Here is a 281756-nt window from a genome sequence, read left to right on the forward strand (position 1 = left end):
GATTTGATAGGCTCCATGTGACTTCATGTGACTATGTCAGCTCCAGGCCCTGGAGAACAAGAATGAAGGCTCAGAGATGGGTTTGTGGCATAGGGATGGGCTGGAGGAGGAGCTTTTCTCAGGGAAGGTTTGGGAGTTTCTGTCCTCAATCCCCAAGACTCGTCTCTTCTAGAGTAGACACCAGGTGGCGCTCCCACCACAACCCAGTGTCATCTAAGGATGCTGAGCTGCTGTCTTACCCAGTTATACTTGAGGTGAGCTGACTTAAGGGAAGGTGAAAGAGACTAACTCTTCTCTGCCAGTTCCCTGTCCTCACTAAATATTCCTCCGTGGGTTTTTACATAATAATCTCATTTAACGTGGCTAGCCAGACTTGGGTAAATTTAACCATTTAGGGTCAAGTAAAATGTGCCTAGGGTGACATTGGGCAGTGCAGACCAGAGGGGCTAAGTAGTGCTCGGTGATTTTGAAGTCTTTCATTCACAGCTGGCAGTGGTAGGCTCCAGTCTGGCTTAGGTAGAGGAAGCAGGAGCTTGAGAACAACCCGGTGGGGGGTTGGGGTAGAGGAAGTGAGATGCGGCCCTGGAATCTGTAGAGCATAAAGAGGGATTCTCTGCACCTCTTTTCAGGCACACCTAGGCTCTCAGTCTCCTAGGCAGTGGACAATGATAATCAAAGCTATTGTGCCATGCTTGTGAGACAGACAGACATGGTGTGCTGGAGGTCAGATGTGGCCTAAACCTGTTTTTTTTTTCCTTCAAACTTTACATTTCATTTATTTATTTATTTATTTATTTATTTATTTATTTATTTATTTATTTATTATTCTGCATCTATGGATGGTTTGCCTGTTTACATGTCTGTTCAGCACATGTATGCAGTGCCGTCAGATCCCCGGGAACTGGAGTTACACCCAGTTGTGGATACCGAGAATACCATGTGGGTCCTTTGGAAGAGCAGCCAGTGCTCTTAACCGTTGAGCCATCTCTTTCACTCCTAAAACCTGTTTTTATTTGGCCTTATGCATCCTTTATGTTAACTTTTTTGAATTATTAGGTGGTACTTTGATTTGATGATACCTTTAAACCAGAGAGTTTGAGCAAAGGCTTCAGTTTCATCTCCACATGAAAAACCAGCCCACCGCCTATGTGCTGACTTTTCTGTGGCCCCATGGTTTGCAGCTGAGTAGTAGCGGCCCTGTAAACATCACTCCACAGGCCCAGCCCACTTAGTTCATGAATGACTTGCCTGGTCTATTTGCCTCTGACAATAAGGGGACATGAAGCTGAGTAAATAGTTCCTGTGTTAATAACAGGCTTGGGTGGATTCCTAATAGCAGGGATGGGTTCCTGTATGAGGAGGCTACACAGAAGACTGGAGTTCCTAATACTCTCAAGAATGTAGATTCTTAGATTATTGTATCCATGAAAACGAGCAGTTGATGATGGTCAATGTGTGTGCCTGTCATAGCTCCTCACCGAACCCTTACACTTCCCATAGGCCTCTTGCTGGGGTTGGTCATTCCTGCAAGGCTGTGTCTAGCTGTGGGATCGGGGTTGATGAAAGCCTGGGAATACAGAAGCAGACTGAGTTTGGCCCTGAAAGGTGAGAGTCTCTGTTGGAATATTACAATCTCCCAGGATCTCTGCTGTTTCTGGGTCCCTAAGTTCCAGTCTGCATGTGTCCTGATCCTTTAATTCCCCGAGGACCCTTCTTGGATTTCCTGTACCTCCTCTGCCCACAGGGTGCAGCCCTGTATCATCTCTTCTATCAGCCTTGTCTCCCACTCCTCCAATTCTGGAGTCAGGGAAGGGGAAGCACAGGGATGTCACCCCTTCAGACTTGTCATTTTCCATCACTGGTCATGAGTAGGGTTATGCCTTGGTCCAGGCGCAGGGGTCAGCGCTGGACTCTGACCAGGCAGGCAGGCCCATCACTATATCACTACTCTACTGTTCTGATTTCATTTCCCACTGCTGCTTGACTCAGGAACCCCGAAACTGTTGCTGGTACCTGTTCTCTCCAGTTGCTTTTCCCTCCCTAAAACTTCTTTCTGATTACGGCCCCACAAGTGGGCTGGCCACCTGGCATGGCCCTTTGTCCCCAGGGCCTGTCTTGGAGAGGTGGTCTTTAGTACCGCTACGTCTCACTACAGCATGCAGCCTGGAAAAAAAATTCTTTGGCTTTTACCCCTGCTTTCCATCTGTTGCCTATTGCTCAGGAGTCTGAGTCTGGCCCCTTTCCTGCCCTTCTGCACAGCATGTGGTAACCTAGCCTTGTCTGCATCCTTCTGAGGTTGTTTGGACCCAGACAGCAGCCATGTACCACAGGTAGGTGTGCAAGAGCACCTGAGTTAAAGTCACAGCTCTGTCTGTATCCACTGAGAAAGCTTAGGTAAGCTGCATCTCCTTTCTATGCCTTAATTTTCTTCCTTAGAGAGAGAGAGAGAGAGAGAGAGAGAGAGAGAGAGAGAGAGGACTAATAGTGCCTAGCGCCTGGGATCATGAAGACTGAGTTTGAACGAGACAGTGAAGTGTGCATAGCATGTAATAGTAACCACACTATCAGCAATTGTTACTAGAGTCAGAAAACTTGACTTCCTGTCTCCACTCACTCATTCCCAGTTGACCTCAGACAGATCCCTGCTGTCCTGTATGCCTCGGTTTCCTCCCTAAAATGGAGTTATGCTTTCTTACTCAGAGGGAGAAAAATGTAGGTCTGACAGGAATGATCTAGGTGGAAGCGGTGGGTTTTTTTTTTTTTTTTTTTTTTGCATTTTATGAGTTACTGTGCACATGAGTACTGTTTTCATTTCAGATGTGCTCGAGTTCTTGGTTCTTAAAGGCAGGGATAGGTGATTTCTTAACTTACCTCAATCGTTTACAGAAACGACACTGGAGGCCATACTTGTCCAGCAAGTGAGTACTTGGGCTAGAAAGCAAGCGTCATTCTTAGAAGCTGCCTCAGGCTGGTCAGGTTCAGTTAGGTTCCCAGCTTTAGGACCACAAGATTCAGTGCAGGCCTGGGAAGGAGTTCATGGATTGTCTACATCTGTCTTCGGTCTGGATGTACGATCCTGGGTATCATGGAGCTAGTGGCTCCAGGTATAGTGTAAGGAACTTACACTTAACCTTCAGTGTCTCTAGACCGCTCCATACACACCAATGCTGGAGATCACCTTATTGGCTCGGGTACTTTGGGACTTTTAGGAACGGAGAGAACGGCTAGAAGCAGACTGTGCAGCTGGCAGGGCTAAGATTCATGTTATCAAAACTTTCCTGGCTGACTCTGAGGTCAGGGTATCCTGCCCAGTGTCTTTGCCTGTGTCTGCAGCTTGCTCAGTATGTCTAGGTCTGCGGGTTCTGAAGGTCAAGCCTTTGTTTACTTCTGTTCCCTCTCCCTCACTCTGTCCACCTTAGACAGTAAGCACTAGGTAAGAACCCGCTGGGCTGCATGGATTTCACTCATGGCTCCCTGGGGTACAAGCAGAGGTGAGCCATCTCTGGCCCAAGGCAAACAGCAGACCCTTTTACAAAAGGCAAATGGTTCCAAGTCCATAAGCTAGCGACAGAGTTCCCTGGGCTGTTCAAGTGACTGCAGAGGGACTGTGGCCTGGACCCTCTGAGGGAGCACCACCACCGAGTCATCAGGTTGCCCTTGGCAGGTAGCTGAGCCTTAGGCAGAGAAAGCGATGTCTTCAAATGGTCTGACCTTGCCTTCCTGACTGTGAGTCTTGGGCAGGCAGGATGTGCCCCTTGCGCTCTTCTTGGGGAAGGGGCCTTCCTAATTATATCCCCCTCAGCTCACATGGAAATGAGTTTGGATTTTCTGAGCATACACCAGCTGGCTGGGGGGAGGCAGCCCAGAAGGCTGCTGGCTGGGGAAGGGAGGAGAAAGGAGAGGGAGAGGAGGGAGCCAGGCCAAGATGAAAAATTCCCAGTGTTCTTTCAGGCAGAGCAATAGTGGGGCGTTGTGGGCACCCCACACATCATCCACCTCCTCTGTCTCCTCCACAGAGGAAAACCTCTTTCTCCGGGCTGACAGGATCTGCAGAGAGCTGGGTCCCACTCCAGCAAGCCCATTCTCTGAGAATTGCTTTCTGACTACAGACCAGTTAGCTGGCTGCAGTCGGGGTGTCCGGTGTTAGACTCATCCATGCGCTGAGAGGTCCTTATAGATTTCCAAGGCCTCTCCTTCCACTGGGGCGAGGGAAGTGGAACTGAAGCCCAGAGGAGGGATGGGGCCTACTCCTCATGACAGATCACAAGTCTGTCTTCTTCGCAGCTGGGTTCTCCCAGTGGAGTTGCCTGAGAGCGGGTGGCGAAGAGAAGATTCTCCTATAGCAGCGAGCACCGCACAAGCTAGGGGCCACCGGCAAAGCTAGAAAAGGCTGCGAGGGGCGGGGGGGAGGGGTGGGGTGGGGTCAGGCGCTTGACTCCGCCTCCTGGCGCTAGGTTCTGCCTGCGGCCGGGCGCTGGCTCAGTCTCGGCTGCTTGCCGCTGTCGCTCCGGGGCTGCGGGATGACGCCTCCTCCTCCCGGACGTGCCGCCCCCAGCGCACCGCGCGCCCGCGTCCTCAGCCCGCCGACTCGGTTCGGGCTCCCGCTGCGGCAGCGACTGCTGCTGCTGTTCTGGGTGGCCGCCGCCTCCGCCCAAGGCCACTCGAGGAGCGGACCCCGCATCTCCGCCGTCTGGAAAGGTAGGCGGCGCCGCGCGGCCGGCGGGCGCGGGATCGGACGCTGTGCAGGGAGGGTGCGGAGTGTGCGGCACCCAGAGAGAGTGCGTGTGCGCAGCTCTGCAGGTCTTGGGCTGGCCCCGGAGGGAGCGTGTGTGTCCGGGTGAGTGTATGTGAGTGTGCGTCCTGTCACGCCGGAGCGGGCTGGAGCGCTGCAGCGTGCGGGCGAGCGTCTGGGGCCCGGGCCCGGCTAAGTGGCGCTCCAAGTCCAACGGCAGCTCCGAGCCGCAGCGCCTGAGCGCAGGGGGAAGGTTGCGGGCCCCTGCCTCGCCAAGGTTCGCTTTGGCCCTCCGCCGTGGGGTCCACTATGCAGGACCCTTCCTTCCCCGGGCCACCTTCCTCACCCCAACCCCCTCCTTGCGAGCTGCGGGCTCTGCTGGCACGCGGGGCTCAGGCTGGGCTGGTGAAGGGGGCGCGGACCCATTGCCGCCGCTGCTGCGCTCGGGCTGCGGGAACAAAGACCCCGCCGCCTGCCCCCGCCCCCGCCCCGGCCCGGAGCGCGGGCCAGGCAAGGGGGTGGGCACCCTGCGGCTATCCGGGACAAGGTGCAGTGCTGGGGCTCGGGGCACCTGGGCGCTGTCTCCCTAATGCTGGGACCAGCCTCTCCCCCCTTGCCCGCACGTGGCAGTTGTCACCAGAAATTGGCACTAGCACGAGGAGGGGGATAGTGCCCATTGGGTGGGGCAAGGCCATTGGGACCCCCAAGCGGCACATATAGGGAGGGGGGTGTGCAGCCTTAGGACTGTGGTGAATTTGAGAACCTGACAGACTGGAGTCTTCCCCTGGGGCATCTCAGTTCAGACCTCAGTACAGTGGGACAGAAAGCTGGCTAGGTTGGGTTTGGAGGTTTTCTGCCGCTAGGGACGGAGCTCCCCTCCCCTGCATTGCACACAAACGCCTCCCCGCCCCCAGGCAAACTCAGCTCTGTACCCAAATTTGGCGTCTCTGCAGCCCCTCCCCTAGTGGTGAAGGGAGACTCACATGGGGACTTGGGGGGGGGGGGAGTGTACTAGTCCTGTCTGTCCCTACTGGGAACCCTTTGATGCCTTGGCAGTTTTCAGGGATTGCGGAAGTCTGAACATTATCTGGGGCAGGTATTCTTAGCAGGGTATGGGGGGAACCCACATAAAATGAGTGACCCGAACTGCCGCAGCAGCTGAGAGAGTGTGACTTGCCCAAGGTCACTGGGCAGTGTGGGCGCTCATTGTGCAGGTGGGGGCTCTGATCTGACCCTGAACCTGTCCGGGTCCAGACTTAGGGAGAAGAGAAGGATTTAGATGCTTCTCCAACCATAAATGAGGTAGTCTGGTCTCCAACTCGCCATCCAGCCAGAGATGCACTCAGTGTAAGAAGAACAGCTTAGTTGGAGCTCTGGACACCTGCACACCCTGCATTTATATCCACTTAGTCTCTTTTCCTCTGTCCTGCCAGCATTTTACCTTGCTCCTGTCCCCTTGTGTCTCGGACAGCATAGTACACGAGTACTCTGGAGGAGACAAATGGCTGTGTCTGAGTGTTCTGGAATCTCCCTCTATACCAAACTCCTTTTATTTGATTGCTCTTGTCCCCCCAATTCCTTGCTTGACCTCCCCACCGCATACTTAATGCACAGCCACTTGTTATCACTTAATGCATACCTTTCTATCCCTGGCACTTAGTCCTTACTTACCCCGGGGCTATTTAAAGCTGCTTTCAGCCCTCTTACCCGCTTCTGCCAGCCCATCCTATGCCCCGCTTCCCTTGCTTGCTCTTCACGGCTGTGACCACACTGGTAATGCACTATTGACCCCCTCTGGCTGGGATCCACCAGACACTCACCAATCTTGTCCAAGGACAGTCTGCAATCTCCTTCACAAGTGCCAGGTGCCCCACTGACCAGACAGGCCCTGCCATTCACCTGCCCCCCACCCCCTAGGGCCACCAGCTGGTGATAGTGTGCCCGACTGACAGCTGCCTCCTGCCTCCTATGGGGTAACACATGGCAGTCGGATAGTAGGGAGATTGGATAGGGCCAAGCCAGGCGTGGAATGAGAGGGAGACCTTCCCAAGCTCTACAATACGCCTGGGGCTCTGTCTGCCAGTGGACGGGACAGGAATCTTTAGGGATGACTAGACCTAGGGATGGTGATAGCCCTGTAGCCATTCCTCTACAAGACATGTATTTAGATTTCAGGTTTGGGTCAAGACAGAATAGGGACTGGATAAGTATAGAAATGTCTTTATTTTCTTTGCTTGGCCCCCCACCCTCACTCCAAGCCGTAGGGAAAGATTAAAACAGGGGATTCTGAGAGGGTCCCAGACTGCAGTTGTTAAGAGAGCTGCTGCCTTTGCAACCAGATGAACTCCTGGTGCAGAAGAGCGTGGACCCTGGGGAAGGGTGTTCTGTCACAGGCTGCTGGGTTCCTTGGGCTCTGCACCTGTCTTTGACCCCCAGAGGTTGCCGGAGCAGGGAGAGCCCCGAGGATGGTTGTCCCCATAGCGCATCACTAGCACATGAGTTACAGAGTTGGCCATGTAAATGTGTGACTCTGGTCTTCCTTCAGGTGGGGGTGGGAAGTGTAGGGGATGAGTGAGTGGCAGGTGATGGGGGTAGGAGTGGGGGGTAGGGGACTGGGGGGGATATGAGTGAATGGTGGGTGGCAGGAGGCCTGCATTCTCGTGTATGCCATGTACTCTTCCCCTGCTCCACCAATAACTGGAGGAGAAGCCCACGAAGGTCGTGACTCCCCCGTCAGAGCGAGCAAGTGAGCGAGCCTGTCCACAGAAGGCAAACAGTCCAATCTCCAGTCTACCTGCCCAGCTGGTTCTTCCCGCTCTGGCCCAATTAAACAACAGGATGTTATTGTTGACTTGGGAGCTGTTGTGTAGCCATTAAGGGGCGGCTCCCCAGGGTCAGGGGGGTTGTTATCACCTCCTCCAGGGGATGAGGTCACAGCTGGGGCTCCCCAAGCATCAGCATTTCCAGTGGAAATCCCTGTCCTCTTGGGGACTTTGATGAATTCATCACCTTCAAGGTGAACCCCCCTTGCAGAACTGGGGGGGAGGCAATCCCCAAGAGGAGAGGGAGTTTCCTAAGCTGGAGGAGATGCTTGGTGGTGTGTCCCCAGAAGCTCCCTGCTAAGTTTTGTCTTGGGTCTGTGCTGAACACTGAAGATTCTGAGAGCAGGTGTTGGGGGTGGGGCCGCAGATAGATGATGGAACAGGTCCAAGTTGACCCTGGCACCTTAGGTAGAAATGGGTGGAAAGTCAGAAGCCAGGTTCTGGCATAATTGTTCTGGCTTGCCGGGAGGCAGAGACAGGTGGATCTCTGTGAGTTCAAGGCCAGCCTGGTCTACAAGAGCTAGTTCCAGGACAGGCTCCAAGGCCACAGAGAAACCCTGTCTCGAAAAACAAAACAAAAATTGTTCTGGCTTTATTTGCTCTGTGTCTTTGGGGGAGTCCTTGCCTTTTTCTGAACTTCAGTTTCCTCAGATGTCCCAAACAGTCAGGTAATGTCTGTAATGCCTTGTTCACTGCTGGGCCATAATACCTCCAGATTCCTTTTGCTCTGGGACGAGGAGGGCGGAGCAGAGACCAAGGTGGCCCATTCAGATCTTAGTGTTAAGTGACTAAAACTCCAGGTGGATAATCAGGGGAAATCCTAGAGTCTTGCGCGTCCTTCTTCTCTTTGCTCTTGTGGGCCGGAAGTCAAGGGTCAGTTGCAGGGAATGGCCTTTTGGCTTCTGGCCTCAAGGGTGGAAACACATCAACAAACTTTTTCTGAGTCCGGCTTTGTGCTGGGATTGGGCATGAGGGTCCAGCAGAGAAATTCAGTGAGTTGGTGTCCTTGTAGATAGGGAGAGTGGGCGGATAAACCAGTACAGCACTGAAGAGGTGAAGAGGTGGGACAGGACCTAGAGCACAGGGTTGCCATGGGGGCTGAGGAAGTCTGCTAGTCAGCCGGCTTTCTAGATGAAGTACAAAGCTGAGATGGCAGAGACAGGAGTTGGCTGGATGAGGAAGGGCAAAAGAAGTACTTGTTTGACAGTGTTGAGTCAGCTTTGGCCAGGGGGGTCCAGCAAGCGCTTTCTCTCTCTCTCTCTCTCTCTCTCTCTCTCTCTCTCTCTCTCTCTCTCTCTTTCTCTGCAGACTCTCACAATGTAGCCCTGGATGGCGTAGAACTTCCTATGTAGTCCAGGCTGGCTTTAAACTCCCAGAAATCCACCTGTCTTCGCCTCCACTAAAGGCATGTACATCCTATCCTGGCTTCAGCAAGGTTTCTTGAAGGGGATGATATCTGAGCTTGGCCACTTGTCCTGCTTGGGCAGTCTTCTGGAGAAAGACAGTGGCAGGCAAGCTTGTCCCAGGTCCCCGAGGGAAGTCGTGGTGGGGTCCAGGGACAGTAGGACCTTCCCCATCCACTCCTGACTATGAGAAGGGTTCTTCAGGTAGGAGGCCTGCCATGCTCTTTCTCTGCGTGTCCTCTGAGGCAGAAGAAATCCCCTTGTATCCAAGCCCTGTATTGCGAACAGGGCAGACACGGTTCCTCTGACCAGCTTCCCCTTCCAGGGGAAGCCTTTGAGAACAGATAATTTTCTAGGTTGAAAATGAGAAACAGAATAAGCTGCACACTTCTCTTTGAGGCCTGAGAGGCCCATCCTGCAGGGGGCAGTCATGAGAATGGATGACCCCAGAGTTTCCTGCTGGAGTCTCATCTGACATCCTGGCCTACATCGTCATTCTACACCCCCTCATTTAGGGCAGCTGTGTCATAAGAGACTGACCATACTTCCCTTACCTCTTGCTAGTTGCTCCAAAAGGCTTCTGCTTTTCTTGGTTTCCTTTTTTGGTTATCCCAGAAGCCTGTCTACTCTTTGGGGATAGGAGACTTGACTCTTGTCCTGCCCTGGCCTTGCAAGGAGGCCTGGCTGTCAAGTGTATGACCATTTGGCTCTCAGTGAACCAGGAAGATGGGGAGAAAGGAGAAAGTGAAGGGTCACAGTCCTGGCCCCATAGAGATTGGAGACTTCTACCTAACCTAGTCAGCCAAGTTGCTGCCCTCCTATAAGGGAAGGTTCTTCAGGACCTTTCCTTCAGAAGGCCTTGGCCCCACTGTCCCATGTGTAGATTGTACTCTGCCCTCTTCAAGGTCCCTCCGCTTCTCCGTGACATTCTACTGAGCCTGATGGGCACTCTGTGGCCCTTCTCTCCTTTCCTTCCCAGCAGCCACTGCTGCCCCAGAGCTGCTTCTCTGTACCGTGCCTACCCTCCTCCTCAATCCCCCTTCCTCTCCCTGGCAGTTCTTTCTTGGTTTCATTGAGGAACCTTCCGAGTTGTCCTCAGCTTACCCAGCTTGACAACACAGAGCTCAGGGTGTGAGAAAAAAAAAATGTCAGAGAGAAGCGGCTAACCACCTCAGCCCCAGATGGGGAAACTAAGGCCCAGAGATGGAAGAACTTGCTTCGAGGTCACTGGCAAAATAGGGAGAGCTGGAGTTTGGGCTGCGTTTTCTGCTCCGAGCTGACTGGTGGCCCAGCTGTCTGCCCCTTCCCAATGTCCCATCTACACACATGTTTTTCTAGGTGGAGAGCTTCGAAAGCCTATTACCTCCTTGGCCGTTTAACTGAGCCCAGAGACTTTCTGTCCACATCCACCAAGACCACACACTCCTTTTAGACCCTCAGATTTCGACCCAGCTCCGTGTACCTCATGTCTGGCCTTTGCTGAGCAGAGTTTAGGTCTCAGGGGGCGGGTTGCTCTGTGTCATGGTTTAGGCTAATCTGGGTTTAACCACCACAGCAGCCTGGGGATTAGGCTGATCCTGTACCCCTGCTTCTAATCAAGACCCCGGGCTTTGAGCCAGCATCCTGGGGACCCTCACTGTAGAGGGCAGCCAGCCCTTGACCCCTGCCTGCACCTAGATTCAGCTCCTGGGAAATTGAAAGCAAAAGAAACCCTGTACTTGCCCCCAGGGAGCAGTTAGTGACTAAGGGGTAAGGCCTGTGTTGGAAAAGGGGCCCCTGGGAAGTCAGGAGTGCACAGCCAAGACTGCAACTGAAAGCTGGTGTGGGTGATACGATCAAGGAGAGGAAAGGAAAGAGCCAGGCTAGAGCAAGGGGGTGGTGACACAGGGCCTGGTATAGCTGCTGCTCTCCCTCTGGCTCAGCCTGTCAAGTAGGGTCACCATGATAAACACTGCACCCCATAGATGGCCCAGGAACCTCTTCTGAGATGTCTGCTCCTCTGAAGAATAGCAGGAGGCTGCTCCTTCCTACCTCTGAACAATGCTACCTTGTCCAGCCCTGGCAATGGGCAATGGACCCTTCTTCACAGTACCCTGCACCTCGGGCGAAATCCCACCAGACACAGTGTCATCTAAGAGAAGGGCAAATGGTGGCTGGAGCACAGTCAGGGAGTACAGGGCAGTGTAGTGAGGGCTGCATCGGCCTGGAACACTTCCCAGAGCTAGGGCTAGGTGTTCAAGGACAGATGAGATCCATGCACAGCAGAGAAAGGACAAGGGCAGTGAGCGCGGGCTGTGTGGAGATGGGAATCAGCCATTGTAGAGATGCCCGGAGACAGGCGAGCCTTGAAGGCCCTGCTTTGGGGAACTGGGCCCTGCCGGGATGGGCAGTTGGGAGCTGTGGTGAATTCCTGGTTAGAGTCAGGGTGGCAAAGATGAGTGTTTTAGTGAGCGCTGGCTGGCCGGGAACCTGTGTGGGTATGTGGTAGAGAAGGGCTGGTGTGCATACCAGCCCCAAAGTTTCTTATTAGAGACGGAGAACCCGGGAGACGTAACTTTCCAGTTAGTCATACTGGCTAGCATTTAGGGTGAAGGTGACTCGCTGCACCCTATATTCCTGCCCCACCTGCACCTGCATATATTCATGCTCACTCATACACACTCACCAAGCTGTCACAGTAGAGAGGTCAGGCGTCTGATAACAAGTAGCTTTTGCCGGGCTCTAGCCTCCCTCGGTTCCGGTCTCCTTGGCTGTGTAGAAAGGACTGCCTCTGGAAGTCCATCCTTGGAGTGCAGCAGGGTAAGCCCAGGTTCCAGGGTTAGTCTGGAACGAGTGTCAAGTCAACAACCTCTGCTCTACTGCACAGCCTGCTGTGTGACTCTGGATATGTCTCTTAGCTTCTCTGGGCCTCATACCCCTTATCTGTGAAACAGAGATAATGAGAGACTAGGCAGCATATATGACTTGCTGAGTTAATAGGTCTAAAAATCACTTAGGGTAATAGACGGTGTTTCTGAAGCGCTGGGCCTAGGGCTAGCCTCACGCATCATTGCCGCCCTTTTCCCTCTCCTCCTCCTCCTCCTGCAGCATCTCTGGTTTCTCCTGGAATGCATTTCTGGCACCCTAGCCCCTGCCAGTTCTCCTTAACGGGCTGTGCTGGCTGGCTGCCCTCATACTGTGTCCCCTGCTGGTCCAGGCTAAAGCTGAGGCTGGGAACCTTCTGTTTCACCACAGTCTTCCACCTGTCTCTCTCCCTGCTGGCCTGAGGTAGCCATCCTCTGCCCTCCTGCCACCCCAGCCCGGGCTCTGGGCCCAAGAGCAGACTCTCTATTTTTGCCCAGTCTCTGCTTTGAAGTAGCCATTAGCTGACCTTTAGGGCTTTGGGAATCTGCTGGGCCAAAGAATGGATAGGAGTTAGATTCAGTGTGGCATTGGCTCTGGGCTTCCTGCCTTTCCTGGGGTTGAGCTTAGAGCCCCTCTTCACTCTGATTGGGCTCTGCGAATGCCTTCCATCTCCATCTGAACCCTTGACTCCTGCTCAGTCCAGATCCCCTCCCTCACAATGTACTTCTCATTAGAACTTTGTCCCAACTCCTTTGTCCAGCAGCGAAGCCTTCTGATCCTCTGGTCACAATGATGTATACAAGCGATTCCAGCCCTTGGTGGTTTGGGAAGGGCCTTAGTTTTCCTCTCTGTAGAATGGGGATGAAGACCTTTGCCTCGCCTTCTTGGTAGGGTGGTGGGGATTTGTTGGGCTAGCCCAGTGGAAGCCGATGAGGATGCTGTTATTACTGTCCTTCTACTTTCAGAAGGCTGCACCTGACTCCTTCAGCACGCATAGACTCATGTTTTCCCCAAACAACGGGAGCGTTTTGTGTTTGTTCCTGGAATTATGATGGGTCATAAAACCCAGGCCACAACAGACCAGTAACCCCCATACTCACCAGCCGCAGAAGGTGACACTGAGCTCAGGAAGGCCCTGCCCTAGCTCACAACCACAACCAGCTGCCTGGATGCCAAAGACGGTGGGAGGTGTCTTAGAGCCAAGCCCAAATCAACACCTGAGACACCCTCAGACATACTCATGGCTGACCTTGGCAGTGGGTGTAGGCCGTGACTTACAGCTTGCTGATAATAAGGGTGGGTGTCTCATTCCTCTACGAGGGTGACTGCCACCTGTGTTGGCACAGCACTTGTCTGTCAGCTGTCAGAGCCCAGCCCTGCACAGGTGTTGCCAGGAACCTGATAGTAGCCATAATCGGCTCTTAGTACCAGGTCGGTGCCATCTGGAAAAAAATGGCCTTTCTTTCCCGGCCATTATCAGAGGCAGAGCCAATGAAACATTTGTCCCTGGGTTTCTGCCACCAGTGGAAGGGTTTCTCTTCACCGCGCTGCTCAGCACCCACAGTTCCATTCACTAGTCATACCTTTGGGTCACCAAAGCCCGTGGGGAGATCAGGGAGGTGAGTGGATGACTTCCTTCATTCATCAGGTTAGTGACTCTGCATCTGGTGATAGGGGAGGGGGTGGCTAGGAAGAGGGTGATGCAGAGAAGTTTTTCTTTCTCTTCACATTGTTCTCTCAAAGAAGCCCTGAGTGTGGTTCTCGAGAGATGCAGTGGCATGACAGGCACCCAGGTCTGTGAGCCGTCCTTGAGTGTTAGCCCTTGGGCCAGTGGCATAGCCTCCCTGGCCTCTGAGTCTCCCGGCTTGGTGACTGTTTGTGCAGAAGAGTCTGCAGGCTGGCTCCTGAGCACCACACGGCTCTTCGTTCTTTTCTCTGCCCGTGTGTGGTCAGGTGAGGTTGGGAGTGGGCCCATAAATGCAAAACGGGACACAAGTGTAGGAGGAGGTCCCTGCCAGCTATGGCTGGGTCCCCAGTCTGTGGTTGGCCAGGCTCCTGCTCCTTGGCAACTTGACTCAGGCATTCCCTACTGGGATGCCCACATTCTTGCCATTCTCTGCCCACTTTCCAAGGGCTTTTGGAGGTCAGCATTCAAGGCGGATGGGTTCAGTGGGTCAAGGACCAGCCCTTGTTGTTCCTTTTGTGGACGGTACCCCTCACTCCACCCTTCCCACCCTCCCTCCCTCGTTCACAAGCATCCAGGCTATGGGGAATGACAGAACCAGATGGCAACAGCATCCCGAGTGATTGAGAGCAGGCAGATCCTTCATTAGGCAGATATGCTATGAAAAAAACCACCGCTTCCCCAAAGGAAACACCTGTACTTCCTATAGTCCGTCAGCTGTTGGGACAGTGGAGTGGCTCCCAGAAGGAATCAAGCCTGATTCCCACCCCCTCAACAGAATCAAGGCCTCATTGGCACTCTGGCAGGGGTGCTGTGTCTGCATGGGGTCAGTTCCCCTAGTCCATCTTCCCAGCACTTATATTTGGCTAGAACTGGGGCTAGGCTTTGTGAACCCTATACCGTGAGGAGGCAGGGACTTAGGAACCATGGAGTCCAGCTAGGTACGGGACAGCCTAGGGATGTTCTTGTTCTGCTCAGGAGAGCCAGGATTGTCTCTGAGTCACATGGGGTGGAGGTGGCCTTTCTTGTGCCCAGCCTGCCTTGAGGCCATGTCCTCTCTGTGTGTCCCTAGCCCCCTCCCCTGCTGAACCCCTGGTTATTCTGGGAGCTTTTAGCTACCACTTAGTCAGCCACTAATGCGTCAGGCCGGGGAGTGAGGGGGGAGACACGGTGCCAGACGATGCTCCTTTTAGACACACAGGATGGAAAGGAAGCAGGGGGAGCCAGGAGGTGGGAGGTGGGGGACTGTCAGAGGATGGGAGACTTTCCCACTCCTGGCCCTGCTCCTTGGTAGCAAGCAGTAGGGGAGGCTGATGGGCAGTGGGTCAGTATGTCCTTGGGTTAACCTGAACCATTGCCCCACCACTGAGGCCTAACCTTCTGGATTCTTCTTTCATTAGTTCTCTCTCAGGTGTCAGCATGTGGCCTCTGGCCTCTGTTCCTGCCACACAGTCAGCTTCCCCATCTTTGCTCACACTCTTTCCTCTGCCTGCATAGCCCTTCCCCATTCCTGGCCAATCCAGCTTTTATCTGTCTCCCCATATCATCGGATTCACAAGGCAGCCAAAAGAAAGTGTTTAGGGATGGAAACACTGAGCCTGAACCTTTTAAAGGTAGACTCCAGTGTGCTCAGCCCCACCTAGGCAGCGCCTGGCCCAGCTCTCTCTGAGGTGCTCCTTGCCATGAGGCCTTGCTGCTGCCTTCACTTCCAGGCAGCCCTCCTGCCCGGAGCCCCCAGCCCCCGCTCCTGCCGACCTGAACAAAGCTTTCTTTCATGTATTCATGGAACTGCTGCCCTGACACTTCCCGGGCACAATCAGGCCCTTTGAGGGCCTCGGGCAGTGCGGGAGCCTGGGCTGGGGCCGGGGTGGAGAATGGGCCAAGGTCTTGTCCTTGGGCTGAGCTGGTGCCATCCCCTTTCTCCCCTAGTCCGTAACACATCACCAGACACAGATCTGGGAGGGACAGGAACCTGAGAGTCATTGGAGGGCTGATGAGAGTCCTGGGAGAGCGTAGGAGCTGCCGTTTGTTCTGTAAAATGGGGCCAGCAGTCTCTGCCTTCCCCCATGCTGACTTTGCCAGGGTTTGAGTGGACCGCTCACAGATCAATGGAGTGCTGGCCTTACTCAGCTGCTGACACTGTCCCGTCCCCTGACCTTTATAGTCTCTGTGGGTCTTTTGGGGAGCAACCCGAGCTCCCTCCTGGGACTATCTGCTTAGTGAGCCTCATACCTACACGTCTGAGCAAAGCCAAGTATTCCCCTCATACTTTGTCCTTGGTGCCTCTGGCTCTTTCAGGACTGCTTTTCCATAGCCCTGCTACCTCCAAGACAAAGGCTCCCTCCATGGTCCCCGCTGCTACCTTTACCTGCTTATACATTCGCCTTGCCTGGCTCTTCTCTGAGGCCTGGGGGTGTGACCTTGATCCAGGTGCTCAGGAGCTAAGGAGACTGGTGGTCAGCGTGGCCTGCCAGTGTTTCTTTCCCTTGAAGTTGGGGCTGTGGGTCTCAGTAGCCCAGCATCCCCAGGTGCTGATGTGGCTCTTTCCCCCGGCTCCTGGACTGCATGTCCAGGAAATGGAAGGGGATCTGTGCCGCCTGGGACTTGCTGCTCAGGTTGCTGCTTAGGCTGTGGGTGGAAGGAGAGCTGTGAGTCGGAGAGACCGAGCGTCTGCCAGCTGCTGACCCCAGCTTTACGGTTTTATCCCAGCTGGAAGAGAGCGAGAGGACAGTGCCCAGGATCTTCATCATTGAGCACCTCTATGCGGACAGCAGCACAGAGCTGGGCTCTCAGCCCCTGCCCTGTGCATCTGGGGCTAATGAGAGGCAGCTTTGGGGTCCAGGGTATAAGAGGTAGGGTGTCTGACCGCCCCCCGCCATTGCTGGATCAAGCTGTGGGTAACATGGCCCCAGGAGAGTCAGGCCAGTCAGAGGGCAGCGGACTCAGCACTTCACTCGGTAGCCAGCCAGGCTCACATCGCCAGGAATGTTCTTGAGAGCTGATACCGTCTGGGCGAACCAATCTGTCCTGCTTGCTGATGTGACCTTGGCCAGCCAGCCTTGTCCCTCAGGGGGCCTCCTTTTCCTCTCCTCTACATAGTGAGCTAGGCCACAGCAGAGATGCAGAACTTGAATGATTCCTACTGTCTGTCTGGGATCACTTGGCTGTGAAGAAGCGTGTGTTCAGGACAGGGAATGAGGGAACGAGTCGTACACAGTATGTTCTTCCCATTCCTTGCTCCGGATGGATGCAGGATCAGTAGGAATGGCTTAAGCGGCAGCAAGGAGGATGTAGGGCAGACCTTGAGGAACCGGCAGGTTTGTTTCTGCTCGGACTGGGTCATGTCCTGCCTGGGTGTTACTGCCAAGCTGGCTGTCTCGGAGTTTGCGGCAGCTGAAAAAACAGTGGTTAGACAATTCCGGGGTGAGGCCCAGGCTAATCAGAAGTCAGGGGACAGAGGCTATGGTTGAGTGCCCAGGGCATAGCCAGAGGCCATCCCATCCCTGTAATTTAGTCCTGCAACCAGGACAACCTCAACAATGTCCTTAGAGATGAGACAGCTTCTCTCTGGAGGTGGCAGCTGTAGACAGTTTCTTTTTTTGGGCAAAACTGCCCTGGTCAGCCCTCTTCTGAAAGGCATAGGCTGTACTTTTTGAAGGTCCCCTGTCCCAGAGCTGCTGGGAAAGAGAGCCCCAGAAAGAGCTGGCATTTTGGTGGATGAAATCAGGCTAAAGGTTAGCTTAGGAGACAGAAGCAGGAGTGTTGGTTTAGGGGTGCTACCCACCCGCTTTCATGTATTCCTGGACCGTCTGCTCCTTGGTCTGCTTCCCGACTGTATACTACTGTATAATGGGGAGGAATGGATGTTGAGATTTTCTCCAGGGCTGTAATGGTGCCCACTAAGGGCTGGAGGGTAAGCCAGGAGGGGTTAGAGACAACTTCTCAAAGGAAGATTTGGAGTTGTGAATGCAATGGTTGCCTGGGAATTGGGACTCTAAGTGGGGTGCTGTTGGCTTCTGGAAAGGCTGACAGTGAGATGGACCAGCCTGCAGATTCCTTCACAGGACAGAGCTGATGGTCTTCCCGTACCTGCCCAGCCTCTCGGGAATGTGTGTGTTTGGGAAAGGTGTCTGCTCTCCCCGGGGTCCCTAAAATGCCCCCACTCTGAGAAAACACACACTGTGGGGGAAAAGACCACGGCTTTGGGTGTGGATGCATGGTTTCTGGAGCCCGCCGTGACCTTCTTTATGTCAAGCTCACCTCAGAGGCCTTGTCTCTGAGCCTCAGGGCTCTGAGCGTGGAACATCAGTTAACCGGCAGTCTGGTATACCCGTGGAAGCTCAAGGGTTCTCTGGCTCAGGGTGTTTTTTTTTTCTCTCATGCACAGGGCAGGACCATGTGGACTTTGGCCAGCCTGAGCCCCACACCGTGCTTTTCCATGAGCCGGGCAGCTTCTCCGTGTGGGTGGGTGGACGTGGCAAGGTCTACCTCTTCAACTTCCCCGAGGGCAAGAATGCCTCTGTGCGCACGGTGAGCTTGGGTCTCCTCTGCCCTCCCCTTCCCTTTCCTCATCCCAGGCTTCTGGTCCTGGTAAGGGCCCTCAGGGAGTGTGAAGGAGCTGGGACATCTTTCTACCAAGGTCCTTCTATCTCCATAACCTCACACACGGTTCCTGGGGGAAGCTACTGTAGGTAGTCCACATTGGAGTGGAGTCAGGGTATGAGGAGAAAAGCTGGGAGCTAACACATGGCCAGGCAGGTAGTGCTGATGGGGGAAGCCAGGCAGGGAAGCTGGATTCCAGAACCCATAGCCTGCCTTTTGCGATTGCTAGGCTCTGCTCCCTGGTATCACATAAAGAGCTTATGTGACCTTGGGAAATTTGCTTACCCTCGCCAAGTCTCATTACTTTCCTGGAAGATGAAAATAATGGTCTCATCCAGGGCTTGTCCTATGGCTGCGTGGACAGCCTTTCAGGGACAGTCTCATCCCTTGAAGAGGGACTAACGCTTCTCCCCATCCTCCAGGTGAACATCGGCTCTCCAAAGGGGTCCTGCCAGGTCAAGCAGGTGAGCGGGAGGGACAGACCATGGGAATGGCGGGGCCCTGGGAAGAAAGAGAACCTGAGAGTTGGAGGAAGGGAGGGAACATTGCTTGGCCTTGTATTCTCCAGATTTGTAGGGTTGGGGGAGTTTGGTCAAGTCTTAGGGCCCCTAGTCAGAGGGGGAGACATGGGTCCCCAACATTGGCCTTGTTCAGAGTGGGGAGAGAGTCAGCTGGCTTAGGTGGCTGATCAGCCTTTTGGATGTCTTCTTTCCTAAGACTGAGGGTCCTAGTGTCTGCTGGGCCTGCCAGCGACTCCCACCCACCTAACAGTCTCCTAACCCCACACAGGACTGCGAGAACTATATCACTCTCCTAGAGAGGCGGGGAAATGGGCTGCTGGTCTGTGGCACCAATGCCCGGAAGCCCAGCTGCTGGAACTTGGTGAGAACCCTTCCCATGTGCCTGAGCAGCCCCCATTTCCTGGGTTGGTGTCAGCCCCTTATGGCCAGACAGAGATGGGGGAATTCTGAGACCAGCATTACCCTGAGCAGAGTCTCTGGGAAAATAGGGTCCTGGCTGGGAAATTGGGTGCAGTGGCTGGTGGCCACGTGATCATCTGCATCTCTGATCTCCTCCAGATGAATGACAGTGTGGTGGTGCCACTTGGTGAGATGAAAGGCTATGCCCCCTTCAGCCCGGATGAGAACTCCCTGGTTCTGTTTGAAGGTAGAACAGCACTGCCACCGGGGCCCCGGGAGGGGGCTAATGCACCAGGCTTGGAGTAGGAGGGTCAGCCCCTTGTTCAGTGGCCCGAGCCTGGGAGGAGGACTTATAGAAGTTATTGCCCTTACCCACATGTCCTCCTACTATTCCAGGGGATGAAGTGTACTCTACCATCCGGAAGCAGGAATACAATGGGAAGATCCCTCGGTTCCGCCGCATCCGGGGCGAGAGTGAGCTGTATACAAGTGATACAGTCATGCAGAGTGAGTTAGATTGGGTTGAGGGTGGACTAAGGGGTGCGAATGTCCAGGATGGCAGATTCTATCCTGATATATTCCAAGAGGACTCCCTGAAAGGCATAGACCTGGACAGCCAGGACTGAGGAGTTTGAGTTGTCGGGGAGGAGGAATCGTAGAGAAGAGGCTGTGGGGCCAGAGAGGTCTGAATTATTCTGGGAACAAACACAGGGGAAGCTCAGACCTAGCACGAGGCTCAAGAGCCAAAGTTCATCTTTCTCATGAGCCCGTGTTGGGCAGAGGGCCCCATCTTCCTCATTAAGGCTCTGTTGATTAGGCAGAAGTGACATGAGCACCCCAGGGGCTTTCCTGCAGTCCCCAGGCATGAAGTCATTGCTCCTGGGCCCATGACATCTTTGTACAAGAGGACATAACAGGTGTGGGGTATTGCTTTAGAATCGAGGGCCCCATGGGGCCTTAAGTGCTGTTCTCAGTTCATATATATCTGGGAGAGGTGTGCAAGGTTAATGTGTACCCCACACAAGTTTCTGGCCTCATACCCTACCACCCATGTCCTTGGCAGACCCCCAGTTCATCAAGGCCACCATTGTGCACCAAGACCAGGCCTATGATGATAAGATCTACTATTTCTTCCGGGAGGACAATCCTGACAAGAACCCAGAGGCTCCTCTCAATGTGTCCCGAGTGGCCCAATTGTGCAGGGTGAGCCAGATATGTGAGGGGTGGCTGGGTGGATGAGAATGTGTCTGTATATCTACAGTAGGAGTGAGTGTGCATATGTGTGTGTGTTTGCATGCATGACCCTGTGGGAATTTGTGTGCACAGGGTATCATGTGCCTGTGAATGAATGTGGTTTAGCTTCTATGCACATCGGATATACAAATATATGAGTTCATAAGTACCTGTGTGTTTACCTGTGTGTGTGTTTGTGTGGATTTGCTGTATTGTGCTTTTGTACAAGTGTGCATAGATGAAAGTAGCAGATGTGTCTGATCATGTTTGCTATGGGGGCCTGAGAATGTTCGCCCGCAAGACCCCAACGTGGGTCCTGGCACACCTGGCTGGAGCCCACCTGAAAGCTTGCCTAAGTCTCCACAGGTGTCAGCCCCTGGTAACCTGGCTTGCTCCTCAGTAGCCTGGGTGCAGCATGTGTCTTTGGTGTGCCAAGCAGCTCAGGCAAGTACTGAGGAGCATCTTCTGTCTTCTGCCCTTCCAGGGCGACCAGGGTGGTGAGAGTTCTTTGTCGGCCTCCAAGTGGAACACCTTCCTGAAAGCCATGCTGGTGTGCAGTGACCCAGCCACCAACAGGAACTTCAATCGACTGCAGGATGTCTTCTTGCTCCCTGACCCCAGTGGCCAGTGGAGGGACACCAGGGTCTATGGTGTTTTCTCCAACCCCTGGTGAGGAGTAGTTAATGACGTTAGCAGAGACAGCAGGCGTAAGGCTTGAGCTGTTACTAGGTGTGTTTGTCGTAGGCAATGTGATGCGTGCCCTATTGTGTTTTTGCCTTTGTGCACACGGTGTGTGGCCCTGGGCCCTGATTCATTCCTGCCTATGTGTCCTGGCATGTGTGTGCTCAGAGCTGATACTAGGCCTGGAAAAGACTGAGAGCCCTCTCCTGGGGTGCTGGGTGAGATCGCACCTGCTCAAACACTGCCTGATAATTTACACTCTTTAATCAGTTTCATTGATTGAAAACAAAGCAGACAAAGTGTTGGGGATGGAGAAGGACCCTGCTCAGGCTAATGTGTGGATGGAGCCACATACTGGCTAGGACATGGAGGCTTCAGCACCCTGCAGCCTGTGACTGGAGGGCCCAGAGAATGACTTACTTAGTCCATGGTGGGGTTCCTCTTTCTTTAGGTGGACTAGAAAAGGTGACCTTTGAACTCTGCGATGCTGTAACAGAACCCAAGATTGTGGTTTTAGATTGCAGTGGGGAGAACTTAGTTGAACTTGCCTCCCTCCCTCCTTTTGTTCCTCCTGTTTCTACTTTGTGTGATATGCTAGGCACTGGGCTCTGCTTCAGTAACAGTCCTGGCTCATAGAGCTTACAGACTGAGGGCTGTGCTTGTGTTCTGTCTGGCATGGGGCTGACCAGGGTAAGTGGAGGTGGGTGTATCCTGGGCCCCCTACTAAGGTGGCTTGTTTATCCTTGCAGGAACTACTCAGCTGTTTGCGTGTATTCTCTTGGTGACATCGACAAAGTCTTCCGTACCTCTTCACTCAAGGGCTATCACATGGGCCTTCCCAACCCTCGACCTGGCATGGTGAGCTGTTGACCAACCACGGCCCAGACCCCAGCCCTTCCTGGTCTCGCCTCCTAGTCCCCTACTAACCTACTTCTTTTGTCTTTTCCAGTGCCTCCCCAAAAAGCAACCCATACCAACGGAAACTTTCCAGGTTGCTGATAGTCACCCAGAGGTGGCACAGAGGGTGGAGCCCATGGGGCCACTGAAGACACCATTGTTCCACTCTAAGTACCATTACCAGAAGGTGGTCGTCCACCGCATGCAAGCCAGCAATAGAGAGACCTTCCATGTCCTTTATCTAACCACAGGTGATGGGCTGTCCCAGAACTCTCTGATTTACTTTGTAAAAATAGATAGGAACCATTCTTTGTTATGGTACATACCTTTAATCTTACTACTCAAGAGGCAAAAGTAGGTAGAGCTCGGTGAGTTCAAGGCCAGCTTGGTCCACATAGTGAGTTCCAGACCAACCCACACTATGTAGTGAGACCTTGTTTTTTGTTTTGTTTTGTTTTTAAAGAAAAACAAAACAAAAAGAAAAACAAAAGTTATGGACGGTATAAAGAACCCTGTAGGTAACATTTATGTGGGCCTTTAGGTGTGAACAGAGAATTGAGTGGACAGAGCTACCAGGGGTTAGTGTGTTGAGCTGTGGACGCTCAGGCAGAGAGGGAGGGCTTCCTGGAGGGGGTGAGGCAAAGGGGAAGCTTCCTGAGTTGAGAGAAAAGCATGCACTAGAGCTTGAGGCAGAAATGCGGTGATTGAGCAAAGCCAGGTACAGCTCTGGCCCAGATGTCTCTCTCAACGGAGAAGGAACCAGAAGAGACAGGGAAGTAGCTGGGGGGTGAGTAGGGGGAGAGACTTGAGCGCTGGGCCTCCTGGGAGCCTCTGTCCTGCAGAATAAGGAGCATGGGCCTTCCATTAGACTTTGGGGCTATGCAGGCAAGAGGAAGCATTTGAAAAGTTGGTAGGACACAAGAAGTTGCAGAAGGCAAAGCTTCATAGAGGCCTGAGATAGCATCTCCCTTTTCCTTCCTGAAGAGGCCTCCCTGAGGGAGGCTGAGTGAATGCCCTGGAGGTGCTCCTTTGTTCCAGAAAGCCTCTCTACACCCTAAGCTTAGTTTGTTTCTACCTCCTCGTCCCAGGTCTTGGTCAAAACAGGGGTAGTGTCCTGAAAATAGCCTTGGAGACCATTGTAGGCCTGGCCACAGGCCTTCCTGGAGACTAGAAAGGACCCCACACCTTTGGGACCATTCTTCAGGGCCCAGGCCCCGTCCCTCAATTGTTCATACTCTTTGAAGTGGCTTCCTGTTGCTGCTTCACTTTGGGCCTTCCTTGGCCACGTTGGCCTGGTTGGAAACTAAAGTCCTGGGTCATTGTTTGGCTCCTGGAAATCTTAAGGAGAGGAATTTCCCACAGGACATTGGGGACAAGGGAAGGGAGGTCACACAGTGCAGGATGGGGAAGGCTGGACTTGGGCCCAAGGAGCCCTGCTACTCCCTTCCTACGTTCCTGGGCTGCAAGCATACTCAGGGAACGGAGAGGGAATCTCTTATCTTCCTGGTGGCCCATGGGAGAGACCAGTTTAGAGCCTGTAGCGTTTAGAAATATTGGGGCCAGATAAAAATAAAAAATTCTCTAGGTCCTCACCAGAGATTGGAAACTCTTACAATGGGGACTAGCTGTGTGTCTGCTTATCTGTATGTATCTGTGTCTGTGTGTCTGAGGTGAGAGCAGGGGCTGTGTCTGGGGCTTTGTCCGGTCCAACTAGTGTCTAGCCACATCTCAAAGCCTGCCAGTTCAAACACTGAGCCTAGAGGAACTGTCTCAGGTAGGCATCATCTGACTGCTTTTTTGGGGCAGATAATGCCCTGGGAAATGGGATGGTAAGAGAAAAGGAAGTGGCTATTCTAGAAACTGGGACAGCAGTTGAGATGGGATTAGGAGGACCAGGGTCAGAATACCCATTAGTCCCCAACAGGTGACAACAGAGAGAGACAGACAGTCTGGTTATGTGACCTTGGGAGCCCTCATATGGAATTCAAGGTTCTTTTCAGATCTAAGATTTTTACAGAAATTAAAATATCCCTTAAGACTAAGAGCAACGTGGAATCCTGGATTGACTTCGGGAACAAAAGAAGGACATCAGTGGAAAAACCCAAGAATCCCAAATGAAGTCTGTAGTTGAGCGAATAGGAACTCACTGGTGTCAATTGCTTAGTTGTGACAAATTCCCTCCGGTTATGTAAGATCTTCAGCTGGGGAAACTGGGAGAAGGCTAGGCAAGGACTCTGTACTATCACTGCAACTTTTCTGAAAATCTAAAATTACTCCTAAAATAAACAATTAAAGCCAGTGTATCCCCTAAGTACCTCAGAGGCAGGCAAGTTAAAAAGAAAGCCAGAGGTGGGGTTCTGACCCATCTGGGTTCCAATTTGCTCCCCGCTGTTCACCATCTGTGTGACCTTGAGCAAACAGGGCAGTTTTTTCAACTCCTCCCTTCCCTTATCTGCAGAATAAGGGAGATAACGCCCACCTCAAAGGGCAGAGGAGGGAAGGGGTAACCAAGGTAATGTGAGGTACCAATCCCGGCGCGCTTGTTAGTTGTACAGCCTCCAATAAGCCTTTGGCACATTGGGGGCACTCATGGAGGGGACGGCCTTTTGGGATCAGCCTTGGAAACTTCCAGGCTGCCCTTGGCCTCTGTGTTCCTTCTCACTCAGCTGTCCTCACCCCACCCTACCCCAGTCCTGTGACACTCACCTGATCCATGACTCCTAAACCCTCCCCGCCAGTGTCTTTTCCTAGCAGCCCAGCCTTGAAGAAGGCTGTCTGGCTGATGTTGACCCTCTCCTCTGCTCGTTACCCATAGACAGGGGCACTGTTCACAAGGTGGTGGAATCAGGGGACCAGGGACACAGCTTCGTCTTCAACATCATGGAGATCCAGCCCTTCCACCGTGCAGCAGCCATCCAGGCCATATCATTGGATGCTGACCGGGTGAGCTGTCCCACCCTTCCTTGCACCCTTGGGACCACCCAGAGAGCTGTGGGAAGGGGGGGGAGAGGGCTACTCTGTTTGCTGTTTGCATGTCCTTTCAAGGAGCTCCAAGGTGTCAGGACCCCTCGTCAAGGGTCGAGAACCCAGTGGAGGGCTCTGGCCTGACCCAGCCTTGCTCTCTTTGCAGCGGAAGCTATACGTGAGCTCCCAGTGGGAAGTGAGCCAGGTGCCCCTGGACATGTGTGAGGTCTACAGCGGGGGCTGCCATGGCTGCCTCATGTCCCGAGATCCCTACTGCGGCTGGGACCAGGACCGCTGTGTGTCTATCTACAGTTCCCAACGGTACATTGGACAAATCCCTTTGCCCCATGGAAAGGCGGACCTGAGAATGGGGGTCACATGAGGATAAATGGGGTGCTGCGCTGCAGCCTCCCATCTGCTGATATCTGCCCCTCCTCCTTTCTAGGTCAGTGCTGCAGTCTATTAACCCAGCTGAGCCACACAAAGACTGCCCCAACCCCAAACCAGGTATCTCATTTAGTCCTACCCTTGGGCCCCAGCAGAGCTACGCCTCAGTTACCTTGATCCCTTGATCTGCAGAAGGCATGGCCTTGACCTGAGGCCCTGTACCACGTCCTGCTGAGGGAACTCACATGATATAGGGTGCTTATGAGAGGGGTGGGGGTGGAGGAGAATGCAAGAAAAGAAAACCTAAAAGTCAGAATCCACCCCTCTCCACCCTGTTCCTTCAGAAGCCTTGCCCTAGAAGCCTCATCTGCAGAACTCAGAGGCTCCCAAGGTGCTCTTGACCCCTCCTCATGCCTGTTTCCCCTTCTTCTGCAGACGATGCCCCACTGCAGAAAGTTTCCCTGGCCCGAAACTCTCGATACTACCTGACCTGCCCCATGGAGTCCCGCCACGCCACCTACTTATGGCGCCATGAGGAGAATGTGGAACAGAGCTGTGAGCCAGGCCACCAAAGCCCTAGCTGCATCCTTTTCATCGAGAACCTCACGGCCCGTCAGTATGGTCACTACCGCTGTGAGGCCCAAGAGGGTTCCTACCTCCGTGAGGCTCAGCACTGGGAGCTGCTGCCTGAGGACAGAGCCCTTGCCGAACAGCTAATGGGCCATGCTCGGGCCCTGGCCGCCTCCTTCTGGCTGGGAGTCCTGCCCACACTCATACTTGGCCTGCTGGTTCACTAGGGCTTCTAGGAGCGTGGTGCACCCCAGGCTTCTATAGCCCAGGAGTACTAGAAATAAGTCACACTCACAGCCGGCCGGCCCGGGAGCTCGTTGTCCACCGATTCTTCCAGGGGTACTAAATAATCCAGTGGGGGACAAAGGGCCTGGAGATGTCCAGCCGCAGGCGGCTGCTGGGGCCCAGGTGGGGTAGGGACAGTGAGGGACTGCAAAATGAAGGCACCGACTGTGAAGCTGGGCCATCAGTGACCCCAGACTTTATCTTCCCGAGACTATTTTTCAAAATCTCCTCACACTTGACTTCATGCAGCGATGCACTTGGCCTGAGAGCCCAGCAGCCTGGCAGTGGGCTTTGGGAAGGAAGCTGGGACCCTCATCTCTGGACCTTGGGGCCCAGGCCTGGGTCCTTTGGGACCACTGTGCCCAACTGCTTCCTTCCCTGCCCCACTGCTGGGTGGCCAGTGTTCCTGCAGACCCAGGCTGCTCCTCTGCACCTCCCTCACAGCCTGGGTCCCACCGGACAGCGCCTTGCATGTTTATTGAAGGATGTTTGCTTTCCGGACGGAAGGACGGAAAAAGCTCTATTTTTATGTTAGGCTTATTTCATGTATAGCTACTTCTGACTGCATCTGTATGAAATACCAAAACTACATGCTGGGGGGCGGGTAGAGGGAGGGCTTGGGAAGGGAGGGTGGGGGCTCATCCCAGGCTGGGGCTCCCTGGGATGGAATTGGAGTCCAGGGATAGGCATGGGTTTGAAGAGCGTGGCATGAGCTGGCTCTGCCCCGAGAGCCCAGTCTGAGGGCATGAGCCTCCAGTGTGGGGTGGTTATGGGAGGGGTGGGTGAGGGAGACAGGGGAGAGCGAAGAAGAAAACTGAGCCCTAGGTAGATTTGCCGTGGTCATTTTGAAGGAGGAGCCGGGTCCACAGGGGGAGGTTCCAGGACTCTGCCCTTGGCGTTGGGGGTTGGGGGGCAGGGGGAGACTCCTCCCTTCCCTTCAGCCCCCTTCCCCAGGGGCTGTGCTTCCATGCTCCTAGCCTCCCACCTTCAGCTCAGGACATGTCCTAACTTAGGCTAAACTGTGAAAATTCCCGTGGAGATGGCCCAGGCCGAGCTCTCCAAGTGGGCCTCCCTGCCCCCAGTCCATGGATTTCAGCAGAGAGCTGACCCTTCTCCAGCTGTGTCTGGGGTGGGGCCTGGGGCCGGGGGCCTTCCAGCTTCCGTCCCTTATCTCTTCTCAATGCACTTTAATAATGTAACATATTACTAATAAACAAGCTATTTATTTACCTCTGCCTGCTCCCTGTCTTCCATGCCGGTGGCGCTGAGTGGGGTGAGCCTCCTGTTGGTCAGTCGGTGCCTCTTGTCTGCGAGCATCACTGTCTGTTTTCCCAAGTGATTCTACTGGCAGGCAGACTCAGAGGACCTCAGCCAATGAGGGGCAGAAATAGGGGATGTGAACTTGCAGCCACTCAGCAAACCTCAAGCCTGCAGCCCTTTCCTCCCATAGCTTGAACCGCTTAACCTTCCAAGTCCCTGCTTCCCCTGGGAGACCTGGCCAGGATGGCTCTAGAGGCAGCTACCAGGCCTCCCATCTGAGAGGGGAAACTGACCAGTGAGGACCTTTAGGATACGCTAGAAGGCTGTGTGCAAGAGGCTGGTGGGGCCAGGATAGGACCAAAGAATGGTTGTTTGCTCTTGGTCAGGCAGTTTGGAAAAGAGAGGGGGCTGCATGCCGTTCTGCTCTCTCGAGCATCCCCTGTTAGAGAAAGGACCAGAGCAGAGGCAGGTGAGAGGGGAGGGGATGAGGAGGCTGCTCAGTGGATGGAGGTCAGTCAGGACTAAGGACAGTGGCTACGGGATAGATGTGGGGATAATACCTGACAGCCCAGAAAGGAGCCCAGATATTCCCCCTTATGACCTTCCCTATGGTTGGTTTTCTCTACCCCATGAAAAATTTATTATTTTAGCTGGGTGGTGGTGGCACATGCCTTTAATCCTAGCATTGGGGAGGCAGCGGCAGGAGGATCTCTGAGTTCGAGGCCAGACTTGTCTGCAGAGTGAGTTCCAGGACAGGCTCCAAAGCTACACAGAAAAACTCTGTCTCGGGAGAAAAAAAAAAAAAGAAAAACAACAACACCCCCCGCTCCCAAGATTTATGTGTATGGATGCTTTACTGCATGCATGTTTGTGCACCATATGCATGACTGGTGCCTGCAGAGACCAGAAGAGTGTGTTGGATCCCTTGGAAGTGGAGTTACATTGGATAGTGGGTAGTAATACGTCACCATATGAGTGCTGGGAATTGAACCTGGGTCCTTGAAGATCAGTCATTGCTTTTGACCACTAAGCCATCTCTCCAGCCCTCTCTGCCCCATTTTGTTTCATATGGGGCAGGGACCAAGGTCTTTGGAGCATCTTAGGAGCTTTCCTACTGGAGTAGTAACTGCTGGAGAGGGGTGGTTAACCAATCTGGGACAGTTTCTGTGAGTCAACCTAGCTTCTAGAGAGCTATGGAAGAGTGGGATGGCCCTAACCCCCAGCATTTTCTGTCCACTTGGGCCAGCCCAGGGCTGATGATTGTCCCACTTTTTTTTCTCCCCCAACTCTGTCTTCCCAGGGTGGCCAAAGTGGTGCAAGTGGGTGGGACTGCGGGTTTCCAGGTCTTCCAGGATCCAGATCTGTGGCTGGAGCAGAGTCCTCAGCTGCTGGCGCCTGCTGTGGTTTGGGACGGTTTCTGCCCTTCAGAGCCTCCGAGGCTCTAGCCCGAGTCTATTTGTTCTCTGGCTTACGGTAGCAGCTGTTCTCTGGCTTACAGTAGCAGCAGTAGCAGCAGCAGCAGCAGCAGCAGCAGCAGCAGCAGCAGCAGCAGCAGCAGCAGCAGCAGCAGCAGCAGCAGCAGCGACAGCAGCAATAGCACTTTGCAGTCTTTCCTGGAAGATGTCAAATAAGGGAAGGAATGGGCTTCAGCCCCCCAGTGAGCAGAGCAACTAGTGAGGAAGATGGTTTTAATCCTGATGGCTCCTGGGCCATGGCTGACCTCTGGGCGGTCCCTGCCTTCTCTGTACCCCAACAGCCTTCCTCTTCCTTCGTGAATGCTCAGGGTATCCTGGTGTGCCTGTAGAAGGGACCCGAGCGACTGAGCACACTCCCTTTGTCTCTACAAAGGAGAGACTCAGCCAGGCAAGACGCCTTGTGCATCCAGGCGTGAAATGAGCCCATGTAGATCCCATGTAAATGAGCCATCCGGGAGCAGGCAGCTGGGGACAAGGTTCTTGTCTGTTTGCCCTGATGGGTGATCAGCATCCGGGGCTTCAGGCTGGCAGTGGGTAGACAGGGCTGTTTAGCTAGGCTCTGCGGCAAGCAGACCTGCTGTGAGGATGGCCGCAGCATATCCACAGTGTCAGGGTTGGCTGTGGATGAAAATGAGTCTCATCCTTCTGCCTCTGTCTTACGCGTTCTCTCTCGGAAGCAAAGAAAGGGCAAAGTCTGTGAGGGACCAAAGGCTAGCTACTGGGGAGCTCAACTGGAGACTTTCCTGCTCCCTGCGCCCAGCCCGTTTCATATATCTGAAGGGCCACACAGACAGATGTGCCTATACATCCTACCCCTTCCTGGTCTCCTGGCAGGGAATAGAGGCCTGTTTGTCTTCAAAATCCCTTTAACTACTCCATCTCTCTGCAGGCCCATGCACTCTGATCTACCATCATATCTCCGATCCTACCTCTCCATCCTCCATCTATTGTTCCTGGAACTCCCATGCCTTGGCACCTGTGGTCTGTTTCCTTGGGATGCCAGAAGGATGCTTCCAGAAGGTTTCCTGGTGACCTGAGATTCCCCGGAGGGCCCTGGTCTCATCATTCCTCAGCTTGCTTGCCCCCAGAGCAAGCAAAAGGCAAGAAGTATTTGGAAGAACGTACATAGATGCAGACCCCAAGGTATCCCAGGAGAAAAGACCTACCCTGGAGTCCCTCAAAGACTAGTAGGGAAGAGAAACCAGGGGCTAGATGGTAACCGTTGGTGAGATGACCCTAGGTCGGAGGTAGAAGCCTACAAGTCACCCAATCTACCTGGCTTCTCAGAGGAAGTTTGAGAGATGCTTTAGAGGATGTATATCCCCCCCCCCTCCCTCCAGATAGAGTGGCAATGGAAGGAGAATGAGCTGTGTCTGCCAAGGTAGGGGTCAGGGCGTATGGACTTGTTGGCCTGGCTGGAGTACAGTGAACTCTGAAAGGCAGGAAGCCTTCCCAGAGCTGCCTGCAGCAGTAGCCCCAACCCGTGGGCCAGTCAGTGCCTTTCCCGGTAGGTGCTGCATACGCTTTGGTGAATACATAACTGAGATGAAGGGAAGGAATGCTAGGAAGTGAGACTGGATAGCTTCATCATGTGCCAGACCTAGGGAGCTAAACCCCAGATCTTTAACCTACAGGAACTAAGGAGTCACTGAAGGACACTGAGCAGGGGTAGGGGAAGCAGTGACGAGAACAATGCTAAGGATGGGCCAGGTCTGAGGATCTCACACCCGATCCTCACCTGCTTCAACCAAAACACCACACTCCTCCTCTGGAGTTCAGAACTTCCAAAGCCTAATTTTAGTCTGTCATTCTCTAGCTGAAGAAGGATATGGAGCCATCCCAGCTAGGGTGGGTGATCCCAGTGAGGGTGCCAGACAGGAGGTCTGTGGGTGTGGGCTGGTAGAAAGGGATTGACAGCTAAATCAGCCTCAGGAAGCTCTTTCATGTTGGTGTTGGTTAGCTAGGGGAGGAAGAAACTTTGGGGGGAAAAAAACAAGTATATTTTCAGGGTCACCAGTGGCGGCAAGCCAGTCCCACAAAGGGAATGACACAGGACCACATCCTGGAGGCACTCTGAGCCAGAACTGCTGGCCTTGACCGTGACAAGGATTCTGCACTCAGACCGCTGTTGCTCCAGGTTAAGCACAGTGAATGGGCTTAGAGGGTTAGAAGCGAACACACCCTTAAGGTTGGGCCTCCATCACCTCGGACAGACGCAGGCTTGTTACTTGACCGAGCTATTGCTCCAGCAGCTACAGATGTCGCGGATCGAGTGTGGCCTTTCTCTCTCCATATTCAGACGAGTGCTTGTCTCTACACTGGTACCCTTCCAGGAAGATGTCCAGCAAGGATAAAGACACAACAGACTTCAAAAATCTAAATATAGAAAAAACATTTATCTTAAATTGCTACGTGGACAAACTATTGCAATGATAGTCTTTAGGGTTTTTTTTTTGTTTTGTTTTGTTTTGCTGTTGTTGTTGTGGGTTTCTTTTGTTGTTGTTTTGTTTTTGAAGTAGTGCCTCACTATGTAGCCTTGGCCTGGAACTCACTGTATGTACCAGGCTGGCCTCAAACAGAAACTGCCTGAGTCTGTCTCCCAAGTGCTGGGATGAAAAGCATGTGCCCCCATACCTGGCTATCTATTTTTAAAATGTATTTATTACTTTTGTTTACATATAATATACACACCTCTGTGACTTTACATACACATGTGTGTATAGATGTCCCAGAAGCCAGAGGGTACTGGATCCCCAGGAACTGGAGTTACAGCTCGTTGTGAGCTGCCTGCTGTGGGTACTAGGAGAGGACCCAGGTCCTATGAAAGAGCGGTATGTGCTCTTAAAGCTGAGCGACCTCTCCAGCCCCTTCCCATCTATTTATTTTTATTTTTTTGTTTTTTTTTTATTAATTTATGTATTTATTAAAGATGTCTGTCTCTTCCCCGCCACCGCCTCCCATTTCCCTCCCCCTCCACCAATCAAGTCCCCCTCCCTCCTCAGCCCAAAGAGCAATCAGGGTTCCCTGCCCTGTGGGAAGTCCAAGGACCACCCACATCCATCCAAGTCTAGTAAGGTGAGCATCCAAAGGGTTATGCTATGTAACTCTGGTAGGCCTGAAACTCACTGTATAGACGGTGAGCTCACGTGGGATTCTTCTGCTTCTGCCAGATTACAGATGTGCGTCACCACACCCAGATCATTTCACCTACTTTTTACAAAAACTCTTTTACTTGATGTGACTTACTAGAAATCTCATAATGACCTGGGTGCCGCAACATGACATTTCTCCTGGGCAGTGCCAGGCAGTCTCCTGCATCTAGAACAGTGTGGGGCATAATAGTAGGTGTTCACTAAAATATTCACAGATGGAATGAGCGAGCCCACACTCCACAGGGAGAGACCAGTTCACCCACTGGAACGTATCTGCTGCCCTGAGCCTACATGGTACTTCCACCACTGGGTGACCACTCTTATCTGTGCTTTTCGCTGTGCAGGAGGGCAGTTCAAGGGAGACTTGGGTGAGTGGGTGAATTCCCTGCTCCCTTGAGAGCTTTCTAAGAGGGGACTTTCAATTCCTTCTGCTCAGGAAGCAGGGCAGCTTGCAAATAGTATGGAAATCATCTCTCCAGATAGTGTTTGCATATGGGGTTGATGGTGATGCTTCCAGGCCATTTTCTGCCCCCAACTCTGGTCCCTGGGGGCAAAAGAGGAAGCTCTGAAGGGCTTAAGCTGCTGGTGGGGTTATGGTGACCTGTAGGGGCCACTTCAGTCTTTCCCCAGCGAACAACGGCTTGTAGCCTGGAGCATCCTTGTCTTTCAAATTGAACAGGAACCTAAAAATAGTTTGCAGTTCTAGCCTCCCCCACAACCACCCGCGCCAAGCCGGGCCCTGCGCCTGCCGGCTCCTCCACAATCCAGACTGTCTGCACAGTCTGCCCAAGCCACTGGCCAGCTCCTCCATGTCCTGGCCCTGGGGACCCTGAGTCAGCATTCCACTCTCAGGCCCGCTGAGGTCTGCCTCCTGCTCTACCCACCCAAACAAACTGAACCCACTGGTTGCTGGGCTTCCAGAAGGTGGTGACCAAGCCACTTGGTTCTTCAGACCTGGATGCAGGGAGCAGGTCTTGGGCAATGGAACCTGCAGGACAAAGCATGTGAGAGAGCCTGCAGCGTGTGGCAGAGAGTGGGAGCCACTGGGCTTAAGTGGAGATGGTTAAGCAGGATTGGGGGAGGGGTCAGGCCAGCAATGGCTGTGGGCTCCGTCCCATGTACAGATTCCCCTGGGTGGAGTGGCATCTTCGTCCAGCCATTCGTATTTCATACAACACTCAGGAGAAGTTTCTCCCTATTTAGGGGTTTCCACAATTACTATCTGCAAGAAGTCCTATGTCTTTCTGCCTTGAAATTCTGGGCTTCCTACCTTCTGGGTACTGCAGGGAACACGGACACCTGTTCCCACAGGCCCAGTGAGAACAAGTCCTCAAGGCAACTGTTGCCTTTGTGGCAAATGTAGGACCAGACTTGCCACATCCTGGTTCCCAGCCTGGAGCCCTCCGGCTCTGGCATGGATGCTGGGCACTGTGAGGGGGCATTGGGTTGGACATGTGGGGCTCAGAGACTCACTCTGTGGAGAGCTTTCCTGTGGCTGTGATGGGTGCACAGGTGACAAAGCAGTGCGGTGAGTTCTGCTCGGAGCTGGGCAGGGGCCCTGCTGCAGGAAGTGGGCCAGCAGAAGCCACAGTCACTTCCCTCTCCCTGAGATGACTTTAGGGGAAGCCAAAGGGAAGAGACTGGGCGCCTGGCCTGGTTCTTCCCACAGTGGATGCTGGAATTCTATTTACAAAACCCCTCTTGCCATGTCATTTCCCAGTAGTCATCAGAGGCAGAGGGACAGTGTAGATTCTATGGTTCTTTATTAGACAGACGGGGAGGGAGAATCGGCCTCGTGCCCCAAATGACTTGACCATTAGAGCCAGGTTTAGAAACCAGGGCTCCTGACCTCCTGGTCCCACCCACCCACAGCTCTCTCTCCCAGCAGGGGTGGGCAGAATCTAGAGGCGTCTCCTCAAGGTGAAGGTGTGGGGGAGGGTTTCAGACTCTGAGGTTTTCTCGCCTCCACGCCACCTTGGTTTCTCAGCAGACGTGAGACCTCCTCGCTGTATGCACTGGCTGCTCCCAACGGGTCAGACAGTTTTAGGACCTTTGGGTGCTAAAGCGGCTGGGTGCTTTCCTCTCTCAGCTGCTTCGAGAGCCCCGGATCATGCTGCACCATCCCGTGTGTGCACCGTGTGTGCCTGGAGACCTCTATGTTTTAGTTCTTTTTTCTGCTGCTCCGAGGAAATAGTCCTACAAAAGCAAGTCGCGGGAAAGCTTGCTCCAAGTTCAAGAGTGACATCGATTGTGACCAGGAAGTCAGAGGGTTAGCAGGGGCCTGGATCCACTGGTCACACGGGACATGCACTCACAAGGCCGATTGGTGATGGCATACCGTCCCTCAGTTCTCTGTCCTCACTGACCCTCTGGGACCCCCTCCCAGGGAATGGTCTTTCTACAGTAGCTAATCTCATCTCCATCCTCTGAAGGCATCCCTAGAAGGCCATCTCCCCAGGCCATCCTAGACTGCGTCGTGTTGACAATCTACACCAACACTGCTGGAACCCAGACTTCTTTCTCAGCTGGAACAAACAGATGCCCTTGAAGAGTTTGCAGACTGGGCCTGGGAGAGAGGAGGTGTAGGGCCTGTGGGAGTCCTAGCCTCGTGCAGCCAGTCCTGAGCTGTAGCCTGAGCTCCACCTGTTGACTATTCACCTTCTCTGAAGACACCTATCCCCATCACAGGCCTAAGCACAGACAGAGCATGAATAAAATGTCCTGAGAGTCTTTGCTCCAGCAGTCAGCACCAGGGAGGACCCAGACAGGGCTCATTCTCTTCTTCTGTCTTAGTCTCATTCTCCCTGTCTGTCCCTCCCATTCTCTCTTGAGCCTCTCCTCTTGTTCTCATTTACGCGAAGCATACCCACATGGGGCGGGGCATGCATGCGCGTAACTGCACAGGCACACAACATCTGGGCTGCTCACTTGAGTAAACACAGACATCTGTGCACACGTTCGCTCCAGTCCTCCTTCCCAGGGTCCTTGGTGAAAGGGTGTGTGCGCGGCTTTTTTTATGTGTTCACTTCTGGGAACTAGAGGACGCAGCTGAGTATGTCACCAATACCTAGGGCTTTAATGGGAATCACTGGGCCAAGTCAGCCTGCCAGCACAGAGTCAGGGACTTCCTGGAGGCAAGCAGAGAAGTAACGGGCCTTTTTTTTGGAACTTGCTGACTTCCGCTGTAACCCACCTGGGGCTGGGGGGGTGGAATCACTGGACAAATCTGCCTCAGGGTGAGGTGGCTACAGGAAGGAAGCCTAACTATGTGTCCCACCCATGGAAAGTTTGGGACTAGACGTCCCTAGGGTGGATGGTCATGATGACTAGGACTCTCTGCAGGACAATGGACCTGATAAGGCCCGATCAGGTGTTCAGATTTCCTGGGTGGGCTGGGACTTTCCTGGAATACCCAACCTTCTTGACGTCCCAGGATAAAATGTATTCCGTGGGGTGGTATGGGGTGGGGTGGGGGAGGAAGTCCTAGAGACACCAAAGGATACATCCTGTCCTGGTGTCTGGGCTCAGGCACACAGAGCCTGTGTCCTCCATCCCCCTTGGCACACAGCCGTTACCTACCATAGCTTTGCTGGAAGAGGCTCAGGTGGAGCCAAGGCTGACACCCAGGCAAGGGCCACTTCCTGCCGGACAGGAGCTGAAACGCTCTAGGCCTATGCCAAGGGCCAGACTGGCCCAGCAGACCCCAGTGAGCATTTTGAATCTTGTAACCTATCTCTACCTCCTGCCAAAGAGGGACACTAATCAGTCAACCAGTCTGGCTTAAAGTATTCAGATTAACTGCCATTAAATATAACAGTAGTGAACATATGTCAAGTAACACACACCTATCTACCTGCTAGGACTGTCTGAAAACATGAAAAGGATGACTCAGTGGGTAAAGGCGCTTGCTGCCAACCTGCCAGCGTAACCAGTTCGATTCTCTACACCCAACATGATGAATGGAAAGAACTAGATGCTAAGAGTTGTCCTGACCTCCACAGGCATGCTGAGGTAAGCACCCTTTCATGCATATACAATCAACCATTGCATATAAAAATCATTTTAAGAAGAAAATATGGCTAATCTTAGAGATTTTTCATAAACTCTTGGAAACTGGCATTGCCCCTTCACCCCATCTGTGTGTGTGTGTTACTGCACACTGAACCTATGGCTTCACACATGCTATATGCCCCACTACTGAGCTGCATCCTCAACTCTTCCTCCTCTATTCTTTTTAAAATTTGGAGTAAGGTTTTGTTAATATCCTTAGGCTGGTGGTGAGCTGCTCTGCGGCCCAGACTGGCCTGGTGCTTGCGTTCACCTTCTCTCAGCCTCCTGAGGTTACAGGCTGCAACCAGGCCCACTGTGTCCATGTTCAGGTAAAGGAACTCAGGTCCAGGAAGGGTAAGTCGTTCACCAGAGTCTCATGGCTCAGATGTGCTCAGGGGTTTAGCCTTGATCACCCCCACTCATTTGCCGCATAGCTATCCACTGAGCGCCTCTCTTTGCTTAGACTCCTGATTAACACAGGGTGAATAGAGCAGAGCAGGGGAAGGGTGGCTCACTGGCAAGGTCGGGCCTGGGGTGACACCGACTGCAGGGTCAGGGGTTCCCAGGTACAGTCTGTTTGAGGACTTAAGGCTTGGTCATCAGAGGAGAGCAGCAGGGTCATCCATCCCAAGACACAGGGAGCTCAGAAAGGGGAGGTGCTTAGCCATTCTGACCTCTGTGGGACCAGAGATGACTGATTGGGTGGGATCCAGCTTCTCTGCTTAGTTGGAAAGTCTGAAGGGGCAAGGTGAGGATGACAGCTTTGTCATCAGAACCATCTCAGGAAGGGCTGAGGTATAGCTCAGTGGTGAAGTACTTTCCTAGCATGCATGGGGTCGGGGGAGGTTCTCTCACAGAGCAGCTGCTCCAGGGGGCGGAGGGCACCCACATCCTGTCCCAGTACCACTACATAAACATCCACGGTTAGGACCCCTGCCATGGGGGCCTGAGGTTGAATAAGGCTGAGTTAGAACTGACTCAGTGGAAACCTCTGCCCACCGCTTTCTCCGGTGGGATGTTGTGGTCAAACTAAGGAAGAACTTCCCAACTGCTGCTCCGCACATGGCCAGCATGCGTGTCAAAGAGGCACTGTTGAGAGGGAACACTCATCCTGGGGCTCTCTCAGGCCACATCCTGCCCCAGAAAGGCCCTATGAGGTAATGAATGAGGGGAAACTTCAGGTCACAATAGGACCTGGACAGAACTGCTTTCAGAATCCTTTTATTGTGTGACACTTGTTTGAAGCTGTGGACAAAAGGGGAGCACTCCACTGGAGAGCACCAGGCCTCCCTGCGGCTGGCTTCCCCACCTCTTCACGGGGCCATGGGGGAGGTACAGGGGGCTTCTCTGAACAAAGACTAACTTACGTGACAACATCGCAGGCAGATATAAATAGGCAAACCAGCTTGTCAGCCAGGTCTGGCCACTCACACTTGTCCCTGGTGAGCCGGTTGGCCTTCACACATTCTTTGTTGAGAGAAAAATCCACATTCAAAAAGTCACCATTGTCGAGTGATCAGTCGTGTGGTTTTCATACATTCACACGACTGTGTGATCCTTCCATTCATCAATTCCGGAACATTCCCTCACTTCTAAGAAACCCCCTCCCTACTGACAGTCACTTTCCTTTCCCTCCTCCCCTTTACGCTACTTCCTGTCTCTGTGAATTCGTCTGGGTCACACATCAGGCTTTTGTGTCTGCTTTCTTTCACTTAGCTTAATGCTTTCAGCGTCGTCTGTGCTGAAGGACAAGTCTACCCTTCCCATCCGAGCGCGGATGACACCCCATTCACAACTCTGTCGTATTTGGTTTGCCTACTTCCACTTAGGGCTATTAAGGAGTTATTCTGCATGAAGAGCTGGGTAAAGCTTGTGTGTGAGCATGTTTTTAATTTTTTGAGTGTCTAATTGGAGCGGGACTGTGCAATTGTTTGGTAACCCTGCTCGACTTTTGGGGGGCGGAATGCTAAATTGCTTTCCAGGGGTAATACTATTTCACATTCCCACCATCAGTGCAGCTTTCGGTGACAACACAGCCTCACTACCTCGTGTGTGTGTGTGTCACACACGTGTCCCTGTGCACATTTGTGCTAGAGATAGCTATCCCCTGTTGGGAGGGAGCCAAGCTCTGAAAAAACCTTCCCAGGCTCCTGCTTGGTGTGGGAGTGAGGGCTGAGTGACAGAGGCCCCCAGGGTCTGCACAAACTGGTTTCTCTTCTGCCTCTCTCTGTTCCGCCTTTCTTGTTCCCTTGAGACCCCGATTCTAGGGTTTAGATGATGGCAGGGCTGACTCTCAGCCAACCTGTCTTGATTCCCAGGCTGAGGGAGGGCTAGTTTGGAGTGGGAGGTCTAGTTGAGCAGGATCAAGTCTGGCTGGCCCACAAGGTTCACGGTCTGTCTTGCTTTCCAAGCACAGAGCAGCCTGGAAAGGTTTACTCAATGAACTCATATCCTTAGAGAATCAAGTTGCAGCCCAGTGGCTCTTGATTTACATCTGCCTTGACTCACAATGTCCCAGGTGAGTCACTGGTCAGAAATACTATGTTCACATAGACAGGTTTCCTTTCTTTCTTTCTTTCTTTCTTTCTTTCTTTCTTTCTTTCTTTCTTTCTTTCTTTCTTCCTTCCTTCCTTCCTTCCTTCCTTCCTTCCTTCCTTCCTTCCTTCCTTCCTTCCTTCTTTTTTTCTGACATTCTATTCTCCCAGCATGCTCTTGGTCTAGTAAAGGCAAAGGTAGAACTTGGAAGGTATTAAAGGTGGATCCAGCCTGATAGGGGGCTCAAGTCTTGCCTAAGCATAGAGCCTTTTCTTTGCACAATGATCAGTGGGCTCAGAGGCCACACACATCTTTAGCCTCCACTTCAAGGCCTTGGGCAGCTTAAGGCTTGCCAGGGGCCTTGTGGCTCTGTGGGGAGGTGTCCAGACACCATTGTCTTTATGTTTGGCTTGCAAAGGGTAGGGTAATGTGTTGGGAATTCTGGGCTCTGACAGAGGGACAAACCTTTTCTCTCCTGCCCCTGACCCCCACTCAAGACACTCAGGAGTGACTCTGAGTGCTGGGAGGCAGTCCGATGCCTCTTGTTTTTTCAAGATAGGGTTTCTGGGTAGCCCTGGCTGTCCTGGAACTCACTCTGTAGACCAGGCTGGCATTGAACTCAGAGATCTGCCTGCCTCTGCTCCCCAAGTGCTGGGATTAAAGGAGTGCACCACCACCTCTTGACTCACACCTACTCTGGTGTCCACAGCTGGTCTTTTTTTCTGGTCTCAGGATTGATCTGTCCCAAGGCAGAATTCAGAGGTCCACCATGCAGAAACTTAAGTGGTTGGGGAAATTCCAGAAGGTGCTGTCTTTAAAGCACCTCCCAGCCCCAGCCTCAGGAAGGCTCACTTCCCCATCGTGGGCTCCTGTGGGGCTTCAAGGACAGTTTCTGGGTCATTAGAAAGGAGCCTCTGAGGTCTGGCTTTTCCTGGGGCCTGCCCTGGTGCTAAACACCGAGGAATTGGGGTTTTGACACTGCAAGATGCTAGTCATGGCCAAAAACCCCTCAACCCTGGTACTTGAATGGTCTCATGCATAAGCCCCCATGTTGCCCTAGCCAGGCCTTAGTGGCTGGAAGGATTGGCCTCAGGATGACATCAGGATACACCCATGAGGTCTGAGCTCTGTGCCTTTGGGACAAGCTCTCTAGTTAGGGTTGGGGTTCAAAGCTCTGACAGGCAGACTGAAGGTTCAGGTGATTCATTTATGAGGGAAGAGGGGCTCTATTGGTACACAGGTGTTACCAATCTAGTCAAAGTGACTCTTGATTCTTTTAGCTGGGCAAGGAAATGGACAGGGAGAGGAAGGACCTTTGCTCTGAGTGTCTGGCTGCTGCAGAGGTGGGTGCAGCAGGAAGTCAGAGAGCAGTAAGAGCTCCTGAGAGGACCCTAAGGGCTCTGTCAAACATCAGGAACGTTCCTGAAACCAGCAGCTGGGCCCAGGAGAAGCCTCCAAAATTCTTATACATCTGCGCATGGCCCCATCTTGCACAAAACTGGCATGGACCTCTGAGGCATCCAGGACTTCCACAGCCCCCCACCCCTATAGCAGATGGTAGCTGATTCAGCTTTTGCTTCTGTGTGGGTTTCCCATGAGCCTGGGCCAGGGATGCCTCTCAGACTCGTTCAGCGCTTGAGAGTCTCCTACTGGGGTCTGTCTGCCCTATGGCCCGTTTCTGCCGGCATCTGGGGAATTGTACCCCTCTTGCAGTCTCTGAATGAGCTATTGACATGTAACAAGAGGCTGTGGCCAGGAAAGAAGGAAGCCAGGTGAAGAGAACATGAGTTAAAGTCCACACCTTCCCCAGAACCATGGGCAGTCTGTCAGGGTTTGGGAATGGCCTGGGCTCCATTGTCTTTCCTCAGCCAATCTTGAAACTTCCCAGCTGAGCTGCTAACCTTCTCAAACTCAAGTTCAAAGAGGTGGACCTTGGGACTGAGACAGAAAGTGAGCTGGCCCAGGTCCTCCATGGCTTCAATTCCTCTTCTGAAGGAGGCTGGGTAGTACAGAGAGACAACATGAATTCTGAGTCGTTTGGCTCTGCTGGGGAGCAGGCTGAATTGTTAAGATGGTGGAAAGTCACACATTGCAGATTCTTCGTGACTTCTGGGCCAGCGTGTTTGACCCAGAGACCTGCACAAACACAGCATAAATGCCTGGTGATTTCTGCGACAGGAAGAGACTGGAAACACCCTTCACACGCCAGCAGAGAGTGCCGGCAGCAACTGTGACGTGGCCCTGTGCTGGAATACCATGCAACTGTAGAAAGGGAATGCAAACGTTTCCTGTGTATGAATTGCCAAACCACTCTGGGATTTTTGTTAAGTGAAAAAGCAAGTGCAAGTCATTTTAGAACAGAGAGAGTCATAGGTCACTAGGCCAGGGAGCAGATCAGTGTGCCCAGTGTGCCTACAGTCAAGGGAGAAGGGGAGCAGCTTGGGAGATGCTCTGGGTTCAGAGAAGAAACTGAAAATTGCTAGGAACCATGGGAAACTCTTGTGCTCCATACCACTGTCTTAGTCAAGCCTGTCAACTACTTAAACAGCCCCATTTGCAAATGTGGGAATGGAGCCCAGAGAGTGAGGGAACCTGCTCAGAGTCACACAGCAGAAAAAGGGCCAGAGAAAGAACCCACAAAACTGGATACTGAGCTTATGCCAAAATCACGTTAATCTTTTTTTTTTTTTTTTTTTTTTTTTTTTTTTGGTTTTTTGAGACAGGGTTTCTCTGTGGTTTTGGAGCCTGTCCTGGAGCTAGCTCTTGTAGACCAGGCTGGTCTCGAACTCACAGAGATCCGCCTGCCTCTGCCTCCTGAGTGCTGGGATTAAAGGTGTGCGCCACCACCGCCTGGCCACGTTGATCTTTTTTTTCCTTTTCTTTTTCGACAGGCACCCACTATGTAGCTATGAATGACTTGAAACTCACTATGTAGCCCAGGCTGGTCCAGAACTTATTGATAGCCACCAACCTCTGCCTCCTGAGCACTGGGATTAAAGGTCTATGCCACTACTATCCAGCCACTTGGTCTCTTCTATTTTTTCCCTTTAGAGTGGCTGCTGACTGGAATGGGGTGACTGGAGAGGAGAGGGATGGTGGAGGCTGAAATGGAACCCAGGAGGCTTGTAAGATCTGGAGACTTAGATGAGGATAAATGAGGCTTGTGATGTAGTCAGAGGCAGGGTGCTTCTCAAGCATGCACAGGTCTTGATCCTCAACATGGAAAAAAAAGCCCTTGAGGTCTTGAGGAAGACGGTGATATGGGGATTTAGGTGTAGAGTGGAGATATGTTTGGGCTCAAGAGATGAATCAGTTGTTTGCTGCTCTTCCAGAGGACCAGAGTTCAGTTCCCAGTATCCCTGTCAGGCGCTCACAACTGTCTGTAACTCCAGCTCCAGGAGATCCAAAGCCTCAGGTACCAGCATGCACATGCACATAGCCACAGGCAAGCACACATACATGCAGACAACTAAAGATAAGGAAAATAAACCTTTACAAATAGCTAAGAGATTTTAAGACATGGGAACAAGACTTGGTGGTGAGTTGGAGAGGATGTTGTAGAAGAGGGTGGAGCCCAAGGTCCTTGCGTCTGCTCATTAATTTATTCATGTTCCGGAGTATTGATCTGGGCAACAGGTGCTGTTCCCAGAGCTGAATTTGCATTTGTTATCAAATCAGAAGTCGCCCTGTCTTAAGGAGTTTCATCCCAGGTGTTGGAGATAGGCACTAAAGAGTAGGCAGGGGAAGGGGCTGGAGAGATGGCTCAGTGGTTAAGAACACTGTCTGCTCTTTCGGAAGACCTTGGTTCAATTCCCAGCACCTTCTGTAACTCCAATTACACCCCTTTCTGGTCTCCATGGGCACAGTATACACACATACATGCATACACAGGTATATATCCAGGCAAAATACCCATACATATACAATTTCCAAAAAATATGATGAAGAAATACATGAAATACATTCCCTGGGCTCCCTAAAGTTGTCCTCTAACTTCTGCACATACACTGTGGAATGCCCCATCCATGCACACAAAATAAACATGTGAGTAATTTTTTTTTGCAAGAAGAAACATGTTAATGATCGTTAGTTAAAATCGTGGGAAACCAAGACAAGTGAGTATGATGACAGTGACAGTCTCTACCAGGGAGGGGTCTAAAGTGTTAAGTGGGGTTGTCAGGAAACATTTGGAGAGATGTTGGAACAACGATGTGGAGAGGGCAAGGGAGAGAAGAGGTCTGGAGGGGGAGGGGAGCAGGTCTGATGTGTTTCAGAAGCAGAAGTGTGGCAGCTATCATTCCTAGCCAGCAATGTCCATCTTCTTTACTTCTGGGTCTAGAAAGGGCCACACCTCCCTCTGAGGCCCAGGCACAGTGTGCGATCCACTCTAGTGAGAGAGGAGAGATAGGAGAGGAGGAGGCGGGTAACCCTTCCAGGCTGACGCACATTTGAACAGGTGAGTGATTCTGTATTCCTACATCGTCTGATAGCAGTGATGCTCCAGATAACCTGGACTCAGGATGACGTCGACTCTGTGGATATGAGAGCATGCGTAAGAAATATATCTACTGGTCTGGGGCATCCTGAAGCAAAACCACGCCGACACTCATGTGTACAACAGGACAGGTTTTTACAGGTTGTGGGGCAAAAATAAGAGTAAAGGATGTCAACAGGGACATAGCGATAAAACCATTGCCTTCTAACTTGAGAGGAATGGGAAGCCATGGGAAAAGTTTAGGCAGGAGGGAGATGGGACCCCATAGCATCTTACTGGCAGCAAGCCAAGACTGACTGGGGCAGCAGCAGCCAAGGTCGAAGCAAGGATGCTGTCAAGAGCCTCTGAGATGAACCGGACGGGAAAGGACGATGGCATGGTCTAAAGTGGTGGCAGTGGCCAGACGCTGGTGTCCTTGAACACTTATCAGTGGATTAGAGAGGGAGAGGAGACCGGGGTGTTCCCACAGCTTTTGGTCAGGGCAAGAGGAAGGAGAGACTTGGGCTGGTGGGGAAGTAGGGATGAGGGAGAGGCTGGAGCACTGCAGTTGGAGCACTAGAGAGACTCACTTGATGGCCCACAGCCAATGGAAGACAGGTGGTCAGGCGTGAGCTTTGGTAGTACATACATGTTAGAAGATACTGCACGTGCCTCCCGCATCAAGGCCATGATGGGGGCAATACAGGTAGGGCAGAAGGGGCGTATAATAAGAACCTGGAGGTGATACCTAGCATGAACTAGTTTTATTTTGTCTGGAGCTACAGGCCTGAGGCCTCAAGGGTGCAGGAGCAGGAGTAGGCAGGGGAGGGGAAGGTCTGCCCCCACGAGAGGAGAAAACTAGAGAAGAAAGGCCAGGATAAAGTCCTGAGTGGGGCATCTCTGAGGGAAACAATGGAGGAAGGAGAAGCAAGAAGGGCCCGGTAGGTGGAGTGGCCAGGGAGGCAGAGTTCTGACTGGGCCTCTAGGGATCCAGGAGGCTATGTGGGTGAACAATCTGGGAAGAGGAGCCTAGGGGTGGGTATGATGCAGAAGATCTGTGCCCCATGTGGGCTGAACAGTGCCAGGCAAGCAGTGGCATAGAAGCTGTTTGGTCTTGGTGGGGTGCAGAGGGAGGCGGGTGATGGGGCAAGCGGTGATGAGGCTGAAGATAGCGGTAGGAACTAAGGGTTGTTGACAGTGGGCTTCTGCAGGATGGGATATTCAAGTGGGTGGGGGCTGGGACCGAGAGGAAGCAGAAGGAATTGAGGGGTGGTTGAGCGTGTATGGACTCAGGTGGGTTCCCTGGGGGTCACTCTAGGACACATTAAACCCAAGTGACCCCTTCTGTTTCCCTGGGCTTCTGAGAGCTGAGTGGGTTGGAAAGGGGAACAGACACAGAGCTGGGGAGAGGGGTAAAAAAAATGGGGGCTGGGCGGTGGTGGCGCATGCCTTTAATCACATACTCAGGAGGCAGAGGCAGGCAGATCTCTGTGAGTTTGAGACCGGCCTGGTCTACAAGAGCTAGTTCTGGGACAGACTTCAAAGCTACAGAGAAACCCTGTCTCGAAAAATCAAAAAAGGAAAAAAGAAGCTAGGAGCAGCAGGGGGCTTCTGGAGGAGGGAGGCTGGGACCAGCGTGTGGCTGGAGTGTTGGCCACACATTTCCTAGCCAGAGATGCCTACTGCCCTTGAGTTTACCTCCAGGGCTCACAGCCTCCCCTGGGCACACCCAAAGATGGCAGGGGGAATAGATGGTGGGAGGCAAACTTAGGGAGGGACGTGGCTTTAAGAACCTTTCCTATGTAGCCAGGTCTTACCTACTAAATCGTCAGAATAAACATCTGTCTGAGGGGTGGCTCCACGATTTCCTAAGAACCTGTCTACTTCCTCTTTCCTGGAAGCCAGAAGTATTTTCTTCTGTGAAGAAAATAAAATTAAAGCTAGCTATTGTACTGTACACACAGTAGTGGTCACTAGGCACTCGGTGGACCCTCAGATGACCTCCTGGAGAGTGTACCACTGTTCTCCCTTGATGGGAGAAGCTGATCGTAAGAAGACAGCGACCCGCCTTAGGGCGTACTGGGCAGCTAGACTATTGAGGCTGTTGTCATGGCCTGCCATGTGAGACTTGCTGTGAGGTTCTTTTATCTCCGGCACAGGCTGCACACATGCTGGTGTGGTTAGGTAAATCCCTGCTTTGCCTACCTATCTCTAGTGGTTTTCTATCCCTGTTACAAAGGAATGAGAGTTTCCATCTCTGGTCACAATACTTCAAGCAGGGTTCCACACTATAAGCTTGTGCTTCCTCCTTCTGGCTTTGAAGGTCTGGAACTTCTTCCTCTGAGGCACAGAGAAGAGACATGGACTCCACTGTGAGCTGGATTGTAGGTCCTCTGAAGGCAGGGCTAAGCACTGAGCTTTAGGCTCTATCTACTTCTGTGCTGAAGTACTGGCAGTGGTTGTTGTCCCAGGAGGCCATTCGTGAGGGGAAAGGGGGTCTGAAAGAAAAAAAAATGTAGAAATTTCTGCTCTTCTCATCAGTCCTCCAGAGAGGCACCTTGGGGCCTGTGTGAGCTCAAATCCTGGGGTGCCTATGAGGCCCTTTATCACACCCCTTTCTTGTGCAGCAGCTCAGGGGCCCACAGCGGGAGGTAATAGCAAGGTTGGGAAGATTTCCTCAAATTTAGAAGGTACCTAGCCCAGGGACACAGTACTCTCAGTACACAATACCTGCAGGAGCTCCTTCCTCCGTGAGTTGTGTCTGTGCTTGTTCCCTGAAGTCTTCAAGGCCTTCCTCTAATGTCGCCTTTGGGGACACCCTCCGTGACCAGCTTCCTAGCTTCACTTCTGTCCTCCCTTTTCTACTTTGTTTGTGCCTGAGGTTGGGGTCTGTGTGTTCCTCGGGGACTTATATTTGTTGGGGGGGGGGCATAACCCATGCCTGCTGGGTTCTCAGAGTCTCCCCAAACAGCTTGGGAATGTCTGGAGGTAGAAGGCTTTAGTGCCTTGGCTTCCTGGCACGGACTTGACCTGTGTGTGTGCTTTATCTAATCTCCCTAATGCCTTTACAGGGAAATTTTATTATCTTCACTTCATGAACGAAGCTGCTGGGAACACGAGGAGGCTCGCGTGTAGTCACCCAGGGAGTAAATGGTAGCGAAGGATTTGAAACAGAGGCTCTGTGAGAACTGAATCTGAGGTGGGTGTCCTGGCTTCAGTGAATGTGGGATTTGGTGGGGGGTGCATGGAAGAAGGAATTGGGGCTGGGGAGCATGCTGGCAACGGATAGTATCCTCCATGGCGAGGGATGCTGGCAAAGGGGAAGGCACCAGGAAAGGCTGGCCAGTGGAAGAAGCACAAATACGGAACAAAAGGGCCCCAGATGTGCAAGTGGGGAGACCCCGATGAGGGCGCTTATGTCTGCTGTAGCTTCTCTGGGGACTGGCTAACATCAGCACCAGGCTGTGCAAGCCTGCTCCATACATTCAAAGAAAAGCCTCTCCATGGCTTTTCCATATTTAAGAGGAAACCCTAACGAGGTAGCATCTGCTGTCTGGCTTGCCTCTGTTCACCCCATCCTTTTGCATGCAGTCTGCTGGGACCCTGCGCCCACTCCAGCACTTCTGGAGCCCCTAGTTTGTCAGGTCTGCCTAGCTCTGCTTTCAGTGTGCTCTCTCCTGGCCTGAGTCTAAACCTTTCCCTGGGGCAGAGTCCTCGTGGACTCCTATTTCTAACCTTTTCTGGGCCCAGGGCAGGAGCAAAAAATGGAAACCCCATGTGCCATATGTCTAGATACTTAAACGGTGTACATCAAGCCAACACACTGCTAAACAGAGAGCATGCGCTCTCCGCCTACACTGACAAGCACACGGACTAGTACACCCTCACACCACCCTGGGAGGCAGATCTCACTTAGCAGTCGTGGACTCTTGGAGTGCAGTTTTGAAAAGAGGCAGCATCATGGGGGGTGGGTGCCAACTCTTCCCTAGCGCAGTGACACATGTCACTGACCCAAGGTACATACCTTGTCGCCACAGGCCATTCCCATACTTAGCAACCCTGGCTCTTGGCTACCTCTTAGTCCAGGCAAAAGACCCATACAGACTACACAGTGAAGCTTGGGTGTCCTTTAGGCAGGGAATTCTGGGTCCTTCACTGGGGGGAAAGAGAGTGGTCTTGGGGAGGCATGTCCTTGGCCTTGACCTTATGGGACCTTATGACTCTGAAGGAGGCTAGAGTGAGCTTTTCTAGAATGTGGGATCCAGAGCTGGGGCTCTTGCTGCTTAGCTGGGTTCAAGGACTCTGCTACCCTCCAGGCTCTCCCACTCCAGTGTGGGCAGACTTACACTCTGCCTGCACCCCACATTTGAGGCACCCACTAGCCATTGTGTTCACCGTGCCTCACTGAGCCTACAATTGAGGTGTCCATGACCCTCTCCTCTTCACTCATACCAGGGCTTCTCCCCAGCACCAGCCCTCCTTTCCTACCCAGTATGCCTCTCTTCCCTCCAGTGAAAGAGGAGAGGGGGCTATAGACACCTGTCCTCTTCCTGTCTGGGACTCTGGTCTCAGCCAGCCCATGTCCTTGCTTGGCCTCACTTGGCCGTGTATACACCCCAGTCCCAAGTCCCCCTGCTTCACTTGGACCCTGAAGGCAGTGGGCAGCCCTCCCCAGCTTGTGCCCAGAAAGTGGGGCACCAATTCCACTTTAGCCAACGTTTCTCGCTCACTCAGCGGAAAAGCTGCAGCTTCCCCGAGGCTCCCAAGCCTCACCCTGCACTGACAGCTCCCTCCCTGATGCTGTGTGACAGGCTGGTGTCAGGGCTCCCACACCCGCTACCCTGCCACTGCTGCCTCCTGCCATGGGGCACAACATCTGCCACGCGGGCACCAGGCATCTGCAGCCCCTCCGCTCCCCATGCTGCCACCTCTTGGCTCAGTCTTTCAGGACTTCCTTACTACGGCCCCTTCTGCTTGTGTTGGGTGAATGGGAGGAGGGCAGAGTAGGGGGATGCTGAGGACACACCATCTTTCCATCAGCAGAGGAAGGCTCTGGTTCTGGTAAGGTGTCGGGCATTCTAAAGAGCGAAGCAGGTTCTGAGCTATGCCCACATCGGGCTCTGAGCAGCCCTGACTCCAAATATATAATCAGGAACCTGCTGAGCAGAGAACTGGGGCCAGAGAGCTCGCATAGCTGGACGCCGCCTCAGGATCTGACTCCTAAGACACAGACTCTCCCCATCTCTCTCGGCAGGCCGATGGCCTTATTCTTGCAGTGTCAGCATTTCATTGTCCCCGCCCCCTCCCCACAAAGGCTTGGCTGTGGTCCTGTAGCCAACGTGCTCAGCACCAGACAGTTCTTAAGGCAGATGCTGCTGGCTGAGTGGGGACCTGGAAAAGTGGGTACCCACCCAAGTATGCAGGAGAGGTATCTTCCTGGGCACCTGTGGCTTTTCTGGGACAGATTTGCTCTGCCTTATGTGGTCCCTCCCCCTCCTTTCTCTTCTCCTTTCTCCTGGTTAGACCTGTCAGCAGAGGGACTCCTGGAGGAAGGAGTGTGGCTCTGATCCTGTCAAATTCATAATGGACTGTGAATAATGGACCGTGAGCCCAGACCCTTCCAAACCAGCTGATCCTGTGGGTGAGGTGAGACACGGGCTGGATGTACTTGTAAGAGGATTCCATGGGTCCATAGCCCCTCTACCTGCTGTACCTGCTGCCTGTCCCAGGGTCCTTTTCCTTCTTCATTGCACGAGCATTACCCCCTTCGACTAGCTCTCCTGACTACAAAGGGCTCCGTCTGCATCTCAGGGAAGCACTTGCCATAATTGGTCCTTGTTCTGAGTGGAGACCTCTGGGAACTGGGGGGCCTTCTAGATTCTACTTACCCCATGGGGACTCAGCCTGTTCTTGCAGGAGGGGAGGAGTTCATGGTATTCTGGCTTGTGTGTGAGCTTCTTGTCTGAGAAACAGGGGCTCAGCCACATCCCCTGTTAGACACAGTCTGACCCTCCCCACTCCTCTGTTTTCCTGTAGGACCAGCCCAGCTGCATCCGAGTTGGGGGCTCAGGAAGGAACTGAGGATCTGACCTCATGTCTATCTGTCCAGGCCTGTCTGGGGTGGAAAGGAGTCAAGCTGGAGGCGGGGGAGGGGGGGTGCAGGACGAGCAGCTGCATGTGACCCAGCCCCTGGGTAAATGGCGAACTGGGTCCCCCAACTGAGGGACAACCCAGGCTACACAGGAGCTGCCCTTGCCTCCCATTCCAGCCCTTCTCCATCGTGTGAAGAGGGATTGACCCAGGAGTAGCCGAGGTGGACACCAGGCTTCAAGGTACCACAGGTCTAGGAGCCATGAGAAGGCAGTTTGGGGCTAGAGCCAGGCTCTCCGGCAAGTAAAGCAGAAGCCTGGGCTCCCTGTCTGAGGACCAGACACTTCCTCTCTAGGGACTGCACCTTTCTGATGAGATCCCCACCTGCCTGCCTGCCCCGCCCACTCCCTCATCGCAAGAGCAAATGAGGTGATGCAGAGACTCTGAAAAGCATAAAGGTGGCATTATTTTTAGCAGGAGTCATATTTGACTTGCTAATTAGCCTCCTAAAAATAGCCTCATTTATTATAGCACAGGGAGAACCCTGGGTAGGAGTTGGCGCCCTGGATCCTTGGTGTGGCTCTTTGGCAGTTGTGCTGTGTGACCCTGGCTGGGCCTTGACCTCTCTGAGCAGTTAAGCAGTTAGAGTATCCCTGAGGGCTACTGGCCCTGAGTCTGGACTGGCAACCAAATTTGAGACCAAGGAGGAGACTTCCTCCTGTCTGGAGTGAGATCGAGGATTCCTCTGAGTCATGGGGTAGAGCAGTTGGTATCACCGAGGCTATCTGGAACCTGCTGGGGCATTTATACAAGCCTGTTTTGTCTTAATCATGGGCCCTACACTTGTCCTCACCACAGAGCCCAACCATCAGGAAGCAAATGAGAATGGTCAGAGGGAGGCCTGGGGCTGGGCAAGGTAGAGAGGGACGGACGGGTCACCGTGTGACATCCAGCCAACTGGAGAACGCATTCTGTCCATGCTGTTTATTGAGTATGTAGTGTGCACCTGGCACTGTATCCCATGCTGCGAAGATAATGGGACAAACCAGACTGGGTCCTGGTTCTTGTTTTCCTGGTCCTTCAGATCCAGTGGGAGGGAACAGGCAATCACCATGTACACAACGGAAGTCTTGGTCTGACCACAGAGAGGGGTGTCGGGAAGCGTATCATGAGGATGACGTAGAGGGAAGGCCAGGGAAGGCTCCTTCGGGGGTGACACGGTTGAAACATGGATGGATATTAATAACTAGGCAAAGTGGGGTTGTGAGTGGGGACCCTAAGCAGAAGAGGGAGCCAAGTCCGATGGTGAGGGGAGTGGAAGGAGTGGACGAAGTTGGGGTCTTTGCCTCTACCATCAGTGTGGTACCCGGAAAGAAAGGCAATTTTCCATTGGAAGCCCGAGGTTCAAGCCAAGGACCATAGCAATTGAAACTGGGGAAGGGTGGAGGCAGTGGGGAGGGAAAGGTGTGAAACTGAGAGCGCTGGGATGAGGTGGATTCCGTTTCAGAGTCAGCATGAGGTGGTGGGTGAGGTCGCAGTGATGGCTGCTGATTCACAAGCACGGCGGCGGCACCTGCTTCCTTGTCCTGTTTCTATTGCTCCTAAGGAAATGCCCATCAATTGGTCATGCGATTCACGAGTTCCTCCACCTAGTGCCAGTCAAGCGAGTGCTGCCCTGTCCCCAGTGTTTGTCCTGTCTCTATTCCCAGGTCTCTGCTGTCGCTCCTTAATCCTGGCCACTTTGGGCAGTAGAAGACTGCAGGGTGAGGCTGCTGGCTTTGATGGGGACTTCACTAAAATTGTCTAGATATAACAGCAAAGTGTCAGTGAGGGGGGCACTGGTGAAGGGGCCCTCAGAGGACAAACTAAGCCAGCCATAATCCCTCCCATTCACCTCTGGGGCCTCCTCCCATGAAGGGGCCTAACAACTGGCCCTGGGCTGACCGGACAGGGCTCAACAGAACATCTCACACTGGGGCCTCTCTAGGTGGCCAGCTGTGGGAGATGCTGCCCCAGGAGTGGCTGCACCCAGGTCCCAGCTACCTGCCTTTTTCCCAGGACACAGTAAGACTGGGGTTCAAAAGAGGCTCATCAGAAGCTCTCTGGTCCTTCTTGCCAGATGGGGGACTATGGAAACAACCAGGTCGATCAGCATGGCCTGTGGGAGCCTTGTGACCTCTAGTCCCCAGTCCTCTGTCCCTTCTGTCTGCCCTGGGGCCAGGCTCTAAAAGTCTGCTTGTGAAATGAAATCACCAGTAAGGGTTTTAGGACTGATTTTTTTTTTTTGAGTTTTTCTTGCTTGGACAGGCCACACAAGGGTCTCTCCTCAGGGTCCAAGTGTATCATCTCTATTCCTGGAGCCCCCCTGACTGACTCTTTCCTGTCCAAGGCTGAGGCACCCCTGTCTCCCCACAGCAGTTGGACCGTCACTCTCTATCCCAATGTGATTTCATGGGGACACAGCATGGAACCTCTGAGAGCTCCTACTTAGGCCTGGCTTCTTTTTCAAGACACCTTTCTATGCAGCTGTGACCTGGATACATCCTCTTCTCCAGCCTTTCCCCTCTTGAAAGTGGATAGAGTTGGGAACATTTCTAGAATGTTCTTTCTGCTGGTGAACACACAGCACAAGAAGGGAAGGAGGACTTTTTCCTTTTGTGCACAGATGAGAAAGAATGAACCCTTTTTGTACCCCAGCCTTATTGTGTCCTGGGAGCCAAGGTAGGCGGCCGGAACCTGGCTGAGGCCTCTCTGGGGGCAGCATTGCCCCCTACTGGCCACCTAGAGAGGATCCAGTGTGAGATGTTCTGTTGAGGGCTGCCTGGTCAGCCCAGGGCTTGCTCTTAGAACCCTGCATTGGAGGAGGCCATACAGGGGAATGGGAGGGACCATGGCTAGCTTAGCTTGTCCTCCGTAAAATGGGATAGTAATACTCAACACCTAGGCTGGCTTGATGACTACACAGACTAATGGTGTATTTTGAAGAGAGCGCTGCAGACAGCTGAGCCATCTCTCCAGTCCCATGGGATACTTGTTTTTTCCTTTCCTTTCCTTTCCTTTCCTTTCCTTTCCTTTCCTTTCCTTTCCTTTCCTTTCCTTTCCTTTCCTTTCCTTTCCTTTCCTTTCCTTTCCTCTCTCTCTCCCCCTCCTTCTCTGTCTTTCTCTCAGTTTTGAGACAAAGTCTTATTGAGCATTCAGACTGGCTGAAACTGGCTATGCAGATAAAGCTGGCCTCGAACCCACAGAGATCTGTCAGCCTCTGCCTTCTGGACTAAGGGCCTGTGTTAGTACACCCTGTGGGAGGCTTGTTTTGATGAGAGAAACAGCATCCTTCAGAGTCCTGAACAATGAGACTTTCTCTGGAGGGGGCTGATCTCCTGCCCCAGCAGGTGTGAATGGCCCAGCCTCTCTGAAGGGTAGGTGCCCCACGCAGTGGGTGGTAACAACAGACTCAGAACCAGAGGCTACCTTCTAAGCTTTACCCAGTTGCACCCCGGTGGTGACCCCAGCTCTTGGAGAGTCAACTACTGCGTGGGCAGAGGTTTTCCACTTGGCCAGGAGAGTTCTCTTCCTTTCTAGATGCAAGGCCATTGCTGGGGCGTTTCGTCTGGCTCCTTCATCCCATATCCACTCAGGAATGGGTGGGCTGAAGACTTCCTGCCTGGTTGGCACTGAGGGAGTGGCAGAGGGAGGGCTCCTGCGACATCCCAGCTGGCCTTAGGGGCTGCAATCCCAGATTGGCCTCCGGGAGGGGCTCCTGCCATGTTTCTTCAGATGTGTAATTGGAATTGCATGGGCTTGGTAATTAGGGGAGGCAGCAAAGTGTTCTAGAAACGACTGTAATTATAGTTACAAGCCAGCAGCTAAGCCAGGAGTTTCGGTGATCACCTGGGGGGACTGGCTGAAGGGAGAGGGGAGATTTGGCTACTGAGCATCTACTGTGGGCCAGATGCCTATTACGAGTGTCAAGAGCCAGACACCAGGCCCCTCCACAGATCCCCAGGGGCTCTAGACACCCCTACAGGCCTGGAGACCATCTGGCTTCTGGCCCTAGTATGACAGAGGGGAGAAGCCTAGTGGAGAGTGGGGACTTGGCCAAAGTGACAGAGCATCAATAGCAGAACCAGGGTGGAACCCAGATGTCCTCTCAGCCAGAGAGACAGCCTCACAACTTTGGTTTCTGTTCTATGCCAAACTCTCTCTCCTTTCCCGCCATCTCCTCCCACCAAGCTTGGCTTACCCCTTGTCCCCTCTCCGGGGTATGGTGACTCTTCCTCCACCAAGCCCCCCCTCCCCCGCCCCGAGCGCCCTGCCTTGAGTGGGTCTGTCTTCTCCAGTTTCCAGCAGGGGGCTGTGCCAGCTTGTGTGAACCTGAGAACTGGGAATTGTTTTCAGGGATTTTGTGAGCACGTTGTTAAACACAGCTCCTGTTAATAATTAAGTTACGTAAACTTATAATTAAATATATTTATACACACTGGAAACATCGTTTTCTAACTTGCTGCATTTTCCAATTATCTGCGCGCATAGGTTACTTGTATCTGGCAGTGGAGAACCCACTGATGGTGGTGTAAACCCACTTAGGGTCTGGTGGTGTTACACGGGGGCTCCTGGCCTGATGTGGTAGAAATATAGACACTGCAGTCCCCACCCCTACCCTTCCCACCCCTGAGCCCAGAGAGAGAGAAGGTTGTTGAAGTCTCCAGCTTCCATTGGCTCACCTTTGACCTTGTAGTCTCATAGTAGGCCTGACACAGAGCAGGGGCTCAGAGGATTGGAACAAGAGGAGCGAGAGTGTGGGTATTGTCCCTGAATGTGTCATTACCTGTTCGTAACAGCTGCCATCAGGGCCGGCCCCGGGTGAGCACCGTGAGTCCCATGGAGGGGTCTGTGAGTTAGCTGGGAGAGCTGCTAGCCCAGGCAAGGGCTGCAGGGCCCCAGAAAACCAGGTAGGTGTGGGTGGTTTTGGCAGGATTCACAGGCAGCTGGGCCCAGGGAAGGTCCTGCCTCTTCCTGCCCCAAATGGTCCGGGCAAGGTGCCACCTTCCGATACCCCTGTTCACCAGGTCGCAGCAGGAAGATGGGTGGAAAGGCTTTGAAACTGGGCCAGCTGCCAACGGGCATCTCAGGGGTGAAGACTGTCTACCATACACAGGACAGGCTGAGCAGTTCCACAGTGGAAACATAGACTTGGATACCCAGGCATAAAGTTCCCAGGGGCCCTTGAACCCGAGTTGAGCACAGAACTCACTGAAGGTGAAAGGAGCAGGCAGCTTGTTCACAGACAAGCCCCTTTCATAAACTCTGGGACCAGCATAGAGCATGTGCAACAGGAGTGGCTCAGCGAATGGTGGTCAAACCAGGAAAACAAGAACTTAACTCAGAAAAGGATTGGGCCTCAGGCTTGAAACCACAGCCACTTTTGCCTGACTTCATTTGGGGCTTAAATTTTTGTGTGTGTGTTTGTGTTTTGAAACAGGGTCTCACTCTGGCTGTCCTGTAATTCCTCTGTCGACCAGGCTGGCCTTGAACTCATAGAGCTCCAAACACCTCTGTCTCCTGAGTGCTGAGATTAAAGGGGTGTACCCTGTGTTTGGCTTTTCACTCGGGGCTTTTGAGGGAACACAGGTAGGACCTACAGAAGGGGCCTGTGCTGGTAAGCCCTAGGCTGGTGGGGGAGACCTCAACCACCCTTCCCCTCCTCCTCAGACCACAGTCTCTCGGTAGCAGTTAAAGCTGCTGGCTGCCTGAGCCAGGAGAACTGTAGAGAGGATAGGTTAAACCCGGCTTCACACAGTCTAGCCAGAAAGGAACAGTGACAGGTGGCAGGTCTATAAGGGTAGGTACAGTGGCAGAGAAGGGGTGGGTGGGGGTGGGAGGGGTGGCTTTGGCTCCCACAAGGCACATGGGGTTTCTATGTGAGGGAACCCAGATTTCTGATCTTTCCTAGCTGCTCAGCTAGAAGCCTTTACCTCCTTCTGGAACTGGCTTCAAAGAGCCCAACAGAACTACGTCTATGGAGAGCCCCGCTATCTTCTCTGTCTTTCTAGTCTCCCTCTTTGAAGTAAGGAGCATTACTCAGACTGAGGCACGTTGCTTGGCCCTGGAGCTCATGTCCCACATTTCCTCCCTGATCCTGTGTCTGCCTCCCTGTCTACATCTGCAGAACAGATGAAGTGCGATTGCCATCTTTCACATAGGGCTTCTGGGAGAATCGAGCGAGTCAATGCCATATAAATCACTTAGAGAGATGACTGGCCTCAAGTAACCACCTGAAACAGGCGGACTCTATCTGAACTGTTTTTTACCAAGCTTCCCACGTCCCACCTGAGTTGGTGGGAACTTGCCCAGGGCTTTTCCTCTCCCATTTTCTGCTGCCCTCTAGTGGAACTCATCAGTATTGTCCTGGGAACACTGAACTTGTCTGCAGAGACCGTTTCTTTCTTCAGATTTCAATGGAAATTTGTCATTTAAGAAGTGGTTGACTTTTGTATAGACTCAAGAACTCTGTATTCTTCAGCCCAAATAGAACTCATTTGTGAGTTGTCAGTTTGTCTTCTTTTGTAACTGTAGTTAAAATGTAGTCGAAATGCAACAAAGAAATGCCTTTGTACCTTTTCTTTCTTGACATTGACAATTGACCCTTGGTAGGTTTTACCTGAAACCTAACAGAACACACTCCTGCCAGCATCCTGCCGCTTAAGATCCTCCAGACTTGGGGGTAACCGTCAGCCTTTCTCAAGTTCTCTCTCTCCCCCCCTCTCTTTCTTTCTTCCTTCTTTCCTCCCTCCCTTCCTTCCCCTTTCCTTTCCTTTCCTTTCCTTTCCTTTCCTTTCCTTTCCTTTCCTTTCCTTTCCTTTCCTTTCCTTTCCTTTCCTTTCCTTTCCTTTCCTTTCCTTTCCTTTCCTTTCCTTTCCTTTCCTTTCCTTTCCTTTCCTTTCCTTTCCTTTTGAGAAAGGGTTTCTCTGTGTAGCCCTGGCTATCCTGGAACTGCTCTACAGACCAGGATGGTCTCAAACTCAGAGACCATCTGCCTCTGCCTCTTGAGTGCTGGGACTAACAGTGTGCGCCACCATCACCCAGCAAGTTCTTATCCTCTGTCCTACAGCAATAACACTGCGACCTTGTGTGTTTGGCTCCTGGCCTGTCAGTCTGCTTTATGCTGTAAAGCATAGAACAGAGTTCCTTCTTCCAGGTCTGGAGGCTTCGAAGCTCGAGAGTGAGGGCTCCCATCTGCTCAAAGGCTTCTTGCAACACCGTGCCTTGGTGGAAGGTGAAAGGGCAAGCAGGGACATGGAGGAGCGAGAGGAACTAAACTCTGACACAGAAGCATCCTTCTCAAGGGCAGAGCCCTCAACTCCTAACCACTGTTATTATTGTCATTATTTTGAGATAGGGTCTTAGCTCCCTAATTACCTCTTGCAGGCTTCATCTCCCATTACTGTTGCATTAGGGATTAAGTTTCCAATGCAAGAATTATTTTTGAGATGGTTAATCTTTTAAAAAAAATGTTATTAGCATATGTTAATTATACATAATAATGGGCTTCATTGCGACATTTCACATGTGTACACATTTTCATCACAGCCATTCCCATTACACTCTCTATGCCCTTCCCACTCCCACTAATCCCTTTCTCTCCCCAACAGTGTGTGTGTGTGTGTGTGTGTGTGTGTGTGTCCCCGTCCTGGTGAGTTTCATTAGGGCTGTTTACAGCGGCACGGACACCTTACCAGTGACTAGACCACTGAAGGAAATGCTTCTTCCTTTCCCATCGGTTGTTAACCGTGTATACATCCTTGGCGAGGGCTGGGATCCCATAAGCCCTAACCCCATGACAGGGTGTCAGGGGACTCAATCTTGTCCAGCGGATGACATGTGGTGTCAGTTCAAGTGTACAACAGCCATGTCACGCCTGGAAGTCACCATTTCACACTTCTCCCCACCCCCTCCTCTGCTTTCACATCTTATGCCTTGTTTGTCCCTCCCTGGGCAACGTGTGAAGCGGCGGGGCTGGGACGGATGTAGCTGCCCTGTTCATAGCTGGGCATTCAGTATTGACCAGTTATGTGCGTTTCTCTGACCAAAGCTGTTAGCAGCAGCATTCTAGGGGCAGAAACGTTGCTGTTTGGAAGGCTACATTGCAGACACATCATGTTCCCTTAGCCAAACAATAGCTGCAACTTCTTCACTATGCCCTCCCCAGCCACTGACTTCCGATGGGGTTTACAGGACCAGATTGCCCCCCCCCCCATGTAGAGCGCATGGCAGACAAGCTACTCCTGCCCAGCGGACTCAACTGCCTAGTTAGTTGGTACCGTTGCAGGCAGGGTCCACAGCGAGTAAGACTAACAATGACAATTCTCCCTTAGCAGCCTGTGTAGCTCTTTCTGGCCCAACAAAGGCCAGTCAGTACGAAGGAAGCTTCCAGTGCACTTCCAGCTTGATCCAGCTTGATTTCTGTATTCCCTGGGGTCAAGGAGTAAGGCGCTTTAGGGACACACTCATCCACGACACGGCTTTTCTCTCTGGCACCTGGTTCCGAACCTGTCTGTACACGGCAGGGACTCAGTGAGTAACTGTGGGTCCATAATGGACTCTCTACAACCAGGTGAGAAGAGAAAGGACCACCACAAAAGATGGGGGGAGCTTGGTTCTTTCTGAGCAAATCTGGGGCCATGTGCTCGTGTGCCTGAGGACAACATGGTTAATGGCCACTCTAGATGATGCCAACAAAGATTCCGCCGCACCTGCACCAGCTTTCTGCACCTCCGCCCCCGCCCCCCCCCCCCGCAGTCCTTTCAAAACCCACATCTCTCAGTTCATTCAGGTTCTACCCCCTCCTTCTCAGCTACCCCCATCCCCCAACCCGTCAGAACCCCAGCAACCCCTATATCCAATGAGGAAGCCTCTAGGGTCCGAGCTCCGCCCCCTCCACCTGCCTTTGCGGGGGCTTCGCTCAGCAGAGTCTGCTATGCAAAGCCTTAAGCTCCGCTGAGTACCGTCCGGTTCCGCTCCGGGCAGGACTGAAGGCGACGGCCTCCGGAGGGCCTGTGCAAATGTATACTTTGAGGTCTGGCGGGTACCCCAACCTCCGGTTTTAGGATCGCCCTTCCTAAAGGTGACACTTGGCTTCTTGCGTGCTCTCTCCAGCTGCAGGAGCTGGAACTGGGAGCAGCTGCCGCAGGCATCCCTATCCAACTCCTGTTGACCGTCTCTCAGGGCATCAGACTTCTGGTAAGTGGGGGTTTGGGACTGCTAGGGTCAGCTTTGAGTCCACGTAGTTTTTACTGTGGGACTAGACATAGAAGGCTATTTAGGATACACACACACACACACACACACACACACACACACACACACACACAGTTCTCTCTCTCTCTCTCTCTCTCTCTCTCTCTCTCTCTCTCTCTCTCTCTCTCTCTCCTCTCTCTCTAGTGCTCTTTGGGTCGGAGTTTTCTCTCCTATGCCGTTATCTGGTCTTCCGAAAAAACTCTGAAATACTCCACTGTTCCTTAGTACTGTCTCCCGAACTGACCTCTTTCAGATCCCAGCTGTAGAGCATCGCTGCCCAACTCTGTTATTGTGGACATTGGCTCCACCCAGTGGCGAGAAATTGCATTTCAGCAGATCATCGTTAAAGTGGAGGCTTTCGGCCACTGGCTGCCTATGACTCCCTGGATATCGAAGAAGACAGGAGCAAGGTTTTTTTCTCTGCCTCAGTCCTTGCCATAGATATGGCTGAAGGTTGACTCACTCCATCCTTCTATATGGATCTGAAGGGAGGTTGGGTACTGTGCCCTTGTGTCCAGTGTCTGCCTTTCAAAGTCCCCCTTCAGGGCACTGTCCTCGTGCCATGCAGAAGCCTCTCCTGTCAACTCACACCAGTGCCGCCTGCTTGGCAGGTAGACCCTCAGTCACAGAAAAAGCACCCGCAACTTCTCTGTGTCCACTAGGAACCCAGGGCGTGTGGCCTCCCCTTTAGCCTGGGACCCACTCTCCGGGAGGAAAGAAACGGCCATGCTGGTTCTGAGAAGCACTTGTTTGGGGTTCTGTGCCCTTTTCAGCTTTAGCCACTGGTTGCAGTAAAGATGTACTCTGTCAGGGGATGGGGGATGGGTGGCTTATTAGCTAAGAGTGCTCATTGCTCTTCAGAGGACCTGCATTGGTTCCAGCACCCACCTGGGTGGCTCATGATTGTTTGCAATTCCAGCTCAAGGGGTCCAGTGACCTCTCCTGGCCTCCCTAGGCACCCTTACATATGTGGCACATAGAGACATATGTATGCATAGAAAATAAAAATAAGTCTTAAAAAATAGTACTCTTGTCACATGAAGTGACATGATGTTGCTTCTGGGTCCCCGTTTTGACTTCCCAAATCCTTTGCCACCAAGGTACCGCTGAGGCTTAAGTGTGTATGTATGTAAGGGCATGGTGTGTGTATGGTGTGTGTGTGTTTGTGTGTGTGTGCTGTATGTATGTATGTATATATGAGTCAGGTATGTGTGTGTGGTGTGATGGTGTGAGTGTGTGTATGTGGTTTGTGTGTGTGTGTGTGTGTGTGGTGTGGGTAAAGACACAGTGTGTGTGGTGTATGTATATATGTGAGTCTGGTATGTGTGTGGGGCGTGTAAGGGCACAGTGTGTGTATGGTGTATGCGTATGTATATATGTGGTGTGTGTATGTAGTGTGTGTATGTGTGTGCAGTGTGTGTATGTGTATGTGCAGTGTATGTAGTGTGTGTAAGAGTACAGTATGTGTGTGTACATAGGACTCCGGGTCTGCTCACTAAGGAGCTCAGTACTGGGCATCCTCAGAGGCCCACGTGAGCATGATAGTTAGAAAAAATGCTTGGTCCTAAAATAAGAATTCTGCCCAAATGGAAAACCAATAAATTCCTAATGAAATAGCCAACTGTAACATTTTATCAACCTCATTAATTCTTAAATTTAGTATCCATAAAAGTTTCATTACATTTGAAAGAATGTGTGGGCTAGGTTTCTCTTTGTGGAGTCCCAATTACAAAGCAGCTGCTTCTAGCTGAATAGTTTCAGAGAAAAATTGTAACTATCCTTAGAAAAACAACAACTTTAGAGCAAAGTTTAGTATTTTATTTAGCACATGCCTTGATGGGGAGGGAAGTGGTCCAGAGTTCAAAAGCCCAGGCTTACAGGGATGCTGAGCTATCAGTATCTGTGAAGGAGACAGGTGGACCATCAGGGAGTGGGTACAGAGATGGTGTCCTCCTTGCATCCTGGCAGCAGTGTGCTGCTGTGACCGTTCACCTTGTTGGGGAGCAAGGAGGTGCTGAGCAGGGCCGGTGACTGAAGATCAGTGCTTAGGCTGCAGGTCAACCCATGGGAAATTCAGGTGGGTACGTTCTCATAGGCTGCTGCAGTGGGTGGGGCTGGGGCAGGTCCTTAGAAATGTCACTTGCTGGGAATATGCTCTGGGTAAAAATTTCACTGGGTGAAAACTTTGCTGGTACTGGGAGGCAATGGTCACATCTCAGCTATTGCTCTCTGTGTGTGTATGTGTGTGTGTGTGTGTGTGTGTGTGTGTGTGTGTGTGTGTGTGAAGCTGGCCACTCTTTGCCTGCAGGTGTCTTAGGGACACATCAAAGGGTTATTAGTCTTCACTCTGTGGATGTTTTCACCAAGTGCCTATATTCTGTTCTTTATCTTTAGGTTGCCACGTTGTGCCCATAACACTTGTTCTCAACTCCAGCAGAAGTTGCTCCCTCAAAGAGTCTCGCAAGGACTTTGTAAGAAATCGACATCTCCTGCCTTCCCTATCTTCTTTGGATCGGTGATTCAGAAATTTGAGCTCACATTTCCTAAACCGCCATTGCTAAGACTCCAAATAAAGTCCATTGACGTTTTCTGTCTCTGTGTTTGACTCAGTTGATAGTTTCCAGGTCATATCTCCCCCTGCCTTGACCTCCAAGTCCTCACTCATCCCAAAGTTTCTGTCAACTGTATTTTATATCTTCTTTCCTTTTTCTTTTTCTGGACAGAGAAATAGATCAGGATCCATTAAAAAATAGGTCCAAGGGCTGGAGATGCAGCTGAGTGTAGGAAGCTTGCTCAGCCTGGACACGGCCTCAGGTTGGTCCCCACCATAGCAAGGAAGAGAGGCTAAGTCCTATGAGGCATGAGGTACTCATAGGGAGTCTCAGGTGCTTATGGGACTAAGGCAGGAGGATCACGTGAGCTAGGAGTTTAAGACCCCATCTCAGAAGAAAGAGAATAAGCAGAAACAGGCAGGTAAGATGGACAAGGGGAGGAGTCACCAAAGCGGGGCTTCTTTTCTTTCCTTTAAGATGTGAACCGGTCAGTTGTTACAAGCCCCTGCCTGGGCAGGAAGCCCATGCTTCATTCTCTCCTCAGGAAAGCCCCTCTACTCTGCAGGGGCCGCATGACTGTCTGCCCTAGTTTGCGTCATCTTGCTGTGGTGAATACCATGACCGAAAGCAATTTGGGGAAGAAAGGGTCTTTCTATCTTTCTGTTTATTGGATTTTCAAGACAGGGTTTCTCCGTAGCTATGGAGTCAGTTCTGGAACTCACTCTGTAGAGCAGGCTGGCATTGAATTCACAGAGATCCACCTGGCTCTGCCTCTCAAGTGCTGGGATTAAAAGTGTTGTCGTCATCACCTGCCAGGGTTTATTATATTTTACAGGTTAGAGTCCATCTTGAAGGGAAGTCAGGAGCTCAAGGCAGGACCCCGGAAACAGGAATTGAAAAGGCCATGGAGGAATACTGCTATCTGGCTTGCTCCCAATGTTTTCGCCAGCCAGCTTTTCTTTTTAAAACAAACAAACAAAAAAACCAAAAAACTTGGACCAGTTGCCCAGGGGTGGCATTGTCCACAGTTGTCTGGGTCCTCCCATATCAACCACCCATCAAGAAAATGCCCCCATAGACATGTGCACAGGCCAATCTAATTAAGGAAATTTCTTAATTGAGTTTCCCTGTTCTTAGGTGGCTTAGTATGTGTCAAGTTGGCAAAAGCTAACAGGTACACCTTCCCAAGGTGAAGGGAGGAAGGAAAAGGAAGGGAAGGGACTGGAGGAGAAAGACAGAAACCGAAGAAATGGACAGAGAGATTAGATATAGATAAGCAGACAGACAGACAGACAGGGAGGAAAAAGGGACCGAGTGTGATGGGCTGGGGAGATAAGTGGATGAGGTGCTTGCTGTGCAAGCATTAGGGTCTGAGTTCAGATCCCCAGCCCTCACATAAAAAGGAAAAGAGCAGGTGTGATAGCATCTGTAGCCCAAGTGTGGGAGGCGAAGACCCCCAGGGACTTGCTGGCCAGTCTAGCCAAAACTGAATTGCAGGTTCATTGAGAGACCCTGTCTCAAAACAAACAACAAAAACAAAACCTGGAGATGCATTTGAAGAATACATCTGGTTGTCAGTCTCTGGTCTCCATATGTATGTGCCTGAATGGGCAAACACAGCTGCATGCATGTGTACACACAGAGAGCACACACACACACACACACACACACACACGAACTGAGTGGAAATAATAATATAAAGGGTTTAGCAGTCACACACTGTGACTTAGGATTAGTAAAGCCGTGATCTTTTCCAGGGCTTGTTTCTTGTCGTACATCTCTGGGTTCACCGAGTCTTCAATAACTTGTTCCGCTAGGAGCGTTGCCAGGTAGAGTACGTGTGTAGTGGAGCTGATGTGTGACTTAGTGGAACGCCTGGAGCTGGTCCCATGGAAGCAAACGGGGAAAGAGGCACCCTAAGATTTATTTTATCTTTAATTATGATTATGTGTGTGGGTGGGTTATGGGCACATGAATGCGGGTGTCCAAGGAGGCCAGAAGAAGGTGTTGGATCCCCTGGAGCTGGAGTTACAGGCAGTTATCAGTGCTGGGAACAGACTCTGGCTCTCTGTAAAAGCAGGATGTGCTCTAAACCACTGAACCACCTCTCTAGTCCTGAGGTACTTGGCTTTCATTTACAGAGGGTCTAAACATCAAGCCTAGCCACAATGGGTGATCTTTAGATTAGTGAGGTTACATGTGCTATCTTGAGAATGTGTGACCTTTCCAAACACTTCATTGACCCCAGAAATCCTTGCCACAACCTCAACAGACAGGTGTGATTATATCCATTTTGGAGATGAAAACATTAATTCTCACATGGCTGCTGTGGGATAATACTCTTGTACACTGTAAAGATTTCTCACTTGTATTGGTTTAATAAAACACTGATTGACCAGTATCCTGGCAGGAAGTATAGGCAGGGGAACCAGACTAGGAGAATTCTGGGAAGAGAAAAGGCAGGGAGTCAGTCACCAGTCAGAAGCAGAGGAAACAAGATAAGAATGCCTCATTGAGAAAAGGTACCAAGCCATGTGGCTAAACATAGATAAGAATTATGGGTTAATTTAAGTTGTAAGAGCTGGTTAATAATAAGCCTGAGCTAAGAGGCCACACAGTTTATAATTAATATAAGCCTCTGTGTGTTTCTTTGGGACTGAATGGCTGCAGGACCAGGTAGGACAGAAACTTCTGTCTACACATGGCTCAAGTGACTTTCCTGAATCCACACAATTACTCAGTAGTTGAACTAAGATTTGAAACCAAGTCCATCTGGCTCCAAACCCCTTGTTTGTTTCATAAAACAAAATCGTGCGATTATGTCTCCAGTTGGCTCAGCACCTCTATGTGCTGAAGGGATGCTCTCTTCTCTTTTCTTATAGGGCTCTTGAGGCCAAATCAACCCCAAGGTGCTGCCTGGCCTGGGCTTGCAGGCCTTGCCTATTAGGTGCCAGAACCCTGTCCACTGTGTTTGGGCAAGGGCTGTGCATGTGACTCAAACTGGTCAATCAGATTCTCAGTGAGATCATGGGCACTGGAGAGGGTAGTCCTTCTATGTCTTTGTTAGAGGAGTTTCCAGGAACTTGGGGTTGGGGGAGATCCCTGTGTTTCTTTCTGGCTATGTGTGGTTTCCTACAGGAGAAGGCGGGCAACAAGGAAGAAAGAATAGGAGGCAGGAATACAAGCCGAACATTTGAGCCAGCAGTTTCCTTTGGTGTGCTAACATCTGCCCTTGAACTTTTCCAATTTATTTACATGACTCTTTATTTATGTATTCATTTTTGTTTCATCTAGTTTCAGCTGGATTTCTGCCATCAGCTTCACAAAGAATTCCAACATGATTATATAAAGTGTTATAAACATAGGAGCTCGTCCCTGGTGGAAAGGGAAAGATAGCTGGAATCATGAAAGAAACCTAGGTGGAGCTGAGGACACAGACAAGAGATTTATCAGAAAGTCAGGGGTGCACCTGGATCTCTGGAGCCAGGGCACAAGAACAAGGGTCCTGATAGTGACCGGTGGAGCTTTGTCCCCTCTCCGTTCTTCCACCTCTGGCTTCCTTTTCACCATCGACTTCCCTCTTCCCCGCACCCCCACTAAGTAAGAACTTAAGAAATTTCTGGAAGGGGCACGGGGAATAGAACTCAGGAGAGTGCTTGCCTGCCATGCATACAGCCTTGGCTTCCATCCCCAGCACTCAGTAAACCAGTGTGGCTGAATCTTGATTGTTGGGTGGTGAAAACGAGAGGGTCAGAATTTGGAGGTCATCATCTGCTACCCAAGTTCAAGAGTAGCCTTGGGCTCGGGAGCTTGCCTCAAAAAAATCCCAGAAAGTTCTGGAAGGGCCCATGACTGACCCAACCATGCCTATTCACTTGCAATTAGAATTGCTCCCTCCAGGGAGGGAGGTAACTTGGGGCTCACTTTTGTGGTTTTGGAGTCTTTACCATGGAAGTGGTGCTTCACAAGAGAGAATGGTCGGCAGAATGTCACTCTCAGTGACACAGCATAAGCTCAAGCATATATTCTTTGCTTCCATTCTTTCCCAGTGCGGCCTAACTCACCAAGGCCAGGTAGCCCGGCTGGCATATTAGCACCAAAACACCACTCTTGCTAGGCTTGGTGTAGCTGGGTGATGTCACCTGGTTAAATTGTGACCAGTGAGATGGGCAGCCTTGTGTGGAGCTTCAGGGTAGGCTGCTAAAGCGAGCTAGCTGTGTGGGCAGGGTCCCTTTGCCTCCTTTGTCTCCCTTCCTTTCCTGTTCTTCCTCTCTGTCCCCTTTCCTATCCTGTCCTCTCTCTCTTTTCTTCCCTTCTCCCCCACCCGTCTTTCTTTCAACAGGTCTCATTTTGTAGCCCAGGCTGGCTTCTTTACCATTTCCTCTTCCTCTGGTCAACAACGTGGTGAGGGTTCTGGCAGCACTGTGGACTGTGGAATGGCCATGGGGGTGCAGACAAGTGCTCACATGGACAAGTAGGATGATGGAGCCTAGGGTTTGGGGAGGACCCCTCACCAGCTCTAGGTAGTCTATCTTTGGATTTCTTTTAGGTAAGAGACAATATATTCCTATCTTCTTAAAGCCTATGATTTGCATTTTTTAATATACCCAAATCTTGTTCAGCCAATAAAGCTCCTTTCTTAATGATCCTGTTGGTGTGTGTGTGTGTGTGTTAGTTTTTCCATAAATATAAAGAAACATTTGCCCTTTCTTACTGCACACTGGTGCCTCGCTGTCTGAACAGTAGTTAAAAGCCTGCGAGGCGAAAGAGCCATTGAGGCCTGATCTCAGCCTAGACAATGGGTTTCTGAGGGAGAGACTGGCTTTGATGTAGAAAAACCTGGTGTTTGAGTATTCTGTCTGGGAGCATGCTACATATGTCTGTGAGTTTCCTATTAACTGAGTGTCCTCCTCAGGTGTCCTCCTCAAATAAATGAGAGCTCAATGTCTCCTTGTGCCTGCCGAGCTGACTGTAGTGTCCTGGCTGTCCCCTGGGAGGGAAGTGACTCCTGTAAAATTCATGGATGATGGTGTCGCATGAGTTTCAAGACTGCCACCTTCATCCCTACCAGGCTCCGGATGGGATTCAAATATCAGAAATTAGGCAACCTGGACCCCTAAGCAAGATGTCCCATACAGCAGTAAAGTTTCAAAGAAGGCCTGGCCTAGGGCTGGCTTAGTTCACATGGGCATTAAGGCGCTGGTGTCTTTCTTTACATCTTTCTAGAAATTGGTTCTTTGGGGCTGTAGAATGGCTATTAAGGCTCTGGGGCTGGTGCTCAGGTTGCTAGCATCTGTGAAGGGTGACAGGGTGACTTCAAACTCCTTGAGGCTGCTCCTGGGTGCAGGGAACGATAGCAGCAGCAACCTGCTGACTGCAGATCCTGCAGGTCTGGACGAGCAGCCGATGGGAGAGGGGATGCTAATGGTCAGTGCAGTTCGGCCTTGGAAAGAGCCCGGTTTCCAGGCCATGGTGTGGTTTCTGTTGTTCTCACTACTAACTGCGACTGTCTGTGCTCGTAGGTGCTTTCTGTTTTGTTGTACCTTTGTGTCTGGCTGGCGATCTTGTTCCCATCCTGGCACCTAGAATTTTTAGCTCCAGTAAATGGACCACTAAAGGACCACAAAGTTTTCATGACACTTGCATCAATCTTGCAAAAATCAAAGCAGGGCTTTGAGCTGGTGGAAACAGCTCTTTCCGCTGAAGGAAGAAGGACCTGAAATGTACCTGATAATCAAGGCCCTTTCTTTTGTGCAATTGCTTGGGTGGGACAGCAAGTCCACAAGATGATTCTCTTTTACCTGGTGGTAGCTTTTGTGCCAATGCTTTGTGGACTAAACCAATGTAGAATCATTTCAAAGTATATTGGAATGACCAAACTTTAGATAAACATTCCTCTAAAGCAAAAAGCAAAGAGGAATAAATAATGCATCCACTTCCTTCTGTCTGGAGTGCGCATTGGCCCTGGGAACAGTCTGTACTCTGCTAGTTGGACACCAAAACATTGCAGAAATAGTCCTTTGCTCCTCCTCTTTGCTGGTGTTACTGGAGAGTGATACTTGTCAAGTCAGGCTTTGGATGTAGCGTCTTAGTGTCTGTCACGTGTAGGTGGGGGCATGCTCAGCTGTTGCCCTTAAATGAGTCACTCCTTGGTGATTATGAATGGTTTTAATTCCCAGCCACCCAAGGTTGATTGCATTTTTACTTCCTGCAGCTTCCTTTAAAAGGAAAGTTCACACTAAACTGATGAACTTTGCTCTTTTGTACAGTGAACAGTGACTTTGGACAATTGTTGACACTTTGACTAGAATCAATGGTCTGTAGCTACTGGAAGCTGCTTCTTTCTGCTTCCATAGCCTGATTGAAAAACTGGCTTAATGTATACAGAAACCAAGGTTACCACTTTTTAAAAAAAGTTTTAATTTTTATTTTTTTGAGGCAGATCTTACCATGTAGCTCTAGCTGCCACAGAACTCCACTGTGTAGACCAGACTGGCCTCAAACTCAAGAGATCTGAAATACAATTCCTGAATGCAGTCTTCTGGAAGTTTGCTGTTCAAGAGTCTTTAAGGACTTGCTAACTTGAAGAGGTGCAAGGAGAGTTAGAACTTGGTCTAAGTTTGGACAGGTTCTTCCTGAGAGTGAAGTGCCAATGCTTCCCAAAGATTCCTACCTGCTGAGCAAGAAAGGAACCCACATAGAACAGAGCATGGGCTTAACTTCAGCTTACCTGGCAGGCATTCTTCCCCCATCTGCCCATGAGAGCAAGGAATATTTTTTTTTTTTTTTTGCGGTTTTTTTCTTAGTTTTTTTATTTGTTTTTATTGAGCTATACATTTTTCTCTGTTCCCATCCCTTCCTCCTCTCTCCCCTTCTACTTTCTCCCATGACCCCCCATGCTCCTAATTTACTCAGGAGATCTTGCCTTTTTCTACTTCCTATGTAGATCCATGTATGTCTCTCTTATGGTCCCCTTTGTTTCTAGGTTCTCTGGGGTTATGGACTGCAGGCTAGCTTTTCTTTGTTTAAGTCTAAAAATCACTTATGAGTGAGTACATATTATATTTGGCTTTCTGGGTCTGGGTGGCCTCACTCAAGGTGTTTTTCTAGATTCATCCATTTGCCTGCAAATTTTAAGATGTCGTTATTTTTTCTGCTGTGTAGTACTCCATTGTGTAAATGTACCATATTGTCTTTATCCATTCTTCAATTGAGGGGCATCTAGATTGTTTCCAGGTTCTGGCTATGACAAACAATACTGCTATGAACATAGCTGAGAACATGTCCTTGCGGTATGATTGAGCATTCTTTGGCTGTACACCCAAAAGTGGTATGGGTCCTGAGGAAGGTTGTTTCCTAATTTTCTGAGAAATCGCCATACTGATATCCAAAGGGGCTGTACCAGTTTGCATTCCCACCAGCAATGAAGGAGTGTTCCCTTTACCTCACAATCTCTCCAGCATAAGTTGTCATCAGTGTTCTTGATCTTGGCCATTATGACAGGTATAAGATGAAATCTTAGAGTTGTTTTGATTTGCATTTTTCTGATGGCTAAGGATGTTGAACATTTCATTAAGAGTTGTTCAGCCATTTGAGAGTCGTCTGTTGAAAGTTCTCTGTTTAGGTTTGTATCCCATTTTTTATTAGATTATTTGCTTTTTTGATGTCAAGTTTCTTGAGTTCTTTGTATATTTTGGAGACCAGTCCTCTGTCCAACGTGGGGTTGGTGAAAATCTTTTCCCATTCTGTAAGGCTGCTGTTTTGTCTTGTTGACCGAGTCCTTTGATTACAGAAGTGTCTCAGTTTCAGGAGGTCCCATTTATTATTTGTTTCTCTCAGTGTCTGTGCTATTGAGATTATATTTAGGAAGTGGTCTCCTGTGCCAATGCGTTCAAGTATACGTTCCACTTTCTGGGAGAAGGAAATCTTAAGTGGTCTTCTCATCAACCATGGTAAACCTGCCTTGCTGGTGTGGTGGCTTATTGTGAGTTCAAGGCCAGCCTGGGTTATGTAGGAAATTCCAGGCCAGCTAGGGCTACAGTGAGTTCCTGTCTCAAAACAAAACAAAAAGCAATAAAAAAAAGTACCCCAAAACAAAACAAACTAAGACCTAACAGCAACAAAAGTGAACTTGGAGAGTCTCATGGTACCAGCAATAAGGGCAGTAGTTCGGTCGCACAGGTTTCCCCTGGAGACAGTAACTGCACAGTGTCTGTTTCTTCTTGATATTTCTCAGAAAAGGGCGAAAACTGTGGTAGAGAGCCAACTCGGGGTGGGGGTCAGCTTTGGCTAGCATAAATCTTGTAACCCCCCCAGAAGCCTATTCAATCTCTTTCCCTCTCAGTAGCTAGACACTTGAGCAGTCCAGCTCTGTAGGATTTAACCTCTAGGGACCAAAATTGTGACACATCTGGGAACATTTTTTTAAATTTATTTATTTATTAAAGATTTCTGTCTCTTCCCCACCGCCGCCTCCCCTTTCCCTCCCCCTCCCCCAATCAAGTCCCCCACCCTCATCAGCCCAAAGAGCAATCAGGGTTCCCTGCCCTGTGGGAAGTCCAAGGACCACCCACCTCCATCCAGGTCTAGTAAGGTGAGCATCCACGAAACTGCCTAGGCTCCCACGAAACCAATAGGTACAGTAGGATCAAAAACCCATTGCCATTGTTCTTGAGGTCTCAGTAGTCCTCATTGCTGGGAACATTTTTTAACTGTTGCTGTGAACCCCATACCTTGTGTTATGCCTGCCCACCCGTGTCCTCTTCCCTTCAACCCTGCCACAAACAGGGACACCCATTGTCACATATGTTCATTTTTTAAATGTTTCCTATGACGCCTACTTTAATTTGACTTATTTTCTTGTTATAAACACACCTGTCTTCCATATAAATTGTCTGTGCATGTTATGCCAATTAACGCCTCAGTGGTTGTAATCATTTCTTCTATTTTGTTTTTGAAAAAAAAAATGGAAAATTTTTTAAAAGCTAGAATCTTGGAAAGGAAGGGGAAAGTTTCTTGGGGGCTTCAGACTCCATCTGTATGGGTTAAATACATCAGCACTTTCTTTGGCACTTCCTTTCAAAGGTGGATCCCATAACCCTCTGTTTCAGTGCAGACCTGGCTTGTGCACACAACAGAGTAGGAGCGATGGCTTGTTACCTCAGAGCAGCCTTCCGGCGCTCGCTCGCTCTCTCTCTCTCTCTCTCTCTCTCTCTCTCTCTCTCTCTCTCTCTCTCGACTTTTGTCTGGCTGGGAAATGGTTACCATGTTGGGAAGGACACACAGCTGCCCTAGAGGTGAGAATGAGGCTCAAGATCCACAGCTAGGAAAGCCAGTGGCTACTGCCAACAGCCTCTGAGAAGTCCTGAAGAAAGGCTCAAATGCTGGCCCTGAAGCTCCAGCTAAGCCTGGGGTGACAGAGGTGCCATCATGAAGAACTCAGGGTTAGAGGCATACACCCTAGGCTGCTCCTGGTTGGCCACTGATAGAAGACACAGCTGGTAACCAACATTTGTTGTTTTAAAGTCACTAACCTTCTGAATAAGTTGCCACACATCGTGAAGCACCAATCCAGCCTTGTCTGGGAGGAAATGCTGGGTTTCTAGAAGTTCTTCTAGAGATGTGAGGACGCTCGTTCCCAGAGGAAGCCTCCAGAAAACTCCCCCTTCTGTCTCTTCTACCTACACTGAGCCTTAGGCTCACTCTGTGATGCTAACTGTGAGCCTATGCCACTTCAGGAGTGACCTCCACAGCAGAGGAGCTGGCTGGGAGGTCTGAGGCTTGAGTTTAGGCCAAGGCAGCTGCCAAGGACAGGATCTGAACATCTCCAATGCCCTGGCAATCCAGACTCCCTTGCTGGGCAGGAATATGGGGTAGTAGCAAACAAAGGGGATGGTTTTAAAAGCACACTTGGATGGCCTTTCCCTTTGTTCTAGCATGACTGCCTTTCTTTGTGAAGCTCACGCCACAGTAATTCCTGGCTGACGTCATTGCAGGCTCGAGGCCATTAGTGATGCAAAACAGCCCTCCCTAGCCTGGCTTTATCAGCTAGTGTGTGGCTGGTAGGGCAGCGGTTGCTCCCTCAGGGAGTGTGACAGCTCTTCATGATAAATGCTCATTTTTCTGCTTAAAAAAAAAAGGCTGCTTTAAATTTGTTGGAAATGATTCCAATGTTATTGGAATCGTGTGGGTAAGGTAGTTTTGTAAGGACAATTGTCATGGTCACCTGTGACCCATAGCTGATAAACGTTAAGAGAAGGGTAAGGAGGACTCAGGTCTTTGTGTTTGCAAGCTTGGTGACAGCCGTGTAGTGGCAGACTTTACAAATCATCCAATTTACTGTTCGTCTTCTTGCTTTTTGTCATCTTGAGACAGAGTCCATTGTCCAGGATAGCCTATCACTACACAGCCCAGGCCACCCTTGAACTTGTGATTCTCCTACCTTAGCTTCCCTAGTGCTCGGATTACAGAGACACACCTCTGTGCTCAGAACAAGACTCCCTTAAAGTACATAACTGATGGAGAGGGAAATCAGAGAAGCATCACCTTTCATGATAGCCACAAAGAGCATAAAATATCTTGGGGTAACCCTGACCAAGGAAGTGAAAGATCTATTTGACAAGAACTTTAAGACTTTGAAGAAAGAAATAGAAGAGGACACCAGAAAATGGAAGGATCTCCCTTGCTCTTGGATAGGGAGGATCAACATAGTAAAAATGGCAATTCTGCCAAGAGCAATATATAGATTCAATGCAATCCCCATCAAAATGCCATCAAAATTCTTCACAGATCTGGAGAAGACAATAATCAACTTTATATGGAAAAACAAAAAACCCAGGATAGCCAAAACAATCTTATACAATAAAGGAACGTCTGGAGGCATTACCATCCCTGACTTCAAACTCTATTACAGAGCTACAGTAATGAAAACAGCATGGTATTGGCATAAAAACAGAGAAGTCGACCAATGGAACCGTATAGAAGACCCTGACTTTAATCCACAAACCTATGAGCACCTGATTTTCGATAAAGGAGCTAAAAGTATACAGTGGAAAAAAGAGAGCATCTTCAACAAATTGTGCTGGCAAAACTGGACATCAATCTGTAGAAGAATGAAAATAGATCCATGTCTGTCACCATGCACAAAACTCAAGTCCAAGTGGATTAAAGACCTCAATATCAGTCTGAACACAAAGTACATAACTGATGGTTTTCTTCTTGAAAAAACCATTTAGTTATTTTTATTGTGTGTGTGAATATTTTACCTACATGAGTGTATGTGTTCCATGTTTGTGCATGGTGGTCTGAGGCCAGAAGAAGGCACTGGATCCCTCGGGACTGGAGTTACAGATGGCTGTGAGCTGCCAGTGTGCACGCCATCAAATCAGTGTTCTCAACTTCTGAGATGTCTCTCCAGACCCTTTAATGATTTTCTTAAATCCACAGTTTTCCAGCCATCGGGACCATCGACTGGAAACCACTTTCATCTTCACTACCTAAAAAAACCCCAATATTCTTTATGCATCACCCCTAAATTCTTCCAAATCTCCAGCCTTAAGCAGTCAGCAATCTACTCTGTCTTTTTATTTAGTGTGTTTGTGTACATTTCCTTGTTTTCCCCCTCCTTTCTCTCTGTTTCTCTCTCTGTCTCTCTCTCTGTCTCTCTCTCTCTCTCTCTGTCTCTCTCTCTCTGTCTCTCTCTCGCTCTGTGTGTGTGTGTGTGTAGGCCAGACGTCCTCATCAGATGTCTTTCTCAATCACTGTTTACTTTAGCTTTTGAGACAAGGTCACTTACCAAACCTGGAGCTTACCAATTCGGTGCAGCTGGCTGAACATAAGTCCCAGCAATTGTCCTGTTGCCGTTTTCCCAGTGCTAAGATTACAGGTGCCCACAGATGGCCCCCAGCTTTTTTTTTTAATTTATTTTTTTTATAATTTATTTATTTATTAAAGATTTCTTGGGCTGGAGAGATGGCTCAGTGGTTAAGAGCACTGCCTGCTTTTCCAAAGGTCCTGAGTTCAATTCCCAGCAACCACATGGTGGCTCACAACCATCTGTAACGAGGTCTGGTGCCCTCTTCTGGCCTGTAGACAGAATACTGAGAATACTGTATACGTAATAAATAAATAAATCTTAAAAAAAAAAAAAGATTTCTGCCTCCCGTGGTCAGGGCCCCCAGCTTTACAAGGTTGCTGGAGATTGGAACTCGGGTCTCCACGCCTGTGCGGCAAGCACTTTACCGACTGAGTCATCTCCCTGCCCCCGTGTGTGCTTTAATGGATTGTCTTCCAGCAGACAAGAAAGGGAAGTCATGCTCTTCTGTAAGAAACGGGTCTAATGTAGAGGGCTGTCACGGAGCATCGCACATGGAAGGTGTGTTTTCTGATGACTACACTTTTCTCAGGTGGGCTGAGTTCTGTTGATTTAACAACTCTCTTGGTGACTGAGGGGTGCATTCTGGGAATGTGGTGGGTGCGGATGTGTGGAGGGGCTGGGCTGAACTGGGAGGATAGGTATGGTTTTGGTTTGGTGGGTGGAGGGGTTGAAAGCCTAGCATACGGAGGAGGCGCTGACCTGCAGAGCTTGTGAGAGCCAGATCTACCAAGGTCTGGGAGTCAATCTATCATGCCTGACCATTGGACTCAGAATCCTCTGAGTCAGCCATGCTGACCCAGAGGAACTGGATGAGGGATAATGAGGAATCAGGTTTTAAGGTGAAATTCCTGTTGCTTCAAATCTCTCCAAGGCCCGAGGAGGTTAAAACATCCTCCTCCTCCTCCTCCTCCTCCTCCTCCTCCTCCTCCTCCTCCTCCTCCTCCTCCTCCTCCTCCTCCTCCTCCTCCTCCCCCCTCCCCCTCCCCCTCCCCCTCCTCGGCCTTGGCCTCCAAAATCAACTGGAAAGAAACCTCAGCAGAAGGCTGCTATGGTTGGCAGCTGAGCTCAAACAGGACACCAGCCGGGAAGGCCCCTTCCTTGATTGTTCCCTTGTGTTTCTATGGGGACGCAGAGACCTGATCCCTGCTGTACTCTAGTGACCCATGGTAGGCTTGTGCCCCTTCCTAGGCCTCATTTTTCTCACCCGTATAATGGGAGCTGACAGAAATGACCCTGTGATATCAGGCTGCCCAGCCAGTGGTTTCTGGTTTGCCGGGTGAGCCCTCATAATACCAACTACCCTTACTTGTATCCGAGGTCTAGCTCTCAGCAACATGGTGAGGGGAAGCTTGAGGGTCAAGTTCCCGGCTAGGAGCAACTAGAATTTGAATCCCTACTGGGTTTCTAGTTCGCATTGTGACTCTGGGCAAGTGGCCATTTTGGCTGAACCTCAGTTTCCTCCTCTGTAGCTCAGGCAAAGTTTTTGAACCTCCCTGGTAAGGGCGCTGTGAGGATGAAGAAGAACCATGCAAAACACCTTGCACGCAGCAAGCATCCTGTCCTCCTGCCTCCATGGGCCCTGGCTGCTTCTGTCCCCTGCCCCAGCTCCAGCCTGCCTTACCTGCTCCCTCCTACCTCCACCTGGCCTCTCATTTCCCTCTGTTTCCTGCTAGCCTGGACTTTCCTTATTTTTCTCAGAAGAAGGGCAGTGAGTTTCTGAGAAGAGGGATGGGAATTCACACCGAGACAGCCTGGCCCAGAACACTCAGCTGTTTTGATGAAAGACAGGACTGTGTTAATTGGCCCAGTAAGTTGAGAGTCAGGTGGCTGCTAACCTGAATCAGCAGGATGGAACGTGAAGGGCTGTTGTCTTTGCTGGGACCCACTGTAACGAACTTCTGTCCCTTCCCTGCCCTATGCTAACACGGAGCTTTTCAGGGCCATGGGATTCCAGTTACCCTCCCAGTACACATTCACATTCCTCTCTGTCTCCCTTCCTACCCCGAATCTCTCTCATTTTTTGAGATAGACTTTCATCTGGCCTCAAATTCATAGCCACAGCTGACTGTGAGTCTCCCAGGCAAGCATCACTATAGCCGATGTCTCCTGCATTTTCTTAGCAGGCATGCCCTCTGTCCACAGTGGCAAGCCACTCTCCTTCTCACGGTACCTAAGGAGAGCAAAAGCCCCACCAAAACTTAGCTTGGGTTTAACTCAATGAGTTGGGGTTTTCTTTTTAAAGACACCCTGTTTTTCATAAGAAGAATAATCTGTTAGGAAAAAAAACCCACAAATTTTTATTAGCCTTTTCATGGAATAACATTCAGTAAAATTAAAACAACAACAACAACAAACGAACAGACAGTTGAACAAACCAAGAGCTAGGCTTGGTGACCATGCCTTCCGTCTCAGCACTTAGGAGGCAGAGACAGGTAGATCTCTGTCTGTTTGAGGTTAGTCTGATCTACATAGCGAGTTCTAGGCTAGCCAGGGCTACGTGGTGAGACCCTATTTAAATCAATGACAAGAGTGTATGTAGCTCAGTGAGTTTTGACATAGGTAAGCATGAGCTGAAGGAAGAAAATGCCGAGCTGGGTGCTGAGCTGGGTGTGGTAGAGCATACACACCTATAATCCCAGTACTTGGGAGCAAGAGAAAGGTGGGCTGCCTAGGTTAGGTAACATAGTAAGATCCTGTTTCCAAAAGCAAAAGAGGAAAGAGCGTTTCTGGCGCAGTGGTGCATGCAGATAAGCGCAGGACTCAGGACACTGAGGCGGCGGGATCTCAAAAGCAAGATGGAAATAATAAAGCAACACGTGCTAGTCCAGAGAACATGGAATATGTTTTGTTTGACAAGAAGAAAAAGAAAAGTAGAACTTCAAGAATTAGGGAACTATTCAAGATCAGCTAATAATCAATCATTTGTGAGTCCTTGGGCCACAAGAAAGTGGCCTGCTGTCCCACAGCTGGCCATGTGGTCAGTCCCTCCTGACCTATGACCTCAGGCTACTGCTCATCTTCCAGGATGTTCGTCAGCACCAGAACTCTACCTAGCGGCCAGCAGAAGGCCTTTTCCTGTAAAGCCGCGGGCAATGAGAACAAACCCAAGTGCTGAAAAGGACCTGAGGCCCAGAAGGAACTAGCGTCAGTCAGGAGGCTTAAGCCTCCTTTTCTTCCCCTGAAGGTAGAGATAGCAAACTTGCCTTTTAGGGTATCTAGAGGGTAGTGATCTTGGGGGCCCATAGGGTGGATGCTGATGTCAGAGGCCTGGAGTCTTCTGCCTGTGTTTGCTTATCCTGACTACAGATCTATCAGATAGAGCGTTGGAAAGTTCACGCTCTGAGTTTGGGAGGGGCTGTGTGGGCCCAGCCCTCCGGAGGAGGAGGGGGTAGGTCAGCGCTCCCTTGGCTTCTCTCCTGGCCTTGAGCTAGTGGTTATAAGTGTGGAGGTTAGGGGTAGAGACAGGCACACAGCGAGAAGTGGCAGTCGTGCGTACAGTATGCTGGCCAAGGGACTTTCCTTGCGCTCAGTGCTGGTCAAAGGCTGCCAACCTTTCTTGAGCCCTACCTGGCAGGGGCCAGTGCTGGCCATTGGAGGGGAAGCTGGCATCTCTACTAATAGTCCTCGGCCTTTCAGTGAGATCCCTTCTCCCAGTGACAATGGCTGGCTAAACCTGTACCACTTTTGGAAGAAGAATGGCACACACAGAATCCACTATCATCAAATGCAGAGTTTCCAGAAGTATGGCCCCATTTACAGGTAAGCCTGGCAGAGGGCAGAGGCAGGTATATGGGAGACGCAGGGCTCCAGACAGGCTCAAATGTTCTGCTTGGGGGGGGGGGTCTCAGACTTGTGTCTACGTTCTTTCATTTCTTCAAGCCTAGGGATGGTGGTAAGAGAAGCATAGACCCTCCCAATTTACGGCCCCAAGATTTCAGCTTTCTCCTTTCCCAGTTCTTGCAGGAAGGGCTGTGAGCAAACACACCTCCAGTGCCCCCTTCACCTACCGTCCTCCAGACAAAAAGACCAGCTGGCTCTCTCTACCTTCAGGGGAGAGCTAGCTTTAGGTTCCCTGACTACTGGCTAAGCTCCCACCCCGCTTCAGGGCCAACCTCAGCTCCAGGCCCTTTGTGACTCCACACAAGTTGGTTTCCTAAGCATCTTCTAGGAGCAATGACCTTGCGGTCCGTGGCTTCTGAAATCTCAGGGTCTGTGGCCTATTCTCGCTTAACAATACTTGTGGTCAGAAGTCTGTAGGCTACTTGTGGGCTTTTCTTCTTCTTCTTCTTCTTCTTCTTCTTCTTCTTCTTCTTCTTCTTCTTCTTCTTCTTCTTCTTCTTCTTCTTCTTCTTCTTCTTCTTCTTCTTTTTTTCTTTTTGGAGCTACTTCAAGAGATGGGAGGTGCCACAGTCATCAGGGAGCATGGAGGGTGATGCATTTCATCCTAAATGACAAGATCCTTAGCTCTGCTTTCAAGCTGCCCCAGTCAGAGTGCCTTATTCCATCAGCTGCTCTCGCAGTCACTTTCATCTGAGTGTTGTGCTGTGTCCCTTGAAGTTGGCGTTTTCGCTCCCACCGTATCCCCACTTTCTGGAAAGAGAAGGGACTTACCAAGGTCGTAGATCACCAGACTTAAGCGAATACTGGAAATCCAGTTTGTGCATCGCCTTGCTCCACATCAGGGTGATGCCACAGTTTATAGACTGGAAGGTAGCAAGCACTAAAAGGGAGGGACTCAAAGCACCACCCTCATGGTCCCCTCACCCCCATACCATGAAGGCTCCTTGCAGTCTTTGGAGAATGGCTGAGAAAATCAGTGATGCATGAATGAATAATTGAAATCACATCCGTCTTTAACCTATATGGTCCTTTAGTACCACGAAGACTGACTACTGTGTGTGTCATGTGGACTTGCTTCCCCCGTGCATTCAATAGTTTTTCTCGTCCCTCTATTTGGTTTATTTTTTGTTTGTTTGTTTTTCAAGATAGGGTTTCTCTGTGTAGCTTTGGAGCCTGTCCTGGTTGTAGACTAGGTTGGCCTCAAACTCACAGAGATCTGCCTGCCTCTTCCTCCCGAGTGCTGGGACTAAAGGTGTGTGCCACCACTGCCCAGCTCCTTTTGTCTCTTTAAAACGATTTGAAATAGCAGTACAATAGACCATGTGTGTGGACAGCTACGTTTTGAGGACAGACTTTAAGTGAGCGTTGAGCTCACACCCTTAGATACAATGTTCTGATGAGTGTCTGTCTTTCAGGTATTCTGTTGATGTCAGATCGTCACCTTGGGCTCAAGTCTCAGAAGTGAGGCTGATGATCCTGACAGCATTTCAAGGCCTTTTAGGATGTAGCAAATATGGGATTGGATAGTGGAAGCTGGAAAAACGCTGAAGGGGTGTTTTCAGGGGCCATGAACAAGCTGAGGAAGGCCATGGCTTGTGAAGGTGGGCCTGGGCTTAGACTCTGAGACAAAAGCTGTGCATTCCAGGAGGGGGATGAAGGAGAAAGAGGGAGAAATCAGGAGAGAAGGAACACACACACACACACACACACACACACACACACGGGAGGGAGACTTGAAGTAGGGACGGCGCCAGAGATAGGAGAGAGGAACGAGAGATGGAAGGACAGAGATAGAGGGTAAAGGGGGGAGAGGGAGGGGAGAGAGAGAGAGAGGAGAGGAAGGACAGCTAGAAAGAGGGAAGGAGAGAAAAAGAAAGAGGGAGGAAGAATAGAGAGGAATGGAAAAGGAAGGGAAAGGGAAGAAGGGGTGTCAGGAAGGGGGAGAGGAAACACCTAACTTGTGTCTTATGTGTATAGATATTTGTTTTCTTATAAATCAGTGGATTGTTCTTGGGAAAAAGGTAGTGTAAACAAGAGGCAGACTCTCCTGTGGCCTTTTAGTAGTTGCTTGTGTGTGTGTGTGTGTGTGTGTGAGAGAGAGAGAGAGAGGGGGGGGGGGGAATGGGGGGGGAGAGAGACACACACACAAGTGTATTGCCTCAGAGCTCTGGGAGTTAGACCCTGTGTAACATCAAGGTGCATCCGGAAGACTGGCTTCTTCTGGGATTACTCTCCTCAGCCTTCAGACCAGTCTTCTTTTTCACGTCTCTGTTAGAATCTGTTTCTCTTAGAAGGACACCCGGTCATGCGTACAGTTGTGTGTTCCTAGGGACTGACTGTTAGAAGGACATCCGGTCATGTGTACAGTTGTGTGCTCCTGGGCACTGACTGCAAAGCGCTCTGTGGGCCCTGCCACCTGTCAGCTTCATCCATACTTGGGACTTGATTTTTTTCTTCTTCTGCAGTTTCAAACAAACTTTAGAGTCAAACATGACACATATACCTATGACCACTGTAGCTCCTCCTGAGGGACCACTTCATTGACACTATCCTGCCTCACACAGCATAGCCCAGGACCAGCCAAGCCCTGTCCCAAACCTTCCATTTGTAACCATGTCTACAAACTAAATCTTTGTCTTTAAACAAAGCTTTAGCTTAGATATTTAATTAGGCGTAAATGTGTGTAGTGGGGAGATAGGTGCGCATAAGTGCAGTTGCCCTCAGCGGCCAGGAGGGGGTGTTGGGTCCCCTGGAGTTATCCAACATGGGTGCTGGGGTATAGGCTTGGGACTGGAGCAATGGCTCAGAGGTTAAAAGCAGTGGCTGCTCTTCCAGATCTCCTGAGTTCAATTCCCAGCAACCACATGGTGGCTCACAACCATCTATAATGAGATCTGGTGCCCTCTCCTGGCCTGCAGGCAGAACACTGCATATGTAATAAATAAATCTTCTAAAAAAGAGTGGTATAGGCTCCTAGTTACTGAGTCATCGCCTCAGCCCTGAAGTATTACGTGAAGGGCAGTGTCTACACTAAATTACAGTTCTACAGGGGCCCGCTGGCCCGGAACATGGGAGGTGCAGGACATTCACGGCAGGGTAACATGGAAGTGTACTATGGCTCCAAGTCCAGCAGGACAAGAAGACTCAGCATGGGTAGGCATGGTTACAAATGGAAGGTTTGGGATGGGCTAGGCTGTGAGGCAGGATAGTGTTCATGAAGTGGTCCTGTGGGAGGAGTCACAGTGGTCATAGGTTTATGTGTCACGTTTGGCTCCTCAGCAGTTCCATGAGACTGAAGGCACATCTGTCTCCGTTTCATAGAGGAAACCGAGGCTGACCCAGTTCCAACATCAGTCTCTCTCATTTTTTTTTTTTCCAGGGAGAAGCTTGGCAGCGTGGAGTCTGTTTATATTCTGGATCCTGAAGACGCAGAACTGCTGTTTTTACGCGAGGGTCCCTACCCAGAACGATACATTTTGCCCCCCTGGCTTGCCTATCACCAGTATTACCAGAGGCCCCTTGGGATCCTGTTTAAGTGAGTTCTGAGTGAACCCTGTGTGTATGGAGGGTGTTGGAGGGGGAGAGAGTGGGTCTTCTCATCTTCCTGCGCCATGAGGCGAAAGATGGTGATGATGATGGTGATGGTGGTGATGATAGGGAACTGTGCTGCAGACTTACGGGGAGGTGTCAGGCTGAGGTTCTTCATGAGTGGCGAAGGACTTTTCTGAGTTCTCACTAATTGCTTTAAACATGAAGTGCCTCTTTATCAAGCACCTGCTGAGTACCAGGCCTTGTGCCAGGTGTTGGCAGCACAGTGGCAAATAAAGTGGGGTCCTGACCGCCTGCAGGAGCTGTGAGAAGCAGAAAATCCATCAGTGAAATGTAGACACTGTTTTCTACCAATCTGCCTGTTGAAAAATGTATTTATATATTGCTGGGGTTGAGCCTCGGCTCTGGTTCAGGTCCTGAGGCGGGGAAGGGGCGTTGGCACAAGGAAAACTTCTGACCACCAAGTGGGTTGAACTCAAGTGGCTCTGAATAGTTCAAGCCATATTTATTTATACTTAACAGAGTTTTTCTTATCAGGCTTACATGAACAGCTTTATTATTGGCTCCTATTTTTGACTTTTTAAGAAATCCATCATACTTTAAGGACTACATTGTAGTCTTTATGAAAGCCCCCATTGTTCCCCCTTATGCTTCCCCAAATACACTTTCCCACCCCCCTACATAACCATATTCCAGACAGAAAGTTCAGCATTTTTGCAAGCTTAACTAAATATGGAGACAGACACATCCTGCTCTCACAGCGCTTAAGTCAGCTGGCAGCTACTTGTGGTTACCAAGTTAAAAAGTAATAGACACAGGTACAGTGCTTTAAGAACAAGAATATTCAAACCCAAACAATTCTCTCATGTCTGCAAGATATGCTTTGATACAATCCCCCTTTCTACAAGAGGGTCCCATGTCTCAGTCTCTGTAAGAGGCAGACATTGATAAAGCTCCCTTTTCCCATCTCACTATACCATACTTCTTCCACCAATATGAGCTCCTGTGTGTGGTAAAGATGAATCCATCAATTCCAAAGTTTGCATTGTATTTTTTCCTCTTGGAGCATACCAGATCCTACCAATGATTCTATGGTTGGTGTCCAGGAAACTTCCTCTCAACAGTAGGCACTATGTGTATTCCTGAGACTTTTTCCCTATTCTGTGTGTGCATGCCTGACTCTCCTTTCCACAACTGTGAGACATGGTTAATGGCCCAAGTGTTGTTTTCTCATATGTACTCAACTATCTCCATTGGGTCAGAAAAGTTCCTAGGATTAGGAATTTCAGATAAGAGACTTGAGAAATGTTAGCCCCTTGCTGAATCTTAGAGGAAAATATTTGAGAAAGAGTAGAATTTCCAGAGAAAATTACAGTTGTAGCATGAGGCTGACAAAGTAAAACTGAAAAACACCCAAAGAATCAATAATATAATGAGAGAGAAAAGAGTCTGTAAGCTGCATGAAGTTTGCAAATTCGTATGCTGTCCCGTGGACTAGTGAGAGTCAATTTCCATGTGTGCCTTGCCCCGAGGAAACCCACTGGACAGTCATGTGTTGATCTGAGACTAGACTGCATATATCCTAACCATATATATATGTATATATATACACACATATATACACATATATATGTATATATATGCAAACACCATATATGCATATAACACACACACTCACACACACACATTTCCTCTATATAGCCTTGAACTTCCTACAAGTTGCTATGTAGACCAGGTTGGCCTCAACCCACAGACATCAGCCTGTCTCTGCCTCCCTTAAAGATGAAAGACATGTACCACCACACCAATCATCACTGAAAAATTTAAATATGACTTGATCAAGGGCTGGCAAGGCCTTGGAGAAGCTGAGCTCTCTGGAGTAGCTGCTTCTCTCGTCAGCTGTGGAGGGAGCAGAAACCAGGCCTCTGTGTGGACAGTGCTTGGATCTTATTTCCTGAGACTGACTATTCCCAGGGACACGATGACTGTGATCCATGCAGTGTTTCTAACTTTAGGGACATATGCCACAGAGTAGTTCCCCCAGGAGACATGGACTAGAATGCGTCTCCTGTGAGAAAACATTAGAAAACACAGAAAACCCAGGAAGCTTCCTAGCTGGTTGAGAGGATGATGGACAAGAAGGTAGCGTGTACCAGCCACCATGTATGGACCTGGGTCCACAACAGAACTCTTCCGAAACATAAAACTGAGTACAGAAGGCAAGTGCCCCCAAGTCTGACAGGTGTTTTAAAAATCTGGAAATAACTGTACCCTTTTAAAGTATCTTTTAGGAGTATATTTAGATTCAGTAAAACCATACACAAAAAAGGGGGCAGGGACTCAGGCTAGGGAGCTCTCCAAGTGGCGAAGGTGTCCATGGGAGGACAAGGTAGGCTGGGGCCCTGAGTTTACAACATTCTTTGCGCTGAAGTTTTTATTTTTTTAAATCCATGTATGTGTGTGTATGTCTGTGTGAGTGCATGCCATGTCTATACAGGTACCCCTGAAGGCTAGGAGAGGACACTGGGTCCTTTGGAGTTATGGTACATGGTTGTGGGTTGCTCTACAGGAATGCTGGGAACTGAACAAGAGCAAGAGCCATAAGCCATCTTGGCAGCTCACAACAACATTCTTAGACAAGCCAACTCCCAAATTAGGGAATGAGCTTTGCATAGGTTGATTTTTTTATGTGTGTCATGAATTGAATTTTTAAATAAAAATTATATTTATGTGTGTACATACATGTGTATGTGTGTGGACACATGCACACCACTGCACATGTGTGGTAGTCTAAGAATATGTTGTGGGAGTCATGTCTCTCCTTACATCATGTGGGTCCCAGGACTTGAGCTCAGATCTTCAGGCTTAGTGCTAAACACCTTTACCTGCTCAGATCATAATCTCAAGGTTTTCATAAATGATTCTGAGTAGCTGGGGTTCCCAATGTAGTGAATTCTCAGATACTTTGGGGAGAAAAGGTCAGTTGGCTTCACCTGTGTGGGAATGAGAAAGATGAACGAGAAGGGTCTTCAATGGCAAGGCTGTGTAAGGATCAGAAGGCAGAGGAATACATGGAAGATGGGCTTGGGGGGGGGTCAACTCAGAAAACTCAGAGTTACTTCAAAGGAGATAAGCGTTTCGGGGTTCTTAGTGGTGGTGGGTGGCAGCGGCGGCTGTCAGTGTGGAAGACAGTCAGGCTTTTGTTCTCTGTTGCCAGCTCTGGTCCATTCTCCTCTCCTAGGCCAGGGAGGGCGGGGAGGGAGCAAGAGACAACCGTGAGTGTTGGGGAGTCGGGGAGACAGTGATGGTGCAGGCTCTGAAAACTAGAGAGCCCATCCAGTGCCTCTGCCAGGCCTGGACTCTGTGACCATGAGGTGGACGTGTATTTCCCCAGGAAGTCAGAAGCTTGGAAGAAAGATCGAATTGTCCTAAACCAGGAAGTGATGTCCCGCGACGCCATCAACAACTTCATGCCCCTGATTGAAGGTGTAGCTCATGACTTCGTCAAGGTCTTGCACAGGCGCATCAAGGAGCAGAACTCTGGAAAATTTTCAGGGGACATCAGTGGTGACCTGTTCCGCTTTTCCTTTGAGGGTAAGGGTCTTACACTTGGCTGGAGGGAGTCGGGGCCAGGGAGCCAGCTTGCAGTTGTATGGGTTGGCTTCTTGAATATGCTCTACTGTCTGTCACCTGGGAGGTAGCCAGGTTCCTCTCGTCTGACATTCATGTTTTGGGGGTCCCCCAAACATAGATCTTCCATGCCACCATCCTCCAAAGGCCAGAGCTTGGCCTGATCCTTCATGCTGCTAGTCTCCCCCTCCTAGAAACAGACCTCTGAAGTTGAGCAGGACAGAGGAGGCCTTCATGGTTGATCTGAGCTGGGTGTAGACAGACACCTAGAAGTTATTCCGACTGGGTAAGGTAGTCAGGCAGCTTAGACCAGGCAAGAGTGCATGCATGTGGCTTAGTGGAGGTCCTGTGAGGCCTGTAGGAGATTTGGGGTACCCTGGGCATGAACTTGGCATTCAAATTCTTCATGTGATTTGAGAAAGTTGAGAAAATTTGAAGGTGGTTGTGATCTTTTAGCTCTAACAAGATTGAGTCCTGGGTAACTCAGACTGATATCCCAAGTCTCTCAGCTCATGTGTGACATAGTGAATTCAGTCAATTACAAGGGGAAATCCCTTTTGGACAGTTTTGTCCTGATTCAGTTCATCCTGTACATGCTTCCCACAAAAGCATCCTTCCCGGGGCCTCCCAATGAGGGACCTGAGTGCCTTCTTTCATCCTTCGGGGTTCAGGTCTCCGTTTCTTCGTTTCTTTGTTGGAGGAAGCTGAGGATGAGGGAGAACTCCTGTGTGTGGTGGGTGTGGGTGGAGATAATTCTGGGAGCTGAGGTTCTCATATAGCCAGGTTGGAAGGGGGTCTTCAGCCTCAGTCTCCCACTGCAGCCATCACCAATGTCATGTTTGGGGAGCGCCTGGGGATGTTGGAGGAGATCGTGGACCCTGAATCCCAGCGGTTCATCGATGCTGTCTACCAGATGTTCCACACTAGTGCCCCCATGCTCATCCTGCCTCCAGAACTCTTTCGATTCTTCAGAACTAAGATCTGGAAGGACCATGTGGCTGCCTGGGATGTGATTTTTGATAAAGGTGAGGACTCCTCTGGCAATAATCAGGAAATGGGGTCACCAAACAGAGAGTGCATCTAGCTGAATCCCTGGCCTCAGGTTGCCTCTTTGTTTCAAGATTAGTCAATGGATGCTAATTTACCACTGAGGAAACTTCTGGTGAGCAGGGATGAGTGTCAGGGCTGAAGGCTGACTATTGGAGGGTTTGTTTTTTTTTTTTTTTTTTTTTTTTTTTTTTTCTGGAGAAGGGGGAGTAAAGATGTCCATGGTGTTTCTTAACAGGTCTCATGACTAGGGGGTAGAGACATGGCTCAGCAGTTAAGGACACTTGCTGGTCTTAGAGAGCTTGAATTCTAGGACTCATATTAGGAGGTTCACAACTTCCTGTAACTCCAGCTCCAGGGGATTTGATGGGCTTTTCTGTCCTCTACGGGCGCCTACACTCACACACACACACACACACACACACGACAAATACACATGTACACTTCATTAAAAAAAAATAAGCCCTTAAAAAAAACTCTTTTTAAAAAGTTGCTCGTTATCTATAGAGTTGATGGCTTGTGTCTGCGCCATAGTTGTCTGAGTGACAGAAGGCTTAGGGGGAGAGCTAGGGCCTATTGAGAGGGGAAGGTTGATGGATAAAACTGCCTGGGGTGTGGTGACATCAAATGTCACCTTGACCATCAGTCCCTACAGAAGCTTGGGCAATCAACCAACTCTGCCCAGTCAGTAAAGTGCTTGCTTGCAAGTGTGAAGACCTGAGTTCAATTCCCAGGACTCATAGTAATGCTTGCTTGTACTACAGCTCCCAGTGCTGGGAGACTGAGACATGTGGCTTCCTGGGGTTCACTGGCCAGCTACCCTAGACACTAGGTGAGTTCCAGACCAATGAGAGACCCCACCTCAAAGAAACAAGGTCCTTGAGGGTACCTGTACATACATATGTGAACCTGCACACATGGGCTCTCTCTCTTTCTCTCTTCTCTCCTCTCTCTCTCTCTCTCTCTCTCTCTCTCTCTCTCTCACACACACACACACACACACACACACAGTGGGGAAGATCAAGAATTAAATGACAAGGGCTGGAAAACTGGCTTGGTTGTTAAGAGTGCTGGCTGCCCTCCCAGAGGACTCTGGTTCAACTCCTAATCTACATGGTAGCCTGGTGTGTGACTCCAGTCCCAGGGATCCAGCACCTTCTTCTGGCCTTCATGGACATGGCACACACATGGTGCACAGACATCTGTGCAGGCAAAACATTAATACACATGAAGTGAAAAAAATTAAGGGAAAGAATTAAACGACAAAACAAATATGAAGGGGTTAGTACAAAAATGGAGGCTTAGTAAAATGGCTGCCTACTGGTAGGGGTTCCGGACTATCAAGCCCCTGGCACCCTCCCAGCCTCCCACCTACAGGGAGCCTTACTCTGTTCCTCCTCCTGCTCCACAGCTAATGAATACATTCAGAACTTCTACTGGGACTTACGGCACAAGCAAGACTTCAACCAGTACCCTGGTGTCCTCTATAGCCTCCTGAGTGGTAACAAGATGTCCTTCAAGAACATCCAGGCCAACATTACGGAGATGCTGGCAGGAGGAGTGGACACGGTGAGTGCTGTAGGGCCTGGCATGGGCCTCCTGGTGCCCACATGCTCCCTTCCCCACCAGCTGCCTGGTCAGAAGCTGCTGTTAATACGAGGGGCTGGGCACACTTGCATGATATGCTTCTCTCTCTTGGTGCCAGGCCCTAAATGGTAGTCTTTTAGAAGGGTAACATTAAAGTCCTGCCATGAACCTGTTTGGGGAGGCTGCTTGTTTGTTCCCGACTGTCCAGACCTGAAATAATCACTCAGAAACCATATTATTTACAATATTGTTTTGCCAATAGCTTAAGCGTATTTCTGGCTAATTCTTATATCTTAAATTCACCCATCTCCATTAATCTGTGAATCGCCACGTGACTGTGGCTTACTGGGTAAAGTTCTGTCTGGTGTCTGTCTCCGGCAGGGCTACAGGGCTTCTCCCTGACTCTGCCTACTTTCTCCCAGCATTCAGTTTAGTTTTCCCACCTAGCTCTATTCTGTGAAGCCACTGGCCAAAAACAGATTTATTCATTAACCAATAAATCAACATATAGACAGAAGGACCTCCTACACCAGGAACCAAACATCCTTCATAACCCATAGGGCAGGATCTGAGACTGACTCAACCGTGAGAAAGAAGGAATAACAGGTTCAGTTCCTGCATAGAACTTTGGTTGTTTTTGAGATGGGGGTTTCTGTAGCCCAGGGTGGCTTTGAACACACTATGTAGATAAGATTGACTTTGAACTCTTGATCCTTCTGCCCCTACTCCCCGAATCTGGGGATTACAGGACTGCTATTACCATGTTCCATTTGTTAAAAAAATTATTTTTTACATGTATGAGTGTTTTGCCTGCATATATATCTGCACCAAGTGAGTGCCTGGTGCCTGGGGAGGATAGAAGGTGGTGTTGGGTCCCTTGGAACTGGCATTACAGTTATAAGCTACCATAGGGTTGCCAAACATTGAATCCTCTTGTGGAGCCATCTCTCCTGCCCCACGTTTGATTTTATGCAGTGCCGAGACCAAACCCAGGGCTTCTTGCATGGTAGGCAAGCATTCTGCCAGCTGAACTGCATTTCCAGACCCTTTATGGTTTTCGTCGTTGCTGTTTCAGATAAGTTCTGAAGTAGAGTAAGTGGGCCTGGAATTCACTCTATAGGTCAGGCTGTCCCTGAACTCACATCAGTTCTTCTGCTTTGGGCTCCCAAGTGCTGGAATTAGTGTTCTCAGCCCAGAGAACTAAGCTCCCAGGAGACTGTTGTCTTGGGAGCATAAGCCATATTAACAGCACAGTGTAGACGAGTGGCTTTGACAACGGACACATTCTCTCACAGCTTGAAGCTATAAGCCATATCAAGGTGCAAGCAGGACTGGTTCATTCCGAGGCTTGACGGTGGCCATCTCCCTCGTGTCTACATGTGGGCATCCCTCATGACTTCTGTCTTGCCTTCTTCCTCTAATTAGGACATCAGTGCCTGGGCTAGAGCCTACACCACGTCTCCCCTTTACCCCATAGTCTCCTTAGAGGGCATATCCAAATGCAGTCATTTATGAGATATTAATAGTTTAGATGAAGACATGTGTATTTGTGGCTGAAGGAAGGGTGATAACATGACTGTCATATGTCACAGGGCTAGATGGCAGAGGCATGCACAGCTACTGACCACTAGGAGAATCGAAAGGAGAATTGTTTGTGGGGATGGCGTTCAGTGTTGATCATGAGATTCCTCGCAGGGAGGCAGTTTTGATTCCAGCTGTAATTGGAGTGGGGCAGCCCCATCATGACGTGATCTGCTTGCAAGTTCCACTCTTGACATCTCCACACCATCTAAATGATTCTTATTTTGGTGTCTTCAGTCTCAAAGAGAAGCGTTAGCACAGGCCAACAAAGACCAATCGACCTTGTGTACCAGCTTTTACAGATGTTCTTTGAGTGATCAGATGATGTTTTTAGAACAGAGTTGAGCAAGAATCTGACTCAGAGTTGAAGGTTGCAAAAAGACAGTGATGTGGATGGAGACAGTGGGGGCCAAATTCTGGGCAGATCCTCCACCCTGCACCCTTGAAACATACCAACCTTTTAATTTATCCTGTGTCCTGTTGCCCAACAGACACCAAGGCCCTGTGACACTGTGGGGTCTATCACGGTCATCTTTTCTTTATAGGTGAACAGTGGTACAGAGAGGTTAAACAGCTTGGCTGAGGCACACAGTTAGCAGAGTAGAATGAGCTACCTTGTTTGCCTGCTATCCTGGGTATCTACCCTGTAGCTGGCCTTGGAGGCTCTGAGGTCAGTGTTTTCAAGGAGTCTATTTGCTTTCCGGGTAGATAAGGAATTCTAGGAACTGCCTTGGGGAAGACTCCTCAGTGTCTACAGCGTGTCTGTAGCTAGGGCACTGGCCTTGTATTGGAGAGGTCATAGGAGGGATGCTAGGGGGGCAGCAGGCACATGTCCATGGAGCCTCCATACTTCATCTGCAGGCTCTGAGGAGCCAGGGCTTAAAGCCAAGAAGTAACTTGACATTGTTTCCACTTTTGTCTCTGCTGGGAAGATAGAGGTGTGCATATTTAAACCTTTTGGATAGAAATATGATCCTTGACAATGTGTCTACAATCCACGTCCTCTGCCCCAGGAGGGAGTGTGGTCTAGGCTGAGGCCTCTGTCTGCTTAGTCGGCTGACCTGGGTGAGTCTGAGACTGTGGGGCTTGAGCAGGGTCACTGATGCCTCCAGTGGAAGACCAATGGCTGCAGCCACTGCTTCTCGTTGAAGTTACATTGTGAATCCCAGTACGTCTTTTACACCAACTGCAGCAAAGATGGAGAACAGACCTGTGGTCTGGCTTAAGGATGGTTGAGTCTTGTTTTCTGTTATTGGGGTGAATGCTGAGACTCAGTTGTCTCTCAGTGACACCAAAGGAATGACAGTCATTTCAGTGGATAAATTTCTTTTGTTTTGTTTTATTTCATTTTGCTTTTTGAGACAGGGTTTCTCTGTGTAGCCCTGGCTGTCCTGGAACTCACTCTGTATACCAGGTTGACCTTGAACTCAGAGATCTGCCTGCTCTGCCTCTCAAGTGTTGTGATTAAAGGCCTGTGCCACTATGCCTTTGACATGGGTAGACAAATTTTACGGAAGTATAAATGTGGTTTCTGGAAGCCTCTGGAGCCCTCTGGAAGAGGACATTGGCTGTGTAGCTCTGTTGGTTAGGAGATGAAAGAGAGCTGGGTTCACACGGGATGAAGGCAGAGGCAAATCCTGCTCTGAATATCCATCCCTTGGCATTAACTATTTTTGAGCCAGTGTATCAGGTAGCCCAGGTTGACCTTGAACTTGTGTAACTGAGGATGACATCCTGCCTCCCAAATGTACCAACACACCCAGTTTATATGGTGCTGGGGACTGAACTCCAGACCTTGTGCATGTTAGGCAAGCACTCCATCACAAGCTCCTTACCTGGACACCAAGAAAACCTTAAACATTGTCCTTTCAAAGGTTTTGCAACTGGTCTTGGATATGGGGGGTTGAGAGTAGAAGACAGGGAAGTTTTTAAGGTAGGTCATAGACACTGTGTCACCTTGAAGTGACGGGCCTTCCTGGCTTTTGCAATCTTTGTATTTCTACCAGACATCCATGACCCTGGTGTGGAACTTTTACGAGATGGCACACAACTTGAAAATACAGGAGATGCTGCGGGCAGAGATTCTGGCTGCCCGGCGCCAGGCCCAGGGAGATATGGTCAAGATGATGCAGTTGGTCCCACTTCTAAAAGCCAGCATCAAGGAGACCCTGAGGCAAGTCTAGCATACCCATGCCTCCCTATCCCCAAGCCCCTGGGGAAGGGTTCCAGGGATGGGCTAGTGGAGGAGAGTAGAAATAGGAAGGGAGAAGTGTGGAAGGGGTGAATAGGACTGGTGAGTGAGAACTAGAACCAAGTCCTGCCTTAGTTTCTCCCTGTAGTCGGGGGGCGGGGGAGGCTGCAATGCTAGGTTGGTGTGGGAGTCAGGGTAGGGGATACATCCCTGTTCCAGGATCTGAGGCCATCTATCTCTGAGGGTCCTCTTTCTGCAGGCTCCACCCCATCGCTGTGACCTTGCAGAGGTATCTTGCAAATGATGTGGTGCTTCGTAATTACAAGATTCCTGCCAAGGTAGGACTCAGGGGCTCTGCTAGTCACACGGAGGAGAGGAGGGAGCAGGTTTCAATTCTAAGTAGATGGTGGTGATGGGGGCTTCTCTCTGGGCCTTTCTTCCTGATGCTGGGGCATTGGTGGGGCACTCAGATGCGGCGATCTCAGTTTGCGTGAACAGTAGTGACAGTGGGCATGGTGGGTAATGAACTCTGGAGTTCAGGGCTACAAGGCTAACCTGGCTGGTATTTCTGGGTTGAGGTATGGCAAGGGTTGAGAACAGCATAGGAAAACCCCATGGGTTCTTCCTTAGCTTTGTGTCTTCAGCCTTCATCAAGGTTCACAGAGGGGTAGGAGTCCTGTTTGAAGCTACACAGTGGGCAGAAGGCCCTGCTCTGTCCTGTCTTGGTTAGCTGGGAAGCTAGGCTTGGAAGTAGGGTCCCAAGGAAGCTGGGGTTAGGGTTGTACTTGGAATGGTGGGGAGCTGGAACCACTCAGACTTTGTTACCTTGCTCCTAGACATTGGTGCAGGTGGCTACCTATGCCATGGGCCGAGAACCCAGCTACTTCTCCAACCCAGACAAGTTTGACCCAACTCGCTGGCTGGAAAAAAGCAAAAATAGCACCCACTTCCGATACTTGGGCTTTGGCTGGGGTATTAGACAGTGTCTGGGCCGGCGGATTGCGGAGCTGGAGATGACCATCCTCCTCATCAACGTGAGTGGGGCTCTGGGACATGGCAGCACCCTGGGAAGTTATCAACATTCCTCCCCCCATCTCAGAATCCAGGGAGTGCAGCCTCAGGGCTCACTAATCTACCCCAACTCCCAGCTGCCTCCTCATTTGGACTAACCTACTTCTTACTTATCCATTGTCGTCCCTTGAGCATCTATCTATCTGTCCACACTCAAGAGGTGAAGTGGGAGACGTTGCTCAACAGATTAGTTAAGATCAAAGGTAAAGTCATGGAACAGAGCATGCAGGATCCATTTAGACGTGGTGAGAGTGAATAATTTGTGGCATGTTCTTTAGCTCATACTCAACATACAACCCTGTGCATACAGATGTCGAGTGGGTGTGACCTAGGGGAGACAAATCCTCCTTTCCATTCCTCAAGCCTGCCTCCTCTTCTTCAGGTGCTGGAGAACTTCAGAATTGAAGTTCAAAGTCTCTCTGATGTGGGGACCAAGTTCGGTCTCCTCCTGTTGCCTGAGAAGCCCATCCTCTTCAACTTCCAGCCTCTCAAGAAGGACCTGGACACCACCATGATCAGACAGGGTGGCACTGTCTGAACTGCAGACTGGAGTCACACGGGGCGATGGCCCTATGGGGGCCTTTGGGCAGGTGTCTCTGTCTCCAGAAACACCTGCTCCCTTTGGATGGTTCTGAGCTCTCAGGGGCCACCTGCTTAGGTTAGCTGGGTCCTCCTTCTTTATCCACTCTCCTCCTTTACTTACCCAGAAAGTTAATAAACAGATGAACTCTGCAGAGTGTTTTCATTCCTAGAAGATCTCTAAGACATTCATTACCCCCGTGGAGATGAACCCTGATCCTTGGTCGGCAGTGGGATGAGCGGCATTTAGGAAGATGGGAAGCTGTTGTGCAGCCCAACTGTGATCTCCCCCCCCCCCATCAGTTCAGGAGTTAGCAGAATCGACCCTGAGATCGCTAAGGGATCTAAATGAGATCTATCAGGAGAGGCTAGTACCATCAGTCCAGCAGTTATCAACGGACCCAGGGAGCTCTGCTGTGGGGACAGGGTGGCCAGGGAGATGTGAGTAATCCCTGTCCTCCTGCGTGGAACTGCATGTGGTAAAACATCACGCCACTGAGAGGCTGAAGTGAGGTGATAGGGCCCGAAGACAGAAGGCCAAAAGGCTCCACACCCTCTGCTGCCCATCCTGTGGGCACTCCCCGGTCTGTTTCCTTGCTCCAGGGGGATGTATTCTAAGAGCACAGGATGGAGTCTGCTCAGAATTTGGTTTATATGACATCTGCCTCTGTCCAGATCTATCTAGACCCTCTGGTTCTGTATCGTGCCATGAGCAGGTGCCAGATTCTTGCTAGCCCTTGGCTACCAGAATTTAAGTCCTGTAGATAGGTGTGGAGGCCAGGCCAGCTCCAAACAGCAGTCAAGCTGGCTTGGTCCTTTCTAGTAAGGCTGACGGTTCTGGGTCCACTCTTGAGCCCTTTGTTTCTCCCTAGCCTGTGGCCCTCCTCCCATATCTCTCTGTGTTTCATGCTGTCTTTCTCTCCTCTCATCGGTGACTCAGAAATTTCAGTGCTGCAAAGGGCCTCCTTGCCAAGACAGACGCTCTGCATGGGATAGATGAAGAATGTGGAGGTCAGAGAGATTTCCAGTCACTTAGAGTCATCCAGAATGCTCATGGCCAGAACCCAAGCTAGCTGGGACTCCAGCCTTCATGACTTCCTGCCTCTGACTATATTTGTACACCATATCATCAACTCTGCCAGGCATGACGGGATATCCAAGTAGTGTCATAGGAAAGCTTCAGTCTTTCTGTTCCCAGGACACTTGGAAGTCCTAAGCCTGAATGAAAGGGTACCAGAAATGAAAAGGTATTGGGGATTCATGGGAAACATGGCCTCCCGTCTTGCACAGAGCTTGGCTTCAGGCACCTTATTTCTGGTCTCCATGGTCTCCTCAGCACTCTCCACAGATCATAGTAGTGTTGGCTTTCCGGGTCAGACAATAGGTACAAGGCAGCCTCAGCCCAGGACCCAAGCTGGATGTGAAAATAGCCGCTGATCCACTGCCAGCTGCCGCGCTCCAGGAAAGAGACAAACACTTAATTGAGTTCTAGCATTTACTAAAGACATCTTTGGGGTGGGGATGACTCCTCAGCACATGGGGAAGGAGGCCAGCTCCAGGCTCAGGTCTTCTGGGAGTGAAAAGTCTCAATCTTGGAGTTTGAGGGTCTGTTGAACTTCATGTCTGAGTTGGGCAGTGAAGGTTCCAGTTTGGAGGACTGTTGGAGATCCTTGGCCACTCCAGCACTCTGTGACATACAATATAGGGCAGATACGTATATACCCATTCCCAGGGTACACTGTCTTGGGGCATCTTGTGTGGTAAGTCCTGCTTCTGAGGATCCAAACCCAGCAGGCTGTGGCATTTTATCACTGTGGGTGATGCCTAATTCCTCTGGGTCCCTAGGACTACATGAGCTTGTAGAGGTAATGCTATGCTCCCTGCATGGCCTCAGGTTCTGTCTAGGGCCGGTAGAGCCTTGGCTGCAAAGTGCCGATAGATTGAAAGTAGGAGAATCAGGACCTTTTGCTGTAGGGTATGAAGTCTCCAGGGCTGGGCTTGGGGTGGGGGTGGGGACACTGACGTGATTAATCTACTTGTTCCTGGGAAGAAGGGAATGCGAATCTATCCCCAGTATTGATATCTAAGAAGGAAGCTAAACAGAAATCTATTGCACTAGAAATTGTGTAGGAAGAGGTACAAGGTATTCTGCCCATGTGTGATGGCAGAGTAGAGCCAGAATACGCTAGAAATGCCTGTGCAGGCCATGTCTCACCCATAGTTATCTTCTCCTTGAGGTTTAGGACAACTAATGGGGAAGGGGACTTGTTGGCAGGTATCCCTGTCCCTTCAGATGAGTGGGGGAATGGAGGTCACTTGATTATCCAGTTTGTTAATGGTGGGACCTCAGCTCTAGACTTCTGATATCTAGCTTAAGATCTATCCCCCAAGTTTTTCTCGAGGCCTCGTGATTGGGGGTTGGGATGGCTTCTAGCCTATCACCCAGGAACTCTGTGTCAGGGTGACTCACAGACTGGTCTATGATGATGGAGTTTGATGGGTGTCCAAAACCATGTTGTTGCTCCTGAAGCCGTATGGCCAAGTTTTGCTTCTCTCGTGCCCAGTGGCGAGCTGAGTCCTCAAGCTGCAGACGTGGAGAGGGGAATTTGGAAAGACAGCAGTCAGTACAGCTCCTCCCCAAGAGCTAGGACAGGGTCTGGGCTTGTCCTCTGGGAAAAGGAAAAGCCCTGGCTGTAGCAGAGGTGAGGAGTCAAAGAGGCAGCCTAAGACACAGACAGATCTCAGCAGTCCGCATGGAGTCCATACTCTGAGCGGCATCCACACCGGGCTTCACTCTGGTCAGAGACCAAGGTTGACCTGGTTACATAATGGGTCCTAATTATGGAGTTGTACATTGGGTCTTGACCCTACTTGTATACTAGGCATTGCTCCTGGCCAGAGGCTGCACTGTGAGCCTGCTTCAGGCTGATCAACTCCAGCTTCTCACCTACCTGGTTTTCCAGGGACAAGATCCGACTCTGAGCTTGTTCTAGCTTGGCCAGGAGGTTAAATTTGTCTGAAGTACCACCAAGGAGCTCCTGTGGGATCAGACGCTCATGTGAGACCCCATATGGGAGCTGAGGCCATGACTGAGGAAGCCCCAGGTGCTGCAGGAAAACCCAGCCAGGCGTGGGTTTCAAATTCAGTGGCAGACACAGCGCCTCAGTCCTGGGCCAGGGCCTCTGCTTAGCATCTGCATAGTGCTTGGTGTGCATTGTTCCCTATGCTGTTTCCAACTCAGATTAGAGACTCTGACATCACATAGATTCCAGGCTGGCCTTGAACTCACTAATTAGAATAACCTTGACTTCTTGTCCTCCTGCTTCCATCTCCTGAGTGCTGGGATTACAGGCGTGTGTAGGTTTATGCAGTGCTGGGGATTGAACACAGGGCTTCATATATGCTAGACAAATACTCTACTCACTTAGCTACACCCCCAGCTCACACCTAATAACATTACCAGCTGCTCATGTAAAATGCACTAATGAACTGCCTTTAATACCAGGAGGCGGCTGAGCTGAGAGTCTTTTTGTAGATGAAGGTTCAGCAAAACAAAGGCTGCCCATCTTTCATGTTTTACCTGTCTGCCGGTGCGTTGGGACATTCCAAACAGAACTGACTTCCTGGACGAACACAAACACTCACCTGTGCCCTCTTGCCACCATAGCTTCAAATATTGACTCTGGGTTTGTGTACAAAGGGGTACTTGAAGTAGCCCCCGGGGCACCCACCTGTGCTGGCAGGGTCTCTGTGCACGTGGAGTGGCCCAGGCCATTTGTGTCTTGTAGCCTCTCTGCCAAGTCTCCACCTGCTCCCAACTCCCTGGGATCCACCTGGGATGGGGAAAAGGGCTCTCCAAGGCTGCACCAATCCCAGACGGTTCTGAGAGGCCCATGGTGGGAGGAGGGTGTCCAAGTGGGAGCAAGCCAGGTGGTAGGTGGAGTCAGGGTTCAGGGGTCAAGGGTGAGCTAGGGCCTTGCTCTCTCCCAGGGCTCTAAACGAGGGCAAAGCATTCATTTTAGGAACATGAGCGCAAAGAGTGCAAGGCGTGAATATGAGTTTCTGGTGCCACTGGGTGCTGGGAAGCCCAGATTCTGGGCTGGATCTTTAACCTGGCTCATGCTGGGGGTGACTGTGGGGTACATGCTGACCAGTGCCCGCAGCCTCCAGCCAGGTTGTGTTGGCGGCTCTTACCGGCAGGGCCTGCTGCTGCAGGATGATGGGGGCTGACTGCTGACGGTTCTTTTCCAACTCTGCCCGCAGCCTTGTGTTTTCGGCCAGCAGTATGGAGTAAAGATCGACAGCCATGTTCTCTCCCGTGGGGCCCAGGTGAATGCCAGAGGTGGCGAACACGGGGAGAGCTGTGAACATAGTCACTCGTGCTTGTGACATGGGCTTTCTAGCCTCTCTGTTCCCATTTTTCCCAGCATTTTGTTCCATTCTGCCTCCAAGCTAGCAATGGCTCCCTTTTGCCAGTGGAGTCAGATCCACGTCCCTCAGGCTGTTTAGGATCTTAGTCCATTGTTTTCCCTGTTCCTCCCTGCTCATTCGTCCTTGTATTTGTCTCTCTGGTCCTGACCTAGTTGTTGCCCTCCATAGATGCTAGCCCACATTCTAGGTGGCTTAAGGAGCCCTGAGATGTTCATTGTTTTCTAAAGACTTTCAGATCTCAGGTGCCTAGCCATCAGTGAAGACTGAACCCAGAGCCAGGCATACAGAGATACTTTGGGGAGTCTCTCCACGTGGCCAGGGAGATATCTGACCTGATATGGTGTCATTTTATTCTTTCCTGCTTATCAGAGCTATCTTTTATTGACAGTTGTGGATAGCTGTGGTTTTCACCGATGAGGAAAATAAACTGATCCTATCAGAGTGGTTTTGTCTTTTGCTTTGTGGAGGCAGAATAGAAAAGATGCCAAGGGGGCAGGGAGGAAGCGGAGGATGCGGGCACTGTGGCCTAGGAGGCCCTCCATCTGGGGAAGTCCTGTGGTTCATGGGGCCTCAACCCTAGAGGTCTGGTCTCTGTGGTATCCTTGTGTCCTAAGGCAGTTCCTGACAGAAGAAGGGCTCTGATCACCATGGAAGCTCTCTGAACCTGAGAGAGGAGAGGACTAACTATCTCGGGTGTCTCTCTCCTGCTCACAGACACAGAAGAGCACTGCCCCCTCTCTGAAAGTTCTTGTGAAGCTGGAGGGCTCCAGGGTAGGACAACAAGCTGGAAAGTAATTTACTCCGAGATCTACCTTGGGGAGCAGGCTCACCCACGTTGGGCTTTCCCTGCGGCCTGCTCGACAGTGCTGGCTCCTTCCTCTCACGGAGCCTTTCTTCCAGTACCTGCTCCATTTTCTCAATCACCTGGTGACAGAGACCAAGGCTGGGCTGGCCCAAGAGCTCCACAACCTCTAGGCTGCAGCACCTCCTGGGCAGCCCCAGCACCTGCCTTCTCCTGGTGCCGCACGGTGTCCTCCAGGGCCTTCATCTTCTGCAGCTTGTCCTGGTACCGCTTCAGTTGTGCGGCCTGCGGCTGCTGGGCCTGGTACAGAAGCAGCAACTCCTTCTCTCGATCATTCTTCTGCAGGATGGAGGCGAATGGGTGCCTGGGAGTTATCTCAGCCACAAGGGTGCACGTGGCATCCTGCTGCACCCTGCGCAGCCAGGTTCCCTCCCCACCATGTGCTTTCTTTCTGCTCTGGAACATTTCCCAGGACTTTTCTCGGTGGTGGCACTGTTCCCCTGGCCACCAAGCCTTGGCTCACCCGAATCAGCTCATTCTGTAGGTATTGCACCCTGTCTCGCAGCCTCTTTATGTCCAGTTCACTCAGCAGTAGCCTCTGCTTCATGGACACCGCTGGGGTGGAAAGAAGCTGGCTTGAGAACAGATGGAGGCAAGGGTACCCAGCCCTGGGGCTTGACTCAGGATTGTACTTTCTGTCCCCCCCCCCCCAGGATGCTATAGCTGGGCAGATTGTGCAAGTTTGTCTACAGGGAGGAGCGGGAGGGGTAGGGGACTCGTGTGACACACATCTGGAGAAAGCTCCCCATCACCCTGGCAAAGAGCCACGTGAGCCCCAGACTAAGCTCAGCCCAGAGCCTGGGCCCCAGTAGGTATCCAAAGGCTCACCCAGGTTCTCCTCTTCAGCCCTGCTCTGTTCTTCTTCTAAGTTCTGCTGGGTCAGGTGACTCCTCAGCGTGCGGTTCTCCTCCTCCAGGATGTTGGTTTGCTTCCTCAGTGCCAGGATGTCCTCTGCCATCTTCTGCATGGCCCTCCGGTAGTTGTTCATCTCCTACGATCCCAGAATCCTCCGCTGAACCCTTACTCCATGCCCAACCCCCCAGGACTACATCTGCATCCACAGTGAGCCACCCTCAACTCAGCCTTAGCGATTGCCCAGAAGAGGAGTTGGGCATGGTCTCCATCTCCTGGCAGCATTAGGACAGCCACACTAAGGTGCCTCTTTTGGGACCACAATAATTCATATGACACCAGGGGTTGCTAGGGTTCAGGAATCAGGTGAGGAAGCCTGCAGGCAACAACCTCAAAGCACGCAGCCACGTTTCCGTGTTCTGAGTAAATTTACAGCTTCACCTTCTCTTTCCTTCAGCCCCCTCTTCTAACCCAACTCCTTCTTAGATTGCCCACTGAAGCCACTTGGGGGCTGACCTACCATCAGCTTCCCAAACAGCCCAGCATCCAAGAAGAGACACCAAGTAGACCCTAGAGACTCAGGTAAGATCTCAAGGTCAAGGTGTCAGGATCCAGATACAAAATGAGGGAGATGCAGGAGATGGGGGCAGGAGCTGACTCATGTCTGGAAGGGCAATAATCATAGAGTTGGTGTTCACTGGGCTTCCCCCACACCCCAAGCCTCCTGCTAAGGGCTTTAGGTGTTTTTCTGCATTCAACCCCTAGTAAGCCTATGAGATAGGTATTATTGTCACCCCCACTTTACAAAGGAGGAAACTGAAGCCCCAAAGAAGCGAGCAACCTACTCAGTGATGAGAGCAATAGATAGTAAAGTCAGGGCCTGAATCAAGCCTGCTGGGGCTGATGCTTGAGTCTGGTTTTTTATTTTTAGTTTTTACAAAACAAATGTCTGCTCATATATGTACAGGACAACTGAGATGAATTTTCATGCATTATGTGTGCGTGTGTATGCATGCGTACATGTGTTGGTATATGTGTGTGTTCAGTCTTGGGTGTCAACCTCAAGAACGAGATCCACTCCTTGAAACAGAGCAACTTCTCATTGGCCTGGAGCTCACCAGTCAGGCTAGATTGGTTGGTCAGTGAGTCCTAAGGGTCCTCCTGTCTCCACTTCCCTCTTGCTGGGATGATAAACACTCAGTCACCATGCCTGACATTTACATGGGTGCTAGGCATCAAACTCAAGATCCTGCACTTGCAAGGCAAGCACTTTACCCACTGAGCCATATCTCCAACCCTATATTTTGCTTGTCAATCGGATTCTGTACCATTGTTACAAGTCTCAAGTACATAGTATCTTAAGATAAATATTATTTAAAGAGAGGAGAGTGAGAGAATGAGCCAAGACACAGCCAGTAAGGTCCTGGAAGAGTAGATCTCAGAGCAGGACTTAGGGGTAAAGAGGGAGGAGGCAAGTAGGCTATCTGAGTTGTCTGTAGACTTCTAGGCTGTGGGGAGCCTTGCTCCTGTGGGTGGGCCTTACAGACCTAGTCTGACTCCCAGGCCCCACAAAGAACAACTCTACATGCGATCTCCTCTGGTCTCCTGCTGCCTGGTGTGTGTGTGTGTGTGTGTGTGTGTGTGTGTGTGTGTGTGAGATCCAGCTACATTCCCAGTTATACTCCCCCACCTGCTGCCTGGGGTGAGGGGATACAGCTATATCCAAGCTATGGTCTCCCACCTGCTGCATGGTGGGGCACAGCTTCTAGGGGAGGGGTCCCCAGTCAGCAGGATCTCATCAGACACCGCTTGTTGTCTGCCGTTGCTGTCTAGCCGTCTGGCTATAGTCTCTCTGACGGCGCCACTGCTGGCTCTATCTCCTTAGCATCTGTTGTGGCTTCCCCAGATCTGCGCCCATCTGACGTCCTCAGATGCTTACTGGGACCCTGGACCTGGGACCACATGCGCGCGCGCGCGCGCGCACACACACACACACACACACACGCACGCACACTCATGCACATACTTACTTTGGAGTCAGGGACATGTGTGGAGTTTGGGACCTCCTGGCGGCCCAGGAGTTGCTGAGAGCTCAGGATGGGCTTTGCAGGTATGTGTTGGGGGGGGGCACTGTTCTCAGTCTGTCTCCTTTCGGCTTCAATGGCTGTTCCACTCCACAGATCCTTCCCTTTTCCTTCTTCCTACCGTGGGCCTGCTGGTTCCCCTCTGCTGAGTGGTTTATGGCACATCCCAAGACTGACTGGGTCTAGGGCCCAGGGCTTGACTGGAGGAAGTCTCTGATATTTCAAAAGAGGGGATCATCTCCTGTCCTTCCCCAGCTACTTCAACCTCTTCTCACGCTGCTCTGATTACAGCAGCCCCAGTGCGGTTACTGGTTTCTAAGTTATCGCCTCAACACATACACATTCCTAGGTCTATGGTCAAGGATGCTCCGTTCAGCAGTTTGTAGTCTTATACTACGGCTTCTCTCATGTCTGGTTGCATGGAGTGTCCTAGAATTAGTTGTCCTGGTTCAGAGAGAAGACCACACTCTATTGTGAAATGAAGGGATCGCGTGGAGAGTTAACACAAACTTAACTGGGATGAGACGGGAACATGCACACAAAAGGAATTCTGGGAAAAGGTTGCAGCCCCTCGGCCACTCTTACAGGATCTGGGCAGCCCACTTCTCATTCAGGGGATTATGGTTTTTAAGATCTCACTGTTCCCCAACTCTGCAGTTCTGGGATGTGGGGGAAGTAAGTATTGCTCTTTTATTTTTACCCTCCCCCATCGATGAAGGAAACAGAGATCATAGCGACAAAGGAAGGACAGAGGGAGAGGTTGGCTTCTGGTGAGGCGGCCCCCTGCCTCAGCCATCAGGTCCTTCTAGAGGAGGGTCAGTGGGTCCTGGGGGGGACTCCATCCCTTGAAGCCTCATCTTCCTCCCAGACTCTTAGCCTAGCCCTGCCTGGTCCTTGGGAGTAAGGCCTCCATAGGGAGACAGTATGACCTCCTGACTCAGCCTCTCGACTCCAGCCAGGGCTCTGTTTCTGTGGGGATCTCAGCTGCCCCCATTTGCATGGCCGAGTGGCGACCTTGGCAGCACAGCTGGGCTGGCAGACCACAAGGTTCAAGTTAGCAGCCCTGACCTCTGGCCACAGCCTGCAGCCGGGTTATCCTCAGGGCCATGTTCTACATCATGTTCTGGCCTTGAAAACACACAGGACACCCTGTTCCAGATTCTCTTTACAATCTCGCTCTCTAGTTACCTCCTGGGGGAGGGACAGCGTGGTGGTCTCGGGGGCGCTGACTCAAATGCCTGACCCGAGGACCCTTCACACCCTCCTCGCCCACTGACTCCCTCCACCCAACCCTCAGAGCCTGCCAGAGTGAGGAATGTCAGAGTGCCAGGTTTTAGTTTTCCCGCTGCCCAGGAGTATTTTTGGGCTTTACCACATCCATAGCTCCCTGTGGGCTCAGGAAGTGGGGTGCCCGACCTTAGGCTTCAGTGCCCTCATCTGTGGATACGAAATCAGCCCCCACGAACAACTGTGATATGAGAGCTAATAGGAAGGTTAGCTCTGGCCCTGGCACTAGGGTGCCTGGAGACAGTAACTCAAGGGAACCACTTCAAAACACTCCAGAATGGCCCTGGTCACTGGGCCCAGAAATTCTCCTTATATGATGAGACCTAGTTTACTGGACGGAGGTTCATTTCCACCGAGGAGGAGGGTAGGGACTCTCTGAGCCCAAGAGAGATACTTAGACTATGGTCAGAGCTTTCACTAAAGTCTGAAGCACATCACCCAATGGGGACCCAGCACGCATCTGGCTGCCATCAATTGTGTAGTCAGAAGAGACCTTGTATCATCACTATACAGATGGGGGGGGGTACTGAGGCTGGAAGTAGTGTGCTCCAGAGACTGTCACAAAGCCTGCGTCTGAAGCATCACAATAACCCCTTTGGTGGTCAAGGCTTGCTGAGGGCCACTCTGTACAGTTCTGGGTCACATAGACCCTGGAGCAGAGATACGCAAGACTGTCCCTTCCCGCAGTGGTCCATCTCTACACTGAGGGGGTGGCAGATGCTTCCTTGTCTGTGGAAGAAGGGGCCTCCGGAAGGCCTATTCCCAGCTTAGTAAGCCTGGAGGAGAGCTTCCTGGCGGCAGTGACAACCCAAACCTCTCTTAAGACAAGAGTGGTACCTGGAGGAAGGGGCTTCCAAGCCCAGGAGAAGTTGTGGGGAGAGACAGGGGAAGGGGACAGCTGCAGAGCAAGCTGGAGAAATGGATTCTCTTGGCCTCTGCTGCAGAAACTAAAGGGCCCACCATGCAGGGGTGTAATAAGGGCTCGTGGCTGCCAGCTACTACGGACAGATGGGTATAGGGGTCCAGAGTAGTACTAGGTAAGAGGCAGGGGCATGGAACAAAATGAAGGCAGGAAAAAAGCGAAGGGAGGGAGACATGGGAAGGCAGGCCTCTGAGATGTGCACCTCGGAAAGGGAGCCGATGTTCAGAATTGGGGAACGGAGAGAAAGGATACAAAGGAGTTGGTGAGGAACACTCAAGATGAGGGGGGGAAAGGAAGGCGGTGTGTGTGTGGGTAATTGCCAGAAAGGAAGACAAGCGGCAAGACCCGGCGGCCAAGCCAAGACCATAGGACTCCCTGAAGAACGCTTGGGCTGAGCAGGGATCTGGGCTCACCAGGCCTGCTTATGCTCTGGCCCCAACCCCCAGGGCTCTTGCTGGTGGGCTCAAGATGCTGGTGTGTGGTTTGCCTTTGCTGCCACCAGAGGGCAGCCACCTCCTGCCAATGCTCTGCTTTCAGTCTGTCCCAAGAAGAGGGCAAGGCTTCCGAGGAGCCGCAGGGCTTGTGTGCCAGAGTATTAGAGTATTTCACCACCTAGCCCCACCAGCACACATGCCCCTTCTCCAGATGGTCCAGCTGTCCTCCCGAGACATGCCCTGGCTGGGATGGGTGCCCTCTGCTGAGAATCATCCTTGGAAACCAGAGAGGTCAGTGACTTGCCTGAAGTCACACAGCAATTCTTGAACCTCAGCGGGGTCCTTTATTGGCTCTAGGGAAGATTATGGGCCTGAGGCATGAGGTAGGGCTTGGAACAAGACCTATAATGAAGCTAGCTCAACTTCTCCCACAGCTGAAGACACCTGACGCTGACGCTCATGCATCAGTACAGCTGGGAAGGAAGGGGTGTGGGTGAGGAAGCCTTACCCTTCTCCCACACATCAAATCTTTGCAGAGAGAGACAGTTCTTCTACCCAACTAACTATTCCATGAACACTCGACCCAGGTGGAAACCTAGAGGTCCCAGCTGACTTCATGGATGGAAGTTCTCCCCCAACCCTTAACCCTGAACTCAATCTAAGCCTAAACGTAGGGCTTTGGATGGCCAGGTTCTTGCCTAGTTTCCCCTGGTTGTAACCAGTCTGAAGTGGAGTCCATTCCGCTCTCCTTGCTGAGGAAGAAGCTGGCCCAGAAGAGGAAGGCCTGGCTGTCTTTTGATTCATTCCTAAGGGGCACAGGTGCAACTGGACGTTTGTGAAGGGAGTGTTCTGTGGAGCTCAAGGAGCAAGGCCTGGCTGGAGAGGACCTGAGTGCTGTCCTGCCCCAGCTCCTCTCCAGCCAACCGCCAAGGCTCCAGACTCCCTGTCTGTTCTTCACAGCCAGTTCCTCCTCCTCCAGATTCCTCCTCCTCTAGGCTCCTCCTCCTTCAGGCTCCTCCTCCAAGCTCCTTCTCCCCCCAGGCTCCTCCTCCCCCAGGCTCCTCCACCAAGCTCCTTCTCCCCCCAGGCTCCTCCTCCTCCAGACTCCCCCAGACTCCTCCTCCTCCAGACTCCTCCTCCCCCAGGCTGCTCCTCCTCCAAGCCCCTCCTCCTCCAGACTCCTCCCCAGACTCCTCCTCCCCCGAGCCTCCTCCTCCAGGCTCCTCCTCCCTCAGGCTCCTCCTCCCCCAGGCTCCTCCTCCTCCAAGCTCCTCCTCCTCCAGGCTCTTCCCTCCTGCTCTCTGTTCTCTACAGCTGGGTCCTCTCAGCCTTCCTCCCTGGTGGAGCAACAAGACAGCTAACATGCTTTACTCCTCTTCTCTCTCTCCTCCCCTCCTCTTTCAAAGCCCATTGTTTTCCCAGAGAGAAGCCCAGCTAACCAGGGGAAGAAGAAGCCATGATAACAGCCTCTAAGTGATTCTCACTGAGGGCCCATTTGAGGCTTTGCCTGATCTGACCAGCAGCCACCCCTGACCCATAACCATGTGGATAACCAACCAGCATGGATAACCAGCGTGGATAGCCAGTGTGGATAACCAGTGTGGCACGGCTGGCTACCAGGGACCACTCTCCCTACAGCTACCAGAGGCCTGGGAGACTTCCCTGCCTTCCTGCCACTCTCAGGGCACCATTGCTATCACCCCTGTCATTTTTGATGCATAGTGCTCCTGCGGGTCTCTAAGGATACCAGAGACCTTTCTTGCTAACTTTGTATTTTCAGTATTTTAAAAAGGAATGAACCCCAGGGTTTTTTTTTAATAAAATGGCCCCTTCAGCTTGCACAACTGATGCTGGCCTTGCCCATTTCCTGAGAACATGAACTGGGAGTCCACTCCAAGGAACCGATATGGGGATAGACGGCCTGAGATTTACTGAAAGAGGCTAGCGATGTCCCAAGTTCAGTGTGGCTAGGCAGCTCCTGTACCCACAGGAACATCTAATACCACTGGAGTCCTGGTGCCTCTGTCCTTGGTCCATCCAGAAAAACAAACAAAAAACTCCCTTTCTACACACCATGGGCAGGACAATTACCATAGAACCAACAGGCACTGCCTAACCTAACCACCACCAGGGGGCAGACAAGGGACCTTGAACGTCCCATCTCCTGAGTGGGGACCTGAAGCCCAGAGCAATAGGTAGTTGGGGGACTGTAATCCAGGACTCAGAGGACAGAACAGGGGAGGGCTGGAGCCGGGCCGGCTCTGCCGAGGAACTTTGGCTGGAGGTGACAAAAACCTAGTGGAGAAATAGCCTCACCTGGAGAAATAACCTTCCCAAGCCTGACCTCAGCTCTGTAAGGGTGGGGAGGTCCATGTCCTTAGAGGCTGCCAGTAGCAGTGTGGCTTCTTGTTATGCATAGGACACCACTCGGCTCTGAAAGTACAATTAAGCAGCAAGAGGCAAGACAGGTGTCTCTGGCCAGGACCATGAAGGAGCCAGGGCTAGTGTGGGCGTGTGTGTGTGTGTGTGTGTGTGTGTGTGTGTCAGACTTCCTGGAAGTCACATCCAGCCTCCTGTTCTTATCCTTTGCTCTGAGCCCCCACCTTCACCCAGCCTTTAAGGTTCTACTCTGGCCCCCTTCTCCTCCAGGAAGCTCCTGGGCAACAGTGGAGTCAGAGCCTAGCCTCTGTGGCAGAAGTGGGAGTGAGTGGATGATATGGGATTGGGGCTGTGAGACTGACCGAAGGCCAGCACAGCTGCAAGGGCTGTGACATCATGGCACACAGGTGGCTCTGGCTCGAAAGCTGGAGCAGGCCTGGCTTGGCCAGCCCCCTCCACTAGCCAGGGTGGGTTGTGTCCTGGGTAGCAGCCCCAGGGACTCCGCTAAAGCACGGAGAAAAGACGGGAGCCACAGGAGGTTCTAGAATAGAGGAAATCCTTTCTGCTCATCTGAAATCCTGTGCCCCAAATAATTTCCCCTGACTGACAGTCTGACCTCTGCACCAAACAAGCCCATGCAAAGTGCTATTGCAAACAGCTTCCGCTGCTCTGTAAATGTGCCCTCCTGGGTATGGGGACACAGTGGCTTCTTTATTCAATCCAAGGTTACGGCAAAGAAACAAAAGACGCACATCTTCCCTGTCCTATTCTTGTTCTTCCCAAGCAGCAGAGAAAGCTTTTGTGCTTGCCTTCCTGAAGCTCTGAGGGGCTACAGGGCCTTGGCCTGTGTCTGACCCCAGCCCCTGTCTAATTAGCCCCCACAGGAGTCAGGTTCCTAATTGGGTCAGGCCAGGACCATGGGTCTGGGGTTGGAACGGGAACTGAGGTGTGTGGAGCTTTCGGAAATACGCCATCTAACTTCCTGCTCCCTATCCCCTTGTCCCCAGGCCTCCCCAACCTTATCCATCATTCAAGGCTCCACTCTGGGCCCTCCAACTCCAGGAAGCCCCTGGTCACCTGAAAGCCAGCATCAGTGGCTCAGAGTCCTGCCTCTGCTGATAGCAACTTGGATCTGACCTGGCCCTTGTCCCCAGGCCAGGGAAGTCTAGGGCTCAGGGTGCTCTGGAAGCTGCAGATGGGACAGAGCTCTCCCCAGTATGACTCCATGCCACATGAGTCCTTCCTGTTGTCACCTCTTTTTCCTCTGCTTTCAGAGAGACGCTGCCTCTGACTATGTTCACAGGGTGGGGCCAGAATCTGGCTTCCCCACTGCCTTTCCCTGTTGCTGTTCCCCCGACTGCCAGAAGCCCCTGTGCCTCTGTGGTCCTTCATCTGCACACTACAGAGTGCTACCTTCTGGTCTGGAGCTCTGGGGTTTTTATCATACACTTTGGTAGCGGGTTAGAGTGGGAACCGTCACCATCATCAGCCGAACCCTGCCTTCGGCTAGCCAGCATCCTTTTAGATGCCTCTTCTCACGTCTTCACTTTCCCCCCAAAGCCCACACCTGAGTCCGGCAGCACAGACTGAGGTCTGGGGCTAGACCTCCAAGATGCTCTAGCTAGGGTCCAAGCTAACAGGAGACAATGGCCACCTGAAGGGATTTCTCTATCAAAGCCCTGTTTTCCTCCCTCTCTGGGTTCTGAACGTGGGCTCTAGTGGCCTGAGTTGGGACTGGGGTCCCATTCGTAGGTTCCTGAGACTAGGACCATCTAGAAGTGGTGGCCTGGCCCTCCCCCACCTTACCTCCTACTCACACAGGCTCTGGGCATGCCTCTGCTGGTTGCTTGGCAACACACCCCTACGCACCTGCACCCGGACCCATCTCCGTGAACTAGAGGGGAAGGGGCAGACTTACAGAGCGGCTGTCAACTAGGCCCAGGGCAACCTTGGGGGCCGGAGGGGCGGGGTCCCCCGGCTCCCCCATCTGTGTTGATAGCAGTTCTGTTCCCCAGGATAGGTCCTCAGGGACTGTTGCTACAACAAGTGTCTGCTTGGTGACTGGGCCCAGCCCTGAAGCTAGCAGGAGACAAACCGTGGGGCCTCTTTCTTTTGTTCTTGGGTGGGGGACACTTGGATGGGGTGATAGAACCAGGCTAGGCTCACTCCTTGTTCAGGGAATCACAAGGAAATAACAGGCCTGGGGAGAGCCACGGGAGTCCGTGGGGACCTTGGGCTTCTGATGCCGTTACTTAGAGATCTTCCCACACCCTGGCTTCCAGCTTTGTTTTCCAGTCTGACTGTCCCCGGTCTATCTCCACTTTGTCCCTTTCTCATGCCTCACCCTTTGTCTCCCTGAATCTTTCTGTGCCAGCCCCCAGTAGCCTAAGCAGGGCTCACTCCCTCCACACCCCACCCATGGCCCAGCGTCCTCCAGCTCTGCTTTCCCGACGGTCTGCACAAATTCCTTTCCCTTTAGTTCAGCACAGACATGGGTGGATGTTTTTGAAAGGAACTCTCTGGGAAGCAAAGGAAAACAAACCCAAACACCCCAGCCCACCACCTAGAAACGCAGGGTCAGAGAGGCAGGGCTATCCACTGAAGCTGTCTGAGCCTGGTTGCAGATCCTTCCCTGGGGCAAGAGCCTGGCCACACAGCACCTCCCCTCCTAGGACATGGGACAAGGTGGTGGTGGTGGTGGTACTTGCTAGCCTATCTGTCCCAGATGTGTGTGGTTTAAAGCTTTTTATTCTAGGACCCCATCAGGAACCAACAAGATGCCTTGGTAGGAATGGGGACTTTATAAAGATATAGTACTAGTTTAATGAATAGATGACTGTAGGGTTCTCTGGAACCTCAGGGGTGGCACAGAATAGTCTCCAAGACACCTCTATCTCAGTATCTCTATTCTCAGGGGCCTCTGGCCTCTGTCAGTATTGCTGGCATATACTGGGATGGGGAAGACTCACTTCTTCTGGTTTGCTGGCTACTTTTTTCACTTATTTTTCTCAGTGCAATGGGGATAGGCAGGGACGTTGGACAATCCACCCCACTCTGTAGTCAAGCCGGCCTGGTGAGGCGGGAAGACTGTGGGCCCTGCCACTAATTCGCTCAGACAGGTCACTCAACTCCTCTGGGCGATGGAACACGGCATCCCTCAAATGGGGCTGTCAGGGAACTACAAGCAGGTCTGGAGCTCTGGGCATACTCCATGGCACATAGACGTGGCTCTGGAAATAGTGTTTCTTTTCTGTGTTACTCATGGCGACTAGAGGGCCCAATACTTCCCAGCGGGGAAGTGAATATGTGACTTGGTGTGTGGTCACGTGCCTTCCTGACAGTAAGGCACCCAACAGGCAGTAAATACAGGTTCAAAACTACCTCAATCCTCCCCTTGGCTTCTCCCCCTGGCTGCTACTTTCTGCTATGCACCTCTCTCTCCCACAGATCCAGAGCCAAAAGCTCAGGAGGAGGGCGGGCACTGTGCCACTGATGGCTGCCCCCTCTCCAGCCAGCCTTCAGCTGTTGTCCCCAAGGGGCCCTGGACCCCCTTGTCTGCCGCACTGCCAATCGATCGAACGCCCTGCCATCCTCAGGCATGCCATGAATTTTTCATCAAAAGCCTGTAGACTTTGGGAAACACACAATTAGAAGCACCATCAATAATGTACCACGTGGAGGCATCCACAGGGCGCAGCCAGACCCCAGACGTGACTGTCTTCCAGCCTGCTCTAGCAGGAGACAGAGGGGGAGGCCCTGACTGCACCCTCAGGGACCTAACTCTGGATACAGAACAAGTGCAGCTGTTGTGAGAGAGAAGGCAACCACGCCCTTGGCTTGCGTCAGCTCCTTAGGGCCCAGGCCAGCCACAGGAAGACTAGTCTGATTTGGGGTGTTTTGTTAGTTAAATGAACACTGATGAGTGCCCCGAGCTCATTCCTTTCTCCATATAGCACAGCAAAATGCCAGGCGGTTATATGACGTCTCTGGGTGGGTTGCTTTTGTTTTTGTTTTTGTGGACCTAGTGAGTGGCTTTCCAGGATCCCAGGAAGCAGGGCAGGTGCTAGGTAAGGTTGAAGAAGCAAAGGCAGGGAGACTAGAGACGCTGGTGGTGCTTCTCACAGCCAGTCCAGCACTCTAAGAACTCCAAGGTCAGGAGGCTGTGGTGTAGGAAGGACATAGCGATACACACCTATAATCCCAGCATTTGAGGTAGACAAGCAGAGGGAAAGATGGAGGCTATCTGGACTACACAGAGTTCCAGGCCAGCTTGAAATACCAAGTGGGATCCTGTCTTGAAGAAAGAAAAAAAAAAATCCAAGCTGAGGGCAGAAGCACAGTCCACTCAGAAAGAACACTTCAGTGATGCTACCTCGTCTCAGTTCTCTGGGCAACATGCTGGAGTCACCATCTCATAGCCTGTGCTGTCCCATCCACCCAGAGGAGCTGTCCAATTCTAGGCCCCTGGGTGGCCCTTGCTCAACAGAGTTGGATGTGGCTTCTTTGACCCTTCCTAGTCCTGTGACTCAAGTGTCCCTGTTCTCAGAGTACGGACCTGTCAAATCCATACTGGGGGGCGGTGGCGGTGGCGGGCAGAGCAGGAATCAGGCTGGAAATCCTGTCTCTTGGCTCGCGGACATCTGTGCTCTGGGATCACTGGGTGTGAGAAGGGGGCCTTCCTCTGTAGGGCTAGGGTCCAGCCTGCTGCAGTTAGGTGCGGGGAAAGGGTTACAAGGACCTCAGGCGGAGTTTGACTCACCAGGTTGAGAAGCTGGGTGGGGAGGGAGGAAGGGGGGCAGGAAACCATACCTTTGTCTTTGGTGACCCTAGATAAAACCTTCCTTGAGAGTCGTGGTTGCAGGAGGAGGGTTGCTTGTCTCCAGTCTGCAGCCCATCTGAGGGGGAGGCAGGCCTAGCAGCTCTCAATAAGGCCGCATGAAAAGCACAGATGGTGCCAACAAGTGCAAATTAATTGAGCAAAGCCTGTGTACACAGGCGCTGCGAACAGGCGGCTGACAGGAGGGGAGGGACTGCTGGGGGACAGGGCAGGGAGCAGGGAGAAGCCTTAACGAGCACTTATCGATGTCTTGGTGGATCCACAGCCCAGAGCACAGCTATTGACAAAGCCTGTCTATAAATCTCCCAGCCATGTCTCCAGAAGCCTTAATTACGGGGCCTCATTACCCTTCACACCTCTAGGCTCATGGGAGCCAGCGTGGGCAGGGGTGGCTGACAACACACTGGCTGACCCATGACAGCCTTGCGGAGCTTTTCTACGAAAGATGCCTAGCTGGGCTGCCTGGAACAGTGTGGGGCTATGTATTTAGCCGAGCAGGTGGGATTCAGCCTCCCAGGCTAAAGGCAGAGGGTGGAAGGGATTTTGGAGCCAGAGAACTCTAAACTCCTGATCCAGCCTGTCCAGTTACTGTTGACTCCAGTGAGTCTCTCACCTCTCGGTGCCACAGTTTGCTCCTGTACCGAGGAAGAGAGGGTTGTAAGGAGATTAAGGGGCAAGGTCTGTGCGTAGCACACATAATACGAATGTAAGGCTATCTGGCCACAGCAGGCCCCAGGGTTCTTCTGTTGCACACAACATTCCAGTACCATGCCAGGCCGTCCAAATCTGAATAGAGATAAAATACAGACATCGTCCTTCCTGGCTAACACGAGCGACTACTTGCAGCTTCACCGGCAACAGTTTGAGCCTCACTCATTACTCCTGCCTTCTAGGTGTGAATTAGCAAGAGGTTAATTATATTCACGGAACCGTCTGACCCTTCATCAGCATCACCAACTGCAGTTACAGTCCTGATCTTTCCCACCACACTCAGAGAGCCCTGAAGTTGCCCGGGAGCTCCCTACACTAGTCAGCTGACCTGGAGGATGGCAGCTGTGCTCCTGTGAGGAAGGAGAGCCGCCCATTTGCTCCTTCACACTTCTCTTCAGGAGAGCACGCTGCACAGGCTTTAATTGGAGGCTATTTTCTTTTTATCCCCCTACCCATGCTTGAATTGTGTGGTCGTTGTTTCCTATTCATTGCCTCCAGGGAGGCATCTGGCCAGAAGAAAAGCCTGGGTCAGGGGCTGGGAGAGGTCTTGGTATCTGCCTGCTCTCTGCCTGGGGGAAGAAGCCCTTTGAGCCTGGGTGGTATGTGTGTGGGTGTGTGGATTGGTGGGTGAGTTGAGGTGACGGGTTGGGGGTGGGGTCTCAGCTGTCATGGGGACTTGGGAGGGTCCGTTGAAAGGAGGCACCTTCTGCCTGGAAGCCAGGAGGAGTAGACTCAGAACAGACAGGTCTGTCCCTGCGGCTCCAGGACTTATGCTTCCCAGAATAGCCATGCATGTGGCCCAACACCAAATCATAAACTTACTCAAAACATTGTATGTATGTATATAATATATGTATAGAGCATACATATATCACACGTGTGATATGTGTGTATAACCTGATTCTACTTGAGTAGGAATTTTGTAGAGGATGGTATCTGTCACAGTGCTAGAAGGGTTGGATATGCTTGCTCCATGGGGTTTCTCAGAGGGGCGGTCCTTGAGGTACTGCCCAAGATGTTCTGTCTGGGGATGGGACATGTCCCTCACCTCCCAGGCTGTCCCATCCTCTGTCTGGACTGTCTTTTGAGGGCTATGCGTCTACCACCCATTTGTCTTCCTGTAGCTTACCTTTCCTGCCTCCCACCCGGGCCCCAGGTGTCTCAGCCCCGTTCCACTAAAAGCCTCCATTTCGCCAGTACTATCCACAGCCTCACACAGTGTTATAGTTTTTGGTGTCCTCGGCAACGCTTCTAGGAATCTTGTGTCCACCTTGGCTTGTTGAAGTTCCAGCCCAGGACAAGGGTCCTTTGAGCGTTCCCCCTCACCTGGCCTGTCCCCCCCGACTCTTCTGACCACTCCTCCCCGCGTGCCTCCTGCTCCTTGTCCCTGAGAGTCTTCAAGCAGCACCCTTTCCAGCGTTACCCCTGCTAAGGTGTGAAGGTTAATTTGAGTGTCAACTTGACAGGATGTAGTCACCCAGGAGACACAGCTCTGGCATGACTGTGAGGCCATTTCTAGACTGGGTTAACTGAGGAAATCGCCCCGCTGATGTCACCGCCCCGTGAGCTGGGGTCCTGGGTAAGCAAAAAGGATAAGGGGGCTGAGCAACAGCATTCACCTCTCTGCCTCCTCACTCGGGGTGTCATGTGACTCACTGCTTCCGGCTCCTGCTGCCATCAACCGTACCCTCAAACTATGACCCACGTTAAAACCTTCCTTTGTAAAGTTGCTTTTGTTGGGCATTTGACCACAGCAATGAGCAAAGTAACTAAGGCATCAGGTTCTGTCTTCTTTCCAGGCAGTGGAAACCCAGGGCCCTTGTGTATGCAGCTGAAATGACGGGAAGGGCTTACTGGGCGTCTTAGTTAGGTATCCACTGCCATGATAAAGCATCATGACCAAGAGCAACTTGGGGAGAAAAGGGTTTATTTCAGCTTCTGTCATCCAGGGAGAACAGTGCAGGAGCTCAAGGCAGGAGCTCAATGCAGGAACGGAGGCAGTGGCCTTGAAGGAGTGCTGCTTATGGCTTGCTCAACCTTCTTTCTTACACAATTCAGATGGCCTGCCCAGTGGTCACCGCTCTCTGTGCAATGGCTCCTCCCACATCAATCATTAATCAAAGCAATACCCCAGTCTTGCCTACAGCTCAATCTCATGGTGGCAGTTTCTCAATGAAGCGTTGTCTAGATTTGTATCAAATGGACACAAATGGGGTAGCTTGCTTTGCCTAGGCGTGCCCTCCTTGGGGTGTCAGGGAATGGCCCCTGACCATCTCAGATCCAGGTCAGTTTTATCAAGCTTGCTTGGTGTCCTGCCTCTGTGCCACCCTCTTCCTTTCCAGCTGCAGGTTCCCCTAAGTCAGATGATCAAAGAGTGGAGGGTGCAGAGTAGGGATGGATAGATCTCCCAAGGAAGCAGCGACAACTAGGGGTCATGGAGAGCGAGGGACGAAGCCTGCTCTTCCAGATCCCTTCCCCAACTGTCCCCTTCACCCAGTATCAGGGACTTTTCATAGTTCACAAAGCCCTTTCCAGGCACCCAAGGCTCACAGAGTCAACCTGTGGGGTATTCTCTGTATCTAACAGTTAAAAAGACAGAGATTGCTCTGAGACCCGGCTGGAGGCCAAGCAGACAGCAGACACCCTGGGTCAGGAATCTTCTGGCAGGGTATTGTGGGGTGCAGGGAGCTGTTAGATATGAGTAGCATATTCTGGGTTCTAGTGAGGGCTTAGGCCAAGACTTCAGAGCCTTAGGGACTTACACCGGGCAGAGCTGAGGGCAGCGGAGAACTAAGGGAGGTGGCAAGCCGATTAGGACATCTGTGCTTAAGACAGGCTGTGCCTCAAACAGGAGGAGGCCTGATGAGAAGAAGGCTCATCTGGACTCAGTTCTTAGGTTTCCTGAGTGTCCCCCCACCCACAAGAGGAGAGACAAAGGGGACGTTTTCATCTTCGGCCTCACAGCCCACCACCAGCGAAGTAGAGATCAAGAGGGGGTCTCCACCAAGCCTGATGCAGAAGTTGAGATGCCTCTGGTCCCCCTAAAACAACCACTTGAGGTCTCTGAGCTACTATTCAGTGCAGTCCCTGAAGCCCACTATGCTGTAAGAGATTTGCATATCTGAGAGCAAAAATCATTCTGCGGCTGGCTTAGCACCACAAGGCTGGAGCCCCCTTTTGTCTGTTTGAGTAAGAGCTGGCTAAGGGCGGAAGGATAATTAGTCCCCTGTGGGCAGCGCCCCTCCTCCAAGGATGTAAAGATGCAGCCTGTATACCCCATGCTCACACTCCCGCAGCCTGCTGACTACGGGATGTCTGCATCGGAAGGAGCCGATAAATGGGCGTTTTATCTGATTAAACTGGGAGTGAACTGGCTGTTCTCTATTATCTATCTGTAGGCTTGATTGGATATTTAGCACTGTGTGTGTGTGTGTGTGTGTGTGTGTGTGTATGCGTGCGCATGTGCAATTTTCTTGTCTGTATTAAGAGAAAATTGGATTGCACTGAACAGCATTTAATCTGAGCACACAGGAGTATACCCTAATAAAGTAAACAGGGCTGGAAAGAGGGACAGGGGACAGTTGGGTCCTTAGCCCTGGATGGACACCAGGGCTTCTGCACAGGGCCCCCTGTGCTCCAAGGCAGCACTCCTTTTCAGTCCTGATCCGGCCCTCCTCTGACACAGCCCTTGATATCCGGTGAGGGGTTAGCAGGACCACCGGATGTGTCTACCCAGAGCCTATGTCCCTTTAGCCCCGAGAATTCCCTCCTGCCTCTAGTCTGATGCTCCATGAGGTGGCAGTGCATCCTTATGCACACAAAAGAGGTTGTAGGCTGAAACAAAATGGGGTGAGGAGAAGATGGGGGAGGCGAGGGAGACGGGGGCCTGGGGGCTGTGTCCTCCCCACCACCATGCTAGCAGCTAGGGTCTGTGCTGGGGAATCTGTTTTAGGGCTGGATACAGTGTCGCGGTAAAGGCAGGGGATAGAAACTGTTCCACAGCCTTATTCCATTTGCAACTAAACACTGAACACTGAGGTTGTGGGGGCCTCTCTGCCTTCACATGATCCGCCCTGGGAGGTAAGAGGAGCACACAGCTGTCTGTTTTCTAGGAAACTGAGGCAGCTCTCTATCCCAGATGGGCTGGAGGAGGGACGTGTGTGTCAGGATCCAGATTTCTGTGTCTGAGTCACTAGGCCTGGTTGGCTCTGGCTGCTATGGGATCAGGCTCTGAGCGAGAGCCCCAGACCTGAGTTTGTCAAGCCCATTGGTGGGCCTACTAGGTGACAAGATGGGGGTGGGTACCTACTTGCACAACAATGAGTTGAAATAAAAGTGAAATGAGTTATGATTCTGGGGGCTGAAATTCAGTCTGTATTAACACACGTGCTTGGTATCGTACACTTATCATCACAAGTAGGATGAAGGCAGACAGCTTGCAGAAAGGGACGGTCCCAGTGCCCAGGTCAGCAAATCTCTCCGAGCTGTCCCTCGGTCTGGCGCATGTCCCTCTTTAAGAATTGCTGACTCAGCCTTAGGAACTCATGACCTCATCTTCTCTACCTTGTTTACGGCGGACACTGCACCCTTGCATGTCCACCACCAGTGGACAGGATGCACCACAGATTGGAGTTTCAGGCAGTGCTGGCATCTTGCTGAGAGCAAAGCTAGAGTCTGATCTGCTTGTTCCAGCTCCATTAAGCATGATGCTATCAAACCCAGGACCATAGTCATCATAGTCATACATCGGAGCCCAGCCTGCTCCAGAGAGGGGAAGGCCAGCGGGTGACTGCCGGGCACATATCTCCCCATGTCACCCGGAGTTCCCTCTGAGGGTAATCTCTCCTGCCTCTGGGGGCTCTTGCTGTGGGTGGTCTCTCCTCCTCAGCATCTCTCAGACAGATCTTTCAGATACTCGGGCCAGGTTCTGAGCCGGCCAAGGCATACCCCAACAGCCCTTCAGTTCTCTGCCCTAACCTGGAAGACTTCCTCTCTCCTTCCTAGAGAGGTATGTGTTCTCCCCATTTCACGGATAGGTAAACAGAGGTCTAGAAGGGAAGGAATGTGCTTGGAAGGTCCAATGGGGCCTTTTAGTGAGATCTTGGCCAGGCTCAGGAAAGATGAGAATGCAGTGCCTATGTGTACGTACGCAGGTACACACACACACACACACACACACACACACACACACACACACACACAACACACACACACATTTCCGCACAGCAGGGCGGCAGGTTCCTCTCTCAGGAACAAACTAACCATCTCCCTGTCACCACGGAAGCCAGACTGATCACCATTCCCACCTGGCTTCTGCTCTCACTCTCTGTTGTCCCAGTGACATCTGCCCCCACCCTGAGGCAGATGAAGTGATCCCTGCCTGACAAAGCTGATGGGGTTAAGGCCAGATTCAGTCCTGGGGGAAGACTGTGTCCTGGTCCCTGTCATCTCCTCCTCCCATTTCCTGTGTTCACTGCTCACCTGGGGCCTCTGAGCACCGACATCCTAGACTGGTCCCACTTTTATGTGACTGTCACTTGAGGATGGGCTTCAGAGAGTCCTGGTGAGCTGTGCTGTCTCCCTTCCTCCCCTCAGTCTAAAAGATTCCCTGAACATCCGCATCATCATCAAGCCTCCTGAGCAGGGGACAGCTCCTTAGTGTCCCGGCGCCCTGCAGCCCGCTCCCCAGTCCTCTCACAGATCTCAGAAGGTAAGTAGGAATGACATCAGAGAGGTGGAGTGGCGTTTCAAAGTCACACAGCTCTTGACAGCAACCTGCTAGAACTGCCCAAATTGGTGGTGGGTTCCTTGTAGTGAGGTCACAAGACTTGGCACAAAAAAGATGCTAGAAAAGCTGGCTGAATGCACACGCTAGACCTTGGGGAGGTGAGAAGCAGCCGGGGTGCATCAAGGAGAGGTGCTCTTGAGGTTTTCAGTCCCAGGATGCATTAAGCCCCGTCGTGGTCCTTGAGCCCCCCTGCACTGGGCTCAAGCCATCTTTGCCTCTTGGCCCCTGAGGGCCCTCCTTTCTCCCAGCTTTTCCAGGCTGACTCACTTTTCTGGGCCCCTGCAGGCTCTCCCTGATCAGACTGCAGAGATGTCTCCAGGCCACCCCCAGTGTCTTTAGGTTCAAGAGAGGGTACACATGGCAGTTCTGTGTATGTCCTGAACAGCCATCCCTGGGCTTAAGAGTGAACCATGAAGCCATTTGGTATTTGGCCTTCTGGAAGTGTGTGACTTCACCCACTGCTTGATATAGTCACTGTAGGGCAGGGGATTCTGGGCCCTTGGGTATCTTGATGTCAGTTTAGTGGTGCGGGTGTGGCTTTCATCTTAAGTCAAAGTCTCTGTCTCTCTGGTTAGTTGGGTCAAGGCCCTCCAGTGGGCAGTAGCTTTGAAAGCTGGACAGCGCCGGTTTCCACCCAGCTCTAGGAATGGAGGTTGGGAGGGAGTGGGAGCGGGGGAGGGGAGCTGGCCAGCAGGGGGCCTTGCTCAGCCTCCTTGCTCCCAGCGTACACCCACCAAGAGACAATAAATCGACAAACACTTAATCTCTTTGCAAATTGAAACGCAGCCGTAAATATCTGGTGCATCCCAGTAGCTGAGTTATGAGTCTCGTTTATTAATCTCTTTAGTCTCAGGTGATGGATGGAGAATGGGAATGGCCCGCCTGAGATGCAATGGGGGCGGGGGAGATGAGGAACTGTAAGCAGGGGTCTGGGGACAGGCTTTCTGGAGATAGGGTTATAGTGGAAGGCCTGGAGATTCATGTCGGTGCTTCTCATCCTAAATGCTCCTATAGCCTGGACACTGGGGCCGTTTCCGTTGCCCTCCTGTCCACATTCCTGTTAGTCTTCCCCTCAGCCTCAAGAGGGAGCAAGGAGACAATATTCCTTCTCTTTAACAATGAGGAAGCAGGATCAGAGAGGTGGAAGGCTTTCTCTAACCTCACACAGCTCTGGAGGTAGACTTGAGACAACCTGTTAGAGCTGTGGGTGTCAGGCGGAGCTGAGTCTGCAGGAGAGACAACAGACCCTCCTGCAGGATGACAGCTTCGCTCCTCCCTTTCCAGCCTCTCATTCCTCCCTTTCCCTTCTTCGCTGCCTCTCCCACTTCTCCCCCACCTCCTACTCTCTCTGCCTGCCTCTCCCTCCTTCTCTTCCCTCTCTCCTCTCTCTTTCTCTTTTCCCCTCTTTCCCCTCCACCTCTCTGGTGTGTGTGTGTGTGTGTGTGTGTGTGTGTGTGTGTGTGCGTGCGTGCCTGCCTGCCTGCCTGCCTGCCTGCAGTGTGAACTGAGGAGGAAGCAAAGGGAGGCACAGGAAAGAGAAGGAGCTGCTGAGGGCTCAGACAGCTGGGGACTTTTGCATGTTCTCTGCATTTATTTTTAGAACCCCTTCCTCTTGGCGCAGCACACAAGGCTCCCTGGTTAGGAGGAGCAGAAGCACAGGGCCCTGAGACGACCTCCAGCCTGGAGGAGCGGGGCCTGGAGGGGCCTTTGTAAGTGCATGGTGGACACTCACCTAGAGGTCAGGGGCAGAGAGCTGGGTGCTGTATGAGTGAGTAGCAAGGAGCAGAATGGCCAGACAATTAGAGGCAGAGAAATTGGGGACAGCGGAGACTGACGTGTAAGGGGATGGAGCAGCAGCTATGTGGGAGAAGGTGGCTAGTAGCTTGGCCACTGTGATCTGAAGAGAACCCAGTCAGGTGTCTATTCTGATGCTGAGGTTAGCCTGGGTGGCTCATGCTCTTGGTTGCCTGGGTTTCTGTACCTCTCCTCTGTTCTTTATCTCTATGGTTTTATAGGATCTGGGTCCCCAGGCAGGGGTGGTGGTAGTAACAATGGAAGATGTCATCTCAGGGCCTGAGGATGTTTTTCTTGACCTCTGTGATACCTCTGTGGTACCCACCCAGCCCACGGTACCCTGGGTTGAGGCTCTCTCTCACTGGAGGTTTTTCTACTTCTTGTTATCTCTGTGAAGAGTCTAGAACACTGTCTCCCTCTGGTGACAACTACCGTTGGCCACAGAGGTCTCCTGCTTAGGGTGCATCACCTGCCACCAGGTGGTGCTGAAGGAGCCAAAGTCAGCTTTGAGCATCCACTCACCTGGGTGGGGTCTGGGGAAGGATGGAGGCTCCAACTACACTGCGGAGTCTCGAGGAACTAGGGCACATCTTCTCCAATGTCTCCTGCTGACAGAGGCAGGAACTGGGGCCCACAGAGGAGGGTTGAGCTCAAGGTTACTTCAAGGAGCAATGAGAGTAAGTGCAGAGCCCAGCATGGAGCTAGGCCAGGCAACATTGTGCCCTATGGCCATGGGATATTGAAGGAGGCAGAAGATATGAGGAGCTCAGAATGAAGGGAAGTTCCCGTGGCGTGGAGATGGCCAGGCTACATTTGCCCAGACTAAATAGGGAGATTGGTTGCCCTTTGCCCATGCAAAGGAGGAACAAAGGCTGCAGTTCACAGGGAGCTTTGCCACATGACCAAGCTCCCTTCCCTTCTCAAGGCCTTACCCGTCTCCTTTGCCCAAGGAGGCAGCTCTCCCATGTTACAGACAGACAATCAGGACACAGGGACATAAAGTGACAGAACTGGGCAGGCACAGCCGAGACTCCTCCGCACCAGCCTAGGAAGGTAGCCTTGGCCTGGGGAGTCTGACCTCCTGGGCTGAGCTGCATTCAGTCAGCTGTGTGCCTCAGGTGAAGTCCCCAGGCCTCTCTCTCCATATGCACATGGGCCCCTCTCAGGGGGAGTCACCCTGCCACCCCTAAGAGCAGTTTAAACAGGACAAGGACAGCCAGTGACTTAAAGAGACCTCGGGGTCAAGGACGGAGCCTTGTAGGACTCATAGACTCAGGAAAGGAAAAGAAAAGCTTGGGCTGGGGGTGGCGTAGGGACTAGGGGGTGGGAGGAGGGAAGGGAAAGGCTTTCAAAGAGAGGATGAGAGAAATGAGTTATTCCAGCATGGGGAGCTTAGAAAAGTCCACTGAATCTTTTAACAACCCTGTCAATTATTCATTTTCTAGGATGCAGGGCCCCTGGTTGGCCTCAGAGCTGCTGTGAGCAGGGCAGAGGGAGGGAGGGAAGAGGAAAGAAAGAGAGGGGGAGGGAAAGAGAGGGCTGATATCAGAAAGAAATGGCAATATACAAAGACAATGGCATGCGTGTGCATACGGGCATGGATGTGTGTGTATGTGTGTGTGTTTGTGTATGTGTGTGTGTACATGTGGGGGGAGGGGAGAAAGAGAGTGAGTAAATGAACAATGGTGGGGTGGAGGGCAGCAGAACAAACCCTGCTTGAGCCTCTGGGTGGAAAAGACACGGACTACCTTGTCTAAAGCCTAGTCCTCTTCCTTCAGGAAGCCTTCCTAGGTCCTCTCTCCTTCTCCCCCCACCCCGCCTTTAGGAAGGTCCTTTGTCTGGATCATATCTCCCTGCTTGTCCATCCTCACATGTTCATTCTTGTCTTCTCTGTGTGGTTGACAGTCTGTGGCTATTTTTTATCTCAAGGGGATTTCCAGTTCTCAGGCCTCCGTCCCCTCTCTTGCCCCCATGGCCTCACTGGGTATAGGACTGGGCACTCATTAGGTTGGGTCATCCTAGGCTTCTGTTGAGTTGGAGATGTCTCATGGGTCTCTGTGAGTGGAATTGGCAGCTCTGAAGACTCAACAGAACTCCTCAGTTTACCCCCTGTGGTGGTGGCATCAGGAGACACCAGCTAGCTTGAGTGAGGTGGCTCAGATGTCAGGGATAAGGACAAGATGCTGGCAAAGTGGGTCTTTGAAGAACTGTCCCTTTCAAAATGGCTCGGGAGTTGAACATTTCCAAAGAAATGTATGTTCCGGGCTGCTCATAAGGGACGCAATTGCTTCCCTTAGCTCTGCCATGGCTCTTACCCTTGACCTCCGTGGTCCCACCCAGCACTGAGCTTTTTACTGCCCTGAAAAAACATGGTCCCTGGAATGACTGCATTAGAGCTAGGTGTCTGGGGATGGGAAGAAATGGCTGGGCTTGGTAGGAGTCCTGGCTGGGGTCTATGTGCTGTGAGGGGCAAGGGGCATTGCACAAAAGGCCACAGACCAGATCCCTTCTACCTGTTCCTCTGTCCCCAAGGAACCCCTTTCCAGAGAATATTCCATTCTCAGTGCTCACAAGTAGACTCAGGAGGGAGCCAGAGAGAAGATGGATTTGAGGCTCTGGGGACTGCACGGCGACACTAGACAGAGAATGAGGCGCCATGGAAGTCAGGTGATGCAGAGAGGCTCAGCCAAGGCCACAGAAGAGAGCAGAGGGGGCCGCTCATTCATCCTTGGGTCACCTCACAACAACTGCTGTGTCACAAGGCTCCCTGCCTCACCTACGGACTCTGCGGATGACACTGCCTGATATAAGTCCCGAGTCACATACCTCATGACTGTCACTGCTGCTCAGGTTCCTCCGGGCTCCTCAGGTATCTGCTGCTATAGATCTGTGCCTTGAAGCACAGGGGCTGTGCCTGTGCTCTGTCCCACAATCATGCCTCCCTGCCCTACGGTGCTGGATGACATCATCTTACATCAGGGTCTATTGCTATGCAGCAACAGTCCTGGGCCCCATGGCTGTCTTCTGTGGCTTGTCACTCTGCCTCTTGGTTACATGAGTTCATCCATTGCTATGTAATTTTCTTTGGTTGCCATGGAACAGTGACCCATGGCTGCACAGCTGCTTGTGATTGGCATGGAACTGTAGCCCGTTGCTACCCAACCACATTCTGTTACTCACAACTGGGTTCTCTTGGCTGTGGGGAAGGTGTGTGGCTGGGCCCTGCCCTCATCTTTCTGAGCTCTGGCCTGTAGGTTTGTAGGAGAGCAGCTGGGATAACATGATGGCAAGGGGGCTGGGGAGAGAGCAGGGGCCGGGAGAGAGTCCTTGTGCTGTGTTGGAGGGCTAAATCAGGCACAGGAAGACAAAAAATAGGTGCAACGAGCCTCACTTTCCACCTTTTTATGTCTCCCATCACATACAAGGGCACAGCATTAAGTTATGTGTGTTTCCCATTGCGCATGAACCAGGTTCTCAGACTTGCTGTCCGCAGCTCAGGCCTTACCAGAGAGTCCCTGCCATTCCCAGCTGTGGGATGGAGCTTGGCACCACTCACTGCTTGCTCACACTACGTCCCGGATGTTCAGGCAGGGTCTACTCTCAGAGGTAGTGTGACTCAGGGTGAACTCTGCCCTCTGAGTAAGGCTGAGGCTTGGTTGGCTCAAGGCAAGGCAGTGGGGTGAGGGCAGAATCTCACCGAAATTCTCTGGTGGTCACCAGGTAGGACCACCTTCCTTCTCCCTCCTTCCCATCTGCCCTTTCCTGGAGTGGCCCTTTCACTTTTTCTCACTGCCCTGGCTTTTGAAAACCAACCTTCTTCCCTATACCACTTTGGATGAGGTTGTGCAGGTTGACAAGAACTGGCTTACCCGTGCTGTCCCGAATCTCCCAGGCCAAGGCCTGTACCTTCATTTTCAATGCAATGGACTGGACTGGAGAAACTCCTGAGCCCTGCTTCTCCACAGGGCAAAGGTGACATGTGTACTAGAAATGTCTCTGAGAGCTGTTGCTTGGACAGGAAGGCTCCTCTCTTGGGGAGGGTACTCTATGTGGGGACCTCCTCTTGGGTACACTCAGCAGGCAGCTGCCTTTTCTACTGTCTGATGGGACATGTTTCAGAAAGGTGCTAAGTGCCAAGGGTAGATGAAGAGACTGTCAGTAGAGAAGGGCAAGTCCTCAGGAGGAGACCTGAGGATTAGATTGGTGGCTTTGCCTAAGTCCTTTCCTTGGGTACTTTGGGGTAGCATTTGCTCGTAGGATCCACTGTAGAGGGCCATAGAAAGCCACACATGAAATCTCTCATGGCCATTGATGGGGGGTGGTGGTGGTGGTGATATCTCCACTGGGGACTTCAGTGGGATTATCTTTTGAGCTTTTGAGTGTTGTGTTCTCTCTCTTTCTCTCTTAGTTTTCAAGACAAGGTTTCTCTCTAGCTTTAGAACCTGTCCTGGAACTAGCTCTTGTAGAACAGTCTGGCCTCAAACTCACAGAGATTCACCTGCCTCTGCCTCCTGAGTGCTGGGATTAAAGGCGTGCACCATCACCACCCAGCTTGAGTGTGTACTCTTTTGTTATTTGTACAAAGAGGTTGAGACTCAAAAGTGACCCATCATGAGGCCAGGTCCCAAGATCAAGACACAGACCGCACCTGAACATAGTATACTGCCTCCTTTATAAGGTACAGTTAGCCTCTTGGGGGGCTTCCCATGGCCTGAGGGACATACTCTGAGTTGCACTTGACTGAGCAGGCATGATAAGAATTTCTCAGAGCCCACCTAAAAGATAAAGAAACCACAGAAGGGGGTCTCATCTTCCTCCCACTGGCTCGTGTTCGGGGAGGTGTGCAGAAGGGTGGACCACTTGCCGCCTGGGGAGTGATCTCAGGGGTGGCTCTTGACTCTCCTTTCCCATTGCACCATCACGGCACAAGTTCTCCATGTCCTAGGGAGAGGTACTCACCATCTCGTGCAAAGTCTGAGGCTCCTCTCCTTCCTGAGAGGAGTCTGAGGAGCTCTTGGACCAGGACTCATGGATGGCACCCAGATTCTCATCTAGGACCTTCAGGTTCAGGGTGGGCAGACCCTTGCTGTTGGTTAGTGTCAAGAAGTTTTCTGGCCTCTAAAAAAAGATGGAGAGAGACTTTGAGCCGGCCCTTCCATGGTGCCTGCTACACTCCAAGCTGTTCAGACCCTGCACACCCATCCTCTGGATACTCCCCACCACCTGCTCCTTGTTTCCTGGGTCCCAGCTGCAATGTCCTGCAGTTCCTCCACAAGCCAAGCGATTCCCTGCCTCAAGACCTTTGCATCTGATTTTTTTCTCTACCCGGGGATCCTTATACAACTGCCCCCTTACCATCATTTGAGTCCTGCCCTTGTATAATCTTTTTGGAGAAGCGCTGCCCCTTGACACAGAGACCACACCCCAACTCCAAAGTAACCTCATCATCCATAGCATACCATTTCACAGTGTTCACAGTAATTACTCTATGGAAACACCTTTCAAACAGTGGGGTTGTGTATGGACTCTCTCTGCTTTCTCCCAGTATTTACACCAAGACTGCAGTTCATGTAAGCAAGGGCACTCTTCTCCCCAGCGTCTTGTTTACTGCAGGGGCTCCATGAGTACGCCACCGATGGCCTCCGTGCCAATATGGTGATAACTTCTAAAATGCCCCGCTCTTTTCACCCCGTTTCCAGCTCACCTCTCTCATCACTCAGCTCCATCACCCCCTTAGAGAGCCTCTCTGTGCACCTTGGCAAACCCTTCTTCATGGCTGTCTCTCATCTCCCTCCTCCTCCCTAGGGAAAGAAGCCCTCTGTCTCTGTCCTTTCTTGATCAAAGGTTTTCTGAGTTCTTCCAGTCCAGCATTGGCTACCTATACTTCACATGGCTCTGTGGCTCTAGGCTAGTTTGCTATTTTTGTTTCCCTAACAAAACTTTATGTTCCCTAGACTTAGGGGCATGTGTCAGCGGGTCTTTTTGTGGGGGTCATCATTTTAAAACTTGTTTGGGGGCTGGTGAAATGGCTGCACAGGTAAAGGTGCTTGCTGCCAAGCCTGACTATGTGAGTTTGATCCCTGGGGCCCAGGCAGTGGAAGGAGAGAGCCATCTCCTGTGTGTTGTCCCTTGGCCTCCCCGCAGGCACCGTAGTACGTGTTGGCATGTACACGCAGAGACACAAAATAGAATTGAAAACTTATGTGAAATCCACTGTTAGTTCTCGCACCTGCCCTTTTGTTTAAAGCAGCACACGGTCTCAGGGTTTGCAGAGGCCTCAAATGTGATGCAATCTCACCCCGCATTAACTGTTGGAATCCTCACTCTGTTTCAGTGCAGATGTGTTTATTCACTGGGTGGTGTTTTACTAGATGCAAGGGGAGCCCTGGGCACAAACAGGAGGAACATGCATAGGGCGCCGGGTGCCTCAGTGTCTGTCTTTAAACAACCCGAGCGAGGAGGGTGTGGGTGTACCTCACTAAGTGGACATTGCCTGAAAACTGACACACCTGGACTACATAAATTGAGATGAAGATGCTGACACTGAGGTGTTTCCGATGATTTCTTTATGTGCCATACAATTTGGGCTTCAGAAATGCATTATAACACAGGCTTTTACATGCTTATGTCAGCAGGGTTAGGAGTCGCCCACACATACATGGAATCACCTGGGACATTCTATGCTCCAATTTTGAAGGGGTGTAAGGTAGGCATTTCCTAAGAGAAACATCTGTAAATGTTCTTGGCATGGAAGAGGGATGCATTTGATGACCCGAGGCTGACTTCAGCCGGCCATTTATATCTGTGAACACCAGCCCAGCTTCCTGCCTCATCTTCTCCCGTTTGAAGAGGGGCAGGAATCACTTAGTTGTTTCCCAAATGACATGGAGTGGAAGTGCCCAGGGCAGCATCCGACTCACACAGTTTGGGGTTTTCTAAGTGAGACTTTGGATAAGGAAAAGCACCACATCTCTCTCCTATTCAGAAATTTTGAGCACTTGGGGATGGGAAGCACTGCCTGCTCTTTCAGAGGATCTGGGTTCTAGTCCCAGTTCCCAGCACCCATGATCTGTTACCCTCGTCAAGCTTCTGTGGACACGAGGCATGCATGTGGTATACAGGAACATTGCAGGCATAGTACTCAGACACAGAAACATATTTTTAAAATGCTGAACATCAGACTGACTACAGAGGGAGAACTATGTAATGCTTACTGGGTAAAATGATGGGTGGGTGGTAGAAAAATAGGAACAACCAGCCTAGCCAGGGCAAAAACCACCTCCCTAGTGACCAGGTGGGTCCAAGCTCGGGTGAGATGCTGATTCAGGACCTGTAATGACATTTCTCCTCATTTCCAGGCAGAAAGCCAATCTCAATGCCCTGGATTTCATAGACTGCCATCTAATCCAGTTAGAGGAGGAAGTAGGAGTAATGAAATCAAAAGAGGTCTCCAGAGGTGGCCCAGTCATTACAGAAAGCAGGGACAATTGCCGAGGGAGTCCCCTCCCCCACTGCCTGTCTCCCTGCCGTCCATCCTGTATGGGCCCAGGACCAGCTAGGCCAACTCAGTGATGTGGAACTGATGTTTTTGGGTCAGTTACACACGCACTAGATTATTTTTAGGTAGATTCTGATACTATGTATAAATTCCTTTAATTTCATAAATTCCTTTAATTTCATTAGAAAGATAGATTTTAAAAAAAAATGAGACTTTCAGTCCAAAACAGTGAATTCATCCCACCAGTCTCTGCTAGGCAGGGGAGTAACCTGAGGGGGAGGGAGGGAAAGCAGGCCGAGTAGGAGGGGGCAGGAGAGAGCAAAGCCTTGCGGATGAATTGCCTATTCAGGCCTTGCTTAGCTCTGCTAACCCCATTCTCTTCTGTATGCTCACCCCACAAGCTTGTTTATTTGCTTTTCTATTTGGCAGGCCCGCTGGGGCAGCATGGGGCTGACAAGTGGCCCCTCAGTCTGTAGCTCCGTGGTGGTAGCAGATCTTGCTTCATTAGGACTGTAATTGGAGACTGACTTTGAAAGCTCAAAGAGATGCGTGGCCATGCACCAGCTCAGACTCAGCGTCCGGCCCAGCCCCTGTGCTGTACCAGCTGCCGCACACCGTGTGAGAAACGTGGTGGGAGAAGATGTCCAGCAGGCACTCTAAACCAGCAGAGTGGGGTCTGTCGAGACAGCCTGGGCCAATGGCATTCCAAGCTGTCTCCCCGCCCTTCCCTCAATACTTCTGCCGCCCTCCTCCCTGTACTCAGTCCCCTACATCCCTGGTCATGCAAAATGCAACAGCTCCTGCTTGCCCTGGCAATTACAAAGCAACCCGGCTGCAGCTGCTGTCCCCGGTGCTGAAAGTGCCCGCCTTCCGGCCAGCCCGCCTCTCGCCCCGCCTTGAGCTTTCTTGGTGGGGAACACAGGCTCTTAATTCAATTAGCTGGCCCTGAACCCTCCCCAGGGAGCCTGGAGCGGAAACTGACAAATTCTGTTTAACAAAGACATTTGTCCCCCGCCCCGCCAGGCTGAGGGCTCTGCTCTCCTGTATCCCGCTCATTAGGTATCTAACAAAGTGCGTCCCAAGAAATCTGCTTCCAATCGCTAGTAATTCAGGAGGCCTGATACAATTTTCTCCCTGATAAGGGTGGCTCGCCCGCTGGCAAGCACCATAATGAGCCCTGTGCAGTGGCTCCCCGATCAGTCACTGCTTTGTCATTTCCTGTGGGCTGCAGTTGTAGGTTCTTATCTCTCCAGCTGTAGGCGAGGCTCAGACAGCAAGCCCTTCAAGAGGGCTTGCCTCCCGTGCATCTGGCCAGCCTCATTTACGGCATCCTGAGGGCTGGCTGCTGCAGCTGTGACAGGTTTGAGCATCTGGGTTGCTCTCCCAGCCCAAAAGGGTCCACGTGTTAATATTCGATAGACCCATGGTATATCTCTCAGGAAATGGTGTCAACCCCTGCCCCTCCCCAAAGCAGGGGTTAGGATGAGGGGCGGTAAAGATTTTTATTTTTTTAATTCTGTTGGGGTGTTAGGATTAAATACAGCCCCGCCTGTGGCTTAGTGGATGGACTGTGGGTTCATTCACTCTTTATTCATGGAAAAATGAAATCATTTTCCCCTACCTTCATCAGTCCCTGTTCACATCTGAACAGAACCATGTATTACTGCTGCTCAAAGATTTTCTCTAGTTGCCCATCATCTTTTGGCAAAGTCCAAACCTTGTGTCCTGGCACCTACCCAGTCCTTCCACAATCTGGGTCCCACTTACAAGTCCAAGGTCACTGCTTACTACAGCATCCGTATGTCCCACAAGCCTCCTTGTTATTACATATGCTGATCTCTGATACATCACCGCTTTCCCAACTTCCAAGCCACTGTCTGAAGTATAACTCAAGCCATGCCTCTGGGTGACACTTCTCCTGGGCTTATATTCTCAGTGTAGCACCTCACGCTAGATGCACAGGTGGTGATAATCTGTTGGAGTGCTTTCTTGTTGGGTGCAGGTCAGGGCCCAAATAAGCAGGACCCCAGTGAACTTACAGATGCATGATCTTGTCTGGGCCAGGGATCCATCTGGCTTGGCTGGAGGACTAGGCTAGAGTGAGTGGCCTGGTCTTGAGTTGGGGAGAATCCCTAGGCCAGTTCTCACTTCCTTAGAAGTTTTTCTAGAAGCATCTACTCTATTTCTTTCTCTCATGTCTTCGACCAACAAATTATGCATTGAGCTTGTTAAAAAAAAAAAAAAAGCAGCAAGAGGATGTTTTAAACTTCAGCCTGCCCAGCATCCTGACTTGGGACACTATTTCTTGAGAGGCATCTCAGGCTCATGTTCTCAAGGAAGCAATGGTCCACAGGCTTGTGATAAATTTGAGATGAGCCTGAATTACTTGCACCAGAAGCAGCCTGGATCTTGGTCCCAGACCCAGAAGCAGGCCTTTATGTATCTATTCCATATGTATGTATGTATGTATGTATTCCATAGCCCCAGCTCTAGTCAGGGAAATTCTATAAATTTAACTCTGGAGAGAGAGAGATAATCACCTTTTAAAAATTTTTCCTTCTCAGAAAATTTTCTGTGAGAGCTGAGAGATGACTCAGGAGGTAAAGGTCTTTGCCATCAAGTCTGACAACCCGGGCTAGAACTGACTCCTGCAAGTTGTCCTCTGACCTCCATATGTATGCTATGGAGCACAGTTGTGCATGCATGCGCTCACACACACACACACACACACACACACACACACACACACACGGCGGAAATTGCTGTGAAAACAAAGGTGGAGCTGGTGATGTTTATCTTCAGCACTTGACAGGCTTTCTGACGTCTGTATGAGCAGAAAGCTGGTGGGGCAGCTGTCATCAGGGGCAGGTGCTGAGTGATGGATTAGTGGGGTTCTGATATTTCCCTAGCCCAATGCCCTGCCCCCAACTCTGCTCAGTATGCTTGTCAGCAGCTCTGGTACACGGTGCTGAGAGCCCCCTCCTGAAAGCTTGCAGGACCCTGTTCTGGGCCTCAGCATGGGCCCCAGCTCTCTCCTCAGCATCTGTATGTAGAATTACAATTTTCTTTACAGATGAGGAAGCGGAAGCTCCGAGGAGAGCCAGGTCTGAAGATGTGCCCTGTGCGTCACAGGTTGAGCATCTTGACTATAATTATGGGCGACCTGGACCCTGAGGTAGCACACGGAGTGGGGGACTCTTGGTATGTTATAAAATCAGCATCTAGAGTGACCTTAGGCCTAGAGAATGGGCTGAGATGAAGGTGAGATACTATAAGCGTATTGTAGCTTGTCTGACTTTGAAAGAGCGGAAGTACCAGGCGAGGGTGGGCTGTCCTACTCAGGTGCCATAGACTGGACTCCGTACTTCAGTGACCCTGGCTGCCTTGGAAGGATTCAAATGAGCAGACTCTGGCTGCACAAAAGGGGAACATGCATTTAGAAAAGGAGTGATGGTCTTGTGCCACCTAGTCCTGCCTATGGTGTTCCACTGTCTTGGAGGACATTTTAAGAGAAGAATGGTCAAGAGTAGATAAACAGGAGTATGGGAATCAGAAGTGAAATGTGTGACCAGTCCATAAAGAGGGAGGGTTGGCTCAGGCTAGGGAGGTTGTGGTAGAAGCATACTGTAACCCCAGCCCTCAGAAAGCTGAAGCAGTAGGATAAATTTGAGGCCAGCCTGGGATACACACTGAGACAGTTTCAAAAAATAGGAAAGCAACAACCAAATTTGCAGGTGCTGGGAGGCCTGACATGAACATGAGCTCCCTGGAGATGGGCTGGGGAGGGAAAAGACAGGCCAGTGGGAGGGAACACAGGGGAAGGAGGCGGCTTACGAGGAGCTACAGAGGCTAGAGAAGGCTCCTGTCAGGAAGTGGGGGAGCTCCTGTCACGAGAAGGAAGCCAGAAAAGTCTATAGCACCGTGTGTGTGTGTGTGTGTGTGTGTGTGTGTGTGTGTGTGTGTATGTGTTGGAAGAAGTACTAGACTCCCTCCTCTCTGAGGTAAGCTGTATGGGAAGAGACCATATTGTCCTCAGAGCATGCAGCACCCATGAAGGCAATTCAAGAGAGAGGAAAAGGTGAGAAGCTTGGAAGAAGGTGACAATCCCTGCCCCGCACCTTGTACCTTGGCCCCTGGAAAACCAAGACCTTTTTTTTTTAACCACCCACACCTGTCCGTCGTTGTCTCTTCACCTTGGATAGGAAGCCCCTCTGGATTGGACCTGAGCCAGTGAGGGAAGGGTACTGTGAGAGAGAGGGATGGGACAGAGCTTTCTGTATCCTGCCATCTGGCCTGAAGGAGTGAGGACAGAGAGCATAGGGGACCTCAGGGAAGGCAGCCAGGGATATTATGAAATGTTGGAAGGGGAAGTGTCTCTCTTCTGGGCCCATCCTCCTGCTATGATGTTGTTTTCGGAGCTGGACTCTTTGAGGGTGGGAATAGGATCTTCCCAAGGACAGGCTAACAGAGAGAGCATGTCGCTCTGGATATTGGCTGTCCAGGCAAATGAGTTTGTTGGGGGAAATGGAGGCAGGTTTGGGTCAAGATTTCTCTAAGGACCAACTTAAAGCAATCACATGGTGTTTTCGAAGAATTCATCCAAAACCTGTCTGATTGTATTTGTCCTCTACCCTGTCTTTCTAGGCACCTGGCTGACTTTGCCCTTGGCTGGTAGCCAGAGAGGACTTTGTAATGAAGGCTCCAGGGTGGTCCCTTTTCATGGTCTCAAGTGTTGCTCTACCACACTTTCCAGGGAGAGAGAAAGGGAGTGGCGGGTCAAAGGGACTGTGTCTGCCATCTATCTCTAAGAGCAGGGCCTCAAATGCACCTCCTTGTAAGAGATTCCCCGCATCCGAGGGGCTCCAAGTCTTCCCCGTGTCCTTAAATGTTGCAGGCTAAGGAAGGGTGGCCATCCATAAGAAGCCTGATCTCTGTCTGCCTGGTGTCCCTCAACCCTGGTCAGCCACTGAATCTTGAATCCTAACCCTGAGAGAGGGAACTCTCCCTAAGACCAAAGTGCTCATGTGGCCCCTTCCGGTCTCACTTAAAAGGAGGTGCTTTTCCTGGCAGAGGCAAGAATGCGCCCACTCAGCACCTACTGTGTGCACGCCAGGGTCAGGTGAGGGGATCTACTCATCTTGGGCTGCACTTCAAAGAGGCTGCCTGCAAGCTGGAGGGCTCCCAGGATGTGGTGGAATTATTAAAAGAAGGCAGGCTGCCTTGCTTGGAGAAGCAAATCCTCTTGTGGGGGCGAGGAACAACACATCCGCCTCTTCAAAGAGAAAGAGTTGAGATCAAAGCGGGAAAGCAGGAGGCCAAAGGTTGATTCCTGCCTCTCTGTGGAGTGGCCCTGGGCTCATGAATTCTTTGTGCTCACACCCTCCAAAGTCCACTTTACTGACTTCATGGAAGAGAGGATCGGGCGCATGCATTGTACTTCACACACCTGCATGCTTTGTTCAGGCGGTCTCCTACATATGCAACTCCAGCTTCAGACAGATCCCCAGAGGCAGCAAACACCCACAGAGAAGCAATACATCAGGGTAACCACAACCCCACACCCCCGCCACTGACAATCCCCTCTGAAGCATAATATTCCAACCCAGAGCTAATGCTTGCCAATCACTGAGCTGGCAGGCTGTGGTCGCTGATCAATCTGCCAGCATGCCTGCTGACTGATGGTGCCATCCATGCGGAAGGCTTGCTGGGGTGTGCTGCAGCCACGGAGGGCCAAGCTGGGAGCATGGTGCAAGGGGAGGCCCAGGAGAGGCAGGGGCTCTCAGTCTGAGTCTCTCAGTCAGCTGCTGTGTCATGCGGGGCTGTTGCTAAGGGGAGTGAGCTTGCTGTCATGGCAAAGGAAGGGAGAGGACAGGATAACCACCCACAGTGGTGGTTGTGGCTGAAGATGTTCCTGTCCAGATTTGTTAAGAGAGACCTCTGCTGCCTCCTTTTGGCCATCCTACCACACTCATGTCCCTGATCTCTGAGAGTGGCTGGCCCAGAAACCATGGGTATGGCAGACTGAGCTTGGCAAGTGACCAAGGAGCTAGAACAACCTGTGCTGAACCTTCAGCCCTCAGGCTTGGAGCCCTTCCTCTCTACGCCCATCCTGGCCACATGCAAGGAATTACCCAAGGATAGACTTGACAGTTGTGCTGGTCAGGTGTCTCAAGACACCTGCCACCTCGAGCTGCTCTGTGCAGCTGGAATGCACACAGGACTCTGGTACCTTGTCCCTGGTGGTGACTCCTGGAGCTTTTAGGCTGTACTGGGAGGAATTACTGGATGGTCCTTGTTCTGAGTCTGCCATCACTGGCCCATAGACTGCACATGGTGGAGCATAGCATGGACCACAAAGCTCAAGTCTCCTCCAAGGTGGAACATCAAGATGGAAGGATCCTGGTCTCTCACAGTAGCTAAGCTCCGACTTTACTCAGATTGGGATGTCAAACAGCCTTTCCAGGGACTCTGGATTTTATCATCTCAAGGATCATTAGGCTGTATATTGCTAACCAGTATCTACTCATGAACCTATGTATTCATTCTAGTCTCCATCCTTTGATGTCTATAAAGAGAAAGATTTCTTGGCCTTGTTTAATGTGCTCTCTCTTAACCCCAGTACATAAGGGTTGATGCATACTGTTAGCAGGTGTGTGATAACTATGCTTTATCGTGAAGGTGATGGGGATCCAGGGAGAGGACCCCTTTAGATCTCCCTGAAGTACCACCTGACTTGTTCACCAATTCTCAACACTCTTCATTTGACCCTTAGTGGGAAGATGACAAAAGAATTAGTGTCTATACTGGGTGAGGGTTATGTCCAAAACTAGTTGAGAATTAATATACCTTGAGGAACACGGGTTTTATAACCCCAGGACATGCCCCCACTTCAATCCACAAGGTCACGTGGTGCAATTTTTGAGCTGCCCAATGCCTGGCATGTAGGAAATTCTCCTTAGATCTGTATAGCAAGACAGATGTCATATACTCCTTATGTCTGTACAGCACAGAGATGGCTGTCGTTGCAGCAAGGGCCTGATGACGCGTCCACTCACACCAGCACGGCCACAGCCACTCCCCTAACTTGGTCTTCAGCATTGTAGAGTCAAATGAGTCACTTACTGGTTAGCTCTCAGCTGGCATCTCCATGGAACAGCTGAGCTACAGAGAGACTGTGTATGGACACAGGAGTGAAATGTCCGTCATTTTACCTCTGTGTGTACATATGCATTAAATGCAGGCACCATTGAAGAGGCATGTGCACATGCAAATCTGTGCATATGTGACTGTCCCCGTGTGAACACTCATGTGTGGCTGCATGAACATGTAGACATGTGTAGAACTTCTGTGAACAAATTCTTGACTGCTGGGTCTGCATTTCTGCCAGTACTATTTTTTTTCTGGTACACACCTAATCTTAGTCTCTTTTTTTTTTTTTCCTTTCTTCTTAGAAATCCATTACTAAAAGGTTTCTCCCCCACCCCTAGGGGAAGGGGGCTAAGGAAAGGGAAAGCTAAAATCACAAGGCCCAGATCAAAACACTCAGCAGCTAAATGAATTCGGCAGCGTTTTCCCGCATGACTTGGAGGGATAATTTAGTGAGGCCGCCAGCTGGAAGGAAAGGGATTAATTCTGCACTTAGCACAGTTCCAGTGAATAATTCATCACTGGAGACCTTTGTGCCCAGCCTCTGGGCAACAGGGGACAAGTCCTACCCACCTGCCTGTTGCCTGCCTGTCCCCATCATCCTCCCAGCCAGGACTACCTAGCTCTTTTTTCTTCTCTGGCTGCAGAGTGCATGCGTCCTGGGGCAAGACAGGAGGCAGAGGGAGATGGCGAGAGCCTGGCAGTGGCTATTGACAGATCCTAGACCCTGAGAAGGCCTGGGATTCTCTAAGATGTATTTTTCCTTTCCCCGCCTTTCCTTTCTTAGGATTGAAACATTCTTAATTGAAAATTTTAGTTATTATACATCGCACACGTGTTATTATTACTGATTACGCTTGAGCATGAGTGTGTGTGTGTACATACACATAAATGTCAGAGCGCAACTTTGTGTACTCAGCTCTCTCCTTCCGCATTTACATGAGTTCTAGGAATCCAGTTCAAGCTGTCAGACTTGAGCCATCTCAGCAGTCCTGAGTCTTTTGCTTTGGGCGACTTCTCTGTGGGTTTTCTCACTCTTGCCTTTGGTTTAGTGGTGAGTACAGGTGTGGGTGCCATGAGCGGGGATTAGAGGGATCTGGAGAGGATGATGGTGACCTCACTGGGGCTTTTGTGCCATCATCTTCCCAGCCTCCTCATGCCACATAGCATGAAATTCCCACATTCTTCATGGGTAAGGACAGAAGGCTCTGAACTACCCCACAGCTGTCGGATTTTTTTTCTGTCCTGAGACGCTAGCAAGAGTAGATTAGCCCTTAATCAGCTCGTGAACATTTCCTGGGTTCGTGGTCAGGTTGTCCACACCCTAGTACCAGAGGGGAAAATGGAGAGGTTACAGAGGGCGACTTTCACTAGTGGGTACACTAGAGCCATGGCCTGTGTCAGAGCCGGAGTCAGCCACTAAGTGGCTAGAGGAGGCGTGGCCTCCCCCCCAGGCAGGGCTTGCCCTAGTAACCTTCCACGTGGATCAACTCTGCTGTGGCCGGCAGTACCCCAAAATGGATCACCAAGCCCCCACACCTTAATATTGAGATAGCCAAATAGCCATCGCTTTCATGATTCTGTTGGGCTGTCTGACACAGCGGCCCCTAAGACAAGATGATGATCCCATTTTTTCTTTTTAAAAGCACAGAGTCTTCTCTGGCTGCTGACAGAAGAGAAAGTCAGAATTTCAAAGTGTGCTGGGGACTGGCTGTGCCTGCTGGCATCGCAGTACAGGGACCCTGGTAAGATGGCATGTGGGCGGTCTCCGGAAGCTGAGAGCACCCTGGCTAGCAGCCAGCAAGGAATCAGGGCCACCAGTCTTACACTGCAAGGAACTAGATCCTGCCTGCACCCCTAAAAGAACCCCTGTCATCCCCACGGAACTTTGACTCCCAGTTAAGCTGGTGCGGGTTAGGTTAGGTTGGGGCAGAGTGTGCAGCCCTTTGTTCGTGGCTTTTCCTAATTGGTGCACTCTGCCTGGTTTCCTGGGGCCTCAAACCCCCTTAGAACTCCCTAGCTAAACCTAGAGGTTCTTTCTTCTTCCTGACCCCAAGCCCTGAGGGTCAGCCCCTGTGAAGGACAACGTCACTCACGTTATGGTTCTGGGGGCCACGTCTCACCTTTCTCCCTTACCTCAGAGGAAAGAAGCTGGAAGGAGAGATTCACCGTGGGGGCCTCTCCGTTGATGGTTTTCAGGTGGGTGCCCTGGGGAGGAGAAGGGGTAGTGAGTCTACATGGCCAACACAGGCAAGGCCTCTGTCCCACCTCTTGTTCTGGCTTCCCCGGGAAGAGTGTGGGAGGAAGGGATGCCTGAGCTGGCCTTCTGCCTCTGTTCCAGCACCGCCTCCACACGGCCCTTCTCACTCCATTCGACACCTGACTGGCACCTCCACACTCATCTTCTGGCAGAGCAGAAGTTCCTGCTTGCTGTTATGTCAGAAGTATTTAGGGAAATGTATTTAGGCACAGAAATAGACAATGGTGCTGGGTATGGCGGCTCTTGCCTGTAGTCCCAGCACTTGGTGAGTGGAGGCAAGGGGATTAAGAGCTCAAAGTTACCATTGGCTACATAGCAAGGTTTGACCCAGTCTGGGATACCTGAGACCCTGTTTATATATATATACAGTAATGATAAAATTATTTTTTCCAATGGGGATTGAACTTTTCCTCTTGTAAGCTTGCATACTAGGCAAGTGTTTTTTCACTAAAGCTACATTCCAAGCCTTTAAAAAAATTTTTTCACCTTTTATTTTGAGATAAGGTCTCACACTGGTATCAAAATCATTCTGTAGCCCATACAAACCTCAAAGTTTCCATCCTCCTGCCCAGCTTCTGGAGTAGCCAGAATTTATAAGCTCCACCAGGCTAGACACTATCGGAATCTATTCTAAGTGCTTTATGTATTTCCTGGCTAAATCCCATAACAACCCTGTGAGCAAGCGCAGTTCTCTGTGTGTGTGTGTGCATATGCTATGCGTGTGCATATGTGTGTGTGTGCATGAGTGTGTACATGTATGTGTATGTATGTGTGCATGTGTGTGTGTGTATTATAGGCAAGGAAACTGAGGCACAGATAGTATTTTCTTCACAGAAAGGAATACGGTCACCTGTAAAGCTGGCAAGAGGTGAAGCCGGAATCTGAGCTCCATCGGTCTACTCCCCAGAGCCTGAGTGTAGCCCTCTGTGTATTGTGTTGATGTGTGAATAGAGATGAGAAATGAGGCCTAGAGAGGTTGTCATCTGTCCCAGGTCCCACAGGAAGATGGGGTAAGGAAAGTCTTGGGCCCAGCTCTGGGAAAGCCTGAGCTCTTGCTCTTATCCCCTGAGGCCCCAGGTTTGCTTTTTAGGGGCTCATCCTGGTTTGTCTCTCAAGCTCCACAGGTAAGACCAGTCTTCCGTGTTCCTCCCACCTGCAGGTGGGCACTCTGATAAGTGTGAGGCTGTTAAGAAGTCACATTCAACTGGGCGCCTTCAATCCGAGCACTCAGGAGGCAGAGGTGGGCAGATCTGAGTTCGAGGCCAGCCTGGCCTACAGAGCAAATTCCAGGATAGCCAGGGCTACACAGAGAAAGCCTGTCTTGATTCCCTTCCTCTCAAAAGACACCATTATTCCCTTCTGTAGGTGTGGCCATGGAGCTGGAGTGGGTGGTATCATGTGGAGGACCAACCAATGGTAGGGACTTACAGTGATGGGGAGCTGTTCCACACACAGCCCTTTCAAGACTTTTCCTGTCAACATCTTGTGGTACAGACGAGGCTTTAGTGGTAGCACGGAGACACCCAAGGGCTGTTTGAGGGTCCATGGTTCACTGCTTTTCACTGTGGGAGGAAGGACCAACTGAAGCTCCTGTCAACAACTTCCTGTTCCTGCTGCCCAGGTTCCTAGATGGGTTTTTAGACAGGCTCCATCCCTGGCATTGGACATGCAACTCTCTAGGTTCCCACTGCCCCTGGTTCCCTGCCTCCCATTTTCCCTTATACACACACACTTGGCCAGATTCAGAGATTTATCAGTTCAGAGCAACTCTAAGCAGATAGGTATTCTTCTGATTCATCCTGTCTCCATCCTCTAGTGTGTGTGTGTGTTCCTCTGCCATTCTCCAGTACACCCTCTTCTCACTGATGGATGCTACGGTGTCCAGGCAGGGATAGGCCTACAATTCCTGGCCTGTGCTCCATAGCTGCCCTATGGATGTGGATTTAAAGTAGACCTTCTTCTAGTCTTTGCCTGTACTGGGGGTTCCTGGCTCCTGGAGATCCTTAGGCAGTCCTTACAAGAAAGAGGCAGAGGCAGGCTGTCCAAATGTCCCTTAATAAGATTCTCCTGATGAATTCTGCCCTGATGGGACACTGGGCACTTACTTGAAGCAGAAGGGTAATACTCCAGCACCAATGCTGTGTCCTCTGAGAAATTGGTGGCTCCATCTCGGCCTTGGAAGAGGAAGGACTGGTTCCATATGGGCTGCTCTGGGGGTCCCCCGGGCCTGGACAGCTGGAAGAATGAGAGAGAAGCCATGGGGTCATCCTTTCTTCTAGGTTTGGTGCACATGTATCCGTTTGTTCCAGTTATAAAAAGGCAAAAAAAAAAATGGTAAATAAAAGGAAGGGGGAACTCCTATATTCTTACATAAAGACAACCACTCAAACTGGGCAATGGTGGCGCATGTCTTTAATCCCAGCACTTGGGAGGCAGAGGCAGACAGATCTCTTGAGTTCGAGGCCAGCCTGGTCTACAGGGCAACACAGAGAAACCCTGTTATCAGAGAAAAAAGATGGTCACTCAATACCACCGTGTTCCCATTTTGTCTGCGCACATTGTTTTTGTCTGATTACCACTCTGCACTTTTCCGTTCACACTCAAAACAGAAGCACACGCAGAGTCTCCAGAAACTCCCGTTACTCACGACTTTAGTAACTTTAAGATATCCTATGTTTGGTGGCACAGACCTACAATCCCAGCACTTGAGAGGTAGAGGCAGGAGGATTGGGAGTTCAAGGACAACTTGGGCTATATAAAGAGTTGGAGGACACCTTAGCTATCCAGCAAATTTGAGGCCAGCCTGGGTTACATATGACCCTCTTAAAAATCAAAACAGAGCCCATCTTCCCCAGAAGATGCGTTATCATGTCCAATTGCCCTGATTTTTCCTTCTTTTAAAGTTTTTAATGTGTGTGTGCGTGTGTGTGTGCATGTGTGTGTGTGCACCACAACACATATGCAGAGGTCAAAGAACAGCTTGCTTGAACCAACTTTCTTCTTCCACCATGTGGTAGATTTTGGGTAATCAAACTCAAATTTTCAGGAATGGAAGCAAACACCTTAGCACTCTGAGCCATTTCGCTCTCCCATTTTCTGATATGTTTTCCTCCGACGACACTGTGCTCGGTGTTCCTTGCCGCACACCTCTGCACCCCAGACTGTTTTCCCAGTGCAAATACCTAAAGTACTGCTCAGTGAAAACATTTTCAAGCTCTAAAGTGCTTGCTAGATGTGTGTAGTGTTCCCCAGTGCTGTACCAACATCCACAGCCCCTGTCTGTTCCACACAAGTTACCCCAGACCCGCCCAGAAGGCCACACAGGTCCTCAGACTCCGGAATGTGGGGCACACACATGGGCATGGCTTGGAAGAGGAAATGTGGCAGCGCTGACTAATACCCAATGAGGGAGACCCTGGGTGGTCCCCAAACCTCAGAGGAAGCAGGGCCAGAAGAGGCCCTGAAGGGGGATGTGACATGGTGAAAGAAGAGGGGAGGGGCTTCCAGTGGGAGAGTGACACAAGCCACAACGTGTGGAGGAGGCATACAGCTTAGGACACGCAAAGGATCCTGGAAGGGAATGGGGGGACTCATGAAAAATCCAAGAACCCACATAAATGGTGGAAAAATAGCTGCATGATCTCAGCATGGGCTGCCTTGCCACTGCCCTGCCCGGGGCCACCAGCCACGGTGGCAGGGGTCCTATGTTTTGACCTGAAAGCTTTAGAAAAAACCCTGGGGGGATTAGCAATCTCAGGAAAAGGTCAGCACAAACACTCCAGGGGTTACAGACGTTAGACAGAGGAATATCAGTGCAGGCCTACTCCTCCTGACTGGGCGGGGCTCTCACGTCTCTAACACTAGTAGGCTTGCTCTGGTCCTCAGGAGTCTTGCCCAAGGATTGTCTGAATCTTTCCCTGTCCCCAAGGAGAAGGTTTGTGGTCAGCACAGGGACAGATGAGCACTAGGATGGTGGCTGGAGTCACGGACACATCCCTAAGATGTCATGGTGGAAGCTCAGGGAGGGTCAGTAGGCGAGGCCCCAGAAGCCAGACCTGAGTTCTGTGAAGCTTGGTATTGGTCTCTTAGGATTGATCCCCACGCTATGACCCTCCCACATCCTGGGTATCAGAGGGGAGTGTCCATATTGCCTGGGCCAGCTGCCAGGCCCCAAGGCCCTCAGGGAGGAGGAACTGTGACTTGGTTTCTTGCTGCCTCATTTGTTGCCCCTATCCTGGGAAAGGGTTATTTAATGGATGCTAGCTGTCTGCTGTGGGACTTATTAACAGATCTAAATGGAGTCTACATGGCAAGAGGTGGTAAGTGGCTGCTGCCCAATGAGGGACAGCCTTTCCTTGAAAGGGTCCCAGGGTAGGTCCCTAGGAGAAAGCCCTTCATACCTGGAATATCGGAGGGCAGATAATACATATTCTCTCTCTCTCTCTCTCTCTCTCTCTCTCTCTCTCTCTCTCTCTCTCTCTCTCTCTCACACACACACACACACACACACACAAATGAGGGTGTGTAAGACTCACAGTTAAATAAAGCCCCATGAAGAGGCAAGTGCTAGTGGCTGATCTGAATGCTGTGCAGGGGTGAGGGCGTGGGGTGGGGATAGGGTAGACATGGCCTGAAGATGCTAATGGGAAAGGCTATGGCGGGCTTTGGAATTAAGGAATATCATTAACCCTCAGCTGTGATCTTCAGAAAAGCCATTAACCCTCTGCCACTGAGGTAGACCTGCCTTCCCTGGGGACAGAGCCTTCATTCTAGGGGCCCTTGGCCCTTCCTTCTCCTATTTCCCCTGGACTCACCCTGGCTCTCACCCTCATCCACTGCTGTCTGCTCTGCCCAGGAACAGCAGAGGCATGCTGCGGGGAAGAGCTGCTGGCAGCTGGTGCTGCCTGGGACTCCCAGCAAGCTAGGACCCTTGGCTCTGGGCCCACTTTATTTTTTTTTATTTATTTCTTTATTAATTAATTAAAGATTTCTGTCTCTTCCCCACCGCCGCCTCCCCTTTCCCTTCCCCTCCCCCAATCAAGTCCCCCTCCCTCGTCAGCCCAAAGAGCAATCAGGGTTCCCTGCCCTGTGGGAAGTCCAAGGACCACCCACCTCCATCCAGGTCTAGTAAGGTGAGCATCCAAACTGTCTAGGCTCCCACTAAACCAATAGGTGCAGTAGGATCAAAAACCCATTGCCATTGTTCTTGGGGTCTCAGCAGTCCTCATTGTTCTGGGCCCACTTTAAACTTATTGTTTGGCTCCCAGCAGGTCCCTTTCCCTCTCTGGGACTTAGTTGTTTTTTTTTTCTTTTGTTTGTTTGTTTTTGTTTTGGTCAAATAAATGCCTCTTGCTTCACACTTTGAAAGCTGTTTGCAAGGCTGAAGGAGACAATGGATGTTTTTCTAGTAAGCGGAAGTTCAGTTTGACTTAACTTAGCAAATATTGCCTGGGACGCCATGACAGACACTCATAGGGTGTTGCATTGACTGTGGGAAAGCTAGAGGCAGACTCTGCCCCTTCCTAGAGCTTATCTTCCGAGAGTATAGAGTATATCTACGATGTGAATAAATACCCACCCATTCCTGCCACCGTGCAGCGGCCTGATCAAGTTCTTGTGGTAGCAGTTAGGATACGTGAAGAGAAAGCCACACTGCTTAAGAATCTGGGGCAGGGAAGAGCTGAGAGTTGAGGTCAAGGTTGAAGGTGAGAGAGGACTAACACAGAACAGTGGATGAGTCTTCCCCGAGGCTGGGTGAGAATTGGAGTGATGAGCTCCTGTATCTGGACAAACAGTACACAGGTAACTGGGGCTTGGTTCTGTGTGAGAGAGGGCTGAAGGGGCCCAGGGAAGCCTGTGGTTCGGGCAGGGCATCCCTTACCTGCTTCTGGAATGGGAAGGCTGCGACAATGGTCCAGGCAAGAACAGCAGCCAGTACTAGAGCGAACCCAGGGTGATGGGAAAGACTCTAAGAGCTTGGGAAGACTGGGAGACTGGGTCAGGGTGAGATGACGGGCACAGATGGTTCTTCTCCTCCATTTGTTTCACTCTCGGGAGCTCTGCCCCCCATGTTGCAGGTTGTGAGAGCTACAGGAGCAAGCAGATGGGTCCAGCTCACAAGTCTATGTCCAACCAGATATGTCTGATCTATCGCTTGACTCACCAGAGCCCAGGTTTTGCCATCCTCACCAGGCTGGGGAAGGAGCAGAACAGACTGGGGGTGACCTGGTACGTTCTGTGGAACAGACTGGGGGTGACCTGGTACGTTCTGTGGAACAGACTGGGGGTGACCTGGTACATTCTGTGGAACAGACTGGGGGTGACCTGGTACGTTCTGTGGGACAGACTTGGGGTGACTTGGTACGTTCTGTTCTCCTTGCCTCAGTCGGAAGCTAGAGCCCTCTTATTCAAGTGGCTCCTTTCTTCACAGCTGCTGACTTAGGCTATCAGCAAGTCAGAACCACACCCTCCTTAGGAAATGGCACCAGGAAGTGCTTATGATCGGACTCTGGCCAAGGAGACCAGAAGGAAGGTTGGTTGGGAACTTAGTAGGAGGAGTTAGTTAATAGTTTCTCATAAAAACCTAGCTCTTTACTAGCCTTTGATCATGTCTGGGCCAGAAACCTGGGACACTTGCCCAAATGATCATTGCTAGGTGTCAGAGATCATGTCCTTAAGGGCTACCACGGGGTGGCGTCTGATGCCGAGACTGTGATGTACGGGCGGTTAGAGAGGTCCATCTGAGATGGGGTTACTGTGGGGCTCATCACAGGCATCAGGTGCAATGATAAGGCTGGCCTCAGGGGGAGTTCTATCATAAAGACTGTGAAACTCTGAAGGAGACAGAAGGGACTCCTGGCCTGGGTTAGCTCTTTCAGTCTAACTGCCTAGTCAGGTAGGAGTCAACAGGTCTGGAGGAACCATAGGGTTTGTTGAAGGTCACACACTAGCAAGCTACAGAGTTAGACTCCAACCTAGGCCTGCTGGGTCTAGCAACCACTCCCCAGGGGTTGTGGGAAATGCACAGCACTCCAAGATGTCAAAGAAGACCGGACTTGGAAATTACCTGGTTCAGTCCCCACTCCGTCAACTGTAAAGACCATGAAGCTCAGAAGGGACAGGTAGGGGACTCTCTAGGCTCAGAATTCATGACAGGATCCCTCTTACTTCCCAGCCTGTCTCTCTCATTTTCCCTGTTGGCTTCTGGGCCTCTCTGCACAGGCTACATGTAGCTTTAGACTTTATCCAGCGGCCACCATACTGGGTAACCTTAAGCAAGTGTCTTGTTGCTGGGCTCTGGCCTTGAGTCCCACACATGGGAAAAGCACTGGAGAGCTCTGTCGGGAGGAGTGCCTCGCCCTTTTACGTGTAGTAGGCAGTGGAGACAGCCAGTGGTCAGGCCTGGAGAGGCTCACTCATTAAAGCAGGCAGTATCTCCTGTCCCTTGGGACAGCTGCCGGTTGGTTCATAATTTTCTGTGCAAATGCAGGGCCATGTGTGAGGTGACTCTGGGGAAATCAGGCCAAGGATTTTGAAGCTGTCCCCATGATCCCCCCCTTTATTCCACCCTTCCCTGCCTACCATCACTCCTGCCTGTGTCTGAACCTTCTTTAAATGAAAGCTTTTACATGAAAGCTAGGGCTCCAATCGAGTGTCTCGTTCTAATTTTAGTGGACAGATGACAGGAGGGACTTCCAAGAACCCCCTGTCTTCCAAGCTTCCTCCATCACGTACAGCAAGCTCCGAGGGGTGTGCAGTCTACAGGAGGTCAATCTGGCCATTTCCTGGGTCCAGCCATGGCCTGTGTACCCCTTCTCCAACATATTTAAGCAAACATCTTCCTGCCCATTCCCAGCACTCACGACATCTTGGGTTATACTATATACTATACAATATAGGTGTTTTTACTGCCCTGGACCAGCCCTTTCATAACAAAACATCAAGACCAATGGGCTGGTGAAATGACTCAGCACTAAAGAGACTTTCTGTTAAGGCTAGCCACCTGAGTATGATCTCTGGAACCTATATAAAGCCAGTTCCACAAAGCTGTCCTCTGACCTCTATGTGTGTGTTGTGGTATGGTTGCCCCCTCATTATCAATACATTGATAATGAATTGAAAAGGAAAAAAAAGCCTAGAAAGTGATGACTGAGTTGGCGTAGTGACACGTGCCTGTTTTACTAGGGCTGGGAGGGTAAAGCAGGCAGATGGAAAGACCCTGTCTCAAAAACAAGGTGAAGGGTCATGACTTGCCTTCCCTAACCATCCAGACATCAGCATTCCATTTCTCTCCTTAAAAAGATATTATGGAGGCTGAGAAAATGACCAGTTCTCTGAAGACCTTGCTAAAGATCTGAGTTCTGTCCTCAGCACACATATGAAAAAGCTAGGCAAGATGGTGAGCTCCTGGAATCCCAGCACGGAGAGGCAGAGACAGGCGGGTCCCTGGATCTTGCTGGCCAGTCAGTCTAGCTGAGTCAGTGAGCTCCAGATTCACTGAGACAGTCTCAAAAAATAAGGGGAAGAAGGGCTCTTAAGAGAGTTCAGTGGGTAAAGGTGCTGGCTGCCAAGATGGATGACCTGAGTTCGATCCTTGGGACCCATATGGTGGAAGGAGAGAACAGGGTCCTGTGTCACGAGCCATTTCCCCCCTAAAAATCATTACAGGAACCATCACCCTGGGGAGTCTGCAGGGAACCTCACACCCATAATTATGTTCTATTGAGAACCTGCCCCACACCCAATTAACTGCTAATCTGTTAGCAGAACTCGCCTCACATTCCAGCTATCCAGGGAACCAGGTGTGGCAACTCGTGACTTCTTGGCCTACCTGTCCGAACGTAACCTGGCTTACGTGACCTGGAATGCGTGGCAAGAGTCCAGTTTCCCTACCCTTCAGGGGCTATATAAGCAGCAACCATGATCCTAATAAACGGAGGCTTTGACAAATCTGCTTAGCCTCCTTCTTCTGTCCTAGCTCATTCCCTTCCAGGTAGCGCCCCTCCGTGACCCTGGAATAACTGATTGCAGGGTGGGTTACAAACCCCTAGACTGAGTAACCCACCCAACGCAATCGACAGTCCTGCATGTTGAACCCTTGACTTCCATACTTGTTCTGTGTGAACACACAATACACCCCAAATTTAAAAAATATGAAAACAATCAAGTGAAAACACTGCACGTTGACCTCTGTTCTACACACACACACACACACACACACACACACACACTCACACACACACATGAACACACATGCACACACAAACATGCATGTTCACACATCATCCTAAGTGTTTCACACCCACAAACCAGTAGTCCCCTGCTCTCTCATCTCCCCAACCCTTGATAACCCTATTGTGCCTTTTGTCCCTATGACTGTTGATTTGAGGTGCCCCACGACAGGTGGAATCCATACTTTGTTCTTTGTGTCTCCTCTTTTCTGCTTTCCTTAGCTCTGACAGTCCCCGTTGGCTTGTTACTAGATTAGACATGAACTGGGTGGATATTTAGTATCTCCAGGAGTCCCGAGGGCAGGTTCTGTGCAGCACACAGGAGCAGATCCTGTGCAGCAGTGAGATGCAGCGAATACTTCTCAGCATTAGCTGAGCTGCTGCCTGACGTCATGATGAAGGAATGTGTCGGTTACTCGGTTACTCGTGTACTCCAGTGAGAGGCCGTGGCTGGGAAGGAGCCATACCTGAGGATACCCATTCTGGCTGACCCGAGGCACATCAAAGTTCATTGGTGATGAAATAGGGAAGGAGATCTGGGTGAGGGGCAGCCCCACAGAGGCAGGGTCCCGTCTGGTCTGGTTGGCCCTGGAGAGGCAAGGAGACAGGAGTTGGAGACTCTCTGACCTGTGGCCAGCCTGGCAGCTGGGGCTCACACCTGGACTGGGTTAAGGTGAAGGGGTGAGTGCAGTGGCCACCTTCTTTAAGCCTTGTAACAAACAAGCTGGTGATCTCTGGCCCAAGCCTTGGGAAGGCTAATTTTGGTCTGGAGATGACAAGGGTAGCTCTTAGGCTCCCTCAGCAGTGATTTGAGATGACCTTGGCTATATCAGAGACAGTCAGCTTTACCATCTTTAAAGGGGGCCTTACCTTCCCCACCTCATCTTTGAAAGTCTTTATCAGAATTGTTCCTGACTTGTGAGAATCCTGGCTTATGCTTACCGGGTGAAGAGCCTGTGGGGGAACGTGCATGCAGGCCTGCAGTTTGGGTGCAGTGGGATATTATCCCTGCAGCGGGACATTAGTGGTTATTCCTCCAGTAAGAAAGTGGGGCTTTTAGGGTCTAAACACTCAGAGCTGTAGGTAGTCAGGAAGTCAGCTTGGACAGTAGTGACAGGTGAAGGCTGACTTCAGGAGGGGTGCTGGCCCAGAGCACACACGTTGCCTGAAGAACGTTCCCCTCTTTGGGCTTCAGTGATCAAACTATCTGGATCCGTTCCTGAGCTTGTAACTCAAGGAGATCTGGGAACAGTGAAGACCACAGACTCCTTCAGGAGGCAGAGAGAGGACCCTCCCCGCAGGACTAAGGTTCCAAGATGGCCTTATGTCATCCACTGGGGACCACCAGCAGCAGGATCCTGAATGAAGCCTTGAGCCTGATAAGGAAAGGGGACCATGGCGTGGTAAGCCTAGGATGGCAGGCTTGTTTGTTGTGGGGGCAGAGGTGCTCCTGGGCAGGAAAAGGGGCCTCTCTTGGGCTTCTTAATACCAGCTCCTTCCTGTTCTTTAGGCCCTATACGCTCAAAAATCTTAGGAGAGATCCCCACTTTCCCCTTCCAGGGCTCGGGTCTTCTGGAAGAGAAAGGCAAAGTCTGCTATGGGAAGCTCACTAGAGCCTCAAGTCAAGGTGCGTGGGGAGCTTTGAGGGAACTTAGGTGAGGGGAAGTTTTCCCCATCCCAGCCCTCTGCCCTCCCCTCCCTCCTAACCTGTACCCACTTACTTAAACTCAGTATAGCTGGGAACCACCCGAGCAATCACCACCATAGGGCTGGGGTTGTTGACCAGGGGCTCATTGACTCCCTGAACCAAGACCTGTAGAAGAAAGGAGTAAACAGATGAAGGCTTGTGACTTGTGCCCCCCACCACTTCCTTAGAGCCTTTTGGCTCTCAGCTGAGCCTCCCAGTGAGCCTCTGATGTCAGTGCAGAGCCGTCATGCCCTGATGCTCACAAGAACTCTGACAGGTATGTGGGCCAAAGGGGATGGTGTAGGTGTGTCTGGAGGGGATGGACAATTTACACCTGCTGTGTGCTGACTCTGGCCAGGGGTGAATGAGACACTGGTACCCGGACACCTGCTCCTGATCGTCTGGTGAGTAGCTGAAGCAATTTCTTCTCCCACTGTGTCTCCTGGTCTACCATCAGTAACAGATGGGTGTTCCTGTGGCTGTAACTGTGACATATTCGGGAGGAAGGTCTATACTGCAACAGGGGAGTGGGTGGATGGGCTGCTGGGGGCAGGGTAGCTCAGACTCTACTAGACAAGGCAGAGATTAAGGCAGGAGTGGGTCAACTCGACAGTCCTGGAGTTGTGGCCCCTTCCTGGATGAAACTTGGGGACAGCAAAGCCACCTTGACTTTACTTTTCCTTGTTCCATATGCTGGAGTAATTGGCTGTCCTAGAAAGGGGCCAGACAGAAGAAAGGAAAGGGATGCCTGCTGACTCCCAAGGGGTGGCTGTGGGAGAAGCAGAGATGTCGTGTAGGATCTCCGGGCTCTTCTATCAGACTCCTGTGGGTCTCAGTGTCCCCAGATGTGACATGGGACTCGAGATCAGTTATTGCCCTACCAGGCTCATGGCGCTCCATAGCAAGGGGTCAGATCAGATCTGCTGGGGTAGGAGAAGGCTAGTGTCAGAGTCCCGTGGGTCGCACAGAGACATCTGTGGCTTAGGGAGAGGCTCAGGGCCCAGGAGCCTGGGCTGTGCCTGCCTCAAGCATCTGTCATTCCTCCCGAAGCTGTCGCTGGGCTGAACGGTGAGAGATTATGGTGTGGCTCGTGCTCGGTCTGCCCAGTGGCTGTGGGTGACTGACAGTGTATAAACAGCTGTTGGGAGGATGAGTGGGTGAAAGAGGCTGTGCACTCTCAAGCAGTAGACCAGCCGAGTTCAGGAAGGGCCAGGGAGATGACAGGCTTTGTCTGGCAGTTGTAAGCCCTAGGTCATGAGTCCTTACCCCAACAGGAGAGAACAGACCTGAACACAGCCAGGGACTGGACCAGGATATGGAAGATGGGCTTTTCTTTGCTCCTGGGAGTGCAAAATCCAAGGGAGCCTACTGTTGCTCCCTGAAATACACAGGCACATGAGAAACACAGCTGCCACTCGGCCCCTTTTTCCTCCGTCCAAGGGCAGTACAGGAAGGAGAGACCAGGGCACTTTTGTCCCAATCAGGGATCGTCTTCACACATTCTGGCTATTTTGTTGTTTATGTTTTAAATATTTTTTTAAAAAATTATTCTTATTGTGTGTATGGTATGTTTGTCTGTGGGAGGGGTGCTTGTGCATGCTGCATGCATGCGTGTGTGTGTTTGTGTGAGTGTAGGCCACAGGACAACCTTATGGAGTCAGTTCTCTGTGTGTATTTCAGGGACTGAACTTAGGTCATCAGGATTGCACGTGAATACTTTACCCACTGAGCCGTCTCACTGGCTAATTTGGAAAGGTCTCATTGCTTTTGTCTTTGTTGATTTCTTCCCTAGACACCTGTGATCCATACTCTAAAGCCAATTGGAGGCAATCAAGGGCTCTACCTGTCCCCTCAGTCCCCCCAATGCTGGTACCTCCAGAGCGGTATGGTCACAGCCAATGTAGCGGGGTAGCAAGTTGCCCTTCCGAACCACAGTGGCATAGAGGCGGGTCTTGGCAGTGTCTTCATCAGCATTCTCAGACTGCGTGGGGTGAAGACAGGATGGAGACAGAAGAAACATAGGAAGGAGCATGTCTAAGGGGCAGAACCTGGTCATAAATCCAGCCCTGTGCGGACACTTGCTTATCATTGCACCACTGGGACTCCAGCTGTAATTAAAGCTCATGGTCCCTGGGAGCCCTTCCAAGAAGATCGGCCAATAAATCTCCCCTTTTCCGTTTGAATATTTCATTGCCCTCGCAGACGCTACTGCTGCCTGCTCTCTGGGTGAAAATGTGATAAGGAGGCCTGTGATGTAGGTGGACAGAGGGCTGGGGGGGGGGGCTAGGGGTTGGCAGAGACAGATCTAGGGCTACCTCCAGGGTCTCTTGGGGAAGAGGTTTGCTTTCCTGCCTGCCCTGGTTCCCCTTCTGTAGTCCTGGAACCCAGGGAAGATAAAGATCTTTGGCATCATGGTGGAAGAGTTGCTTGGCAGGAAGGTGAGTGCCAAGGCCTGAGGGAAGGAGAAAGGATGGGAACTACCTATGCTGAGTTCTTCCCATGTGCTGGCACTTCACCCATTACCACACCAGAGCCTGTCCAGAGGTGCCATGTGTTGCCTTCGTTATGGAGCAATGGAGGTCTGGGGTAAAGTGGCCTCCTATGGGTATACAGCTAGGAAGTGGCAGACCTGGGAAGGAACCCAGACAATCTTATCTCATATTGTCCTGTCCTTTGAAAGGAAAAGTACTGGAGTGCTTGCTGGAGGAGAGCAAGGTGATGCTTCTACTCCTTTGTGGTCTAGGACCAGGCACTCAGTAGGTGCTTAATAAATGCTTGATCAATGAGAGTGGATCTTCCCCTTCACCAGTCAGCAGTAAGGAGTCTAGTCCAAGGTTGAGAGGCTGGAATTTCTACTCCAGGTTGGTATTCAGTTGTCCCCCTGACAGGGTTCATTCTGGAGAATGTTTTGCCTACCAAATTTATACTCCACATCTCTGGCTTGGGAGGAGCATGGCCTGGGTCCACCCTCCACTCTATTCTCAGAGAACATTTGGGAACACCAAAGCACTTCCCATCAGATCTCCCCTAGCCAGGCAGAGGTTAGGCTGAGCCCGGGGCTTGCTTAGGCTTACCTTCTTAAACTCAAAGTGGTACGGGTGGAAGACACGTAGGTATTTAATGGGGATTGTATAGGACACCAACTCCTCTTTCTTGTTGTTGTCCATCACCTTGAGGATGACATCTGGAGAGAGTGGAGGGTGGGGAAAGAGCTTTCCCAGTGACGGGAGACATCGAGAGGCAAGGGACATTGTGGAGACAGACAGATGTTGGAACGCATGGAGGAATGTAGGCCTTTCCTTGGGTAGCTCTTTTCATAGAAGTAAACACTCCCTTCTGGAGCAGGGAGGGAGGCTCAGAAAACTCAGGAAAACCATGAAATGGAAAGGCTCAGAAAATTTCAAAATTCACAATCCCTCTCCCGATGATAATAGCAGTCAACAATTACTGGTAAAAGGAGATTCTCTGGTGGAGCTGCCTGCAAGCTGTGCCAGAATCTACACCACACACACACACACACACACACACACACACACACACACACACACACATGCTGCTTTTGTGTGTTGCCTCCCCAGCTGAGGGTGAGCTTTCCAGTGATTTTGCTGCCTCCGAGCCCCCATGCTCCTGTGACTGTACTGGCTGGATTTTGTCGAGTAGGCACAAACTAGAGTCATGTGGGAAGAAGGACCACCAAGTGGGGAATTGACTCCATCAGACTGAACTGTAGGCATGTCTTTGGGCCATTTTCTTAATTACTAATTGAAGCAGGGGGCCCAGTCCACTGTGGGCGGTGCCATCCTTAGTCAGACGGGCCCAGTCTGTATAAGAAAAGTAGTGGGCAAGCCAGTAAACAAAATTCTTCTATTAAATTTTGCTCTAAGCTACTATCTTGAGTTCCTGCCTTGGTTTCCCCTGATGGACTATAACCTGTAAGTCAAATAAACCCTTTCTTCCCCAAGTTGTTTTTGGTCAATGTTTTATCACAGTGATGGGGAAGGAGACTAATATAGTAGTAGCTCCTTCCTTGAAGTAACCTAAATAAATTTTCTGGTCCATCAAGCTAGACTTGAGAGGAATCATTAGTTTGTTGTGGTACACCACATGGGATAAACACATTTGTTTTCCTGGGGAAAGTCACATGACACATGTACATGTGGGAAACATACATGTGTATAAAAACCCCCAGGCACTATTTGCATTTCTATCCAGGGCAAGGCTCCATGTCTCGTACTGTGAGAACCTCCAAATGTGAAAAACCTCTGACCCAAGAATGGCCACATAGGACCAAGTTCAGTCCTACAAGGCAATAGACATACGTAAGCATAGTGTTACAGGCCAATAGTAATAGCGCCCCCTGCAGGACTGAGACTTCTTAGTCAGAAACACTCCCACTGGGAAGGAGTGTGTCCTGTATGTTTTAGGTAGGGAAAGAGAGGCTCAGTCAAGAACAACAATCTATTCAAGAAAATGCTCAATATAAGAACCAGGAAAAGTCTACTTCATGGGGCTAGAGAGATGGCTCAGCATCAAGAGTACTGACAGTTCTCCAGACGACCTGGGTTCAATTTCCAGAACCCACAAGGCAACTAACAACACTGGTAACTCCAGGTCCAGATCTCACATCCCCTTCTGGCCTCCATAGGCACTGCATGCGTATGGTGCATAGACATGCAGGAAGACAAACTGCCCACACTCATAAAATAAAAATAAATAATTAAAGAAGCTTACTCCAAGTAAATTCAGTACTTTTGGGAAGTTTAATTTTATTTTCATTTTCTGTGTGTGACTGTTTGCCTACTTGACTGCATGTGCACCATGTGATAGCCTTGTGCCTGCAAAGGCCAGAGAGGGCATCAGATTCCCTGGGACTGGAGTGTGGTGCAGTAGTTTGAACGCAACTGCCCCTATAAGCTCATATGGAGTGGCACTATTAGGAGGTGTGGCTTTGTTGGAATAGGTATGCCTTGTTGGAGGAAGTGTGTTACTGTGAAGGCAGGTTTTAAGGTTTCATTTATGCTTGAACCATGACCAGCGTCTCAGTTTACTTCCTGTTGCCTTTGGAACAAGATATAGAATTCTCAGCTCCTTCTCCAGCACTGTGTCTACCTGCATGCCACCATGTCCCACCATGGTGACAATGGACTAAACCCCTGAACTGTAAGCCACCCCAATTAAATATTTTCCCCTATAAAAGCTGTTGTGGTTATGTTGGCTCTTTACAGCAATAGAAACCCGAACTACGACAGAATACAGGTACTGGGGTATTACTGTGAGAGACCTGACAACGGTTTTATTTGAAAGAATATAGACCTTGTGACTGTGGATTAGAAAAGCAGTTGAATGTTTTAAGTGTTGCTGAATGGGCCATCCTAGTAGGAGCATGGAAGACAGTGGTGCTGAGTGTGATTTGATGAACTAGCTCAAGATGTCTCAGAGGAGAATAATAATAGCAATATGTAGCCTAGAGATTGATCTTATTATATTTTGGTGAAGAATGTGACTGCTTTTCACCCTTGTCCAAAGAGTCTGCCTGAAGCTAAGGTGAAGAGTTTTAGATGAATTCCATTGGCAGAGGAAATCTCAAAACAGCCTAGCATAGTCTCTGTTGTGTGGTTATTAGTGGTAACTCTAATGAAGATTTATAATGAAAAGGAGCAAGTTGGGCAAATGAAAATTCAAAATGAACAGATTGAGAAAAGGGGCACCAGGAAGTAGAGTGGAGCTAAATCCTGTGTTCAAGGAGATAAATCAGATTAAGACATGGAATAAAGGGAGTGGTGACCTCAGGGCAAGATCCCACCCAGTTTAGTTTCCAACTTGTGAAAAGGGATAAAGAAAAGCTTAGAACTGGGTATGGTGGTTCACACCTTTAATCCCAGCACTCAGAAGGCAGAGGCTGGCAGATCTCAGAGTGTGAGGCCAGCCTGGTCTACAGATCCAGTTTCAGGACAACCAAGCCTAGGGAGTAAAGGGAGACAGAAAGCTGGTCAAGATGCAATTGAACAGGGGGGCCATATTCTAGCCCCAGCAAGCATCAGAACTTAGCAGCTTCTGCCCTGTGGTTCTGGCTTTAAGGATAGAAGGAAGAGGTAATAGAATATTTCTCCATTACTCCTCAGCAAGTTAGGAAAGCTGCTGAGGTCAGACATGTGCCAGGGGTGTCCTTGAATGGAGACCTAGAGAGGCCATTGTGTGAAGCTGTAAAGTTGAAGCCTGGATTGCCTTGGAGATCCCAAGATGTTGGAGATGCCAGAGCTGTGGGATACCTGTTGAGGAAAACTGCTAATAGGGAGTGGAACCAGCCAGCCAGAGAGAGAGACAGAGACAGAGAGAGAGACAGGCAGAGACAGACAGAGACAGAGACAGAGACACAGAGAATGGAGTTGAGATCTGAAGAGCGCTTTGACATCAGACATGGAGAAGCAGAGTTTGAAATTTGTCCAGCTGGTTTTTGGTCTTGCTTTGGTCTAGTATTTCCTCACTATGCTCCTTTCCTATGTTTTAGAATGGTAATGTATATCTTGTGCCATTATATGTTGGAAGTTTGTGATCTGTTTTTTTTATTTTGATTTTATAAGTGATTACAGTTAAGAAATTGCATGAATCTCAGAAGAGACTTTGAACTTTGGACATTAAAACATTGTTGAGACTGTGATAGACTATAGGTACTTTTGAAGTTGGACTAAATGCATTTTGCATCATGATATTGTTACAAGCTTATGGGGATCAGTGAGTAGAACTTGGTAGTTTGAATGTAACCATCCCCCCATAAGCTCATAGGGAGTGGCCTACTAGGAGCTGTGGCTTTGTTGGAGTAGATATGGCCTTGGAGGAAGTCTGTCACTGTAGAGGCAGGTTGTGAGGTCTCATATATGTTCAAGCCATGCCCACTGTCTCAGTTCACTTTCTGTTGCCTTTGGATCAAGATGTAGAATTCTTAGCTCCTTCTCCAGCACCATGTCTGCCTGTACGCCACCATCTCCCACCATGATGATAATGGACTAAACTTCTAAAATTGCAGCAAGCCACCCCAATTAAATGTTTTCCTCTTTAAGAGTTTCCATGGTCACAGTGTCTCTTCACAACAATAGAAACTCTAAGTCATGGAGTTACACACAGCTGCCGTGTGCCTTCTGGGAACTGAGTCCAGGTCCTCTGTAATAGCAACAAGTGCTTTTAAACACTAAGCCATTTTTTTCCAGCTCTGCTCCAAAGAAATTAGAATGAAGATCAGCAGACCATTTAGTAAACATTTCCCAGAGACAACATTGTCTCCTAAAATCAGGACAAACTTTAAGGAGAAAGCCAGCATCCTGGAAATGATCACGGTACCCACTCATGAGCACCTGCTGTGTTCCAGGCACAATGCTAAAAATTCCCCAGCTAAAATTCCTATGAATTCTTATAACAAGTACCATCACCTTTCTCTCTAAAATATGAGCAGTGGCATTCAAAGGGGGCATGGAACTGGACCAACATCCCGCAGCTGGGAAATGGTGGCAAGGAGGCTGGATTCAGGGATCTATTCATTTTCCCCATTCTTGGAAATCGGTGAATTTTTTTTAGAAGAGGTGGGGAATGAAGAAAGAGGAGAAGGATAAAGGGATGGGGGAGAGAAGATGGAGCTAGAATAAGAAGAATCTAAAGAGATACAGAGAAAAATGGGCAAGAAAGGACAAAGAGTTTGAGGAGTGCCCTTCCCTAGAGGACATTTAAGCACCATGAACAGCTGCTGCCCCAGGCCTGTGCACCCCTCCCACCTGCAGTGGGGTGACCAGAGGATAGGAAGCTATTCTTTCTCAGTCTTCCTTACAGATACCCTGAACTCACAGAGAGGGGAAGCCACTTGCCAAGAGTGGGCTGCATGGGATCCAAACCCAGAAAGAAAGAAAGAGAGAGAGAGAGAGAGAGAGAGAGAGAGAGAGAGAGAGAGAGAGAGAAAGAGGCCTTGGAAGGCTTGCAATTGACCAGAAGAAAGCGTAGTACCTCCAGGATTGGAAGTCAGCAGGTCTGGGTTCTTTTACTAAGGTGCTAATTTACTTTCTGGCCTCTAGGAAGTCATTTATCCCCTCTGGGCTTCTGTATAACATTAATACTTTATATAACCAAACAGAATAGAAAGAAATCTTATCCAATTCCTAAGATTTCTGAGGAAGAACTTATGAATGAGGACCACCTATCCCTCACCCCGGCTCTCACTAGTTTACCCTTGTTAACCATCTGCAGCTCTCCACACAATCACCCATCCCTGAACAGATCTGAGGAGAATCTGCAGGGGGAGCCCTGCACTCCCAGCCAAGGTCCGACAACACTAGCCAAGGAAGCTGTAAACACACACCCACTCCCCACGGACTCCGAGTCCCCCAAACCAATTGGAATTTATGAGACCCCACATCTCTGCCTGTCTTGAGACACCCTGTTTTTGTAGGAAATTGGGCCTGAGCTGTAACTGGGGGGATGGACAGCCATTCCTTCCATGATCCTGTCTTCTTGTTTCAAACAGGCTTCTCCAGCTTCCTGTTTGGGCACTGAGCCCTTCTGCTTCCCACCACTCCTTTTGTGTGGCCAACAAGCCATTTTGGTTACCCGCCCACTTTGGCCTTGATCCAGGGTCTAAAACCCCCCTTTGCTTTTCATCAACATGTCCTCAAGCCGCCTCCCCCTACCCAATCCTCTTGCCTCTTGGCCTGGCCCCCACTTCCCTACCTCCACTGTAGATATCACCACAGCAACCGGTTCCAACTGGGTTCCAACAAGCGACTTCAGTCTGCAAAGAGGCGCCTGCCAATATTGTCTGATTTGTGTGGCCTCCTCACCCTCCTGCCCCTCCTGTCTTTCCTGCAATTAGTCCTGCTTCTGGCTACACAAAAGCCTCAAGACCACTGACCTTGTCACGTCCTCCCTCATTCTATTCCAGCTGTGCATGGCAGAAGGAGGCAGGGGCCGCCTACCATCCCTACTAGCTTCCTTACACACACGCACACACACACACACAGATAGAAAGAGAGAGAGAGCGCGCTCATGGGGTAGGGAGACTACAGCACAGGCAGCAGTATTATGCAATGGCATTCACAGAAACACACAAGCCAGCACACAGGTCCTCACAAAGTGTGAGTGTACAAGCACACATGTGTATCTGTGAAATCCCAGGGCTGTTTTTGCTTCTGTTCCATACCTTCTCAAACCATCCCCACAGCTCCACTTCCCCCTTTACAGAAAGGAAACTGTTCCCCTGCCTGCCTGCAGCTAGCTTCTCCTGTGGGTGGGAGTCCACTGCATTACCTCTTTCCCTCCCACGGTCTCATGATAGTCAACTCTTGGCTCTGGGAGGTGAACAAGGACAGTAAAGCCTGCTGTCTCTTCTAGAGCCATCTGTAAGAAGTAAGGCTGCTGATCTGACTAGCTGAGTCCAGGGACGTGGCAAGGGACCTCTGCTCTGTGCTGTTAGTGCTCCCAGGCTTCCCAGAGCCAGTGCGCCAAGGCTGCCCAGCACTAGTGCTCCCAGGCTGCCCAGTGCCAGTGCTCCCAGGCTGCCCAGTGCCAGTGCTCCCAGGCTGCCCAGTGCCATTGTGCTCAGGCTGCCCAGTGCTAGTGCTCCCAGGCTGCCCAGCACCAGTGCTCCCAGGCTGCCCAGCACCAGTGCTCCCAGGCTGCCCAGCGCCAGTGCTCCCAGGCCAGTGCCAGTGTTTCCAATCAGTTCTGGCATCAGCAGTCAGTACTTCGATATGTCCAGCCTAACCTCTCACTTGAGGGTAGACATTAGATGGTCTCACAGTGAGAAACAACAGGGCACACTTGTGAGCACTGGTCTAGGACCAAGGGAAGACAAGCTGGGGATAAAGATCCACTCAGGACTTGTGTTATTTAAATTCCCTAAGCCTTAGTGTTCTCTTCTAAGGAGCATAGCTCCTCTTAGGAGGTGGTGACTCTAATGATGGATGTGTGGGGACATGCTACAAGACTATAAAGTGGCGTTTCCATGGGACATGGCAGTAATAACAACCATGAAAATAATAACAACCGCCATAAAAAACGATAAGCTCACATTGTCTGGAAAATTCACTTATGTGGAACAACTCATTTTTCCAGCAGGCTGGGGGTGATGAGGCGTGATGGGATTATGATTGTCTCTTTCAAATGCTTTTATCGGAGCCCAGGGAGGTGCTCAGGTGATCTCCAGCTGTGTTGGGAGGAGCCCGCTTTTGCCTTCCAAGGGGGTAGAGCTATGTTCACTGCCCCTCCCACACGCCAGCCCCCCCAGCCCCCAGCCCCCAGCCCCCAGCCTCACCTTCTTTTCCTGCATCCTCTGCCTGGATCTCCACTTTCACTGTGTCCCCCCAGATGGGTGTTCTGGTGGGTTCTGAGGCCACAGAGGTCACTGCTTTGGGACTGTGAGCGGTGGCTTCCTCTGATGTGGTTTTTCTGCAGAGGAGGGGTGGTTGAGTTAGGAGCCTTCCTGCCTGCTGTGACCCTTTCCTGGGCTCCACTGGGCAGAGGGTAGACAGAAAGTGGGCAGCTCTCCCCATGTAGGCCCACGTGCCATCCTGGGCTCAATGCATGCCAGGCTTCTCCCCTCAGCGGTTCTGTTTGGTGACCACCGCATCTTGCTGACCACTACAGAGGCCTTTACTTAAGGTGCAGGGGCAGGAAGCTCCAAGAGAAAGCAGGGCAGATGCCACGCCTATCCGATTTCCTTCTCCTTGCCAAAGAGGGATCCTGGCAGGTGCATCTATGCCGGGACCCCATCTGGACCCTCTTCTCTGGAGGTCTGTTCCATGGGAGGTTGCTTCTGGATAACAGTTGGCCCTGTGCCACCCCCCTAAGCTGCTTGTGCCTGGCTTTCCTTTCTCTAAGTGTGTGGCCCAGAGTCGTAGGCTGGCCCAGATGCCTCAGCTCTGAGCCCTCTCAGTGTGGTATACTAGTTCCCTTCCCACTGTGTTCAGAACCCTGGGGTGGACACAGGGTGCTGGGCACAGGGCCGAGGAGGAAGCTTCCTGGCCCTTGAGCTCTCAGGCTCTCGGGGCAGGCTTGCCGGTGAGGCAGGAGCCGGGGTTCTCTGCAGCTCCGTGCAGCTGATGGGTGCAGGAGATGGGTAGCCTGAGATGCAGAGCCATTAAACAGCTCACGGAAAGAGTTAACATCCTTGCGTTGTATCAGGCTGTCAATGGTGCTGCGGCACGGATGAGCAGTCCCTGACCCAGCCTGTAGGAGGGGAGCTACACCACACACCCAGCAGAGGAGGTCTGGGGCATCCCCTCTCTGTGGTCCCTTTGCCCTGTCTCTGTGATCATGGCTGACTGAGGGGTGCCACATGAGCTCTTCCTGCCATTCTGCACTTCCGTCCTCTCTCTCGATAGCTGCACCTGCAAAGCCAGAGACCAGAGTGCTCATGGGCTTTGCCATTGCCACCAGCCCGCCACACCGATGTAAAAGCAGAGACACCTCGGCCTCCCGCACTGAGACTCTGTACCCCTGACAGAGGCAGAGGAAGACAGCACAGCGGTCGTGGAGATGTGGGTGTACTGAGGACACGCAGAAAGGCAGGCAGGCCCTCCTACAAGCCACATGTCACACACCTGCTCCCACACTGGTTCATCTCTGGGGGCCTCTTAGGGATTTTCAAGTGACTCCATGTGTAGGAAAATACAAAACCAAGGGCGTGAGAATGGCAGCAACAGGTCTGAGATCGGAACCCGTGACCTGTCCCTTGACAGCCCTCTTCCTCCTCCAGCTCCTGTCCTCTCCTCCATCCAAGCTCAAGGGATTTTGCAGGAACAAGTCAGATGTTAAAAGATGGGGGAAGTTAGACAGAGCTTTCCCTTAGGACCACAAAGAGTTAAGTCTCCTCAGCCTAACTAAGAGGTGGTCAGGGTAGGTGAGTGAGATGAAGGGAAGAGAGGAGGAAGGCCCAGGGGAAAGGGTAGGGGGCGGAGGAGGAAGCTTTTAGCAGGTGGGGGAGTCTGTCAGGGTAATGGCTTTTCCTGGCACAGCTGACTGACTCCTTTGGGCCTTGAGGAGAATCTAGAACTGGAGCTGGGGGTGGGGAGAGTGCTGTGATTCTTTCCAGAATGGACCAGTTGACTCCCGACTCCCAGTACAACCTCAGGCCCCTGAGGCCCTCTTTAAGACCTACATCCCTGTCAGCTATCTACAAGGCTAGGATTTCTCTCTCACTGTCTCCAAAGGCCTGCCCTTGCTAAACAGCCCAGCGGCTGCAGTTGGAGGCTAGATGAACCGGGGCCTCTTTTCTCAGTGCTCAGACCTAGTTCAGTCTCAGCAGGAAGAGACTGGGGTCGGGTGTAGAAGAGGGGTGCACCTTGTGTCCCAAACTCCTCTCCAGGGTACAAGAGGAGCGTGTCTGACAAACTCCAGGCCTGAAGTTGCCAACCCAGCATGGTGTGAGGGGCCAAACTCAAGCACAGCTGTGTGTGGGAGGGAATGAGAAGCGTCTTGCTTTTTGGTTTTTCCTTCAAGGTCATGACTAAGGGAAAATGCAGTGCCTGCTTCCCGCGGGCTACTGCTGGGGGATGGAGATGTGGAAAATCAACAGACGTGGATTGAGGCTGAGGGAGCATGCACACCCACACCTCCATACCCCTAGCCAGAGAGGGAGGGAGAGAGAGGGTAGAGAGCTGTATGTTTGCACACGCACATTGGTTCAGTTTGTGTGCCTCACACATTCTTTCCCCCGCCCCCTGATGTGTGTATGTGCATGCATGTACATGTATGTATGTGTATGCACGCGTATATAAAGGCTAGAAGTTGACTGTAGGTATCTTCCTCTATCTCCATATTTTTTGAGATGGGATGTCTCAGAAAAGATTTGGCTGGACTAGCTGGCCAACAAGGCCCAGGCATCCTCTTGTCTCTGCACCCCAGCACTGCGGTTACAGGTAGCATGGTTTTTGACATGGGTACTGGATGGAGATGGATCTGAACTCAGATCCACAGGCTTGCTCAGCTTGCTGACTGAGCCATCTCTCCGGTGCCCCTTCACCCTCTCCATCCCTGTGCTTACTTTCCTGGCTGTCTGCTACCCTCCAGTTGCCTCTGCTTTCTTCTAGTTCCATCTGAACCTGGTCTCCCCCATTTGCCCCACAGCCGTTTGGGCCTCCTTGTCCTTTTAGAACTTCAAAGCAAACTGCACAGTGGGCCTGTCTTATCCTCAGTGCCAATCCCAGGACAGCCCACCAGGAGAGCAGAGCAAAGGGAAGGACCCAATTCATTCTGTTCTGATTGCTGAAGTCTAGAGAGCTCTTAGTGGGATGAGTAGGGCCAAAGCCATGTGCCCAGAAACACCGGGAAGGAAGCCTTCAAGCAGGCACTGGGGAGGATGAACGAAGGACAAGCTGGCATGGCAGAAAAAAGGTCCTGCTAGCATTCAGAGTGGTCCACTCTGACTCCGTTGATGGCTTTCCTGGAGAACCTAGAGGGAGGTGGTAAGACAGGTTCACACTAGGTGTCCTTGAGGTCAACTGCCAGGTGTGTGGCTGGGTGGGCCTGACTATCTTGAGAAGATCAAGAAACCGCTGCACCCCACCCTGCCACCCACAGCCTCCTTCAAGTCAGGCCCTGAGCCAAGGATACCTGGTTCCTTATCTTCTAGGAGGCAAGTGGCAGCCAGACTCCCAGGCCTCAAGTCTACCTTCCTCCTGGAGGGCACTTGGCAGCCTGAAGCCCTCTCCTGCAGGTCAATCTTCCGCAACAAGAGGTAGGAGCTACTGAGCTAGCCTCTACAGTGTGGGCCAATGATTGCATCCCTGTCTCTGAGGTTATCTACCATGGCTAGCAAGGGAAGGTGTCTGGAGGATGCAGGGATCACAGAGATGTCTCCAGAAAGAGGACTCTTTCCACAGGGAATACTTGCAGACTTGGAGGAGGTTGGGAACTGGCTCACAGCAAGTCACAGGTGGGGCAGGATTGAACAGTCAGGCTTCTGGGCCTCCTGAGTGAGTCCTTTCTCGAGTTTTCTTTATTCCAGGCCCACCTTCAGGGTCCTCTGAGGTCACATAAAGGAAGGGAAAGCTAAGCCACGTGGAACTGCTGGACAAGCAGCTGTGCCCCGGGAGGAGAGGGGCTGACCTGAGGCGGGGAGAATCCCATCCAAAGCCCCTCTCCTCCCCCTCTCATTTCAGACCCAGCCCAACAGTCAAACCTCCATCTCAATAATCCCTCCTCTGGCTCCAGTGCTCTTCAAGTCCTTGGCTCTAGGCTAAGCAGAATCTGTCACGTGGGCCATGGATGGAACTGTTATTGTGTGCAGAGTGAAGGGCTCTCATCCCAATTTCATTGATTAATTACAGACTAATGAGCCATCACTAATTGCTGATGGTATTACAAGGCACCTGGTGGGCCTCATGCTGGCTAGTCTTTGTCAGCTTGACATAAACTTTGACGTACTTGGGAAGAGGGAATCTCACTTGAGGAAGCTCCTGCATCAGACTGCTCTATGGAGCACTTTCTTGATTGCTAACTGATGTAGGAGGGCCCCGCCCATTGTGGGCGGTGTCATCCTCGGGCCGGAGGACCTGGACTACAGCAGAAATGTAGCTGAGCAAGTAAGAGAAGGCAAGCCAGTGAGAAACATTCTTCCATGGGGTTCTGATTCAGCACCCACCCGTCTTGAGTTCCTGCTTTGGCTTCCCTCCTGATGGACTGTAACCTGTAAGCTGAAATAAACCCTTTCTTTCCCAAGCTGCCTTTGCTCACGGTGTTTACGGCAACATGGAAGCAAGCTAGGAGAGCCTTCCTCCCCAGAAGAGCTGACTCTGAAAGCAGGAGGTATAAGCTGACATCAGGGATCCCCTACCAACCAGAAACTAACTCTGCCATCTATAGGAAGGGCCTTAGCTTTGGAAACAGAAAGGAAATCTGGTTAAGCCAAAATTGTTTAAAGTTCAGGCTGGGTGTGCTGGTGCACACCACTTGGAGAGAAGATTACCTTAAGTTTGATACCAGCCTGGTCTACATAGCAAGTTCTAGGCCACCCAGGGCTCTATAGTAAGACTCCCATCTTAAAAAGCCAAAAACCAAAATGAGACTGACTCTCCTCATCCCTGTCCATTCAGCTGTTCTCAGAGGAATCGTTCATGGCGGTGGGGACGCCATCTCTTCTCGGAACTCAAGTCAGCTGGGTGGATCTTCCCATATGGTTCAGGAGGGAACTGTGATCCTCAGAACACAATGACTGGGGTAAACTTAGAGTCAACCTTGTATACTGGGCATTGTCAGACCGTATCCTGGAAAGGGGATTTCCCTGTTTCCCAAAGATGGTCTCCGAGGCTGGGGACAGCACTGGGCCAAAGACAGCATGCTGCCTGCCTCACTTGCAAGCCTCAGGGGCATCTATCCTGAGTCTTTATTGGTGAGGCTCTCAGAAGTCACCTTCTTAGGCTAGGGAGTCACCAAACTCCTGTGGGGGCAAATGACAGTTCCCGTGACAAGCTGCGGGTCCGAGTGAGACAACTTTAGAAGGTCTCATGTCTTGAGAGATTCTCAACACATCAGTCATCGACGATCCTCTCTTCTAGTATCCCCTTGCCTCTGTAAGCAGGGGACCCAGGCCAGACACTGGGGTGAACTTCCCAGCCTCAGAGTTCTTCCTGAATGTTCAGATTTATTATTCCTAGTTCTGAGGTCTGGGCTATCTCCTTGCCCGAATGCTGGGGACTGAGGTCTGGGCTATCTCCTTGCCCGAATGCTGGGGACTGAGGTCTGGGCTATCTCCTTGCCCGAATGCTGGGGACTGAGGTCTGGGCTATCTCCTTGCCCGAATGCTGGGGACTGAGGTCTGGGCTATCTCCTTGCCCGAATGCTGGGGACTGAGGTCTGGGCTATCTCCTTGCCCGAATGCTGGGGACTGAGGTCTGGGCTATCTCCTTGCCAGAATGCTGGGGACTAGAAGACTGTGGACAGAGGACAAAGGAGTGGGGCTGATGTCACCTTCCATCTCCTTCCTCCCATGTACATTACTGACTTCAGGAGTGGGGACTTGACTGGCCATGTCAGGTGTTCATATCTTATGTCCCAGTCTTGGCCAGTGGGTCCCAACTCAGTGTGAATGAGGACAAGGGATGGTGGTGGAAAGGCCCACGGGGGTAGCTCCTTTCCTAAAGCTGTGCTGGGCACCCTTGGCTCAGAGGCTGGAACCCTGCCTGTACTGCATCGGCTCCTAGCTCTGCCCTGGGAGCAGAAGGCAAGCTCAGATTCCAAGGGCTGTCCCAGTGGACTAGCCTTAAAGATGGCAGAAGTAAAGCCTGGCTATAGGATCTCTTCAGGGGTCCAGCCCAGATCCTTGCCTGTTACCACAGGGCCTCATAGCTGGGCCTTGGCTCTATTTTTGCTGGGCACGCAGACCATCCTCCGAGTTCCCAGCCACAGTTCTGAGCTAGTTTTTGGATCAAATTCCTCCAACACCTTCACAGCACCCAGAGGGCTGTCCATGGGGTCTCAAGATGTCTGGGAAGACGGGGTCACATCCGCCTGCCCCCCCTCCTAGTCCCCTTCTTGTGGGAACAGGAGAGGAATTCTACCCTTTATCCTTTCCAGAGATAAACCCCACAGCTTTCTGAGGATGCCACTGGTGCCACTGAAGGCCAGGGAGGTGGACTGGGGTTCCGGTGCAGAGCTCTGCATCTGAGTTCTGGTCCTGGCTCCACTGCCGTGGGTCCAGACTTGTTCCTTAAACACTCCCTCCACTAGCGGTGCCCTGTAGTTAACGGCACCAGATAGGGTGAGGTGGCTCTGTTCATTCCCAGGGCTGAGGAGAGGGCTGGACCCAGGGCTTCTGGGGCTTTCACAGTGCAGTGTGAGGGTGCTCGGTCAGAAGAGGCTCCGAGGAGAGAAGGGGTGCACAGAACAGGCCACAGTGGAGCCTGAAGCAGTATTTGCAGGTGTGGAGACTAGCAATAGCTGAGGCGGGGAAGGGAAACTGGCCATCCTGGAAATGAGAAAAAGGGAGACCTCAAGAAGAGACAATGCCCGCTCCCACAAGGGACAGTGCCAGGGGAAGTCACTCTCCTGGCAGGAGACCACCAGCCCACAAAGCTGGATGTGGCATTAAGTCTGAGATGTGTGCGTGTGGGGGTGGGGGAATGTTGAAATAGGAGAGGCAGGGCTGCGTCCCCGGCACCCGGCCGCCCACATGGCTAGTTTATACCCAGAAATAATTACACGGAAACTGTATTCTTTCAAACACTGCCTGGCCGGCTAGGTCCAGTTTCTTATTGGCTAGCTCTTACATATTGTTCTAACCCATTTCTAATATTCTGTGTAGCCCACGAGCTGGCTTACCAGGGAGGATCTTAACCTGCGTCTGTCTGGAGCGGGAGAACCATGGCGACTCCTCACACAGCTTCTTTTTCCCAGCATTCTCCTCTGTCTACTCCGCCTACCTAATTTTCTATCCAATAAAATGGGCCAAGGCAGTTTCTTTATTAATAAGAAATCACTCCCACATCATTTCCCCTTTTTCTGTTTAAACAAAAAAGAAAGGCTTTAACTTTAACATAGTAAAATTACATATAACAAAACAGTTATCAAGTAAGAATTACAGTTACAATATTTATATCTATTTTATCTCTTATCATAACTAAGGAAAACTATAACTAACCATTCTTCAACTCCATCAAAGACTCCAGAAGGATATAATATTACCTATCAAACAAGAAATAAGAAAACTCTAGAAATGACAGAGACATCTCGCTGCCTGGACAGTCACCCAAAGTTCCTCTGTACCGTTGGGGCATCCATCTTCGGCCTACAGGCCCATAGTATCCAGCAGACATTCTCATCAAGCAAGAAATTCCAAAGACAGTTCAGTCACTTTTTGCTGTGTCCTGCAGAATGTCTCACAGACTCTTTCATGAAGCAGGAACCCCAAAAGGTCATCTCACCTTTAGGCAAGTTCAGCAGTCCTCTCTCTGCGGGTTCTCTGTGTCCAGTTTATGCAACAGTCCAGGCAAGAGCAGTTTCTTGCCCAAATGGCTATCAAACTCCATAAGGATTCTCTTCGATGCCCATCTTCCTCTTGAAATAGATTGGTGCTGCCAGGAGCAAATGTGTCTCATTGTCATGAAAAACCCTAAGTTATTAAAATATCTTAAATGCCATATTCTGCAGCCTTTGAAAGATATGAAGAATGCCTATCTAACTAAAATATCTCTCTATATATCTAGAAAATCTAACTAACATGACTACAAGCTTAAGTATTAGCGATGATTATCCATTAACAACCTATATTTCCTAATTATACATTACATTTTTAAATGAACTACACAATCACAATACCTTAATCAAGATCAAAAATACATATACATATAACAAAATTGACCTTAAAATCCATACCAATGCAAATTATTCATATCTATATCATATCCCCCTTTAAATGTAAAAGAACATTTATAAACAATATTTGGGAACATGGGCGTAGTTTTTTCTCTACAAACTGCTTCCTGCTGAATAGGGGCGTCGTTAATTAGGTTGTTCATGATATAACCTGTGTGCTAGTTTCATCTCAGTTGGCAATTGAGCGAAGCAATTTTTTGAGGGTGTTCACAGCAACCTTTCAGGAGGGCGTGGTCTATCATACCAAATCGGAATAGATGCAATCCACAGGGTCTCATCCTCTGCAAAAACAAAAGAAGACCCTCTCCAAAGCATCATATCCTTAGACCCAAATTTTGAAATCGTAATACCCTTATATCCATTTTGGTTTAGCTTGGCAGCCCATGTAACGAAATGTCTCTCTGTACTTAGCTCCTTCACAGTCAAAAATTTTAAAGAAAACACAATGTACATAATCCAGACTCTCTGTGAATTTTCCATTTTTACGTGGCTTATTTTTCTTTATTTCTTTTAATCTATAACTCTCTGTACTTCTGTACTCTGTCTCTTTAAAGACTTTACCCTTTTTCTTTTTAAGACATTAACTTTATTCTTTATATTCTTTTTCTTCTCTTTCCCAAGCCTACGTACATTTATCCAACAGTGTCTGAATCTGTTTTATTGTGAATCTGTAATTTCTTTACTATACAGGAGCATTTCTTAAAATGTTAAGCATTTCTTAAAAACTTAAGTTGCACCATTTACAGGTAATACGGTACTGCCTGTGTCCTGCCCAGTCTAAACCTTAACTGCACGGTTTTAAGGTAATTACGGTAGTTCCTGCCTGAGATCAGCACAGTTCAGCATGGAGCAGCCGCTCCTGCCTCAGAGTCATTTGGTGCCCCTGAACCATTCACAGTTTCAGGCACACAGCAAGTCCACATTGGAGCCGCACTCAGCAGTTTAACTCTGAGACTGAGTGTGCAGCACAGAAACTCTTTTCATCCAAGTTACAGCCAAATCTGACATGCAGAGCACTGCGCAGTCTGAAAATGCGTCTCTGTATAGCGGCAGGAATCCGCCATGCTCTTCCGCCTGCCTAAGCTTGATTCTGCCTTCTGCCCAGGTGCAGGCGGGGAGCTCTGAGCCATCTGCACGGTCTCAGAGCACTCTCCTCCGATCCCAAGCGGAACACAAACATCCAGTCCCATAAAAGCCTTGAAATGCTTTAAAGCCAGAGTTCATGCTGGCAGCACAGCCCCCAGGAAGCCGCGCTTTAAAATGATGTAGCTTATTTTTCTGCTGTTGTTGCTGAATCAGGAATCTCTCTACAGCACGCCACCAACAAAACAGCAAAAATCTGTGTTAAACTCTCTCTCCCTTATTTTTAAGCCTTCTCAGGTTTTTAAGTGGATTTAGCCCATCACGTCTGGGCGCCATCTGTTGAAATAGGAGCGGCAGGGCTGCGTCCCCGGCACCCGGCCGCCCGCATGGCTAGCTTATACCCAGAAATAATTACACGGAAACTGTATTCTTTCAAACACTGCCTGGCCCGGATAGTTCCAGTTCCTTATGGCTAGCTCTTACATATTGTTCTAACCCATTTCTAATATTCTGTGTAGCCCACGAGCTGGCTTACCAGGGAGGATCTTAACCTGCGTCTGTCTGGAACGGGAGAACCATGGCGACTCCTCACACAGCTTCTTTTTCCCAGCATTCTCCTCTGTCTACTCCGCCTACCTAATTTTCTATCCAATAAAATGGGCCAAGGCAGTTTCTTTATTAATAAGAAATCACTCCCACATCAGGGGAATCTAAAGGGACCGCTGTAGATTCTAGCTGACCAAGTTTGGCCTGCATTGCAAACTCTGGGTTTCACACAGAAATCTAGATTTCAACACAGTGGAGACAAACCCCAGTTTCCCCAAATCAGAAATCAGTAGGCGGTTGTTCCGGTGGGGGTGTGCTCTGAGGGAGCCAGGGCCCTTGGCTTTGCCAGGCTCTGCTACACAATATGACATCACACAGCAATGACCTCAGGATTATGTCACAGGTCTGGCCCTGAAGGGGTGGACTTTGGAATTGTTAGTGAAGCCCCTTCTGAGGGAAGCTGTGTGGCTGGGTGGAGAGTGTCACACACAGGGAAGAGGCAAGGACAGGTGGAGCTCTTAACAAAGTTAAGAGGGAAGCCCAAACTCCCAGCTGTCTACGGTGTCTGGGGAGGGAGTAGCCCGGTAGGCATTCAGCACATGCTCAGTAAGAAGCTGTGGAGCCTAGGCATCCGTGACCCATGGACTCCAGAAAGAGCTCTCCCTGCCCTGCTCCTTGCCCTTTCCTCAAGCATGCTTGCTTCTGTTGGGCAGCATTGCCCTCCAGGCTGATTCTCAGGAGTCTGGTGTCCTGGAGAGAGTCCTACTGTCAGGGGCTGAATGAATGTTCAGTGCAGAAGGAGACCTCAGGGGCCTTGTGCTGGGCCGGTGGGGGAACATCTGGAAAGAATGCTCCTAACTACAGTCTGGCTGGGGTGGGGTGTCCCAGGCCAGCCCTACTTTATCCACTGCTACCAGCTGTGTTTACAGCCCTGGGACATAGGGAGGTTCTTACAGAACAAAAATTTGGAGGCTGTGAGTTTCGGAAGTGAAACCATATGGAGAGCAGGTGTGGGCAGGAAATTAAGTAAGCTACAGGGCTGGGGCCTTGCAGGATGATGGAGTCCCAGGGCCCACCCAGGATCTACTCCCCAGCCTTGTCTCTCTCCCCAGGGCCTCCTTCTGGGAGACAAGGAGCCTTGATCTCTTCTAGAGTCAGAGGTCAGATGGGAATTGGTACCTTTGTCTGCTCCACTCTACAGCCTGATTGTCTCCTCAGCCCAGTCCCTCACTGTTCAGGGCTTCAGCCTTCTTGGCTACTTTGAAGGGACAATGTCACTTCCCCCTCCCCCCCAGGGCCCTGTGGTTAGGAATGTATAGGGAACTGGATCGTTGGTGTGTTTAAAATAGAACAAAGTTACTCATGAGGTCTGCTTTCTTCCTGGGACTCTCCCTCAAGTATGGTCACTATTAGTGTTAGTTTTGCTAAGTTCAACTCTAGAGTAGCCGAGGCAGAGGTCACCTATGAGTCATCCTGGACTTCTAACTTCTCTGCTCAGATTCTTGCCCTCTGTGACTTATTGGCCAATGCAGGGCAGGTAGGTTCAGAGCACAGGCTGGGTCTCCCATCTACTGTGAGACCACAAGGATCCTAGAAACACCCTGAACTGTAAGATGAGGCCTGAAAACTACACACTCTCTGGGTGCATTCATCTTAAACATGCAGTTCTTAACTCTCTGCTTGCTGGGACCTCTACTGTCTACTTCCAATGTCCTTTCCAAGTAGTCACAAGGGTCGGGACCATCTGTGACCAAGATCAGGCTCAGTGTGGACCAGGGTCGGGCCTCACGCCTGCCTATGACTAACTGACTAACCCTGACCTGTTTCTCACCCTCAGCTCAGCTCAGCGAGGCCAGGCCTGGACCTCCCAGGCTGGCTCTGCCCCACTCATTAGCTCAGGGCAGCAGGCAGCCAAGGCAGCAGCTGCCAGCACTGGCAGTCCTTCCCCAGCCCTTGGCCAGGAGTCAGAACTCACAGGCCATCTCCTGGTGCTCCCTGATACGGCCCATTGGGGTACCCCACCTGTCAGGTCCATTGCCTTCCCGGTCCATGCTGGACTGTGACTGACAGGTCTGTCTGTGCCAGGCTGGGAGATAGGTACTGGACAAGTTAGGGGAGACCTGGGGCCTGGCACTGGTCCAGCAGACCTGGGTGTGGAGTCTGCCTTGTGCAATACAGTGAGGGTTCTAAAGAACAGACAGTTTCCCAGGCAAGAGAGAAAGCCAGCCTACTAGGCCTGTACCAACATGGAGGCCAGCATTCATATCCTGGTCCATGGAAAGACCGAGACTTTGAAGACCAAGGACTAAAAGGCAGGGGCAGTGGGCCAGACTCTGGGTCTTTCTGACCCCAGTTTGATTTCTTTCTACTACCCTGAACCTTTTGTATGGTGGGTTTCATGTGCCCAGCGTGAGTGAGCTAGCTGAGGAGTCCTTACCCTGTATTTTGCGCTGGACCTGCCAGCATCGCCCTGGTTCTACCATCCTCAGGACTCTTCAGACACTCCCACATGAGGCATTCGGGCATGAAGATGTGAAGTAACTTTCCCAAAGTCACACAGCAAGTGAGAACAGTGTTACATACAGACACATACATACATACATACATACATATACACATACAGCAATTACTAGCTTCCAGCTTCCTACATCACATGGGTTTTGTAATGGGGAAAGAACAGTGAGCAAAAGAGACCTAATACCCTGGTGGTTGCTCTTAGAATCAGTAAGACCTGATGAACAGAAAGTAACTAATGATACGAAGCCAGAGCTGTATCACCGTGGAAGTTTATAGTACTGCGGAGGTAGGCAATGGGGAAAAGCTGGCCTAGGAGATCAGGGGTCTCATAGGAAGGCAGAGCTGTATCACCGTGGAAGTCTATAGTACTGCGGAGGTAGGCAATGGGGAAAAAGCTGGCCTGGGAGATCAGGGGTCTCTTTTTGGAGGTGAGGTTGGAAGAGGAATACAAAGGCTTGGGGTGTGAGGGAACAGGTAAGGACTGGAGGATGCCTATTATGGCTGGGGCAAAGATAGAAAAGGGGAGTCCTGCTGCTGGGAACCTGAAAGAGCCAACTAGTGAAGACTCAGCCATACTGGGCCTGGAGTTCTCTTCGTCTGGGAACAGTAAGGAGCCATGGGGTCACTTTTGGTAATCTGATGCCACAACAGCAAAGGGAAACCTCCCTTAGAAGGAACTTGGCAAATGAGCAAGATTAGATGTACCTAGAACAGGTGAGAAAGCATAGTGGCCTGTTGGGTGGTGGAGAGACATGACCAAATTCAAGAGATGAGGGGAGGGGGCTTTGGTGCTCTAGGACATAGATAGACTGGATGGGCCAGGATGGGATTCTTGATGTCAGGACGGGCACGAGACGGCATGGAGATTATCAGAAATGTGTAGCCTTGGAGGAAACAAGGTGGGCCAACACTTAATGCTGTGCAGTAGGCAGGTGGAGCAAGGCCACAGAGGAAGTGTGAGTAAGGTATCTAAGAGCCAAGAGAAGAAAGGGCTCGAAGGACAGTGAGTGGTCACCAGGGACTAGTGTGTAGTGGCATTTCATTTGTATTTTAATAAAGTTGGTCTGAAGATCAGAGAGTAAAACAGCCTCATTGGTCAGCCTTGCAGACCAGGCAGTGGTAACACACCTTTAATCCCAGTAGCCACACTAGTTGCCATAGAAACCAGGCGGTACATCCCTTTAATCCCAGGGGTGCACACCTTTAATCCCAGAACTAGAGATGATTATAAAACAGGAGGAGACAGCTCTCAGACATAGTCTCATTCTGAGATTCCTGGAGGCAGGATCTCTATTTCTGACTGAGGTTGAAGTAAGAGTCAGTGGCTGTCTGTTTTGCTTTGTAGATATTCAGGTTGAACCCCAATATTAATCATGTATCACTAGAGTTACTGGGGGACCGTACAGATGAGATGTCCCTTGGATGTAGTTGAGGTACTGTGCCCACAAGGAACTAAAGAGAGAATTGTTGCCATGGGGTGGGATTGGAAGGTGGCTTGAATAGAGACTTGCAGAACCAAAAAATAAGCCACTGAACCTAGTTGGCTAGATAGCTGTGGTAACTGGACTGGCTGGGGCTAATGTCTACAGAGGGGTAAAGTGACCTGAACCCTTGGCAGCTCCCACTACTGAAGCAGATGAGTGAGCAGCTTGAGGTTCGTGTTCTACCCAGTACCTCAACTATAAATCTGCTTACTGGAAGAGCAATAAAGCCAAAGAAGATAGAAGAAATCTCAGATAAGGACCCAGAGTCCCCACCCTGACCTGAGGTGGGCCAACATGGATAGGCAGAACTCAGTAAGCCAAGCTGGATGACTAGACACAGGACATCAGAAAGCAAAGTAAAAATGCTTGTAGTAAGAAGTTATATATGGAGTAAGAAATATATATATATATCCTGACCTAATTGGGGTATCATTGGAAAGTAAAAAGAATATATTTTAGAAATATATAGAAGGATTTGACATACTTACCTACTATGAACGATACCATGCAATCAAGCTAACACACCTACCCCTTCACAGTTATCCTTTTGTGTGTATGTGGTGGGTGTGCCAAAAACTCACCACATTAAAGTCTACAACGCAATATTAACTACAGTTGCCGTACTGTAGAGTAGATCCCCAAATGTATTCACCTTGTAGGTAGATGTTTGGACTCTCTGACATCTCCCTATTTTCCCCCTCCCTAGATCCTGGCACCATCCTTCTACTCTCTGTTTTGCGAATTCAACAAGATTCCACATTAAAAGAAATAATGTGGTATTTCTCTTTATACATCTGGCTTCTTTAACTTAACATTATGCCTTCCGTGTTAGAGGAAGTTACACATGACACGTGTATGTATGTGCATATGTGTGTATGTGTGAATGTGTGTGCATGTAATTTCCCCATTCATTGATGGGCAGATGTTTAAGTTTATTCCATCTCTTCATGTGATGATGCTATAATACAGGGATGCAGACATTGCTTCACGCTACTGACTTCATTTCCTTTGGATATGTATACAGAGGTGGGATTGATCTACACTAATCCTATTTTTAATGTCTGAGGAGCATCCATGGTGTTTTCCACTGTATGAATCTGCATTTCTAGCCATAGTGTAGAGCGATTTCCTTTCTTCCACATTCTCACCAATATTTGCAATTTTATTGCATTTAATTAATTAACCATTAATTTTGTTTATCTGAGTGTTCATGGTGTGGAGTGGCACATGGGCCATGGTGTCTGTATGGTCAGAGAATAACTTGTGGGAATCAGTTCTCTCTTATATGTGGGTTCCAGGGTTGAACTCCAATTGTCACACTTGGTGACAAACACTTTTACCTTCTGAGTCATCCCAAGTGCCCCTGTTTTGGCTACTTCTTGTCTTTCTGATAACAACCCACTTAACGGGTATGGGTGGGATGGCCTTCAGGTCCTGACTTGGACATCTTAGGTGATAAGCAATGCTGGACACCTTTTCCTGTCACCTGTCACCGAGTTATCTGCGCTTATTTAAGAGAGTCTTGTGCAGTGTGGGCTAGTTTTGAGTTCACTGCAGAGCCAAGGATAATAGCCTTGAACTTCTGATCTTCCCCAGTGGCCAAGTGCTGACAAGCTAGGTTTGGCCGGGGATCAAACACAGGGTGTGGTATATGTTAGGCAAGCACTCTATCTTGGAGCTATACTTCTAGGCTCCTCTGCCTCTTATTGCTTTGGTTTTCCTTGTTGTTGTTGTTTTGAGACGGGGCCTCATTTTGTGTCCCTGGCTGCTCTGGAGCTCATTTTATAGACCAGGCTGTCCTGAACTTCCTGAGATCTACTGGCCTCTGCCTCTTTGTATCTGGGATCAAAAGTGTGTGCTGCCTTATCAGGGCCCTTTTTCAAAATCCAGTTGGTTTTTCTGGTACTGGAGGGTGTAGCTCTCCATACGCTCTGGGGGTTGGCTCCTTGTTAGATGTGTGGTGTGCACGTGTTTTAGCCCATTCTGTTTCTTCAAGTCAGTGGAGGTTTTGCTTTGCTGCACGGAGCCTTTAAACTTCTTGTCACCCACTTGTTTATTTTGCTTTCATTGCTTATACTTTTGATGTCAAATTAAAAAAAAATCATTGCCAAGACCAATGTAAGGATCCTAGGGGAAGCTGTTTACTTGTAGATCTTAACAGTTTCAGATTTTACATTCAAATGTTTATAATTAAAAAAACACACACATTGAAATATCCATATGAGAAAAGATTTTAGTGGACTTTCTTATTGCATACTTTGTTGTTCTATATTGTAATCATTTCTGGGAAGACGACAAACTCTTCCTGGGGTCTAGGGCCCAACTCTAGAGACCTGGGAGTTCTTGTTCCTCCCTGTGGGAGTCCTACCTGGGGCTGGGGGTTAGCACTGAAAGCCAGCTCTAGGTCCTGGCAGCTGGGCCTTCATTCCCAGAAGCCCTCCCTTCTTCTTTTCATTTGCATCTCATTAGCACCACTCGGAGCTGCTGGCAGCTCAGCCTGGAGCTCTGGGACCAGGCTGGAGCCTGGCACAGACCCTGCTCCCGTCATGAAAAAGGAAGCAGGGATGCATGCCTCCCACTTTTTACACTGCATGCTGTGCTGGTGGGTCAGAGGAACCAGGATGTTCTCAGCGCTTCACACTCCTATCCAGGCTCATGTCCCCTAGACTCCCCTCCCTTGCATGTTCCTATGGCAACAGGGTGATGGGGCAAGGGTCTTGGAGCAACACAGCCATCCAGCTACCCTCCCCTTCACAGCCCGGCTGGATTGGTGACAAGCAGGGCCTCAATCTCCTGAGATGATCAGTGATAATTGGTTTATGGAAATAGCTGAGAAGCTGAGGGACATTTCTCAATAGAAACCAACCTCCCGCCAAGCAGCTTTCCGCCACCTGTCCCTTCCCTGCTTAAGAAATGGAGTTGGGGGAGGGGAGGGCAAAAAGCTGGGCTGGGGCTAGTGGGGTTTTTCTGGGCCAACCAGGCAAGAGCTTCTTCACCTGTTGTTCTTCAGCACAGCCTCTCGTGGGAGAGGGGGTGGGAGAAGGGCTGCTTGTCATCTTAGTCAAGTTTTGCATCCTAGGTCCATTAGTCTGTGACCATGTTGGGTGCACGGCTGGAGAAATGGAGAATAAGACCTGAGATCTGCAAGAAGCCTCTGTTCTGGGGACAGACTAGAGACACACGTGTGTTGCCGTTGCTAGGGGATCTACCCTGGTAGATCTGACTGCCTGGAGGAGGAGGCAGGAAGAATGCTTTGAAGGTGAAGAATCAGTGTTGTGTGCAGGAGGGCTGGGGCAGGCATTCTCCAAAGGGACTGAGCAGTGGGTGGGAAGTGCCTGGTGCAGGCAGGGGTGCAGGCAGGGGTGCAGGCAGGGACTAAGACAGAGGTGCAGGCAGGGAGGTGTCAGGTAGAACTGTGGGAGATTGCAGAAGCCAGAAAGCCCCCATTCTAGCATAGTAGTAATGCCCCTCCAGAGGGAAAGCTGGCTGGCTATGGTGTTGCCTCATATGCTCTTTGAGGAGAAATGAGGCTCCTGAGGTGGGCAGCAGACATGGCATAGCAGGCCCTGGTCACCAGGCTAAACAACAATGGAGAGAGAGAGAGAGAGATTCATTAAAGAACGAGAAGTCCCATGGCAGAAATGGGCAAGGGCCCACAGAGGTGCCTGCAAGCAGTATAACCTCTTGGGATCCCCAAAAGCCAGGAGAGGCAGACCCCAAGTCTTTCTGTGGCAGGAGAGTAAGGATGGACTTCAGAAAGCTGCATAAAGACTGAAGCCGCCAGAGAGCCCATTGGTAAAGAAACACTGGAAGCCATTCCCTACCCAGGCTTCATGTAACACACAGGACTCCAAAAAAAAAAAAAAAAAAAAAAAAAAAAAAAAAAAAAAAAAAAAAAAAAAAAAAAAAAAAAAAAAGCCTGTTCCATACATGATGGGATGTAAATGACCAGTAGAAGATAACAAGTCCATGCTGAGTTTTTCCATGATTGCCTTTCCAGCTCTCGAACACATTCCCATTCTTAGGAGTGCTGTTTCTATTGTATGTGCCCTTGTTCTTTTTTCTTTTTCCTTAAGACAAACTTCAGATGTCCTAGAACTCAGATCTGTGCTTATAGCGGGTCCCCTGACCATCCACGTCCCACACTGAGCCCAGCATAGGCACCACAGACATGGACCTTGCCCTGGGGAGGTCAGGCCCTGCTCAGTCCTGACAGCAATTACCACACAGCAGGGAACAGGACAGGCTTCTCATTTGTACAGCCTTAGTATGATACCTCTGGGTACCACAGTCCCTTCAGGAGTTCAGCTTCCAGACATTCATCAGCTGGTTTCTGTTTCCAGACCCAACCTCACCTCTAACCCTGCTTCCGTAGCAACTTACACCATCACATAGGGCCTTGGATCAGAGCCGTCCTTGCTGGCAGGAAGGTCAGTAGCTCCATGCAGAGTGACCACAACAGTCTCCTTATTACAGGGAGCCAAGTAGCTGGTGTCAGGATCTAGGTCCGGAGAGGTATCCAGGGGTTCCACTGGTTCTCCAGGAACCTGTAGGGAGAGCCAGGGCTAAGCACACTCATCTGACGGAAAACTCCCTACCATCACCCATAACCTCTACCAAGCATTTGGAAGCTTTTGACATTATAATTTTGGCTAAGGAACCAACCATGCATTTAATTATAAAACAAACAAAACATCAGGAAGAAATTTTATAAAACCTGCCGATGGTGGTACACATGTATATTCCCAGTCCTCAAGAGGTAGAGGCAGGAGGACCAAAAGGATCAAAAGTTCAGGGGCATCTTTAGCTACTTTAGTTTGAGGCTAGCCTGGGTTACATGAGACCTTGTTGCCAAAGAACAAGTGCATCAGTTGGTTCACCCTTTGCTGTGTTAGCCCGATGACCCATGGCGGAGTCCAGAAACCCCTGGGGAAGAGAAAACTGACTCGACAATGGTTTCCTTCTGATCTCCACATGCACCTGCTGTCACACACACACACACACACATACACACACACACACACACGATAAAATACAAATAATAAAATTGAAAAAATACAAGTTTTAGGTTTTAAGTAAGTCTATGCTATGATTTTGTGTTGAGCTGTGTTCACCAAGACTCTTGGCTGCAAGAGGCTGGATATAGGTTGTAGTCTGGAGGCTGGATAGGTATGACTGTCTATTCCTTCTAGTACCTTCTCCCCTCTGTAGCATTACCCTGCTTCCTGAACCACAGAAGAGTAGCCCATGAAGCCATTTTCCTCCCTACCTCTGCCTCATACACTGTCTATCCTTTGGGGTCTCTCTTGCGCTTCTTCCCTAGCCTTTGGTATGCCCCTGTTGCAGGCACAGTCTCCCTTAAGCTTCTGCGGGTACCTCTGTCTGTAACTCCTCAATGCCACCTGCTCCTCAGGTCCTAGCATCTCATGTACATCCTATGGGACAATGAGGGCTGGGGCCCGACAGAAACCTCCTGCCTCCTAGCACGGGAAAAGGAAACAGCATGGTTTAGCCTTGGGAACATTTGTGAAGGCTGCTTAACTCGATTTTCAGGGCCTTGGCACTGCATGGGTGACCCCAACAGGAGCCACAACTCCCTTATTCATCCCCAGTTGACCCCCGCACCGCAGCCTTTGTCCTGGTATTCCCTTTGCCTGGGCGGCTCTTTCCAGAAGACTCCAAGCCCACATCCCCTGCCACGTCCCTCTCTTGCTGCAGGCTGCAGTCCCTGCCTAACAAGTTGTCTCATTAGGAGGTGAGAACAGGGCTTCCCAGCCTTAGACACCCCAGTTCTGCAGACTCCTCCTCTGCCTATGACTGAGGACTGAACTCCCTCCCTCCCCCAACAGGACCCAGCAGGGCCTGTCACCATCTGCAGAGGTGTTGATGAAAGTTACCCATCCCTCTGCATAGTAAGGGAGGGTGGAGGGGAGGTACCCGCCCCCCTCCCGCATGGTAAGGGTAGGTGTAAGGGAGGGGAGCCCGGCTAGGTGGAGCATTCACAGACCAGGGCCTCCCCGAAGTCAGAGGACTTCCTTCTAGCACACTGTTCTCACTGTGTGCCCGGCCACAGTGCGGTCACCCAGCCCATTTGCTTTCCTGTGTTCTGTGCTTCACGTGTGTGCTTCATGTGTGTGCTCCATGTGTGTGCTTGAGGCCAGCTGCTAAGCAGGCACCTCCTGATGAGGCCTGAAGGCATGCAGCCCATGACGATGCTGGGCCTAGGGCCTGGGAGGCTGGGCCCAAGGTATGGCCTGTAGGGGGCAGAGGCGTGATGAGCCTGGACTGCCCCCTTCCCTTTGCCTCTTTCCTACCTTATGGTGTCCTGTCCTTGCATCAGGACCAATGTGATCTGCCTTTCTCTGCCCTGGTTACACTGAAGAATTTGTGGAGGAATATAACTATATATATATTATAACCTAATATAACCATATATACATATATATTATAATCTAATATAGGTCATATATATGGTTATATGGTGAGGAGGAATTGTGGGTTAAGATGCTCACCCTGGGCAGAGAATCTTTCTCCACGAGAGCAGAACTCCATGCTCATCACAGCCTCTCAGGCCCCATTCTCACTCACCCATGCAGCGCTGTTAAGATACAGAAATCGGCAGACTACAGTCTCACAGACCACAGACAATGGGCTGGTGGTAAGCACAAAGCCTGCCAGTTTCCAAGCAGAGTTCCCTTGGCCACCCCTTAGGGCTCGGGCCCTGGGCAGGCTTGCAAGCTGCTAACCCCAACGTCTTGTCCATCCTTGCAAACAAACTTGTCCTCCACAAACCAACAATAGTCAGCAGATGTCCTTGAGAATCCCAGAAGGCTCATTGCTTTGGGACACTATTGGAGGTCTGAGGAAGGAGTGGGGTGTGAGGGGGCGATGGACCCAGCAGCTGACAAGTCAGGCTTCAGGCAGCCCTGCCAGGAAGAGGGAAGAGACAGACTCACTCCAGCCTGTCTGCTCTTCCAGCAACCTGGAGAGACATGGAACGCTAAGAAGCCCATCTCTCTCTCCCAGAAGGGTCCATATCTGAAAGCACCCCAGCTGAAGAAGCTGTCCCTCAAGAGCGACGCTGAACTGAGAGGGTCTTGGGACTCTGATATGCCATTTGGGCAAATTATTAGGCTCTGGTTGATGTTGGGCTTTAAAAAAAATGGTCTCTCAGGCCAGTGAGATGGCTCAGCGGGCAGAAACTCCTGCAGCATAAGCCTGACAATGTGAGTCAGATCCCTGTGACCCACACACAAAGTCAGATGAGGTGTCATGCGTCTGTAATCTTGGCACTGCTAAGACAAGATGGAGACAAGAAAACTGCCCAGAAACCCACAGGTCACTACCCTGGCATGTAGGATGGGCAGAAACGACAAGAGCGCTCTTGCTTTAGAACATGGTAGGAGAACACCAGTTTCTAAAAGTTATCCTCTGAACTCTGCACACACACACACACACACACACACACACACACACACACTCACACATACCACCCAGTCACCACCACCACTGCCAGCAGCAGCAACAGCAGCAGCAACAACACGAAAACCAGAACTTCACAATCCTTCTAGCTTTGATGACCAACCTTGCCCGGGCACTGGGATAGCTGGTAAGGCCCCTTTCTACTAAGGAAAAGGACTCAGGATATGAGACCTCTCCCCTCTTTTCATGCTTCTTCATGCAGGCTCCTTTTCTGGGTTACTATGCCTGCCCCTAGGGCTTGCAGCCCTAGGGATTGACTGGAGACAGGAAGAAGTCGCAGTGTCTGACGCAGAAGCGCCTTTTTCGCACTATGACCCAGGGCGGTGGTGCAGTTTTCACACTCTGACCTAAGGCGGCGGAGCAACTCAGTGGGAGAGCACATACAGAGCATTTCCAAGGCCCCAGGCTGGATCATCAGCACCACAGACACAAAAAAATATGTTAAAAGTCAGAACTCATAAGAAAGATAATTTATAGGTTTGAGTACAGTTTTTAAAAATGCAGGCTGGGGAGAGAGCTTGCAGGTAGAGAGCCTGCCTGGCATGCACCAGGCCCTTGCATTCAATCATGGGGAGGGAGGCCTTACAGTATTGATTATAACCAGGCTTGGTGACTCATGCCTGGGATGCTATTTGTCCCTTAGGAAGCAGAGGAAGGAGAATCACCACAAATCTGAAGGCTTCCCTGGTCTGCATATTGAGTTTGGGGCCAGCTATGACCACATAGTGAGGCCATGTACCAGAAAGCAAAGGAAAAGAAAAAAAAGATGGAGAGAAAGCTGCATAATAAAACAATATTTCTAACAATCAAAGAGCACTGAAATTTAGAAATATTACTCCAGTTTTTAAAAAAGTGATGAGCTGAGCAATGGGAAAAGAAGTAGAATGAGGGAGCTGGCTTGGCATGGCTGGGGGGTGAAGGGTCCGCTAGCACAACCTCATTGAGCACCCACTACATGGCAGGCATTCGTCTGAGCACCAGATACATGGTAATAATCAACAAAACCTGAAAAAAACACGAGGAGCAGAATTCAGATCCCAGCACCCACATAAAAGCTGGGCACGTGGCAGCCTGACTCCATGATCCCAGCACTGATAGGGTTGGGGCTATAGAAAAGCATCCTATTTCTCCGGAGCTCATTGGCCAGCCCGTTTAGCCAATCAGTGAGCTCCAGGTTCAGTGAGAGACCCTGACTCAAAATACAAGGAGCGTTTCAGGGCTCTGGTCCCATCCCCATAGGTTCTTGTTTTCTTCCACAAATCTTCATCGAGCACTTCTCTGTCCTGTGCACTATCCGAGTGCAGGGGATACATCAGTGATCAAAGCAGGCTGCCCCTCCATCCCTTCTTTGCAGAAAGTCCAGATCTGTGTTCAAGATAAAGGCAAGGATGAGGCAAGAGAAGAGAGAGCCATACAACCAAGGATTGTATGGTGGCCAGTGGGCAACATTAGCAGGCTCGCAGGCAAGAGCATGCCGAGGTAGCAACCACCTTTGAGAACACTGCGTTTCATCTCTGAGAGCCTCAGAGAACAGGATATCTAAACCACAGCTCTTTACAGCAGTGACTGAAGCCCAGAGAAGGAGCACCTTTGTCACCATGGGAGAACAAGGACAAGCTCACCCAGCTGTGACAGCTGCTGGTCCAGCCTCACCTTTGTCTTTTGCCGTCCCATCCTCTTGGGGGCAGGAGCGCTCACTTAATGGTCTTGGGAGTTAGCATCAGCACCATGCTTGGCAGCTGACCCAGGTGCCTTGAGTCTCTGTCTGTCAGCGTGGTCCCATGGGTGCCATACACTGACTTTGGGGTCTGGACTGGGTAGGGGAAATATGAGTGGGTGTATGCAATCTGGGTATCTCTCAGAAGTGAGAGATTTTGTGGGTGGAGGTGCTTGGGGGTATTTGGGCCATGGCCAGCTAAGCAGAAAGTTAGGAAATTGATTCCTGGCACCCTCAGGAGGTTGAAGTGGGGTGATCCTTGCTCTGCCCAGTCCTGGGAAAGTACAGAGTTTCCCATTCAGCCTGATCACCTAGGCAACACTGTATGACATCACAGGACAGAATCAGTCACACAGATACACTGCAGCAGGGTGGAGTCAGAAGCCCTCTTGTCCTTCCTCAGAGCTACCTGATGTCCCCGTCCCTGATTTCCTGTTCCTGACGCCTGTAACTGGCCCTCAGTCCCTTGTAGTTCCTCTCACAGCCTAGAGACCCAAACACTGTTCTCAGAGAAGCGTCCATAAAGAGAATAAAAAATAATTCTCTTGAATCAGTAGCCATCTAGCCTCTGGGTAGAGTCTTTCTTCTGTCTGGCAATAAACATAGGGTTGGGGAGATGGCTCAGTTGCTAAAGTGCTTGCCTTGTAAGCAAGAGGGCCTGGGTTCAGATCCCTAGCACCCATGTGACAATCAGGGCATGGCTGTGTGCATCTGGAAACAGCACTGGGAAACAGTGGTGGTAGATCCTGAACTCGCTGGCCATCCCAGCCAGTGAGTGAGGCCCTGATACAATGAAAGAATCCACCTCTGGCCTGAGACTGAGGTGCCTCTCATTTGCACCCCAGATCTTTTCTTCTTTTTCCACTCTGCTCTGTGCCTCAGTAGGTGATCCTCGGCCATGACCACACTGGGCTTCCCTGAGGGGTCTGCAGGGATCTGGGGAACTTCATCCAGGTATCCAAGAGCACCCAGGCTGCTGTTCCGGGAAGCTTGCCCTTTGGGCTGAGTTCATGTTCCTAACTCTTGCCCTTCAACCCTGGGGTCACGAGGTTGCTTGGAATGACACGTCCTTCTCGTCCCTCTTAAACCTGAGGCAGCTGCTACGTGAGCCATTCCTGTAGGCCTGTGCTCGTCCCTGACATCCTGTAATTACCTCGTCATCATCCTCTCCCTGGCACCTTTGTACACCCCAGCATTTAACGAACACACACTGAGTGGGGGCTCTTGCCAGCTTCTTTATGTGACTGCCTCAGTTAAGCCTCACAGTATGATCCTCAGAAACAACCTTTGTCATTCTCTTCATCAAATGAGGAGCAGGTGCTCTGAGGAAACCGACGGGCTGGAATTTGAATCCAGGGCTGCTGGTTGGGAAGTCTGTGAGCATGGTCAGCAAGCCTGGCGGCCTCTCCCTTCCATTTGGGAGAGGGAGTTCGCATTTTCCTTACTTCTCTTTCAGGAGAACATGGACAGGGTTAAGACCAGACACGAATGTTTGTGGGTTGTTTTTGTTGTTATTGTTGTGTGCTGGGGATTGACCCTAGGTTATGGTAGGCAAGCCCTCTGTTATTGACCACCCCTCAATGCCCTCTGAACTTTTGAATGGACAAACAGATGGCTCGGTGACTGTACAGCTACTGGCGTCCCAGAGGAGCAAGCTGGCATGTCTTGGAGGCTCACCTGAATAGTGGCATGGCATCTGAAGGCGGCCACTGCTACCCAACGCTAACAGATATCTTGTCCCTGCCTCCTTCTGGGAGGCTCAGGACATCTGAGCTGTGGCCAGTAGTATTAATGCAGCCCTGTTCCATTTTTGGTCAAGCCCTGTGGATGCAGGTTGTGTGACAAGACCTATTGGCCATGCTGGCCACAGTTAGCAGTGGAGGGTCAAGGAGGCTACTCCTGTCTCCTGTCAGTTCCTCAGTATGCAAAGGAAACCTTAGTAAATGGTAACTGGGCTGAACTGGTGTGTTCATGTCTTGGTCCAGACCATCTCTGTGATAGTTTCTATGATTGTGTCTTTGTGGTCCCTTGTTCTAGTGGCCGCTAGACCCCAGGACAATTAGACCAAACACTAGCAAGTAAGCAGGAGAGATGTTAGCCACAAAATACACGACATCTTGAAATCTGTGGGGCCCACCTTTAGCCCTGGTTTTCTGTAGTCACTTTGAACTTAGCAACCCCAGTGTCCTCATCAGCTAAGTAGCTGTGCTGGCTGACTCCACGCGGAGGAACAGAGAGTGTTAGACAAGACAATGGGGGCCAGGAGGAACTGGGCATCCCAGAGAAGGGTTTCCTCTCATGTCTACCAGTTTGTGTGATGGAGAGCACCCATGGCCCTGCCTTTGTCTCCAGCAAATACAGGGCTGACCTCAAAGAGAGTGGTATTCACGTTGGGGGCTTCCATCTGCTTAGCAGGCACGTTGATTGATTGCCTTATTGGAAGATTCTTCTCAGTGTTGAGTAACCAGAGCGCCCATCTAAGGCAGCTTAGGTCCCACTGCCAACTCATAAATCACTTTGCTAAAGATGCAGCGTGGCTTTTGAACATTTTTCTTCGAAGAGAATCGATAACTCGTTAACAAGCGATTGAATAAAGGGTAAGCGAGGAAGCTACCCTCTATTGCCTTCCATTAGGAAGGGGCAGAGGTGGCAGGTGCCCGGCCAAGGTGGGGGCGTCTGTTCAGCGGAAGGCTGTGGGTCAGCCAGTCTTCAGCATGTTTCTGTGTCTGTTCAGTCTCACCTCTTCCACCAGTCTGGCCTGTATGCCCCGAGAATGTCCTCCTCTCTTCCGTCCAGCCCTATTTCATACCTATCCTCCACCCACCCCTGAGCAGGCAATGGTCTCTTCAGCCTTGGGGACTATATATACAAATATATATGTATGTATATATATACTGCTCCGTCTGTCTGGTAGTCCTTCCCCAGCTGAAGTCACAGACAGTTATCCACCACCAATTCTTCCCTGAAACCTGACCCCACTCCCTTTCCCACATAATTGTATCAGACCCACAACCCATAACCCTGCCCTGCAGAGCTCATGACCCACTATCTACTTCCTTAGGACAGGGTTTGTCTCCCTTGAGGGCAGGGACCATGCCTGGGGAAGCTACATCTCGTGGGACAGCACAGCACACAGTCTGTATCGGGTAGGTGCTTCGTGAGTGAGGAGTGACGTCAGCATTGAAGACTTTTCTCCCCTCTTCTGCGTTAGCCTGGGAGAGTGATGTCTGTTTCTCTAGTGTTGTATCCTTTGGTGCCTCTCTCCCCACAAGAGTCTCAGAAAAATGACTACCGTTTAGTGGATACCTAGAAGGTCACAGAATAGTTCTATGCACTTTGTATAGATTAATCCTCTCTGTAGTTGCTATTGGTTTACTGTTGTTTTGAGACAAGTCTTTGCTATGTAGCCCTGGCTGGCCTAGAACTCCCTATATAGTCCAGGCTGGCCTTGAACATGTGGTATTTCTATTGCCTTTGCTCTCTGAGTGCTGGGATTACAGATGTGTGCTGCCATGCCTGGTTCTGTAGTTCTCATTTTAAAGACAAGGGAATTAGGGCTCGGAATATAGTTCAATTGGTAGAGTGTTCACTTAGCATTTACAATGCTGTCCCCAGCACTGCATAAAACGGCATGGTGGCACATGACTGTAATCCCAGCACGAAGGAGGTAGAGCCAAAAGGGATAAGAAGTTCAAAGTCATCCTTGGCTATACGGCATGCTTAAGCCTAGGTTGAGTTCCATGTTAAGAGGAGGAGGAGGAAAAGGAAGGGGTGGAGGGAAAGGAAAAGGAGGAAGAGGAGGAGGGAGTTGAGAATATTGAAGCCACGCTGAAGAATTTGTGTTCATTCTCCCTTACTGAAGTGCTGAATATAGGTGACCTGGAAATAGTGGAGCGTTAAAGCTCAGAGTACCCACCTCAGGACAATTTTAAGGCTGGCACTGCAGTCAGGATAAAAACAGAAGGTCTGAGGAGCTCCAGTTACAGGGAGCTGCTCAGTCAGGCAGCCTGGGCCTGGACTGGCTCTCTCTTTCGGACCTCCAGCTCAGCACTGGCTACTCCTGCCCATGTTGCCTGCAGCCTCCACTAGAGAGCAGAGCCTTTGGCCCTAATCTCATTTGAAGCCATGAAATCACATTTGCAGTGTGTTAATGCAGCATGGGGCTGGCCCAGCTGTCTTGTCTCCTGGCAGAGAGAGGAGCCTAGAAAGCCATCTCTCTGGGAGGGAAGTCTCTTCAGGAACACCAGGAGACAGAAAGCAATTATGTTCTAAGAGGAAGATTAAAATAATATCCGCGCTCGCCACGCTCATCCGAGAGTCTTAGCACCATTCTGCCTGCAATGACTTGCGGCAGGCTTTCTGAGGGGGGGAGGGGGGATGCCATGACTAGGCTCTCATTGCCCCCAGTTTACCACCTCCCCAGGAGTCTCCAAGTCCCCCAGAGAAACCACTATCTCCCAAGCCCCACATCTTTGCCCTGCTGTCCTCTGCCTAGGCTATAGCCTCCAGCCTTGTCTCAGGATCCTAGCTTCCTGAGCTCTTGCTGTGTGCTTCTGTGTGCTTTACAGCTCGTCTGCACTACTGTCAGGATGTCTTTCCCCAGTCCTTATGGCCCGGGAATGGGGCTGCACAGGTGAAGCCCCACAGCTGAAGGCCGGCAAAACTAGAACTTTCATTACCTCCTTTCCTGCTTTACTGACCTGACTCAGAGCAGTCTGCCTCCACATGTATGAGTTCTATGTGCACTGATTCAATTAACCTTGGATTAAAAATACATTAAATGTATATTATTTAATTAAATATATTTTAAAATATATTCAATACCTTTGGGAAAAAAAGAGTTTCTAGGATTGGTATGCTTGGTATACTTGAGGACCGGTTTTGATCTCTGGCTCCTTGAGAACAATACAAAAAAGTTGCATCTGAACTGGATGTATAGACGTTTTGAGTCTCCAAACAACACAGTACAACTCTCTACATTGTACCTGCATTGTATTAGGTAGTATAGGAAATCTAGAGATGAACTAAAGTGTAGAGGAAAAACCAAGTGCAGCTACATACTCCTGTAACCCAAACAATTAGGAGGTGGAGACAGGAGGATCGCAAGGTTGAGGCCAGTCTGGGATGTCTAGTAAGACCTTATCTCTTAATAATAATAATAATAATAATAATAATAATAATAATAATAATGATGGTGATGGTGATGGTGATGATGATAGAAAGATTGTATAGGTTCTAGGCAAACACCATGCCGTTTTATATAAAGAACTTGGGCATCTACAGATGTGGGCTTTTGAGGGGTCCTTGGAACCAATTCTCAGGACACCAAGGGCAACAGTATCATCTTCTCTTATGTTTCTTTAGCCTTCCCAGAGGGAGCCAGTTTGTGTCCCCTCCTGTACCAGATAGCTTTGTAATCTCACTTTGCTGCTCTTGTCTTCCTGAGAGTTCCTAGAGGCCAGACCTGGCTCAGAATCAGGGATCGGCAAAGCCTTCCTCCTGTAGGTGACAGCCTTCAGGGCTGAATCCAGGGGACCTTCCAAATTGTCTATTTTTTGAGGGGTTTAGGAGCTCCTGTCTCCTCCAAGAAGCCTTCCTGGACTGCAGGGAAGCCAGCATGTCACTTGAATTTTACAACTATCTTGTGAGGGAGTCATTGTGGCCCTTCTACAGATGAGGAAACAGTCAGGAAGTGGCGTGACTCGCTAGGAACAGTAGGGGGCAGTGAATCGGAACTCAAGCCTGACTCTAAAGTCTGGCAGTGGCCCTTTGTTGGTGTAAACACACCAACGTTCTTCAGGCAGCATATCATATCGGAGGGCTTACTCACGTGCTGGGATTTTTTTATGCACGTTTCTACTAAGTCTCATTGAGCCAGTTTTAGTGAGCCCCAAGGTTGGTCCTGAACTCTGCACACTTGACAACTCCAACTTCACTCCAGCCATGTTCTCAGACCACTCAGTGCCCCTCACTGTGGGGGCTAGCTGAACTCTGGGTAACCTGTTTTAGCTGCTTTTGGTATGATATATCGTATAGTATCATATAATATCATATCATATATCATATCATGTCATATGATGCCATCAGGAGCAAACTACTTCCTCATGATCCTGTCCCAGGGGCCAAGAAAGTGAAGCATTAGGGCCCCCTTCTAGAGGACTGAGAAAGAGTTGGCAAACTGTGAGTCTGCCTGGGCAGGGGTGTAGCTGGTCATCCCCTCACCCCTATGCTGGTCCTGACTGCTAGAGCAGAAAGTCTGGAACACGCTGTGGAGAGCTGGATTCCAGCTTGGCCTTTGCTGCTGACTCTGCAGGACCTTGCCTCCTCCAGGGCTTAGCTCCCCTCTACAGAAAGCGAATGCTGTCAAGGCCACTCTGCCCACTTTCTAAGACCAAAGTGATGCGCTAAGGCAAGGGTTCTCAACCTATGGGTCGCAACCCTTTGGATTGAATACTTTGATGGGGGTCGCATACCAGATATCCTGCAGGTCAGATATTCACATTATAATTCATAACAGTAGCAAAATTGTAGTTATGAAGTAGCAACAAAATAATTTTATGGTTGGGGTCACCTACTACATGAAGAACTGTATTAAAAGGTCACAGCATGAGGAAGGTTGAGAACCATTGCTCTAATGGGCTTGGTGGATCCCAGTGAGGTATGAGTTCTGTCTTTGTCAGTTTGTCTCAGAGTAGCCTCCAAGACAGAAATCCCAGAGCCCATGGAGATGCCGCCTCCTCTTCATCCCCTTAACATCCCTGTAGTTCTCTGTTTCCTGATTTCTCCCTATCGGCTAATCCCCTGCCCAGATCCATATCCTGCCTCTTTTTCTGAACTTTCAATTAGAACCCTCTCTCTTCTGCCCCATCTGTCCTTGAGGCAAGGCTCAACCATCTCCCTGAAGTCTGTAAGGAGGGCTTTCCACCGTGCAAGACACACACCTTCCTCATCGACAGGTACCACAGTACCCATTGTTCGGTGAGGATTACGAGGCCCAAGGAGGTCAGTGGTCCTCCTTCCGAGTTATAAGTTAGTCTGCTCCTTGGGAGAAGGAAAGAATGAATGGATGGATGGGTGGATGGATGGATGGATGGATAGATGGATAGATGGATGGGTGAATGAATGAATACCTCTTTATGTCAAATGAGTTTGGATCACAGTAAACCAAGGCAGGCTGTAGAAGCCAAATGGAGGAGGGGCACCCATATGCATGCTCCATTTATTCTGGAAAAGGACTGTTCTCTGCTGGCCTGGGCCTCTACTGACCCTGAGACTTTGCAAACCCCACCCAGGCTGAGGGTGGCAATGCTGACCCCTGCCTGAGAGGCCAACCCTCACTGAGGCCAACCCTCACTGAGTCCAACGCAACCAGGCTATGAGCTTTCCTTGTTGCCTGCCCCCATCTCTGTCAGAGTCGTATTAAATACTAATTTCACATAGCGCTCTAATCTCACCTCATACATCACACATGTCATGCCCCCAAGTCTCTTAGTCACTGGGGAGGGATTGTGCTTGGGGGATTTGTACAGAGATGAGGCTTTCCATGTGTGAGCTTCTTGTAAACTTGTCTCTGTGAGAGATGAGGTGTGTTTTTGCATACATGTAAACACTACGTGCATGTATGTGTGTTCCTGTGAGCCTAAACATCTGTGAAGATGACTGGGGGAGATGAGAGGCGGGCCAACACTTCCCTAGGAGTTCAGAAGCAGGTACCCCCTTCCTCTCACTCTCCCCCAAATCCTCTCTCTCTCTCTCTCTCTCTCTCTCTCTCTCTCTCTCTCTGGCATCCAGGAGGTGTGAGTCAGCACCAGTCCTTGCTGGTGGGAGAGGGGAGAGGCTGCGAGGAGGCGGGCCAGCAGGGCCATCTGCTCAGCTCTGTTCCCTCACAACAATCTGCTAAGGGAGCTAGTTCCCAGACTAGCACCCAGACTGGCCCTCCCCACCCTGCAGTCTTGTTTCTGACCCAGGAATTGTGAGACGCACAAGTCCATAGCACCCCTCTTTGGGGAGATTGACCTGGCTAGAAGGAGTTACCTTGTTTTCTGGGTGTGGAAATGGAAGCCTGTACTATCTGCCTTGTTCAACCCAGATTTCCCCGCGAGATCCTTAGTGGAATAGCAAGTCTTCATTAAACCGCCTCTGTGGGGCATACTGGATTTGTATGCTGCTTCAGTATCACAGCTTCCCAGCAATAGCAGACACAGGAGTTGTTCGCACCCATTTCACAGGTGGGGAAGTGGAGGCTGAGAAAGTCCTGTAACTTGTACAAGGTCAAGACGCTGCTAGATAAACCAGGTCATCCTGACCCATGTGCCTTCCTGTCATGGAAAACTGACTGCTCTGTCTACTCACCTGATAGATGGGGGCCTCCAATGCAGGACTCTAGGCCTACAGAGACAGCTTGATGATCAGGCAGGGTGGAGGCAGAGGCACAGGCTTGTGTGGGGACATAAATACAGGGACCCCTACAAGTGATGTCTCATCCGGGATAACCACTCTGGGTGGGACCCCTGGGTCCTCCCTAGAGGATTCTTTGAATAGGAAGTATTTCATTGCAGGTGGCCAACAGGCCGTTATGGGAAGTCAGCCTCTGGCTCCTCCCCTTGTTTGTGTGTGTGTGTTGGGGGAGGGATTGGAGGTGCTTTTTCTGCCCCATCCTCCCCAGGGCCAGGACTGGCTACTCTGCTCCTCTGCCAGCCACAGCTCACTACCATAGTGACAGGCTACACCCCTCCCTGTGTGGGTGACAGCACTCTCTGAGCACGCCTTGACAGTGTCTTTGTTCCTCGGAAATAAAAGAAAATCGAGCTACAAAGGGAAACCTCAGGTAGCTTTTAGCAGGTCTCAGCTGCCTGGGGCAGAGTGTGTTTAAGCTGGAGGCACTTGTCACGGGAGCTGGAGGGGAGCGCCTCAGACCCCGCCCAGTCCCTACGTTGTAAGACGGGTGGGAGGGTGGAAGTCCCACGATCACGTTTACTTAAGAAAAAAGCTCTTTCAAATAATGCAGAGGAGAAAAAAAATCAATGAAAATTGATAGAGAATGTAAAACAGGGTTTCGTGTGTGTGTGTGTGTGTGTGTGTGTGTGAGAGAGAGAGAGAGAGAGAGAGAGAGAGAGAGAGAGAGAGAGAGAGAGAGAGAGAGAGAGAGAGAGAGAGAGAGAGAGAGAGAGAGAGAGAGGCATTTGTCAGGACCAGGACCAAAACTGACCTGCTTGGGGCCCCAGGCCCAAGAAGGTGGGGGCTGGGAGTCAATCCCTGGCACGTGCCTGCCGAAGGACGCTGGTGATTGAGGGGGGAGGGGTGGCAGCTGAGTCTCTAACTCGAGTTAAGAGAGAGATTAATATATTCAATCTGCTCCAGGGTAATTGAGGGAACAATTGGAGTGTTTTTCTAAAGCCCATAAAACTGCCTCATTTGCAAGGAAGAGCCGCCTTGCTGCAGCCGCAGATTTGATGGAGGCAGAAGAGGCAGAGAAAGGGCCGACTTTGGGATCCTAGTCCAGGGCAGCCGCATCAGCCAGGCAAGGGACTGGCAGTCCAGTTCTAACCTGCTCTCTCCTGCTGGACCTCCTCTTGCTCTTTTTGTAGTCTCAGCATTGTTTTCCCAAACCTGTGAAATGGGCCACAGCTCTCCTCTCTGAAGCTTTGAAGGACGAGGAAAGTGGGCTGGCACTGAGGGACAGGACAGGGGCGCGAACAAGGAGGTGCAAACAAGGAGGTGCCCAGGTCTCCCTCGCCACCCTTCCAGGCCAGCCCCCATGAGAGTGAATGGGCAGAAAAGAGTGGAGTTAATGAAATCCACATCGCGTGCCTCTCCCGCTTGAACCACTCCAGTCTCCAGGGCAATGGGAAAAGCACAGGCAATAGCCAGCAATAAAAGGCATAATGAATTTAAAAGCGGCTCGGAGAGGGAGAGCGAAGACTGGCAGGGCTCTGGCCTGAAGCTGAAGGGTTCCTGGGGTAGCAAAAGTGTTGGCCTGCAGCTCTAAGCCAGAATCAGGACTAGGAACAAGCAGGCTGAATGGGGGAGGGGGCGAGGAGAGGGAGGGAACAAAGGGAAAGGAAAGGCGGCCGCACCTAGGTGTGGGGACAGAGGGTAGAGGTGAGGTTAGGCAAGCCACTCCGCTGGCTGCTCGGTTCTCCTCCACTTCCCCTTAACAAAAGCCCCCAGCTTGTTAGAGCTGGAGCCACGGTCAGAATCCACAGGCTTACCACCAGGTGTTTAGCATTTGGTGATTGCTTTATTAGTTTTCTTCTTCCTTTCTCTGTTCCTCCGGGGCAAATATAATAATAATAATAAAATAAAAAGGTGTTTTAAATGGAAGAAATAAAAAAAAAATTGAAAGCGTCTTTTAAAAGTCTCCCGGGAAACAGAATCATTCCCACGGAACAAAACTGCGATTGTCTGGGAGCCGCAACTGCGGTGAGGGCCTCCACCACACCCTCCTCCCTCTTCCTCGGGAACCACAGGGCCTTGCAGGAGGAAATTGAGGTTTTCAATGGCAGGCATCCCCAAGGTGGCCTCCAGAGCTACTAGCAAGGAATTAAACTCATGTTTCCAGGAACTCCATCCCTGGGAATCTCCCGCTCTAAGTGTCCCTCTTCAACAGCCCTGCCTGTGGGAAGATGTCCCTGAACTTTCAGGATGTGATGGCCTTTGAGGGAAGGGAAGTCCTTTTCCTTTTCTACCCTCTGAGAAGCATAATTTTGGGGAGTTGGTTGAGCTCAGACTTGCCTGCACTTTCTACCTCCCCCCCTCCCCCAGAGTCTCCAGTACCTAGCCTGTGTAGGCCACCTACCTCCTTTCTGAGCACTGCCCCAGTAATAGTACCAGGTGTAGTACTAGGTGTGGGCAGGCATCTAAGGATGCCCCTGTGTCCGGGAAGGGTGACAGCCTGTGGCTGCAGGGAACCTGAGGTAGCTTCTGCCTGTGTGCTCCTAGGGTCCTTCTTTGTGAGTTAGGACAGCCCCGAGGGACCTCCATCCTGAGTCTCTGACTGTCCCCGTTAGAAATATTCATGGGAACAGCTCCTGCTAACCGCCCCCACCTCCGGGAAAATATTAGCTCAGAGCAACTGTATTTGGTGCAGCCTGTTAGAACCAAGCCCTGGTGCACCGTGGCCAGGATGCAAAAGGATTCAGACTCAGTCAGCAGACATTCACACTGAGCTCTGGTCTTGTTCACACGCGGAGTCCTGCCTGTCACTGCAACCCAGTCACACGTCAGCCTGCCCTTAGCCCCATTGTTCTATTGCCCCCTCCCCATGACTTTCGTCTGTTGTGTCTTGGGAAAAATGGCACACGCTATGTAAAGAAAAACACACACACACACACACTCATAAAAGTAGAGTTCTAAATTAAATAGATTGTTGAGACACCTGGTCCCAACAGGGCTGAGAATAGTTTGGAAGCAATGACATCCATGCTGGGAAATCCTGGAGGAAATGGTTTTGAACTGAAGCTTCTGTTCCTGGACCTGAACTGAATTTTGTTGAAGTTGCTCTGGAGCCCCCAAATGAAATTCTCTGTTGCCCCTTCTATTTCTCCTTCTATTTCGCCCGTGTCTCTCCAGTTCCCTGGACTGTCAACCAGAAAGCCAAGGGAAGCCTCCCTCTCCCTGGTAAAGTCCCCCCTTCCTTAAGCAATCCTCTTATCTGGCATCCTTGCCCCTCTTCACAGGGCAGGGAGGCAGCACGACCATAAGGATCCCTATGGTTCTAGCCCACGGGTCCAAAGAAATACTGAGCCCCTCTGGCCACCAAGTGACGACAGGGACAGAAGCCTGCCTTCCGTAGCCTGGGCTGCTGGGCCAAGTCTGTCTAAGTACAAGCCTGTATCGTTCATGAGGAACCCTCCATTGTCTGTGGGCTCCGGCACTGTCATCAGGGCTGTGATTGCTGACCCCCCCACCCCCACCTAAGGGGAGCGATTTTCCTCTCCCTTGAAAGCTATTTTCTTGTCTTGGTAGAAGCAGACATCTGACACTTTAAGAGGGAGTGTGGTGCAGAGATGATGGCTTTAAATAACAGAAATTAGAGCTGCCGAGGTCGAGGCAGCCATCTAGCCAGCCCTTCCCCCCCAAGTAGTCCCAACCTCTTTCACCCCCATTTCACAGCATAGCCTGAATGCCCTGTCCTAGCAGCTCAGGCTGTCCAGGACAAAGAGCAGGGACAGCTTGTTTCAGGGTTCTGAGCCTCCTCCCTAGATAATAGCCGTAGACAGAGGGGCAGGGCCCCAGGCCCTGGACACAGGAAGCTTTCAGACTCACCTCGGCTACCCATCTCATTTCTCAATGGAACAGAATGGAGCTGAGCACAGACAGGGTCGGGAAGGTCTGTTAATTGATTCAGAAATGAATGGACAGAAATTAGAGTGGGCCATGTTAGTAGGCCAGGGAGGCCTGGGCAAGAGCAGCTGTTCCTGGGTCCCTGTCACATGCTTCCTGCTTATTTTACCTAAACTCCCCTCTTTACAGACCCCCTTCCTGCGTCCTCCTTTTTGCCTTCAGAATTGAATACTCACCTCTGCTCTCTGAGTTTCAGTTCCTCCCACATCTTCCCCCACTGGGCTTTTCCACAACACAGTCTACCTCCTGGGCCTCCTGGGCCTACTCAGTGCCAGCCTAGATTGTGCACAAGAGAGAGAGGGGGGCAAGACAGGGAAAGAGATACACATAGAGGCAGAGACAGACAGACACACAGACGGAGGGAGAGAGAGCAGGAGGACTATGCCTTTGGAGTATCTTCAGTTAGTCCCTCTGCCAGCTGAGCCATCCCCTTCTCTTTGCTAGCTTATCCTGGAACCTTCTCCCCTAAGCCTCAAATTGCCACCCCTACACCTCACCCACCTTGTGTGGATCCAACACAGCCAAATATGGGATGGAGGAGTAAATAGATAAACGAGGAGAAGGAACAGACTCTCCCAAAGGACACACCTGAGAACTCCTTTCCTGGCCCTACACTTCCTCTTCAGAGCGTCCTGCCAGCCTTGAGCACCATGAGCGGGCCACACCCATATTGTAGCCAACCATATTGTATCTAGTGACACTCTGTGCTCAGGGGCTGACCTAGCCATGGATGCCACATGCTACTGCATTCCGAGATTCCCAATAGATGTTGAAATTTAGTGGAATCTAGAATCCTGGGTGTGTTTTCTCCACCTGTGAAATGAACCACTGCTTGCTTGCTCTGTGGATTCTCTACTGGGCATGACACCTGGATGCAGAACTTGGCCACAGTGGGAGACCTTCCACAAAAGGGCTAGCACCCCTCGCCTGAGCCTGATGCCGCCAGGGTCCTTGTTCCCAGCTAAGCCCTTCCTGGTCACTATTGGAGTTGGATGAGCCTTATCACTCACGACCTCCCTGGAAGTCTGCTGAGGATGTAGGAGATTGAAGTCGGGGACTGTATGGCTGTAGACAGCTGTGTCCTGAGCAGGTACCCAGGTGTACCCACCTGTAGTTCTGGCTGGCTGGGCTCCACAAGGTGGCTTGAGACAGAGGACCTAGGGGCTCGGTGCGCGTGGAAGGCGACACTGTAGGTCAGGCCTCCACAGTGGCGGGCTGTGGGGTCCTCACTGGCTCGGAGAAGAGGCAGGTTGCCACAGTAGCGGTACAGGTCCTCGTGCTCCTGGGCTGTGAGGTTCATTCGGGGCTCATCTGGTCGTGGGTAGATTGGGAAGATAGCCTCACCCACCCTCCGGGCCACCTGTCCTGAGGGTCCATCCAGCCTCAGTGCCTCTACACGCAGATGTGTGTCATTCTGCCCATCATTCTTGCAGAATCCTGGGTGGAGAACATGGGGTCGGATATGGTCTCCAGGGTCTCCGTCCTTCTACCAGGGAGGAAGAAGGACATCCAGGGCCCTGGGGCAAATTATGAGCCGAACCCAAGTGTGCTTGGCTAAGATTTCTCTTGTGGGCAGCCCCTCTCAGGCTTCGCCCAAGGCTCCTTCCCTTTTCCCATGCCTCATGTGAGCCCACCAGAGTGAGGAAGGAAAGGCTTACACCTATGGGAACCATTCTGGGTCCTGACACCACTCTGGACCAGGGAAGAGTTTGGCCAGTGCCTGATTTCTAGCCAACCATAGTCTTCTACTTCCACCAAAAAGCCTGCCTGGGTAGCTCTCATTCTAAGCCTGGATTTTCTAAATCACTTAGCCATTTTTTGACTTAAGATTTTTGCCTCTTTGCACCCAGTCTGGAAGGCCCCAGAAGGCAAGACCAGGGTCTCCTATCCATCCATGTCTGTCCATTCTCCATTCCTATAACCAGCGGGTGCTTAGGGGACTTCTAGCATTATTCCATATAATGTTCACTGCTTACGACTGGCTCTAAACATGCTTTGGGCTTGCCTCTCTCGAATTCATACATCCCCTTTAGTTCTTCTTCACCCCTGCCCCCTGTGAGAACAGTGTCAGCACCCCCATGTTACAATGAAGGAAGCAGGGACTTGTACAGGGCCAGCATTTGTCCAAGGTCACACAGTCACATAGGCAGAGCTTGGATGTCTGTCTAGAACTCTGCCCATGGCTCTCCCAGTTCCCTTTGATTTCCCAGGGCTCTGACGAGGTCTAGGGCAGAAGTCCCAAGGACCCTCCTTCCCCCCAACCCCGACTCCTCTTTGTACCTTTGGGCAAAGTAAAGACAAATTTGTTCCTGGTGAAGGTAAGGCTCTGCTCAGGATCCTGCTGCTCAATGACCTCAGTGACAGCAGAGCAGGCTGGGACGGGGTCCCCATCATTGACTCGCAACTGCACTCCAGCCCCGGAGCCTGCCTGCAGTGGATTCTCAGCTGACAGCCTCAGGGCATATCTGCCCTCCTCATTAAATCCCACACTCAAGACCTCAAACTCCAGGTCCAGTGTCATCTCTTCTGCCTTTAGCCTTGGGCTCAGCAGGGATGCAGGCAGATGGCGATCAGAACCTCTGAAGGCCATGGCTTCTCCAGGCCGAGCTCTGTCCTCTCCTGCTCACAGTTCCATCCCAGTCTGGAGCAGACAGATTGGACATTTGGGGCCACACCTCACCCTTCTCTGTTTGTTTGAGAAGGATCCAGGCAACAAGCCAGGAAACCGAGTCTGAACTGGGGAACAAAAGTAGCAATTCATTCTTCCTATTTAGTGTTTGATCTTCCAGCAAATATTTATTGAGAGCCTACTGTATGTGAGGTGCTGTTTTCGGCATTTTGAACATAGCAGCAAACCAAACACACATTCCTGACCCCCTCCCCCTGAAACCTGTCTTCTAGTGAAGGCAGTAGGTAGAGAAGACAAAGATAAACATGAATTATGGAAACAAATCACTAGCTCAGCCAGTTAATTACTTGCTGTACATGCATGGGAACCTAGGTTTGATTCCCAGAACCCATGTAAGCTGGGAATGGAGGCTCATGTTTATCATCTCAGCGCTGGGAAGGCCTAGTTAGGTAGATTCCTGGAGCCGGCCTGTCACTCTAGAAGAATCAGTGAGCTCCTGTCTCAAAAAAGTAAAAGGTTCCTGAGGAATAATGCCCAAGGTTTATGGCTGGCTTCTACATGTGTGCCTGTATGTACATGTGTGCTCATAAACATATACACTCTTACACCTATACACATAGTCTATGTACAAATGTACGCCTGCATGCGTGTGCGCACACGCACACACACACAAAACCTCAAGTTCTTAAGTATGCAAAGAGATGATATTTTCTATGCAGTCTATAAAACATGAGGGGCACGCGGTAGTCAGAACTTTCTATTTCTCGGGTGTCTATTTCAGTGGACTGGGAGAGGCCTCCAGGGCAGGGAAATGTGTCTATCAGTATATGTTTCTGCAGCCAGCTTACTTAATCAAGACACACAGCTTCACTTTATAGAGAGAACTCGGTCTCTCACACCTAGGTAGTCAGTCAGGGATCTCTTCTCCCTGGTCCTGGGTTTAATTGCAGCCAGAGGATCCTAGACACTCCTCAATAAAAACTAAGTTTACTGTCATCATACCACTGTCACCATGACCATTACCCTCACCACCACCATCATCACCACAACTATTACCACTATCATCACCACAACCATCAGCACCACCACCACAACCATCACCACTACCATCCTCACCACCACCATCCTCACCACCATCATCACCACCACCACAGCCATCACTATCAACAAAACCATTATCACCACCACAGTCATTATATTATTATTGGATTAATATTGAATAATTATATAATTATAAAATATTGTTGAGCCGGGCGACGGTGGCGCACGCCTTTAATCCCAGCACTCGGGAGGCAGAGGCAGGCGGATCTCTGTGAGTTCGAGACCAGCCTGGTCTACAAGAGCTAGTTCCAGGACAGGCTCCAAAACCACAGAGAAACCCTGTCTCGAAAAAAAATCAAAAAAAAAAAATATTGTTGGATTCTCATTATACAATAATATCAGTATCACTACCATTAGCCATACTTTCTACTGAGCAGTTTCTGGGCATTAGACATTCTTGTGGATCTATAAGGCAACACAACTATTTCCTGTTTTCTAGATGGAGAATATGAGACTGAAAGAATGTCCAGACACTTGAGAATTGAGGTCTGGACCCAAGAAGTGCAGTCTAGCTACATATGTGATGCCTCTCCTGGGGAAATTCAGTCGCCTGAAGCTACAGAAGGACAGTTTTGAGTCTGTAGGGCATGTTTATGATGAGCACGGTTTACATTCACAGCGGTTCACCTGCAGTTAGCCATGTCAGCTGACGTCATTTCCTGAAGGAAAGACACTGTTCTGAAGACGGCTGTAGGCAAGTGCAGCTAAGGGTCCCAGCAGCTGTGGGCTTCCTTTACAACTGTCCCCAAGGTGACACTAAGGGAGAGCTCCAGTGACCTAGCGTGTAGGCTGCATTCAGTAGATCCCTTCTCTCTGGATGTTGGTGCCCCTTCTGTGTGACGGGCAGCAGCGGGGTAGGTGAGCCATCCTGTAGCTCTAACAGTTGGGAACTCTGTCAGTCACACAGGGAAAATGGCACAGAACGGCTGTTGGGGGAGATGGTGGGTGGCGGAGGCTGCCTGAGAATCCTCATGCGGCCAGTTACAGACTGGAGGCTGAACTTGTCTCTGCCAGGCCTGTCCTGAAACGAAATGGTTTGGTACAAACAGCTCTCTTCCCTCGCATGTCTGAAGGCACTCCCAGCGTCGTCAAAGATGAGAGGACATCTTGCCTGCCCCAAGACTCTGTGACCTCAGCACACTGCCCCCTGCCCCCTGCTCCAACAGACAGGGCTTGTGTGCGCAATTGTGTCTCTTTCTAGTCAGTTCTCCCAGTCCCTTCAGCACTGCCATCCTCCCTGCTGCCCCCTCCATCTGTTCACACAGCCTCTGGGGTGGCTTGTTGGCTTCCGCGTGAATTTAGGACCCTCCACTGTCTGGCATCCCTTCTTTTCCAAGTATCCCCTTCCCACTCTGCCTCCAGGGTAGGCTCACTCGTGTGTGTGTGTGTGTGTGTGTGTGTGTGTGTGTGTGTGCCAGCGTGTGCGCGCATGTACTTCAAACAAACATACAGAAACTAGGTTGACAGGATGGCTCAGTGGGCAAAAGGCACTGGCTGCCAAAATGACAATTTGAGTTTGATCCCTGAGACCTACATGGTGGAAGAGAAACAACTCCCAAAAAACTGTCCTCTGACTTCCACATGAGCTCTGTGGAACAAACGTTCACTCACACACACAATAAATAGACAGACAAGCAGATGAAATAAAAATTTTTTAAAGTAAATAACAGTAAAAGTCAAGGATCTGGGGATGTAAGCCCAGTTACTAGGATTCTTGCCTGGCACACACCAAAGCCTTAGGTTTGATTTCAGCATCACATAAAGATGAATGTAATACAAGAGGTAGAGGGATGCAGGTGGTCTAGGTGCTAGCCTTTAATTCCAGCTCTCAGGAGGCAGAGGCAGATGAATCTGAGTTCGAAGTCAGCCTTGTCTACAGAGTGAGTTCCAGGACACCCAGGGCTGTTACACAGAGAAACTCTGTCTCGGGGGTGGGGGGGTGGGGGGAGGTAGAGGCAGGAAGATCAGAAGTTCCAGGTCATTCTTGACTACATATCACGTTTGAGGTCAGCCTGGGCTACATAAAGAAAAAAAGCAACAACAAAACATCAATGATTTTTAACATTACTTAGATAGATATAAACAGACAGATAATGTTTTTAAAAGTATATTTCAGGAGTATGTTCTCTTTGCTGTGTTATCAAATTCTAGAACTTGTTATTTCATAAGACAGAAACTGTCCCGCATTAAAAAGCAGCTCCCTCCCGCAGCCTTCATTCCCTGGCAACTTGCTTTCTGCTCCTGGGTCTGTGTGCCCATTGTCCAGGCCCACTCCAGGTGCTCCTATGAAGGAAGCCTCACAACGCTGTCCTTTCAGACTGGCTCACTTCCCCGTGAGCAGGATAGCATCCTGGGGAAGGCTCAGGTTGCACCAGGCCAGGCCCATCCTGCACCTATGCACTGCCCTCCCCTGCCTTTGCTGGTGTTGTTCTTCGGCCCACACTGCCCAGGTCCTTCTGAAGCAAGATTGCTCCTTCTGCAGCCTGAGGAAACTTTCCCTTCAGCCCGTCCAGCGGTGCTGTCCTTGGTTTCCCTGCACCCTTTCCTGATCTGTTGCAACCCATGACCTACCCATCCTCTATTGGTGTTTCTTTGAGGAACACGCAATGTTTTGTGTGTCCAGGTCAGTAAAGGACCCGGGAGGGATTAAGGCATCATGGAGTGAATGAATGAGTGTATTGATTGATAAAGACAACTTAGCCAGGGCTGGAGAGATGGCTTAGCTGCTGAGAGCACTGGCTGTCCTTCCAGAGGACCCAGGTTCGATTCCCAGCACCCACACAGTGGCTCACAATCTTCTATAACTCCAGTCCCAGAAAATCCAACTCCCTCCTCCTTTGTGGGCTCTGCATACACTTGATGCGCAAACGTACATGCAGGCAATACACTCATACACATTAAATATGATAGCAAGAAATTAAACACAACTCAGCTTCTGTTTGTGGCTATTTCATGTGGATTCCATCTGTGAGAGGTGAAGGAACTTTACTCACCTTGAGGAGCCTTGGTGTGCCCAGAAGGGCAGAAAGCCGTGACTATGTGCTACGCAGCAGGACGGGGGCAAGACCTCCTGATATTTCAAGTTTTCAGGAGAATTCTGGCCTCTGATCTTCAGAGATGGTCTTAGCATCTTAGCATGTCAGGACTAGACGGCATCCACATTTTACACTTGGGGAAACTGAGTCCAACCCTGGACAGAAAGATGGGTCTAGACTCCCATCTTTAATGGTTTTCAAAAGGCTCAAACCTTAGGGGAGGTTGTGCTGGGTGGCAGGGCCTGTACCCTTTGAGTATGCAGGAAGGTGTAGGGAACCAGTAGTCGAAGGCTGACTGCCAAGACACCTTCTGCAGTCCCACCATGAAAGCCTTAATGGGGCCCTGGACTCCCCTTTCTTCTGCCAAAGAATGGCCACTTAGAGGCTGCTGGGGTCTGAAGGGCCAGGGCCTGTAATTAGTCTCCCCCGAGCTCCTCTTCCTGTTTCCCACAGTGACTCTTTTCAGTCTGCCTGCCAGTATCCCCAGGACTCCTGAGGGCTCTTAGGCCCCCATCGCTAGGCACCTACCTCCCACTCCCTTTCCACCCACCCACTTCTGGCCTCAGCATAGAGCTGAGTTCTCACCAAGAGCAGGGACGTCTGAGAGTCCCCTGGATGCCTGTGGGACCTGTGGCTGCACACATCTCCTTCCAGCAGAGGAAACAGGCCAGAGAGAACAGGTGGGTGGGGTGGGTAGACTTGGATTTCCTGATGTACAGTCTGTGGGATCCATAGATCACCCCAAACCCCCATAGGCCTGCATCCTGCATTCTCTCAGCTCCTCCAAAACCTCCCTCCTTCTCAAGCCCACCCTGTTCCCTTCAGGTCTGAGTGTCACAGGCTCATAAGATGACAAGATTGCATGACAACCAGTCTGTCTCTACATCACAGACTGAGAGACTCAGGGCCAGGCCAGGAGGGTTTGAACTTATGATTACTCAGTTGATAGGTGACAGAAACACAGTTATTACAGGAGCATGGTCCCTTACCTTCATGAAGGGCCTGGCTCGCTGGGAACTATCTCCTGTATAGTACTTTGTAAGCCTGTCCCACTCAGACCCCATCAGGTCTCTGAGGCCCCACACTCAACACTGAGCGAGCCAGGTGTGCCCTAGTCACTCCTGCAATCTTCCGGCCCTGGTCTTGGCAGTGTAGGAGCTGTGGGAGTGTGCAGAGGCTGCAAGGGAGGTTCTGGGGTTTGCCACTGCAAACCTCTTCATCAGCTTTGCCTCTGAGGGCTAAAGTTCCTGGGGTTGCAGGTGGGGGAGGGCAGTCTCACTGGCGGAGTCAGCAGCACTGGCCTTTGGGAGTCTGACTGCTGACTACTGGGTGGCCCAGCTGGCTCCCGGGACCCAGTGGTAGCTAGCTGGTCATAACTGTAGACTGGGAGGCTTGTAGACTCTAGGCCTCCAGGAACTCCTGACAGACAGAGCAGGTAAGCCGCAGAACTGAACAGAAACTGGGATGGGTAGCGGGGGAGCTGGCCTGGTCAGAGGCCAGATGGAAGCAGGTGGGGGCTAAGAGAGATCCTATCGTAAACCTTTGGGAGGAGAAAGCAAATTTCACAGGGAAGGAAGGAGGAACGGTGTGTGTGTGTGTGTGTGTGTGTGTGTGTGTGTGTGTTAGAGTTAGACACAGAATGAGGCATACCAACAGGAGAGGCATGATGGGCTGGGGCTTAGCAAAGTGCTTGCCTTGCAAGTGGGAGGACTGGAATTTGATCCTTAGAATCCACATAAAAATTCTGGGTATTGTGGCATGCATTTGCAATCCCAGAACTGGGGAGACAGAGACGAGAAAATCCCTGCAAACCTAGTTAACTGGTGAGCTTCAGGCCAATAATAGACAAAGGAGGTAGGCAGCATCCTGAGGATGAAACCTGAAGTTGCTTACATCTATACACGCATGAACACACACACGCACACATAGAGACAGAGAGAGAGAGAGAGATACACACATATGCACACACATAGAAGTGCACACACACAGAAAGAGAGAGGTACACACATATGCACATACACAGAGGTACAGAGAGAGAGAGAGAGGTATACACACACTGATAGAGGTACACACATAGAAAGAAAGAGAGGTACACACATGTACATACACATAGAGGTGCACACACAGAGATACACACATGCATATACATATAAAATAGAAAAAAAGGAAAGACAAGAGCATATACTAAAGCAAACATAATGGCTCATACCTGTAATCCTAGCACTCAGGGGGCAGAGTCAGGAGGATTACTACAAGTTCAAGGCCAGCCTGAGCAACCAATTACTATAGCTAAAGTAAGGAAGGGAGGGCTTAGAAGTAAGTTTTGGGACAAAGAAGGAGACCACCACTCCAACTGAAATATCTGGACAAAGCGATATCAAGAGGGTGAGCTCAGAAGAGCAAACACACTGAGACCGGAAGTGCATTTGGTTTTTCTTTTAATCAGGTGATAACTGTGTTTCTTCCCCATTGGCTGGGGTCTGAACTCAGAGATTTAATTCGATTGGCGAGTCTGGAAAGAGTTGGCACCCTAGAAATGATGGAACGGGTGAGAAATTACGGCTTCAGGCCACCAAATTCCTGGAACACTGCCGCAGGCCTTTGTGTAAACAAGGGTTTTACTGGATTGCGTGTATGGGGATTAAAACATTTGCATAAAAATCTTATAAGGTGAGGAATATAAAAAGATCTGAATTTTTAGTCATCAGTACAGGTTTTGCAATATTTGATAGAAGATATTTGGCATTTCTTACAGACAGAAGAAAGAAGTAAAGGAGGGAGAGACAGAAAGGTGGAGACAGTGCTAATGTCCAGGATGGAGGGACTGATGGACAGGGACAGACAGCCAGGCAGGATAACGAGATGGAAAGCAAGGTTACTCCTGGAGATGGACAGACATAAAATGGACAGTACGCAGACAAGGTATTGGGAACGATGGCCCAGGCTCACCACTTGGATTAGTGAACTGAAGTGGTCTTCCCTTATCCCAGAGTCTGTCTCCTAATTCCAGAGTGCAGCAAGTCCCTGCTACAGGAAGGGAGACTCTGAGGCTAGAGCAGGGTTTTGTGAGCGGAACGGAGGTGGGGCAAGTACTGGGTAGGGATTTCTGACCTAGTTTTTCCCTCAGTTACTGACCCTGCCACTTGGCAAGATCTCTGTAGTTAACTCTCTTTTGGCTGTGATAGACCATGGAATCAAAGGATAGACCTTATGGTCTAGCCTCAGCTCAGGCTCCGTCTTTGCAGCTAACTTATTGATCTGTTCTACTTAACTCTGACCTCTGCCTTAGTCCCAGAAGGCTTCTTGAGATCTAGCCTTCCAGACCCCATTTTAGCTTTCTGGAGAGGAAGAGGTAAAGAAAATACCCCTCTTTTAAAAGCATATCCTAAGCATAATACACAATACTTTTTTCCATTTCTCTGACGAATGCTCACTCTTAGCGGTGCATCCAACTGCAAGGGAGCCTGGGGGATGAACCACTGGATGAAAGTGGAGTCTGCTCAGTGTCGCTCTAGGCTGCCTTCCAGCTTCTTCCCCACACCAGGCTTCAGCACATCCTCACAGTTTCCTTTCCCTTGTAAAAGATTACAGGTATGATGAAAGTCTGAAGCATTCATTCCCAACCAGTAAAACCCCTTCCGTCAGGTTTTGCCCCTTGCCCACCCGTGTGCTGAGGATGAACCAGACAGAAAGAGGAAACAAGAAAGGACCTCTACAGCCATCTGCTTCCCGGGTACCATTTAGGACATGTGACACCAATATGTGGACATCCTCTGGCACCTGACCTGGCATGTCTGATGACTTGTAGCTCTCTTTACAAATGACTTACTGGGTGGTCAGTGGAAGACAGTCAGTGGCTCCCCTGTCAGGACTAGACTGGAGATGCCTTTGTTTGCTGTCTCTCCTGGGTGAAAGAGGAAAACCCTACATGCCACTTAAAAAAGAAGTGCACAAGCCAAAGGGTAAAGGAGAAGGAAATGGGGGCGTAACTGTCTCCTTAGTGAGACCTGTCCTTCTACACCTCAGCTACACCCCTCCATGCAGATCACAGACTCATTGCTAAACCTGTCTTTCAGATCCCTAAATCCCTAAATTCAGAATCCATTGTCTCTTCTCCCCCCCCCTCGCCCCCAGTTGCTAAAATTGGGCTTTCAGGTCCTGTTGGTCAGGGGACTCTCCTTGACTCCAATAAATAGTCCTCGAGGTTTTTTTCTGTATCTTTTTTTTTTTTTTAATTCCTTTATCTGGGAAATGAAGAACCTGCAAAAGGCTGCCTGTGGTCCATGACAACAGTGTGACCATTCTGTGTGCCTGCCAGGCTCACTTTTTATGCCCTCACCCAAACACACATGCATCTTCGTGGCTATTTCTGTATTGCTTTGCCACCGACAGGATGGTCACTGCCACTGGGCAAGGTGTCTTGGAATCTGCCGTACCGGGAAGTGCCTCCTTCAGCACAGCGAAGAGTTCATCACTGGAGACTATCAAAGCTTTTTGATGCATACGGAGCTTATTGCTGTTCATTTTTTTTCCTATTTTCAACAGCCTTGGGCTGCTCTGCCTATGCATGAAAGCGGCTTCACAGCGCTTTAAAGTAGGGCAGGCAAGGGCGATTCTTTTGGCGTATGGTTTAATCCTGCCTACCTACTAACAGTTCTCACGGGGACCAACAGCACCCAGCAGGCTGAGCTTCCCAGCAACAGCCTTGGGCTGTTTGGAGTCCCTCTCCACCTCTCCCCTTCTGTGGACACCTGGGAGGAGGGTGTGGAGGGGGGGCACTGTCCACAATCCTACTCTCTTCTCCAGGCCACGGAAAGTTTATGGCCCTCAGGCTGCCCACTCTGATTGACGGCAGCAACTTTCTCTTCCAGAAAGGAAACTACCCGCTCTAGGTCTTCCTCCTGAGAAGCCAGACTCCTTTCTCATCCTAGCTCTTGCCCACTCTTTCCTTGCTCTGCCCGCCACAGCAAAGGGTGCAGCATCTTTTGAGCGTCCTCCTCCCCTGTGCAGCTGCCTCCCTGCAGGACATCCCTTCAAGGAGGATGAAGGGGGGGGGTGTGGTGAGCAGTGTAGAGGTGTTAGGGATCTGGTGTTGTTCCCATTTCCTCAGGAGTGTACAGAAATGTGCTAGCCGATGAATGGGACCCAGAGCCCCGCAGCCTCTTTGTGAAGCCTGGAAGAGGAGGGTCTCCGAGGGGGCTCTTTGGCTTCCTCCTAGAATGGCTCATACCAGAAATTCCAGCTTCCTCTCTACCCTGTGGTCAGGGCCCTCAGCCCAGCTGGGCAGCAGCAGGGTGCTGATCAGTTATTAAAAGCTGAGCTGGTGGCTGGGCTCAATACAATTCATCAGGCGATGCCCCCTGGGAGTGATGGATGATGACAAATGAGGGGGGGGGGCGGTCTCTGAGCTACCCATGGCCACAGCTGGGGAAACTCAGCCATCAAAGCCCGGGGTTCTCCAGTGGGGTGATTCTGAGGGCCAAGGGGATCAAGTTTCGGGCAAATGGGTTAGGGGCGGAGAAACTCCACTACAGGAGACATGCTGCCTTGTGTGGGGCCCCAGCAGCTCAGGGGCACAGAGCGGAGCTAGACAGAAGGTGGGGGGAAGGGTTGGCAGACCCCTCTGATCCCAGCACTGCAGGAAGGAGGTCTGGGAGGGGATAGGCAGGAGGAGGGACAGGACTGGGATTGGGAGGGGGCTTCTGGGAGATCAAGCAGTGCCACTTAAAGCAGGTGTGGGGACCTGCTCAGGACAACTGCTGTGGCCTTGCCACCAGCCGGTCTGCAGGACCTCAGCTCTAGCAGGGCTGGGCCTCAGAGAAGAAGGCTCTAGTTGGTCAGGAGAACTCTGCGGTTGCCCAGATCAATCAGGAGTGGAAGGAGCCCGAAGGGGACGTCAAGGGAGCGCTCCAGGTGAAGTGGAAATCAGGCCTTGAAGGCTGGAAGGGGCAGGAGTCAAGGGAGAACCATTCTGAGGGACCAGATTGCAACCATGGACATGGCAGGGGACTGGGAAGTGAGTGGGAGCTTTAAAGAAAATACGAGAATGTTGCAAAAGTCACGTCAGAGCAGGATCCACGTTCTGGGGCAAGAGATGGTGGGAAAGCCCTGTCTTGTGGATCCCTGTCTTGTGGTCAGCAGATCTGCCAGCAGTCAGCGGTCAGCTTGAAGTTCAAGCCTGCTTCTCAAGGCTGTATCATGGCAGTGCCACCCAGGGAGGACATAAGGGGGAAGGAGACTCCAGACCTTACGGCTGTGCAGTCTTCACGGCATTTGTATCACTCAACATCTGAAGGTGGGGTAGCCTGAGTAGCATCTAAAAGCCACCTGCCTTCCGCTTATTGTCTCCCTGGAAGGTAGACTCCTTATTCCATGAGAGTAAAAAAAGTCGCCTCTGCCCTGTGCAGAAGTTGAGCTCCCCTGGTCCTCTGGGAGGGGAACAACCCGCCACTCCCCTGGAACAGCCAGCTACCCTCTTCTGCTTCACCTTACCCCGACTCAGCACATGGTGGTATAGGTGAGGAGGCTTAGAATTCCAGCGAGGCATCCCATGATGCTCTGACCCTCCCGTTTGGCAGAGGAAGAAAGAGATAAAGAACACCCACGCTAACTTCTCTCAAGCTGAACAGCCAACAGACCTGTTTCCCTGTTCACTGTGTGGCATCAAGATAGTTTGGCTCCTGTGTGTGCTGGGGTTGTTTGATGATGATGATGATGATGATGATGATGATGATGATGATGATGATGATGACAATGATGAGTGTGTGTGTGTTATGCTGGTAAGCAGACTCCCAACTGTCTGCCTTCTTGGAACTGAGGCTGCCTTTCTGTTTGCCTGCATGATCTCTGAACTACCACCCAGCCCCACAGTGGATTAAAGCACCCAATAGTCTCTGTATCTTTCTGGGGTTGGGGTAGAGCTAAGTTTTTGATGCTGTGTGATTTGGGGTGTGCTGCTGGACTTAGAGTCCAAGGTTGGGGTAGGAGGGTGGAGAGAGATGGGGATCTGTGGGCTCTGGCTGCTGTTCCCGGGGATTTGAGCCTTCTTTTTCCTTCTCCCCACGCTGAAATCCTGGGGTTTTTGAGTGGGTGTGTATGCTTGTGAAGTTCTGAGGGGCCTCAGGGGAAGCACTGATGTTCTGGGGGTTCTCTTGGAGTTACTAACATGTGAGGGTACTGCTGAGAGGCCTTCTGAGGTTCTGGAGGTGCTTGCTCCCCTCATTCCTGGCAGGTTGCTATTGGCTTCTTCTGAGCTTAGCACTTTGCCCTTTGAAGATTTTGATAACCACAGGCACACACGTGGGCCTCTATTCCGGGACACAAACATTCCTCAGGTTTAATCAACTTGAACAAAAACACCGAGAGGAAGGAAGCCCTATTCCAAAGCTTTTAAGGACCAGCTCCATTCCAAGGGACAAGGTTTCTCCCTATCGAGCCCAGATAGCCAGTGGCCTTAGCCTGAGGAGGCCTTGGCACTTTGGTCAGCCAAGACCAGCCTCACCTCAGTCACCAGAGCTCACACAGGCTAGAGTGGGAGGCAGCCCTACCCTCCCTTGCTCCATGTTCTCTTGACTTCTTGTATTCCCTCTCTCAGCTTCCTAAGACACGTCATTTCTTGTGGCCCTGCCTAGACCTTTCTGACCTCAGGATCCTGTTCCATACCCTGCCAGGAAGTCCCCAAGACTGTTTTTCCTCCCTTGCCCTTCACTTTCCTCAGGTCTCTACTGTTCTTTCTCGAAGTGGCCTCTTCTCTGCAGCACTCTGTCTTGAGGGCAGAACCCACCTGCTGTTCTGGGTACCTGGGCCTCTATGGAGCCAGCTCCTAGGGGCAGGCAGGGCCTGCTGCCCAGGACTTTACAGAAATCCTTCAAGGGCATGTCTTAGCATTCCTGACCCCAACCTTTCTCCTTACTGGCTTGCCCATATGGCTAGGCGATTTATCCCCATCCTCTCAGCGCTAGTCCTCTGGTTTGTGGGTAGGAGGATCATGCTGTTCTTGTTTCAGTCTGAGGAAAAAAGTTGGGATAAAGAAGTAGGTTCGTCTTCAGCTGCTGGAACATGGTTACCCATTACTCATGGATCTTTCCCCCTGGTCCCACCAGAGTGGATGGGGAACCAGAGGGTAAGTAGAAGTCATGGGTTGGGGGAGACCTGCATAGCCATAGCCAGGCTCTGTGGCTTTGATATGCTTTGATATGCTTGCTACAACAAGGTCTGGTGCGGTGCCTCCGCATTCTCAGGGCCTGAAGTCACTGAAGACAGTCTTGGGGGAGAAGCCACAATAGAAGAATCTGTAGGCTGGATGCCATTTAGGCGGGGCTGAGAGTCACTCAAGGCTGCAGGGGCAGAGCCAACACAGGGAGCCTGCCTCTCCCTAAAGGTTCCTATCCACTGCCATGTGGGAACCTGTCTTGCTTCCCCTGCCAGTGCTGCTCTGCCCCAGGCACTAGACCCAAGGCTGCTTCTGGGTCCATGCAAACAGAGAAAAACAAAGGTTATACCTTCCTATCCCTGTCAGGGAGGTAGGGCTGCCATCAAGGTGGCTGCTACATCTCCCTAGAGAATAGGCACGTGGTATCTTGGGATCTGGGGCAGCATTTATAGGAATCTCTTCTAGGGGAGCAGATTTGGTACAGGGAGGTGGGGTAGCAGCCATGTCTGACCTTGACAAGGAGCTATCTATATGACTTCACCCTTGAGTGAACAGAGGCTCCTTCAGGCAGCCTGATAGGATTCTTTCCTCCCCCCCCCTCATGTCTAGGCTCCATATCACCTGCTCAGTGAGGCCCTTGCACACCAGTCTTCCTAAAAGAGCTGGTTCCACACTACATGTCTCTTCCCCTACTGTATTTCCCCCTCAGCTCTGGTGGCTCACAGTGAGCTGTCCCTTTCTACCTCCCTATATGCTAAGTCTCATGGGATGACCCTGTGCCATCAGCAGGTGGAGACATGACTGCCACATAAGATATTTGGAATGAGTGAATTAACAAGGCTTGGGAGGTAGCAGTGAATCCCTCTAAGACAGGACAAGGTTGACAGGCAGAGGTTTTCAACCAGGAGTGTCTGTCCTGTTCAGGCAGCTGGCTACTGTCTAGGTACCACAGGAGGCAGGGTTAAAATCAGTAGGGGCTGATTACTCTATGTTGAGTGTCTGTTGCCCTTGTGAAGGGCTCCAGCAAGCTCGGGACATCGCAACCTTATGATATAGGCCCATGATTGAAGAAGGGTCACTGAAACAAGGAACCTTTCTGCCAGACTGTTTCTGAAGTCTCTGTTGATCTCGAAGCCAGGTAAAGTCCTAAGGTAAAGAGAGTCAGGGACAGAGAAGCAGGGTGCTGTCTCCAGAGAGCCAACAGCATGTCTAGGGGCTAGTTTTGCCTGAACCCTGAGACCAGATGGGCCTGGTGTTGACTCCTGTGCTGTGTCTGAGAAAACTCCGCCTTAGCAATTTTTCTGTGGAATCAGAGGGGAAGTCAGAGTCATCTTCCTGGAAGACAGGTCCTTTGGGAAGGAGGCAGAGATGGCTCATAGGGCTCAGGTCCCCATCCAGCTTAATGGGTCTGGCTAGCAGTGGGAGGTGAGTTGGTGAGACTGAGACCTGTGCACTCTGAGCATTTGCAAGGAGCTTCCCTCTATGGGGAACTCCTCTCGCTCTGAGCATTTGTCTTGGAGCTTCCCTCTGTAGCTCTGTCTGAGCCTCTGGCCAGCTGGTGTCCTGCAGTGTTCTACCTGAAGATGATTTTCCTCAGGAATCCTCCTCACTCCCGCTGCTCTTTTGCCAAAAACAGTCCTCGTGGGACTGATCAGGACACCCTTTGGATTCTCCTGGCAATCTTCAGGCTCTGGGGGGTTATTTAATGTATGTTGGTAGGATAGGTTCCTGAACTGTGACCCCTATAGTCTCAACGTCCAGAACAGTCCTGGCACACAGTTGGTGGTCAGTAGGTTTCTGTTGAAAGAATAAATGTTTTTTTAAAGGGAGGGGCATCAGATGTCTCTGTGGGAAAAGACGTTTGCCACCAGGACCCAGTGACCTGTGCTCTGTCCCACGTGATGGAGAAAGTCAATTCCTATATGTCATTCCCTGCCATGGCAATGCTGCCCCCCAAAAACTACACACCCACCCGTTAGATAAATGTAATAAAAATGCTTTTAAAGCCCGTCAGGACAAGGTCACGGCCCAAAGTCTTTCAGCATCAGTGCTGGGAGAATTGTGGCGCACTGAAGGGCTGGAAGCCGCAGAGTGCTGGGTCCCAGCTGAGAACAGCTCTTTGCTTTGTCTGCCTCTTGCTCCTCCCCACAGACTGGGCCAGGGAAGGGAGGGGGCAGCCAGGGGTCCAGCTCCTCTGGGAGGATAGGAAACTCTCACCCCTTCACCGGGGCTGGAACAAGCACAGCAGCAGGCAGACGAGGTTCATCTTCTCGCAGGTCTGGTTTGAGTTTTGAAGGACTCATTTCCGCCTGTGGGGGTGAGTTATCTTCTTGTGAAATCAAGTCGTAAGAACAAAAAGGTTTGACTAGTGTAACACGTGTGTTCTCCCTCATATATACTCAGGAGACCATGTGGATAGGTTCCTCCCTGCCTCTGTGGCCAGCCTCAGTAGGGTATTGTCCTAAGATGCCACGATACTGGGCTCTGCAGAGGGGCTGTGCCTAGCGGGGAGAGCTCGCTGGGGGCAGGTGCTGGAGGTAGGTAGACTTGCACATCCATCAGCGGGGGGCGGGGAGGGGGCTCATCAAGAATCGTGGTGTGTTCCCAGCACTGAGGCTATAAAGGTAAAGGGGCTGACCAGGGGCAAGTGGACACTGGGGGATGGTCTCAAGGGAGTTTGGCAAAGGGGGAGGGCTTGGGCTGGACCCCAGAGCAGGAGGGGTGGGGAGCCCAGCTGTGGGACAGACCAAGTGGTGCCGGCCACAGCCCGCCCACCCTTTCATCTCTGCAGCTCCTTCCTCCTTGGTCCCCCCTTTCTACTCTGTCTGTGGGTCCATCTGGGTGGGCTTGGGGCGGGGAAGGAAGGGGTCTGTGCGGGCAGTTTGCACTAGGGAAATCTTTGAAAGTAGACCAGCTGGTAGCAGGTCAGTTGGCCCACTAGGTGCTCCAGCAAGAGCCTGGAACTCCAGGGGTGCAGGAAAGGACTGTCAGACCAAGCGAAAGGGTAGGAAAAGACAAGAGGAGACTCCTGAATGCTCCCCCACTCTCCTCCACCCCCACCCCACCAGCCCTTCCCTGACCTGAAGTCCCAGATGGCTTTTCCCAGAGAGCTAAAAGCAAGAAAGTAACCTTTGGGATTAAGAAGAAATGCTCCTTTGTTTCTGGTTTTCTTTCTTTCTTTTTTTTTTCTTTTAAGCCTCTTTTCACATTTGTATGCCCCCCTTTTTCTTTTCTGTCGCTCCCTTTTCTGGGTTCAAGGAAGAAGGGCTGGAGCATGGCATCCCACGCAGGAGAGGATGGAAACCAGACCTCCTCCGGGATGACTGACGACTACAGCAGCTGGTACATCGAGGAGCCTCTAGGGCCTGAGGAGGGGCAGCCAGAGGGGTAAGTGTAGCATTTGGCTCAGTCAGCCATCGGAACAGGGCATGGTATAGAGGTTGCCAAGATGGAGGCAGAGAGACCCTGGACCAGTGTTTTAAGAGTGGCTCTTCCATTTATCTGAGGCGTGACACCAGGCAGGTCACAGCTTCAGGCTGTCTCTAATACCTGAGAACAACCGTTCTTGAGTTCTTAAGAAGGGCTTGAGGCCATCTGGCCTGTAGCCAGCCAAGATGGTAGCGGTGTGACTATCCCAGACCTCTGTGGTGACTGGTATATGGTTTGTACCTGGGGCTTTACAAGCATGGGAGAGTCAGAAACCCTAGAAGGAAAACCCGGGGAGTCACTGAAGCAACCTGTGGCTCATCTCTGGTCCACGCTGAGTCGGGTTTAGGAAGGTACGGAAGGAGAGGAGGTCTGGTTTTAGCAGCAAGTGCGTAGGCTAGCCCAGGGAAGGTACACATGCAGTCCAACTCACCCTCATCCCACGGGTGTCCTGAGAGTTCTTGGCCTTGACCCTTCTTATCTGCTTAGTCTGGGCACTGAGGTTTTCTGGGGCATGGCACTCCTCTCCCCTAAGACCGTCTGCCTCCATGGCACTCTGAGCTCAGCTCTCCCGGCATTGTTCCTGGCCCCTGCTCCATCTGAGCAGTTTTGAAGAACTGGAAAGGTGAGGCAGAGAGGTGGGGGTGGAGTGGGATGGGGTGGAGGGGAGGTACTAAGCCAGATGTGTGTACATCTGTTCCCCATTAAAATTTGAAACTGGAGAAGGAAAAATGCTCAAGTGTTTCCCCAGAGGCTATGGCTGCGGCATGGCTTGGTTGGGGTCACCCAGCAGGGACTGAGGCCCCACCCAGGCCCGAGGGAAGGTGCTGTTGTTCGGAGGACTTAGGGTTCTGGCCACCTGCAAAAGTCTGTGGTCAGCAAGGCCCTCGTGACCCCCTCTCCCCAGTCTCCCCAACTCTGCCACATAGGCATTGGCTAGAGGAGGGGCCTAGGCTCTCCAAGGACACCAAGCTCCAAACTTGGGGTGAGGACATAATCAGAAAGTGTGTCCTTGTGACCAGGGACCAGGCTGGGCATGGGCTGGAAGCCAGGTGCCTGCAACTAGTTCTGGGTCTGCAGAGAGGTGGGTCTGTAGAGTGAAGGGGATTATTGCAACCTTCTTATTCAGAAAACAAAACATAGCAAGTCTATACACAACTTCACCTCTCGCCCACCCCTACCCCCACCCGCCAAAGATGAGAACTGAAAGCTGGGAATACAGGGGATTCCCTAGGAGATGAACTTGGGTTCACCTCTGCCTCTGTGAGTCAGACACCCCAGGGGTGCACTACTTCAAAGCTCCAGGATGCAGACTCTCTGTACCTTAGTGTGCCCTGCACCATAGGATGGAACTAGGGCGGGGTCCCAGGGTCAGGATGGACTCAGTCACAGACTTCTAAGCTCGAGGCCTCTGCCTTGCACAGGCGGGCTTCCCAGTGCCTCCCACACCGGCTTTAACCTTGCCCTGGCCTCCCTCTGGGCCAGCAAGCTGAGAGGATTGTCTAGTGCCAGTGTCTTCTCTCCCTACTCAGGCTCTTTCTGCATTCCAGGGTTGCCTCTTCCCTTCTTTTTCTGAGGAGATGCCAACCTCTGTCCAGCTCAAGTCCCAAAGCTCTGTAAAGGTTACTTTTTTTTATGGCTGTGATCCAGTTTGGAGCCTCTCAGCCATCTTCTCAGAAGCCTGGTAGAACTTTTTCTCCCTTCTGTACTCTTCAGTACCAGAGAGGTAGTTTCTTGCCCTCCCCATGGTAATATCTGTTATCCTGTCTGAAAAATCACACAAAGCCTGAGTCCCCACGCATCCTGAGTGAACAACTAAACTAAGGCGTCAGGAACGTTACGTTCAATAAGGACCAGAGTTTCTCCAGATAGTGTTTTAAGTAAGGTTTCCAGGGTTGAGGTGGCTTTTAGTTTGATGTGGGCTCATGAGAAAGTGACCAAGTTGCTCAAAGAGCAGAGTACTGTATCCCTGTCCTGGCAAGGCTAGAAGCCCAGGACTGAGCAGGACTAGACACGGAGAGGGGTTTAGGGACTTGAGCAGTGCTCCCGAGGCTCCAAGGCTGATCATATTGCACTTGGGAGTCAGAGGCTATAAGACCCAAGCTCAAGCCGGGTGGTGGCGGTGCATGCCTCTAATCCCAGCACTCAGGATTCTGTGAGTTCGAGGCCAGCCTGGTCTACAGAATGGATTCCAGGATAGGTTCCAAAGCTACAGAGAAACCCTGCCTCGTAAAACAAAAAAATGAAACAAACAACAAGACCCAGAATCAGGCAGTGGGTATTCATCCCCTGTGCCCCTGCATGACAGGCATGTTGCTTATGGAGGTGGCTTTGCTGGGGCTAGAGATGGCACAATAAAGACCCATGTGACCCTTCCACCTCAACGATGATCTCAAGAAGTCCCCAAGAAAAAACCAGGTGGAGGGGGGAGGCCAACCAGCAGATGGTCCCAGGGCTCAGCACACCTGTTTGCTTTCTTTGCTACTCAGCAGGCAGGTGGCTAAGAGGGTGGCCTAGCCTCCTGACCAACAAAGCCAAGCCACAGCAGATGCCTTTCAGCTCCATCCCCTGCCCCTCCCTCTTCCCAACTCCTCACTCTTCTCCCCCACCTCCCCATCCCACACATGCCACATCCCCATCTTCCCAGGTCTCTCTCACATTGGAAACCCCCCTCTGGCTCTCAGATGCAAGCTTGGCATTCTAGAAAACTTTCCCAGCCCTGGCACCCAGCCTGCCTGCTTACCCGTCTTTAGTGGAAGCTTTCTCTGCCACGTGACTCAGCCATGGACGGTCCTCCTTGAGCCTTTTATTTCCATGGGCTTCTTGCTGTGCTTCAGGGCAGGACCTCTGCCAGCCCCCAGGGAGCCTCTGTGGTGATTAGGAAAAGGGACCCTTCATTTAGTGTGTTCAGTTCAGCAGGCACAGAGCATGGAGGATTTCTGAGTCGTGCCCTTGTGCAATAATACAATCTGTTTTGCTGCACCCCAAAGCCTTTAATGAGATGGAATGGGGAAAAAGAAAGGACCCTTCCGGTTCTAGATCCTTCAGGCAGCAGAAGCAAATCAGACAGGACTAAACTGATTACTACTAGACTACTTGACTCAGGTCGTAGGTTCAACCTCTGTAGGTCTGTGGGTCCGGGAGCCGTCAGGAATCCCCTAAAGGTTAATGGATGATGACTACCTTGGAGGACAGGAACTATTGGGGTGACCAAGAATAGACATTCAGACCAAGCTTCACTACTCTGTGTTTCTCAGGAGTCTCTTGTCTCTAGCCCTATAGCATGGCACAGGACCAGCAGATACAGGAGCATGGGGATCCAGACTGACCTGAAGAGCAGAACTAGGCAGCCTGGGGTCGGGGTAGAGGGAGGGAGATACTGGTGAGACCTCCTCGGACCCTAGATCCAGCTAAACCTATGGATTGTTTTTTCCATAGGGTGACGCCACCCTGCCAGCCAAGTGTACCACCTGCCCTGCACCATGCCTGCCTGGCCTCACTGTCAGTAAGTCCAGCCTGCCTCGCCACCTGCTGCCAGTCAAGGCAGAGGGATTTGTGTTCTTATTTGGGATGGTGCTGAGGACCTAGTGCCCCCCCCCCAAACAAGACATACTGACCAAGTCCAATCTCTCACAGACTCTGTCATCTTTTAGCCAGTCCCCAAGATGTCACCTGAGCATGTGTTGGGTGGGTGAGGAGCCTTTTGAGACCTACAGGGACAAGTCTTGGAACTCAGACCTCCAGGAAGCCTGACACCCAAGCCCTCTCTGCTCTCTTCTTCCAGCTCCTGGCTCTGCTGTTGCTGGCCTTGCTGGTGAGGCGCCGCAGGCTTTGGTCACGTTGTGGTCACCACGGGCCCGGACTTCCCAGGTTGGTGCTAGGCTATGGGAAGCCCCACTTGAGGCCCAGCTGACAAGGTTCCTCTGGGAGGGTGGGTAACTTCTTAAGTGCTTTAAAGTCAGCTCTGACTACAGAGACACCCCTGTCTCTCTCAGTCTGGAGCCCTCCCCTCCCAGAATTCTTGGCTTAGGCAGGAGGAAGTGGAGAGGCTGCTCCATCCACCTGCTTGAGTGTTCAGGAGATGGCGTAAGGAATTTCAGGGAATGGAAGGTCCTGGTAGGAAGCCCTCTGACTTAGAGTGGCCTAGAGTGGCCATTACCCCCTGATGTCATCTCAGTCTCTTCCCTCGAGAACATCCTGGGATCACGATCTGTGAGCGACTGCCCTTCAGCCCCCATGGCTGCCACTTTCTTTTTCCCTTTTCCTTTGGCTGTGTAACTCACTTCAGAGAGCGAGGCAGGGGACGTTCTAAGGACACACGACTGGGCTGAAGAAGAAGACAGCAAAAGTTAGGAAAGACAGCAGGTGCAAGTCCTGTGGGAACTAGGGGCTTCTGTGGGAGCAGGCTGTGATGTCAGGGCAGAGAGAAGCCTATTTTGCTGTGGAGTACAAGGAAAGAGGATGGGGCTCCCAGAAAACCAGGACAAACTAGAGTAGAGAAGCAGAGACCACGAGCCTGAGACTGCCGTGCCCGCTGTCTGCCCTCTGCCCTGGTCCACACCCAGTCCAAGGAGGCGGTCGTTGCACAAGGATGTTATGACTCGCTGTGTTCTCTGAAGGCCTGCCAGCCCAGACAGACAGATCTACTCCCATGGAGGCGGCTGTTTCCTGGAGCTCCCCTGGCGGGTGGAGCACCAAGAACTTGTTCCCACCCGCCCTTTGCCTCCGTGCCCAGCTGAGGATGGGTGCAAGGCCCTCCACAAACATGTTGATAGTGAGTGAATGAACAGTGAAGAGAGACCTCCGTTCTTCCCTTTGCATGGTAGACTGACTACTTCACAGTTTAGGGAGCATAGTGTGGAGGGGCAAGGCTAAGGGACTGAGTGCCTTCCTTCTATCCTGTCCCTGTCCATGGCAGCCCTGTGGATTTCTTGGCTGGGGACCGATCCTGGACGGTGCCCACTGCTGTCTTTGTGGTCCTCTTCAGTAATCTGTGCCTGTTGCTGCCTGCTGAGAACCCACTGCCTTTTTTGAGCCTCAAGACAGCATCTACCCCAGGTATCTGCGCAGGTACTCTGGGGCTGGCCTGATGAGACAAGGCAGGGTGGGGTCCTGGTTTATTGAAGTTGGCTGGGGGAGGTGATGGAAACAGGAACATCTGTCAGTAGGGGATACGCTGGCCGCACACTGACCTCTGTAGATCAACAATCTCCACAGAGGTGGACAATAGTAATAGCTCTAGTTTAGAGAGAACTAAGGGTCAGAGAAGAAAGCGGTGATCAAAAGTACTTAGCTTGCCGAGTACTTACTCAGGCACCATGCTAAGCACTCCTCGGTTCGCCTCTGCTAAAACATTGTGCTTCTTTCTTTTTTGCAGACGGGGAGACGAAGACACTGCCAGGTAACTTGGCTAAGATCATAGCTTTTGCTCGAACCCAAGCAAAGTGAGCTCTTACCCACTGAAGAAGCTGAGGGGCTTGGGAGACAGACAGGGAAGAGGCTTCGGTGGGTATGTCCAGGCCCTCAGTCTTTCTCTCTGTCAGTATCTCTCATTTGTTTCCCTTTCCAGAGCCCTGGAAGCTACTGGCCCTGCTCTACTATCCGGTCCTTTACTACCCTCTGGCTGCCTGTGCCACGGCAGGGCACCGAATGGCATACTTATTGGGCACAGTGCTATCCTGGGCCCACTTTGGAGTTCAGGTCTGGCAGAGAGCCGAGTGTCCTCAGGACCCCAAGGTAAGCCTGACTCACAGTGGTCTAGGGAAGACGAATGCACCTGCTTGTCTCTTCTCACCTCTGCCCACACTCTGGGCTTCCCTGCTTCCCTCGATTATTCTCAGACTCTCCTGCATGTCAACCCACGTCTGTGGCCGAGCTTGGCTGCTCTGGGGCTGAGGCCTGGGGCGGGGATCTGGGCTGTGTCCTTCGCAGCTTTCAGCCTAGGAGGGCAAAGTGAGGACGAGGAAGCCCACAGCACCCTTCCCCTGATTTCCAAATCTTTTGGGGGGCAGAATGAATAGACAGAGGCAAGTAGTGATCAGTGGGGAGATAGCCTAGAGGCCCAAAGAAGAATTCTCGAACCCCAGAATAGCTTCGCTGGCTCCTGGCTGAGATTATGAAGCTCCTCGGGGCAGACCCAAAGATCAGCGGTGCAGGTGCATCGGCTTTCTAGCCGAACATCCCAGCTCCACGGCTTCACCACACTCATTTTCCAGGCACGGCTGCTCTTATTCAGCCACTGCTTTGGTCAGGCCTCGAAATACCCCTGTGGTCAAAATAAAATAAGTCCCTGGCCTTCTAGGAGCTGTCCTCCCAGAGGAAGAGACACAGTACACAGACAAGCAAGGTGACCCCCACCTAGGGCTGAGTATTCAGGGAACAGAGTCACTTGTCCGAGACTCGGTTTCCCCACTTGTCGACGGAGCTGGCAACACCCATCTCTCCAGGAAAGCGAAGATTAGGAAATTTTTAAAAATTTAAGGATCACTTCTAATTCCAGTTCTTGGGAAGCTGAGGCAGGAGGATCACTAGTTTGAGGCCAACTTGGGCTATGTAGCAAGATTTTGTCTCAAAATAGAAAGCAAAGACCCCAAACACTAAAGCTAAGAAGCTTTTCTGCTAAGGCACTTGAGTATTGTTCACCACTTAGTACATGTTATGCTCTCAAGAAAAACACTGACTTGAAAGTCACATAAATGAACAGAAGGAGCGGACCCAGGGAGGTCTCCCGTGGGTACAGGGGCGTGTACTAGACAAACTGTACTAGAAAAAATTGGGTCTTTGTCTAGGTTTTTATTTATTTAATTTTCATTTTTTAAGTGTGGATGAGTGTTTTGTTTGCATGTATGTGTGTGTGTACCATATGCTTGCAGTGCCTGTAGAGGCCAGGAGATGGCACTAGACCCTCAGAACCAGAGTTCAGACAGTTGTGAACCGCCACGTGGGTGCCGGGAACCAAATCTGAGCCCCTGGAAGAGCAGCCAGTGCTTTTAACCTCTGAGCCATCTCTCCAGCCCCTGTTGTGGTCTAGTTTTTAGTAGTGTGTGTCCTAATGTTCTAGGAGCACGGAAACTGAGAAACTGGGTGACTGGTTGCAGGGCTCACTGAAGCCATGGGAGTTTAGGAAAGGATTGTACCACCTTCTCTGGATTCTGTTTAAGCTATTAGGGCCCCAAGTCGGGAGGTGAGCCAGTTTGGTGGCTCTAGAACCAGAAGGCTTACCATGGACCCGGGGCCATCCCCAAGGCCCTGTGTGGGGTGGGAAGGGACATGGATCCTGGGAAGAAGGCAGAAGGTAGGTCTGATTGTGTGTCTGTCTGTCCAGATCTACAAGTACTATTCCCTGCTGGCCTCCTTGCCTCTGTTGCTGGGCCTTGGGTTCCTGAGCCTTTGGTACCCAGTGCAACTGGTGCAGAGTGTCCGGTACCGGATGGAAACAGGTTCCCAGGTAAGCAGGCTCCCAGGTAAAGTGTGGACCAGGGCTTCCCTGACACCTGCCTTCTTTTATAAAACAGAGGTCTGTGCCCCCTGTTTTATAAAACTGCATCTTTTTTCTATGCACCTGTACATGTATGCACGTATGTTTCTATGCACCTGTACATGTATGCACGTATGTGTGTGAAAGGGAGTCATGGGGAGGGGGGTGTGCAGAGTGTGACCAGAGTCAGAGGACAACTTTTGTGAGTTCTCTTCTTCCGCAGTGTGGGTCCCGGGACTCTAACTCAGGTTATCAGGCTTGACCACACCTTACTCACTGCCAGCCCATAAACAATTTCTTTTCAGAATAACTGTTTTGTGCTGTCCTCTATCCCTGTCTCCAGGCAGAGGGCAGAGGCTGGGCCAGGCTCTTGAAGGTCCGCAGGGTACCCAGGACCCTGGGCTCTGTGCAGAGCAGGGACTCAGCAAAGCAGAACTGAATCCATGGGTTCATAGTTCTGTCTTTGAAACCCTTGAGGGCACAGTTGGAGCAATGTGTTCTCTAAGAGTCCTGTGACTCTGCAGAATTCTGCAGATGTTGGGCTGCTTCAGGAAGCTCACTGGGACTGAGCTGAACTGTTGATGATGTCAGATGCAAGGCAGGGGGTGACTGGTGAAAGGGGCTTCCTGGAGGAGGCAGAATTCAGTGAGAGTCTGAAGGACAGGGAGGAGCAGAAGTGGGAGAAGAGCAGGCAAAAGAAGGAGCTGGAGGAAGGGGTGGGGCTGTGCCTGTGCTAGGGCAGACGGCAGCACATAGGAGATACTCCACAAGGTTGAGGTTTGATCTGTTGGGAGAATGTTTGCCTAGCAACCATGAAGCCCTGGGTTTGATCCTGAGCACCAAGTAAAAGGGGGTATGGCTGCCTCCCACAGGTTGGGAGGTATAGGAGGTAGAGCAGGAGAACCAGAAGTTCAAGGCCAGCCTAGGATATAAGAGATATTGTCTTGGCCCGACTGTAGTTGTTCATGCCTTTAACCCCAGCTCTCGGGAGGCAGAAGCAGGTGGATCTTTGAGTTTGAGGCCAGTCTGGTCTACAGAGGGAGCCATGGGCAGCCATGGCTACACATAGAAAGTCTATCTTGTAAAACAAAAGAAACAAACAAAAAACAATCAACCAAACAACAACAACCACAAGAGAAAAGGGAGGGTTGTTTTTTTTTTTTTTAAAAAAAGGAAGTATTGTTGAATTGTTTGAAGGGTTGGATGTAATAGATGAATACCTCATGACAAGACAGCATTATTGAAAGATACTAAGAACTTATCTAGAAACTTCTAAGACCCTCCCCTGAGTCAGGTGCTAGTTGGAATTTGGGATTTCAGGATTACTGACTTGGATCTCCTGCAGGTAGTGCCCTAAGATGGGTACCAGAGCAAGCCCAGACAGTAATGTGTTGAATCTGTAGCCATAGGAACATAGATGCAGAGATCATGAGGCCTCCTAGGGAGTGGCGAGGGCAAGGTGAGGGTCCAGATGTGTTGAGTAAGGCACAGACGGTTGGGGCAGGGAGCAAAGAGATGGGGGGGGGGATCCAGCCGCAACCTCCGCCTGGCTGAGTATCTCTGGCACAAGCCTGAACTTGAACAACACAGCCCCCCTCCAGACTGCCCCCAGCTGATCCAGGGCAGGAAGCTGAGGACCAGAACCACCCAGAGTGGTATTCCCTTGGGTGCACTCTGCTTGGGCTACAGATTGACACTGGGCTGAGGAGACACCTAGAGGAGAGGGGAAGCCTGTGACCGCAGGAGGCCTATCTGGTACAGGAGGTCCCTGCCTCTTGGATAGGTTCCATACATAGCAGGACCCTAAGTGCTCAGCACTTTTGCCTTCCTGATGTTTATGTTCTCTGTGCAAAGCCTGTGGTCCCCCAGAGGACACGGTGGCCTGGGTTCATGTACTTAAGAGATTCCTACCACCTCCCAGGCTTTCCTCTGTCCCTCCTCCTTTCTATGGCAACCCTCTCCTCTAAATATCAGAGAGTTAAGCCCTTTTTTGGATGTTAGCCAGAAAGATTTAAGCCACAAGAGACTCAGACAAGCTTTGAGCTGACCCCCTCCTACCCTGGGGTCCCAGATTGCCATGGCAATGGGTGACCATTGCCCACGTTCTCCCGCTGATCCAAGCAGAGGTTCATCCCACCTTCCCATGGGTCGCTGTGCAGGCAGCTTAGGGCCTGGAATGTGGTATAGGTAAATCCCATGGCCCTGTGATCTCCCCAGACCACAGTAAGCAGTAGCAGGAGAAAAATCTAAGGTATATGCTCTAGACGGGCACCATTTTGTGTCCTGAGCAGCAATAATCCCATGGGGCCCAGGCTTTCCTTGGCCCCAGTACTGCCTAGAAGAGGCCAGGAAGCCAAGATGTGACTAAGAGGGAATCTTGGGAACAACGTTCCAGGTTGCAGGCTCTGTGGTAGGAGATCTTTATTTGTGGAGAATGTTGCTTTCCAGGGAATGGCCCCTGTCCCCATGAGACACAAGTCAGCCTCCCCACACTCCACCACCACTGTCCTAATCAGGAGGCATTACTTGGTGTCCATCCATCCATCCATCCATCCAGTATCCTTGACCAGGGCTCCAGGGACAGCTGGTGGCAGAACTCAACCATTCCAACATTTGTCCACACAGGGTCTGCAGACCAGCTACTCTGAGAAGTATCTGAGGACCCTCCTCTACCCAAAAAAGCTGGGCAGCTGGTAAGGTCTGGGCATACCTCAGCAGGCAAGAAGATGAGGTTCTGGGAGCCATGTGTGGGAAGATGGGATTGGGTGAGTGCTGTGGAGGAGGTTCCTGTTAGTGGCATGGTCTTTGAGTAGAGGACTTCTCCTCAGCCTCCACCTACCTGGGTCTGTCTGCAGCTCTTGCCCCACCTTTAAGCACAGCCTCCTGTCTCGGGCCTGGGCCTGCTCCCAACAGTCCATCTACACTCCACAGCCAGGTATGTGGTACAGGGGAGGCCCAGGATTACGCTGAGCCTTTGCCCGGAGAAGCTGGTGGGAAGGGGCAGCCCATTCCTCATATGTGGGCACAGCTGCCAGTCCTGAACAGGGAACACACTGGCCTGGCCTGGAAGGGATGGGGCCAGAGGCTGGGCCACTTTGCTCTCCTCATGCCTTCTTCCGGGAACTGTAGGATTCCGTCTGCCCTTGAAGCTGGTGATCTCTGCCACTCTGACAGGAGCAGCCATTTACCAGGTGTGTCCTGCAGTTTTCAGTGTCCTCTGTCCCCAAGCCTCTGTCCTTAGCTCCCAAACCTGGGACAGCTCGGGCGCCAGTCAGATCACCAGGTGTGCTCCCTCACCCAGTCAGCTGTTTTGCACCTCCTGGAAACACTAGCTTACCCAGCGGGAGGGATGACAGCCTTCAGCAGGTTCACAAGTTTCAAAGTCAACATAAACAAAGATTTAAACTGTACCTCTATTGTTGACCTCTTGGGTGACCTTGCCAATTTTTTCCATCTCCCTGAACCTATTAACTCATCTATAACATAGAAGAAATAAAAGCACTTCTCTACATTGGGAAGATTTTGTGAGTTGCCAAGTTGGATAAATCACCACCACCTTTAGCATAACTCTCAGTGACAAGCTGCCAGGGACTAGGGCTGTAGCTTAGTTGGTAGAGTGCCTAGGTACATATATAAAGCCCTGGCTTAATCTCCAGTATGATGGAAACACATGCCTGTAATCCCAGCACGGAGGAGGTAGAGGCAGGAGACTCAGAAGTCCAAGATCCTCCCCAGCTACAAAATGGGTTTGAGGCCAGCTTGGACTAGAGGAGATCCTGTCTCAAAACACAAACAAATAAACAACAACAATAAAAGAAATAAACCCCTGGGATGATATAGGTCTGATTTCTTACCATTTCCTGAATGGGAAATTGAAGCTAGGAGAACCCGATTCATCCAACTTCCTACAGCTAGTATCTCAGGGCAATCAAAATTTGAACCCAAATCTGTCTAATTTTAATGCTTATTTGTTTTTTTTTTACCATGGAAAAATTTAAAATCTATCTCTCGCATCTACCCCTGGGTGTGTGTGTGTGTGTGTGTTTTTTTTTTTTGTGTGTGTGTGTGTGTGTGTAGGCCAAAGGACAGCTCCCAATATCATTCCTAAGCTGCTATTCACTCTGTATTTTGAGACAGATCTCTCACTGGCCTGGCGCTTGCCAAGTAGCCCAGACTGGCTGGTTAGCAAGCACCAGGGACCTGCCTGTCTCTACCTCCCCAGCACTGGGATTATAAGCAGGAGCCACTGTGCCCTGCTTTTTATATGGGTTCTGGAAATTCGAATTCAGGTTTATGCTAATCAAATGCAGTAAAGTGCACCAGGCACTTGACTGACTGACCTATCACCCCAGCCCAAAGCTGGAAACGTTTATATTCTGAATTTTAGACAAATAGACAAGTAGAGGGAAATAAATAGAGACAGCTGTATAGAGGCCTTCCCTTGGCCTCCCTGGGCTAAAGTCATATCTTCAAGTCACATTCTGTTTGAAGGAAGAAGGACCCACTATTAGGACAGTTGGGAGTATGTGGATGCAGCCTGGTACAGTCCCCTCTAGTAGACTAGGAAACACATTTTTAGGGTGGCAGGGCCTGATATGCTCACAGCTGGCCCCTCACCCCGACCTCATGGTGGGGCTTTTCCAGGTGGCCCTGCTGCTGCTAGTGAGCGTAGTGCCCACTATGCAGAAGGTAAGGGCAGGGATCAACACGGATGTCTCCTACCTGCTGGCTGGCTTTGGGATCGTGCTCTCTGAGGACCGGCAGGAGGTGGTAGAGCTGGTGAAGCATCACTTATGGGCTGTGGAAGGTGAGCTTGCCTGGTGTCCCTAATGGCCCTAGTGAGGACAGGAGATAGGCTACTGGACCCGGTGATAGCCTGCCCTGAACAAACAGTCTGCCTTTGGTCATCTCCTTCCTGCTCTGGGTCTCCACTCCTCATCTCAAAACGGGGGCAGTTGGAGCTTCCGTAGCTCTGCAGCCTATGATCCTTAACCTGTGTGACATCTTCCTCTCCTCCAGTCCCAGAGTCTTTGACCAACTAATTCTCTAGCTATAGTGACAGAGAAGGTGTCTTGGCTTCTGTGTGACTTCAGGGTGGGAAGGGGGGAGAAGCCATGTATGTGGGATGGGGTCTGAGATTTATGGGCAGTCCTCTTAGCACGGGCTGCACCTGGCAGGGCACCTGTTTTCTCTTCTCATCTGGACCACCCCTCTTCCCCTGCTGCCCAGGAAACAAGTCTCTAGGCAGGGAACCACGCCAGCTGCCCCTTCAGTGGTCCCATATAGCTTACGGCTACCTTCCTATCTATCCCCTACTCTCTCCCAGTCGCTTTGTGGGGACACATGGGGAGGGGCCAGCTTCAGGTTGTACAACCAGGCACAGTAGATAGAAGGCAGGTCTCCTAACGTCCAAGTGAGGGCTCCCTTCCAGCCTGTCATAAGGCCTGACAGTCATGACTCATGGAACCCTTGTGGAAATGAACATTCTGGCTTTGGGGGATTAACAAGCAATGGATGGAACTTAGGCAGCTAACATTGCAGATGGGGGTGTGGCTGCTTTGCCTGTTTTCCTGACACCATCCCAGGGCATGCTGATAGTATAGGGCAGAGAATGGGGAGTATATGGGGGTGTGGACTGCCAAGCCCTCCCTGGACAATTCCTTGTGGGCTTGCTGTGAGGGTCTAGAGTGAGGTTGAATGGCATGTGGGTTGAGAAACATGTCAGCTGCCTCCATGATATTCTTACACATGTATTTGGAGCTCTCTATCCACCATTACATTCTTACACATGTCTTCAGAGCTTTCTATCGACGGTTACTGTTACAGAGACTGGACCTGGCTGTCTCGGTGTCTGTGTGTGAGGTCAGGGGTATGTGGGAGAGAGTTAACAGAGGGGCCCCACCCAGCATGGCCATCAGCGAAGCTTGTGATAGTCACAAGGACTCTTGATGTCGAGCCATATGGGCAGGAAGAGGGGAGCTGCAGGTAGATGACAGGTAGGAATCTCTCATTGCAGGGGTCATAGCAATGTAAGCAACAAAACCAAGGTGAAGGCCAGGTCTATGGTTCAAGCTGCCCTTTCTCTTTCTTAGCTTTCATATGTTACTAGACAGGACGGGCCTGTAGAGAGGAACTGGTGCTGGACCTAAGAACCGGAGCTGGGTCCCAGCTGCTTCCCCTTAGGGTGAGGTATAGGGGGTCAGAGGCTGTGCAAGACCCTTCATCCCCTGTCCTCCCCGGCTCTCTCTCCCATCCAGCATGTTACATCTCGGCTCTGGTTTTGTCCTGCTCATTAACCTTCCTGCTCCTGCTCCGCTCCCTGGGGACTCACAGGTCAGTGACAAGCCCTGACACTCCAGGACAGAGGTAGGGCAGGGGTCCAAGTCCTGAGCACTTGAGGAATCCCAGTCCAGGAGGAAGAGCGAAGCCTCTGTAGGCCAGGCTGCCATAGGGCACCCCTCCACCACTACTGACTGTATGTGGTGGGAGGAGAAGGTGGCTCTCACCTGCCCCAAGGGACATGTGTGGCTGTCTTTGAGATCTGTGAGTGGTACAGGGCACGACACATTGTCAGGGAGTTTGCCTGTGAGAAGGCTCCCTGGGAGGGCTGGTAAAGAAGAATCCAGTTCCCATGCTCCAAGAGCATGGGACTGAGGGAGAAGGGAACCAAAAGGCAGAGTGACCGCACGAGAAAGAGCAGAGAAGTGGAAGGATTGAGGAGGAGAAGAAACCATGGAAGGTGGAGGGGTGCTGGGGAAGCTGTTCCAAGAAATGAGCAACATAAAGAACTGATCCACCTTCTCTGGGTACTCGGCAGGCCTCAGAGTTCCCACTCAGGGACTTAGGCCACAAAGCTGGCCCTGCTTGCCCTGGCATTTGAGGCCCTCTGCCTTGCCTTCCTCCTGGTGGCCCACCTGGGTTCCAGTTCCATCATTCCCAGTGATCTGGTTATGCCTCTGTCCGGGGTCTCCTAAGGCTACCCAGACTTACCTTTTCTGGAAGACGGCTTCCAGACTATTAATCTCCAGGCTCCTGCAACCCAAAGGTTCCCTGCTGATGGCCAGAGGCTCCACCTGGGCTACCATTTAGAGGGAACATATTATTCCCCGAGGTCACTTTTCTCAACCCAGGGCTAATCTTCAAGCACTGCACCGAGGGGCTAGCCTGGACCTGGGTCCCCCGCTTCAGAATACTCACCCATCTCGCCAAGCCATCGTCTGCTGGATGAGCTTCAGCGCCTACCAGACAGCCTTCTGTTGCCTTGGTGAGTCCCCCTTGCCATGTTCCTAGGGCTGGGCCCTGGTGGGAGGGATGGGTAGTTGACAAGTGTTTTCCTGGGCTGGGTAGGGCAAGAGCAGTCAGAAGAATCTATACCCCCCCCCCCCCCATTGCCCGCTCTGTGCATGTGTTCAGAAAGCTTGCTCTGGATGACAGTGTAGGAGCTCCCTGAAAGGGGAGCCCTTCACATGAAGGTATACCTGGGTAATTGTGGGCACGATGAACCTGGGTCTGGATGTGGCCCAAGGGAAGACTGGCCATAATGGGCTGCCTCAAGGTGAGGAGTTCCTCATTCCTGGGGATGCAAGAAAGGTTCCATGAACATGGGACAGCTGCATAGCGTGTCACCTGAGAGAATCTGGTCAGATAACCCTCAAGTTCCAGACCATGTCTCAAGTTCTCCCCTGAGGCAGCACGTGCACAGCATAATTGAACTGCGAGGGACTTGGCCCCTCCTGCAAGTCCAAAGGCCAGACCTGGCCTTGAGCTCCCCCGTTCCCACCCAGGGGAAGAGGGAAGGTGATGCGAGACAGAGGAAAGAGTAGACCTAAAAGTTGTGTTCCTCGTCTTGGTCCACCTCCCAAGCCCCCTTATACATCATCCCAGGTGAATGTATGGCCCGATGTATGGCACCTACAGCTACTAAGCTCTGATTCACAGGCACACACACGCTCATTTAAAAGGTAATTTGTGCCTGAAAACTCAGGATCAAGTTGGGAGCAAAACCATGGATTCTGAGGTTACTAGAGTCTTACAAAAGCCCTCTAAGGCAGGAACTATTATCCCTATTTTATAGAAGAATCCAGGGCCCAGGCAATGACATGGGATGGAGGTAGCCACAGAAACTTCCGAGAAGACAGGGGCAAGCTGGCTCCCAGGGAACCTCCCGTCTGTCCCCTTGTCCCTTCTGCCCCCTGCAGGGCTCCTGGTGCAGCAGGTCATCTTCTTCTTGGGCACCACAGTCCTGGCCTTCCTGGTGTTTGTGCCTCTGCTCCACGGCAGGAACCTCCTGCTCCTCCGATCCCTGGAATCTACATGGTGAGTGAGGCAAGGATAAGGGCTCTTGGACTTTCCAAAGCACCCTCTAATGGCACCCCTCCCCTTGTCCTACCTACATACAGGCCCTTCTGGCTGACTCTGGCCTTGGCTGTAATCCTGCAGAACATAGCAGCCCACTGGATCTTCCTGGAGACTCACCATGGTTACCCACAACTGACCAACCAGTAAGATGGCCCCCGAGTTTGTGGTTCCCTCAGGTCCCAGACTCTTCTCTCTTTCTGTAGATTTTACCTTCTAAAATGCCTCTTTCCTATCTGTCACGGAGCCAATCTTCTCCCGGGAGATTTTGGGGGTGATGAGAACCCATAGCCTTGCAAACCCAGGGCCTAGTTCATGGTAGAGCCACACTCAACCACTGAGCTGTTAGCCCAGCTCTGCCTGGAGCCTTTCTGGCTTTGAGGGTCACTGATATTCTCTTCCCCACAAACTCCTCTACACTTTGGAGCAATGATGTGGGAAAAATCCAAAGAGGAACCTGGAGTTTGTGGAGGGGTGGGGGAAGCTCGGAGGAAGAAGGCGGGAACACCAGGGTTGTATAGATACAGGTGGAGGGCTGAGGAGATGGCTCAGTTGGTAAAGCACCTGCCATGCTACCATGAGGACCCGAGTCCAGTTGATCCTCAGCCCCCACGTGATGGAGGCACACACATGGAGGATTCCCATGGCTTGCTGGCCGACTTAGTCCCGCTGAATCAGTGAGCTCCATGTGGAGCAAGAGATCCTGCCTCAAAGCCACGTTAGAGAGCGAGAGAAGAAGATACTAGTAAACTTTGGTTTCCCTGGGAGGCACAAAAGTACACCCAGAAAATGTCAGTCACTGGATGGCAACAGTGCCAGTGGGCATGGAGCTGTGACGCTGGCCCAGCACAGGACCCTGGAGGAGGCCTGCCTCATCCTTTCTCCTCTCTTCCCCAGGCGCATGCTCTGCGTAGCCACTTTTCTTCTCTTCCCTATCAACTTGCTGGTGGGAGCTGTCGTGGCCATCTGGCGGGTGCTCCTCTCTTCCCTCTACAACGCTGTTCACCTAGGCCAGATGGACCTCAGCCTGCTGCCACCAAGAGCCGCCTCCCTGGATCCAGGTAAAGTTCCTAGGTAGGGACTGGGGGCTGAGCTGTCCAAGCAACTGCCCCACGCTGACCTCTGAGCTGATCTGTGCATGTAAGCTTCTTGTGTGCAGCAGGTTGTGAGCGTTGCCAAAGCTCCATGGTGTAAGGCCATGTGTGTGCAGTGTGTGTGTGCTGCCAGGGTTCCATGAGTGTGTGCACAGAAATGGCAGAGCTGTTTGGTGCTGGACAGTCATGTACAGCAGGGTGGGTGTGGTGTATTCTAACAGGCGTGCCAGGGCCTGTATGCAGTGTGTGTGCCATGCTTGGTTGGATGCCAGTGTGTACACATTTCCCTGGATGCCTCTTGCTGTTTCTGGGTACTTCTAGTCTGCCATGGGCTCCTCATGCCTTAGCTTTCTGTCTCCAACCTATTCTAGGCTATCACACGTACCGAAACTTCCTGAGGATTGAGGCCAGCCAGTCGCATCCAGCGGTCATAGCCTTCTGCACTCTGCTTCTTCATGCGCCAAGTCCACGGCCCCAGCCCACGTTGGCCCCCCAGGACAGCCTCAGACCAGCAGAGGAAGAAGAAGGTACTTCTTCACCTGGGCTGGAGGTGTAGACTCCCAGCTTCTCAGGGAGGAGTCACAGGAGACCTCTCCAAAATAGTGAGCAGCAGGAAGTCTCCTGCCCTCTGTCCTCCAGCTTCCTGTTGCCAGCCTACTGGGTCTCGGGGTAATTTTCTCTCTAATATGGACTTACACACTGTGTGTGCTCAGAAACTAGAATGGCTGTACTGCCCCCCCCCGCGCTTCCTCCTGGAGGGAGACACCCCCTCCTTCTCTGCCCAGGAGGTCTATGGTAGGGTCAGATAGGCCTGCCCTCACTTCCCTGACCCCTCACCTGCTACTGTCAAGCCTGAGAAGGTGACATACTTCTGCAGCCCAGCCTTCTACCATTCCCCCAGTTGGTAACTGGAACCCTGGCTGTGCCTGAAGGTTTCAGACCCTTCTCAGGTATGTGGAAACTTGGCTGGAACTCATAGAAGGTCTCTCTCTCTCTCTCTCTCTCTCTCTCTCTCTCTCTCTCTCTCTCTCTCTCTCTCTCTCTTCCTCCTTTCTTTCCTCCCTCTCTGTCTCTCTCAGGGATGCAACTATTACAGACCAAGGACCTGATGGCCAAGGGAGCAGGACCCAAAGGCAGTCGGAGTAGGGCCCGCTGGGGTCTGGCTTACACGCTGTTACACAACCCAAGCCTGCAGGCCTTGCGGAAGGCAGCCCTAAGTGGTGCCAAGGCCAATGGCACCCAGCCCTGAGGGTGAGGAAAACCACAGGGCCCTGCTCTTATGTGCTGAGGCACATTCCAGCCTACCATTCTCCCTCCCATCCATGTCAGCACGTCCCCTCCCCCAGCAGCAGCTCTGCCAAGCCTGCAGATCCCTGTGGGATCAGAGAACTGGAGTCGCCGTGTCTACACCACCAGCCTCAAGAGGACTTTGGTCTGTGCTTGTCCGCCAGGCTACCAGCTAGGGCTCTGGAGAAAACAGCTGGTGGGCTCTTAGTCCTGGAACTGCCAGAGCAGGGGTAGCCACACTTAGGCCTCTCTCTCTGCACTGGTTCTGCCATCAGCCTGCTGGGCCTCAGTGAGGCCCCCGGCTCCCTGCTGGTGATGAAAGGGCTGGATATCTCCCATCCCAGCTGGCCCCACCTCAGTCCCAGCCCTCCCACCATGAAGGTGGAGCCTGTGCAGGCTTCTTTCTCCTTCCTCCCTCTTCCGGCCACCCTTTCCTGTGCAGCCAAGTCAGACTCCAAGAGGCCCCACTGAGCTGTCCGTTCCAACAGCTACATATTTTTATAGTCTTAATGCCGTTAGCTGTCATGAAAGAAGTTAGTGTGCTTCAGGTAATAAATGTGCCCCTGAGGAACATTCCTCCTCACGGGGGAGGGCTCTCAGGGGAATACCTACACTGTCAGTGAGCATTATCTGAGCTTGATTTGGGGAAGTATGGGGAGCTCTTGGGGTGCTGGGATGGGCACTGGGTGAGAATGGAGAAGAGCCCCAGTTTTGCATGATGATGGCTGGGGTCCCTAGGATGCCATTCCCGGACTTGCAGGTTTTATAAGATGAGCAGGATCTGGGGCTAGGAAGCTGCAGGAGCCGTGAAGACTCTAAAGGAATAAAGAAAGACGCGAAGGGGAAAGAGGTGTCATGCAGAGCAGAGAAGGCTAACGGCAGTGGACCAAGGATGCAGAGGGACAGTAGAGATGCAGACACATTGGGATCCTGGAGGAGATGGAAGATACGTGAATCAGAGAGATGCTCTAGATGTGGTTAACTGTGCCTCCCCACCCCGTTTGGGTCAGGGAACCTCAAAATCATGTCTGTTTATTTCCAACCATAGATCAAACATATACACAACTCACCAGAGGTACCTCCTGGCCTTCAAACCCATGATCTGGGCTGCCCAGGGGCCAAAGAAAGCATGCTCTAAGTCCCCCTCAGTCTACTGCAAAACGTCTTCAACGTGGTGTGTCAATAACCCACACGGTCACAGGAGGACGGCTCAGATTCTGCCTCTGCCCTTACCAAGGAGACCGTCACAAGAGAATATAATCTGGCTGAATCACAAGAAAAAGGGGGGTGGAAGGAAGGGGCCTGGTTCACACCAGGTGAGAGAAGGTCTAAGAAAACATCTGGGAGGAGGTGATGTCGGAAACTGATTCAGCCAGATGAAGACCAGGAAAAGGGTGTACTGGGGGAGAGGTGAGCAGAAGGTATGTAAAGATGCGGCTTCTTCGTAGGCCTTGTAAGAAGATGCAGATAAGAATGGAGCCAGTCAGAGGGTTCATGGCTGGCTGGGGTTCCTGCTATACACTAAGGACAGTGGAAGCCACCAAAGACCAAAGCAAAGGAGTAGCTAGTTCACTTGGACACAGCAGTTCCCATGTTATTCTGCCCTAGGTGGTAAATGACAGGTGTATGGACCTTCAAGATGTCAATCCTGCTTAGTGGTGTGTGAAGCAGGGATGCTGGGCTTCACGTCAGGACTGTCAGGTCTATTCAGTCAATCAACTGGACTTTTAGACACAAACTTGGGAGATGGGATCTCATGCAGCTCAGGCTGGCCTCAAATTTGCTATGTTGTATAAGCGTCTGGTCTTCCTGACTTTATTTCCTGAGAGTCAAGATTAAAGGTGTGCACCATTACTCCAGGGCCTCAAGCATGCCAGGTGAGCCCTCTGCCAGCTCAGCTGCGTTGCCAGCCCTCTGTGATTTGATTTCTGACACACTTGAAACCCGGAGACGGGCATACACTTACCCAAAGGAACGGCATAAAGGATATGGCTTCATCCTGGTGCTTTCGCTCAGATGTGAAGATGTTCTTGACCCTGGCTGGCTGATGGCTAACAAGGACTCAATGGGAGCCACAGGTCAGAGACGGATGAGGGAGAAGGAAAGCAAGCCCTATATGGGGACCCCAGTGTGGGGGAGGGGCTGGACAGCTGCCAAACTCACAGCTGCTCCTCCAGACTCCTCAACCCCCTGCCTTCATTCTGCAGAGTTCAGCAGTCCTGGGGCTCTGCAGAGAGGGGCAGGCCTTCCCCTGAAGGTCATTGTTCCTGTGTGCACATATCCACCCTTTAAAGGTGGGGAGTAGGGAGACACCTCTGGCCCAGCACAGGCCTGGAGTTCTTCAGGGTCTCTGCTGGCAGACCTATCTACAACCACACCACTGTGTCTAGCCCCCAACTCCCAGTCTTCCCTTAGGTCAGAGGTTTCTACTCCTAGCATTCCTTGTGGGACCATTTCCACTTACTAGAGAGAAAGCCTGAGGGCAGCATTATTCCCTGTCCCTTTGCTTCAGGCTGCCTTCACTTTCTTCTTTGTCCTTTGTCTCCTACTTCCCCATCCTTCAGTCTCAGTCCACATTCTTGCCCCATCTGTCCCTAACTCTATTCCTAACACTCTTCCTGGGTCTACAACACATGTCTTTCACCTAACCCCCTCCCAAAATGCAGAAAGCAATGCTCAGGTTCCCATCCCACATGTCCCATGAGTTAGTTTGGAGACAAAAATATACAATTTGGCTCATCTTAAGGCCCAGTGATGAGTCTGGGCCCCCCTCCCATGTTACCCGAAACACCCTGCACATAGTCCTGTGGGTCCCTGCCTTGTGTTGGCACGGCTCTTCCATGTGGCCATCCCAACCTCTCACAAGGACTCTTTGATCCCAACAGAATTCCAGGCACACGAAAGGGGGCATCAGAAATGCTGTTTATTTTTTTTCCCCCCGGCTACCCCAGACTGGCTAGCTTCTTCGGAGAGGCAGGTTACCGGTACACACTTGGAAATAAAGGAGGGGCAAGAGTCTCGAGAAGCAGGCACAGGCTGTGGGATTTGGAGCTAGAGGAGAGAGAGGCCCAGCCAGGAACAGTTTCCACATTTCACCAGAGGACATTAAGAAGACAGGGAGAGCTTTCAGCCTCCCCAGCCCTTCCTGTAGTACCCCCTTTCCAGATCCTGTACTGGCCACTCCAGGTTCCCCTCCAACCCGGCCCCAGTACCCACTTGGGTGGCCTCCCCAAGCTCCTTACCTCAGTGCATAAAGTGGGCCAGGGTTGTTAGGGCATCATTGGTGCCCTGTTAGCATGCTGCCCCTGACGGGAGCATAGGCAATGTTGTTAGCAGCAATTAGCACCAGAGACGATGAGTTCTGGGATACGGTTCTATCCTAGCTGCTAGCTCTGAGCAGATCTACAAGTTGGAGCAACGAGTGGCCTGGAAGAGCTTAGAAAGGGAGGTAGGAAAATATGAAGTCCCCAGGCCAACTCAGGCCTCACCAGCCCCAGACCTCAGTACTTAGAAGGAACCTTGGCAGGGTCAGGAGGAGCTGGAAAGGCCCTGGGGCTGCTCCAGCCAGCTGGGACAAGGCGTGGTTAGAAGCAGGCTAGGGAGAGAACAAGCAAGCTTTGGCCCAGTAGAAGCAGGCCCGAGAGCTGCTGCGCAGGCTTCCCTTCTGCTGCAATTGCAGCCTCCGGGGCCCCGGCACGGCTGAGGTAAATGATAACCACATTGTCCTCGGGTCCAGACGGCTGTACCTCGTTGTCAACCGTGTAGCATCCTTTGCCCTCCACCGCTTTGCCATGGAACCTGCGGCCCAGTGTATCCTCGCCCCCCTCGCCGGGAGTAGCCAGTGCCACATTCACAGAGCTCTCAGCACTGCCTAGCTCGTTGGTGGCCAGACAGCTATAGGTGCCCTCCTCCAGCTTGCCAAAGTCAGGGATAAGTAGACTACCGTTGGCAAAGGCCTGGAAGCGTGGCCGCCCGCTGGCTGCAAGGGCACCAGGTAGGGTACGTCCATCGGTGCCTACATTAGGACTGGCGATCTCCACTGTGCCACCAGGGGTGTGGATATGCCAGTGAAGCTGGGGGACTGGCTGTCCATCCACGTCACAGTGGAGTGCCAGCACAAAGCCTGGCCGCAGCTCTGCTCCGTCCTGGCTGGGCTGGTAGCTTAGCTGCACGGAGGGTGCTGAGCAGGGCAGGGGTGGCAGACGGCTCAGTGGGGTGCCCTTCAGCACATGTGGTGAAGTACAGGCAATGTTGTCCTGCTCCGGAATAGACACTGCTGTAGCCAGGGCCCATGTCTTGTACCACACAATGCCGCAGGTGCAGTCAAAAGGGTTGTCATTGATCTGCAAGTGAGACAGCGCGGTGAGGGGCGCAAAGGTGCCCTCAGCCAAAGAGTGCAGGCGGTTGTGATTGAGCTGCAGGGAGCGCAGGGCACGGAGGCTGCGGAAGGCATCCCGAGGGATAAAGGCCAGCTCATTGCTGTCCATCTTGAGCAACTGCAGAGCGCTGAGGTTGTGCAAGTCGCCCCAGGCAAACTCGGAGATGAGATTGTGACTGAGATCCAGACTCTTGAGCTGGCCCAGAGAGGCCAGGGCACCAGCAGCCACCGAGCGGATCTCATTGTGTGCCAGCCACAGCGACTGCAGTAGGGGCACCTCCTTAAAAGCTCCCTCCGGCAGGCCTGGCAGCCTGTTGGCCGACAGACTCAGTGTGGTCACATTGGCTGGGAAGCCTGGTGGCACGGCCTCCAGGTCACGATAGGCACAGTCTGCAATCTGAAAGCCATACTTCTTGCTACACTCACAGGACTCCGGACAAGCTTGCACCAGGTTCAGGAGAACAGCCCAGCAAAGCAGGCACAGTGCCTGCATGGTACCTCCTACAGGGAAGGACATGCCACCCAGGTGAGTGAGCCTAAGGAGTCACAGAAAGGACCTGCCCCTCCTCAGATCCCAACCATTAGAAGGCCCCGCAGAACCCAGCCAGAATCCAGCACCACCCAACCCACCACCCTCACTCCATAGGAGAAAGAAACTGAGGCCCATAGGAGGGCTTGGACTTGCCAAGGTCGTGTAGGCAGGCAAGGTGAAGACAGGATGGAAGTGGACCCCAGCTTCTCCTCTGCTCAGAGCTTTCTGCCTCGGCCTGTTCCTAGCTGATTTTATGACTTGAAATCTGTTTTCCAGCCACCCCCTCCCCCAGCACTTCACAGAACCTCCCTTCTGCCCTCCCACATCCTGGCTACAGCCCCTCCCACTGGAGCCCCCCATAGGTATGTTTTGCTGCCCTGGTCCAGACAAGGCCCCTTGTGCAATGCACACACACACCCCTCCACCCCTCCCACTCCGTGGCCTGTTCTGTTCAAACTACCCCAGGCAGCTGCCTAAACAAACCAGCCAGGACTTCTCAACTAAGGCAGGGGGCCAGAGGCTCATCCCAATGCAGCTGGGAGTTCTGGGGTTGAGACTGTCCAAGCAGATGCTGTCTGGATGGCTCTGAGAAAGGACCTGTTCCAAGTCCGTCAAATCCACAGGGGTGGAAGAACAAACCAGCCCGGACCTCCACCCTGACTCCCTTACCCCCAGCGGTGGGGGTCCCTTTTTCCCTGACTTACCTCCAAACCGCTCTTCCGAAGGCAAGCTGAGGCTCCTTTAAGATGGAACCGAAGCACCAAAGGATTGGATTGCCTGCAAGTCCGCAGGGCCAGGACTGCCAGGGCAGGACCAGGATGCTGGAGGAGGGGGCTGCCTGCTTTGTATACCCTGCTGACCAGGGTGCAGGACAGCACTGAGCAGGGACTGCAGGGAAGACTGTGTAGCCTGGACTCCTTTAAACAAAACAAAAATGAGCTTCAGCAACAGGCACCCTGCTTCAAAAATGACACCAGAAACTGGAGGGGAAAGGGGGCCAAATTTTGGGTTTTTCATATGTGCTCGCCCTCCCTCTCTCCTCTCTCTCTCTCTCTCTCTCTCTCTCTCTCTCTCTCTCTCTCTCTCTCTAGCTCCAACTTCCTTAAAGTCACAGCACTATCTGGGCAGGACCCAAGAAAAGATGAGGCCAGAAAGGGTCCCTTTTTTTTAAATGGGGGAAGGGTGAGAAACTAGTTCTCACAGAAAGTGGGAAATTTCTAACCTCTCCTCCAAGAAGGGGAAAGCAGCAGCCCCTTCCTCCCCTCCTGGCTGTGCTGCTGTTTGTGTGTGCTGCGGGCTTGGTGGGGGAGAGGAGTAGGTACTGCTGCGTGTGGAAGGGTCTCTCTCTCTCTCCTGTGTGTGTGTGTGTGTGTTAGAGACATGCAGCAGTACACACCGCACACATAAGAATTTGAGACTGCTTGCATGTGTCTTTGTATATGGGTATGCATTACTCTCTTTGTGAGTATGTATTCTTGTATGTCTCTTTTGGTGTGTGTCTTTATGTGTGTGTGTGCGTGCTGGAGTGTCTCTATGAAAAGCCGTAAGGGCCAAAGTGTAGGGAACAGCCACCAGGCTCCAGCCCCTGGGTGAGAAACTAAAATGAAAGGCGGGTCTTTTTTTTTTTTTCTAAGTAAATATATCCTGTAGGCCGAGGTTGTTGGGCAGGGAACTCCCAAGGCCCCAGCTCAGCCCACACTGAGTGGGTGTGTGTGCAGGCAGGACGACAGGGATGACAGCATGCCTGACAGAAAGCAGAAAGCAGCTCCGTCTTGGCAGAGGTGTCCCTGGCTGGAGATTCCCAACAGCCTGGCCTGCAAAGAGGTTGCAGGGTCCAGGACCCGGCACACAGAGCAATGCTGAGGGACCTCACTTCAGGAATAGCTTCTGGCTCAGTCCCCACAGTGTTCAAGACCTGTCACAGATGCCAGGGAGTGTGACCAGCTTTGCCACTTGTGGGATCCGCCATCCCACAGTGTGTGAGGGGGGCAGCTCTGTCGTGTGGGGAGGGAATAAGACCTTTCTCTCTAAACAGGAAGGAATGGGATAGGAATGGAGCAAGGAAGAGCCCAAGCCAAAGGATCTGGAGTGGAAGCAGAAGTAAGGAGCCAGAAAACAAATTCCTAGCATGGACCGCTCAGCCCTCTACAGCATATAACCTCTCCATCTCCCCGTATCCTCACCCATGCTTCCTCTTCCTGTCTGGTAACCTGATAGAGTCTGCTGTGACTCAGTTTACCCTCTCAGCAAGACCAAGGGGAACTGGAAATTGCCACTGGCTGAAAGTAAACAAGGAGCCCAATTCCAGCTCCTCACACCCCCTCCCTGCTATGAAACTGTCGAGGACCCCAGAGTGCTGCCTGTAGACACCAAGTCTGAAGCTAGGATACTACTGCAGACTCCTTTAGCTGGGCACTTCTCTGCCCTGCCTCCAGGAAGCCCTTCCTCCCACCTTGCTTATTTTGTGGAAGGGTTTGGCCGCAAGTCCTGAATTGGGTGGAATAAGCAGAGAGTGGAGGCTTATGTATTCAGATTTAACAACGAAGGGGAGTCTGTGACCTCGGCATCTGTCAGGGGCAACTTCCCAGTGACGAAGGCTTCCCTAGGTTTCCTAGAACACAGCTGCACACCCTGACACTGAACAAAGCCCATGCCATCAGCCCCACCTGCGGTCCCCCCCAAGGAGCTCACAGTCCCCATCCTACCTACCTAAGCACAGATCAACCTCACTACCCTTGACCCCTCCTGGGACTGCTTCCTTCCGGCACAGACAAGAGAAATCAAGTGGTGCCTGTCTTTAATCCCAGCACTCAGAAGGCTGAGGCAGGTGGATCTCTGTGTGTTTGCATCCAGCCTGGTCTGCATAGTCCCAGGACAGTCAGGACTGTGTAGAGAGAGACTCTGTCTCAAAAACAAAAACAAAATCAAACAAAACAATAAAAGCAGAAAGAAAAACAAGTCTGGCATGCTCTCCTCACTAGCTGTCCTCACTGACTCAGTGGGCTGCCTTTCCCACACCTGCTCTGAGCTGCAGTCAGTTGTTCTGCCATGGGGAGGTGCCTTGTCTTGCAGGCTGTTCTTGAACCTGGTACCCAGAAGCTCCTGGGTGAATTAATGAGTTGGTAGGTCATCAGATGTCACAAAATAAAGTATTTTAGGGTTCATCTGTTCTCTTATTGGTGGCACAAATGGGACTCTATGCCGATGGGGGGAGGAACATGCCCAAGGAAAGTTCCTTACGATGAAGGCACTTCAGGAAAAGCTGTATAGAATGCAAGGAAGCCACATTTTTCAGGCATGGGGGCCCAACACTAACTATCCCAGGAACAGCAATCCTGGCCTCCTCATTCCCCACCAGGAAAGCTCTTGGTGGTAGCCAAACACCAGTCCCCAGAATTCCATTTCAGAAAAGCCCTGGAGGCTGAGGGCAGGAGAAGCAAGTGGAGGTGGCCCTCCCAAGCAGAAGAGACCATATGTGTAGTACTGGTAACTCTGCCTTAATCCAGGTACAGCTAAGGTAGAGCAGTGTCTCCTCTGCCACCAAAGGGCGACCGGTCAGAGTAGACCCCAAATGACCTTCTGTGTATTTACATACTGGGGTTTGTAGAGCGCCCCCAGTGGGGTACTGGGGGTAGTTCATAGCTGTTCCAGGACACAACCTCTTCAAGTAACTGTTTCCTGCCCCACTGATGATCCCAGATGAAGCTCTTCCTGCCAGAGGATACAACGCAGTAGGCCTCGTTCTCCTCCCCACCTGTTACTAGCTTCCTGCCCACCACTGGGGCCATCCTTACCCGGGTGGGAGAGGCCCTAAGAAGATCCGTGAAACCTTGATTGTCGCCCAGAGGCACAAGATTGGAGAATCTTCCTCAGATCCACAAGCCCCTGTGCCATCTTGGTCTTCAGCAGCCCTCAAAGGAGGGGCATGGAGGAAAGGAGAGGGAAGAAAGTCCCCTCCTGCCAGCCCCGGTCCCAGCTCCCAGGGTTCTCTGGCAGCTTGCAGAGTGATCAGCTCTGGTTTGCTTGCTGGCCTTTCTAAGATGCAAGATTGTCACTGCTACATCTAAACATCCTCAGTAGATGGAGACAGTTGGTTGGCTCTCAGTTCTCCTTTTCCCTTCTGCAGACTCAGCCTTCTCTTCCTCCTCCCACTCCCCCTTCCCTCCTGACCCGCCACCTCCAACTAAGGCGGCCAGTCCCACACCAGCTGTGGCTGCTCAGCCGGAAGCCCCTGGCCCAGAGAGGCCTTTAGGGGCCTCTGAACCATGCCAGACCACATCAGCTTTTCCTGGAAGGCAGCAAAAAAGATCCCAAAGAGAAAATGGAGGTGTGGAGAGGGGGTGGGGGATGGGTCAGAGCCAGCAGGGAGAGAAACAGAAACAGGAATGGAAATGTCTTGGAGAAAGGTTAACAGAAAGTCACAGGCAGCCTGAGGCATGGGGTGTCTGTCTGGGGGCTGGGGTGATCCAGGGAGAAAGGAAACCAGGAGGAGGCAGGCCTGGGAAGAGATGGAAAGGGCTGGAGTCTGAAATAGAAGCAGGCTGTCACTGTGTCACGGTGCCCCACTGAAGGGCAGAGCTGACCTCTGACCCACACCAAATGCCTTCCAAACAGCTTGGAGGGGTCCTTAGGAGGAAGCTAGCTCGCTCCCACTGAGATTCATGTCACCAGTGGGTCTCCAGGGAGAAGAGATGGGGTATGGAGAGCCCTGGGCTGCCCATGACATGGCATGCATGGGAAAGGTGAGCCCGTGACGACTTCCTGCGTCTGCTTGCTCCTGTGTACATGTGTGTGAGTGTGTGCACTGGAGCCAGCATGAGTCCACGGTGTGCATATTCAAGAGTACGGATAGAGGATGCTCAGTTTTCTCGACTGTGCCTACCTATCTCTACCTGGAGGCCCGCACTGGCCCTATTCTAGCCAGGCCATGTACACGGGACAGACTAACCCATTTCCTCTTCACCTTCACAGACTCTCCCCAACGCTCAAGCGGGAGTGTTTCCTGTTTTGGGATCTCTGACCTTGGAAACCGTGGGCCTGTGGCTGGCCAGCTCCTGGCTACTGCTCACTCATGGCCACTCTCAGTCCTCGTACACGTCTATCACAAGGCTTACTCACGTCTTGCCTTTTGAGATTTGTTCAAAGGCTCCCAGAAAGGGCCTGTCAGACCGCCTTGTACACACAGCCTTCTGTCGCTGGGCTTCATCTGTTCGTTCCAACCCTTCCCCACTAATCTTTTCTAAATATTTCTTGTCTATCTGTCCAATCTAAGTGTGAGCCCCACATGGGTGGGGACACGGTTCTGTTCACTGCTGTCCCTCAAGGCCTGACATTCAGTAGATGCTCAGGAGTCGCCGAGTGACAGAAAGCAGACTCACCCGGCCTCTAGTGGAAAGCCTTTGCCCAGGTATCTTCTGTCACCAGGAACTCCTCAACCCAGTTCTTTTGTGCCACTGGCCTCCTTGTCACTGCCTGTTCCTGGCCCACCCTCGCTGGCTTCTAATCTTCTCTTCTGTCCTCAGGGATATTCTGAGCAGTAGAACTCACAGGGACACTTTTCACAAGAGTTGTTTTGGTCTTCCCTACTGTCCTGGCTAGTTTTATAGTTTTATGTCAACTTGACACAAGTTAGAGGGGACCTCAATTGAGAAAATGCCTCCCCAAGGTTGGCCTTTGGGTAATCATGTGAGGGTGTTTTCTTGGTTGATGTTTGGTGTGGGAGAGCCCAACATACTCTGGATGGTGCCATTCCTGGGCTGGGGGTCTTGGGTTCTATACATAAGCAGCCTGAGGAAGCCACAAAGAACAAGTGTTTAGGCAGCACCCCTCCATGGCCTCTATATCAGCTCCTGACTCCATATTCCTGCCCTGTTTAAGTTCCTGCTCTGACTTCCCTCAGTGATGGCATGTGCCCTGAGAGCTGGAAGCTGAAATAACCCTTTCCTCCCTGAGTTGTTACGGTTACAGTGTTTATCACAGCAACAGAAACCTAACTAAGACATCCACACTGGTCCTAAAGATTTCAAGAACACAGGCCTAGTGGCCTGCAAGATGGCTCAGTGGGTAAAGAGGCCCATCCTCAAACTTGACAAACTGAATTTGAGCTCCAGGACCACATGGTGGAAGGAGAGAACTGATGCCTGCAATTTATCTCCTGATCTTGACATGGGTCTGTGAGGGCTATGCCAGGATTATAAGTGGGTGAGAGCAAATATCTCCTGATCTTTACATGGGTCTGTGAAAAGTATGCCAGAATTATGTGTGGGTGAGAGCAACAGTTTAGCTCTGTGGCAAAGCCAAGCCTGGAATGGGAGAGAAGGAACACACCATCTGCTGGGCTGGGAGAAAGGAATGAACTTGATGGATAGAGGCTTGGGGGCAGTGAAGAGAGAGGGAGAAGAGGGGGAGTGGGGACACAGTAAGAGTCAGGAGAGGTGGGAACATGGAGACCTCTGATGGGAAAAGCTGGGGACAGCTTCGAGAAAGGCCAACCTCTCGCTAACAGCAGAGGACCATGTGGCAGAGCTGGCACATGCTCATCTCTAACAGGTCAGGCTACAGTCTGTTTCCATGCAACACTGCTTCCCGCATCAGCAACCAGACGCTCCTGAAAACAGAGCTTGGTTTCTCTCTCCCAGGAAGCTGCGAGGAGATACAGGGCATCAGGTATTTCGTCTACAGGGTAGAGGGGAGTAGAGTGCCAGGCTGGAGACAGAAGCAGGAGGGAAATCTGGTGGAGCTGCTGGGTGAGGGAGGGGAGGGCAAGGCAGCAAAGCTGTGCTGAATTCAGCCCAAGGGAACTTGCCCTGAAGAAGGAAAGATGGTATTTAGTCTGCCTGGGGAAATGGCACTGGCTGCAGAGACTTCAAGGTGGCAGCTGAGGTAGGGCAGCATGCAGTACAGCTAATGAGTGTGTCGAAGCTCAGAGAAAGAAGAACATGGTTGTTGTGGAATATTAGTTGAAGATGTGTTTATTGTTTATTCTGTGGCACATTTGTTTAATGATGCAAAGATGTGTTGCATTCTTTTCTATTGCATTTGTTTAACTCTGTGAAGCTGTGTTACTTTGCCTGCCTAAAACACCTGGTTGATCTAATAAAAAACTGTGCAGCCAATAGGTAGGCAGGAGAAAGGATAGGTAGAACTGGCAGGCAGAGAGAATAATAGGAGAATAAATCTTGGAGGAGAGATCAAAGAATAAGAAAAGAAGAAGAGGAGGAGGACTCTAGGGGCCAGTCACACAGCAAGCCATGGAGTAAGAAGTAGAGAAAGGTATACAGAGAAAGATAAAAGCCCAGAGGCAAAAAGTAGATGGGATCATTTAAGTTAAGAAAGCTGGCTAGAAATAAGCCAAGCTAAGGCCAGGCATTCTTATGAAAGAATAAGTGTCCATGTGATTTATTTTGGAGCTGGGTGGTGGGCCCCCAAAGAGTAAAAAGTGAAACAAACAAAAAAACACATGGTAGCTCAAATAATATTCCTAAATTTTAAGGAAGTAGAGCATGCTAATGATGTGGGAGTGATTTCTTATTAATAAAGAAACTGCCTAGGCCCCTTGATAGGTCAACCCTTAGGTGGGTGGAGCAAGCAAAACAGAATGCTGGGAGAAAGAAAGCTGAGTCAGGGAGTCGCCATGATTCTCCCACTCCAGACAGACGCAGGTTAAGATCTTCTCTGGTAAGGCACCTCGTGGGCTACACAGATTATTAGAAATGGGTTAGATCGATATATGAGCTAGCCAATAAGAAACTGGAACTTATGGGCCAGGCAGTATTTAAAAGAATACAGTTTCCGTGTAATTATTTTGGGGCATAAGCTAGCCATGCAGGCGGCCGGGTGCCGGGGACGCAGCCTCACTGCTTCTATTACAACATGCTAATTCTAAAAGAGAAATCAAACAGAGATGCTTACAACTGAACCCCCCAGGTTTATTTCTCCTCCTTCCTGTCCTCTTGCTACTCCACAGGGGAGTCACTGTCCCATGGGGTCTGTATTTACTTCTATTGCGGTCACATGCCACAGTCCTGTACAGAGAAGCTGCAGGGCTCTGACAAGGTGGAGACCCACATCGCTGACTAAGTATGTTACTTGGCCTGCAAGCTGCCTGGTAGCTTTTATTCCCCCTCTTTGACAAATACCCAGCTAGAAGACCAAACTCAAAGTTGGTGCTTGTAAACCGGGATGCTTGGATGGAGAAGGAAAGGGTGTGAAGACACAAGGGTGGGAAGAAAGCCCTACAGTGGCCATCAATCTGCAGACCCCAGGGAGAGGCAGGAAGCAGATCCCACCTGCCACAGCTCATAGAGTAAACCAGCCTTGAGGACTTCTTGACTGTATAGCCCTCGCATTCAGGCCTGTGATGCAATACATTTGTGTCACTTAAGTCACCTAGTTTTGGGTCTATCCTTGTGGGAAGCAATTTATGAAAATTAAGGTTCCATTTCACGTATACAATCCTCTTTCATCCCTCCCTAAGTTTTCTCATTTTGTTAGTTAAAATAAAATGAGGTTAGGGGACTGACGAGATGGCTCACCAGTTGAGAGCACTGGCTCTTCTTTCAGAGAACTCTGGTTCAATTCCCAGCACCCACATGGTGGCTCACAACTTTCTGTGACTCCAGCTCAAGAGGATCAGACACCCTCTTTTGACCTCTGAGGCTACCAGGCATGTCTGTGGTACACAGTCATATAGGTAGGCAAAACACCCATATACATAAAATAAAATGAAAAATTATTAAAGTTTTAAAATATTCTTGGGGTAGGTGAAATGGCTCAATAGATAAAGGTGCTTGCTGCTAAGCCTGACAACCTGAGTTCAAGCACCATAACCCCCATAGAGGGAGAGAACCGATTCCAGCAAGGTATCCTATGACTGCCACCCTGACGGCAAGTACATACCCACACACATGCATCATGCATCGACATACGCACAAATAAGCAAATAATTCTTGATTGTCCTGTTGGTCACACTGAACATTAAGCAATACAGGTGTGTGCAGCGGCACTTCCCATTCCAGAGCTGGGGCGCTCTAAGGCTTCCTGCTCCAAGAAACTTGGGTTTCTCTCTTCCCTTTTATTCTCCTATAATTAAGTCGCTCCTAGTCTTACCTGTGCATTGTAAAGGACTGTAATATTTATACGATTCTGAGGTCACAAGTACAATGGTTGCATTTGTTCACAGACTCTAATGGTTCCTCTTTTTAAAATCAATAACCTGCTATTACATTCTCGTGTCCATGTGAGTACAGTCCATTGCCACTGCTGAGCCAAGGACCATCCGAGGATTACGTTCCCTTCCCTCCAGGCTCAGTCTTGGGATGCCATCAAGGTCAGATTGCTCAGTTGTCTTTCAGTTCTGTCAGCTGCTTGGAGGGATGCGGGTCTCGTGTGCCTTATATTTGAGCTACCTGAAGTTCTAATTGCTTTCTTTATTCTTATTGTCAAGAGGATAATGAGTAGGCCTTCACCAAGTGCTAAAAATAACACTGTCTTTGTGTGCAGTTCCTTGTGCTGGCTTCACCTGGTGCAGAATAGCCCGGTTGCTTGCCCATATTGACATGCGAATGTTTTTGCTTCTCAGGCAACTGGAAGCACTTTAAAACCCCAAAAGGTCTTGTTAAAAAGCCTTCAAGGGTTATTAAACCTCAAGTGTGTCCTCTCTCTCATTCTCTCCCCACCCCTGAGTCTGTCTGTCTGTCTCTCTCCCATGTATGTGTGTCTCTCTGTCTCTGTCTGCCTGTCTTTCTGTCAGTCTCTGTCTGTCTGTCTGTTTCTCCCTTTCTCTCTGACAGTCTTTAGACTTCATATTCAGACTTCCGACTGCATATTTATCTGAGGACGACCTTGCACTACTGATCTTTCCCCTTCTACCTCCCTAGGATTAAGATTATAAGCTGCTGTGCCTGTTTATCCACCCTCTCTCTAGAGCGTGTGACCCTCTAGGCTGGCCCAGTGGCAATTCCTTTAACAGCCTTAGGAGTCCTTTCCGGATTGTTTTTGTTTATTTGATGTTTGTTTGTCTGTTTTGATGTTGACAAGTGAGAATTAGAAAACAATTTATCCTTTGCATCCATCTTTTTAACTATTGTGTGTGTGCATATTCATGTGTGAGCAGGTGCGCATGTGTGGAGGGTGTGCACACATGCATGGGTGTGGAAGCCAGAAGACGACCTCAGCTATAGCTCCTCATGGTTATCCACCTTGTTTTTATTTCTGAGACACAGTCTCTCCCTGGCCTGGACCTTGTCAAGTACACTAGGTTGGTTAGCCAGTGAGCATCCGGGATCTGCCTGTCTCTGCCTCCCCAGCACTGGAGCCACTCCTAGCTTTGTGTGTGTGTGTGTGTGTGTTTTGTGGGTTCTGTAGATTAACCTCAGGTCCTCATGATCTGAGTTCACTTTACAACTACTGACTGGGCTATGTCCCCAGCCCTTTTGTTCTTTTTCACTCAAGGTGGGAATTACCAGAAATCTTATCTGTTGTTCTTGTCACATCTAATTTGTGTCTGTACAACTTAGGACCACAAAATCAAGCACTTAATAAAAGTGCCCATTCTAGAGGAAAAAACAATGAGGTACAGGTTAAAGAATTCCTTAACTTCCTCTCAGTAAAAAGCAGGGCACAACACACCTTTTTTTCAAAAGTCCTTGTGGTTCCCATACCTGACACTGTCAATGAGGCCTTGAACTTGAGGTTAAACCAGAACACATGAGGAAAAGATCCGAAGACTGGGTGTATGATGGTGAGCAGGGTCAGCTATAGCTGACAACAGTGTTTGCATGTGTGTGTGTGTGTGTGTGTGTGTGTGTAAGGAGTGAAAAGACAAACCCCTCAGAAACTCCTACTACAACCCCAAAACTTCTGTTGTGTTTTAAAAGAAAAAAAAAGCATTAGTGGGCAGGAGAGGAAAACCTAGTGCTGTTATTCTGCTAAACGGACATAGCAATGAAACCCATAATGACTTATTGGTATTCCCATAAATCAGTGCACTGCTCAGCCCTCATCAGAGACATGTCTTCCTGCAGTAGATGGTAACTAACATGGAAATCTACAGCTGTCAGTATGCAGAGAATAAAGGACATCAAGGTCTTCATGGCATCCCTCCCTCTCCTCGAAGCTCAGGGATCTGTGTGGAAGAGAAGGTGGAAAGATTGCAGAGGTAGTATAACTTCAAACTGCGTTTTCTAGACACAATAAGACAGATGCACACATGAACTCACAAAGTCTGTGCTAGCATACATAAGGCCTGGAAAACTCAAGCCAGACAAACTCCCAGCGAATCTCACCCATCACTGAGGCTACCAGCATTGTGACTGCTGCCAGAAGAGGGAAAGTCAGTTTTCTTGGGTGGAGTAACACCGATGTGGAAGTTTGAATGGGGATGGTAGGCTCATAGGTTGAAAGTGTGGTGGTTCCCAATTAGTGGAACTATTTGGAAAGGCTTAGGAGGTGTGGCCTGTTGTCACTGGTGGTGGGCTTTGAGGTTTCAAAAGCCCACACAGGGCTCAGTCTCACTCTCATTCTCTCTTTCTGCCTGCAACTTGTGGGTCACACATGAGTTCTCAGCTACTGCCCTAGCACCATGCTTGACTGCCTGGGGCCTTGTTTCCTGCCATGATGATCATGTAAGCAAGCCCCCAATTAAAGTTGCCTTGGTTGTGGTCTCTTATCACAGCAACAGAGCAGTAACTGAGACACCTGGTGTATCAACCACACTCCAGGGCAGGCCTCACATCTAGGAATAGTCAGCTAATAGAAACTGAATGAACTGGGAGGAGTTGGGGAGGGGAGGAATATGAACACAATGCATTATATGAAATTCTCAAAGAATAAATAAAAACACTATTATTTTTTAAACAAAAGAAGCAGGGGGCCAGAATCCAAAGTCATGTCTCTCTTCTCGAGTCCTTGTCCTTCCATGTTGAAGAGGAGCCATACAGACTAGATAGGATTGGTCTTTGCTGGAAAGGGCAGGATCAAAGACATAAGACACTTGATCCAAATCCTGAGCTCTTCAAAGGGTCAGTGGGAGCTGGAAGGCAGGAAGACCAGATAGTCTGGTGTGTTTTCTCTTGTGTGTGTCGAGGAGAAGATACAAGTGTTTGGGTGTGGGATAAGAGCTAGAAGTTAGGAGTCAGTCATCCAGTGCAGATAATGGATAGAAGAAAATGGCGATGGTAGTGGGGGCGAGGCACATGGAGCAGGCAGGAGGAGCCTGTGAGATGAAAGGGCAAGGTAGCCTGTGGAGGATCAGGTGTGAGAAGTGGTAGCAAAATGACCAGGTGGGGCAGGATGAACAGAGAGGCCTTTGCCCAGACAGAACACGGTGATTTCCACTAACGGGGACAGGGGACACAGCTTACACTGCCTCTTACTCGAGTCCACTTACCCGTTCATTCTGTCCATTTCACAAGCACCTCGGGCTGCCCTTAAGAGGTCAGTGGGTTCTTGGCAGAAAGGAGGGGCTGAGTGATGGCTGCCTTCATAGAGCTCAGTTGTCACCTTCTGGGAAGAACTGTCCCAGCAAGAGCCACTCCCAGAGCCCCTTTCCTTATTTCCTTCTGATGCACAGGGAACTTTCAGGGCTCCTGGGGAGCTCTGGGGGACAGGAGAGAGTCTGTGTCACCCCGACACTGTTGCTCAGTCAAAGCCAGATCTGCCCGATGTCACGCACATTCCTTGGATCTTTTCCACACCTGTTCTTGCTCTTCAACTCCATGGGAAGAACTTTTTCCTTGTTTTCTTCATGTCTCGGCTCCATGGGAGACAAACAGTTGTGAGTGCCCATCAAAATGACCGTGTAAGGCTCTAAGAACAGCTGAAGGGATTTAAAGTCTGAAATGAGCAGGATTCAGAGCTGGTTGTACATTGCTGGTGGGAATGGTGGGTAGCTCTAGCTACCTCAGAAAATAACGGGGGAGGCTTTTACAAAACAAAACGTATACTAACCACACAACCCACTAAGTCTACTCTCAGGATTCAAGAAAAATGAAAACGCGTTCGCATACACAAAAACCTGTATGCAATGCTTACAATATAGCACATTCTTAGTTAGCAAACACTGGAAACCACAAATGTCTATCACCTAGAAAACAGATAAAAGATACAACAGAGAGACAGAGACAGAGACCCACATTGGAGCACCGGACTGAAATCTCAAGGTCCAAATCAGGAGCAGAAGGAGAGCGAACATGAGCAAGGAACTCAGGACCGCGAGGGGTGCACCCACACACTGAGACAATGGAGATGCTCTATCGGGAACTCACCAAGGCCAGCTGACCTGGGTCTGAAAAAGCCTGGGTTAAAACCGGTCTCACTGAACATAGCGGACAATGAGGACTACTGAGACATCAAGAACAGTGGCAATGGGTCTTTGATCCTACTGCATGTAGTGGCTTTGTGGGAGCCTAGGCAGTTTGGATGCTCACCTTACGAGACCTGGACGGAGGAGGGTTTTCCTCGGACTTCCCACGGGACGGAGAGCCCTGATTGCTCTTTGGGCTGAAGAGGGAGGGGGAATGGATTGGGGGAGGGGGAGGGAAAGGGGAGGCGGAGGTGGGGAAGAGACTGAAATATTTAATAAATAAAGAAAGAAAAAAAAAAAGATACAACAGAGAAAGGTTGCTGCCAATCTGCACAGCAGCTTGAGGATGTCTCAGAGGCGTGGTGCATGGAACAGAGTCACCCGTGTTTAAAATGACAGGCCACAAAGAGCCTTGCATGAGTGGGAACATGTCTGTAACCAAGCATTTGAGCGGTGCATAGTAAAACTGTCTCAACAATACCAGGGCCACTAGCGAGATGATTCAATGGGCCAAAGGGACCTGCTGGGGGGCCTGGTGACCCGAGCTTGATCCCTGGAGCCAACAAGGTGAAAGGAGAGCCAACTCCCAAAAGATCTCATTTAATGCACATCTGTGCACATGCACACAAATTTTTTAAATGCAATTTTAAAAAATCTTAAAGAGGTCTCTTCAAAGAAAATCCAGAACAATCCATGCCATGTTTTCTCTATATTTTTGAATTTGATCATAAAAATGTGAAAATAGATATTGATTTGGAATTACATATTACATATTATTTGCTATATAATATTAAATTATTTGCTATACATAGCAAAAATATGGGTATATAATATGTATTATTACATATTAATAATATTGCACACATGCTGTTACTTAAGCAAACAATAGGACCAGACAGTGATTGTCAATTGTAATTAATATAGCTAGTTGAATAATATATTTGAGAAAACACCATTTCTTTTAAGAGGACTTATTTATCTTTATTTCTGTGTATGAGTGTTTTACCTGCATGTATGCATATGTACGACATGAATGCCTAGTGCCTTCAGAGACCAGAAGAGGGCATTGGATCCCCTGGAACTGAAGTTACAAATACTTATGAGCCATCATATAGGTGCTGGGAACCAAACCCAGGTCCTCTGCATGAGCAGTCAGTGCTCGTAACAGCTTGAGTCATCTCTCCAGCCCAGAAAAATATTGTGTTTTGATATGGATTCTATCCTCTATAGCAATCTCTTTATAACTTCTTCTGGTTGTTTAAATTTTACGGACTAATTTTTTTCTTGTGGTTTATCCAGACAGGGTTTCTCTGTGTAACACTCCTGGCTGTCCTGAAACTCACTTTGTAGACCAGGCTGCCCTTAAAATCATTGAGATCTTCTGCCTCCTGAGTGCTGGGATTAAAGATATTTGCCACCACCGCCCCACTCGGACTAATTCTTATAAAATTAAAATACATAAATGTGATACTTCTAAAAGGGAAAATATAAACACAGTGGGACGGATTGAACTAATCTCACATTTAATAAACAAAACATACATTTGATGAACAAAACCCACATGTTCTCTCTAGAGACTTCCAGTCTTCCAGCTCCTTGCCTAACAGTGCTTCTTTGCTTGTCATGGCACCCAGGACATCCATCTTCCCTGTGGCAGTGAACACAAATAGAGGCAAATGTAAAATTCACTATCGTGTGCAGCTCTGACTCCTGCGTCCTGTGTGATGACATCAGACTAATGTCCTCTTGATGAGAGCATCTGAGCAGGACGTCCAGGATTTTGCCTACCAGGCTCTTAGACCTGTGGCCATCTCTCCATAGAGGATGCCCATTTTCTTTGTCTCTGAAGGCTTGTTTTAGACCAGCTTCATTCGTTGACCAGTTGCTTGTCAGTTGGAAATTTTTCCAAATCCATGAATTCATCATCCAAGCTATCCATCTCTCTGTGTCTAAACTGTCCGTCATCCCAAAGTGCCTCAAGGACACTTGGTGTCGCCTAAGGGAAGCCTCTTGATTCAGGAAGGTGGATGAAAAATGTGAAGTCATTCAGTGTGAAACTGAAACTGGGTTATATATAAGATGCAGGTTTCCTTTTGACAAAAAAAAATATTGGCGAGGATGTAGGGAAAGAGGAATCCTTATTCACTGTTAGTGGGAGTATGTATTAGTACATCCGTTATGGAAATCAGTATGGAGGTGTCTCAAAATATTAAAACTAGACCTGCCACATGACCTGGGTATACCACTTCTGGGATGCCAAAGAGTTCCATGCCCCACCATGAAACACTTGCACATCCAGGTTTATTGTTCCTATGCTCAGGGCAACAAGGAAATGGGACCACCATATGTGTCCCCCAACAGATGGACGGGCAATGCAAATCTAGCAAATGCACATAATAGAATTTCATTCTGCTGTAAAGAAAAATGAAACTTGAAGAAAAATGGATAGATCTGGAAAATGTAAATTTAAATGAGGTGTCTTAGTTACTTTTTATCGCTATGATAAAACACCATGACCAAGGTAACTTATCATAGAAAGTGCTTAGTTGAACTTACGGTTCCAGAGGGTTGGAGTCCATGAGGGTGGGAGGAAGGCATGGAGGAGGCAGAAACAGCTGAGAGCTCACATCTCACACCATGAGCGGGGTGCAGAGAAGCTAACTCGAAGTGCTGTGAGCCCTTTGAAAGCTCAGACCCTGCTCCCAGTGACACACCACCTCCAACAAGGCCACACTTCCTGGTCCTCCCCAAACAGCCACCAGCCGGGGACTAAGTACTCCAATGCCCTAGCTTTATGGGGTGCATCTTATTCTGACCACCACATGTGGTGGCCCAAACTCAGAAAGACAAAACCCGAGTGCTCTCCCTCACATGTGGATCTCAGCCTACAACGCATAACAAATGTGAGCCTAAGTGAAGCCTAAGGCAGAAAATCTAGACACTCAGCCGAGAGAGAGTAGTACGGCTTAGTGGGGAGGACGGCAGGAGAGCCAAAGGGCACATGGGACATGGAGGGACAGTTGGGCAGCAGCTATGAGAGGGACAGGGGCAACAGGGCCTGAGGGAGACGGGGCAGGAGGAGAGTCATAAAAATATAGTGTTAAATATGCCATGGTGGTGTCTAGCATTGCAACTTGATTTTTTATAAATAAATAAATAAAATGACAGATTTTCTAAAGAAGTTGAAGAAGTCCTATTAACATAGCTATCCTTCTCTGGTGATTTTATTGCTGTTTGGTTCCAAAGGAGTCTTATTTCCAAGAGTTAGTCTCTCTGTGTCTCTCTTTCTCATTCTCTGTCTCTCTGTCTCTCTCTCTCTCCCAGCAGATGAGTTTTTGTCAGTTCCTCCCTTGGGCTCTCAGACCACGGAACAGTCTGGAAGAAACAGCACATCACTTCCATCTGGCAGTGACCTTTCCGCTCAGCCTCGCCCCCATGTGTTTTCACACTAGAGGAGGACATTTCCCTTAGCCTACACTTTGGAAAGCTGACTCGCAGGAGGCCCGTGTTTTAGCATCTTTCCTATAAGACATCTCGTGTTCATATGTCTCCGAAAGCTATGTCATTCTATTTCCATAAATAACAAAATCTCACCCAGAGCTTCTGCATGCTTTGGGCAAGCTGAAAAGTGAGCACAGACCACATCGTGAAAGCATCATCCCGCGGAGAATAAAATCACACGTCTTTTCGGTATTATGTAACAGGAGCAGCAACAGTTAGCAGGTGAGTTTTAAACTTTTCCTGGGTCGCATTCTATAGACTGAGCGGAGTTTTTCAGTTTATACTTATACCCCTTGCCAAAAATGCAGATAGCTGAGCAAATTCTAGCTTGAATTAGGATAATTTGCCAATTATTATTTTATTTTATTTTTCTTAAACAGGGTCCTATGTAGCTCGGGTTGGTCTCAAACTTGCTGGGTAGCAGAGGGCAGCCTTGAACTCCTGATGCTCTAACCTCCACCCAGCAAGCGCTGGGATCAAAGTGCTGTGCCATGGCTGACAGTTTTTGCAGTGTCCAGGATCCCGCTGGGGTAAAACACTCGCCAGAAGCCACTTGGGGGAGGAAATGGTTTGTCTCATTGGCCACTTTGTAGTCGTCATTGCAAGAAGTCAGGGCAGGAGCCCGGAGGAGAAACTGAAGCAAGGCATGGAGGAATGCTGTTTACTGCCTTGTTCTTGCCTAGCCTCCTTTCTTATACAACCCAGACCCACCTCCCTAGGGACACCACCACCCACAGAGAGCAGTAACCTCAATCACACCAGCCAACAATGAAGAAAATGCCCCACAGACAGACCCATAGGCCAATCTTCTCAGGTGACTTCAGTTTGTAACCACTTCATAAACACTAAGCAGCATAAACTTTCAACTTTTCAGATGAAAACACCTAGGAGCTATGGTAAACAAGTCTTTATTGCCATAACTAAGCCCACGGCTTACTAGGCTAGAGCATGCGTGTTTGCTGAAAGAACTCCCAAAGCCAGGGAAGGATGGACCCAGATGTTATCGGAATGTCCCCTTCCATTCCCTCACAGAGTGCTGTAGTTTGCAGCTGTGAATTCTTTGACTTTTACTCCGGTTCACAGAGCATCAGAGAAGCAATACGGTAAGGAGAGGTCCTTGGTGTGATGTGCTCGGGTACGGAAGCCGCCGTTTTCAACAGGGCATTAGTGCCATTCTTATTGACAGACCCCAAAACCCCTGATGGATTCTAGTTTGCCTGTTTGATTGATGTAGATGTAACTATCTCAACCTAGGTGGCGGAGTTTCACTTCCATATCAGTGAACAGACCTCTCCCTGCCAGGGGCAGGGCTGCAGCACACAGCCAGGTTGTACTCCACCCCTCCCCTCTCAAGAAGGGCAGACAAGCATCTCTTGGGGCACAGCAGGAGTATGCTGCCTCGCTATGCAGGAGCTAGCTCTCAGGGTGACTTTTCCAGACTGATGCTCAGCTATTCAGCCGTGCAAATGGGGAAGTAGGAGCTGATGCAATCATGCAGGTCCTGGCTTCACACGTGACTGAGAGAAAGGGTCCTGCAGGCTGTGCCTGATCTTGGGGTTCCACCAGTACAAAACTCCCCACTAGGAGTGGATGAGGGTAGGGAAGGCAAACAGAGACCACTCCTAAGAGACAGCCTACCTCATGTAGAGGGATCCAGTCGGGCACACAGATCTGACAACTCTGTTGTCAGTGTTCTGTTTAGTTCCCTGGCTTGTATTGGTGCTGTGCCATGTGCCAGCCTGGGAACAAGCAGGCAGAAGCTTGTATTTGAAAAATTTTGCTGGGAAAGATAGGCCATCAAGCCATAGGCTAGCCACAGTAAGGCCAGTGGGATATTAGACATCTTTGGCCTGTAGCCCAACCCCAAAGATCACCTGGCTGAAAGGGAAGTGCCTTCCTTTGCTGGGGAATTGCATTGACAGAGAAGGGGTAATCATATAAAAATGGACCTAAATGATTTCTTAACCAAAGGGGAGAGGCGCTCATTGATATTAAGAAAATATGACCACAGCAATACTTAAAGATGCATACAAGCTTGCAATATCTTCCCAAAAAGACTAAGTTACTTTAGTGGGGAAGACCATGTGATGCATGAGGCTAGCGGCGTGCACAGGCACCCAATTTGCTTTGCCCAGTCTGGTTTTAGTTATTATTATTATTATTATTATTAATATTATTATTTTGCCACAAGTGGGATGTTGGTTTGTTGACAGAGGTTTCTGTCCCACCCAGTTCTGCAGTCATTCAGTCCCAAAGAAATACACAGAGGTCTACATTAATCATAAACTGGGTGGCCTATTAGCTCAGGCTTCTTATTAATTAATTCTTACATCTTAACCCATAATTCTTGTCTGTGTTAGCCACGTGGCTTGGTACCTTTCATCAGCGAGGCATTCTCATCTTTGTCCTCTACATCTGGGTAAGGACTGTAGACTGACTCTTTCCTCTTCCCAGAATTCTCCTGTTTTTGTCGGCCCACCTCTACTTTCTGCTTGGTCGCCCCGCCTATACTTCCTGACCAATCAGTTTTTTATTAAAATAATACAAGTGACAAGATAAAAGACCTTTGTCCCAGAGCATTGGTTCTGTTGAGCAATGTCAAAATTTTCCCATGCTTCCAGAGCAGAATTAGGGATACCAGGAAGCTAGCAGAGATGCCTGGCTTGTTAAAGAGCAGGTATGAATCCAGAAACAGTGCAGAGCCGGTCAGGAGTGATAAAGAGAAAAGATACAGCTAAGCTGCCAGGGCTGGGAACAGTCTGCTTGCTGGGACTGGGAGGAGAGAGGGGATGGAGGGGGAAGTGAAGATTTTCGTTGACTTAGCTTTTTCAAGAATGATAAGGCTTAGCTCAACTTCCTGCCTGTCACCAGGATGAGCCAAGTGCTGAATCTCTCTCTCTCTCTCTCTCTCTCTCTCTCTCTCTCACACACACACACACACACACACACACACAAACACACACACACTGTGGCAAAAACCTGGATGAGGTAGTTAATATGGAAAAGGCAAGGCAAGAGCAGGCAAGGACCTTGAGTCACTGGCAAATATATCTCTTTTATTTCTGAGCAGTTATTTTGGCTTCATGTGATGCTGTCACAGTTAGCCATATGGACTCAGTTACTGTCAACCAGTCACCAACTGCTGTAACAGCAAAGTCTGAGAGCTCCACTTCAGCTGGGCCTGTAATTCCAGCTACTCAAAGGAGGAGGAGGAAAGTTCAAAGCCCTACCTGGGCCGCAGCATGAGTTCAAGGCCACCATCCTGGGTGACTTAGCGAGACTGGAAGTAAAATTTAACAAGCTCACTGGGGGTGTAGCTCAGTGTCTAGCATAAGCGAGGCTTTCATACTCATTCAGTCCCTGGTATGAGAGAGAGAGAGAGAGAGAGAGAGAGAGAGAGAGAGAGAGAGAGAGAGAGAGAGATCTAAGGGGATGACTGTCTCAGAAGTCACTTCACTTTGCCAACCTTGGGCTCCTAAGGACTGCATTCGTATCTACTGCAGCAGGATAAATTTCCAGAATCTTTAGCGGTGACAGCTGCAAACTGGGGCAAGGATGGACCAGGCACCAGTTCTCCCAGCTTCCTTCTCTATCTATTAAATCCAGAAAGCGCTTCCTTCCTGCCTCCCTCCCTGACTCCACCCCTCCCTCCCTCCTTTCATTCATTGCTTCATTTAAGGTGTATACCTTAAACACTGGCTATGGTTAAGTTCCAGGAAAGAACGGGGAATCTTATGGCGCTCCGGCCGGAAGGCTCCGACGCCACTGCTTTCTGACGTTATCCACATTTTCATTCCCAGAAAACAGTGACTGTAACACCATTTGTCACCTTAAAAACAATTCTGTGCTTAAAGAGGAAGACATTATTAGAAAGAGAGACACTCCCATGTAAGAAATCTGAGAAGTCTCAGAATCAAGTAAGAAAAAGATGTTGCTCTTTTAGGGTAAAGAAGGGGTGAGCAGAAAGGAGCAAAATCTCTGGAGGGAAGCTGAAGAAGCAAGAGAAAACAACAGGGGCACCCAGCTGTGGCCACCAGTTCCGAGGAGAAACTGATAAGTAGTCACATTCCACTGTGTTCTGTATGCTTGCCTTGGCTTGAAGAAAGCAGGGCCTGGAGTCAGCAGAGTGGTCAAAGCAAGGCAAAGTGGGTGAGAAGCAAGCTGCTGTAGGCGGAGGTCACCTTGGGAACTGACGCTCGCCACAAGTGTCGGATGAGTAGCTGATTAGACAAAGTGACTGCTGAAGGATTATGGTCCTCAACCTCATTCTAGGAACCCTCCTTTCACACACCCACGTACAGACAGACCCACGGGGCTCCCTTCCTGCCGAGATTCTGATTGCTTTATTCTGTATTTCCTAGTTTTCTAGGCCATTCAGCAGTAGTTCCCTTATGGTGGAGGGGAAAATGAACCTAATTATATCTGAAGCACATCCAATAGTCAGAGAAAAACGAGGAAACCAGTTCCAACATCTTCCTTTGTTTCTTGAATAAGAAAGGGTCAAAAGAACAGACACAGGATGTGTTGCAATACAGATTATGATGAGGTGGGGGTGGGGAAGTGCAATCATATATTTTAAAAGGTGGGGGGGGCATGGTAGACAGAAAATTCCAAGTGTTCCAAATCCATCCACACACATCTTTAAGCATAGTAAATTATGACCCCATTGTTATCCAAGATAGAAAGGCATTCCTCCTGGATTTCTAAATCCAATTAGCTATGCTTCACGAGTATTTCCTTCTGTATTACCACGTGACAAACACTCGCAAAGCTTGGTGTACAGATGGAAGTGATTTGTTTTCTACTTTTTGAAATTCTATGGCTTTGGCCATCCAGGCAATACTGCTGGCCTTGCTAGGCTAGCCATAATGTTGCTGTCAGCTGACCACTCAGTGGGCCAGAGAGTCTCAGGTGTCCTCATGGCTGGCTGTTGGTAATGAGTGTCTTGGCCTCTTATCAAATGATGCCTAGGAAAGTTCCCCTGCCCATTGGATCAACTCAGTGGGCATCAATGTGTGTAGTCTGAGGTGCAGAGACAATATCTAGCATGAAGAAAATCTGTCTTCTCACCATCCTGGTGGGCCAGTGTGTCAGAAAGTGCTCGGTTCTCACTGAGGCTTAGTCAAGCCAAGCCTTGCACTATCAAAAATGTATGCTGGATTGCTAAATAAACCAACACCTTAAGATACTAGGGGAGCACGACCTCAAATCTAGAATTCCAAGCCCAGCAACACCATTAATTAAAACTGAGGGTGCTTCTTTTTTTTAATATTTATTTATTATGTATACAATATTCTGTCTGTGTGTATTCCTGAAGACCAGAAGAGGGCACCAGACTTCATTACAGATGGTTGTGAGCCACCATGTGGTTGCCGGGAATTGAACTCAGGACCTTTGGAAGAATGCTCTTAACCTCCGAGCCATCTCTCCAGCCCCTGAGGGTGCTTCTTAAGTGGGAATCCTATTAAATAGTATTGGTCCATGTGTACAGGACACAGCACTATAGCTAGTAAAAATGCAGCTTGTGCCGGCACACACCTTCCGTCCCAGAACTTGAGGCAGAGGGAGAGGCAGAGGCAGAGGCAGAGGCAGAGGCAGAGGCAGAGGCAGAGGCAGAGGCAGAGGCAGAGGCAGAGGCAGAGGCAGAGGCAGAGGCAGAGCTCTGAGAGTTTAAGGCCACCCTGCTCTACATAGTGAGACCCTGTCTCAAAACAGAAGCAAAAAACAAGAAACAAACAACACACACACACACACACACACACACACACACACGGGGGTGACTGGAGAAATGGCTCAGTAGTTGCTACAACTTGTGCTCTTGGGCTGGAGAGATGACTCAGAGGTTAAGAGTACTGCTACTCTTCCTGAGGTCCTGAGTTCAATTCCCAGCAACAACATGGCGGCTCACAACCATCTGTAATGAGATCTGGTGCCCTCTTCTGGCATGGAGGTGTACAGGCAGGAGGAACATTGTATATATAATGAATAAATATTGAAAAAAAGAAAGAAAGAACATGTGCTCTTGCAGAGGACCTGAGGTCCCAAAAATGTCTTAGAGCTGTTTATAACTCCAGGAGACCCAACATTGCCTCTGCAGGTACCAGGCACACATGTGGTACATACACATACATACATGCAGGCAAAACACTCATGCATAAAAGTAAATAATAACCTAAAACACAAAACCTTTCAAGTAGTTACACCTGTAACTCCAGCACTTGACAGACAGATAGGAAAAGATCACTGTAAGTTTGAGGCCGGCTGGGTCTACATAGAGTTCTAGACCAACCAAGGCTACAAACAGTCTTGAGTGAAACACACATCTGGAATCTCTGCATGCAAGGGATGGAGGCAAGGATCAGGAGTTCCAGGGCATCCTTGGTTCTCTGGGGTGTCTGAGACTGGGCTACATGAAACAAAAAGAAAAACAAAATCTGCAAACACAAAAGAACCTTCACGTTGACATGTACGAAGACACGCATCTTAAGAGTCTCTACTAATAATAATGGATCTCGGTCAAACATGCTAAAGAGAAGCCTGACTCAGTCTCTTATGTTTACTCTATGGAAAATGCTGCAGGGTGGGGTCTGGAGATGTCACACGGTGATGGAACTCTATCCAGCATGCTTGAGACTCCACGTACAACCCCTATAACTGAGAAGGAAAACAATAACAAAACAGAACAGAGTCATTGCTATTTGCCAGCTTACTAGGCTGAGCTGAGCTGTTTCTCAGAGTTCCTCTTCTGGAATAATTTTAGTTGGAGTGGGCAGAGACATTTTGGAAGGTCGTGGAAGAGAGATAGCAGCCTGTCTGGGTGCTTTCTTGCCCGATCACCTCCTTGGTGCAGCAAATCACCAATATTTCCCCTAAGATCCTTCGTTGGTGTCCCTGACACCTGGGCCAGGTGTGCATTAGCTATGTGACATGGGCACCGGGTTCTCCAGCAAGAAGCTTGCATTATCAAAGCCAGAGAGAGTTCTCATCTGTCCTTGGGGGTCCCAGTGTGTGCTCTTGGCTTCCAGCTAATCCTTATTCTCTTTAGTTTACATTTGTGTCTCCTTTCACACTCTGCATACACCAAGCTCCAGCATGAGAGCCCTGCAATGCACACTGAACCAGCTTCAATGATTTGGAGTTGTCAGAGCCTGGAAACAGACATATGGATGGATAAATAGATAGGTAGATAGATAGACAGACAGACAGAAATATGTCTACCTAGTGGGATCTGCTTCTAACTGAACCTTGACTAACATTGAGACCATTAAAAATATAGTTTCTAAGACACACGAAAAATTATAAATTATTATAAATGTGTGTCATGCAATTTAATGTTAATTTTCTAAATTAACAAATTTGTAATTTGTATTCATTGTAAATATTCAAAACTTGCAATCTGTTGTTATTTCTTTTCTCAGATTAAAGACATTTCTGCGATACATAATTTTCTACTTTTGATTACACACATTTATTCTAAATCTTACAAATCAGAATCCTTACCTGCCTCATTAAAAGACAGAGTGGGGGCTGAAGGGATGGCTCAGTGGGTAATGTACTTGCCTGGTAACCGTAAAGGCGGGTGTTTATCAAACATCCAGCACCCCAACATTTTTACTTCTGCAGCAAATCGGAGACAGTAATAGAAATAAAAAAAATAAGCAAGCAAGAAGAACAAGGTAATTATCAACTTCAAGAAGAACAGAAGGTTGTATAAAAAGAAACAGGAGTGTAGATCTATGCGCGGACCAGCTGTGAATAATGTTTGCTTAATTATTATAATGACAACCTTGACCATCGAGTGCAGCAATAATTGCGATGTAACTATACTAGAAGGAGGGAGGGAGACGCTGAGTGTGTGTGTGGGGGGGAGGGAGAGAGAGAGAGTTAATGCTTCAACCTCCACAAAAAGTCAATATGTCAAATTCAAAACTTAAAAAAAAAATCCAGGAAAGCATGTCTTTTTTAATATGGTAGGAAATAGCAGAGGAGGGAAAAGTTGAGAATGGTTGCCCTGGGGAACTGGAATCAGAGGAGAGGCACAAGAGCTGGATTTTTCCTTAGAGAAATATTTGATTAAAAATAAATTTTAATAATAGAAAAAGATATATTAGGCATACATTATAAAACAAAGGACATGAAAATTGCAATCTTAACAGTAGAAAAAAAGAATAGATTTATGGTAAAAAATCACACACAGCAGAAGGTGTGAGCAGACACCGAGGCCCCCTGGTATGTCACAGGCCTAGGAATTCACACAATAGAGCTTTGAAATGCAGAAATGTAAGAGAAAATGCATCTGCAACCCCAGTAAGAGGTCTGTATGTGTTGTGCGTGCTCCTGGGTGTTCTGTGTAGAGCTCAGGAGACAACTTCAGGGCCTCTCAGCTGCTATCCTCCTTTTCCTCTTAAAGCTTTGCTTACAAAATGTATTCATTTTTATTTTATTTGTGTTAATGTTCTCTTCTGCACTTGCAGTGTGTGTGTGTGTGTGTACAGTATGCGTATGTGTACAGAGTGTGTGTGTATGTGTACGGAGGGAGGAATCGCACACACCACATGCTCACAGAGACTAGAAGAGGGTGTTGGGTCCCTGGAACTGGAGTTGCAGACTGTTGTAACCACCTTGTGCGTGTTGGTATCTGAACCTTGGTCCTCTGCTAGAGCAAGAGCTCCTAACCTCTGAGCTGCCTCTGTAGCACCTTTCCTTTTCTTTTTTAACTTCCTTGAGACAGGGTCTCTCAATGCTCTGAGCTGCATGACTAGCCTAGAGTGTGCCCCTCTCCCCGCACTGGGGTTACCAGCACGCGTCACCACACTCCATATTTTTACTTGGGTTGTGTGGATCAGACTCAGGTCTTTGTGTTTCTACAGTAAGCACTGTACCAACAGAACCATCTCCCCAGTTTTTCAATATTAAAAAAAAAAGTTTTATTTTACCCAAGTTGCCTTTGAACTTGTTCTGTAGCTCAGGTGACCTTGAATTTGACATTCTCCTCTCTCAGCCTCCTCCTAAGGAGCTAGGATTTGGGGTCTGTACCACCCTGATAGCCAAAGTGGGAGATTTTCAGTAAATCTCCCAGAAGTCCACAGGTCAGACAGGAAATAAGCAAATGTAGGAGTGATTCGAGGGTAATTAAGTGGCTTGATCTTAAAGGTCATCTAAAATAGTTTACCCAACAGAAAGTATGTATTCTCTTTAAACACATGAAATTAAAACAAACCAACTGGTTCACAAAAGCAATCACTCAAAACACACCAAAAAATAACGCATGGTACCTTCATAAACCCTCAAGGCATCCATCAAAAGATTAAAAGTTTCGCTGGGCAGTGGTGGTGCATGCCTCTAATGCCAAGGCAGAGGCAGGCAGATCCCCGCGAGCTCCATCTTTATTTGATATGCAATGCTCACTGCTAGCAACCCCAATGAGCATTAACAATCTGACGTTAGTGATTTGGACTCTGGTTCTAAATAAAGCACAATATCTGGAAAATTATCTCATGCATGTTTTACTACAAAAAGTGGTCATCTTAGTTTGAGTTTCCTCTTGAAGCCAAGATTATTTTTAGGTTGTATTTTATGTTTAATTTTGTGCTTGTGTGTGGATATGTGCCTGTGTTTGGATGCCCTTGAAAGCCAGAGGTATGGAGTCCCCCGGGGCTGAAGTTACAATACATTTTATAATCACTCCCAAAGGAAATTATATATATATATATATGTGTGTGTGTGTATTATATACACATATTGTATATGTATATATACATACACTCATATATGTACACACTAAGACTTTATACAGTCTGTAATAATGAAAAATTACAAAATCAAAGTTGACTTCAATAAATGGAAAACCAATATCGTGCTTGTGGATTGTGAGGTTCACGTTAGTAAAGATGTCTGTGGGTTAACACAGTTCTATGCAAAGCTCAGCAAGCCCTTCTGTAAACAGACTGCTTGTGCTACAATCTATAAAGGCAGACGCTGCCTTCAGAGTAGCTAAAATAGCCTCGTGGTAGGCAAAATAAAGTGGGAGGCATCGCGGCACCTGACATTTGGGTTTACTTTCTCCAGCAATCAGTACAGTGTGGAGGATCACACTCAGAGCTCCGTGGCACAGACTGGAGCACCCGGAAGCTGGCCCACCCACACCTGCCCAACTGATTTCTAGCAAAGACACAAAGGAACTCAGTGAAGGAGAGACGGCTTTCCAAGGAGCAGCGCTTTCCACCATACCGCAGGCCTTCCACAAAAATCAACTGAAAATGGATCAGAAATGTAGATAAAATCTATAACTTTAAATCTTTAATGGAAAAAAAACCCACAGACGGGAAATCTTTAGGATCTAGAGCTAGACAAAGACTTCTTAGACCTGACATCAAAAATAAGGAAACTTGGTCAATTTAATCTCATAAAAATCAAAAGGACTTATCCTGTGAAAGATTGGGCAAGGGGATCAAAAGACAAGCCACTGAATGGGACAAGATATTTGCAAACCAAGTGCCCAGCTGGTGTGTGGTCAGGATTTGTAAGACACTCTCCAAGTTCAATGCTGAACACATCATAAACAATCCCATTAGAAATGACTGCAGGCTTGAGCAGGCTTTATTTTAGGACCGGTCTTTCGAGCCAGCCAGATGGCTCACTGAGTCCAGCTATTCTGTGGCAAGCCTGACAAGCTGAGCTGGGACCCACAGGAAAGATGGAACCAGTTCCTGAGAGTTGTCCTCTGACCCCCACGCACACGGCATAGTGCATGCATGTGCACACACATTCACACAGAGAAACAGATATTCATCAGATACACAAGCAAGGTTTTTATTTTTTAATTAATTAATTAATTTAATTAATTAATATGTATGGAGGTCAGAAAGTTAGAAGTACTTGCTGCTCTTCCAGAGGCCCTGAGTTGGGTTCCCAGCACCCATGTCAGGCAGTTTATAACAGAGGGAATCCAATACCTCTGGCTTCTTTGGGCACCTGGTCTTTGAGCCAGGGTCTTGCTTCATAGCCTAGGCTGGCCTTGAACTCAAGGTTCTCCTGCCTAAGCCTCCTGAGTGCTGGGGATTATAAGCACATACCACAACACCAAAAAGATGCTCAACATCTTGACCCATTAGGGAGAGGAAAGTTAAAACCACCACGAGGTCCTGGTACACACCTATCAAAAATAAGGACAACCCCAAGTGCTGGTGATGATTCAGAGAAACTGGATCACACTCACTGTAATAAGTGTGACAAGAACCCTCCAAAGACACACATATTCACCAAGTGTAGTGACTCACACCTATAATCTCAGAATTCAGGAGGATCACATGTCTGAGGCAAGCCTGGGTTACACAGTGATTTCTAGGTCAGCCTAGGCTACACAGTGAGATCCAGGCTCAAAAACAAACAAACATAAGCCAACAAGCATAGTGGCACATGACTGTGATCTCAGCACTTGGGAAGCAGAAGCAAGAGAATCAGAAGTTCAAAGCCATCCTAAGCTTAAAAGTGGTACAGGAGGCCCTTTCTCAACAAGCAGCAAGCAAGCAAACATGTGTATCCCAAAATGCAACAAAGTGTTAAGTTACACGACAAGGGTAAAACTGAGGTTGCAAAGAGGCTTGCCAGTAGGTTTTTAAGTAGGAAATTGTCCAGGGCTCAGGGTAATCACAGGATCCTCCTGAGTAGGAGAGGGATGCAGAAGAGAGCATCAGAGAATTCTGATTCTGTGGCATCAGAAGCAGGGCTGGAGACAAGAGGGATCAGCTCATGCAGACGCTGCCTACCTAATGACAAAGGGTTAAAGGGTCCAGATCAGGAAGAGATCATCTTTGTGATTTTTTTTTTAAAGGTTGGGCCACCTTAAGATTCTCACGGGGGGGGGGGGGGACTGGCTCCATTCACTGCACACAGCAAATGACTTCCAGATGGGCTGCGAATATGAATGTCAAATCATGCTTTTAGGATAAAATAGGAGAATATTTTGAAGACCTTAGGCAAAAATTTCCTAAACATGGGCTGAAAAAGTACTAGCCATGGGAGGAAAACTGACAAATTGGAATACACTATAATGAAAGCCAGATCCATAAAAATACATCATTTAAAAACTAAAAAAAGAAACCGGAGACAAGGAAAAGACATTTTAAATACAAAGGATTCATAACCAGAGTATGTAATTGACTCCTACAGTGAGAACAAGATCGCCAGGGGCCGGGTATATAGCAGAGAAAGTAGAGTGTTTTCCCAGGGTTCACAAAGCCCTGTGCATAAAAGCCAGCTTTATCCTCAGCACCAAATGGGGTATGGTGGTCCATGCCTGCACTCCTGGTACTTGGGAGGTGGAGGCAGGTTAATCAGAACTGCCAGGCCATCCCTGGATGCATACGGAGCTGGAAGCCAGCCTATTGCCTATAATACATGGAACCCCTCCTAAAAACAAAAGGGAAGAGGGGACTGGAAAGATGGCTCAGATGGCAGAGAAGGCCTTGCGTATGGCCAAGCATGATGACCTGAGTTGACTCTCCAGAGCTCTCATGGGAAAGTAGAGACATGCCTTCCACATGCCTTCCTGCACCAGTGTGAGCTGGGAAGCACACGTGTGCTAAACAAGGGTAACAAAATTAAAGGAAAAGAAAAGACAGATACAACCAAATAAAAAAGGAAGAAAGACATTCTTAATTTTTTTTTTAAATTTGGTGTTTTGGAGACAAAAATCTCCCTAAGTAGTTCTGACTGGCCTTGAAGTTACAGTGGGCATTTTATATAACGGGATGGACAGTGAACACTCACAATTCATTAGTCACCAGCTAATAATGGCGGTTAAAATCAAGACACAGTGCTACTACCATCCCAACAGAACTCCTAAAGCTCAAAGCAGACAGGAGCCACAGTAAGGACCCTCAAGGCTGATGGATTAAAATGATGTATTCTGGAAAACTCTAGGAGTTTCTACCAAAGCTGAGCATAGACACATCAGATAGCTTTAAAATCCCACTCCTGCAGAAATGCATAAATTTCCCAAAAGACACAAGGGGAACATTAATCGCAGTTATTTGTAATAGCACCAACCAGGAAACAGCACAAATGTCCGTCAGCCATAGGATGAGGGAATGACAACAGCAAGAATGGACGACCCGTGTGAATCCCACGGACATGAATGAGGAGCGACGGAAGCTGGACATAGAGTGTGCCATTCCACTACACAAAGTTCCAGTTTCGGCGAAGAACCTGTGGGGGAGGGAAGCAGATCAAAGCAGAGGAGGCAGGGGCTCAGGGCTGGTCATCTTATGTGTGTTGGTCTGGGCGAAGGCTGAGCAGGAGCTTCTCTTGGTGGCTGTGTGTCTTCTGTACATTATGCTGGTTAAGGAACATTGCCTCCTACGCTAGGACCTCGAGAACACACAGTGCAACATCCACAAAGTCGCTAGGGAAAACGAAGGAAATTCTAAAATACTTCTCCCAGACATGGGTTGAGCAAGCACACCACACTAAAAATTTGAGAAGAAGCAATCGATAACATAACAAACCTAGTGAACATATGAAAGTCATGAATTCAAAAGGTCACAGTAAATGTTCTTTTGTGTGCACAGGCTTGCAGGCACATGTGTGCATGTGGAGGCCAGAGGACCACCTGGGATGCTGTTCCTCAGTAGTTTTTCTTCTGCTTTGTTGGTTTTTTGGCCACAGGATCTCTCACTGCTTTGGAGGTCTCCATGAAAACGAGAATAGCTGTCCACTGAGCCCCAAGGACAGGCTCATCTCTGCCCTCCCAGCATTGGATCACAAAGGCACGCCGGCAGGCCTGGCTTTTGTCTGTGGTCTCTGGGAACAAACTCAGGTATTCATGTTTGCACACCAAACATTTTAGTGACTTAGCCATCTTCCCAGGACCAAGACAAACATTCTTTTCAAACTTGAATGAGCATTTACAGAAATCAGCTATGTATTGTTCCTTGGAACATGTTCTAACAATCGCCAAATAATGAACAATATACAACCTCCATTCTGTGACAATGAGGCACTGAAATTAGTATTAAAGACATGATTTTAAAATGACAGAAAACTATACATTTAAAATTGTAAAAGCAAAAAATTGTAAATTATTCATGAACCCAAGAACAAATCTTGTAGGAATGAAATATTTAAGACTAAGTGACAACGCAAACAGTAGCTATCAAGACTCAGAGGTCTGTAGGAGTAGTACTTAAGAGGCACTAATAGCTAGACACATGTATATTCAGATGCCGAAAGCTTAAAAATTCATGAATTAGGAACTGAACTCAAAAGGTAAACATGGGGAGGAGGATAAAGTGACCAGATAGTCAGTTAATCTACATACCAACCATAGAGAGAATTGCCACATGGGTACAACAGGAGCCAGCAGCCTCCAGAATTCTTTGGTGGCACTCATGAAGGTAGCCAAAGACCACCTAGTAGGAGCACACTGAGCCTGCATGCCTCCTACACTCCCCCTTGCGGGGCTTATTTCAGTCTGACCCTGGGCCATAGGCGCCTTTCCCATAGTCTTCACAGAGTGACAACTGCTGGGCAAAGCATGGTTGTGCATGCCTGAGAGCTCAGCCTTCAGGAGGCAGTAGAAGTAGAGATCTTGAGGCTAGGCTGGGTTACCTAGTGAGATAAATAAATAAATAAATAAACAAACAAACAAACGAAGGGGAAAAAAAGGCCACAAGACAAACAAAACAGCTCTGCTGGATCTCGAGCTGGTCCCTTGCTCTGGGGACACTCAGTGAAAGAGGCACCTGTCAGTGCTGTGTTTGGCCACCATCTGGTTTGTCTTACAATATCCTAGGGCCACTGTAGCTAGAGATGAGGAAGAGAGAAGCCCTAGAAATCTGGTGAGGTGGGGATGCTTTGGGGTGCATCTGGGGAGAGTGAACGGAACTGCGTGGGAGCTCCCCGAGTAGGGAGGTGGTGTTCACTGTATTATGTCAAACTGCATTCATAGGCTACTCATGCAGTGTAATACAGGGCCTCAGAAGGAGTCTAGAGGAAATGAAGTGTTAACTATGGCTTTCATGGGCTGGGCAAGTCATACTTTATTTTCAATCCATTTCTGTATATTTCAGCAGTTTTCTCTATCCCTTCAGTCCAAATCATAGTAGCTGCTGGCTTCACGTAGCTGGTGAGCACTTGAGATGTGTCTGGTGTGACTGAAGCACTGACATTTTGATTGTACTTCATTTTAACTAACTACATGCTAAAACAGCCTCCCGTGGCTGGTGGTGCTGTCTTGGACAGGGCAGATCAGAAGGGAGCACAAGGGACTTTGTTGCTGCATCCCCAATGACGTGTTTGTTTGTTTAGTTGTTTTGATTTTTTTTTTGTCAAGACAGGGTTTCCCTGTGTAGCTCAGGATAGCCTAGAACTTGATGTGTAGAACAGATTGGCCTCAAACTCACAAAGATCTGCCTGCCTCTGCCTCCCAAGTGCTGGGATTTATCAAAGGCATGTGCCACCACATTCAATCCCAAGGTAATATTTTTACTTTTTTAAAACTTGAGGTATGGGGGCTGGGGATCAGTCTCCTGAACCCACATAAATAGCTGGGCAAGAGGGGTGGCTGCCAGTAACTCCAGCGCATGTAAACACAGGAACTAACTGGAATAAACTGGGTAACTAGTCTAGCTGTAAACTCTGGGCTCAATCTGAAGATCCTGTCCCAGTGAATAAAGTAGAGAGTAATGGAGGAAGAACCAGACTTGAACTTTGGTCTTCTGCATGTGCATATGTGCCATTCACATGTAAAAAAATGCATACACGCATACGCATGCTAAAATTGTCATATAATAATCCTCTACTCTACTGTTTGGGACTATTTCAAAGAAAGACACTACGAGCATTAGTGTGTTTATGTACACCAAAGGCTCTTCTTTTGGCAGACATGAATTAGTCATAGCTGTTGGGTGTATATTCAAGAGTGAAACTGGTACGTTAGGTTGTAAGGTTTCTTTAACTTCTGTGTGTTGCCAAGCAATTTCCTAAGAGGTGACAATCCCATTCTCAGTAACAACACAACGGTGCTAGTTCAAGCAGAAACTGCATGTTTATCTTTTTAAAGAATATTTTATATTCATTCTTGATAATACCTATACCAACTACCCCCTCCATTACCCTGGACTTCCCCCAGCATCTCCTCTTCCTCTTTATCATCACACACTGAGTCCAGTTAGTGCTGTGTGTATAAGCATGGGCAGCCTCCAAAGAAAAATGACCCCCCCCCCCACCAACATCCATCAAATGCCTTGGAAGTTGCTCTTCCACTCATTCTGGAATTGCTGACTGGCTTGATTTTTAACCGGGCTGGAGAGATGGCTCAGTGGTTAAGATCACTGCCTCCCCTTCCAATGGTCCTGAGTTCAATTCCCAGCAACCACATGGTGGCTCACAACCATCTGTAATGAGATCTTGTGCCCTCTTGAGGAAGAGACCTGGCCAGTCGTCCTCATCAACTTAGACCATGACACCCAACATGGACAAGTTCAACTGAACCACCACATAGGGGCTGCGCATGCATGCTTCAACATTGCCAGGGAATAAATTTATTTGTTCATTTTTATATTTAGCCAGAGCTTGTGCAAGTCACCACAGCTCTTGTGCATTCATAAGTGCATCACTGAGTCCCCTGTGGACTTTTCTCCCCCATAGACTTGGAACATCAAGTTTGGTATCATGGCGGGCAATACGGAAGAACTTTCCTGGTTATCTCCCTCTGTGCTGCGACCAAGGTGCACCTTGTCTTTAGCAATAGGGTCCGACCGTCAAGCTACAGTGGGAAATCAGGAGCAGCAACAGCGGCCTGAGAAGGAGCTGCTTTTGAAGTGTTTGTTTAGTGCTGTGTAGACAAGGTCTTGCTATCCCACTCAGACTAGCCTAAAATTTAATACGTATCCTAGGATGGCCTCAAACATCATAATCCTCCTGCCTTGGACTTAAGTGGACATTGGGCATTGCTTTTATTGACAGGGATAGAATGCTATTTTGAGAAATGAGAAAGATTAAACTCTTTTCCTAGGCTAAGTCCATAACTACCAGTAAATTTAACATATAGACCATAGTATCTTTTGTAAAAGTCAGTTAGTAGGGGAATCATGAGTGGTTTGACTGGACAGATCAGAGAACCAGACAAACCTCAACCCTGAACACCACCAGCTGTGTGACCTTCAACAAATTACTAACCCTCTCTCTGTTCTCTGGTTTCTTTGCACAGCTACTGGAATAATAGGATTGCCGTAAGGATTGAGAAGATGTTATTGCAAAGCAGAATATAGGCTTGGAATGTGGAAATATGGTGACCATTCAGCCAGCTTTGGCAATTAATGGCATTATTATTATTTGGACTGATAGTAGGTAAACAGGGCTAGACTATCCAGTCTGAACACTTAGCGAGTCACTGAAATTAAAACACATCTGGCAATCAAGTCCCTGCCCTTACCTTTCTCCACTTCAACACTGATCAGTTCTTCCCTCATTTCTGTGACCCTGGCAGTTCTTCTCTTAAGTGGTTGGACACTTTGGATGGATTCTAGACTCAATCAGAGAGCCAGTTCAATAGAGTGTTTTCAAGAGAAAATGCATTTAGTTTGCCAAAACCAAATTGCTTCCTACACAAGGGAGTAAGTTCAAATCATAAATGGTTGATAAAAATACAGGCGTTTCTATTCTCCTTGCTCCATATGGACTACTTAGTTATTAACCTTACATTTACTCGTCCGAACAAAGAACCCCCACTAAGCACAGTTTTAAAAGCGGCTCACCTTCAAACTGCTCACTTTCCCAACGGGTGACTAAAACCTTCCTGACTGACTCAACCCAGTTCATTCCACTTTTTTCCTACTCAGCACGGGGTATGCGAATGGTTTTTTAAATGTCAAGTCTTCTTAAGAGTGCTGGGCATATTTTGAACTACACGTTAATACTGCAGGACTTTCTTAACGCAATCTGTCCTCCAGGCCAGTCGCAGTATATCTTCCCGTTTCCAGTGTGACAGTAGTCCCCGTGGAGCCCTCAGGGGAAATCGCGTCACTAAAGGTACAGGTGGAGGTGGGTGTGTTTCAAACACAATCAGTTAATTGACGTGTCACAAATGGAATGGCCCTGTCTCCTCCGCTCCTAGTTTCCCAGCTTGGTCTGTCAATATCTTTATGTTGCTGATAGAGAAGAGAAAGGCAGCTATTAGATCAAACGTGGCAAAGTCTTGTCTCTTCATGGAGCCTTTGTTCTGGCCTGACACCCGGGCATATGCACTTCATTTCCGAGTCAGAACCTCCCAGTTTCCCTGCCTAGTGCTGATGCTGGCGTGGTATCCCCTGCCCCTCGGCTGCAAGTCATGCCTTCTGCCCTCTTTCTCTGAAGAGTGCCACACCCGAGCTCTCTGGTTAAGAAACCTCGAGTGAGAGCCACAGCACGTTGCCCCTCCACACACACTCCACCTCCCGAAAAGCATTTCTCTGAGAACTAAGAAGGGAAATGAGGTTTCTCGTCTGTGTCGGGAAGTATCGACCTCCACACTTTGGCCTCCTCTGTTTGTCAAGACATGAATTCAGCTCTCGTTGCCCTCGGCTATCACGGATGGAGGGCTGCACGCCCTGGACACGGATCCGGGCCCTGCTTCCCTTTGTTCCTTCATACTAAAGGTCCTCGGGATGGCTTTCATTCTAGCTGATCCCCAGGAAACACTTGTGGGGGCCTCCTTTCAAATCACCTTCTGCAGACAGGTTTCTGATTGAATTCAAGGCCACATCCTGGGCGTCTGGTTTCTATAGCGCAGAGAATTATTGCTCCTGACATGATGTTCTGAGTTCTGAGAACACTGCTGTCATATTGCATTTTCTGACCATTTTCCAGGTCCCTCCACACAAAACTCCACGTGCGTGTGCACACGTGCGTGCACACAAACACGCAGAGCCTTCCAGTTCATCAGACTCCTTCCTCAAGTCCTTATACATTTTATGATCACACACCCTGGGGGAACCAAAGTTACCCCAGTTCCTCAAGAATACAGAGGTGCTCAAAGACAATAAACTGACTGAGGTGCTGTGGCATGCTGGAGTGGGGAACAGAGGTGAGGACTGCATCTCAAAGCCCCCTCCCCGACAAGTCCTCACAGGGGCAAAGTCAGTAGTGAAGTCAAGTTAAATGGGTGGCCGCATAGAGACACTCTTTAAAGGCTGCTCAAAAATTGGCTCCTGGGTGGCTGTGGTGGCTAAATAGTGAGCACTGGATACAGACAGGTGGATCCACAAGTTAAACCTGCAGTGGGTTCTGAATTAGAACAACCAGTGAGACAGCAAGGGGAACGAGGAGGTGCGAACGATAGAAAAAACTGACACGGAGCTTTGGTGGGAAGGCAGACGGCAGACACTAAGGACTGTTCTATGCACATGCAAACATTTAAACAGAAAACAGAGAGCTCCTGCGAGGGCCCTATCTATGTGCAGAGCCAGCAAAAAGCCCCTGTACCCTGACGCCTGGCCTTGGCACCTACCTATTTGGTTCCAGGGGCAGAGCCTGCAGGCCTTCTCCCCTAGGGAAAACCAAGTCTGGCTGAGTAGTGTCTGTTCATCTGATTGGAAGCTCGGTCCAGACAAAGGATTGAATTCCGAAGTCCCTCTGTTCCTTCTCTACGGAGCACTCGGGCTTTCTGGAGGTCTTAAGAGAACACCTAATCAATCCATGGGACAGGGAGGAAGAGGAAGTAGAGCTTTCCCACAGGACATGGAGAGACCAAAACATTGTGCACTCACTGGCCCAACTAGACCTCAATGCAGGTACAATCCTTTGTGCTGATCATTGAACCAGTCCTGGGAACTAAGCCAGTCCTTGTCCTTACCCGAACAAGGAACTAGCCTTCTTAAAAGATGGCAAGCTTGGCATTGAGTGGGCTGCAGGGCAGGGGTCCACTAGGAAGTCAGAGTGGAGCCTGGGGCTAGGATGCGATGCTTGGTGTCTGATCTGGGCCTGTGCTGCATCCTACACTGGTCCAAGTAGAAGATTGGTACCTAAGGAAGCAAAGAGGTTTAGGACGGATGGAAGTTTTATCTTCTTCTCGCATGTCACTTGTCTCCTCTTCCACCTCCCTTCCCAACAACATCCTGCCCTTTCCAGGCACAGCTGAACCCATAGGAAGCCCAAACCCAGCACTGGCTGAGCAGGAGCATGGCACCCGGTCTTGATTGCTCCTTGTCTCCCAGGCTCCATTTGTAGAACAGTGAAGTCGGTGTGGTTTCAGGCCTGATTCTGTCGTGCACCTCAGCAACCCCTAGCAGCTGCCCAGCACTGGCTGAGCACCCCCCCCACATTCCCCAGAAACACACACACATGCACCAGCACTGACTTCAGCTTGTTCTGTGGAATGAGATTTAGACAGCCTCCCCCGCCCCTTTTCTGCAATCATCCGCTTGCTCTGAAATGTGTGGTGTGACTTCCCTCTGCAAACCACAGCAGTCCTAGCTCTATGAATTCCTCTTCTTTTCCTTGCTCATCCCCCATGTTCCCAGAGAACTCAAAGGCTGGTGCTGAGAAACAGAAAACACGGGGGAGGGGGGGAAGGGAGACCGAGACAGAGAGATCCTGGTACACTAACAGTCTCAACTCCAAGAGAACAGCGTGCTTACTCCAGCGCGCGCAAGTGCGCGTGTGCACACACACACAGATGCCAGACTCTCACTCCTTGAAAGCCGTTCTCTCACAGCTCCCTTCTACCCCCATGAGATTTCACTTTTCCACCCAGAAGCTGGACGCTCCCAGAGCAGGGGCCATTGGTCAAAACAAAAGGAAACCCGAAGTGCGGCTTCTGTGGCTTCCTTCTTCAATCTCCAGCCGCCTTCCTTTGTTGTCACCTAACTTCCCACCAGACTCCGATCTCCCCCTCCCCCGACACAAAAAAAGTCACCGAACCCTGTTTAAATTGATTACTTTATTGACAGTTTACGTACAGAAGTATTTAGAAAAGGACGTGAGCTCCGGAGTCAACTCCTCCCGGGGCCACCCACGCTTGTGCTGCACTTCGCCCAGAGCCAGAGCGCAGGTCCAGACGCCTGAAACACACCCCTCCCCTTCCGCCACTCCTCCCCTTCTGCCCCCTCCCCCGCGCGCGTCTTTCCTAGAACTAAAAACTGATCCCGCCCGAGTCCCCACGCCACTCCCGCCCTCTCCCTCCCACCTTCCTCGCCCTCCTCCCGCCCGCCCTCCCGGATCCCCTACACTACATCACGCTTTACAGGACACCGACTTCTACAGCCCACACTCGGTGGGGACTACACGCTGGGCAAACTCACTTCTCCTGGGAGGAGGGGACCCAGGGGCTCCCTCCTCCTCTCCGCACCCGCTGCTGCCCGTGCTCTGGCCCCAGTCATGCAACCTCAGAATTCTTATTATGTGCCCGGGGAGTCACACTTAGCTCCCTTGCTCCCAGCGCGTTTCTATGGGGCTCTGGACCCCCTGGAGTTGCAAGAGCCACTTTGACGCGCCGCTCACCAGCCCCTGGCACCTGCAAGACATTGACAACGAAACTGGCAGGGGACCAAGCCCGCACCCTGCGAGGGAAAGGGGTGCGTGGCCCCGCAGCGCTTGAAATTAGGAGAAAGACAGAAGAAAACGGATTCCGACTCTCACACCTGACACACTCACACCCAGTTTCCCAGACATTGGGAAGGTTGTGTTAGCACCAGACCCATGAATGTCGCTGTTTTTGATAACAACGAAAATAAGAAAATCAGTGCGTTGAGTTGAAAGGCGTCCCAGAACCCCAGTTTGGCTCCAACTGTACAGAAATGGGACAGGCAGGGAGTAGGGATGGAGGGAGGCGAGGATTTGGATCATTGTAGGGAAGGTACTTTGAGACTAAAAATTAGCCGGCTTCTGGCACATGCAACCTTGAAAAGGCGGAGTGGGGTCGAGGTGAGAGCCACAGCGCTCCACGCTGGGAACCTGTCCTGGGGATCGCGGGCAAAGCCCAGAACCAACCCCATTATTGTCAGCAGATGTAGCCAATGACTAGCGTGGTCCCCTTGCCTCTACCCGGGGGGTGAGAGGTGGGTTTCGTTGATCATCATCGTCGCGAAGGAATGGAAGGCATAGACGGTTTTTCGCTGTCTGTGGGTGGTGTCTGAGAGGAGGTAGGCGCCTGTCTCTGTGCTTTGGGGGAGGGGTGGGGATTCAAACCCGCCAAGAGGATGACGGTGACTAGCGAGAGACCACTGAATTCGGCCCACTCCTGGAAATCCTTAGTAGTGACGCCTAGGGAGGGCTAAAGAGGAGGCTTGGGGGTGGGGTGGGGTCCCGTGAGGATGAGAAAGTCCTGCCGTCCCTAGGCTACAAGGTACCCAAGGTAGAGGTGGGCAGGCCAGGCGTGCTGGGGGCTCAGCCTGCAGTCTGCCTGTAGTTGCCGTTTATCTCCTGGGCGATGTTGACGGCCTCTGCTCCCAGGGGCAACCGGTCGCTGTACTCAGAGCCAGCCTCGAACTCTTCTTGGTTGGCCTTGGACTGAGACTCCACCAACGAGCAACCCACCAGGCTTTCTTCTCTCTGCAGGTCCTCACTTGGGTCTCCCTGCTCCACATCTTCATCTAGGCCCTCCTCCGGGGCCTCCTCCGGCTCCTCACCTCCGGCCTCGCCACGGGCAGGGTAGCTTTTCTCAGACTCAAGGTAGGAGGCACGCGGGTCAAAGTCGGCGGCGATGCGTTTCTCCATAGGGTCGGGGGCCTGAGGTCTCAGTATTAAGCGATAGGGTTTGCCCGGGTGTTTGGCCAGTAGATGGCAGCAGGCGGCGCCCAGCAGGGGCACGGTGGCCAACACCAGGAGAAACACACTCACTGTCACGATAACCAGCAGGGATGGCAGCTCTTTTTTGGTGGAAAACACCACTTGCACGTGGCACGCCTCGCCCGCCAGTGCCAGACACACAGAGTAGTTGGTGCCAGGCCGCAGGCCGCGAAACCAGTAGGCATTGACCCCTTCCTCAACGCGTGACCACTGGACCGCTGCACCACCACCCGCAGGGCACAGATAGAGTAGGCGCAGGGGCCGCCTTCCAGACCGCCGCGCTCCGGTAGCACCATCTGGCCCAGGGCTCCAGCGCGCAGCAAGAGGCGTCAGCTGCACCCGAGCTTCACGCTCGGCTACATCCAACGCGATGACACCCAGCTCAAAAACGTGCGACTTGAGCTCTGAGCTCTGATTGAATGCATGGTTAGACACATACCGAGAAGGGTCCCCATGGCCACAGTGCTTCTCCCCCTCCGAATCTGTAGGGATCTGACCTCCCACCTGCTCTCCTTCATCTGTCTCCTCCAGTTCCGCCTCGATTTCCCCGAGGACGCTGACCCGGGCCAGACCTTGGCCTTTGGTTTTGCCCTCAGGCTTGTAGGGCAGGACACTGTTGCTACGGCCCTTAATAGTGGTCTTGCGCTCCGAGGTCGGAGCCTGCACGTCAGGTTCTCCCCCTGTTCCAGGAGCGTGTTTTGGCGGCCCCGCTGCAGCCACGCTCACCCGCACTGACGTTGAGTTGGTACCCAGTTCATTGTGTGCACGGCATGTGTAGACGCCTGCCTCCTTGGCACTCAGGATGGGCACCAACAGAGAGCCGTTTGCGAGGGCCAGGAAGCGCGGGGTGGCTGGAGGAGCTGGCCAAGCAGGTGCAGGAGTCGGGGTTGGTGCCTCAGTCTGTGTAGGCGGATCCTCATCTCCATCACCCTCCCCATCCTCTGCCTTATCTCCTCCATCTTCTTCCGTGCTGAGAACCGGTGACTCTAAGACTACAGTGCCACCCGGGATCTGAAGTTGCCATTGCAGCCGGGGTGTGGGGTGGCCTTCCGCCAAGCAGTGTAACATGAATGCCAAGCCTGCTCGCAGAGGGGTTCCAGGCGCCTCAGGCGGCGGCTCCGCGCTCAGACGCACGCTGGGAGGTGCGCAGGGCAGGGCAGGCAGGCGGTGCACCGGCACGCCCTGCAGCTCAGGAGGCGAGGCGCACGCAATAGAATCAGGCTCGGGTAAGGAGACCCGGGTGCTCGCCGCCCAGGCCTGCAGCCACAGGAGACCACAGCTGCAGTGGAAGGGGTTGTGATAGAGTTGCAGGTGAGACAGCGCGCTCAGTGCGTCGAACGTGCCAGGCTCCAGGGTACGCAACCGGTTGTTGTTGATGCGCAGAGAGCGCAGGTCGGGCAGCGAGCCGAGTGCATCCCGGGGCAGCGATCCCAGGCGGTTGTGGTTCATTTTCAGCAGCTGCAGCGCGCTCAAGTTACGAAGGTCGCTCCAAGGGAAGTTGGATATGAGGTTGTGGCTTAGGTCGAGGTTCTTAAGCTGACTCAGCACCGCCAATGCCCCTGACTCCACGGTGCGCACCTCACTGTGAGCCAGCCACAGCGAAGTGACCTGTGTGACGTTGACGAAGGCCCCCCGCCTTAGCACCGTAATCTTGTTGGCGGACAGACTAAGCGTGGTCACGTTGGCTGGCAGTCCTTCCGGGACCTCGCGCAGCTCCTTGTAGGCACAGTCTGCAAATTGGTGGGCGTACTTGTCTATACAGGCGCAAGGCTCAGGACAGGCTCTGGCCACTCCTAGCAAAGCCCAGGCCAAACACAGGGCTCCGAAGGAATCCATCACGACTCCTGAAAAAGTCAAGGTGACGAGGGGTCATTTACGCCACAGCTTTCTGTTCTCCCCTAGCAAACTCTATCTTCTAAACCTGTGTATCCTCCAGAAAGCTTAGGTACGAATGGGGCTCGATGAAAGCCTACAGATTTAATAAACGCGTGCTTTCAGGACCCTGTTTTGCTTCTCCAGAGGGCATGGAGCATGCTTCCCTTACCCCATCTGTTCCCTCAGCTGGAGCTGTCCCCTCCAAAGTGTCCAATGCCTGTGGTCTACAGTGAGCCCCACGCTAAGCCTTCTTTCTGCAGCTTCATTAAACCCGGTGAAATGGATGGAGGTGCAGAAAGATTTTTCTTCAGGACTGGCTGTCTTCTCTGGAATCCTTTGTCCCAAGCACAGCACTTTCACGCACTTCCTTACAGGCAGTGGCAGTGCAAACAGAAGCTTAGGCATCTCCTTGCAGCCGCCAACTGGCCCTGGGACTCTGTCCACAATGAATTACATAGACACAAAAACATAGGCACCCAGACATTTACACCATACACCCCAAGACCTCATTGTTCTCTCAACTCAGTGCAGCTTTGTCACAGCATTCTCCACCCAGAAGCAATGAGCTTTTCTGTTCACAGTGAGAACTGACAGAGACAAGGACACAAGTCCTCATGTGACCCCCCCCCCACAGGGACATTGGTGCAGCCCTGCCCTCCTCTGAGACCAAACCCTGAGCAGATGAGCAAAATGGAGAACTTGTGGAGTGTGGGGTGGGTTCTGGGGTAGCCTCCACCCACTTATAGCCTCCTAGCTTCCCTGCCCAGGGCTGCAGCTCCCCTCAGGGGAGAGCCACAACTGCTTAAGTATTCCTCCATCTAGGAAAGAAATCCTCCCCCACGCCTAGACAGAGTATGTTGTGGGGCCAGTCACTAAAGATTCCTCTTTGTATTCCACAGAGCTCAGGTAGACCCCTACCACCACATGTCTTTAAGGGGACAAGCCTCTCGCTAATAAATTTGGAGAAAGCTCAAGGTTCTCTACATTTCTCCACAGACTCAAGATACCTGGGTACATCTTCTATCTCCAGCCACACAAATTCTCTAACACAGACTCCTGGCCCAACTTGAGATTACTGTCAGTCTTGGCGGAACCCCTCCAATGTCTGCTTTTGAGAATAGCAGGTCCCCTTGTCCCTTTTGCTCCTAAGGTAGGCACCTCCCTTCCCTGTTCCTTCCAGACGGAGGGTCCTCCATGCTGGCAGGAGCTTTAGGCTGGACCTACCCTGTGGGCTGAGGTTGTGGAGTCAGTCGCTCCACCGCTTACCTGCTGCTCTCAGACTTGCACTGTGCCGCCTTCTGGCTGCAAGCCCCTCTCCAGACTCAGGTGACAGTCCAAGGGAGCTTCTGGCATCTGTTGCTGTGGCAGTGGGGAAAAAACGGGCAGGTCCGCGTAAGAACTCCCCCTTGCCCTGAAGTCCTACTTCATTTTTTTTCTTTCTTATCTGTTCGCCCCACTTCTCACTGCCTGCAGGTTGGAGAGTCGTTGCGCGTCCCCGGGCTCGGCGGGAACGCGCCCAGTCTCCTACCTCGTGCCGCGTTCACATTTGTTAAAGCCATAGAGATCCCCACACACCCCATATCAAGGGGCTCCATAAGCGCACAATCCTAGGCTCAGCCCTTCCCAGCCCTATTTTCCTCAACATTTACACACTCGATGACATTGTCACTCTTTCTGGTTATGCCTCTAAATCCCTCCCCAACACACACACACACACACACACACACACACACACACACACACGCCTTTCCACACGACCTTCACAGGTTAGAATTACCCATCAACATGTAATAGACACGTCAACGCGCTGAGTTCTCGCTACCTTCACACACATTTTCACAAGCACACCTTCACTCGAACACTCACCGTTCTCTTCTGCGCGCACACAAATATCCGCGCTCACTCACCCTCACGCGCCCGTCCCGCCAGCGCCCGCGAGCTTCGCTGCTAATTGAATGCGAGCCGTTCTACGCCCCGCAACACGTGAGACAAACCATCTTTGAAGAATTTGGGAGAAAGAAAGGCATAGGACTAGAGGGCGTGTCTTTGCCTTTAAACACTTTCTTTCCTCCCAAAAGCAAGCAGTGGTGCAAAAAGATCTCCAGCGGGACCAGCTGAACTGCGCTGCCTGGCTCGCTCGGACCCTTTCCCTCCTGCCGGCTGCTAGCCTCCCCCTCCCTGAAGCCACATTCAACACGATGCATAATTGATAGTATTAGCAGAGCGCCTCACCCTCCCTGTCATTTTTGCTTGGATCTGGGTAGAAATAAACCCTGGTTTCCCTTCCACCCCCAATCCCCGCCAGACTAACAGGCTAGCTGAGAAGGTGCATCCCTGCAGGGTGCGCGCAGGGGAAGAGACTCCCACCTCCCAAACCCGTCGCAGACCTTGCCCAGCCTCTTTAACTGGAACTCCACCGCCGGGTCTTTTGTGGCAAAACCAGTGCGTGCACTCCACTGTCCGTGGGCCAGCGAGTGCTCACCGTATTGTAGGTGTTGTCCGAGCTCCTAGGTTGAACTCGTTGGGGGTGTCTCACTCAGCCCTTGCTTGCTGCAGGCTAATAGGGCACTAAGGTTGCCACTGTCAGTGGCGACAGGGGACCGGGATGGTTACTAAAGCGTCTGCTCCTCTTTAGTACTGTGGACTAGGGACTTAAGACGGGGAGCATTTCCTGCAACCCACTACCCAGTACCGTTAAAGCATCTTCAACAAGCATACCATCAACCCCTGCATGCTCATACACCACACACACACACACACACACACACACACACACACACACACTTCTATTAAAGCCTAGGCAGCAACCACCACTCTGCCATCTCACACCCCCATGTAACAGCTGGCCTCAGCAGACTCTCGGACTCTCTGTTCTCTTTGGCAAACCCTGGGCATTTCATTTAGCCATAAGCAGGAGGATTTGAAGAGTGTCTAAGATTTTGATTAAAACTCACCAGCTCACTCCCCTGCCTATGGCATCCCAGAAAACAGAGCTGCTAGCCAGAACTGGTTAGGGGGAATAGGTTTTTGAGAGACGTGTAGACTCCCCACCTCCTGCCATTTTTGTAAATACTGCAATCCTGGGGTCCCCCAGTCCTCACAAGAGTCAGCCTTCTGTCTTGGGTCGATGGCAGTGTGTTTGGGGCCTCTGCAGAGATCAATACCCCAATCTGAGTGTTAAGCATTTTAATGAGCTGAGGAGGGGTGGTGGAGGGAGATACAGAAAGGATATGGCATCTAAAGGGACCACCCGGCTGGGCTTCCGAGGCTCCTTTGTGAATTAAATATGAACATACTAGTGTGTGCACACTTTGGTCCCTCCCTCTTTTCCACTCCAGACTACCGACTGCTGGGACCAGCACAATCGCACCCAAGTTCGGAATCTATAACTTCATCACACCTGCCCAGGTCTGGAAACCCCACAGATGGTCCCGGAAGAGGGCGATTACGGCAGTTCAGGGAAGATGTCTTTGAGTGGGCAGCGATGAGACTCCTCCCTGCCCGGGACTCAGCATGTGAGTCCATGATTAAAGCTTAAACCCGAACTAAGGCCCTAGAGGTTTAGAACAGTCGGCCCGGCAGCGACTTCTTTGTCTGCAAAGCAAGGGGGATGTCCTGTTGTACCGTTCATGTCCTAGCAACCTTGAGGGGAGTGCCTTGCACCTCGCACTGCTGTGGGGCAGCGGAGCGACCAAGACTCTGTGCTCTGGAATGGCGAGTCCTGGGGACTTTCCTGGTCTGGGGAGAGGAAGATGCAAAGTGTGGACGCTCCTCGGATCCACTCATCCAATTTCACTTCTATTCAGCTCTTTTTGAGTTTGGAGGGGACGCAAGGCGGCCGAGGGATAACTTGGAAGGAGCAAAAGGACCGAGAGCTGGAAGAGAACGGGTTCGTGAGCTCTCCCTCAAGACTTCCTTGGACTGCAAGGACGTGCCCAGTCAAAGTCCGCGTAAGCTCTGGGAACTCTGGCTTTCTTTCCCGTAGAGGCGCGGAAGCCAGGGGACCTGCTGTGGAGAGGGCGGTTCCAGCACCCTCAAGACAGATCAAAGGGCGTGGCATCCACGCTGCCTCCGATGCTGTTCCGGCGGACCCCGGCTTCCCACCCACTCTTTGGCGAAGAAGTTTCTATTGCCCGATTTTGTACCGGGGAGAAGACGACCCTTACCCCGTCTTAAACCCTGAAGAACCTAGTGCTGGTCCCGACAAGGCTGGAGCCGGAGTCGCCTCTATCAGCATCGGCGGAGTCTGGGGCGGCAGCTGCAATTCCTGGTTCAACCACTGAGCTCGGCTAGAAGACAGCGTGCAGAGCCCTGGCACCGCCCAGAATTACCGTCGTTGCTTTTAACGTTAATAATGATACAGTGACCTAGAGAAGGAGAGCCCGTGCCTAGAAACAGCTGCCACCTCCAACCCCTGCCTACGCCTTTGATTTTTAAAGGAACAGGTATTTAATCAGGTGAGTGCGGTAGGCGTGAAAAGAAAGAACCGACACAAAGTTGCCGAACCAGAGGGCTCCAGCTGCCCAGTTCAGGCACAAGGTTTTTACCAAGCTGCAGTCCTGACCCTAGATAGATGCAGAGGCCGAGAGCAGAAGACCATGGACTGCTTTGCGTTTTGACCTTTAACTTCAACCTTGAGTATCCAGACGGTCCAGATAGTGGAAACACTGAAAACGAAGGCTCCACGGACTTGCTCCCAGCGCTAGGTCCGCAATGATCTGGGGTCCAATCCTGGTCCCTGCGCGCCCCCTGCTGGATACTGCCTGCAGGAAGCAGAGGCAGAGCAATGGCCTTTGAAGGTGTGGGCCAGGGCACCAAAGAGGGCTCCGCCTGGGGCTTTGCGGTGCTGTTGGGCAAAGCTATAGAGGGGCACACTTAACCAAACTCTAAAGTTCCAGCCTGCGCCTCATGGAAACACAATCGGGCCTCCTTATTTTAACACAGATTTGGCCAGTTCGTGGCCCAGTGGGTTCCCAGTGCCCAGAGTCCAACCTTGCATCATTTCTCCTGGTGCGAGTGTCATTACACCGGGAAGAAAGCTTCCAGCATACCTCTCTTGCAGTCCTGTCCCTGCCTCTCAGTTCTTTGCCAGAGGCTTCTAAAATGTCTCTGAGCTGACATAATAAACTTGCTGGCCTTAAGTGAGGCAGGGATGGGGGAAAACTGAAGTAATAGATGTTTGATTAAACGTTTAGGACAGGTAATGTCTGCATGATTCTGCAACAACTGCACCCTTGTGTTTTAATGTGGCTTGTGGGTGATTTAATGGACTGGCCAAGGTGTGTGGGAAGAGCTTCCAAGGGCAAGAAAGTCAGGGCATCAAACATCCAGACATCCCCGGCACACCAGCCTGCTCCAGAGACCTTCCCCACAGCCTTCTCCAGGCAAAAGCTCTGGAACTCACTGCATCGCACTGTACAGTGCCTGCAAGCTGACAAGGTCACACAACGCACGCACACACATGCACACAGAGAGAGAGAGAGAGAGAGAGAGAGAGAGAGAGAGAGAGAGAAGACAAATTCCAGCAAGCATTTCTTCTTTGCTTTCTTAATTTCTATCAAGATTAGGCCCTGTTTCTATACCATCCCTTCTCTTCCCAGAACCAGGCTCCATCACCCAACAGCTATGGGTTCCTGGCTTTACCTCTCTGTCTCTAAGAAACAAAGGACAGACAGGGGCTGGAGACATGGCTTAGTGGCTGAGAACTAGCTGCTTTTGCAGAGGATCAGGGTTGGACTCCCAGCACCCACAAGACAGCTCACAACTTTCTGTAACTCTAGTTCCAGGGGGTTCAACACCCTTCCCGGCCTCCCCAGGCACCAGACACAGATGTGGTGGACAGACATACAAGCAGGCACTCACCCTTAGTTATGAAATAAAAATAAACAAACCTTTAGAAAGAGCACAGATGAGAGAGCAGGTTTCCCTGTGAGAATTAAACGAGCCAAGACACCACAGAGTACTGTGTCTGTGGCACTTAGTGCTTGGTGGAGCAGATACTGTTTCCTCACCAACAGCTGAATAGAATCAGTCACTATTGTTGTCTTAAAGACTTGGGCCTATGATGAACACACTGCTACATGCACTGCCCATGCTTATGTCTTGCTTCTCCCACAGGGAGAAGAGCTTGGCTCTGCCCCTGGCCATCTTTTTTTTTTACCACCTGTCCCCTCTGTGAGAGTCAGAGTTGCCCGCTATTATTTGTGCAGGTTTTTGGGTTCACATCCCTAGCAGATTGTGATGCATGTGGCTGTCACCAGCGTGCCTGCCTGGGAAGAGAGACTTGCTACTACAGGATCGGCAGAAGGCTTTTTAATTAAAATCACATTCTCTTTAAGTATTTATTGAGCTCTGGGACTTTAATTATTTTCTAGAGGAAAACAAAAGAGAGCCCACATTTGTGTATGAGGCGACTGTTGATTTCTGAGGAAAAGAGCAACCTGTGGCAGGTCGCTGGAGGCAATGGGGACGGATTTCTGGAGTGATTCAAATGAAGCCTGGCATTATTAACAAACCCAGATCTAGCCCACGACCTTCCTCCCAGTGCTTTCATTAAATTAGCTCAACATGCTGGCAAGACCATTCATTGCCATAAAAATTAACAATGGCTTTTCTGGCAGTGACTCATGTAATTCGTCTGGGTGTGCATTTGTACTGCTGATTCTGGGGATTGCTTCCTGGGAGAGGCAGCACACGCCATGCAAGGTGTGGCATGTTTAGCTGCCCCATTTCACCAGTGCAGCGCTGGCTCCCCCAGGAGAGGTCCGCCTCCCCGTGGCAGGACTCAGTGTGATCGAGAGTATGGAAAGGAAGGATGGGTGATGGAGGAGGATGGTCCAGCAGTGAAAGGTGTTTGCCACCGAGTGAGATGATCTGAGCCTCAGGACCCACATGACGGAAGGACAGAATGGATTCCTGTAAGTTGTCTCCTTACTTGTACATGCGCCACTGTGATTAGTGTGTGCACACACATACACACAAATAAAAATTTTTTAAAAATTAAAGAATTTAAGGCCTGGAGGGATGTCTCAGGGTTAAGAATAGGACCTAAGTTCAATTCCCAGTATCCACATTGGACAGCTCACAGTCACCTGTAACTCCAGCTCCAGGGAGATCTGAATGCCTTTGGCCTCTTCAGGGGTACCAAGGCTCGTGTGCACAACTCCACACACAAATACACATGCACACACATAATTAAGATAAATCTTCTTAAAAAAAAAAAAGGATGATGCTGGGGGAGAGGCTTGTGCAGGATCCGTTTGCC

General features: G+C 50.7%; 6 protein-coding genes and 3 long non-coding RNA genes across 27 annotated transcripts; 4 read left to right on the plus strand and 5 right to left on the minus strand.

Annotated features, from left to right (window-relative positions):
* The first annotated feature begins 4476 nt into the window (after positions 1-4476).
* Positions 4477-27253, plus strand: Sema7a (semaphorin 7A (JohnMiltonHagen blood group)). Of its 3 annotated transcripts, XM_050151984.1 has the most exons (14): positions 4478-4698; positions 17873-18015; positions 18510-18551; positions 18877-18969; positions 19167-19254; positions 19404-19514; positions 20071-20210; positions 20725-20909; positions 21671-21779; positions 21871-22069; positions 24634-24761; positions 24949-25103; positions 25228-25289; positions 25605-27253. In XM_050151984.1, the coding sequence occupies exons 1-14, from the start codon at positions 4521-4523 to the stop codon at positions 25964-25966; spliced, it is 1995 nt and encodes a 664-aa protein (XP_050007941.1). In that variant the 5' UTR covers positions 4478-4520; the 3' UTR covers positions 25967-27253. The 3 variants fall into 3 exon arrangements, with proteins under 3 accessions (XP_050007942.1, XP_050007941.1, XP_050007943.1); XM_050151985.1 differs by lacking the exon at positions 18510-18551 and having other exon boundaries at positions 4477-4698; XM_050151986.1 differs by lacking the exon at positions 18877-18969.
* Positions 27254-35430: 8177 nt separating this feature from the next.
* Positions 35431-60952, plus strand: LOC126507513 (uncharacterized). Of its 7 annotated transcripts, XR_007593565.1 has the most exons (7): positions 35431-35617; positions 35772-35922; positions 46042-46169; positions 48494-48616; positions 58214-58297; positions 58608-60431; positions 60749-60952. It is a non-coding gene; the product is annotated as an uncharacterized lncRNA (long non-coding RNA). The 7 variants fall into 7 exon arrangements; XR_007593563.1 differs by lacking the exon at positions 48494-48616; XR_007593569.1 differs by lacking the exon at positions 48494-48616 and having other exon boundaries at positions 58608-58965.
* Positions 60953-76242: 15290 nt separating this feature from the next.
* Positions 76243-92009, plus strand: Cyp11a1 (cytochrome P450 family 11 subfamily A member 1). The gene is made up of 9 exons (XM_050152047.1): positions 76243-76540; positions 80001-80156; positions 83565-83764; positions 84622-84825; positions 86259-86416; positions 90022-90188; positions 90466-90544; positions 91043-91240; positions 91660-92009. Exons 1-9 carry the CDS (start codon positions 76281-76283, stop codon positions 91813-91815), a joined length of 1578 nt encoding a protein of 525 aa, XP_050008004.1. The 5' UTR covers positions 76243-76280; the 3' UTR covers positions 91816-92009.
* A 1281-nt stretch (positions 92010-93290) lies between these two features.
* Positions 93291-194186, minus strand: Ccdc33 (coiled-coil domain containing 33). Of its 3 annotated transcripts, XM_050151813.1 has the most exons (21): positions 193861-194186; positions 192689-193017; positions 174420-174583; positions 156350-156483; positions 149133-149242; positions 147932-148039; positions 146093-146184; positions 144839-144959; positions 137247-137376; positions 136570-136703; positions 135018-135089; positions 123197-123355; positions 97978-98140; positions 97613-97704; positions 97297-97428; positions 97118-97211; positions 96051-96217; positions 95588-95689; positions 94808-94894; positions 94327-94440; positions 93291-93543 (listed from the first exon to the last, which is right to left on the minus strand). In XM_050151813.1, the coding sequence occupies exons 1-21, from the start codon at positions 194168-194170 to the stop codon at positions 93418-93420; spliced, it is 2940 nt and encodes a 979-aa protein (XP_050007770.1). In that variant the 5' UTR covers positions 194171-194186; the 3' UTR covers positions 93291-93417. The 3 variants fall into 3 exon arrangements, with proteins under 3 accessions (XP_050007770.1, XP_050007772.1, XP_050007771.1); XM_050151814.1 differs by lacking the exons at positions 123197-123355; positions 135018-135089; positions 136570-136703; ... (7 more) ...; positions 192689-193017; positions 193861-194186 and adding an exon at positions 107026-107129 and having other exon boundaries at positions 93304-93543; XM_050151815.1 differs by lacking the exons at positions 95588-95689; positions 123197-123355; positions 135018-135089; ... (8 more) ...; positions 192689-193017; positions 193861-194186 and adding an exon at positions 107026-107129 and having other exon boundaries at positions 93301-93543.
* Stra6 (signaling receptor and transporter of retinol STRA6) lies at positions 146380-228755 on the plus strand. 8 transcript variants are annotated; one of them, XM_050151818.1, is made up of 19 exons: positions 146380-146462; positions 209756-209884; positions 213362-213428; positions 213708-213793; positions 214842-214993; positions 215301-215324; positions 215493-215659; positions 217248-217370; positions 220026-220093; positions 220229-220335; positions 220530-220591; positions 222045-222207; positions 223658-223733; positions 224531-224664; positions 225599-225716; positions 225800-225901; positions 226653-226816; positions 227221-227376; positions 227929-228755. In XM_050151818.1, the coding sequence occupies exons 2-19, from the start codon at positions 209772-209774 to the stop codon at positions 228096-228098; spliced, it is 2052 nt and encodes a 683-aa protein (XP_050007775.1). In that variant the 5' UTR covers positions 146380-146462; positions 209756-209771; the 3' UTR covers positions 228099-228755. The 8 variants fall into 8 exon arrangements, with proteins under 8 accessions (XP_050007775.1, XP_050007778.1, XP_050007776.1 ...); XM_050151821.1 differs by lacking the exon at positions 146380-146462 and adding an exon at positions 199761-199780; XM_050151819.1 differs by lacking the exon at positions 146380-146462 and adding an exon at positions 208676-208814.
* LOC126507432 (uncharacterized) lies at positions 163246-173907 on the minus strand. The gene is made up of 2 exons (XR_007593524.1): positions 166041-173907; positions 163246-163369 (listed from the first exon to the last, which is right to left on the minus strand). It is a non-coding gene; the product is annotated as an uncharacterized lncRNA (long non-coding RNA).
* On the minus strand, positions 208658-213306 carry LOC126507433 (uncharacterized). Of its 2 annotated transcripts, none has more exons than XR_007593525.1 (3): positions 212667-213306; positions 210357-210540; positions 208658-208806 (listed from the first exon to the last, which is right to left on the minus strand). It is a non-coding gene; the product is annotated as an uncharacterized lncRNA (long non-coding RNA). The 2 variants fall into 2 exon arrangements; XR_007593526.1 differs by lacking the exon at positions 212667-213306 and adding an exon at positions 211247-211366.
* A 2287-nt stretch (positions 228756-231042) lies between the features above and the next one.
* Positions 231043-233007, minus strand: Islr (immunoglobulin superfamily containing leucine rich repeat). The gene has a single exon (XM_050151825.1). The coding sequence runs from the start codon at positions 233005-233007 to the stop codon at positions 231721-231723; it is 1287 nt and encodes a 428-aa protein (XP_050007782.1). The 3' UTR covers positions 231043-231720.
* Positions 233008-271070: 38063 nt separating this feature from the next.
* Islr2 (immunoglobulin superfamily containing leucine rich repeat 2) lies at positions 271071-275908 on the minus strand. The gene is made up of 2 exons (XM_050151923.1): positions 275759-275908; positions 271071-274461 (listed from the first exon to the last, which is right to left on the minus strand). Exon 2 carries the CDS (start codon positions 274451-274453, stop codon positions 272216-272218), a length of 2238 nt encoding a protein of 745 aa, XP_050007880.1. The 5' UTR covers positions 274454-274461; positions 275759-275908; the 3' UTR covers positions 271071-272215.
* Positions 275909-281756: the final 5848 nt, after the last annotated feature.

The sequence above is a fragment of the Alexandromys fortis genome, unplaced genomic scaffold (assembly GCF_014885135.2).
Source record: "Alexandromys fortis isolate MF-2015 unplaced genomic scaffold, M_Fortis_MF-2015_v1.1 scaffold_70, whole genome shotgun sequence".
In the NCBI taxonomy this organism is placed as follows: Eukaryota; Metazoa; Chordata; class Mammalia; order Rodentia; family Cricetidae; genus Alexandromys; species Alexandromys fortis.

Coding starts and splice junctions, on each gene's coding strand:
- Sema7a (XM_050151984.1), top strand. CDS start 4,521: ATGACGCCTCCTCCTCCCGGACGTGCCGCCCCCAGCGCACCGCGCGCC. Junction 18,552..18,876: donor GGTCCTGCCAGGTCAAGCAG/GTGAGCGGGAGG, acceptor AACCCCACACAG/GACTGCGAGAACTATATCAC. Junction 24,762..24,948: donor TATCATTGGATGCTGACCGG/GTGAGCTGTCCC, acceptor CTCTCTTTGCAG/CGGAAGCTATACGTGAGCTC.
- Cyp11a1 (XM_050152047.1), top strand. CDS start 76,281: ATGCTGGCCAAGGGACTTTCCTTGCGCTCAGTGCTGGTCAAAGGCTGC. Junction 80,157..83,564: donor CCCCTTGGGATCCTGTTTAA/GTGAGTTCTGAG, acceptor GTATTTCCCCAG/GAAGTCAGAAGCTTGGAAGA. Junction 91,241..91,659: donor TGACCATCCTCCTCATCAAC/GTGAGTGGGGCT, acceptor CCTCTTCTTCAG/GTGCTGGAGAACTTCAGAAT.
- Ccdc33 (XM_050151813.1), bottom strand. CDS start 194,170: ATGGCCTTCAGAGGTTCTGATCGCCATCTGCCTGCATCCCTGCTGAGC. Junction 156,484..174,419: donor CCAAGGCCCTATGTGATGGT/GTAAGTTGCTAC, acceptor CCTCCTCTGCAG/AAAAACCACATCAGAGGAAG. Junction 94,895..95,587: donor CAGAGACCCTGCCAGCACAG/GTGGGTGCCCCG, acceptor CTGATCCCACAG/GAGCTCCTTGGTGGTACTTC.
- Stra6 (XM_050151818.1), top strand. CDS start 209,772: ATGGCATCCCACGCAGGAGAGGATGGAAACCAGACCTCCTCCGGGATG. Junction 220,094..220,228: donor CCAAAAAAGCTGGGCAGCTG/GTAAGGTCTGGG, acceptor ACTTCTCCTCAG/CCTCCACCTACCTGGGTCTG. Junction 224,665..225,598: donor GACAGCCTTCTGTTGCCTTG/GTGAGTCCCCCT, acceptor TGCCCCCTGCAG/GGCTCCTGGTGCAGCAGGTC.
- Islr (XM_050151825.1), bottom strand. CDS start 233,007: ATGCAGGCACTGTGCCTGCTTTGCTGGGCTGTTCTCCTGAACCTGGTG.
- Islr2 (XM_050151923.1), bottom strand. CDS start 274,453: ATGGATTCCTTCGGAGCCCTGTGTTTGGCCTGGGCTTTGCTAGGAGTG.